Below are 227977 nucleotides of genomic sequence, written 5' to 3'. Positions count from 1 at the left end.
AACCACTGTCTTTGTAACTGGCTCTTTTGACTATTTCTGATGTGATTTCCACCCCGCTTTGGCATCAAAGCCCGCCGGGCCCTCTGAAGCCTGCTCGTTCCGGAGACGTTAGGCAAACCAAAGCTGCTGCGGCTCGGGGGAGCGGGGGTGGGTTTTCCCCCTTCTTTTCAACGGAAAATGTTCGCAGCCCGCGGCCGGGCGGGCGCGGCCGGGATCCCGCAGCGCGTTTCGGCCCGGCCCGGGGCCGCCGTTACCCCCCCGCTGCCCCCCTCCCGCTGGGAGCAATCCCCCGGCCCTCCGCGGCGGCCTCCTCGTCCCACGGAAAGGGAAGGGAGAGGGAAGGGGAAGGGAAATCATCGCAGGATTCAAAGAAAATATTCCTGTCTGCCACGGCTGATTTTGATTTTTTTGGTTTAATTCCACCAGCGGGTAAAAAAAATGGCATTTTTAAGGTCAAACGTATTTTGTATCTATTAAGCGATGTTTTTCTTGGAGCTGGTGAATTGTTGCTAAAAGCGGTGTTTGTTTGACTTGGGTTTGCAGCGGGTTTTTGGTTAACTGAGGTTTTTGTTGACTTCAGCCCGCCGCCCGGAGCAGCGGCGGGGCCGAAATCGTCGCGTCCCGGGGCCGGGCAGGCTTCGGCCGCAGCCATGGGGGGGTCCCCGGTGTCCCCTAGAGCTTTCGGGGTGCGTCAGGGCCGAGCCGAGCCGGGCCGAGCCGAGCCGAGCCCGTCGCCCTCCCGCCCGGCCCGCGCTAGCACCGCGTGTGCCGGGAGAAACGAAAGGAACGCGGGGCCGGGGCGGCGGTGCGGGGCCGTGCGGGGCCGTGCCCGCGGGAGGAGCCGCACAAAGGCGGCGCGGGGCTGCGGGCTGCAAAGCCCCGGCCCCAGCTCTCCGTGCCGCCGGCGAGCGCGCAGGAATTACCGAGCGAAAAGCTAAGTTAAAAAGAAAAAAAAAAAAAAAGCAAAAAAAAAAAAAAATGCAAAAAAACGAAAAGCAAAAAATAAAAGGCAAAAAGCGAAAAGCAAAAAGCAAAATTCGAAAACCAAATGCAAAAAGCGAAAAGCAAAAAGCAAAATGCAAAACGCGAAAAGCAAAAAGCAAAACGCAGCCGCAACCGGAATCCGCAGCTCCGGCTGCCGCGGGCAGGGGCGCGCAAAGAACTCAGGAATTTCTCTGCGGGATGAAATCACCTCAAGCCGCGCGGGGCAGCGGCAGCAGCCACCACCCCGGACGCAGGCCCACGGACATTTCTCTCCGTGGATGTGTGCATTTGTACACGGGGGTGCGTGGGAGCCCGGCTGGTAACACACGGCCTGTGCGTGCACTGTGCACGTACACATTTCTCTGCTCGCACACGTAAGTACGAGCGTGTGTAGCTGTGTACATCTGTATATAATGCAAGGGGGTTGTAGCAGGGCTGTGAATACAATACAAAGATTACCTCAAAACTTTCCACACAAACACACCTTGAATGGCTCCTCAAGCAGCAGAAACATCTGGTTCACAGCAGAAATTAACAATAATAATTCCCCCCATTTGTTTCTAAATGTTTCAAAGAAATTGAGCGATCCATAAAAATAATCTTCCCAGCAATCCCCCAGTAAGAGGCTGGAGAGGGGAGTGGCAATGCATCGAAAGTAAACTGAAAAAAAAAAAAAAAAAAAGGAAACAAACAAAAAAAAGGAAAACCCAAATTGTTACCTGAAATAGCCTGGTTTGGACTTCAAAAATGAGAAGCCCGAGCAGTAGTTTGTTGGAAGAAGCAATACCTCTGTACAAAACAATGAGCCAGGAGAAGGGGACGCTTTGAGTGTAACAAACGAGTTCTGGTTTTGAGCAAAAATTCAACTTGCATTGCCAGGACGGTATAAAGGGTATAAAGGCACCTTTCTAGTGACGTTAGTGAGATTGCTTTATTTCCAAACGGGTGCAAGAGAAACAAAACCTGTTTTTTTTTTTTTTTTTTTTCTTTCTTTTTTTTTTCTTTTTGTTTCATAAAAAATGTTTGTCTAGTTAGGAGAAAACGGAAAGTATCTTCTTGTAAAAAATAAAGAAAACTTTTATAAAGGGTGCTGCTTTTAAAAATGCAGCAAGCTTTAGACTCAGGAAAATCTCAGCTTGGATACGGTGTGGTGCTTTGTAATCACGGTTTGTAAGGGTTTTTTTTTTTTTAGGGGCTGGGGGTTTCAGGGACCTTTGCTCTTGCTTTGCGTTGCTGGATTAAAAACTCACATCCCTCCGTCCCCGTCCAGTGGGTTTAAAAATGTCATGTCATGGGTGCTTCTCCTCTGGGCCCCGGCTCCAGGGCTGATTTCTTTGCGGGGTTGCTGCGAGTGGGGCGTGGAGCCGGTCCCCTTCCACGGGTCCCCGCTGGCATCAGGCCCCAGGGGGCTGCGAGCCCCCGACCCAGGCTGGGCACATCCAGCTGCCGCCACCGCCTTTCCCTGCGCCCCGGCCTGGAACACGTGTCCAAAACGTCCGCCGCGGGGAGGAGAGAGCTGTCGCCTTTTCCAGCCTTGTCTTGGGTTTTCTGTTTAGATTTCCTGTACCTTTATTTATTTGAAGTTGTTGTAAGTATATGACGATGAAAGTGTTAATTCCTGCGTGCAATATGGAATCTAGGCTGAGAAATAAATACGTTTTTTACAGAACCGCCTGCCACTCGGCCCTGTTTGTGCGTGTGTGCGTGCAAGGGGGCGGGTGGGTGGCCGGCGCGTGCCCACGTGTGCGGGAGCTGGGGGTGAGATCTCGCTCTGGGGGGGCCGTGTGCTTGCACACCCGGGGTGCACATGTGTGTGTGTGTGTGTGCGCGTGCACGTGTGTGCGCCCACGGAGGTTGGGCGCCTTGCGGAGGGCGCGCGTGCCGCTGCTCTATTTATAGCCGCGGCCGTGTCGCCGTGCACATCTGGCTGCGTGTGTTTATTTACGCGCCCTGCCGAAGCTCACGCCTCCGCACGCCCGCGTGCACGAACCGGCCCCCGGCCTCGCACCCGCGTGGGCTCGGCACCGGCTGCGCGCGGTGACGTGCGTGTGTCCGCCCAACGTGCCAGCACGTGGGTGGGTGGCTGCACGCATGTGTGCTTGGCTCCGCAGCACGGTGCTCCTCCGGACAAATTTTGCCCCCACGGAAGGTTTTTCCTAAACATTTAATCAGAAATCACTAGCGACTTCCGTCTAATTTGTAGGCCAGACGCGAGGACGCAGGGACCGTTCCCCGTCCGTGTGTTTCTATTTTGAGGGCCTCAGGAGCTCGTGCCCCTCTCGGAAGGAGCACTTGAGATTTATTTTTAATTCTTTGGCAAAGACAAACAGCTGCAGACTGAGAGGGCTCATCAGAGCAGGGGTGGTAGGTTTAGACCCAAACACTAGAACCAGAACAAGGAGGAGCAGCACGAGGGACTTGTACCTGTGCAGCAGTTTGGGAAGGACCTTGGGGACGTGACTGGGAAGGCAGAGATGCCAGCCCAGGGAGCAGCGATCCGGCTCTCTCCAGGGCAGAAATCTGCCAGATTATCTTTCCAAACCGAGAGAAATGGAAAGAGAAACGAATGGCACCCCCAGTCAGGACCTCATTAGTTATGATTAATAACTGTGCATTATTCGATTGCCACAAAACCGTCTCATGCCTTCGCTTCTGCAGGAGGCCAGGTAAAAACCTTCCCTGCCCTTAAAAATCTCAGACGTCCAGATTACACCAGAAAATGGTTATGCAAATCACACGCTCGGCATTTGAAACCGATTTGCAGCCTTTCTTCGTCCCCCTTCTGGCATGGAGGAAAGGAGGCAAAGTCAAAATGACTCCCATTAAAAAATGTAAAATTCCCAAAGGCGAGGTCCGGAGCCCCCAGCCCCGACAGAACGTGGGAGCAACGCGGGGCAGGATGCAAAGGGGAGACTGCGGTGGCCTAATCACAGCCAATGACCCCGCTATTATTATTATTATCTTTTAAAGAAGGTAATTTAACAACGACGTTAATTATCTGCTGGGACCAGCACAGGCCTTGCTGGGGAGTGGGCTCTGAGGGGAGCTGAGCCCCCGCGTTTGGGGCTCTTCCATGCCCAAAAGCTGCAGGAGAAAACCCGTGGGCACAGAGCAAGGTGCCGGGGGGCACCGGGGGGGGCACGGCATTTATTTAGTTTAGTGTCAGGGTGTTAATGATGAATTAGATAGCAGAGGAGGGGCTCGGTAAAGCAGCAAGCTGTGAGAAAAAAAGCAGCGCCCCCCTCCCCGGGCGGGCTGGGGGCAGGGGGGAGCTGGGGGGGGGTGAGGGATTAAGTGTCACCGAAGGCCTTTCATTTACCGTGTTTACATGGAGTCAATAGAAGGGAATGGACAAGGGTTTATTGTGAGTTATGAGGCTCTTTCTAACTCCCGTGTTATCAATATCTCCTTCTTAAAAAAAAAAAAAAAAGAATGCAAAAAATGAGTTTGCTTTTTGAAAAAGAAAAAAAAAAAAAAACACCAACAAAAATTTCTCTGCAAACCTTTCTGGAAGGTGGGAGCCTCCCCACCCAGCCCACAAAGCGCTTCGCGGGATCCTTCAGCTGTTCCATATAAATCTACGGGCTCAATAGGTGGAGTTTATGCTTTTAGCAATTGAAAGAAATTGCCCTAAATGAGGCCATATGGGAAACTGTGCTCATCCTCCCCCTTCCCCAAAACCGGGGGAGGATTCCTCCTGCCCTTTGTCAGAAAGGGAGCTCCTGGGGCTGGATCTGGCTGCTCGGGGCTGCAGTGCGCTCCTCCAGCTGGGGGGAAAAGAGTGGCCAAAGGGGACGAGGAGCTCTGGGGCTGGGGCTGGGGGTCCCTGCTCAGGGTCCTGGGGGTTTGAGCGGGCTGGGGGCTCGGGGGGCCCCACGGGGCTGCCCCCTTTCAGGGCCGGGCAGTGTGGGCACCCTGCACCCCGACAGCCCCTCGGCATCATGCCCTGCTCCGGCTCCTCCACGCGCGGGGCCTCGTGTGCCAGGCTGGTTCCTTCCTCCCCAGCTTTTTCCTCCCAGTTTGCAGGCTGGGATCACGCAGCCTTCTCATCAGCTGGAAATACCAGCAACCGCCCGGGCGACTGCTTGTAATTAACCATTCGTTACAGTGGTTAACCCCCCTCCCCAATAACTGAAGGCGTCGTGTAGGAAACTCGGGATCCCGCACGAGAGCGGCGTGCCATAAAAAGGGAGCGACCCGTCGGGATGTGCTCTGAAATCGATCCTCCCCGAGCAGGGTGCGGGGCCCGGGGCGGCGGGGGCCACGTTTCGCTCTGCGGCTGCAACGTGCCGAGGAGCCCCCCTCGGCTCGTGGTGAAGGTCTGAGCCGAGGATTCGTTTCAACCCGATCCTTAATTTCTCATCAGCGGTGGCTTGGGGGGGGGTAGGGGGTCGGGGAAATAACAAAAATGCTGCTGTTGGATTTGTAATTTTATACCCTCAGCTCCGACTGGTTCTGTGTGCTCCTCGCATCGCGCACATGGGCTTGGTGTTGTTTCTCCCCATGCTGCACGAGCAGAAAACGGCGGTGAGGAGGAAGGGAGGCGAGCCCAGCGGCTGCATTTTGGGAGCAGGAGGCTCCGAGGACGCACGTGGGAGCAGCTCGGGCCCCTGGGGAACGGTGAGATCATGAGGGGGTTAGGGGGGGGATGTGGGGTGCTGCCATCCCCCCACCCCAGTGAGCATCCTCCTGCGTCCCCCACGGGGGTGCTTTGGAGCAGGGTTGCTTCCTTCCCCTGAATCCTCCAAATAACCCCCATTCTTTACTTACATATTTGTATTTTTTCTTGCTAATTCATGTTTTTCCTGATGCTTACCCAGGTGGGACTCCCTGCCCTGGAAGGTGCCCCAGGGGAGAGGGCTGCACGTGCTCGAATGCTGCCTGCACCCCCAGACCCGCTCGGGGACACCGGTGTCCCTCCAAGGGTGGCTGGTGGCCGTCCTGGGTGCTGTCGGGGGGCTGTGGGGACAGGGGGTGGGGGCCAGGGCAATGCAGTGTCCAGCAGCATCCCGGGGGGGGCCTGGGCTGTCTGGGGGCTGTCACCTGGCTGCCCACCCCCCCTGTAAGGCAGCGGTGGGGTTGGGGGCTGGCTGCTCGCCCTGGCTGCAGGGGCTCCCCGGGGTGTCAGCTTTCCCCTATCTCTCCCAAAAATCTCGGCGGTGTGAACTCTGTGAACCCTGGGCCAGGACCAGCTGTGCTGCCTGGGGGGGGGCAGGGGAGAAGCCCCTTTCAGTTGGTAATGGGCTGCCCAAAGATGTGCCCCCCCCCCCCCCAAGTCCCGCCTGCAGGGTGCGGGTCAGGACGTGGGACCCTGGGGTGCAGGTCGGGACCCCGAATGGGGGTGATTTGGGGAGATTTCCACAATTTGCAAGATTTTGTGTTTGCTTTTTTTTAATTATGCAGTTACAGTGGAGATTCGCTCCTGTTGTATGCTCCAATTTCCTCTATTTTCGTTATTAATTCCTACTGCTCCTACAACTATAACGATCATTTCAGCACTTATTCTTTCAGGAACGACGCCGGTACTGAATCTTTGCAAAACACTTCCGTGGAGGAGAAAAAAAAAAATCCATTAATAGCAGTTTGTGACAGAAAATCGTTTGGGCTATGCTGTCATCATACCTCCTAATACCTGAATAATTAATGTCCTACTTTTTCCCCCCTCTTCAAATATTAAAATGTTTGAATCCTTGTCAAAATTGAACGCCCCTCCTTGAAATTAATTGCCAGTGAAGATAAGAAGAGGTACACGGTTTACAAAATAGATTTTTTTTTGTTGTTTTAAATGGGAGAAAAATCCAGGCAGAAGGATTGCTCCCTGGCAGCTGCTGCCTTCGCTGCGTTTCCAACTTTCTGCGCGCAGCGATGGGCGCAGCAGCTCGCACGCTTGATGGGTGCTCGTGTGCGCAGCCCCTCGCATGGAGCACACGTGTGCACGAGCAACGTGCTGCTGGGGGGATCCGTGATCTTTTTTTTCTTTTTTTTTTGGGGGGGAGGACAGGGCAGCTCCTGGGGCAGGGCCCCCCCCTGCTGCTGCCCTAGTGTTGCGGCTGCTGGCTGACCCTGCTGGTGGCTGGGCTCCTTTAGGAGCCTTCTGGAATATCTGAACGGCGAGGAAAGGCTTTGGGGGGGCTTTTGGGGGAGCCCCTCTGCAATCAGAGGCCAGCTCCAACACCGGTGAGCTGGGGGGGTGCGGGGTTGCCCCATCCGGAGCTGCTGAGCAGGGCAGTGGAGCAGTCCCCCTCCCCACGTTGTCCCCCAGGACCTGTATTTCTAACGTCCCAAGGGTGCGGCGCTGTCTCTCTTGGTTTAAAACAAAACCAGACAGAGTCTTGAGGGTCAAAAGGGAGGTGGGGGAGGGCTTTTCCCTACCTACCCCCAGACAAAGATCCCTTTGAATCTAATCAAGCAGAAAAGAAACCCCTTTCCTGTGTGTTTTTGTACAAGGGGAGAGGGGTTAGGGCTGCCCTGGAAGGTAAAAGGAAAGGAGATCCCATTTTGCCTTTCAACAATGAGATCTTTATAAATGTTCTCAAAAACCCCTGGCCGTGGAAGGGGAAGGACGCTGCGGCGTTTTCCCAGTGGACAAGGGGAAGGTGGGGGCCGCAGGAGGGGGGCAGGCAGTGGGGGGCTCTGGGGTGCTCGCAGGGCCACATTTTGTGCTGCGTTTTCCAGGGGAAGGGGACGTTTCCTGCCCCCATCCTGCTCCACCACCCCGCTGCAGGTCCGGGCACAGCTCCTCTGGTCTGGGTGCTGTGGAGGGGCTGATCCTGCCCCTGTCTGGATCAGCTGGAGAGCTTTACCAAGGCTCGGTGGGGATAAGGTGCAGGCGAGGCAGTGCGGGGAGATGCTGTGACAGGGGCTATGGAAGCCCCCGTGCAAACCCCAGCACCCCCTGCCCTGGATTTTGGGTCCAGTGCCGGTGCCCCCGGAGCTGCAGGATGGGGTCTGGCTGGTTGTGGGGCTGGGTGCTGCCCCCCGTGGGATGGGACCACGCAGCTGTCCCCTCCCCAGCCCCTGTGTCCCCCCGTGCTGAGCCCAGCAGGGTGCTGGTGGCAGCGCTGCTCGCTGCGTGCTCTCTCCATCAGCAGAACAAACCCGGCCCTGTCCCCGCTGCAAAAAGCCCCCCGTTGGTGGCAGGGTGGGCACCTTCCCCATGGGGCTCTGCAGCCGTAGCTGTGTCAGCAGCCCTGGCCTCCCTCCACCAGCTCTGCTCTGCACAGCGGACAGCCTCAGATGCTGCTTTTTACATCCTTTTAACTAATACCACATGACAGTGATTTAAGCTAATCAGCACAACCTCCCGTGTCAATGCAGGAATACTCATAACCTCCGTGTTTACATTAAGTACAGCAGTGTTTCAGCTATAAAAGCACTTTCAAACTGACATTAACTGCAGTGTAACGATGTTAGATTGACTGGAGTTGGGTCAAATGCCTACCAAAAGGCTGCTAGGAAGAAGCTGCTGTTGTATTTACTGCCAAAGCATTAGCGCGGCGTTGTCCTCACGAGGCTGGCCCCCCCCCCCCCCGGGGCCCACGTAAGCTGTTTTGCCTTCATGTGCCAATGCTCTGGGTCGCTTTCCTTCACCAATTCCCATGGGCAAATTCGCTGGGACGCTGCCCTGGGTGCAGAGCATCTTGCTGTGAGATGGGGGGGCCGCAGCACACCCCTGCCCTGCAGCACCCTTTGGTTTTGGTTGCAAACCAAACCTACACAGCGACAGGGGTGGTTTGCAGGATCGCTGCAGGATCACTGCCCCACAGCCCTGGGTCTCCTTGCCCACACCTCACTGCCCCCCAGCCAGGTTGTGTATGGGGGGACCAAGGGGGACACAGCAGCCCCAGGCAGCTGGGGCAGGGGCTGATCCGAGCACCCTGGGGTGCCCCTGGGTGCCACCCGGCGTCCCTCAGCCTCTCCGAAGCACAGCCCTGACCTCCAGGTGCTGTTGGGTGGCCAGGGAAAGGGGGGGGGGGGGTGTGATGCTTTTTCTGGTTAATCCCAGATGTTCCTGGGCTGCAGATGGTGTCAGGGCACATCCTGCCCCCCTTTTACAAGGCTCCAAACACCTGAATTTATGAAGCATTTCATAACCCTCGCTCACCCTGCGCACATCCTCGCTGCAGATGTCCCACGTGGACGGAGCCTGCCCGTGGGCAGAGCCAGCACCTCTCCTCCTGCACCAGGAGCGGGGTTTTTGGGGCTGGCTCTGGGACCTTTCCAGTTCCCCAGGACAGGGGCAGGGCTCCTGGTGCCACCTCTGCCCTGGTGGGGGGAGCCCCAAACCCACCCAGCACTCAGCTCCTGCACTTTTCCTCCCCTGCATTTGAGTTTCTCAGGGGTGGCTGGCACCCCCTTCCCTCCCCGCTCAGGCCAGCACTGGTGTGTTTTAAAATAAAACGTATTTTCAAATAAACAGCAAAAGCCTTTAATAAACAATAAAAACTTTTAAATGAAAAGGCTGTAAAAACAAACAAACAAGCTCTTATTTCCCGGGGCCCCCGCTCTGCAGGCACGTCCCCACGTGTTTTCTGGCGACCAGGAGGGCAGAGGGGCGATGCTGGGGCTCGAGGCCCCTTCCCAGCCCCCCCACCAACCTCCTGCACCCGGGGGCTTTAGTGGGGGCAACACACCCCAGCTCACACACGTGTACACCCAGGTTTATCCGCATCCACCTCCTCCAGCTCTGCCTAGCCCCTCTGCCCACGCAGCAGCAGCTTTTTATTTCACCCCAACTTATTTTTTTTCCATGGGTTTCGTGGCCGGGAGGGACCGGGGCTGTCATTCCCCTGCTGAGGTCCTCGCTGAGCATCCAGCACCCAGCTCCTCGGGGCCGTCCCCGCAGCCCCGGGCCCAGGAGGACCCTGGCGAGGGCCGGGCTGAGCCCCCGGGGCCGGGGCTGGGGCCGGTGCTGGCGAGCGCTGCCCACACGGTGGCAATATCTGCCCGGAGAGCCCGGGCTGCGCTTGGATGCCGGGGCTCTGCTCGCACAGGTGTGGGCTTTGCTGCCCAGAAATGCGTGGTGGGGTTTGATATTTTATTTTATTTTATTTTATTTTATTTTATTTTATTTTATTTTATTTTATTTTATTTTATTTTATTTTATTTTATTTTATTTTATTTTATTTTATTTATGTATTTATTTTATTCTTTTTTATTTTATTCTTTTTTATTCTTTTATTTTTCTTTGGTTCATTTGGTTTTCCTCTCCTCTTTCTCCACCACACCATGCCGGAGAGCTGCCAGGCACTGGGCAGGGAGGTGCTGGGAGCCCCCTTTGCCCTGGGCACGCGGCTGCTGGCAGCGGGTCTGGGGGGGCCGCAGGGGCTCCCCCCTCCCAGGTAGGGCTGCCCTGGGGGCAGAGGCTGCTGCCAGTGCTTTGCCATGAGAACGGAGGCTTCCACACGTGTTCCTTGTCTTGGGCAGGGTAAAAACTCAACTTTTATTCTCCAGAGCTGGGGGAACGTTTCCAGAGCTACCCGGCTGCTGCAGCATCTCTGGTGCTAGCACTTCAAAATATTGACTTGATGTTCTGATGTTCTTCGCCTGTAATTTAAATCGTGAAATAAAATGTACTGTGGTTCAAAGGAAGTCGCATCCCACCGTGTTTTTCTTCAGTCCTTTTCCTTTAACTGGAAAACTTATCCGGACCAATTATTTCAGGCAAATGAATTCATTCTCGACGAGTTGGAATTTTCTGTGAAAAATGTTTAATCAAAACATTCCCAAACAGCCCTACTGTTAGCAACCAACAGATGTGTTCCCGCTCATTAGCCTGCAGCGAGCCGAGCAGCCTCGGGCCGAGCTCCATCCCCTGCTCCGTGGCCGTGAGCAGGGATTTGGGCAGGATCCTGCGGGTGATCCTAGGGAAGGGGAGCTGTAGGGTGTTCCTGTAGGGTGGGCAAAGGGGTGCTCTGTACAGTCACCTCTGCAGTTTGAGCTCGTTCTGTGCTGGCTCTGTGTCCCCCAGCCCCTTCCCCGCACGGATTCTGGCTGTGTCGGGGGGAGAAAGGGGTTTGGTGCAGGGGGGCTCAGGGCTGCACCCCGGGTTTATTTGTTGCACACAGGGTGTTGGTGCTGGGCCCGCTGCCTTGTGTCCTGCCCTGCCGGGTGGGAGCAGGGTCCCTGGGGGTGGTCACTTGTATTTGTGGGTGCTGGGGGTGAGCACCCCAAATACACAGCCAGAGATGGGTCTGCCCTGCACGGGTGGGTGGGGTGGGTTCAAGGAGCGTGGTGGGACTGAGCTGGCCCAGGGGGAGCTGAGGTGGCTCCTGGGGTGCTCTCAAGGCCAGAGAGGGAAGGGCTGGGACCTCCCACCCATCACCTCCAGGCAACGAGACCACCTCAGGGTTCATGGCCACAGCTTGGGACCCCCAGTGTGCCCAGCAAAGCTGCTGCCAGGGGTCTGAGCTGGGGGCGAGGGGGTCCAGGCCCCCTTCCCCTTTGCAGCCCCTCCAGATCGGCTGATATTCTCCCTTCTCTCCCCCACGGGGCTCCTGAGACAAAGGCCATATCAACCGCTTTTATTTCAAAACACGAAATAAAATTAACTGGGGGGAAGCGGAGGGAGCGCACTCTTCTAAAGAGCACCAAATTGTGTTGCCATGGGAACGGGAGGAGAAGCCCAGTAGCTGATGCTCTCCTGGGGCTTGGGGGCCGGCTGTACCAGCTGAGATGTTTTCTCATCTATCAGTCTTTCTTCTTCTTCTAATTTTTTTTTTTTCCTGTGTTCCCCCCAGCCACCACCCTTTTGATATTTTCTCAGTGACTGAGCACCAGCCAGCAGCCCCGGCTGCCAGCTCGGGGACCGTGCCCTCTGCTCACCCACAGTCTCTGCCAGTGCCCATCTCCTCCCTTCCTGGGGGTCTCGGGGGCTGCTTGGTCTCCAGAGGTGAACCTGAGGAACACGGGAGCTTGGGGAAGGATCTCCCACCCTGCTTCGCCTCGTTCTGCCTCCTTGCACTAGCTCCACTCTCTAGCCCTGTTGCAGCTTTTGAGATCCAAATGTGCTGAAAAAAAAAATACCCAAAGCCCCTCTCTGCTTGGAGCTTTGGGTTTTCCACAGACTTGTGTGTGTGTTGCACACCTTTAGCCAGGGGAGCTACTGCTCCACTGGAGCTCCCATCGTTTTTGGCCAGGCTGGGTGCCTGTAGGTGTAACCGCAGGACTGTGATGGCACTTGGCTGTCTGCGAGCACGGTGTCTGGTGTCTTTGGCAAACCCTACTCTCAGCACCTTCGGGTAGCTCAGAATCCTCAGAGATGCAGCCTCCCTGCTCCCAGTTTCCATTTTCTTACTTGTGAAGGGCTTTGAGGCACGGCAGGCTCCCCAGCCCCCATGAGCCTGCTGCTCCCAGCAGCTCGCTGCCCCCGTGCTGGGATCTCTGGTTTTGGGAGGTGCCAGCAGGTTTGGGTTTTCTCTGATTTCCCAAGCCTTGTCGTCCTTGACAGGAGGCTGGTGTGAAGGGGAACCGCTGATGCTGTTGTGGGGGAGGTCCCTGAGGTCTCCTCGTGTGGCTGCCTTGTGTGTGCTTGGCCTTGCCGAGACCCCAAAACTGGGTCAGAAAGACTCTGGGATGAGGACAAAGCCACTGCTGGGTGTGTGGCTGATGGCAGGGTTAAAGACGCAGGTGTTGCTGCCTTGCTACAGCAGGACCCTGCATTGCCACCTGCTGATGTGCACAGCAGAGGATGCACCACGCTCCCTTGCGTAATTCACACCCTTAGAAGCACCAGGGTCAAAGCAGAAGGAGCTGCAAGCTCTTGGCTTCAAGGAAGCATCGATTGAAATCCCTGCAAGGCCAACTCACCCTCTGATCACTCCAAAATCAAATTGCTTCAGCCCATGTTCAGCAGAGCTGCTGGTACCCGGGGTACCCCCGTGCCCCCCTGTGCCGTGGCTGCTGCCACTTGCCCTGGGCAGCTGCGTTAAATTGAGTCTGGAAGTATTTAGGGGAGGGAAAAGTGCTACGGAAAGTAATATTTAATTAGCCCCAAGAGGACCATTAATTGGCAGCCCTAATTTGAAGTCTTGCCAGGGTCTGTTGTATTCCTACCCACTTAGCATAAAGTGGGTCTAGAAGCTAATTTGTAGGTCACGCTGATTGGGTTGCCTGTGTAGGGCTGCCGAGGGGAGGGGGCTGTGGCTGGGAGGCTGGTACCATATGCCACCTACCCCATGAGCTTCCCTTCCCTCTGAAAATGGTGACAACGCCAGCACCCTGCTCCTGGCTTTGCTTTGGAATCCCCTGAGGTTCCTGGGTGAGCGTGGGCTGTGCTCAGCACGTTCTCTTCCTCCAGCCTTGCTGAACCTCTCAGCCTGGCTGGATGTCCCCTGTCCTCCCGGCTGTGGCCGAGGCTCTAACTGGGGAGAAAAGCTGGGGCTGGCAGGCTGCGGGCTCCTCCAACTGCCCAAAGCTGTGCGATGCTTGGCTGAGGTGATGCTACCACCCATATGGGTGAGACCCATAAAGGTCCTGGGTAGGGTTGTTCATTTTTTTTTGCCCTGGATCTCACCCGGTCTGGGGCATCAGCGGTTCTTTGTGGAGGCTGGAGGCTCTTGAACAAAGCACACAGGAGTCCTGTGCTCGATGCTGGCTTTTGTCACCCAGGTCAGTCCCAGCAGGGGGCTGCTGTCAGCCTGCGGTGAGGGCAGCAGTTAATGGTCTTGTGCCAGCTCTCCCAGGGACTTGCCCCTGGACCGCAGGTAAGCCACCAGCCCCCTGCCCTCCCCGGCTCCTTGGGCATCCCCCAGGGCCCAGACCCACGAGGGGGGATCACGGGAAGCTGTGCCCAACCTCTCCGGTGTCTGGCTCTGTCTGCAGAGACCGCTGCAGATTTATTGCATGACGGCATCGGGGCGGCACGGAGACGTCAGCTGGGTGAGAGGGGCCGGCTGCAGCCCCGCTGTCTGCGAGTGGCCATAAACCACTCCGAAACCCCAAAACAAATGGCAGACCTGCACCCCATGCCGAGCATCCCCTGCTGCCCTGTCCACGGCCCCCTGTGAGCACCAGCAGCTGATGAGAGGCTGGGGGGGAGCGGAGGTTATGAGGGGCTTGGATCTAACTCGCCTCGGTTTGTGCTAAGTGGCTGGCACGGGGAGAGCTCATCTTTGGGAAGGGAAATTCTGACACTGTCAGCATCGTTTGGTGCTCTGAACTGCAAATTGGTCCTGCTTGTTTCCAGGGGGGCTCTTCTCACGTGTGGGTGCCTCTCCCCGTGCAGACAGAGCTCGTCTGTGGCTCTTAGATGTTCCTGGTGCGCCGTGGCAGAGCTCAGAAATGGTGTCACTGGAGCCAGTGAGAGCCAGATGCATCCCAAATTTGCTAATGGTGATGTAAAATAAATAAATAAAAAAAAAATCTTAGTGGTTTTCCCCACCCAAAGTCCTTTGCTAACCCAACAGTCCTTCCCTCCAGGAGCTTGCTTTCTCCTCCCAGACGCCTTCGCAGGGAGCTGGTGCCCCACCTCGAGGGGTGGCTGGTCCCCTGTTGAGCCCATCAATCCCACTCCTCTGCGCCTGGGTTCGGGGGTCTTCACCTCTGCACATTGCTCTCGTTAGCTTTGCTAATGACAGCACTTTTCTGGTGATAGATGTGCTTGTTGTCTTAGGGAGATGGCTCTTCCTTAAAGGCATACAGCCTTTGGTGACACAGCTACCATGGAACCGCAGGAAAGGAGAGCTGGAGGGGACTTTAAAAGGTAATTTAATTTATCCCTTGCCCCAAGGCAGGATCAAGTATTCCTATGTAATTTCTGACAGATATTTGTCTGCCTTGTTCTTAAAAGCCTCCAGTGATGGAGATCCCACTGCGTCTCTGGGCTGTCTATTGCAGGGCTCTAATAGTCCTTATTATTAGAAAGTTTCTCTTACCATCCAGACAAAATCTCCCTTGCTGCAGCTTAAGCCCATTATTTCTTGTCCTTTCCGCAGCAGACGTGAAGAACAGATTATTCGTTCCCTCTGCTGATGCCCTTTCTGTGTTTGAGGACTTTCATTACGTCCTCCCTTGGTCTCCCTGCGGTCAGACCCGAGGCTCCCGGTACCGGCAGCCGGTGCTGTGGGACGGGCTCAGCTCCGACAGCGGGGTCAGACAAAGCAGCAGGGCTGGGATGAGATTTTTCATGGTGTTGGCCCCTGTTTGGGTGTCCCATGGGGGACCTGAGAGGCTTGGTGAGGTGGTGGTGCCTTCGTGCAGCACAAGTGGGGAGTGCTCGCTGCAGAGCTGCTCCTTGTGGGGCTGTGCTGTGCTGCAAGATGTGCCACATCCATCCCTGCCCAGGCTGAGGAGCTGCTGGCACAGAGACCTGTCCCATGCAGGGGTGTCCCCACGGGGATGAGCCATGTCGGGTGTGCTCCGAGGTGGCTCCAGGCAGAGGAGAACTGGGCGAGGAGAGCAGAGGACAAGCGGGTGACTGCAGGTCTCCGGCTGCCGCCACCCTCATCCCTCACAGCCCTGGGACCTGCCAGCCCAGGGGATCCTTTCCTCAGCATTATCTAAGCCTGAGGTCAGCCTCTGGGAGCAGGAGAGGCTTGTTCTCTGCCTGCTTTATCCCGGATTTCTCCGTTTCCAGCAGCTCTCCCCACTTCACTGGTCCGTTTTCCTTCTGGCCCAGTTTCTGAGCTCCTCTCCGCTCGCTTCTCCTGCCCCCTCTCTGCCCCTCGCGTCTCTCCTGCTTGTGGCTGCCCGGAGACACCCAGCTCCTGCCCTCGGTCTGGGTGCTGATGCCTGGCTCTGCCCTTCGTTAGGCTGTAGCTCCCATTTGCATGTTTAATATTTAATGGCAGACCCGTCTGACAGATCTCTTCCCTCCCGTCAGCAGTCGGTGGTGTAATGATTGTTTTGTTTCTGACTGTCAGCTTTGCGGGAGGCAGTTTGCTGATAATTTGGGAGAAGAAATTTGGAGTTTTTCCACACCCACCCCTCTATTCTTCCAGGCCTCTTAAGTATATGTATAAAGTGTGTATTTTGCAGTCGTGGTAATTATTGATATTTAAGGGGGTTGGCATCCCCGCCCCTTCTCTCTGCACCCCTGTGGTGATGAGCTTGTTTTACTGGGATCTGGGATCTTTATACCCCGTGTTTCACGTGTTTTTTATCAAAGCATCAGGTGGAGGGATGAGAACGCTTGGTTCTCTTGCAGTTTCCACCATTAATAGGGAAAAAATGCTTAAAGTGCCATGGTTTGGGGGATGCCAAGCATCCTAGGAGCAGCAGCCCCTGTGGACCCGCTGTGGGACTCCCTGGCTCCGAGTGAGGGTGGGGAAGGTCCCGCTTTCCATCCCTCTGACCGTAACAGCAGCTCCTACCAGCTCTTCTTTGGCTTGTGTGATCCACCACAATTTTGTGGTCCAGCATTATGGTTCACCAAGATTTTCATTAGGGAAATCAATGAGCCATATCATCCTGGCGCTGTCTTGGCCATTGGAAAAACATAAATAACGCTGCGGCCCGTTGTGTCTCCAGGGCAACAGGAGCAGCCATCAAACAGGTCGGTTTCTGTGCAGAATATCTGAAATCTGCCATTCCAGTGGGTTCTGGGCTCAGCAAACTCCCTCCCTCTGGCTCTCTGCAGCCTCGCTTGCCTGGTTGTTAGCACCAGCTCGGCGCAGGGGCTGGGGACGGCGCTGATCCAGGCTCGCCCTGTGAGCACATTCATGGCTTTGGGCTTTGCCAGCTGAAGGTTTTGGGGGTAACTTCCACCACATTTAGCTGCTCTGTGTGGTTAACGAGCTTTTTGTTTCCTACCACGGAGCCTGGCAATGCACCTGGTGTGCTCCTTGGCTGTAGCGAGGTCTGTGACCACCTCTGGACCTGGACTCATATGGTATGGGCTGTGCACCCAGGTTTGGTGGGGGACCATGAGCCATGGGTGAGGGTCCCAACCCTGACCCCCTCCTGCCTGCAGGCACTGTTGTGGGGTCCCTTGCCCAGCCCTGGCCCCACTCCTCCCCTCCTGCTGTGCTGCTGGGCTCTCTCTCTCTTTTTTTTTCTTTTTTTTTTTTTTTTTCCAGGATTCATATAAATTGCTTTTCTGTTGCAAAATTGCCAGCAATTCCACTCAGCGTGAACCCGGCAGCGAGGCATCCTGGGATTCCTCCCTGCCTCCTCCCTCCACTCCTGCTGGCTCCAGCCTCCCGTGCCCCCCCCCGGGGAGCTGTTCCCGTCCCACTTTCCCCCTATCCCGGTGCTGGAGGAAGGGAAGGCACCAGCGTGTGGAGCACAGAAAGCTCCTTCCCTTGGCTGATGGCATTCATCACCCTGGGGTGCTGGGTGAGGGACAGACCCCTGGGCACGCTGCCCCTGGGGGTGCAGGAGGGGTCTTTGCCCACCCATCCTGCCCCAAATCTGCCCCCGGGTGGGCAAAATGGGTGTGCAGGGTGCGCAGGGACAAACCTTCCCTGCTGCATCCCCAATGCAAGGGGTGAGCCCCCCCCTGCCCCGAAATCCATGGGCTCCAACTTCAGGCCCGTCCACCCCAGGAATGCGATTTGTTCGCTGCATCTCTTGTGCTCAAGGGGCATGCAGTGGGCTTAGCTTAGCGGGGGGTTCGTTTCTAGGCAGGTTGAACTCAGGGTGGGAGAATGGCAGCCGGTTTTCCCTTTATGCCCTCACTTTTTCCCTGTTTGAGCTCTCTGGGAAGAGAGGGCTGGGTTCTGGTCACGTCGCTGCATGGAGCCAGACAAAACCCTCACAGTTGTGAGGGTCCTGATGGGTCCTGGCCTCACCCAGACCGTGTGGAGCAGCCGTGCCTGGGGACGAGGCCATCCCATTTTCCCATTACCCTGCAGATTGGTCCCCATCTTCCCGCAGAACGCTAAAAAAGCCCCGCGAAGCACAACAGCTTGTGGTAGCCTCCCCGCCACCCACTTTCCCTCAGAAGCAGGCAAGTATGAATTGCCCAAAAATAGAGATGAAGAGTCCCAGAGGGAAGCATATGGCAGATGGGACTAGATCCCTGGCTATCGGGTTTTCCGTCAGCGCTTCAGCTGCGTGATCATCTCCTCTTAGCTGCAAAGCATCGCGCTCCCCATGCCGAGGGGATCGGCTCTGGCTGCTGGGTTAATGCCTGGGAGGCATCCCAGGATGCCTGCTTTGTAGGGCTACGAGGATTTAGCAATCTGGAAGGTAGATTAGGGAGGTTTCCCCAACATTTTAAAGCTGTGATGCCTTTTGAAGTCTGCTGAAAGCAGCAGCCACATGAGGAGCAGGTGAAATTAGCTGGAGGAAACCAGGAGAGAAGAATCGTGTTGCTGCACCGGAGCCTCCCTGGATTTCAAACAGCGCTTTGATAAATTCCTGTCCTGCGGTAAAGATCTCCTAGCACAGCGTGTGCTGCAGCAGCCTGGGTGACTTCTCCTGCTGCTGATGGGCCCTGGGAAGAGGGGTTTGGGGATGGCCCCCGTGGGGCAGGAACACGGCGCTTTGGTGCCCCCGTCTCCTCTTCCCATTTCTTTCTTCTGTTTTCCTTCTTCCTCTGCTGCTGAAGACAAGGGGTGAAGGGGTGGAAGCTGCTTTTCCTGGCTGCCTTCTGCCAGTCCCTGCTGCTGGAAGTCAAAGCAAAGCTTCCTCTGCAGGTCTGCCCCACGTGTCCGGCTGGTGGAGCACAGCCCGTGGGTGCCCTCCAGGTCACCCAGAGCCACGTGCCGCAGCCTCCTCGCTTTTGGGGTCCCAGTCACTTCTGCAATCCCTGTGCTGCACACAGAGTGACAAAATGCAAAGCTCTGGCACTCCCCTGGGCTTTCACTGAGGGACCTGGTGGCTGCTGATAGCAGCGAGCACCTCGCAACCCCAGGCAGCACCTCTGGAACCGCAGCAGCCGCTGCCTGCAGCCTCTCGCCCGCGTTATCGGCCTCCTGCAAGCACCGGGGGGGGGGCTCAGCCTGGGCAGACCCGAGGAGGGGGCTCTGGTGCTGGACCTGTGCACGCAGCCGTGAGCAGGTAGGAGCAGCGTGAGCTGGCTGTGGCAGATGTTCTTGCCAGATAGAAGAAAGCGCAGGCTGCCTCCATCCTTGGCTCTGCTACTGCAGGAAACAAACTTTCACTTAAGCAGTGACTGCATCCAGGATTTAATTAGCTCCGGCTGGCAAGCCCAGCCCTGATAAGATCAGGCTGAAGGGGGATGTGATTGGCATTTCTATCCTAAACAGCACCACATTGGGAAGGCCTTTGTGGCTTAGATGTACGCAGGGAGCCAGCAGGGTCAGCAGCATGAGTGCCTGTCCTCCCGCCCTGCTGGCATTCCCACACTTATCTGGGGTGGCTTTTAAGCCTGTTTTTTTTTTTTTTTTCTTTTTTCTTTTTTAAGCTCTGGCCCTTTTCAGCTGATGCTCCCCAGTGCTGAGCTGTGGCAGCAGGGAGGAGCGAGCCCTGCCCTTTGTGCAGCCTGCACCTCCTTGGGCTGAGCCAAGCCCCGGCCTTGGTGCTGGGTGCTGAGCTCACAGCCCCCCCCCCTGCACCGTGCCTGGCTCCTCTTCTACCCCCCCACCATGGGGGGCACCTTCACAGCCCCTCAGGTACCTGCGGCCAGCTGGGAAGGGTGGTGGGGAGGTATTTTTACGCTGTAAAACAGAGAATGTACCATGAGCGCAGGAAAATGCTGCCACCCTCGTAGGGAAGAGGAGCGATACAGTCATCTAGCTTCAGCTTTTCAGGAAAAGATCTTTTTTTTTTCTTTTCTTTTTTTTTTTTTTTTCTTCTGTCCTTGTGCATTTTTTTGACTTTTCAAAAGTTTTCCTCATTTGTACTGGGATGAACCCAAGTTTTCTGGGAATCTTTGCCAAGAACCTTCTTTTGTATGGCAGGAGAGATAATCAACAGCACTTGAATTGCCAAGTCCAGATCAGAGAGTCAGTGGGAAGCGAGCAGAAAGCCTCATGCGATGCTCCTGTTCCCTGCCGATTGCCACGGAGCTCGTCAGCCCCAGCTGCTGCCACTTGGCCCTCCTGGGGCATGCACTGGGTGCTGCTGGAGGTGGCGCAGGGTCCTCAGCCCTGGCTGGGGACATCCCTGGGGTCCTGGGCTCTGCACTGGGGCACAGCCGAGCCGCTGGCCATGCTCAGCCCCGCTCCTCCGTTTGGAGCAGTGCAGCTTGCTCACTCCCCCATGCCACTGACGTCTCTCCTATCCCTTCTGACCCAGATTTCTTGTTCCTTCTGCACCAGAAATAGCCTTCAAACCCGCTACTTTTAGGCATTTCCACCCCCTGAGCCTTCCCCGCGTGGCTGCCCCGTGCTCTGCGTGATTCACGGGCTGTCCCCGCATCCTCCCATGGTGACCCCTCCTCGCGAGCTGGATGCTGTGGTGGGAGCGAATCCCCCCGAGCAGGCAGAGCTCTGCCTCGGGACTTTGAGGGCCTGGAGAAATCGCCACCATCCTTCCTCCACCTCGAGCAGGGCGCTGGGAGGAGCAGCGAGGGTCTGCGCTCCGGCTGCATCCCCGCTAATGGCTCAGGGTTGCCTCTGTGCTGTCTCCTGGTGGCTGTCTAGCCACCAGCTCAAGCACAGCCACGCTAAATAATATTTAATCCCTGCCTCCGAGTCCTCTACCCTACTTTTCTCCTTTCTTTCTTGGTTGCTGCAGACAACCCCGCTCTGCTGCTCTGAGCTGAGCTGTGGCATTTACCCATGAGCAAGGTGTTAGCCGTGACTCAGCCTGCTCCTTGCATTTTCCCATCCACCGTGTCTTAATCTTAACAGCCACCTCCCCTCCTTTTTTTTTTTTTTTTTTTTTTTTCTTTGCTCACAATATGCCAGAACTCTGCTTTTTCCTGTCCCTCGAGAGCCCGGCTCTGGGATCTCCTGGACTTCTGCCTCCAGCAGCACAGTGCTCGACCTTGGTACTGCTTTGCCCCAAGCACGCCCGTGCTGGGTGCTGCTGTGGAGGTGGCTCTTTTGGCCTGATGATTTTGCTGCATTGCCCTTCCCTTTGTGCCTCTCTGCCGCCTTTCTTCCTCCTAGCACCAAAAAAAAAAAAAGAAAAAAGGAAAGAAAATCAGCGTCTGCTTTTCACTCTGATGGCTTTTCGTGACCTCTCCCTGCTCACCCCAGCACATCTCCTTCCCTTTCAACTGTCAGCTTCTGCCTCTGATCATCCCGTGATAACTCATCTCTGTTGTGTGGCTGCTGAACCTCCTTGGCACGCTCCTTGGCTTTCTCCTGAGCTGCCGGGGTTTGGAGAGCCCCCAGCACAGCGGGAGGGAGCTGAGGGTCCCCCACTGCTCGCAGCCCTGACGGATGCTGGTGACCAGTGAGGTGCTGGGGAACTGAAGTCACTTCCATCGGCCGTGTGAACGTGTCCTTGTGCTGCCCCTGGCAGGCAAAGATGGCACGTGGTGGCAGCATGGGCAGCGGAGCCTGGGGACCCCCCATCCATCCTCCCCCAGGGCTGCTGGGGTTGGTGCAGGGTTCCCTGCCTGGCCATTGGGAATATCGGTCATCTCTGCAATCAGCAAAGCTGCTGTTTCTACCAAGAAAATCCTCTTAGAGCTGCAGGAAGAAATCAAGCCTGGCCCAGCATCTGGCTTCGCTCCCCTGTGCGGGATGGCTGCGGGAAGGGGCAGGCAAGGAGCAGCGCCGGTGGGGCTCTGTCCCCATCTAACGGCCAGACCTTGGGGACAGCCTGGGCCAAAGAGCCCACGGAGCAGTGCTGAGGAGGGCAGGGAGTTTTGTGAGGCTTTAGGGTGTAAAGGATTCATAGATGCCATAGAAAAATGTGGGACCTGGGGTGAAGAGGAGGGAGACCCGACCATCTCAGCCTCTTTTTCTTCCCTTTCCTCTGTTGTTCTCTTCCCTCCTCCTGCTCCGATGGCCATCCATTATGCATCAACAATTCTTTATCCATGAATTTTGGAGAGAAACCTGGCTCTGGGTGGGAGACGGGGCCCCTCCAGCGCTGGGGGTGCAGCGCGTGGGCTCAGCTCCCCGCAGCCACCTCTCGAGCCCGGCACCCACCCAGGGCTGGGCTGGGGGGTGAGGAAATGGGGTCGGGGTCCGGCCCCGGCTCCCCCACGGGGCCTTGCCCAAGTTCCCTGCTGCAAAATTTGGGCAGCTCGAGGTCACCACCCCTCCTCGCTCCAGGTCCGCAGCCGTTTGCGGTGTGCCTGGTACGCGGTGCATGGCTCAGCCCCAAATGTGCTCGGCGGCGTCGCGGTCACGGCTGTCCTCAGTTGCCATGGAGATTTTTCCTCCTCCCGATGCCCAGAGGAAGGCAGCGCAGGGGCAGCCATGGGAGCTGCTGCCCCGGCCCCGTGCCCAGCCCCAGCTGTGGCTGTGCGGGGCGCAGATTTTGGGTTTTGGACACGCAACCTATGGGGGTGGCTGCAAATTGCACCCGTGTGCTGCTGTGGGCGAGCCTCAAGCCCACTACAACCATGTGGGGGTGAGGATCTGGCTCAGGCCTTGGGTTTGGGTTTCCGTGCTGGGGCAGAAGAGGTTTTCCTTCCCTAAGAAACCCAGGCTCTGAGTGGGACCGCGAGCTCCAGATGGGAAGGGACGTGGAGGCAGCGCAGCGTCCCTTCCTGAGACAACGAAATCTATTTGCTGGCGCTGCTTTTGCTCACACATCTGCCAGTGCGTGCATTGCTTAGCTGTTATTAAGCCCTCACCAGTCACCGTGAAATTGGGCAGCTCCTCCCGTTTGCATTCCTGCATGGAGCGGGCTGGGGAATTCCTTCAGCTCCTGCAATATTTCCCCCCCTCGAGCTCTCTTTCTGCCTCCCCAGCTCATTCCTGGAGCTCCGGCCTTTTCCCTGTGCTCCTGGAGGCAGAAAGGGGCTGGGCGGGGGCAGCAAAATGATGCTGGAAGGGAACCGGAGGACTTTGTTGGTCCTTTCAGGTGGATTTTTGGAAGAGGGTGGGGATGGGGGGCAGTGCAAAATGCACGTCCCCAAGCCTGCGTGTGGCAGGATGAACACGGGGGGGGGGGGGTTGTGCGTGACTGGGTGCATTATAAATGGAAACGTGTGGCTGTACGGCCAGCGTGGGCGGCGGGGCTGGGCACACGGGTGAATGTGAGCATGTGCAGAGGGGGGACAGATGTGTGTGGGATGGCTCCGTGTGAAGCTATGTTAAAAATACGAGCGAGGCAGACACTGGTGCTTCAGATGCTCAGACTTTGCTTCAAAATCTCCCAGGCGAGGCAACGAGGGCGCTGGGCCGGGGGCGGCAGCAGGGGCTCGCGGTGCCCAGGTGATGCTCAGCTCCGCTCACTTCCAGCCACTCGTTTCCTCCTTGGTGGTTTTAAAATGGGGCACAGGGAATTTATTGAGTTATTTTGGGGGGGGAGTGGGCTTGGCATTGCCTTTTCTGAAGCTCCCTGCTAAACTGGGGATGTGGCTCCCCAGCAAAGTGGGACTGGTAAGAAAATTTCAGCATCCACACGGGTTGGGAGCTTGCTGCTGGGGGAGTTTGCTGTGACTGAGAGGAGGGATTTGGGACTCTGCAGGGCTAATAATGCCCTACTGGCATCAAGGTATTAAACTTCTGGGGCTCTGGACCCCCAGTTTTAGGCTGGCCCCACTGGATGAGGGGGGCAGGCAGCAGCATCTCCTGCTCCCCAAAACCTTTCCGATGTGCTGGAGCTGGGGGCGTGAGCTGCCTCGGGCTGTGTGGCGGAGGAGGGAGGATGAGGATGGTGTGCTTCAAGGGGAGGGCTAATTAAAGGCAAGGAGCCCCCAAATCTCACTCAGGGGCCTCATTCCTGGCCCTGCAGAAGGGGATTGAGGTCTCTTTCCTTCTCAGCTGGATGGGAGGAACATGAAAGCTGAGCCTCGGCTCTCAATTATTTATGATCCATTTCTTTTTTTGTCTGACTTGTCCTAAAACGTCCTTTGAAGCCCCCGCACGTCCTGGTCCCTCTCCAGCCCCAGCGTGGCTCCCAGTCCTCTCTCTGCCTTCTCCACTGCTGGGGCCTTATTCCTGTGCCCTCTCTGCCCTTTTCCTGCCCAGATTTGCTTCTCCAAATGTGCAGGTGCTGCATGCAGTGGTGGCTGCTCCAAGGGCAGCGCGAGGGTTTCGGAGCATCTCCGCTTCCCTCTCCTCTCTCCTTTGGGGGGAACCCAGCTGCGGTTCTCTGCGGGGGTTTGGTGCTCAGAGCCTTTTGGGGAAAAAGAGCCTTCCGTGGCAGGATCCTGTCCCTGCAGCTCTCAGCCAAGTCGCAGATGTTGGCTCTCTCGGTGACACACCAGCTCCTGCAGCCGTGCGGTTACGCGCCGTATCTGCTCTCCTCTTTAAATTAAATTCCTGTCTCTTGTGGCTGCAGGACTTTCCCTCTCCCTCTGCAAAGCCTCAGAAAACAGAAATAAATAGACTTGTTCTCTTGCAGGCTTTCTTCCAAGAAGCCAGGGATGCGTTCAGGTCATTCCCGTGGTTTTGGGCAGGGTTGGCTCCTGCCCCTGCCTGGTGCTGGTGGTGGCAGCGGGGGCTGCGTCCGCCCCATCCCATCCTGCCCGGCCCCAGGGCTCGTGGCCATGGTGCCCCCCCCCCGGGCTTGCCCCTGCCCTGCCCTGCACGTGCTTTAATGGGCTTCTGGAAAGAGATCGCCTCGTGGTATCGGGTGTGCAAGGTTATTGGAAGGAGACCAGCAAAGGTCCATAACCTCTCTGCTGATGAGGATGAAGTGCTTGTTTAATACATTTCAGCTTTCAAATATTTCTCCTTAATGTGTTTTTGAAATGACTCGAGCTCTGAAGGGAATATGTAACTTGTTAGAAAATAGATGTGCCGATTAGACCGCATTTCAGCTCATTTAGAGACATTTCACCACCTCACTTGGATCTGCTGTGATCAAAACTCCTGCCTCCCCGTGAGCTGCGGATTTGGGAGCTGTCAGCGGCGTCGCCCCGTGGCGCGGTCCCGTGCTGGGGCTGCTCCATGGGTGCTGGTGCGAGGCTTTGGTGGTGGCGTGGGGAAGCTTTCATCACTGCTGGGTCTGTGTGGGGTTTTCTGGTGTGTTCCCTGTCTGTGGTCAGGGTGGGTCATGCCAGGAGGGAGCAGTTTCCACCTCGCTGCTTGAATTTCCCCCTGGTGCCCTGTAAAAATTAAATCTACCCCTGGGTTCCTGCCAGGCAGCAGCTTGGGGTCTGCCAAGGGGATCCCTGGGGGCCATGGGGAGAGCAGGATCTGTCCCTCGCTGGGTCTCCTGCATGGCTGGGGAGGTGTCCGTGCACAGATGGCCCTGGGGAGCTGTGTGCTCCCTCCAACACAGGGAGGTTTGGGCTTTCCTGGTGGCATCTCTGAGAGTGGCATCTTGGGGCTGGGTATCAGATGAGATATTTGAATGCTGGGGGAACGTCAGCTCCTCTAGTCTGACTGCCAGCACGACACAGACCGGACAATTTCACTTTGTGTTATAAACGCTTCGCCTCTTATTACATCTCTGAGGCACTCCTGAATCTAACAGCAGTTCCAGGTCTCTTTCCATCCCATTTTTCATTCATCCTTTCTCTTCCCCCTTTTCTCCCTCTTTTCTGTGCCCCCCAGCATGTGGAGCTCCTGCTCTCCCCCTCTCCCAGCTCAGCAGGATGCAGGGGCAGGGGTGTAAGGAGGAATTGGAGGTGATGAGAGCATGGACTCACTACCAGGCAGGGACAAGTGATGTGCTGCAGCAGGACACGGCCCCCCTGGCCCACGCGTGCCGAGGCGTCCTGCTGCCAGGAGCACGTCAGCCCCATCAAGACTCACTTCGCTGGCTCTGGAAAAGGTTTTTGCCCCACGGACGTTCTCCTAATGGAGCCAGCGCTTCCACGCTCCCCCGTGCCGCTGGGCAGCGGCTCTCCTGCTAATGCAGCGCTGCGGGGAGCGCGGGGGCTGCCGGGGGGAGCTGGGGTCTCTTCGACCCTCCCTCCTCCTGGCTGGGGAGGTGCTGGTCTGTGTCACAGCCCCTGTCCCATGAGGGGGGGAAGCGGAGAAAATCTGTGAGCTGTCCTTGCCCTTTCGCAGAACAAAGCAGCTGCTTGCTGGTTCTTTCTCCTGCCCTACACCTAATCTTATGCTCTGGACTTCAGGTCCATTTTTCTTGGCCAGGAGGTGCCAAATGGGGTAAGGTACCAGCAAGGCACCTTGGTGCACCCAGCACACGGTGACCCTAAGGGGGCTGCTCTCCCCCAGGACAGTGGCACTGCCGGATGGGGACTCTGTGTGGGTACCCCATGCGATGGTGCTCCGCTACAGAGCGCTTTGCTGGCTGCTCACCTGGGGAATTTGCAACTGCCCAAAGGCAGGCAGGTGGTGTTGGATGCAGAGCTGGGACCCGCCGGTCCCATGGGGTCAGGTACAGGACCCGGGGCTCTGCTGGTGGCACTTCCACCCCCCTTTTCTGCTTATTTTCCCCTGACCTACCTTCAGAGCATCCGTGCTGCTGCCCACACAGGGCCACGGCAGCACGGCAGCCGCTGCCCACCCCGCCCCTCTCCCAAGGGTGCAGGAGCGTGGCTCTGCCGGCCCCACCGGAGCAGGGCGTCCCGTGGGTGCCGCTCCCCTGTGTCACCCGTGGGTCCCGCTGCCGGCGGTGCGCGGGGGCAGCCGCTCCCCGCCCCGCTCCCCGGGGGTGCCCCTGGGTGGGCACCTGCCGCCGAGCGCAGGCGGGGGCCTTTAAGAGGGAGCGGAGAGGGGGGAGCCGTCTCCCCGCACATTAATCTCTCATGAGCTAATGTGTTTTTCCCATTTGTTCCTTTGTACATCGCCGAGCTGCGCGCTCCCCCGCGCACACACCCGGGCGCGCCCCCGCTCGCTCGCGCTCTGCCGGGGCCTCGCTGGCGGAGGGACGGGAGCGGGAAGGACGGGAGCGAGCGGCGCAGCGATGGGGAATACACCCTCTCAAGGCATGTCACTCTCACTATGTGCACCCATTCTTAAGTAGCAGGTATTTTTTTTTTATTCGTGTGTTTTGTTTTTTTTTTCCCTTCCTCCTCCCTCCACGCCGCCGGTGCCGTGCCGCTGCTGCCCGGGGCTCCGCCGCTCCCGGTGCCGGTGGTGACCGCCCGCGGGGGGCTCCGGTGTTCCAGGGGGGGGCCGGGAGCGGGGCTCGGCTGCCGGAGCCGGGGCTGCGGTGCCCCCCCCCCCACACACACACCCCCAAGGGCCGGGGGCGCGGCGCTGCTGCTGCTGCTCGGGGCCGGTCGCTGCCGGGGCCGCCGCGCTCCGAAGGGGCGCAGCCGCCGGTGGCGGTCCCGGGGAGGCGGCGGCGAGGACCGGAGATGGGGGCGGCCGGGGGCTCGGGGGGGGGCTCGCCGGGATGCTGGGGGCGGTTGTGCCCGGCGTTGCCGCGGCACCGTGCGCGGAACCGGGCGTTGTGCTGCCCCAGCCGGGCGGCGGCTGCGGGTTCGTGGGTTCCTTTGGAGAGGGACAGGGGGGCGAGGAGGGGGGGCTGCGGGCTGTGCCCCCTCCCGGCTCTCTCGCCCCCATCCTTCCCCCGGCCGCTGCTGGGGCGCGCGGGGTGGGCGAGCCGCGGGGGCGCCCCTTTTGGGGCGTTCGCAGCATCCCCGGGGAGGAGGAGGAGGAGGAGGAAGAGCCTGGCACGTCCCGGGCTGCGCCCGGCTGCGGGGGGGGGGGGGTGGGAGGGGTGGAGGCGGGCAGGGAAACTTAAAATAACTCCGGAGGCCCCCCCAACGACCGGGGCTGAAGGAGCCGCCGAGGGGTTGCTCCCCCCGCCGGCTGGGCAGGCAGGGCCGCTGGGTGGGGGGGGTGCGCCCAGGGGTGCGCCCGGGGGTGCGCGGTGCGCTGCGGCCCCCGCCGTGCCCTGCTCCACGCTGGTGGGGGGCTGCGCTGCCCGCGGGTGGGGGCCCCTTTGTCTGCCCTGGCGGCGGGCAGCGCCCAGCCTGCGCCCCGCAGCCTCTCCCCTTCTTTGTTCTCCGCATCCTCGCCCTGGCTGCGGGAGGCGGGCGGGGGGGGGCGGTGATGCTCGGGTCCCCCCCGCACCTGCTGGTGCCGGGTGGGTGCTGGCGCCCAACTCCCGGGGAAGTTGGGTTTGGCTGCGGGAGGCCCCGGGATCGTGCCTGGCCCCGGGGGATCGTGTGTGGGGGGGTCGCATCCAGCCAGCTCCCTGCTGGGGCTGGGGCTGGGAGGGGGCTCTCCTCTCGGCTGGTCCCTGAGGGGTGTGGGTGCCCCCCACCCTGGCACCAGGTGGGGAATTCGGCTGGGTCAGTCCCAGGGACCCCAGATTTGCTGTCGGTCTCCTGGCCTGGCTGCCAGCGCCCAGATCCTGGGGGCACAGATGCTTCTCAGTCCCCCTGCTCGCTCCGTGGCTTTTGTGCCCCGCTGTGCTGCTGCTGTGGGGGCTGTGCGGGCTCCGAGCTGCCCAGAGCCACCTGATCACGCCCACCCCAGCGGTGGCTCTTCCCTCATTTTAATGAGGAATACATTTTCGATGTGCTAATTATTTCCCACCAGACTGCCCCTGAAGCCTCCTCCATTCACACCATTGTGGAAATGGCTCCGTGCTCCTCCTGACAGCACTCGGTGCCCCTGGGAGCTGCTGGTGGGCTGCAAAGCCTTCAGGGGGCTAGGGGGGAGCCTCAGGGCTGCCGAAGGCTGGCTTTGTGCAAAGGGGCCTTAATTCTTTGCCAGGAGCCATCCCTTGCTGCCTGGCAGGATGGGTGGGGGGACACTCAGCCTGTTTGCTCCTGAGCACCCTGCTCGTGGCCAGGGAGATGTCTGTGGGGACGGACTGGAGTGGTTGATGGGCAGCCTGGGTGTTGCTGGGGTGGGGGCAGAGCTGAGAACTGGTGGGGCGATTGCACTTGTCCGGGTGCTGGTGGTGTTCATGGCAGGGCTGGCGTTGGCTCCCCGCACGACCTTGGCCAAGCTGCTTGGCTCCCCCCACGATGTTTTTTTTCCCTTTCTGGAAATGTGGATGAAGGCTCCTCTCCACCACACGCTGCTGTGGAGCTGTGGATTTAGGCTGCCCCCCCCCAAATCCTCCTCCTTCCCTCTGCCGTGTGAGCATCAGCTCGCAGCAAAGGCCCGGCTGGTGGGAAACACCCACCCGTGCCTGCCTTTGCTTTATTTTCCCCCAAGAAATTCTCCGTGCCGATTCCTTTGCCATGGGAGCAGGGGTGCCCTGGGTGCCCTTTGCTGCTGCAGGGACCCTGGGGGGAGCTGCCTTGGCACCGGCCAGGAGCGGTGGTCCCCATGGGACCCTGCCGGGGGCTGGAACAGCCCTCTGCCATGGGGAGCGGGGAGGGAGGACGCAGCCCGGTGGTGCAGGGTTTAATTATAGAAATTGATTCTCCTCTTTGCCACGCATCGATCCCAGCCGGGGTGCACAGCAGCTCCCTGCGCCCCGGGGACGCTGCCTGGCACGCACGGACACGTGTGTGGTGCCCACAGTGTGGGGCAGGGCTGGGGTTTTGGGGGGCAGCCCCAAGCACCAGGGAGGGGCTGGGGTCTGTTTTGGGGTCTGGAGAGGTGGTGAACGCATGTAGGTGTCCGCAGGGTGCTGTGTGCATGGAGGAGCCCAGTGAGGCTCCCGCTGTCAATATTTTATTTCCAGCCATGCTGGGGAGGAAGCGGAGGGAGGCTGCGAGCTGGCGGCGTGTTTTGGGGAGGCTCAGGGCGCAGCAGAGCGGGGTTTGAGCAATGTGAGAACGGGGAGAGGAAGGGTGCTGTGCTGCCTCCCTGCTCCTGGGGGGGGGCTTGGCTGTGCCCCTGTGGTGTCCCAGGCCTGCTCCTGGCTGAGCACAAGGTGCTGACGGCCCCAGCCCTGCAGATTTTGGCTTGGAGATGCTGGACCCTCAGCAAAGCAGCGTGACGGGGGCTGCGCTTGGGATGGGGAGGCACGAGCATGGGGCTGGACGTGGGGGGGTATCAGAAGGGCAGAGGCTCCCTTTTGTGCCAGCCCTGTGGCTGTGAAGTTCTCGCCCCCCCAGCGGTTTGCTCAGCTGGCTCTTTCCCAGCGGCTGTGGTCAGGTTCCGTGACAGTTATCGTTATTAAAACGCCCCTGGGTGGGGGCGATGAGCGATGCCTGCCGTGAGAGCCGCAGGGCGGAGAGCAGAGGCTGCTCGGGCCAGCTTTGCAGAATTATTGGCATGAAAAAGCGGCGGGCAATCCTGTTAGCATCACTTGGGGAGGTCTGGGGCCTGCGATGGGGTCACACGAGCGGGTCTTACCCCCCGGGTGGGCTCCTGCAGCCGCAGCATCGCCTGTGGTGCTGCAAGGTCCCAGCTCCTCACCTCCTGCATCTTCAGCTCCAAAGGGGCGAGCACATGCTGCCCCCCATCAGCTGCGCCTGCTCCCCACCAAAGGTCCTCATCAACCCCCCCTCCTGGCTGCGCCAGGCTGCAGGTGCACCAAGGCTCAAAGAGGCACTCAGCAAAGGAGCTTAAATGCTTGTTAAAAAATTACTGATTTGCTCCTCGCCACCCAATGGGGATAATAAAACTTTGCTGTCAGCTGTTTTTATTTTTTTTTTCCCTCCCCCTGCGTGGTTTCCACTTTCAGAATAAATGCAAATGAAGATTTAAAAAAAAAAAAATCACAACACCACCACATCTCAAACAGAAGGACTGATGGAAAGGGCTGGGTGGGGGCGGGAGGAAGTGGAAGGAGGGGGGGACAAACACTTATGGTTTGTTTGTGTTTTTTTTTTTTGTTTTTTTTTTTTTTGTTTTTTTTTTTCCCTTGTGCTGAAATGTTCTGATTGCAAAGGGAGGAGGGCAAAGGAAGATGATGCATCTGAGTTTGTAGCACAGCTAATAGTGCTCGGTTGGGAAATCGAGCATCTGTACTCTCCCCAAACTGGGAACCAGCTTCACAGCCAAACTGGGAAGGGGGACATGGAGAGAAGCTGCTTTTTCTCCCAGTCCATCCCCACAGCTCCTGGCTGAGGTCTCCCCCTCCTGCTTCCTGCAGCCCTCAGGTGGGGTGTCCAGAGGAGGCGGTGAGGGTGATGCTCCTCAGCCGTGACAGAGCCTGCAATCAGCTGCTCTGGCTGGTGTTGTCAGCCAGAGTTGCCCAGCCCTACTTTATATATTTCAATTACAGCCTGTTAAAAGCCTCGGTGTTTCAGGAGCTGCCCAGATTTACGGCTCCTGTCCTGCAGCCAGCTCGGGACTCCGCGGTGGTGCCTGGTGGTGCAGCACGGGGCAGGGTGCAGCAGGGCAGCGGTGGGCTGGCCTCATCTCTTGCTCTGCACAAATTCCCTGCTGGAAACTGTGCATCGCTGTGGGCAGTGCATGTTTCTAAAATCCTGGTGTGTTTCAGAGGCCAAATTCCTAAAGAATTTGTGCACACAAAGCCATGTGTCTTGCGAACCTGGCATCGGGCTTGTGGCACCTCCTTGCCCATCTCCTGCCCTGCCTGGAAGCTCCTCGGTGGCCCCGATGGTTCTGGGTGACCCCAACGAAGCCCCCGGCACCTGCAGGAGCCGAGGCTGCAGCTTGGCCACGCCGAGAGGCACAGGGCAAGGATGTAAAAGAACCACCTGTCGGGTGGCTGTCCGTCCTTCCTTTCATCCTTCTTTCCGTCCTTCCTTCCTTCTGCAGCTGCCATCGCACTTGGCAAGGGCAGAGCAGGAGAGGAACAAACTCTCCCCTCCCGTGTTATTTGGAGGGATGCTGTCACGGCACTCGGGGTTTTTATTTGGCTCGGTGGTTTTATGTTAATGAGCTCGCTCTCTCGCACGCTGAAAAGAGAAGGGAAAAAGTGTCACTTTGGATCTTCATGCATGGAAAAATACAGCACCTCCCTCCTGCAATTAGAGTTGGATCTCGGGGAAGGCGCGCGGAGGCAGGGAGGGCTGCAGGCACGGGTGTCCGCCTCATAGAAGCAGCCGCCGGTTGAGCCCCCCGGGGATGGCTCCAGCCCCTCTGTGCCGGCCCGTGCTGGCTCCTGGCTGCACCGTTTGGCTCTCAGCATCCTGCTGCTCCCACCTGGGGAGAGGCCCGGAGCCCACGTTTGCTCCTCTTTACCCATTGCTCACGTCTGTGCCCAGGTGTGCACGCTGCATCCCAGCACCCTGGCACGGGGTCCTGCCAGCCCTGAGCTGGGTCCCTTGTAGGAATTGGGGACGGGGCTCTTGGGGTCTCAGCTAAATGGCCCCAATGCCACCAGCGAGCAGCGGAGCAGAGGCAGCGCCTGCCTGCTCGGCCGTGCAACAGGCAGCCCCAGCGTTGCCCGAGGACTGCAGAATCTGTCTCATTTCAGGAGGATTAATGATTCCAGCATAATTTGAAAAACATTATATGGCTCATTAAAAACACATTGCCCAGACCAAACAGAGCGGGTGCGTGTTCCCAGGCCTGCCAGCCACCTCCCCATGCCAGCCCGTGGCATCGCCCTCTGCCCGCTGGGCCACGGGGGATGATGGTGAGGCCGAAGGCTACGCTCGAACCATGCCCGGTTGGGTGCGTGGGGCGGCTGTCACCCTCTTCTCTCCTGATCCCACTTCTGGGAGAGGTTGGGGGCAGCCAGCCGGGACACCGAGTCCCCTCGGGGGGTTTTGGTGATGCTGAGGTGTGGATGCGCTTTGGGGAAAAGACACAGGAGCGTGGATGTTGGGAGCACCCTCTGCCTTCACCTCCTGTCCACAGGGTGCCTGCATGGAGCTGCCAAGCCCCTACTGAGTGCAGGAGGCTCCTGGGGGGCCCTCAGCCCCCCAAAGGGGTCTCTTTTCTCTTGGGGCCCAGCAGGGAGAAGGGGAGCAGCGCGCCTCCTTCCCCCCGCACCCGCTCCCTTTCTCCCCGCTCCCTTCCCGCACGCCTCCTCCTTTCTCTCGCCTTCGCAGCTTCCTTTCAACTCTGCCTGCGGTGGGGGGAATCAAAGAGGAGAGCAGTTTGGGATTTTCAGTCCTTCCTCAGCCGCTGCACTGCGTGAAAAGCAAAGCCTCTGAAGGACACTCAAGGACGCTGCGATGGCGTGTTCCCGCTCCGCTCCCTGCCCTCCTCCTCCTCCTCTTCCTCCTCCTCCTCCTCTTCCTCCTCCTGCCCTGCCAAAAGCAGCACCCGGGCAGCAGCTGCTGGCGGGGCCGGTGCTCGGTGGCACTGCCTGATGCGACACCTTGTCCCTGTGCCAGGTCCCTCGGGGCGGTGGCAGAGGTCTTGGGCGGGTGGCAGGGAGCCCTGCTCCTCTCTCGGGGCTCGCACTGGGGCACAAAGCAAATCGTTGCCCTGCTCCTGCTGCACGCTGCTGGGCTGGGGCAGGGTGGCTGCGGTCTGGGCACTGCCCGGGTCTCCGTCCCTGGGATGGGGGGACCAGGAGGGAATTGCTCGGCACCCCCCCAGTTCAGCATCGTGGGTGCTCCACGGATGACGACCGGGGTCTTGGCTTGGGGGTCCGTAGCAGGGGCAGCACCCAGAGCTTTTTTGCTCCCCCCCACAGCACAAAAATTGTGAGGATGAGATCAGAGAGTTCATGGCAGAACGAGCCATGGAAAATCCCGCGTAAGAGGAGCCACGCTTGTCCCCCTCCTTTTTCTGTTTCCACCAGAAAAGCCACGCTTTGTCACTCGGTCTCATTGCTACTGGGGCATTTTGTGGACATGACCCATCTGTGGGAAGGGGCATCGCCTCCAGCCCCTGGGCTTTGCTGCCCCTCTGGGTGCCCCAGCCCCAGCCCCCTGCCCTCCTGCCGGGTCCCACGGCCACAAATTTGCTCCAGAGCATTTCCTGGCACGTCACAAAACATGGCATCAGTAATTAAACCTCAACAGCAATTATCAAAACAAATGAATAAAGCCCATTTAGGAAGGATTTTCCACTTTTATTTCGTGCTTCTTGTTCCTCTCCCGTTAATGCCTCGCAGATTATTCACTCGCTCTGTGCGTGAAATCCATTCGCACACCACGAGACTCGGAATTTGTACCCCGTGCCCCAGGAGCGTGCGGCCCCAGCACATCCTGGTGGTGGGAGAGAGGGGAGCACATCACAACCGACCCCCCCCTTGGTCTGAGGTCGAAGACCCCACCCCAAAAGCCAGGGTTGCCAAAGCCATCTGCAGCTGTCAGCTTCGCTCCCTGGGGCTGCAGCCATGGAAACAGCGCTCAGCACCCTCCTCCTCCTCCTTCATCTCCTCCTCCTCCTCCTCCTTGCTGGGGAGGGGGCACCACGGAGCCCCCAGCCTCCCCGGGGGGCTGCGCCCCGAGGGCAGCGATGGGAGCGAGGGCACGGGGAGAGGAGCCAGGCTGGGGACGAGGGGAACGAGGGGACAGACGTCCCACGGCGTGGGCGTGCTGGATGAGCTGGGTGCAATGAATGAGGCCCTTGTGAGCGCCGAGGTCTGGTCCCCTGCCCCCCGCCCCGCTGTCCCCTACCCCCCCTGCTGTCCCCTGCCTGTCCCTGTCACCCTGCTCCACGCTGGCAGCACAGTGAGGCAGGGGAAGAAATCCACCCTGGCCCCAAAGACAAAGGCTCCAAGCAGCCCTGGGTGAACGCCCAGCACTGCCCGGGCTCTGTCCCTCTGCAGGCAGGAGGCTGGGGGAGTTCAGAGCTGGGGACAGCCGGGTGGGGGGCCCCGTGTAGCTGCCACCCCTCCCCGTGCCCACCCAGCTCCTCTCAGCATCGTGTTTGCCCACGGGAGCAGTCAGGGCGAGCAGTCAGTGTTAGCAGGCGCTTTTTGGTGCTGTCATTTTGGAGCCGCCGTTTGCCCCCGCCAGGAGCTGGTGACCCCGGGCTGGGCCGTGCTTGGGTTCAGGGTACAGCAAGGGCACAGCTTCGGGGAAGATCCCGGCTTTTTTTTTGCCAGATCAGGGCCACAGCAAACCCGTCCCGTCCGAGTGCCCCTCATGTGTGCACAGCTCCTGCTCCCAGGCTGGGGCCGAGCTGGGCAGGGTCCCTGTGGGGACAGCCCAGGAGGATCGGGGCATTTTGGGGGTGAGCCTCCATGCAGGGGGTGCGGGTGCAGAGGCTGCTGCTTGCTTGCCCCCATGGTGGGGTGATGCCGGGGGTCTCCAGGCACGGGATGCAGCCCGGCTCCCCATCGCTGTGTTTCTTTCTCAGACGCTTTCTGCTGCTGCTCTTTTGTTTCAGATTTATTGTGTGTTTGCTTGCTCTGATTTATTTGTTTATCCCCCCTCCATCCCTGGCGAACTTTTCCGCCCGGATCGCGTTCATTCATGAATCTCCTCCTTTCCTGTCCCTAACCAGGGCTCGATCGAATTGCAGGAGGGAAGAAGCCAGGACTCTGTTCCCTTTGTTTAAAGTCACCAGGTTAGTACCGGGGCCGGGGGCCAGCAGTGTGCTCCTCCCCACCCTGCGTGTTTCGTGTCCGTGTCCGCTCCCTCCCCGACCCCCTCCTGGGTGCAGGGGGCGGTGGGAAGGCAGCACCTGAGGTCCTGCCCGGGCTGCAGCCTGCAGCTGGAGGCGTTGGTGTTGCTCCCCAAGGGACTGGCTCTCCCCCAGTAACCCCCACAGCCTGCAAGGTTTGGGGTTTTTCCCCGTTGGGGACGGGGTGGGAGGTGTTTGGAGGGGGGGAGCTGTGCCGGCTCCCTGGGGTTAGGTGAGCAGGCAGGTGCCTTCGCTGGGAGCCGGCTGTTGGACGCGCGGCTGGTTCGGAGAAACTGTAAGAGGGAAATGTGGTGGAATCTGTTCAGTAGCAACCCCTGCTGGGTCTGTCATAATAATAGATTTTATTTCTGTGGCATCTGTCGGCCTCTAATGGGCTGGGTGTTCACATTGCCGGAGATGGTTCCAGTGTCTCGGCAAAGATTTCAGCGCTTCTTTTTGGGGAGGCTGAGACGGGCACCAGAGCCCTGTCAATCAGGGCAGCAGATCTGAGCTAAAATTATCCTGGGAGCAGCAGCACCCGTCAGTCCCGGCCCAGGAGATGGAGAGAGCGCCCGCAGAGAGTCTCCCTTCCTCCAGCAGCTCCCTGGCTCTCCAAGGGGTTCTTGCCCTCGGGGCTGAGCCCCAGGCACCATCCCACTGGTGACTTCTGCTCTAGGTTTGGTTATCCGGGCCTTTGGTGACCTCCTGCCCTGCAGCAGGAGGGTTTTCCGTGCCTGAAGGCAAGGGGAGCAGCACCAGGGGTCGGTCTGAGGGCTGCACATCGCTGTCGTGCAGCCGAGTCCCAGCAGAGCAGGGCCGTGCCGGGGAGGATGGCCTGGAGGTGGAGGAAATCAAGCTTGTAATGCGCGGGGTGTGCCAGGCCCGCTCACACGAGAGCCGTGGCGGTGGAGAAGCAAGGTGCTGGAACAGCGCGCTGTGATTTAATTGCATTTCCTGCACACGCCTTGTTGAGTTGTGATGATGCCTTATCCCAAAAGGGGAGTGGGCAAGCAGGATGCAGGCAGCAGCCCACGGCCGGGCCACGCACCCATATGGGGACCTGCCCGCGGCGCCGAGCGCTGCTCTGGCTCGTTTGCTGTCCCAGAATTACACGTGCAATTAGCTGCCTGGCTCCGAGAGGCAAGCACGCTTGCCCCTCAGCTGGAGAGCAGATTGCGTGCCTGCTGCCTCGGGACCCTGCAGGAAGGAGGTCCTGGAGCCTGTGCTCGTGGTGCTGTCGGTGGGGTTTGCTGTTGGCTCCGTGCACGGCGTCGCAGCCCTGCTGGTTGCATCACCAGTTTGTGGTCCCCAACCTGTGGGGTGCTGCGGGTCCTGCTGGTGCTGAGCCTCAGCGCTGCGGCGATGCTTCGCTGGGATTCACACCCTTGAACCATCCTGGCAGCGCCTGGGGGTGTTGAGATGAGCACAGCAAGGGGAAGGGCGCAGGGAAGGGATGGGATCCGTGCGTCTGTAGAGAGTTTGTGGGTTCTTTCCAGGACCTCAAAAGACCTTTCTGACAACCCGGTTTGATCCCACCCACGTAACACGGGCCTTGCAGTCTCGGCAGTGATTTCCTCCAAGACCATGGCTCCTGGCTGAGCCGGAGTTTGTCTCTCAGTAGAGCAGCCTGCCTTGAGTGAACGGTGGGAAGTGATGGAGAAACCACCCCTTGGTGCAGGCTGTTCCCGGGCCCCGCTAAGCACATCTGCCTTCTCTTGTCTGTGTTCCTGACGCTTCAGCTTCCAGCTATCAGATCTTGTTCTGCCTTTGTCTGAACAAGATTAAAGAGCCCCTGCTCTCAGAAGCTGCATCCTTGCGGAGGTGAGCACAGAGACAGCTATAAGGTCATCCTGCAGACACGTAATGATGCCAGTTAATGAGCACGTCTCCCGTGCAAAGAGGCAGGTTCGACCCCTTCCCAAAGGCTGCAAGCCCTGGCTGGGCTGGCGGAGCTGCTACTCGGCAGCTGCTGGAGAAGCAGCAGAAAGGGCAACAGCGACTTGGCTCCTGGCCCCGAGCCCCAGGTCCAGGTGGGGGGCAGCAGGGACCCTTTGTGTGTGTGTCCCCGTTCCCAGGCAGAGGGGCAGTGGCTGGATCCCACAGACCAGGGGGGCCTGGGCTGCCCCCCCCCGTGCCCGGCAGCTCCCGCTCCCCTCTCGCCTTGCTGATGCTCCCCGAGTCAGGCTGCCGGAGCAGCCCGCGCTGTCTGAGTGCTTATTCGCAATCAAGCAACCCAAGGAGGAATAATTCACCGAGTCAACGGCTTTTTAATATCTCTGTGCTTTAAGTCAATTTTCAGTGCACTCATTTGCCTTTTAATTAAAATTATTGCTTCTCCCTCACATGCATCTCCCCCTCGCTTCTAAAACCAGCAAGCCAGCAGCCTCCCCACTTCTTCCCCGGTGCTGTCGGAGCCTCCCAGCCGCTGGCTCCTCCTGGGCTGGAGCTGTACCCGGGCTCCCTCGCTGCTGCTGCAGCTGGGGATGCTCTCACCTCTGTTTTTTGGACTGTTGTAGTAACACGGGTGGCTGTCCCGGGCAGCCTGGCCAGGCTGAGCATGGATCCAGCCAGCTCCCAGCTGCTGTTTTGGGCACCAGCCCTCCCCACAGGCTGCAGAGGGAGCGCTGCGGGAGGCTGGGGCAGGAGCTGGTGCCCCTTCCCAGTGACAGCCTGGTGCCAAGCCCCACGGGTGCCGGAGCAGCCTCTGAGCACGGCCGTGGGGTGCTGACCCCTGGGTGATGGGGGACTGGGGGGCCGTGATGGGGTGGGGGTGCCCAGGGCAGCCCGGAGCCGCCCCTGGGATGGGTGGGAGCAGCCTGAGCCCCTCTCCCCGCTCCGCTCCCCGCGCGGCGTCTGCGGCACTGCACTGACAGGTGCCGGGCTGACGAGCTGCAGACTTGTCAGCGCCGGTGATGCACCTATAATTACTGTCTGATGTGCCAGAATTAGACTGGGAGCCGAGGAGTTTGATGCAGACGTGAGTGTCCTTGGCTGCCAGCGAGCGCTTTAAGAAGTGCGGGGCTGTGGGCAGAGCCGAACCCCCGGGGCTGCGGCTGGGGGGCCACATCCCGGCCCCCCGCGGCCACCTCCCGGGGAGGAGCGGGTACGTGTTAGGGGCACAAAGCGTGTCACACCCTGTGCCACATCGTGCGGTGGTCCTCAGCTGATCCCTGCTGTCGGACAGAGCAGGGATTTCTCTTCCCAGCCCCACACGCGGGGCTGAACCTCCCCGTCCCGCAGCCGAGCTCCTTCCCCAGCGTTTTGTCGGCGTCAGCCCCTGCTCACGGCTGTGGGCAGCTCCTGGGATGGCCGCATGTCCTTCAGTGTCTCGGCTCGAGTCAGATTTATCGACCACCTTCGGCTCCTGCCTTCCTTTCCCATTTCTCACCGCGGTTTCTGGTTTCTCGGCCCCACTTCCATCCGAGGCTCTGGCTCGCCGTCGCTGGCCCCGCTCGATGTGAGCGAAGGGCACCCCCAGCCTGCGCCAAGGTGTTAGAGCCTTTATCATGGTCCAAGGCCTGTAATTCACATCGCAAGAGCCAATAAATGGGAATGATTCAGAATCATTTAGCGGCTTCTGCTCGGGAAGAGAGAGACCAGGACCTCAATTAAGCCATTTGTAAATTGTTAATTTAAGCTTTTCACTCAGATGCCTTAAATTGTTCCCTCCTGCAGTTTACAAATGGGTAAAGAGCACAGAAATATAAATGGAGCGGTGGGGAAATGCCATTTAGTTACCGTTTTCGGCAGTGGTAATAGTACTGTAGCTAACAGCGCTCCGGCTTAAATCAGAGCAAACCAGGGCACTCCTGCACCGACAGCGCGCGGGGACCGGACCTGGACTGGAGGCATCGAGGCTGTGCTGCCACTCCAGGATATGGGGCTGGGGCTGCCAAAACCCTGTGCAGCCCCGGGACTGTGCAGCCCCTGGTGTGGAGCCACCGCTGTCCTTCAGTTCCCTGTCACAGCCCCGTTGTGTCCGTCCCTGCGCCCACCGCTCCCTCCTCCGGGCCCCATCTTTCACAGGCAAGGACGAACGTGCTCCTGCTGCGAGGATAAGGTCGTGCCTTGCCGCACTGATAAGGGTGCGTCACATCCGTTGTCACCACCACCGGCCCCCCCCGGCCACCAGTGATTGCGGCGTGGGAGGTCCCAGGTTATCAGCTCCGGGGCTTAAGCGATGTGGTTACCGAGCAGCCCCGGCCACGTAAGGGAGCTGGGGTTGGGGCTAAGGCTGCACAGCCTGGCTTGTGACAAGTGTCCCTGTCCCCACGAGTGGGGATGGGCTCACCTGGGTGCCCTGTTTGCCAGGGGTTTTGGAATAGGCTGATAATTTTTTGGGGGAGAGGCTGATAAAGCTTTTTTGGGAGAGGCGGATAAAAGCGAGGAAGGTGGGGGCTGTTTTAACGCAGCAAAGGGCACATCTTCTGCTCCCTCCTGTGGGACGGGGCTCAGCCCAGATTCTCTCCACGTCTCACGGAGCAGGATTTGCAGCGTCTGCGCTCAGCAAGTGAGCAAAGGGAGAAGTGCTCCGAGGAGCTGCGAGGGCTTGGTCCCGCGCCACCGCGCCGGCTGGGAGCCGCGCGCCGCCGGAGGTGTCGCTTCGGCAGCTCGGGGCCGGGCTGTGCTGCCAGGCATCGCTGGGACGGGGCTGCTCGGGGGACGAGCTCTCACTTGACGCTTCCCCAGGTGGCTTTGGCTGCCTCGCCAGCTGGGGAGCAGAGCCCCAGCCCCGCGGGCTCGCCGAGTGGGAACAGCTTGGGCTGCGAGCGGAGCCGAGCCGCGGCGCACGGAGGCACCGGTGCCCGTGGGCGGCTGGCGGGGACGGGGCGCGCGGCGGGGCCCTCCTGGTGCCAAGTCCTTCCCGCAGCTCCACCTGCCAGCACTTGGCAGGTCCCGGTGCCGATCTGCGGCGCCCATGCCAGCCCCGCCAGCGCTGCCGCGCGATGCCAGCCTCGGCAGATGTTGCCGGCAGCCTCGGCAGGCGGAGCAGCCACGTGGCCCCGGTGTCTCACAGGGAGCTGTTCCCCTGCTCCTCCGGCGAGGCTGAGCCATCTTCAGGGCTGCCTCGGTGCCTCCAGGTTCTCGCTGGGGTTTAAGGAGTATTTATTACTCAAGAACGTATCAGTCATCAGTTGGCTGGGTTTAATAAGAAATTACGTTCCCCAGCCCTTCAACTGTGAAAATGCGTTTAGCTGCGTGATGTCAAAGGTCTCCAATGGATTTTTTTTTTTTTCCTAATCTGGCTTCCTCCCATTTCTGATAGTAGCAGCCATGATCTGTCTGCTGGCGGGGTGCAACCATCGGCCTCTGAAATGGAAAAGGCCTTTTGGTCCCTGTCCCAAGCCTGGTGCTGCACTGTGCCTGTGCCTGAGCCTCTTCCCTGCGTGCAGACACCCCAAGAACCGGCATAAAGTTTGGTCTGAGCAGCCTGCCTGTGGTCACACAGCTGGGGGACATCCTGCCCCTCCGGTCGGGGGCAGAGCTCATCCTCACAGGGGCTTTTCTGGGCACTGCTGCTCGGCAGCCCATGATTTCTGGGCATTTGAGCAGCACACAATAGCTGCACTGTGTGCGGCGTGTCAGGGCGCTGTGCTCCTGAACATCGCTGTACAGACTGCGTGCAGAGCACGGCGGGGCTGGAGCTGTGCTGTGTGTGAGCAGACACAAAGCTGGGCTGTCTCGTGGTGCTCGGAGCCGGGTGAAAGGGGTCCTGCAATGACTGCCCCGCTGTTCGCACCGCAGCCGGCAGCGCCGGGGCAGAGCGTGGCTGCATTGTGCCGGGGCTGTGCGCGGGCATTGTGAGCAGTAATCGTGCTTCTGAGGAGCTCGCAGATGACAGGAGCCAGGAGGGGCAGCGCAGGAAAGACGGTGCCTGGAGCCTGCTCCTCCCCACCCCAGGGACCGGGGCTGTGCAGAGCTGGCCCTGACCCCCTGCATCCACCCTGCGCCCTGCTGGGTGCTGGGGCTCCTGGAGGCAGCTCCTTGGAGAGCCCCTGAGAGCAAAACCGTGTCTGGCATCGCAGGTGCAAATGCAGGCGTCTCGCCCTGACGTGTTAGCTGCTTTTACCAGCCTCTCCCTGGGAGTTCGCTTGCTGGCACGCAGCTGCTCCACCGCGCTGATTGCAGCCTCGGAGGGGCAGAAGTGGCACCTGGCCGCGGGCTTTCTGCGGGCACCGGCAGCTCTCGGTTTAACCTCAGCTCAGGTTTAGCACTGCAGAGAAGTCGTAGCCTTGGAAAGTCCCAAAGTGGGAACATCTGCCTTCGGATTTAAGAACAGGCGTTCTCCTCGCTGCTGAGCGCCGGCAGCGTGGGGCCCATGGGTGCAAGGTGTGAGGCAGCACCAGGGCAGCGCGCGGGCCCTTCTGAGCAGCTCTCCAGCTGCAGCGATGCTTATTTGCTCCTCATCAGCAGAGCAATCAGCATTGAAAGGTCACCCCATCCTCTGGCCCTCCCTGCAGCAGGACTGTGGGAGTGAGCCAGGTTTCAGGGATCAGCGGGAAGAACAACTAATCCTTGCTGCCAGCAGTAGCCGTGTTTGCTTTCCCAGCACAGCGTCCTCCCACCGCTGCACCCCCTCATGCCCCCAGACCTCCAGCTTCAGCTCTGTGTCCCCGTGCTGCCCCCGGGAGGGAGGAGAGCTCATCTTCCCTGTCGCTGTGAGCCCTGTGGGCATCCATGAGCGCTGGGTGACCTTCCAGCCCCGCCGCCTGCCCTGGGCTGTGCCTCCTCACCTCCCATCTGCATCTTTACTGACTCAAAGCTCTTGCACCAAGCCTTCCTATTCCCGCAGCATTGACCCAGACGATGCAAATAGCACCCAGGTTAGAGGTAACGTAGGCACCACAGAAATGCAGAGCAAGAGGTGCCCTTGGCCCCAGGGAAATGGAAGGAGGGGAAGGAGCTCGCCCTGTGCGTGCGCGGTGCCCGGAGCCAGCCCAGCCTCCTGGCTCAGCTCTGCAGAAGCGCTCAACAAAGAGCAACGTGATTTTGGGGGTCGTCATGGCACAGCGTGCGATGAATCCCGCCTGCCTGTGCCAGCCGTGACTCACGGCTCTGACTCTTCAGGAGCCTGGACGGGCTCCAGCCCGGAGCCCAGCGCTGCCGAGCTGCTCCCTTCTGGCCCTGCTGCCGCTGGGCTCCGAGCTGGAGGCACGGCTGAGCCCTGGCTGGCACGGAGGGTCCCTTTTTAGGGTGAGCCTGGGATGTCTGGCAGGATGGGGGTGTCCATGAGGGACTGTGGGTCCCAGCCAGGACTGCAGGCAACGCATGGCATCTTGTCCTAAAGCCCAGGACTTCTGCGTTTGGTTCTGCTAAGGCTCTGTCAGGTCTGGGCAAAGTCGTACCCTCCATCTGTGCCTTGGTTTCCCCACGGACAACAAGGAGATAAAGTCCCCCCTGTTGGTCCTGGGTGAAGGGTTTCTCTGCAGCCCAAGCCAGCTGGCTTTCCCACGTGGGTTGTTTGGGCTGGGATTTTTAGGCTCAAGCAGCTGTAAGTTCGTGAGAGAGCCTTTGGGATGCCAAAATGCGCTGGTGGCAAGGCATGGTCACGGGGGAGAAACACTGGGAATGAGGGAAGGAAGAAAAAGGGGTGAGCTTGGGAAGCCTCTTCCCAGCCCTAGAAGAGAGGGGAGAGATTTGGGACGGGCAGGGTGCGGGCAGCGGGGAGCTGCCTCGCGAGCAGGTGAGCTGCTTCTCTCCAGCCACGGCGCTTTAATTGGCTTCCATCTAGCTGATCAACAAAGCGCCCTTGGGCAGGTTTTAAATCTGCACAAATTGGGTTTCTCGTAGCAGTGCTGAGGCCGCCGTGCTTTCAGCTGGATATTTCATATTTCTGGCAGGTGGAAAACGCCGCTCTTGGCTCTTTTGTAGCTGGGGCTGGGGTGGAAGTGTCCCCGCAAGCGCATGAGAGTGTGATTTTGGAGCACTGCTGGCATTGCTGCTGCCCCGGGGGGCTGCTTGGGTTTGCTTTTAATTGCATTTAATTAGTGTTTGTGTGCTGCTCGGGGGCAGCTCGGCTGAAACGTGTCCGTGCAGGACAAGTCAGGGCTCTGCTGGTGTCCCCGTGGTGCCGGGGGTGCAGAGCTGGGGGACCTGGCACTGGGGTGCCCCCGGTTGGCTTAGGACCGTCCCCGGGTGAGCCCTGGGCCGTGTCTGCTCGGGCAGGGCAGGGAGGGGCAGTGCAGGCGCTGACGGCATGGGCACGGCTGTGCACTGGCTCCTGGCTCCCAGCCCATGTGATGTATTTGAGGGGGCACGCTGACATTTCAAGAGGAGAGAAAAAAAAAAAAAAGAAAAAATACCCAGAGACCCACGGGGAGCTTTGAAGTGCCTGAGCCAGAAAAAGAGAGCAAGAGACACAGACATCCGCGCAGCGCCGAGGAATCAAACCGGGCAGGGGGGAAAAGTTACCGGGGCAGGGAAAGGATGTGAGCGCAAGTACTGGCTGCGAGCCGGGAGGATGCGATGGCCGCTGGCACAGAAACTGGGGCAGCGATTGTCAGCCATGGAGACGGCCCCACCGCCAGCACCACCCCGCCGGCCGCGCACCCCGCGCTAGCACCGGGGACGGCAGCGGGGACCGAGGGGTGCCGGGAGCCGGGTGGGAGCGGACGGCGGTGCGGGAGCGGCTGCGGGTGCCGGTTCCTGGCAGCGGCACCGCGGTGGCTCCTCTCCCCCTGCGCCGGGTAAGGCGGCATCGCCGCGCAGCTGAGCGCCGACCGATCGCTGCGCGCAGGCTTCCTCGAGGTCAGTGCCGCGTAATGAGGTCGGTAACAATGCACCTAGCTGCTGGCTTTCTCCGCGTCCATGTTTAATAATGAACCGCTTCTGTATTTAATTAACATAAGCAGCCGACGCAACTCGATCCGTCTCCTTAGATTTAACTTGACGGGGACGGCGTGTTGCTTTAAATGCCAAGTGATTAGTAAAACCGTATTTAATTTGGTTTAGACATATGCGATGAGATGCATGTGTTTGTCACACAGATTTTGGAGCCGTGCTCCGAGCAGTCTCCTGGTTCCTCTCGGCTGCCTGGGTGCGACCATGCTTCCTCGCTGGGCAAAGCATCCCTTTGGCGCTTCCCCTAGAGCAGCGCCGCGGCTGCGGGAGCAGGAGAGACCCTCCGAGCCCGGGGACTGCAGGCTGACGCCGTTGCTCGTGGGTACGGAGTGGGGGGCACGGGGGGAGGACGTGGGCTCCGGAGGCTCGGCCGCTGGGGACGGACCTGGGGCAGCGCGGGCCAGGCTGGATGCTTGGCGCTGCCGGGAGGAGGCAGGCAGGGCTGCAGGCAGCTGCTGCTGTCCTCCTTTTGCTTGACTAAACCTCGCTGCCCGGACAGCTGCGGGCTGGTGCTGGTGGAAGGGCTCAGCACCATTGCCTCAGCCTGCTGAGGGGCAGCGGTGTGAGTTCGGAGAGGGCAGGGGCAGGGGAGGGATGGTACCCGCCTTGGGATGTGGGCACGAGCCACCCGTGGGTGCTCCCAGGGGGATGATGTGGTGGTCTTGTCCCACTGCCACCCACGGCAGGACGTGGTGGGGTGTACCGGGGGATGCGGTGACAGCTGGGGAGCCCTGTGGGGACCGGGCACCTCGGCTTCCTCCGGCAGCAGGACGTGGCCCAGACACATCCCTCTGGGGTCTGTGTGCCTGGGGTCTCTGTTCTGGCTGACAGCGAAGCCTGGGCAGAGCTTCCTCAGTTCTTCAAAGTGTGGGTGCGCTTTCCCGCATCTAAGAGGCTTTAGACATTGATTTATGCAATATTTTTCAGTATTTTTGACTTTTAACTAGCTGTGACTAAACAGGCTGGCAGAGCAGGCTGTGACCAAACACCTACGTGCTACCTGGGTGCTTATAAATAGGGTCTGTTCTCCCCTCCCGTCTGCAGCATCGCCGGGCTCCCGAGCCCCTCCATAACAGAAATAGCTTCCTCCAGCCTCTCCCCTCCCTCCACCAGCACTCAGCATCGCCCCAGCTCCTGGGGATGTGCAAAAAGGCAGGGGCCAAAGCCCCGAACGCCCTGTTCCTGCCTGCTGGCTGCAGCGGCAGGCGGCTGCTGGGAGCTGTGCTCAGCGCTCTGCACTTCCAGCACGTAGCGATCGCGGCAGGAGCCAAGTCCTCGAAGGAGCCGGGTGCCCCTGTGCCAGCGCAGCGCCGGCCAAGTGCTGCGTCAGGCTCCGCGTGGTGCCCCCCGAGCAGCCGCTGCCTCCGCGGCCCCGGCACGCAGAGCTCGGGAACCAGGGGGCTGCTTCTGGTGGAGCTGAGCGCTTGGTGCCGGCCCGAGGCTCTCCTCCCAGGCAGGGGCTGCAGCAGCTTTGGGTCTGACTTGGGTTTTTTACTGTTAGAGGCTTCATCGGGAGCCTGCTCCCAGCAGGGGTGCGGGAGGGGGCGGCTCTCCCCTCGTCCCTGCTGTGTTCTTCCAGATGAATTTGCTTTTGATGAGGTGTAGCATGTAGTCGAAGCTCCTGTCAGGCGGTTTCGGCCTCCCATCGGCGAGCGAGTGGTTAGCATGACTGCACTAATGGCAGGAGATTAGAGGAAGTGATTAGCTTGCTTGAAAAATTGCAGCAAGTGCATTCGGCACAAGCGCAGGGCTGGTGCAGTGCGTGGCTGCGCCTTGTGCATTGCCAGGTGAAGCTCACCCCTCGCAGGGGCTTTGTCTCGTTTTTATCCCTCCTCTACATCAGTGTGTTGCGTTTTTTTTCCACCTCTGATCGCAAGCTCTCCGAAATGAAGCCTGCCTGCATTTCCATGCCGGTGCGGCGATGCCTGCCCTGCTGCCTGCCCTCCCTCGCAGTCCGACCCCAGGACGAGGACACGGCCTCCAAAGAGGCTCCCGCTCTTGGCTGCAGCCCATCAATAACCCGTGGCTGTGGGCTGTGCGTGGGGGTCCCACGGCCCCCTCGCTGCATGGGGTGGGTGACAAAGCTGCATCCCTGCGGTGTCCCAGGGCCGCCACCTGGACGCTGCCAGCGGGGCGCAGGCAGAGCGCGCTCTCCGTCCTCGTTTCTCCTGTCACCGAAGCAACTGCGGTGGCCTTGCTCTGCTTGGTGACTTCACTCGGCGTCTCATTAGAGGAAGAAACGGTGCTGTCAGGAATTGATTTTTGATCTCGGCGTGAGTCCCCAGCCCTGTCTCCCCCTGCTTCCTGCTAACGTGGCTCTGCTGCTCCCGTCTCACCTTCCCTCCTGGCTGGCTCCGCACACGTCTGCGCTCCTGCTCTGCTGGCAGAGGTGCCAGGAAGGAGCCAACCCAAACCCCGACTGTGGGGCTCAGCTGAGGCCCTGCTCTTGCAGTGATTCCTTATGGGGAGCATCATTTCTCCATGGGTTTGGTCTCAGATGTTTGGGATTCCCCTGCCTTCCTTCCAAAGGCATTAAATTTTCCCTTTCTCGTGCACCTAAAAGCCAACAAACTTCTGGAAAAGCAGGATGCTGGAGAGGAGAGCAGAGGCTGGCAGCAGGCACTGGGACGTGTTGGTGCCAAGTGGGGCACGGGTGGTCAGTGGGATGGAACCGGGCACCCACCCCGGTGCTTTTCCTCCCGCACTGATGGAGAGTGAGCTGCCAGGGGTCCTACAAAAGAGCAGCAGCTCTGGGGTGCCCGGGCACCACGCTGGGAGCACCCCAACCCTGCCCTGCACCCCCAGCCTGGCAGTGCAACAGTGAAGGGTGAAGGCTGAGCCCCCCTGTCCCTCTCCACTGCACCAGCCCCAGAGATTTTGCTCTTCCCCACGCGCTGCAGCCCCGGGGGTGGGTTTGGGGCTGGCTCCTCGCAGCCAGGCCCCGGCTCTCACAGCAGGACCCTGACCCCCCTGCCTCCCCTGCGCACTGCTCCTGCCCCCCTGCCTCTGCTCTGGGCTAAGAGGAAGCATCGATTTGGTGTCTTGAGGGGCAGTTTATCGCTTTCCTGATGCCTGATAGATTGGAATTGATTTGCAGAGCAATTTGCCTGAGCAGCTCAGCTCGGAGCCGTGCTGCGCCCCGGCTCTGCAGCAGTGCGGCGGTGCCCCTGGGGCTGCTGCCCCGGCCCGCAGCGCTCGCAGCTCCGGAAAAACTCAGGGAGGGAGATGCGCAGGGCAGGCTGGCTGAAATAGCAGCTTAAATAAACCTGCCTGCAGGGAAAGGGTGATGACGAAGGCAGCTTTGCAGCAGTTTGGGGGCCCGGATCCTGCACTGCCTCGGGTTTGTCCGGGTGGCTTCTCCCCGAGGTGCGAGCGGGGCCCCGGCTTGGCGGGGAGCTCGGCTGCGCATCGCCGCACGACTGCGGTGAGTCACTGACCTGCACCCGCCCGCACGGAGGCAGCCGCCACGCTCGCCTGTCTCAGCATGGCAGTGGGAGTGAGCCCGAGCTGCCAAAATACTGGGAAGGCTCTGGGTCCTTTCTGGAGATGCTAAATCCGACCCCAGCGAGGGCACCCCACCCCGCGCGAAGGCGGCACGTGGCGCAGTCTGTGGGGTTTGAGCCCTTTGTGTCTCGGCTTTCCTACCTGCAGCTGGACCCATGCACTCTGCATTGATCTCCTTTGGGCAGACACTTCTCTCCCCCAGCTCCGTGCCTCAGTTTCCTCCTCGTGTCCAGGGCCAGGGGGTCCCCAGGCTGGACCTGGCTGGGGCCACGTGGGCTGATCCTGTCCCCACTTCACCGCCTTGAGCTGCTGCTGCCGCGTGGGTGGGAGAGGAGACCACGACGTGTCTTGTGTTTATGCTGGGAGGAGCCTGGCCCCTGCTCTCCTTTATTTTCACCCTGTGTCTCATGCCAGGGTGCGCAGGGCTCCTTGCTCAGCTGCTCCCCACTGGGGATGGCTCTGCCCTGCTCCGCACTGACCCCCTCATCCCGCAGGGCCGCGCTTGCTGCCTTTCCCTGGGCAGTTTCTGTCTCCATGTTAAAACTGGTGGCAGGGCAAAGATTTGCCCCGGCTCCCCTAGTTGTGACTCATCCTCTCTGCATCACCTCGACCTCCGTGAGCTCCCCCACTGCTTGTCTCATTTTCCCTCGCCCAAGCCAGGGCAGCTCCTTCGCGTGCCGACGGCACCGTGGTGCTGCACAGCCTGCAGGGAAGTGCTCGGATGGGTATAGGAACAGCTCCCTGCCAGGAGCATCAGGAGCTCCTGAGGAGATGCTGAGCTGATCAGACAGCACCAAGAAGAGGGACGGGGCTGGGGAGGACAGGGCCGCTTCGTGCTTTTTGGCTGCTGTGCCAGGACGTGGTGCTGTGAGTGCACAGGGCAAGCGCAAGGACAGGGCACCCTGCCTGCAAAAAGCACCCTGGTGGGAGCTGCGGGCTGCGTGGGCAGGGCTGGGGGCTTCTGGGGACCGTGTCCCCCTTCCTGCGTGTGGGAGGGGACAGGGGACAGCCAGGGTCACGTCCCCCTGGCAGCACAGAGGAGTGTGAGGAGGGAGCTCCAGCCAAGGGTGCTGGGGGAGCTCGGCTCCGTGTGCCCGCGTGGGTGCGATGACACCCGGCGAGGTGGGAAGTAGCTGCTGCTTTTTACAGGGCCGGCCAGATGGGATTTCTCCTTCAGCTCAGGTTTTGACAATGACGGGGGAATTCAGCTGATGGTTTCCCTGCTTCCAGAGCCAGGGCAGCGCTGCGCTGCGGTGCCAGCTGGGCTGCCCCGTGCTCCAAACGGGAGCGCACCCTGCTAGCCTGTGCCCAGCTGCCTGGGACGGATCCTGCTCTGCCTCGGGGCTCCTCAGGCAGCCTCTCAGCAGCCCCTGGGTGCCACCAGCTGTCACAGCCCCATGCCTGTGCCCAGGAGCCGCGCTGAGATGCACCAATGCATTGCACGGCCTCGGGTGGGCTCCTCCATCCCACGCAGCTGCAGTGGCCTTGGAGGCTGCAGGCACAGCCAGGGCACGTCGTGGCTGGGGACGGGCAGGGCCAGGTCTGCAGGGACGCATCCGGGCTGCTGCCACGCGGGCATCGTGTCCCTGCCAGCCTGCGGGTGTCCCGGGCATGGTGCCGGCACAGCGGGGCCCTGGCGGCTGCGCCAGCCTGGCTGGGTAGTTCCCGAGGAAGCAGCCAGCGGGTGGTGTTTTATCTTCCCTGGTTCCACTTGAATCGGGGAGTGAAAGGCATGGCAGGGAGCCCGCAGCGTGGGGCTGCGGGGAGAGACCCTCAGGGCTGTGAGCGGCTTTGCCCCCTGGGGACAGCCGGACCCTGGGCACGGCGAGGTTTGTGCTGGGACAGGCGCTAACGGTCCCATACGGGCAGCGGGGTGGCCGCCCTCCCCGCAGCAGCCTCAGCACCACCCGGCCTCTCCCAGGAGGTTCAGTGCCAGGTCTCCATCAGCCCAGGAGCGAGAGGATCGCGAGGAAGCTTTCAGCCCAGCCGTCCGTGAGCTTTCACTCCTCATATTGCTCTCTCCTCCGCACGAGGCTGCCGGGAGGCACGGGGAGGGCGTGCGAGCGCTCCTGCCTTGACGCTCACGTGCTGGGATGGCTCCACCGGGCCGTGGCACGTGGGTGCGTGGAAGCCCAGGTTTGTGCTTTAGCCAAGCTGCAGGGGCACCATGTGCTGAGCCCCCCGCCTGCAGCCCCCAAGCCAGGCAGAGATGCCCCCAGGACGCATGGCTTTGGGAAGAAAACACGAAGGCTGCCGGTGCCGAGGCACAGTGGGTGCACAGCGCACATCCCCGCACCGAACTGGGGCCAAGGGCTGCTGTGGGTGATGTCTCATCTGCCTGCTGTCCTAGCTGAAACGTCAGCAAAATGCCAGGCAGGGAACAGCTGGAGAGAAGCCGGAGAGCATCTGCAGTGCTCCTGACCAGAGCAGTGCCACCCAGCTTTGTCCCTCCGTGGGACAGCGGCACCCATGCAGCTCCTGGCTGCATTCACCAGGCTTGTTGGCCCTACAGGGCCTCGAGGCCACTTTACCACCATGGCCCCATCTCAAAAGAGGCACGAGTACAGCTTGGCTCAAGCACAGCAACCCCTCTGCTGGTCTCCTCACCCCGACGGGTCCCCACCTGGGCAGGGGCTCTGCTCCTGGGGTCCCCTCCGAGCTGCTCAGCACAAAACGAGCTGAGCCAGCCCCGTGAGCAACCGGGTGGGTCTCCTGCTGCCCTTTCCCCAGCCGTTGCTCCAGCCCCACGTGCTCCGTGGTGGCCCGGCAGCGTGGCAGGGAAGGGGTTAGCTCAGCGCGGGGCTCTCTGTGCGCGCCGTGCCGTGTCCCCGGGTGCCGTGCGCAGGCAGCGGGGTTGGAGCTCGGCGGCTGCGGCGTTCCGGGGAAGGCGAACGCGTTGTGCTCATCCCCCTGCCTTAATGGCCGGGCGCGGGGGAGCCACGTAGCTCCAAGGGCTTCTATTCTTTTGCCTCCCTTTCTCCCCAGATGTGATCGCTCCTTCCCCTCCCCACTCTCCCCCTTTTGTACAATTGCTTTCTTGGTCTATTTTTCATGCTCCGCTAACTGTCACGGCTTTCACGGCCCGCGTGAGCCTTGCTGCTTCATGAAGATTTATGAAACTGCAGTAATAAACTCTGTTTGAGAGATCCTCTTTATGATAAACCCCCGCCACGCTGCGGGCGGGGGGGATCGGCACAGACCACCCTGCCGGCCGCCCACCCCGGCGTGGCTCTGGCAGGGCAGCACCCGCGGCACAGGGCAGGATTTTGGGGACCTCTCCCACCCGTGTTGGCCAGGGAGGGAGCAGGGAGCTGTTGGAGAGTGGTGCTTGGGGAAGCATCATCGCCAGCACGGGTGGGCTCCGGTGCCCCCCCCCCCCCCCAAAATGGGGTGGAGGTGATGGCCGCATCCTGCTAGGAACCCAGGCTGCGCCCCGCTGCTGGCAGGTGAGGAAGATGGATGGATGAATCGTTGAGCACTGCGCTCCCTTAACCTCCCGCTGCCTGGACAGGGGCTTGCCAGGATTTTCCGTGGGATTTCAGCTCTTTTGAGAGCCAAGGAGCCACCTTCGGGCACTGGAGACCTGGGGGGTTCCCCCCCCTCCATCCCACCGAAGCCGTTTGCGGGCTGCTCAGAAGCTGTCCTGAGGGTAAGCATGGAGCAACCCGGGGCTGGGGACATGTCCCGCAGGGCTGCCTGCCTGGCCGGGCTGGGGCAGGGCTGCCCACGGCTCCCCCGGCCCAGTGACCCACTTGGAAGCAGCCCCAGGAGGTGGCCGCATGCCAGGGGCGCGGGGAGCTCCGTGGAGGATTTTATGGCCCCCTTCCGAGGGAGCTGCCGGTGGCTCCTCCTGTAGTAAATGATCCACGGACACCTCCGGGCTGGGAGCATTGGGACGAGGTGGGGACAGGCGTGTGCGTGGTCTGCGGGGGCTCCTCCTGGCCCCTCCATCCTGGGCTTTGTGATGCTGGGGCTGCCTCCCCCCGGCTGCTCCGGAGCCCGGTGAGGGGTGCGGAAGCGGATGCGGCACGGCCGGGGGTGGAAGAGCCCCCAGCAGCTTCCAGCTCTGCTCTGACCCCTGTGCGGATTGTGCAGGGCTTTTCAAATCATCCTTTTTAGCAGTCGGGGAGAGACAGCGAGCTGGCGCGTTCCACTCCCGGAGCGTGTAATTAGGGAGCAGGGAGCTGCATGCTGATGTGCCGCTCTGTGCCGAGAGGAGGAGGAGGGTGGGAAGGAGCCGGGAGCTCAGCCTCTCCCCAGGGCTGATAAACCCGGGGCTGGGGGAGGCACCACCCACCGCAGCACCCCAGGGTGCAAGGAAAACCCTCCCTCGCAGTGCCCTGAGCCCCCGTCCCTGCGCCTCCCTCCAGCTCGAGGCCTCGCTGCGATGCTGCCTCTCTCCCCGGCGAGGGTGAGGAGCTGCAGCTCCTTCCTCCCGGCTGCTGTGCCCGGGAGCTGTCAGGGTGCTCCTTCCCCCTCCTGCTGCAGCCTTCCCGGACCCGCTGTACCCACGGGGTGCTCTGAGCCTTCCCTGCAGGGGGACCTCGTCCCCGCGGTGCAGGTGCTGGGTGCGTGGTGCCCGGGGTGCTCGCAGCCCCCTGCACCGAGCCCAGCACCGTGCTGCCTTCATCTGTGCGAGCTTTAGGGTCGAGGTGGCCCCGTCTGACACCTCCCTGGTGGCATCGTCCCCGGAGGGCTCCGAGGGCGTTTTGCACGTGGCAGATGTGCCACGGTGACCTCCGTGCAGGGGCAATGAGGGGACCAGGCTGAGCTGGGGCTCAGGGGTTTCAGCTCCTGCTCCAGCCCTGCTGCTTCCAAAGGCTCCAGGCTTTTGGCTGGGGGCTGTGCTGGTGTCACCAGCTCGCAGCAAAACCCCTTGGATGACCTTGAGCAGACGAGTTATGTCGGTAGCACGCACTGGAGGCTTGTCCTACACTAATAACACGACGGCTTGTTATAAAGCTAATATGTTGGGTTAATAAATAATTGAGGGAAGAGGAAAAGCTCGCTATGATTTGCGTAACGGGAGCTTGGGAAGGAAGGGGGAAAAAGAAGGACAAGGAGGGAGATGAATAATGGATCAAGGTTAAATGGTGAGAGAAAACGAGCCTTAGTGTGGTGAGTTCCTGCAACACGAGTGCTGCAGGTTGCCAAAATAGTGGCAGAGTGCTCGTGGGTGGGGCACTGCTGTGGGCTGGCCCCGGGCTGTGTGCCGTGGGCTCAAACAGCACGAGATCTTTGGACTCCTAGGTGGCTTCTTGGGGTGGCACCGTGGGGCGCTCTGCAGTGGGCTGTGTGCCACGGGTGGCCTCGTCTCACAGCCCCCGGAGGAGGTGACAGGCGTTGGCAGCATGCGGGGACTTCCAGGCATTAATTACCACTTGCACCGTGCGTGCTGGGCGCAGCTTCCCTAGAAATTAGAATCACAAAGTGCCGCTGATGGCTGGCCCATCCACCAAGGGACGAGCCCTTCCTGCACCCTGCTGGCACCCCCTGCCCAGGACTTGGATCTGCGAGGGCTGCGGTGGGCAAGGGGGGGTTCTGGCGGCCTCCAGCAGCAGCACAGTGCAGGCACTGATGGGTGGCCACGAGTCCTCACCGCCCCGGCCCATTTTTCATTTTCTTTTGGTCTGTCTGTGTGTCTGTGTCCCTCCGTCTGTCTGTGCTCCGGGTGGTGCCCAGCTCGTGTGTCTTGTCCGTGCCGTGTTGGTGCCCCAGCTCTGTCTCATACATGTTTCAGCCCAGATGTCGTGGTCCTGGTAGCATCCCAGCCCCTCTGCCCCTTCTGCAGCCCCCAGCCCCATCAGACCCCAGCCACCATCACAAGGGGACAAACCCACCCCATGCCACCCACCCACCGGTTACATCCCTTTGGGGGACGACACAACTCCCAGCGGGGGCTCAACCACATCTCAAACCACCCCTGGCCCCTAGCTTACAACCCCCCCAGCCCCATCGTAGCACCCCAAACCCCCCCGGGCCCTGACCCTGCTCTGCTCTCCCCGCGCAGATCCCGACAGGACGAGCACCCACATGATCTCGGCGGACGATGCCGAGTACCCGCGGGAGTACCGCACCCTGGGCAACGGCACGCGGCGCTTCTCCAACGTAGGGCTGGTGCACACCTCGGAGCGCCGGCACACCGTCATCGCCGCCCAGAGCCTCGAGGCCCTCACCGGCCTCCAGAAGTCGGAGATGGAGCGCAAGAGGGACGCCTTCATGGACCACCTGAAGAACAAGTACCCGCAGCATGCGCTGGCGCTCCGCGGGCAGCAGGAGCGCATGCGGGACCAGGTAAGGGGGTGTCTGCTTGGGGAGGGGGGGGGGGGCACCTCACCTCGCCCCCTGGGGCTGTCCGGTGGGGCAGGGGCTCAGCAGGGGCCTGGCTGCAGCATGGAATGGGAGCTTCTCTGCCTAAGGAATGGGGTCCCGGGGCAGATTTCCCCTGCACTGGGTGGATTTGGTCCCGCTGGCTGTCGGTGGAGGCAGCGGGTGTTTGTGTGCGCAGGCAGAGGGATGGATGTGACGGCCACAAGGTGGCTTCACCCCGCCGAGGAGGGGGCACCCACACAGGTCTCTGCAGGTTTCAGCTGCAGCTGAGGGTGTAGGTGCAGAACCACAGCCAGCCCTGGTTGGAGCAGCACAGGGACAGGGACAGGGACAGGATGGGATGGGGATGGGGATGGGGATGGGGATGCGCTCTGAGCTGGGGTGGTTCTGTGCAGGGATCTCCCTGCTGCTGTATGGGCAGGGCTCCAGGGATGTGGTGTGAGTGTGGGGGCTGTGGGGAAGGGCGAGCAGGGACAGTGAGGGACCACGGCTCTGCTCTGAGCTGCGCGGGGCAGGTGCTGTGAGTGGCGAGGTGCTCCTGGGGTTTGGTGCCACACGGGGATGCCCCTTGGCCGCCTGATCCTGGGGGCTCGATTCTCGCTCAGGAACCTCAGAGTGGGCCAGGGCCAGCGGGTGACACAAGCAGGCAGCCTTGCTGAAAGCAGCACAGCCCGAGGGCCCCAGAGGTGACACCCACCCTCGTGCCTGGGGGTGTCCCCAGGGTGCTGCAGGGGGGCGCCCGGGCTGCTCCTGCAGGTAGAAGCGAGCCCCAGCCCCGGGGCCCGCCGGGGCAGCAATAAATCCCCACCTAAACTGTCGCTTTTATAAAAAGGCACAGGGGAGGGCGAGCGCGAAGCAGCTGGAGGAAGTGGCTGGAAAGAAATCTTATATCATCTCCAACTAGACGCCTCCCCGAGGGATGGAGGCGACGGCTCCCAGACTATCGCGGCGGGAAGAAATTGAGCTTTGTAAGGGAAAGTGGCAGCTCCACACCGCATCCTGCCAGCCCCCGCCTGGCCCCCTGCAGCACCGGGGGTCCCGCTCTGCAGCCCCTCTCCGGCGCTCCCTGCCTCGGGGAGGTATTTGCAGCAGGGTGAGGGCGAGGATCCTGCTCCTGCCGCCCTCCAGCAGGAGCTGTGCTGGCTGCTGGCAGTGGCTTTGCTGTCCCCGAGCAGGGTGCTGCCCACGGGATGCTTCCAGAGCCACCCCGGGGCCTCCAGGGGGGCGTGAGCCGTACCCAGGCCTTCTGCTCACAGGCGAGGTGACATTTCTAGCCGCTGAGTGATATTACTTAGCAAATAACTAGGAGTCTTTCCCTTATTATTACAGAGATTTAAGGACTTTTTTCTTTAGGCAGCAGCTGTAAAAGAAAAATCCAGCTAGTGTTGACTCGGGGGCTGCTGAGCTTTGGAGGATTTTAGGAGGCGAACAAAAAGACCTTCTGCATTCTGGAAGCATCTTCTGCATTTCCAGCAGCAGGCTCCAGCCTGGGGCTTGGGGCCGTGGAGCTCCTGCGGGACACCCCTGGGATGGGGGTGGAGGGTGGGGGGCAGGGGGCTCCCCGTGCCCCTTGGGCATGGGCACGGTGCCCACCCCAGCCCCAGCTGAGAGTCGCCTTCTTGCAGCTGGTGGGGAAGGGGAGGAAAGAAGCCGTGGGTGTGTGTTGTCATTTTCCCTACAGGCGGTAAATAATAATGGGGAGAAAATGAAAATAGAAACAATGGAAACCTGGGGGCAACCTTAAAATGACATTGGGACGCAGCGCTCCGGGCCTGCCTGCAACGGGCAGAACTTGCTCGGGTGTTTTTGAGGGAGCCTGGCGGGTATTTCAGATCGCAGGCTTGGCTGTTTTGTGGGTTTTGTTTTTAAAAAATTACATATGAGAGGGTCTACACAATCAAAGGTGAATGGAAATATTTCATAAATGTCAACATCCCTTTCGGCATGGCAAAGCCCGCAGCAAATTGCAGTTGTACTCCTGCATAGGAGCTGGAAAGCAAGCGCAGTATTAATTTTAATCATATGTATGTATAACAGAGCAGGGGGAAAAAAAAAAAGGCAAATAATTGTACCAACACCCAACAGACTGCTAGCAAATCTGCAGAGAAGTCTGAGGCAGCAGCTAGCTAATTTAAAACCCAGATGGGAGAACGCGTTAAATGGGCACGTTAACAATAAAGGGAGGAATGGGACTGAGAGCCTGGCGGACCGAGCACAGCGGCCACGGGGCTTCGGGGCTGTGCCTGGGCTGAATCCTGCCCCTGTGGGGGAGATGCAATGGGAGATGGGGCAGGACGGGGATGGCACAGCCGGGTTTCTCAGCTCCACCTGCAATGATGCTCGGGGACACGGGACGTGGGTAGGGCTGCCCTGGGGGCTGTGGGGCTGCCTGCAGTGACCTCCACCAGGACGTTAGGAGTGCTTGGGACAGTAATAACATGAAGGTTTTAATGGGGTGATCCTTCCCCGTGTCCCTCCTTGTGTCTCACGAACACCCAGACTGCTTTTGGATGTGCTTTTCTGCCCCGTGACTGGGGTTACCGACCTGAAACCAGTGTTGATACGCAGAGAAATGGTTAACCCCAGAAAAAAGGGGATTACAAACACCCCTTTGACCAGTTCAGCCTGTGCACGCCAGCTGAAGCCCCGTCTGTTCGGGCGCCTTGCAGCTCACGAGCTGCAGCACGGGGTTAAATACCGCAGCAGAGCTGAGCAGGAACCTCGCTCAGGTCCAAATAAAAGTACATAAAAGCCTGGATTTAAGCTTGTCCAGTTCTGCTGCAGAGAAAAAAAATAAATAAAAGGCTCAAGCTAAGTGTTAATGTGTCCGTGGTGCCTGACAGCAGCAGATTTGCAGCTGCCCAGAATAAATCCGACTTTGGGATAAATAAATAACAGCTAGCGCAGAGCGTACCCACAAATCCGGGCCCGTGGCCTTCTCCTGCCTCACCAAAGGGCCCCGGTGGTGCTGCTGTGGGGGCAGGATCAGTCCCACAGCAGGGTGCAGCAGGCTGGGGGTGCTGGTTTGCTGCAGATCACTTTGTGTCCCCGTTCCTGGGCTGTGGCTGTGAGCAGGGAAGGGAGAGCTGCTCTTCTCTCCTACCTGCACACAACTTTTTGCATGTAATTGTGCCAGTTCTTTCCTGCTAGGGCCTGGTAGGTGTCCCCAGGGCTTATGAGTGCTGTGTGCCGTGGTTTGGGTCAGCAGGACACCCAGGTCCAGCACCACGCAGCCGCTGCAGCCACCAGCTCCTGCCCGTGCCCCTGCTCCTGCACGCTGATGCTCGAACCCCGCTCCCCTCCAGCAGCTCCCACTGATTGCAGAGGTCCGTAGGCAGATCCCGGTGGTTGCATTGCACGCAGGTTGTTCAGAAAATGCTGCTGATTTCGTTGCCGTTGTGGCCGTCAGGCCTTTTGGGGGGGCACTTTGGGTGATGGTGTCAGAGGGAAAACCCCTTGGGGCTGCAGGAACCGGGGGCTGTGCCGGTGCGTGTGTGCACGGGTATATGTGCATGCTTGGCTGTGTGCATGCATGTGCACAGGTGCACGTGTGTGTAGGTGTGTGCACATGCACATGCACAGCTGTGCATACATGGGTGTGCATTGCACAGCTGTGCACACGTGTGTTCATGCATGTGTGTGCATGCACACGCACAGGTGTGCACGTGTGTGTGAGTGTGCATGCATGCACAGCGCTGCACACGTGTGTTCACGCATGTGCGCGCATGCACGCGCACAGGTGCACGCGCGTGCACGCGCCTGCCCGCCTGCACTTGCGCGCGGGTGCATGCGCACAGGTGCGTGCGCGTGCATCAGCGTGCATGCACCCGCGTGCGCGCGCACCGTGCCCGCAGCCCCCCCCCCCCCCCCCCCACTCCCGCTCCGCCTCCTCCTCCTCCTCCCGGGGGGGGGGGGGGTGGTGGTGGAAGGGGGGGTCGCGGGCACGCGCGGCGCGGCGCCAGGTGGAGTCGCGGTTGCCATGGAGACCGCGCCCCGAGATAAGGGCGGGCGGCGCGGGGCCGGCGGCGGCGGCGGAGCGGGGACGGGAGGGAGGGGGGGGGACCGGAGAAGAAGGAGGAGGGGGGGGGCGCGGCAGCAGCAGCAGCGCCACCGCCACCGCCACCACCGGGCCCCGCCCGCCCCCGGGGCCGCGCTGCAGCCGCCGTAGAGCGGGGAGCGGCGGGGCTGAGCCGCGCTGCGGGGCCACCTGCCGCAGGTACCGGGGGGGGGGGGGGTGTCTGTCCGTCTGTCTGTCCGTCCGTCCGTCCGTCCGTCCGTCCGTCCCTGGTATCTTCATCTCTCCCCCCTCCCCGGTCCATCCGAGCATCCCCGTTCCCCGCATATCCTGATCTCCCCCCACCCCTCGTCCAGCCTCATATCTCGCCCCCCCCCCCCCCCCACCATCCCTGCCCTTCCCCTGGGGCATCCCCCCCCTCAGGACCCCTGCATCGCCCCCTGGGGTTGTGTGGGGGGGGGCTGGGGGCAGCCCCGCACTGTCCCCGTGTCCCCCCCCCCCAACTGGTGGGAGCCGATCGCTTCCCACGGGCAGCTCCGGGTCCCCCCCCCCGGTTCGCGGAAGCCTCTCGGGGGGTGGGAGCAGGGGGAGGGGGGCGCCGAGACCGCTGGGGGGGTCCCGGGGGGCTGCCGTGATGGGGGGGGAGCGGCGCGGTCCTGCGGCTCTGCCCCGTTCCCCCCCCGGGAACGGCTCCCGGGGGCGTGCAGGGGTCTGGGGGCCGCCCCCTCCCGTGGGGTTCCCGCAGGGGGGGAGCGATCCCGGGGGTGCCGATGGGGGTCACTGATGGGGGTCGGTGACAGTGACCGCAGCGGGCGGGGGGGGCATTAAGGAGCGTGCGGCCCCGGCTCGGGGTTGGGGGGGGCACCAAGCGAGGTCCCGGCGGCGGGGGGGGTCCCGCTGCTCCCCCCCTTGTCCCCTGGAGCCGGTGCTGGGGGGTCCACAGCATGCCCCCCCCCCCGATTCTGCCGGTGCCGGGGTGTCCCCGAGGTGTCCCCACGGTCCCCAGCCGGGTGCCAGCCCCGCTCACCTTGTATGTCCCCCCCCGGTGCTCGCCCACCCCCGCGTGCCGTTTCCATAGCTACTCCGCTATGAGAGCAACTTCCCCCCGGTTTTCCTGCCCCCCCCCATATCGTGTGACCCCCCCCCACCCCCTCCAGTCCCCGCTTCTTGTCCCCGCTGCCCGCAGCAGGCAGAGGAGGGGGTGCACGGTGCACGGCCCCTGCTGGTCCCTACCCCTATGGGGTGAGCAGCCCCCACTGCAGCCCCCCCCAGCCCAGCACCCCGGCTGTCCGGAGCTCTGGAGCTACTGGGAGGCCGTACTGGGAGGCTGTGGCCACCACTCCGAGTTGTACCCGAGCAGGAGGGGGGTTTCTAATGCCCTTGTGCAGCCCCGCGTGTGCCGGGGGGGGGGTCACAGCGGGCTGGGGGTGTGCTGAGCACCAGCACCAGGCCCTGGGGAGCTGCAGCACAAAGGGGGTGCCAGAACCTGACCGGGGGGGCCACGGCAGGGAGATTTCAAGGCCAAGCAGGGTGGCTGCGTGGCTCGTCCTCAGCAGTGCTCGGGTCCTGCTGCATCCGTCGCTGCCGGGGGCTGCGTTTTGCCTACGGGTGTTGCTGCTTCGTGGTGGTATCGTTGAATCGGGGTGCTTGAGGAAGGGTCAGGAGCACGAATCCACTGATGGCCGAGGGTGTTTGTGCGCTAACATCACCCGAGCTCTTTCAGAGGTTGCCTTGTAGGTCTGGGCTGTAATTACTGTCGGGGAGCTGACGAGCCTTCAGCAGGAGCTCTTGGAGAGGCCGGTGCATGGGTGGGTGAGGGATGGGGCGTCCCTGCGGGCTTTGAGCTGCACGTCCTGCATGGGCTGGGGGGTTGGTGCCCTCAGCAGCCCTCAGAGCCTCCTTGGGCTGGGGACTGGAGCAGGATGCAGTAAAACCCAGCTCCCTGCCCAAAGATGCTTGTGCCTAAAACAGGAGATGCAAAACAAGCATCTCCGTGCCCTTCTTGTGGTGGGGTTTGGGCTTTGGAGAGTTGAAGTGGCTCCCGGAGCCCCGTGGGAGCCCAGGCGTGACGGGGACTGGATCCAGCGCTCCCGGATCCCAGCCTTGGCTCACGCCGGCCTTTCTCCCACGTGCTGCGATGCTCAGGTTGGAGAGGTCCTTCTGCAAAAATTACAAGACCTCGGCTGACAGTATCTGCAATGCACAGCGCCGGTGTCTCTTCGCTGTATCTGGTTACTGTTTGCATTCGGCTCTATCTTGTCATTTTGCTAATTCAGCTTCTCCAGTGCTGAAAAGCATTAAAAACTTTAATAAGGAGAAGCAGATTAACTCCACTTTGCTGTTATTTTTCAAGGAGATTTTTGTTTGTCAAGACATTGCGCCTGAGGGGGACTCGATCAGAAATTGGAACTCCTGAAAATGAGTTAATTAAAAAGCCAATGAAACTGCCGCTGTCCCTCCCCTCGGTGGAGTGTGCCGGGGCTGCTGCTGCTGCCCATTTTAGAGGGACGCAGTCGGTGCTGCCTTGTTAATCACTAACAGATTCGTGTTATAATTGTTAACCGGAGGAAGCCTGCCTTGGTCAAGGCGGTGACTCACCGGGATTTCATTTACCTACTGCTCTTCTCCTGGGACTGTCACAAAGACTGAATTTTTAAAAATTTAGTTAACTACATAATGTTCTTAGCTGCGTTCCCCCAGCTCTGGTTCTCCTCGGGTCTGCAGCGTGCATGTGTGTGTGTGCTGGTGCAGCTCCCAGCGTTGCTGTGTGCACGGGTTCCCTTACATGTGTGCTGAGCAGACTTGGTGCTTGCATGATGCTGGCTCCGATGTGCATGCCTGTGCACATGTGTGCACATCTGTGTTTCGGGAGGGCCCCGAGCCCTCGTTAGTCGCTCATTTTGCAGCATCACGGACATGACTTTCATTGTAATTATAATCTCAGCCTTTGTAATTCCTCATACCTTCTGCACAGCTCTGCTGCAAGCGAGCTGCCTGTTTTTATCGGTTGTAACAGGGCTGTCGTTTCAAATCCTCTCTCAGACCATTATCTCCCTTTGATGCTTTTGAAGAGCCAGCGATATGTTAATTCTACCTTGGCCCTCTCCTCTTCCCTTCTCTTTGTGCCAACCCGCGCCCTGCCAGATGTGGGGCCGCTGGGGGGCTGCTGGGGCTGCCCCTGGTCCCACAGCAGCGTTGGTGGAGCCGCTGGTGGGAGGCACCACGGGAACAGGGGGGCTCTGGGGGAAATGGGCTGGTAGAAAATGAGCTAAACCGGGCAAAGAGCCGGCTCTGAAACCTGCTCCGCGCCCCGCAGAGCTCGGTGCCGTGGCAGTGCCGGCAAGGACAGATGGAGCCCTGCGATGCCCGCGGGGGAGATTCTGCCCTCGCCGCACGGCACCAGTTTGGCAGCCCCGGCCCTGGAGCAGCGCAAGGAGATGGGGCTGAGCCCTGCAGCCACCGCCAAACCAAGCGCCCCGCTGGGCACCTTCCCAATTCGGGGGGCTCCGTCTGCGCCATGCGGAGGCGAACTGACCCTAGACTGATGCTCTGCTTGGGGAGCTGGGAGGGGGCTCAAAGCCACGGGTGTCGGTGGGCTTTGGGTGAGGGGGTGCCGTGCTGTGCCATCCTGGCACCCGCTCACCCTGACCACACCGCATCGCTTCCAGAATGTTCCCCATCCCCTGCCTGGGCACTCCGGGGTTCAGGCGAGCTCATCACTGGTTTGATGTGGAGTGGCTGTGTGTGGTGGGGGTGTAATTTATGGACTTTGCGATAAGCCTGTCCAGTCATCCTAAAATAATAAATAAAATACATACCAAGGGCTGGTGAGAGATAGGATCAGCAATATCAGGGCCTGAGGAAAATTACTGCAACTCTCCAACAGCAAAATAAGGAGCTTGGAGGAAAACAAGCCAGAGAGGGAGCAAGTTGGGAGCATCACCTCGGGGCTGGGTCCTGGCCCTTCGGGCTGGGGGGCTTGGCCCTGTCCCACTGCTCTGCCCCTCCTGGCTCCTGTGCTTGGAGCCCGAGCGTGACCTTGGTCCTGCGTGGGGCTGGGAGAGCCCGTGGTGAGTCTGGCAAGGAGGAGGGTGAAGGATTCACTCCTGTTTTCTTTGAAATTGGCTTTGGTTTATGTGGGATCCCCTGGGCACCCCAGCAGGGCTGTGGGGTCCCAGGCAGAAGCCCCATTACAAAGTGGATCCGTCTGCTGTGGCACTGGAGATGTTCCCAAACCCAGGAGCAGCACATCAAGCCCTCCAGCGGTCCTGCTCACCCCCAGGAGACGCAGAGATGGGTTCGTCAGGAACCCGCTGCTGGGCTCCGTCCCGTGCCCAGGCTGCAGCTCCGGGAGCTGGCCCCATTGCTGGATGCCCTGGGTGGCTTTGTCCAGTACTAAAACGTGTTCCGAGGCAGTTTCTTCCTCTCCAGCTCCCGGTGTTTTGGAATAGCATTACGTGCCCAGGATAGGCTTGGATCCTGCTGGTTGTTGTCTCGTGGTGCTTGGTAATCAGGGCTCTGGGCTTCTATTCCTGGTTGTGCCTCTGAGTCACGGTGTGCCCTTGGAAAAGACCTTTGTGCCTTGAGGCTTGGCCGCATGAGCAAACTGCGTTTGTTTGACTTGAATCACTTCGAAAACAGCTTTAGTCGGTTCGATGCAGAACTTGTGGTGGGTCTGCTCATGTCTTAGGGAATAGTAATGGAAATGCACCTGTGTCGATCAGAATAAGGGAGTTCGGAGGCTGCAGATCCGTCTAACAAGGGACCTTACAAGAGGGTTTGTGTTGATGTAGGGTTGACCTCCAGTTACCTTGTCAGGAAGGGTGGATACCCCGGTAGTGAACTGTCAGAGACCTTGGATCAATAATTCTCCAAATTCTACCCAAGCTCTGCCTCTGTGCTCCCCGAGCACTGCTCCAGGAGGTGCCTCGGCAGCCACCAGGGCACTGCAGGGGCTGGGGACTGGGGTCTTGGTGCAGGAGCTTGCTCTGTATTAAACCAGTAATAAGGAAAGCATCCTCTACCCAGCGCGCTAGGTTTGCAGCCATGGTGATTGTGGTGAAGGAGATACCGTGAAGAGCGGGGAGATTGGTGGCTTTGACGGGGGAGGCAAAGAGAAGCCAAGAACTTTGATCCCCATAAAAGACAGTTGGGACAGAAGCTGCTCTGCAGGTGTCTCTCCCACCCCCACCCATAATTTGCATGCTTCAGTGATATCAAAGTGCGTTCCCTTCCCAGCCGGGTGGCTCACACTTGTTGTCACCCAGCCAGGTGGGTCACACGTGTGGTCACCCGATCCAGCGCGCTGCTTGCTCCGGCACAGCCCCGCGCTGCAGCTGGCGAGGGCTGGCGTCACCACGGTGCTGTGGGACCGGCCCCGGCGTGGTGCTGCCGGGGTGCTCGCGGTGCTGCTGTGTGCAGAGCGTGTCCCACCCTGCAGCACTGTTACTGCCCCAAATCAGTGCAGTGAGGAGCGCGCGTTCCTTGCTGGCCGTGCTCTCCCTGCGTGGTCCTCGGAGGGTCTTGTGCCCCTCTGGGGAAGCAGTTTGGGTCTCAAACGCACCCACTGCCCTTCAGGGGTGTCGCAGCCACAGCTCTGGGCATCCTCGGGAGTTTCGGTTCCCTCTCTCCGCTGGTTGTCAGCGGGTGGCTTGGGAGGAGGAAGCTCCCGAGCTCTCCAGCTTGCTGGGCCGCGGCTGCTGCCAGCGCCTGTCACTCGCTGTAGCACATCGGTTTGACACCGGTGGAAACGCCGCGAAGAAGCACCAGAGGGAGGTGGCAGGGGCAGAGCGGGGGGATTGGAAGAGCCCTTTAAAACTGAACATTGTTCTGGCTTCCAGTACCGACTCCCAGGGCAGCAGCCTGACCAGCACGTGCCAAGGCAGCGCGCTCCAGAAGCGATCCTGGGCTGCCGTCCCGCTCTCCGCTTCCTTCTGCTTCACTTAGTTTGCACCCCCGTCTGCGCTCAGTGCCCCTCTCCGGCCCTTCCTGCCTGCTTGCATGATCCCACTTCCCTTTCAGCAGCCCTTAGCAGCATGAAGCGTAGGCAACCCATCGGGAGGGGATTTTAAGCAGAAACGAGAGCAGGTTTAATGTTGCAGTTTAAAGTCAACAATTCTCAAAAGGAAAACAAAAGTCAAAGCAGAATCTTAATGGTATTTTTTTTTTGTTTTCTTTTGTTTTGTTGTTTTATTTTTTGTTAGCAACCCAACTACTGGAGCTTTAAGGTCAGTATTTCTGATTTTTCATGCTTCTGTTTGAAATGCATGCACTTTTCCACCCTTGCCTCATCTCTGTGTCTACGCGGGGGGGTGGGAGCTTGGGGTTTTGCTCAGGATTCCCGTGCCAAAACAGTTTGTCCTCGGCTTGGCGGTAGCTTAAGCTCATGAGAAGGGCTTTATGCTTTTGGGATGAGTTGTGCAGAAGCAAAGTTGTTACCTGAAAGGGAGGAATCTGTGTCCTGCCCTCACCTAGGCCACTAAAACCCCACAGGCGAATCCTGCTGCTCTTGAGTCATCTCACTGCAGCAGGGACAAGGAGTCTAATTTACTTAACTGTGGGAAAAGAACAAAAAAAGCCCACTCCAGATGGGCTCAGGACCCACCTGTGAAGCTCAATGAGGAGAGGAACGTGTCTCCGAGCTGCCGTGGGGGTGCAGGGCAGGCAGGGAGCTGCTCCACACACCCGTGTGTGATCTGGTCCCGCTGGATGCTGCGTGCGGGAGGAACGCCGGTGCGCTCGGCGGTGTCCTGGCTCGGGGTGCAGTGGGGGACTTGTGAGTGCCTGGCGGTGCCAGCCCACACCTCACAGGCAGTGGGGTGATGGGGAGGGAGGAGGATCCCTACACAAACTGCCAGGCCCCAGAGAGTGGCTTTTGCATGGTGTGTTGAAGGACACGCAGAGCACACTGATGGCTTCGAGCCCCGCGGAGAGGGTCGGGTGCTGCCTGCAGGAGGGGAAGGGGCAGCAACGGGGGGGTGCCAAGGGGCTGGGGTGCTGCTGCCTCTGTCCCCCTGTCTGCCTGCATCCTCCTCCCTGTCACCTGGCGCTGGGGACCAGCCCGTCAGCAGGCTGCGGATGGCAGAGCAGAGGGCTTCTTGCTGGTACCCGCTGCCTTGTGCCAGAGCCATCGCGCCCGGCGCTGCCTCTCCCCGGCAGCACAAAGGAGACCCCGGCGGGAGCCTGTCCTGCCCGGCGCTGCCTGCCAGCACCTTGCAGACAGGCACCGTATTGTCTGCAGGGGGAAGTACGCATGTCCCTGCCTCCCTCCTCCTCGCCGGGGGATGCGGTGGCAACACTTCAAGGCCAGGCGTGTTGCTGGGTGACCTTGGCATGTTGTCCCTGGTGGGGCTGCTCTTCCTGTGGAAAAAACAGGCACTTGCCTCGGCTGGCAGCTCAGAGCTGAGTAGTCATAAAATGCATAATATGTGCACTTGTTCTGAGTGTTCATTCCTGGAGTACTTGCGCTGTAAAATGCGTGCAAGCAGCAGCTCCATGAATATCCAGCTGTCTGAGTCCTCCCTGGCTGGTTTTAACCACATGCTCTCTGTGACATTTCCGGGGACTGGAGGGAAGGCACAAAAGCCTTGATTTTATTTCCTTTTTTTCTTCTTCTTCATTTTTTGTAAGAATTGGAACGGGGATGAGCTCCAGGCACCCCAGGGGTGTCAGTGGCTGGGTGCTGGCAGGCACGCAGGGTGATGTCCTAGAGCTGTGTGCTTTTTCACTTTGCATGCGAGTGTCCCCGGGCTCTATCTGCTCTGCAAATGCACCAGGAGTTAAATCTCCCCCGGGGACCCCAGCTGCCTGACCCCACTACCAAGTGGGGCATGAGCCCAAGGCAGCTGGGGATTGCTTGGCAGGGGCAAGCCGTGCACGAGGCTGATGCCGGCAGGCAGGTGCTGGGGGCTTCCTCGAGGCCACCTGCATCCCGGGGGGCTCGTGGCTGCAGGCCCCCCCTCGGGCAGAGAGCTGCGGGGATGGAGGGGATGGGCTGTGGGGAGGGGCAGTGCCAAATGCCCAGGGACCCGGTGCGCAGATTTGGGGCTCTCCAGTCATGGGCTTTGCAGGAGGATTCCTGGGGGGATTGGGGGGGTGGTATTGCTGTTTGTCGGGCTCAGGATGAGCTGAGCTGAGCAGATGCTCGTCGGCTGGTGCTGTCTTTGTGGAGAGGGGTCCAGGAATTGCGCTGTCCCCAGCCGCTGTGGTCCCGTGCACCCCGCTGTGTCTGCAGGTCCTGCCCCAGCCTCCTGCCCGTGCTCTTCTCCTGTCCCCCTGCCCTGTGCCCCCACGAAGGCAGCCCCAGCGCATCCCTGGGGCTTCTGCACTTGCTTCTAGATTGAGCCAGCCCCGCTCGTCTCACGAATGCTCCTTCCTGCCAGCTGGGTCAGGCGGTGTGCTCGCACGGAGCCATCGATCCAGCCTCGCCATGGCCACTGTCACGCTGCTGCCGGTCCCCGAGTCCCCCGCCAGGTGCTCAGCCACGTCCCAGCTCCCAGCCATCACCCTGCTGGTGCTCTAACCGGGGCATCCCGTGGGGTTTGCATCCTGCACCGGCTCCCTCCCTGCTGCTGGGGTGCAGCCCTGTGACCCCGAGCAAGGGCTCGTCCCCTTCTCCCTCCCTCATCCCCTCTGTGCCGTGTGCTTGGCTTTCTTTCCAGTCCCCCGGTGTCCCTGAGGGATGCAGTAATTTGCTTATTTTTGGAAGATGCTGTCACACGAGGCAGTGTTGCTGGAGAGCAGGGGATTGGAAGCGGCTCCTGCTCGACCCAAGTGAGGGACAAATCGCTGGGGTAAATGTCCGTGGGGGTACTGAGCTGGCTGGGGCAGAGCCAGGACTTTACCCTCACCCCCAAATCCATCTCCTGCCACACGTCCCACCCCAGCCCCAACAGCCTCATCCCCAGGGATGGCCTCAGCCCCCGTCTCCCGGCCTTGCTTTGGAGCACCTGAGCTTTTGGGGAGGAATTGGGAGTTTTGGGGCTGAACGCAGGGACGTGGTGATGCTGCCCGGCTTCCACCCCATCCCTGGGGCAGAGCCGCTGGGGAACGGCACCGAGGCGTGTTTGGGTGGCAGCGACCAGCAGCTGTCAATATTCATGAGGCTGCAGAGGAGCCAGGCTCTTAAATATTCATCAGGCAGGTGAAGGCTGCTGGTGCCAGCAGGAAGGGGAGCGGCGCGGTTACAGGGGGCAGGCAGCCACCCGTGGCCTCCGCTGAGCCGCCCGGGTGATGTCCGGGTGCAGGAGGGTGTTTGTGCGTGGAAGCACTACATCCTGGTGCCAGGCACCTTCCACGTCCCAGTGACACCGGTGTCTGCAGGGCAGGGGTGTGCTGGGTGCTGGTGTCACGGCGGTGCCTGCTGCAGGGGCCCCGATCCCAGCTCGTGCCCGGCTCCCGCTCGCATCTGGCTGCCGGCGCACATCTGGTGGGGACGGCCCCTGCCTTCAGTCGAGGGGTCTGCTTTAAAAACTAATCCGATTTGAACGCTAATCCTGTTAACATTGAGATCGGGATTAATTCTGGGTTAATCGGGATAATCCTGACAAAATGTTGAGCATTAGACGCTGGATGAATTACTGTTGCTGCGAGTGGTGCGCTTTTAATTCGGTGGCGAGGTCCAGGTGGGTTGAGAGGGCTGGGGGTCAGCGGAGACTCGTGGTATGGCCCTCGGTGTGCTGGTCAGAGCACCCCGAAGCTGCACCTTGGACCTCTCGTTTCTCCCACCTTTGCTGCTGCAGCCCCATTTTCCTCCAGTTCTTGCTCCTTTTGCTCCCGGTTGTGCGTCTCCTGGCTCCTGTGTCGGGGGGCAGGAGCTGGGCTCGTGGAAGCTCTCCTTGCACAGGGGTTTTGCTGAGGTTCGGCTCTCCTGGCTGGCCAAAACACGGCACAGCACCACGGGGAGGAAGAGGAGAGTGCAAATGATGTGTGCAGCACCGGGACAGCCGGGGGCTGCTCCCCCTGAGCTGTTTGGAAACTTGAGAGCCCGGCGAGGTGATGCCCGGTGCCCTGGGTGCTGTGCCTGGCCGGGCTGCTTGCTGGAAGGGATTTGCAGCCAGCCCCAAAGCGAGGAGGCAGCTGCGGGGGCCGTGTCCTGTTACCTGGGCTCTGCTCCTCTCCCGAGGCCAGCAGGCTGAGTCTCCGGGAGCATCAATAATTGAGGATGAGCAGAGTTCATTAGGAATGAATGAATGAACGAAGCAGTTCGCGACGCGCCGCCTCGGTTGGTGTTTCCTTCCCCTGTCTGCCGAGGGGTCAGCGCCGTTTCGGGTGGCAGCAAAGCTCCTGCATGGTGCCAGCTGGGGCTCTCGGGGGAGATCTCCAGACACCGGACCGGAGATCACTCCTGCAAGGCTTCAAACCCCAGCCCCTGGCTTCGAGGCAGGCATGGCTGGGCTGGGGGCTAGAGCTTTGCCCCCGTGCTGGCTCTTCCTGACCCCCAGCTGGGAGCCGGCCGACCTGGCCAAAATGCTGCCGTGACTTTTCGATGGGGATGGGGCGAGGCAGGCGGCGAAGCAGAGGGGCGAGCGCCGCAGGCAAAACATCCAGAAATCCCTCCCGCCCCTCCCTGCCTCTGTTCCTTTCCACGGCTTAAAAAAAAAAAAAAAAAAAGTTAAAAATTTCAATTAAAATTTTCCTTGGAAACGACAGACGCAGAGCTGCGGGAGGGACAGATGTTGTTTTTCTCCCAGCTTTGCTAACAGCTTTGCTTGCCGCTGACCCTTGCTGGCAGCGCGGGGACAAGCGGCCGCAGCCCGGCAGGTCCCACGCGGTCCCCGTCCCCTCTCCCTGTCCCCCACGTGCCCGGGGCTGGGTGTTGAGCCTGGCCCTGCTCTGTCCGGGGGGGTCACTCCCTGTGTGGGGATAAAACAAGGATAAAATCGCAGAGTTTTGGCTCTGCTTTTTGTGGGGCAGCCCAGTGTGAGCAGCGGTGAACGGGGCTGCTGGGGGGTTACAGCTGCGGTGTCAACACAACGACATCCCCAGATCAGGGCAGTGAACAAGCTGTCAGCTGGTTTTAGTTTTATTTTTCCCCATTCCTTTGTTTCTGAGGCCTGTTTACCTGGGAGGCAGTGAGGCTGGGAGCAGCGGGCACCCATCGGGGTGCTGCTCCCCCGTGCCCACCCCAAGACCTCAGCACTCCACCAGCTGGGAGCTGCGGTCAGATGCTGGATTAACCGACGAGAAGGGGATTACGAGGAATTAATCCAGATCAGTGTCCGACCAGGGGCTGCAGCCGGGGCTTTGTGTGCTCAGTAAATAACCGGTTGCCTTGCTTTGCCCAGGGCTGGGCTCGCCAGCGCCGTGCCAGCTGCTTCCCAAGCTGCCCAGGGTGGATTTCAGGGGCTTTTATCCCAATCGTGTGGCCCGGCGGAGGGGACGCGGAGCAGGGTGGGACCTGCCCAGGACCCCGTCCCCCTGCAGCAGGGCGATGAGCCCCCAGCCCGCCTGCCCTGAGCACCTTGCAGCTCCTTATCCCTGCAAAAGCAGAAGGATGGAGCGTGGCCAGGGCAGGGCTGGGGGCAGCTGCCACCCCCCGGCACGACCACCCTGCTCCAGCCCAGCTCGGGCAGCCGCCTGTGGGCTTCTCCTGGAGGTGCCGGGGTCTGCGCCCAGGGCTGGGGGCTGCCTGTGATGTTAGCACGGCGAGGGCTGAGCCTGCCCAGCTGCGGGTACAGGTCTGTACTGGGGTCTGGGGGCTGAGTTTGGGTGGTTCTGGGGAGGGAGAGGGCTCGGGATGGAGCTGGGGTTGAGCTGGGTGGTGTGGAGTCCTGTGCCCCGGGTGCATCTCCAAGGGGTGCGGAGGGACCCCCCTTTTGCTGCTTGGTCTCGGTGCTGCAAATGCTCTGCTTCCCGTGGGCTAAACACGGCATTTTCTGTTTGCTGCTGTGAGTCTGATGTGCAGAGGGACAGCAGAAACGGGCTGTAAATGGCTGCTTTTTCTAACGGCAAGTACAAACTGCCCCTGGAGCCACATTGGGCAGGGGCGAGGTTCTGTCCCCGCTGGGACAGACCCTTTGCTCCCTTGTGGGGTCTCTCTGTGGGGTCAGGCTCACTGCCTGGTGCTAGCAAGTGGGTGGAAGAATTGAGGAGGGAGATCAGCTCGGGTGGCTTTGAGGCTTGCACGGGAACAGCCGCAGAGTGCCCTGCTCCACCCCGAGGCAGGATCCGTCCCAGCACACTGCTGCTCCTCTTTGCCCCCTGTCTGCTTTCCAAAAGTCCTGGTTGAGGTCAGTCCCCCTCTCCCTGTCTCCATCAAGACCGAAGCCTGTCCCTAACCATCGGGGTGGCTGCAGCACCCATGGGAGAGCCTCAGACCTCAGCTCCCTGGAAGCTGGCAGGGAGGGAGCGGGGCAGAAGGGGGGGGATGGAGACAAGGGGCGGGAGGAGGAGGAGAGGAACATCCTTATCTAGCCAGGCAGATATAATGAAGCTGCTTCAGCACTGACAGGAAAGGGATTGTTGGAAGTTTTAGGAGCTAAAAGAATTGCTTAATTGTGCCTTTTTTTAGCTCTGGGGAGATAAAAGACAAAGGCCCCCAAGTCCCCCCCTTTCCCCATCCCACCTCTTTTACATAAGGCTCCCGGGGCAGCACAGAGCCGGGTGGGGGGCAGAGCTGCCTTCCTGGGGGTCTGGGGAGCCAAACGCTCTGCGAGGGGCTTTTGGTGGGCAAATCACCCAAGCAGCACCCCTGGCACTGTCCCAGGCTGGAGATGCTTTGCTGATGCCTCTGCACCAGGGAGATTTCCTCTGCTCTAGCTTCCAGGAGGCTCCCGGGGGCTGTGAAGTGCCCCAGGGCAGGTGAGCAGGTTTCATTTTGGGGCAGGCTGCATTTCCCTGCCCCTGCTGCCTGTCCCTGCAGCCATCGCATCTCTGCCCCCCCCCAAAGTGAGCCCCTTGCTGGGTTTCCCTCCCTCGGTGCGGGGCTGGCGCAGCTGCCTGCTGGCCTTGGGCAGCTTTGTTTGGCTTCTGGGCACTTTTACTCCTCGGCTTCCCCTCCGTGCTCTGCCCATGAACCCGCTGCTGCTTCCCACGCTCGGGGCTGTGCCGTGCTCCCACCAGGGCACAGCACAGTCCCCCCGGTGCTGTGTTACCCCGGTGCTGTGTTACCCCGGTGCTGTGATGCTCGTTCAGCAAGAAATGGGTCATCTCCCAGCGTGGCATCACCGCGGCGAGGGGGATGCTCTCCCCCCTCCACCCGGCCGCTCGCTGCCGCCGTGGATCTCAGACACCGCGGTGAAAACCTCGGTGCCTGGGGGCACGTGGGGGACATCGGCTCTTTGGAAGCTGCAGGGTGCTGAGCTCTGCACCGGGGCTCTGAGCTTGGGCAGTGGAGCATAACGGAGCGGGAGGGGGCCGAGCGCCTTTGCTCCCAGGCTGGGGGTCTTGAGGTTGCCTCCGTGCAGAGCGTGGCTGCACCCAGGATTTATCCTGCACCCCCAGAGCCTTCCCCAGCTGCCACCAGCATCAATCCTTTCCCAGCCCGGCTGCTCAGCCGTGGGGCCGCGCTGTGCAGCAGGCAGGGAGATAAGGCCCGGGGGTGAAGGGTGCTCAGAGGGAGGAGGATGTTCCTCTCCTCGGCTGCCGCAGCCGCTGATATCTCGCTCCTCAGCTGCAGGGCGTGACACGCGCTGGGCCAGACGGAGGAAGAGATTTCCCTTCTGGAGTCGTGTGAGGGCTGGTGTTTGGTTTTTGTCGTGCATGGGAATGAGAGCTCAGCTCCAGCACCTGAGCACAGGCCCTGGCAGATGGCCGTGGAGCCCGAGCTGTGTGTGCAGGGAGGAGGCAATGACACAGCCTCCACACTGGCATCGGGGTAGTGCCCAGCACAAAGTTCCCCCTGGCAGCTCCGAGGGGCTCTCAGTACCCTCCTGGCAGTGGAGCTGCTGCCACAGACAGGTCCCAGGCACTGCCCAGCCCAGGGCTTTATCTGGCACCCAGCAAGGCAGGATTGGGCCCCCCCGGCATCTCCAGGAAAGCAGGGGCAGGGATCTGGGTGCCCGTTTACCATCAGGATGTGTGGGGGCCGAGCTGTCTGTGTATTACCTGATAGCGGGATAAGTCGTTAGCGAGGCAGAGCAATAAAAAACAATTCCCTCGGAGTTGTCTCATTAACAGTCCACGGGAGGCCAAGGACGGAGCTGCCGGCTCCTGCCTGGGGCTCTGCCGGCTGCTGCAGGGCTCTGCGGGTGCCCCGACCCCGTAGGTGCCCCCCGCCAGCCCTTGTGGCTGGAAAAGCCACTGTCAAGAAAGGGCAGAGACCCCCCCGCAGCACTGGGGGCTGCTCAGCCCCTCTTACACCCTGGGGATCGATGCAGGCACCGATCCTGCCCCTGCTGGGGCTGCGCTGCCCGGGCGCATCCCTTCGGCTGCTGCTTCCCCAGGGCTCAGCGCTGCTGCTGGTCCCTCTGCATGCCAGGCTGAGCATCAGCCTAACGAGCAGAGCGGTCCCTTCCGGGCCAAAAATCCATTAATTTTCATCTTGCTGGGATTTTTTCCTCCTTCTTCTCTTTTTTTTCTTTTTTCTTTTTTTTTTTTTGAGGATGCCATAATTAGCTCCATCCGAGCGGCTTAATTACTCGAGGCCGGCTGAAGCCCCGGGGTGGAGGCAGAGGGCAGGCAGGGTCCGGGCTCATTGGGGCCAGGAGCAGGGACAGTGCAGGGGCAGCTGTCCCCAGCCCACCCCAGCCCACCCCAGCCCGCGGCCCCGCTGCGTGCCGTGCGTTCGGGTGCTGAGCTGGGATGCGCACACCGCAACCCATAGCAACAGCGATGCGACGTGGTGACGGCCATCCCAGCCGTGCTTCGGGGAAGGAGAGACAGAGACCCCCCCCCGGATGAAATCCATTTTTTAATGATTCTTTTCTCCAGACCGAACACGTACCGGGGGCAGGGCGCTGGCCGGGGGTGGGATCCGACCTGGGATCCCCCCCGATGGAAGAATTTCAGCATCTGCGCTGCCTGCGAGCCCCGCGCTGAGACAACAACAGCAAAACTAAGCAGTCAATTTTCCAGCAATTAGCTGCAGCGAGAACATTTCACGTCCTGGAAAACCCCGCCCCACAGGATTAATTAAATCCTCCAATTAATGTCTGATTTAAATGACGGTGATGGCTGTTATCATTTCATATTGATTTTTCTTTTTGGTCTTAAAATAGAGCTGTTGTCCCTTCCACGCCGCCTTTTCCACACCCCGGGAGCTGTTTGTTCTCTCTGTTTGATTTGCCCACGTTCAACGTGTGTCTGGAAAATCAGGGCCTGCAGCCCGGGCGCTGACAGGCAGCGTGTGCTCCGCTGTGTGGGTGGGCACCTGCGGGACCTGGACCTGCTCACACAGTGTCTGTCTGTCCGTCCATCCGTCCGTCCGTCTGTCTGCCTGTCCGACCCCTGGCTCAGCTGTGGACGGGGTGGATGCAGCCCCTGGGCACGGCTGTGCCCTGGCACCGCTGCTCAGTGAGTTTGTCCTGCGCAAAGTCCCCTTCTGCCTGCTGTGGGGGCCACCCCATAAATTGCCCCCCACTTCATCCCGAGCCTGGAAGGGGCAGGAGCAGCTCCAGCCGTGGCCGCTGCCATTCCGGGAGGGTCACTGGGTGCCACTGGGTGCCACTGGGTGTCACTGGGTGTCAGTGTGCTGACCTCCACCTGGCAGGCACCATCCTGTCCACATGCACAGAGCCCCCATACAGGACGTAAGGACATTTGTGCAGAAAGCCCATGTCTGTAGCCTGAATTTCATGCAGGGATATATGCTTGGCCATGTGAAATTGGACTCCTGGCATATTAAATTTTCACTGCTGTAAACCCAAACCCATTACTTTCCCCCGGCTCAGGCAGCCATAAACCTTGCCGCTGCTTTGCTTCCAGAATAAGCCAGGCATTTATGTTTCCCGGGAGCTGGTTCATTGGCGTAATGGATGTGTAACCTCCTGTAATTGCTAAGGTTATTCCAGTGCTCGCATGCAAGCCCTGGCTCCGCTGCCAGCCAGCGATCGCTGCTTTTATTTCGAGTGGGTTGCTGCTGGAGGAACTCGAAGGCGCCTGGGATGGCGCTGGGAGGCTTCGGGACGCGGAGTGCTGCGAGCCTCAAGTGGGAAACATGGGCAGGGGGCTGCAGGCACCGAGGGGCACGCCTGGGTGCAGCAGGTGGAGGGGATGCTGAGCCCGGTGCTGTGCCCGTGGGTCCAACTGGGAGGGGGCTGAGCACCCCCAGATATGGCTCAGCCTCACCAGCATCCTGCATGAGGCTCCTGGGGAGCGGAGGGGCACGGGGCCGGGCACCCCGCTCCCCTCACCTCCCCGCTGTCCCCTTGCAGACCAGGAGCTCCCGGCACTCTCAGGGTTCCCAGCCTGGCCTGGCCGACCAAGCCAAGCTCTCCTTCGCCTCGGCCGAATCGCTGGAAACCATGTCGGAAGCGGAGCTGCCCCTGGGCTTCAACAGGATGAATCGGTTCCGGCAGAGCCTGCCCCTGTCCCGCTCCACCAGCCAGACCAAGCTGCGCTCGCCAGGTACCGGCACTGCGGGGGTCGGGGACGAGCTGCCCCGGGGCTGGGGGAGGCACCTGGGGCACAAATCCTGCCCGTGGCAAGTCACCAGCATGGCATCGGGGTGCTCTGCTTCCAGGGGTCCTGTTCCTGCAGTTTGGGGACGAGACGAGGCGCGTCCACATCACCCACGAGATCAGCAGCATGGACACCCTGCACGCCCTCATCGTCCACATGTTCCCCCAGAAGCTCACCATGGGGATGCTGAAGTCCCCCAACACTGCCATCCTCATCAAGGACGAGTCTCGCAACGTCTTCTACGAGCTGGAGGATGTCCGGTGAGGGGCACACACACACGGGGGGAGCTCAGGAACCCAGGCAGGGAGCAGCAGCCCCCCAGCCTTCCTCCTTGCACAAACCCTCCTCGCTCGCTCCTGGCACGGGGTGCTGAGCACATCAGTTTGCATTTTTCATCCATCTCGGAGGCAAGCTGATGTCGGCAGCTTCACTGCCTGCGGTCGTAGTCCGGTGTGTCCCTTTCCAGCAAGGATGGAAAGGCTCTTGCAACGGGGAAGGATTTCCTTGAAAATGGGGGAGGAAACAAAGGGCTGGTGGGGGGTGAACACCTTCAAAAGGGACCGCGGCAGGCAACGCTTGCTCATCCCTACTGAGCTAAACCAGCCCCTGGTGCTGCAGACCTTGACCTGGCTTCTCTCAGGGGATCCCTGACATTGATTTCTGCTTCTTTGAGGGCGTTAAAACGGAGCCATTAGTAGTCTGCGAGCAGCAGGGGGGGCGTGGGTGCAGTGCCGGGGCCGGGAGGCTGCCGGTGCTCGCAGGGCGCCGGCTCACGGCTCTGCCTCTGCTTGCAGTGATATCCAGGACAGGAGCATCATTAAAATCTACCGGAAAGAGCCGCTCTACGCCTCCTTCCCAGCCTCCCACATCACCAACGGCGACCTGAGGGTAAGGGGCTGGGTGCCCGGGGCAGGGCTGAGCCCCGGGGTGCGGGGCTGGGCTCTGGAAGAAGGAAAGTGATGGAGATGGAGGGCCGGGTAATTGCTTTGTGTTTGTGGAAGGAGTAATGACTGCCATTTCTCTTCCCCGGTCCCGGCATTGTTAAGTGTTGCCTTAAAAGAATGGATGTTTGGGGCCTGACAGGGGGGTGATAAACATGATAATTTGGGGATTCATCAGAATAAATCATCCTGCTCCCGGGGATGGGAAGGAGGGAGCTGCTGTTTGCCAAGGCCAGGTGAAGACGGGCGAGCTGCAGCTCCTGGTCCTTGGAGGGGGGACACCAGGGCAGGAACTGGGATGGGGCAGGGGCTGGGACAGGGAAGGGCCCCAAAAGGGCACAGGGACGCCGTGCTGACGACCCCTGCCCCTTTCCGCAGCGGGAGATGGTCTACACCTCCCGGGAGTCCTCTCCCACCCGCCGGCTGAACAACATGTCCCCGGCCTCCCACCTGGCCTCCGGCTCCCCTCCGCCCGTGCTGCAGTCCTCGTCCCCGTCCCGTTCCCGCATGTCCTACAGCGGGGGCCGCCCGCCCTCCTACGCCGGCAGCCCCGTCCACCACGGCGAGCGCCTCTCCAACCTGCCGCCCGCGCCGGGCGTCTCGCCCAGCCCCAGCGCCATCCTGGAGCGCCGCGACGTGAAGCCGGACGAGGACCTGGCCGGGAAGAACATGGTGCTGGTGAAGAACGAGGGGCTGTACGCCGATCCCTACGGCATGGTGCACGAGGGCCGGCTCAGCATCACCTCCACCCAGTCCCTGGCCGGCATGGGGGACCCTTTCGGCTACTCGGGGGGGCTCTACAAGCGGGGCTCCGTTCGCTCCCTCAGCACCTACTCGGCGGCCGCCTTGCAGACGGAGCTGGAGGATGGGCTCTACAAGCCCAACGCGCAGATCTACAGCGACACGTACGGCCCCGGCCTGGGCTTCCGAATGCCCCCCTCGTCCCCGCAGAAGATGTCCGACGGCCGCCTGGTGGACGTGCAGCCGGGGCAGAGCCCCCACAGCCCCTACTCGGGGCCACCCAGCCGCTCCTCGCCCGTCCGCCAGTCCTTCCGCAAGGACTCCTGCTCCTCCGTCTTCATGGAGAGCCCCGTCAGCAAACCCCGCAACCCCAGTGCCTCGGGGCCCCCCGAGCTCTTCCCCGGCCCCGGTGACCGCCCGCTCTCGGGGTTCAGCTCCCCGGTGCCAGCCAAGGATACAGAGACGAGGTGAGGAAGGGCACGGGGGGAGCATCCCCGTGGAAAGGGGGCTCCGCTTGCAGGTCACCAGGATGCAGGCGGGGAGCTGAGGCGGAGCAGGGCCAAGTTTGTCCCAGTCCATCCCAGTAGAAGCACTGGGGTGGGCAATGAGCACCGAGCTGTGCGGGGCTGGGGGAGCCACATGTGGGGCAGCGGGAGGGAACAAAGGGGTTGGGTACAGCAGGTGACGGCTGCACTGTGCTCCCTGTGCCCCCCCGGGACCTGCACGGACCCCAGCACCGGGTGGGTGAGCGCGGGTGAGGCCAGGACAAGCCGTGCCATCGGGGGGTCCGCGGTGCCGTGCCCCCTCCTCACCCCCTGCCTCCCTCCCAGGGAGCGGATGGAGGCGATGGAGAAGCAGATCGCCAGCCTCACCGGGCTGGTGCAGAGCGCGCTGCTCCGCGGCTCCGAGGCGGAGACCCCCAGGTAAGGGGCAGGGGGGGCAGGCATGGACCCGGGGGGGGCTTCCGCCAGTCAAAGTGCTGGAGAGGGCGGAGGTGCCTGATCCGTGCTCACCCCCTCCTCTCTTTCATTGCAGTGAGAAGACAGAAGCCACCAATGGTGGGACCCCCCCGTCAGCGTGTAAGTGGCAGGGGGGAGCTGCAGAGCCACCCCCCCGTAGTGCCCCCAGTGTCCCGGGGCTGCCAAGGGTCCCTGGCCCCAGGAGCTGTGCCGCTGCAGCCCCATCCCATGCCAGAACCCGGGGGGCAGGGGGGTCCCATCCTGCCAGGGGGCAGCTCCGATCTGGGCTCACCTTGGTGCCAGCGTGGGGACAGAGCTGATGGCAGCTTTGGAGGCCAGGCAGGGGCAGTGCTGGACTGGAACAGAGTGGGGAAGGAGAGGGTTTCCCAGTAAAACCCCGCTGGGACCGGGTGGTGCCTTCCCTCAGCAGCTGCTGCTTGCCCCCTGCAGCCACCAGCCGCAGCGGCATGGGGACCCCGGTGCCCGCGCCCCCGCCGCCCTCTGCCACCAGCACGCCAGCGGGGCAGCCCACGGCCATCACCCGCCTGCACATGCAGCTGCACCTCCACGACCTGCAGCAGAACGCCAGCGACCTCCGCAACCAGCTGCAGCAGCTCAAGAAGCTGCAGGTGGGTACATGGAGGGGGCCCCCCCACCCTGCCCAGCTCTGTCCGGGAGGCTCCAGTCTAGGAGCGCAAAAATCCCCCCTTTCCTGGCCACCTTCTTGCGGGGCAGCTTGCCCAGGCAGCAGCCTGACCCCTTCCCTCGCCCCCCAACCAGCTGCAGAACCAGGAGACGGTGAAGACGATGCTGCGGAGGACGGAGACGGAGATCAGCGTGCGGGTGACCGACACCATGCGCAAGCACGAGGACCCCCTGCAGCGCCAGCGCAGCCTGGTGGAAGAGGAACGGCTCCGGTACCTCAACGAGGAGGAGCTCATCACCCAGCAGCTGAAGTGAGCACGCGGGGGGGTGTCCTGGTGCCCTGATCCCACCCCACACACACCCCGGGCTGCATCCTCTGCTGGTGTAAAACAGAGGCACCGCGTGGTGCCAGCCCCATCCCTGACCGTGTGCCCAACGTGGGAGGGAGGACACGGCTCCCCCTGTCCCGTGGGGACCTGCCCATGGCCACCAGCTCCTCCCTGGGGTCTCCAGCGTCCCGGCACAGCAGTGACACCCCGGACCCTGCTTTGTGCTCGCAGTGACCTGGAGAAGTCGGTGGAGAAGATCCAGAAGGACCTGGCCCACAACCACCGGCTCATCCCCGTGCAGGAGCTGGAGGAGAAGGCCGTGGTGCTCAAGCAGCTGGGGGAGACGCTGACAGACCTCAAGGGTGAGGAAGGGGCCGGGTGCTGGGGAGGGGGAGGATGCTGTCAGCCCCCATTGGTGCTGCTGCGTGGCTCCAGGTCCGGGTAAATGCGTCTTTGGAGCTCATTCTGCTGTACGTGGCGTGTCCATGCCCCAGGACAGCCTTCCCCCAGTGTCCGTGCAGGGCAGCATCGCGTGTCCTGCAGGCTGCCTGGGTGCAAGGGCTGTGCCCCGTGCTCCTGCTCTGTGCTGCTCCCAGGGACGCGTCCCTGGTGCTCTGCCGCTGCCAAAGTCATCCCGAGTCCCTCTGCCAGCTCCCACATGCTTCACCCTGCTGCCCCAGGGGACGTTGCTCTCGCCCCCCTGCACGCACTGCAGTGATTTTGCTGCTCCTGCAGTCTCCTGTCCCCGGCTGTCCCCACCCTGCCGTCCCCCAGCAGACGCCCTGCGCCTCGATCCGAAGTGGCAGCGCTCCTGCGTGCCACGGCGCGGGCAGACGGAGCGGGGACTTGGCAGAAGTCGCTGAGGCTGCGAGAGGCAGGGACGTGGTGGGGACACGGCAGGGACGTGGGGAGGGCCTGGGGGCACGGGGCAGAGCTGGGAGCAGCTCCCCTGTCCTGCAGGGAGATCGGCTGATGCTGAGCAGCCGGGACAAGTGCACGGAGCAGGGGTGGGCAGCCAGGAATGACCTGCTCTGTGTCCCCTGCCACCAAGCCTGCAGGGTCCCGGTGACCAAGCCCTGGCTCCAGGGCAGGATTCGTGCCCAGGGCTGCAGACTGCAGCTCCCAGAGGTTGGGACCGGTGCCTGTGAGAGACAGGGAGGGATAAGGGGCATGGGGAGGTGGAGAGACAACAGCCTGGGCTCCCCGGGACCCATCCATCCGGACACGGTGGCTGCGGTGGTCTCGATGGGTGTGGGGCCCCCTGCAGTGCCCCCTGACCCCCCTCTCCCCCCACAGCCCAGTTCCCCAGCCTGCAGAGCAAGATGCGGGTGGTGCTGCGGGTGGAGGTGGAAGCCGTCAAGTTCCTCAAGGAGGAGCCCAACCGCCTGGACGGGCTGCTCAAGCGCTGCAAGACGGTGACGGACACCCTCGCCCAGATCCGCCGGTGAGCGCTGCGCCCTCCTGCCGAGCCCCCAGCCCAGCCCCTGCCCCACAGCCCCTGCTCCACGTCTTCCTTGCAGCCCCACGGTCCTTCCCCTGCAGGCAGGGGGTTGTATGCACCTCGGAGGACACAGCAGGGCCCTTCGGATGCTCCTGTGTCCCCCACCTGTGTGCCAGTGTCCTCTCTACGTTAGGGGTCAGAATTCCCAGAGACATTGAAAAAAGGTTTATTTTTTCTGCTAAGGAATTAAAAGACACCCTCGGTCCTTCTCAGGGCGTACGTGGGAACCCCTCTTTCAAAACCAATCTTTCCCTGCCACCCTGAAAAAAAATGGTCATACATCTGCATGCAATGGGAACGCTTGATGTGGTCAGAAATCTCTTTCCCGAGGAACAGAAAACTCTTCTGATGGAGAAAATCCTCCCCCCGATCCAGTGGTGGAGGCAGGCTGCGCCCACCTGCCTGCTCTGATTACAGAACCTTTCATGAGAGCTTACAACTTGGCCAGGCTCGAGGAGCGCTCCGCCAGCGGGGCTCGCCCCAGGCTCATTTCTAGCCTGGTTTTCTATGGAAATGAGCTCGTCTGATCACACGGCGCACGAATCTGCCCGCCTGTCATTCCCCTTTCCTAATAACTTCTGAATCCAGAGGGCAATTTCAGCCAGATCTGACAGAGGGGCAGAACTTGGAGGGATCCAATTTCTTCCAAGCTTCATGCCAAGGGACGGGCAGGTGGAGGAGCTGCTGATGCGCCCTGCCGAGGGAGGCTGGGGCTCGTCTCCAGCTCTTCCCAGCTCTCGGGGGTCTCAGCCATGGAACACAAACACCGAGCGAGGGTCTTGGCGGAGCCGCTTGCAGGGGCTGCAGTGACCCAGCCCCTTCCCTCTGTCCCCTGCAGGCAAGTGGATGAGGGCGTGTGGACCCCCCCCAACACCCTCAGCCAGTCCCCCAAGAAGATGGCCCCCGAGACGGACTTCAGCAAAGGGCTGGAGCTGGAGATGCCCACCAGCCCCCCGGTGAGCCTCCACCACCTGACGGCTGCCACCGAGACCCTGGGCATGCCCAGCTTCGGGCACAGCCCCCCCCAGACCCAGACCCACCCCTCCAAGAGCAATAACCCTTCCCGAGCTCCGGAGATGGTGCCTGCCAAGACCCAGACGGGTCCGGAGACTCCCAGCAAGAAGAGCGCAGACAAAGCCGTGTCCGTGGAGGTAAGGACATGGGGCAGGTTCCTCCTGAGCTGTCTGAACAAAACCCACAGCCGGGGGGCTCCTCTGAAGGGTCGAACCCTGACGGAGCTCCCCCACGGCTAAAACTGGGAACGGGAGCCGGGCACATCCTTCTCGATGGCTCTGTAGCTGAGGGGGCATCCCAAAGGTGGGGAGCTCCAGGAGCTGGGCAGTCCCTGAGATCAGGGACCCCCAGCGTGCCACGGAGCCATGGGAGACCCCAGGTGATGGGGAGGTGGTGGGGCAGGGTGGGTGATGGGGAGCTGCCGGGCTGCAGGGGCTGTGCCGGCTGTCGCAGGCTGCCGAGCGGGACTGGGAGGAGAAGCGGGCGGCGCTGACCCAGTACAGCGCCAAGGACATCAACCGCCTGCTGGAGGAGACGCAGGCAGAGCTCATGAAGGCCATCCCCGACCTGGACTTCGCTGCCAAGCACAAGCAGGCCACGGGCAGCAGCAGCGCCGCGTCCACGCCCGAGCACAAGCCCTCCAAGCCGCAGCACGCACAGAAGTCCGCGGGCAAAGCTGACCCCAACGGCCGCAGGGGCTCAGGTACGGCACGGGGAGCTGGGGTCACCCAAAGGGTCCTGGGCTGGGGTACATGCGGGATCCCGGGGCAGGCATTGGGGCAGGGCTTGGTGTCGGCTCTGCTTTCGGCACCGAGCTCTCTGTCCCTGCGTGCCCTCGTGCTGTCCCCATTGTGCCCCTCCGGGCTGGGCAGCGCTGCCCTAAGGGAGCTTCGTGGCCAGGAGGGCATGGGGGAGAGCCTCGGGTGCTGTGCTGGAGGGGAAGGGGAAGGTCTCGTGCCCTCACGGCATGGTTTGTGCCCAGACGAGCTGACGGTGCCGCGGTACCGGACCGAGAAACCCTCCAAATCGCCGCCACCTCCCCCTCCCCGCCGGAGCTTCCCCTCGTCCCACGGGCTGACCACGACCCGCAGCGGCGAAGTCATCGTCACCAGCAAGAAGGAGCCCGGATTTATGAAGGTGGGGAGCGGGGGACATGGGGAGGGTGCTGGGTGACCCCTCGGCTGCCCCAGCCCCTCACCGCCCCGCGCCCCCGCAGAAGGCCGAGTCGGAGGAGCTGGAGACCCAGAAGCCGCAGGTGAAGCTGAGACGGACGGTGTCGGAGGTGGTCAGACCCGCGTCCACCCCGCCCATCATCGCCTCTGCCATCAAGGACGACGACGACGAGGACCGCATCATTGCGGAGCTGGAGGTGAGCGTGGCGGGGAGGGGGCTGGGTGGCGATGCCCCCGGGCGTCCGCAGGAGCAGCTCCAGGAGCGACCCCCGTGCAGCAGCGCAGCGGTGGCTGTCCCCGTCCTCACCCCGTCCCCAGCAGGAGCACGGTGCCACAGGGACAGGCAGCCTGGAGCAATCGCATCCTGCCCGGGGGGTGCAAGCGTTGTGAGATGTGGGGGGGCTCCGTGGCCGGGGCACGTTGCCAGCGGGGAGCAGCCGATGCCTCCCTCACTGCCAGCAGTGCTGAGCCCCCGTCCCGGCGGGGCTCTGTGCCTGTCACCCCCAAGCCTCCCTCCTCCAACCCTTCGTGTTTGACTCCCCAGGTGTTTCAGAGAAGCTCTGCCTCCCCTTTCATTCCCAAGCTCCGTTACGATCCGCTCGCGGCTGCCGCCTCCCCTGGGCACGCAGCCATGTGGCCCAATGGAGCCTCCGCTGCAGCCGAAGGATGGAAGGTAACGGCTCGCCCCGAGCTCCCATCCCTCCTGCCGACATCTCCTCCTGGCCGGCTGCACTCTAACCACCGCCTCTCCCTCCTCTTCTTAACCTCACCGCTCCTTCCCCCTCTTGACTTAACCAACTGACGGCTTCTCTTCACCCCCTCGCTCACTGCCACTGCGCGTACGGCACTGACACGGCACCGGGGCGAGCACTAACCCCTCTGCGGCACAGCACGGGGCTGTTGGATCCCGCAGCCACGTGGACGGGGGAGAGGCAGGGCCCCCCAGCACCCCACAATGCAGGGCACGAGGAGGGCTCCCCGCTCTCGTGCCACGCTGGGTGCCTGGGTGGCCCGGCACCGTGTGGGGAGGGTGGCACCGAAGCGGGGCTGTGGACGGTGGCGCATGGAGACGTGGAGAGCCCCCTCCGTGCGCACGATGCGGGCAGAAGGTGAAGGCTGGGGCTGAGGCTGGAGGCTGCTGGGAGCCCCTTGGGTTTGGCCCCAGCTCCCCCCCATTTTCTGGGCTGCTGAGCAGAGCAGGAAGGGCTGGAGCCAGCTGTGCACCGAGCCCTGCGAGGCTGCAGCCGCTGCCCAGGGTAGGATTGGGGTGCGGAGCAGGGCCCCCCCCTTGCTGCAGCTGCTGAGGAGCAGCTCTTCTGCCAGAGCACTGCTCCAGCTGCCTCCCTGCAGGGCTGTGGTCCCCCAGGCACCGCTCGGCTCGTTGCGTCCCCCTTGGGACAGTGATGGAGAGGTGCAGGGAGATTGGACGGGGTTTTCCAGGTCTAGGCTCTGCGCTTGCACATGTCGTGCCAGTTTACACCAGTACAAGAGAAATTTGAGCTGGACCATGGCAGGCGGGTTCTCAAACACCTTTGGGAGGTGCAGCAGCACCGAGTCTGTCTTGCTGAAGATTTTAGCCCCCTGTTGCCGACATCCCCCTGAAGGTTGCCTTATACACAGCATAAACGTGGTCACTCCGTGCCTGGGGACACCCATGGGAGGCCACAGCTGCCCAGACCCGGCCAGGCAGGCAGGGAGCCGAGCGTGTCCCTTCCTATCCGAGCACCTTCCTGCAGCGATGCCCGGAGGGACCAGCACGAGGGGACCCAAAACTGTGCTCCCCGAGCAGCTGCCCGCTCCCTCCACCAGCAGGCAGCCCGCGCCGCTCCCCGGCTCCTAATCTGTCTGAATTCTCTACCTAGGAGCCGGTGGCCCCGGCCCCCCCGGGGAGCAGGGCGTTCTCCCTCCCACAGATTGTGCTCACCGAGTGTGAGTCCACGCCGCCGTCCCCCGAAACCGACCCCGAGGTGCCGGTGGCAACGGGCTGCTCTGAGCACGGGGACCCAGCTGGCAGCGGAGCAGCCGGAGGGGAGCTGGCACCTGAGGCAGGGGGGAGATGCCAAGCGTCTGCTGGCACCCCCAGAAAGTCTCCATCCACGCCCGGGGGGCTTCCAGCCTCAGCCCCGCAGCCCCCGAGTGCCCCATTCCGAGGCCGTGAGCGCGCACCGGGAGAGACTGGCGGGTTCCCTCCGGCAGACAGCAAGGTCCCGTCTCCCCCAGAGCGAGGAGCGAGCCAGCCCACGGGGGCAGAAGGAGAGGACACTGCTCCAAGCCCTGCCGGGAGGCAGGAAGGCAGCAGCCAGCCTGCACCGCGAGGTCCTGTGGCTGAGCAGCCTCCTCACCGCCGAGGGCAGGCTGCAGATTGGGGGGGCGAAGACACAGCGCTTGTCCCAGGGGCGGGCAGCCAAGGGCCCGGCGCCGTCCCCAGTGATGCAGAGCCCCAAGGAGGAGGCAGGCAGAGCACACGGGAGGCATCCGTCCCTCCTGGACGCTCCGACGGGGTTTGCAAGCGGAGGGACCACCGCGACGGCTCGCCAGTGCCAAAAGCCAGGCGTCCCCCGGGCTGTGACCACATCCAGGGGAGAGAATGGTGCCAGGCTGGGCACCCCCGGGGACAGGTCGCTGCTTCCCCAGGGCCTCAGCAGTGTGCAGCATCACCGGGACAGGACAGCGTGGGGCTGGCTGCCGGGGCAGGAGGAGGCGAGGAGGATGCAGGTGGGAAGGCAGCGGAGGGGCTCTGCTGCCCCGCTCCTGGGGGACGGAGCGAAGGGGACGTGCCCCCCCTGCACAGCATGTCGCCGCGCAGCAAGGAGATCTACAAAGGCACCTACCAGAGACTGGATAGCCTCGAGGAAACCATCCGTGAGCTGGAAATGACCATCAGCGAGATCAGCAGCCACCCTGCGGCCGGATTTATATTCCCTAAAGGACTGCTCGGACAAGCAGCGCCCGACGGCAGCGAGGAGATGAAGGCGCGTGCGGGGCACCTCGAGCACAGCGGCTGTGACAGTGGGACTGCCCTGGACCTCAGCCAGCCCAAAGGGGATGCTCCTGAGAGTTCGCCTCCGAGCCAGACCAAGCCACCTCTGCTGCCCAAGCCACAGCTCCCCCTCAGCAGCCCTCAGGTTTATTTTCTGTTCTCCCTCTTGGTGTGCTCTGCCCTCGGATTCACTCTGACGTCTTCTCTTCCTCCACCTCTACCTGCTCCCTCTCTGTGCCTCTACCTCCACAAAACTCCTCTTGGAGCGAGGCTGCAGACAGCAGAGGCTGACGTGTGAAGGCAGCGGGTGCCAGCGGCACTGCCACCACCCTGCCCTGGCTCTGCACGGGTGTTGGGACTGCTCCAGGTGCACCCGGCTTTGGTCTGCACCGGTCACCTCGGTGGGAGCTGGCTGTGCCGCGGGGGGGCTGCTGTAGCTCAGAGCCCTGCAGCGACATCGGCTCAGCAGAGCGTTAGGAGAAGCAGTTGGCAAAGGAACCCTCCCCTGGGGCCCTTCCAGGGCCAGCCTTGGCACAGCACTGCAGCTCTCCAGGCACACGCCAACAAGCTCCAGACTCCCTCCCAGCTGGGCCAAGTCACCCTCTGGACGCTCGGGATGCTGGTGCTGCTGGTGCTGGGTTAGGGGGCAGGAACCCCCTGCCCGGGCTGGGGCTGGGGCTGGAGCTGCCACCTCGGCCCCTGTGAGCCGGGAGTGGAGACTTTGGCTCCTGCAGCTCCCAGCAGCTGCTGCAGGGCAGGGAGGCAGGGCAGCGATGGGGCAGGCACCCCATGCACCCCATGCACCCTGTGCTGTGCTCACCGCGTGCCCGAGGCCAGCGCTGGCCCCGGCAGCGAGCGGCCACGGGGCCGGCAGGGGCTGGGGGAGCTGCGCGGCATCGCGGCGCTCCTCGCCTTTCCATTTCGCATAAGCACTTTTCTGAGGAACTGCATTTTAAGTGTCACTGCGAAGCAGCAGATGTTGCTCCTAATTAAATCACAGCGCCGGCTCCCTGAAGCCGTCCAAATTGGTTTCTGCTGGAATCTGTGGCAGCCACTGGGCTCGCTGAATAGCTGGGAAAAGAGGGGGAAAAGTGCCCTCAGCTACTCACAAGTCAGCCTGCTCCTTTATTAACAATCAGCGCTCGTGAATGAATCTCCTTTTTCATTTGCAGCAATTATCTCAGCCCCGGTTCCCACTTACCCGGCGGTCCCTTTACAGGGCTCCGGCTGGGTGAATGGGCCTTCCAAGTGGGTGTAGCTGCAATTTCCCCCTATTGTCAGGCCCTGCTGCACCCCCTGAGCCGTGCAGAGGAGCAGCAGAGCTACGAGGTGGATTTATGGCTGTGGCTGGCACGCGTGCAGGCACTCACAAAGCAAAGCTCAGATCAGGGCTTGCCAGGAGCGGCAGCACGGCCGGAGCTGGCTCAGCCGGGGCTGAGGTCTCAGGGCACAGCCCGGGGCTGCTGCAGCTTGGATGCGAGCGCTGAGCTCCAGCGCCTGCCCGTACCCATACAAACTGTGACACAGATGGGAACCGGATTCCCATGAGGTGTGGGAGTCCCCACGTCCCGGCTGAAGGAGCACAGGGGGTCCCACGGCGAGGCAGGGAGGACAGGGACTGATTTCCAGTGCAGGCAGCGATCCCACTGACCCGGCCCTGGAGATAACCTGCAGGCTCTGTCCTGGCAGCGGCGCAGCCTGGGCATCCCATGCACGTTTTTGGGGCAGCACAGAGGGGCTGCTTTTGCCTCCAGGGGCAGCTGATCCAGGCTGGCATGAGGCAGGCAGGGCAGCAGTGGTGTGGGGTTTTGGGGTGCCCACACAGGCACCGCTCTGGGTACCTGCTGTGGGGATCTGCTCGCACTTAGGGACGTGCCAACACGTAACGCTTCTCTTGCTGCTGCTCTCGCAAGTCTCTGTACCTCAGCCTGTGCGGATAGTTAATAAAAACCTCCATTCCCACTGCCGCCGTTTCCACCTGGAATCTGCTTCCACCTGACGTCGCCTCCTGTCCCGTCTCTGGGCTGTGCACCCCAGCTGGGTGCTGTCCTCCTGCCCTCCGCCTCCCGGTGTCTGCCCCTAACCCCCCGTTTGCGTTGCAGCTCTCGGTAAGTCCTGCCTGCTCCCCGGGCTCACCACGGCACACGGAGCCCACGTCCCTGTCCTCGGCTGTGCTCAGCGCCACGGCAGGGCTGTCCCCTGCGGGACGGGACGGTGGGGCCGTGGGGATGGGGCCGTGGGGTCCCGTGTGCTCCGTGCCAGCGGTGCCTGGCTGCAGGCTGTGCTCGTGTGGCTTTTCACCTGCTGGTTTTAATCCTCGCCTCCCGAAATTCTCTGTCCTGACAGAGCGGGGGCGTTTCCATCCCGGCCATGAAGATGGTGAACCCGGCGTCCCGGCTGAAGCAGAGCCAGCAGGGCAGCCCCGACAAAAGCAAGCACATAAAGCAGCGGATGGAGTACATGCGGATCCAGGGACAGCAGCAGGTAGCCTATCTCTAGAGCAGGCTCCCCGGCGGCAGGGTGGCCACGAGCCCTGCTTGCCCCTGGCCGTGTTACGGGTGGTGGGCAGGGAGCAGGGACGACCACGCCAGCCGAGGTGGCTCGCACGGCTCCGGACCCTCTCGGTGGCCGCTCTCCCCCGTGGCTGAGCCTGGCAGGACGCGGGGTGCTGGCCCCCTCCACCAGGGTGCAGGCAGGGGGCTCTCAGCTCCCCCCTAGCCAGGCGAGGGGCAGCCAGAGGGGGCTGCTGGGGAGGGGGCCGCAGCTCTGTGCGGAGCTGAGGGGGACAAGCTGTCCTCAGGGGTGGTGAGGATGAAGCAGGAGGCGACGTCTGTGTCAGCCCTGGGTGCTGCTGCCGCCCTGACGGATGGGGTGAGCCCGGCTCAGGGATCCTGGGGGATCCTGAGACCTCCCTGCAGAGAATTTGGCCACGGTGAGGAGGGGGAGCTGGCCAGGACCCCTTCTCATGAGACAGACGGAGTCTGGAGAGCCGCAGCGGCACGGCACCACGCTGCGCCTTCAGCCCGCCCCACAGCCAGGAGGGGACCCCAAGGGTGGGGGAACTGGGGCACCCGCAGCGTGGAGACGGGGTTGGGGGGGCCACAGCAGCTGGAAGAGGAGAGCTGTGGGATGGGACTGTGCCTCCCCTCTGGCCCAGCACCGATCCTGTCCCTGACCCTGACCCCATCTCTGTCCCCGGGGCTCCTCCACACATCCGGATTCCACTTGCTCCTGTGTTTTTTGGGGGGGGCCGGTGCTTGCGGTGCCTGTCCCGCTCCCTCGGGCACGAGGCCAGGTGCCCCCAGCCGGGCCGTGTCCCCCCCCCCAGCCCCATCCCGCTCCTCTCCTCCCCTCCTGCCACTCTCCTCGCACCGGCCCCGCCGTGGGGGCACCACGAGCGGCTTCACCCTGTCCTGTCCTCCTCCCCCACCCGCTCTGTGTTTCAGTCCCCTTCCCCGGGCCTGTCGTTAACAAACCACCCAATAAACCCGATTTTGCTCATTCTGTTGGATCCATACGCCCTGCCAGGCAGACGTGAGGGGGGTTCCCGGCTACCTCGAGCCGTAGCTGGGGCGAGTGGCGGCGGGGATTTCGTGCAATTTGCGCAAAGGTCTGATGAGCAAAACGGGCGCCTCTGGTGCACGAGGGCCCAGCCCAGCCCCAGCCCCCCCGGCACGCCGGGTCGGAGCCACGCACTGGTGCTGTTTGTCACGACTGCCACAGGGTCCCGGGGTGGTGGTGGCATGTCCCCAGGCTGTCCTCGCCCAGCAGCATCCCCTTGGCGAGCGTTTCAGCCCCTCACGGGTGCCTGCAGACTCGGGGGGCTTGTGGCCGGGCTCCCCCTGGCACCGTCCCCAGGCGCAGGGCTCCGTGTGGCTCCGTGCGCCCGCAGCCCCGAGCAGCCGGGCAGGCAGCTCCTGGCCCCTCCAGGGGGCGTGTCTACAGGTCCCCCATGGCCTTGGAAGCCTCGGCGGTGCCACCAAGTCCCCTGCCCAGAAGCCACGTGCTAGCACAGTCCCAGATGTCCCAGTGTCACCGTGTTCCTTGTCACTTCACTCCCCTGAGTCCCCACCTCGGGCACTCTGCAGCAGCAGCAGCACGGCCCTGGACCCTGTCCCCCTGACCGGGGGGGGTTCCTTGGCACCCTTGTCCTTGCACCTTGTCCTTAGTGCAGGGCTTGGCCATGCCCCAGCCCAGCAGCCCAGGAGACATCACCCCTTTTTCGGAGGCTTTGTGGGCACCTTCCCAGTGCATTCCGCCCCGGCTCCGTGCGCAGCAGCTTTGGCACGAGCCCTTTTTGTCATCGCCAGCAGCAGGGTTGCTTCGTCTCAACGGTGGCAGTGCCACCACCGGCACAGGTGGGCACAGGGGCTGGGGTGGGGGCTGCCACCTTCTCGGAGGACTGCGGCTCCCCTGGGGCCGGCGCTGGGCTCTGATGAACAGCACCTCTGCGGCAGCCCCGCCGGCCGGGGCAGGCACCGCGCAGCCTGCGTGCCCAGCCTAACACTGCGATTCTTGTCCCCCCCCACCCCACCTTTCTCCCCTCTCCCCTCCGCCTGCCTGCCTCTGTGTGTGCGTGTCTGTCCACGTGTCCGTCTGTCTGTCTCTCTCTCTTTTGTCTCTCTCCTGCTCCTCTTGGGGGTGCCCCCTTCCCATCCAGTAACTCGTGGAACCAGCTCATCTCGTGCTCTGTTTGTGGTGGACCTTTTCCAGCTGCTTGACCTCAGGCCTAAATCAATGCTGCTTCTGAACAAACTCCTGTTTCGTTTTGTTTTATTTTTTTTTCCTTTTTTTTTTTCTCTTTTATTTTTTTGGTCTTTTTTTTTTTTAAGAAACTGTTTGACTTTCCTCCCCTTTTCCTCCTCCTCCTCCTCCTTGAATCTTGCTTTTCTTTCTAGGCCGCTAGACCATCTAAAGAGGCTAGTGAGACTTCCCCTGCAGTCTCAGAAAAACCTGCATCTGGCAGAACATCCATCCCTGTATTGACTTCCTTTGGGGCAAGGAACTCATCCATCTCATTCTGAGCCTCCTTGCCAGCTCCATCCAACCGTTTTCCTGCTCCTGGGGCCGGGCTTCTCTCTTCCTTGTGCTCCTCCCCTGGACTGTCTTCTTGAGGCACCTTGAGGCATCGCCACGTGTCCCTCTCTTTGTTTTAAATGTCTTGCTCCAATGTGGCCGACCTCGTGTCTCGCCTCTGCTCCGGCACGGCCCAACTTCTGTCTCGCCTCTGCTCCGGCACGGCCCGACTTGTGTCTGCCTCTGCTCCGGCACGGCCCGACTTCTGTCTCACATCTTGCTCCAAAATGGCCAACCAGCCACTTTCTGTTTCTTTCTCTCTCTCTCTCTCCCCCTCTTTCTTTTGTTTCCCTTTTTTTAATTTTTTTTTTTAATTTCCGTTGGTTCGTTTGGGTTGCTGTCGTTTTTGGTTCTCGACCCCTCCCTTCCCCACCTGCCGTTTTCTGTTTATTTAAGAGCTCTCAGAGCTTCACCCCACCAGTTTCACGAGCTTCAAGCAACAAGGACGCGGCGCGGCGCCCGACCCCGCCTGCCCAGGCGGCAGCCGCCCAAAAGCCGAAGGAGGCGGCCGGGGGGCGCAAAACGGGCAAAAAGCGGCCGCCGAGGACGCCCCCGCCGCCCCTCGCCCTGCCCGCCGCCCGCTCTCCCCGCTGAGCTTCTCGGCCGCCGCGACCCCGCCGAGCCCCGAGGGGACGATGCCCGCGCCCACCGGGTCTCCATGGGCAGAGCTGTGGCCACGCTCGCTCCGGCGCTCGCCGAAGGTCGGTGCTGGTTCCCCGGAGCATCCTGAGCCCCCGGCCCCGTGGGGCTCGCTGTGCCATGGGTTGGGTGGCCACGAGGGAGCCCAGGTGCCCCCGAGGTGCCCAGGGGGCCGGGGTTTTGCGGGGCGCCCGAAAGGTTGAGCATGTCAAATTTGGGGAGGCGGAAACGGGTAGGGGTAGGGGGTGCTGGGGGGCGCTGGGGATCAGCCCCCATCACTGTAGGTTCGTAACGTAGCACTTTAATTGTTCGTCTGGGTCATCGTGGTGGCTGGGGCAGAGGGACGCTGCGGTGCCCGGGGGCTCTGCCTGCACGGGGACACCCTGCAGGACCCGCGTCCCCCTCCCCAGCGCCCTCGGGGTGTCCCAGAGCCCCCCCCCTGCAGCAGGGCTGGGGTCAGCACCCCCCCGCTGCCAGCCCAGCCCTGCGGGCGTGCGAGGGGAGCGCTGTGCGTGTGTGTGCGTGTGTGTGCGTGTGTGTGCACGTGTGTTCAATGCCGTGTTGTGAAGCGCGCCGTCCACCCGCAGTGCAACAAGAGATGGAATCACTCCTTTCGTTGGCTAGTTCGTTGTTGGGTTTGTTTTTGTTGTTTTTTTTTTTTAATTATTATTATTATTTCCTTCTTTTCCCCTCTCTTTTTTTGTATATCAATCATTTTTGTACAGAAGAACGAGCCTTTTTTGAATAACAAAGAGAAAAAAAAAAAGCAAAAAAAAAAAAAATCATGATGCAATTTCTTTGGATTGCAAAAAGCAACTCTTTACATTTAAGTGAAGTGTCTTAACATTTTATATTGTTTTAAAAAATATATTTACATATTATATATATATAATATACGTAATATAAATATATATATAAATATTTAAAAAAAAAAGAAAAGAAAAGAAATAAATCTCTTCATGTCTGGTATATTAGGGGGTGGATTTTCTTCCCTGGTTAAACTATAGCTCCTTGTGATTTTTGAGAGGGTCAGTTCCTAGCGGCTTGGTAGCCCTCGTGCTGAGTTGGCATCCTCCTTCCACCCCCTTCTGTGGCCTGTCCCTGTCCCCGTCCCCGTCCCTGTCCCTGTCCTCGTCCTGCCCCTCGCCGAGGCAGTGGGGGGTCAGGGTCAGGGTCGGGACCGGGAGCCCGGGGCCGGGAGCCCGGGGCCGGTGGCTGCCGGTGCCAGCCCCGGGGCCACGCGTCGAGGCCGGGACCTGGGGCAGGGGGCAGCGGCTCCTGGCAGCAATAGCAGTCACTTGATGCGTTTAATTTAATTTATAATTACTTTTTCTTGGTACCAAAGTGAAACACTGTAGCAAAGCCACAGCTTCTTATGGATTTGGGGGGCCTGGCCCCCTCCCCAACCCTCCCTGACCCAGTGCCGCAGTGGCCGTGGGGGGCTGGCCGTGCCCCCATCCCTCCCGACCCCAAGCACAGGGGTGCGAGGGCACCCGGGGCCCACCCCACTGCAGGGCTCAGCACTTTGCAGCCAACCCTGGGGGGACGCAGGGTGTATTTGGGGGGGGGGTCCCATCCACCTCCAGCCCCATGGGGACGTGGCCATGCATGCGCAGAGGGGCCGGAGCTGCCGGCAGTGCCACGGCATCCTCCTGCCCTGGTGTGTGCCCTGTGCCGGGTGGTGCCAGGGCTCCTGGGGCAGTGCATGGGGGTCCCCTGCCTGCACAGAGTGAATTGGGGGGGGGAACGGGGGGCACTCTGCAGCTGTGAGCGAGCTCATGCCTATGGGGTGGGGGTCCACAGCCCCTCACTGCGCCCCAGCCTTGCCGTGGCTGCTGGCTGCTGCCCACCCGAGCATTGCCAAGGGGTGCAGCGGGACCCCGGCCCCAGAGCAGCCTGCGGCGGGGGCACGTGGAGCTCCGGGCCACCCCCTTCTCTTATCCCCCCCCCCACCCCTCCTGGCTGCCCACCAGGCTGGTTTTCTATGTGAGCGTGTCTCTGCGTGTGTGCGTGCGTGTGCGTCCGTCATTTCATGGCATCATGCAAACTGTGTGTGAGCACCGAGCCCGGTGCTTTAGCTGAAGCAAGAGAACGAAAACAAACAACAACAACAAAAAAATCTGCTTGATTCTGATTTACACTGAAAAGAGACAAAAAAAAAAAAAAAAAAAAAAAAAAAAAGTTGCAAAAATGTCAAGAAAAAAGGAAAAAAAAAAAAGACAAAAAAAAAGAAACAAGCGCTGCCTGCATCGTGCATGTGTCTGGAGGCGCCCGCTGCATGCGCACCCCGCTTTACTCGTCTGAGTGTTGTTTAAGAAAAGGTTACAACTTTTAAAAGGACAGAAAAAAAAAAAAAAAAAAAAAAAGTTCCTAATACTCTTTAGAGGCTGTTTTGGGGTTTCTACAATGTCGTGTGTCTCTTAGCATGAATTTTCTTGTGAACTGTTTTAAAATTTAAGCAAAGGAAAACAAAACCAAGGACTCGCCGGGGCCGGGCAGGGCGCGGGCTGGCCTGGCCGGCTGTAGCGTAGTCTCTGTATCTCTGTATGGATGCCATGGGTAGTTCTGTGCGAAACGTGACCATTGTAACTTGCAAACTCCGATGACAAAGGGTTGCTTTTTATTTTTCTTTTTTTCCCTTGACTACTTTTCTTTTCTATCAGAGTGTCTGGCTTTAATAAAAGACTTTCTTTTCTCTATGGCACCTTTTCCCCGCAGGCCTGGTCTCTTGTGTCCGTGCTGCAGTGCCGGTGCTGGGGCGGGAGGGTTGGGACCCCCCCTGCCCTGAGCCCTCCCCAGGATCGGGACCAGCCCCTGGGGGCTGCAGCATGGAGGAAACGGGGTCGGTGGGCTGGAAGGCGCAGCAATAAGAGCAGGAAACTCCCCTCGAATAACCAGTTTATTTCCGCTATATAGACCGGGACTCGTAGGAGGACAATTTCCAAAGCAGGGTTTTTTTTGTTGGGGCTGGTTGTTTTGTTTTTTTTTGTTTTTTTTTTGCAGTTTGGCATATACCGACTCGTACAACACGCCAGGGGGACACATGCAGAAGGGTTTAAAAAGTCAACACTGGCCCAGCGCTTTGTGTGGTCGGGGCTGGCCTTTCAGCTGAGCAAAACTTCTTACAAAATCCTTATAAATCCTTTGTAATATGTTACACATTTAGAGACAATATTTACAAAAAAAAAAAAAAAGAGGGGGGGGGAAATTTACAGCAAATATTTGCATAACGTATGAGAACGACGTGTAACAGTGACAGTGACTTGACTTGATGCCCCCCCCCAGCCCCCGGGGCTGCTGCCGGGCCCTGGCACACGCGTGTCTGTGCTCCCCATGTCCCCACGTCCCCAGCCGAGCTGTGCCCCCCGAGGTGGCAGCACATCACCCCCTTCCTAAAGTGCTTCTGGCTGGGTGGGCAAGCCTGGGGAGATGGGGTGGGCGGCGAGGGGGGGTTATAAAAGCAAGCAAGGGCTTTGGGGGCGGCTGGGACACACGGAGAGCCCCGTCCCCATGGCACGGTGCTGCTCTGAGCAAGCCCCTCTTGGAACCCCGCTCCTGCAAGAACCCAGCCAGGGCCATCACACCCAGATGGGCACCCCAAGACCACCGTCACCCAAACCCTGCAGCCCCACACACACCATGCCCAGGCCCGGGACAGTGCGAGGGCGCTGAGGTCCCCAGGTCCCCTCCCCGAGGCTGTCGGGGGGCAGGAGGGGAGGGCTCCGGCGGGGGCAGCCGCAGCCGCAGCACCCCGGGAAGCGCCCGCACTTCGCAACGCCGCGGCCGGGCAGCCCCGGGGCCGGCACTGCCGGGGGGAGCAGGGACCCCACAGCCCGGGGGAGCAGGGAATGGGGTGGGGGGGACATGGGGAGGGGGCCAGGCTGCAGTGCGGGACCCTGCAGGGCCCCGGTGACAAGGTGGCTTCGTCCCTCCTGGCACGGAGAGGCGGCGCGAGGGAGGCCGTTAAATAAAAGCAGCTCGTCAGGAGCACAATTAAATACAAGAACAAGTGCGAGTCCTTAAATTAAACACTGTCCCCCCAGCTGGAAGGGGGGGGGGGGGGAGCCTTCCAGGAGGTCAGAGACATTGGGGGAAGCGCAGGGGGGACACGGGGCCGGGAGCCGGGGGGCCTGGGCTGCCTGGGGGGCTCTTGGTGCTGGGTGCTTTGGTGGCACCGCCAGGCTGGGCCGGGCTGGGCGCCGCGGGCCGGGCTTTGGTGGACTCCAGGCTGCTGAGCCCCGAGTCCTTGTCACGGCACGGCCCTGGGGGGACGTCGAGGCCCCCCCGCGGCTCCTTCCACTCGTTGAAGTTGAGGTCCTTGAGGCCGCCGGGCACCACCACGGTGTGCCGGCGCCAGCTGCTCTTCTTGCGGCGCGTCTCCGGGGAGTGGGCTCGGCGCAGGCGCACCCCCATGTCGTCGGCCGAGGAGCGCAGGCGCTGCCGGAGCTGCTCCCGCAGCGAGGGCCGCCCGGGGGGGACCCAGCCACCATGGCCCTCCCCGGCGGGCACCGGGGTCTCGCCGGCCGGCCGCGGCCTCCCCAGCTTCCTGCGGGCCAGCGTGTCGCACTGGATGAGGCGGTGGGAGTTGAAGGAGGGGCGCCCGGGGGGCACCTTGTCCTCGCCCCCTGCGCCCCCCTCCACCTGCCCCAGCCTGGCCCGGGCGCCCTCCCGGCTCTCCGTGTCCGTCTCCACGTGGCTGAACTCGCTGCGCTCGTCGTCCGCCTCCTCCCCGCGGCTCTCGGCCACCGACTGCACCTCGGAGCACAGGCTGCGGTCGATGGTGGACAGGGTGGAGTAGCCCGACACGATGGAGCGGGCGTCCGGCGCCGGCTCGGCCCCGGTGCCCCCGGGCTCCAAGGCGCTCTCCTGCTCCGGGCTGGGGGCTGCCGGCTCGGTGCCAGGGCCGTGGGGAGCTTTGCCGGGCCCCGGCGCGGCCGCCGCGGCCTCCTCATCCTCCTGCTCCCGGCCCTTGGGGTCCCTGTGCTCCACATCGTCATCGGTGCTGCTGCCGAAGCCCTCGGCCTCTCGCCGCTTCTTCCTCTTGCGGTTGACGGCTGAGATGAAGGGGATGGCGAGGAGCTCTCGGGGCGACGGCTCCTTGCGCGACGGCCACGTGCCCTGCGAGGACAGGGGAGCCACAGCTTAGGGACAGGCCACGGACCCCGTCCCCGCAGCCGGGGTTCCCCGCCGTGCTGGGGGCATCACCCCGCTCCCTCCGGCCCCAGCCCGGGACCCCTCTCACCTTCGCTTTGGCAGAGCCGCTGTGGGTCGAGTCTGTAAGGCAGAGAGAAGAGAAGGGGGTCAGCGAGGCCCCGGCAGGGTGGGCGCATGCTGGGGCAGGGGTTCAGTGGGCAGAGCCGGGGGGCACCGCTCTGCTCCCCCAGAACGGGGAGGGGGACGCACTGGGGCCAGCGGCCCCGCCAGCCCCATGCAGGGGTCCTGGTGCTGAGCGGGTTTGGGAGGCTGCAGGAAGGAGCTGGAGGGGGGGGAGGCTCCGGTCCCGCAGGGGGACCCCAGAACTGCTCACCCGCTGCAGTGCTGGGGACTGCAGAGCCCCGAGGTATGGGGCAGGGGTGTCACCGGGGTGGGACACGGGGAGCTGCCTCATTACGAGCTCTGGGGGCTGTGATGGGGATAGTGCAGTGATGGGCTGAGCAGGGGGGGACTCGGACAGGCCGTGGGGCTGCCCTGAGCTCCCCAGGGGGTTAGGGGACAGGAGGGGACACGGGGGTGACAGGCAGCCTGGCTGGAAGGACAAGGACAGCACGACAGACACCCTCTCCCACCCTGCAGGCCCCAGCCCGGGATGGGGTTAGAAGCTGCTGACGACGAGAGAGGGGGAGGCAGAAAGGTGCTGAGCCCTCCCCAGGGGGTGAGGACCCCCAGGGGGTGGGGACCCCCAGAACCCGGCATTTGGGTCCTGGGGCACTTGGCACCAGCCCCTACCAGGGTGTGCCACCACCAGAGACACCGCAGGGACCCACCAAAGAGGGGGGAGAACCGGGGTTGAAGGAGTTTGGGCTCTACTGGGGTCCAGGAGCCCCCCAGTGCTGGAGAGCCCTGGGGACAGTGGCTGGGCAGGACAGGACCCCCCCTCCCCTCCCGCTGCCCCTCCTGCTCCCCCTCTCTCGTGGTCGCCCGGAGGAATTAGTGCGTGAGCAATGCACCCAGGATCAACACTGTACCCGCTCTAGCTCTCGAGGAGGTCCGCTGGAGGAGGAAGAGGAGGAGGAGGAGGAGGAAGAGGACAGCACAGAGAAGTTCAAGGAAAGAACATAAGAAATCAGTCGAACGTCAAAGTCTCCCGGTCTCTGGGCTGGCAGCGTGAGAGGCACAGTGGGGGGGGGGGCACGGGCAGGGGCCCTGCAGCGGTCGTGGTTGCAGGGGATGAGCAGCCACCAGAGCAGGGGTGACGGGAGAGGGCAGGGAGGGGGCTCTGCCAGCACCCATGGGTGTCCCCGTATCCCAACAAGGAGGGCACGAGCACATCACGCTCGGGCACAGAGCTGCAGCATGGAGAGCCCGGCTGGCCGCCCGCAGGGGGGGTGAGCGTGGGGATGGAGTGACCGCAGAGGTGCCCGGGGTGCCCCGGTGCCAGGACCGGGGGGGACCCTGCCCCGGGCTCGGCTCCTCACCTGGGGCATCGCCGGGCGCCGCGGTCCTGCCGATGTTGGGCAGCAGGTACTCGATGTTGGGCACCGACTGCGCCTCCTTCTCGTCCACGGGGGTCTGCAAAGGGACGGGACGCGGGGTCAGGGGGCTGCTGGTGGCCACCGGCTCCGCGCCAGGGCTCTGCCCCCCGCTCTGCCCCCGGCTCTCCGGGCCCAGCCTGGCCTCACCTTCTCGCCCTTGTCCTCCTTGTCGCTGAAGAACCAGTCTGACTGCGGAGGGAAACGGGAGAGGGGTTAGGGACCAGCGAGGCAGCCCCGGGGTGCAGCAGTCCCTGCCCTGCCCACCCAGGCAGCCCCCCTCCAGCCCCGCCAATGCCACCTACGTGCTGGATGAGGGTCTCCACGATTTTGTAGCGGTCGGGCATGTGGGTCACCATGTCGGTCATGTTGTCCTCGGACGTCCGCACCAGCGTGGGGCCGAACACCAGGGCCAGGTTTCGGGGCTCCATCTGCAACAGGATCTAGGGTCGGTGCCTGCCTGCGGCCGCCCCCTCGGGTGCCATCTCCCTTCCCACCGCAGCCGGGGGGGCTCGGGGCCGGGCGGGGAGCAGTACCTTGTTCTTCTCCGAGTGGTCCGCAATGGTCTTCAGGTGGCCCACCAGGAACTTGAGCGTCTCGTAGTAGTGACCTGGCAGGTCCCGGATCTGGGGGAGGCACGGGGTCACCCCTCTGCTCACCCCACAAGCGGGCAGTGTCCCCCCCAAGGCCCTGCCCCATCTCCCTACCAGCTTCCTCAGCGTCCTCATCCTCTCGCTGGCGTCCTCTATGCGGTTGGCCTCGATGAAGTCGTTGTACTTATCTGAAAGGGACGGGGGGGGTCAGGACCAGGGGGAGGGGAGCAGGGACGCCCCTTGGGGACGGGGACCCTTGGGTGCGGAGGGCTGGGGATGGGGCTGGGGGGTCCCAACAGGACGGGACACGGAGGGGCAGGGAAGGGGCAGGGAGCGGGGCCGATGGGCGCAGCGGGGAGGTGCCACGGCCGGGCTGCGGGACTCACCGTCAGTGAAGAGCGGCTCGGGGAGCTTTCGGAAGAAGGATTTCAACAGGCTGCTGATGACGTTCAGGTCCTGCCACCGCTGCGGGGACAGAAGGGGCTGCTCAGCGGGACGGCACCCGGGCAAACCCAGGCACCAGCAGGATAAAGCCGCCAGCCCAGGGCCACCAGCACCGAGAGGGACCCCAGCCAAGGCCACCACGGCCATGGGGATGGCAGGAGAGCTGTCCCCACCCCGCACCCAGCAGGGAAAGCCCAGCACCACCACTGCGCCGTGAGATGCAAAGACACAAACGTGGCCCCGAGCTGCGGGCAGCATCCACTAGGCGGCCCTGCCACCACGGGGATGGTCACGGCACGGAGACGGGGACGTGACGGGGACAGGGACCAGGACAACAGCCCCAGGAGCACCCCACGGGCACGGAGACGGGGCCACGGGGCCCTCACCTCGTCCTGCAGGTTGATCTCGGTGGCTCCCTTGTTGAGCTGCTCCTGCAGGCTGGACACCACGGCGTTGTTCCCGGGCACGCGGTAGATGCCCATGTACTCCAGCCCGCGGTCCTCCACCACCTTGCAGCAGGCTTCGACGATCAGGGGCACGTTCTGGGGGCACAGGGTAAGCGGTGAGGGAGGCAGGGGGCTGTGTGGGATCCCCGGGGCTGCCCCCAGCCGAGGCAGGGCCACGCGCTCTACCTTGTTGTCTGGGGCAGGCTGGCAATCCTCCAGCCTGACGCCAAAGGCGCGGGGGGCAGATTTCTTGTTCTTCTTCATGAGGTTGATGCCCCAAGGGGCTTTCTGGGAGCTGCTCTCATCTGGGGGAAAAACAACCATGGGATAATTTGTTAAGAGGCAGGATGGACAAACGGCAAGGGCGTCCCTGCTGTGCTGGGGAGGGGTGAGCGTGCGGGCACCCCTCCCTGCCAGGAGCACAGGATTGCCGTGCCGGGGGTCCCCGTGCCGCAGGGGGGCACCCACCTTTCATTACGGCCACATCCTGCCTCGGGGACCGGGGTGCGCTGGTTCCCGTCTGCTTCAGGAACTCGGCTCTGATCCCCAGCCCACGGGAGCCCTTGGGCGAGGAGTCGGGCTTGGCACCCGCCGGGCTGTGGGGAGAGCAGGGTCAGGGGGGGCACAGCCGGGACCGAGCACCGTGGATGGGCCCCCACCAACCCCCCCACAAAGCCCGGTGTCTGCCAGCCTGCCCAGGGTCCTGCCCCGGCCCCATGGGTGCTCACGGGGCCCTCCCTGCCCTTTGGTGCTCACCCCACAGGGCTGCACCCCGTGCTGGGGGACCACGGGGCTGAGCCCCACGCCAGTGCCGGGGGAGTTTGGAGCCCTTTTAACCCCTTGCTGGGAGCTTGCCTGAATCAGGCCCTTCTTGCACCCCAAGCCAAGTCTGTTTTTGCTCAGTGCCCACTGCTCCCTGGGGCGTCCGGGGGTGGGCAGGGTGCCCCGCTCGCGCCCCGCAGCCCCGGGGTCCATACCTCACTTTCCGGTAGTCGTTTAGCTTCTTGTTGATAAGCGCTTGGCTGGCAAAACCGGGGTCCTGGGGAGGCAGAGACAAGAGGGGAAGGGGGAGCTTGAGCAGCGCGTTCTCCAGTGGCCCTGGGTAAGTCCACGCTCTCCCAGATGCCACACGGGGCCAAGGCGCAGCCCGTTCCTGCCTCCAGTGCTCCTCGCCGAGAGGCACCTCCAGCGCCTGCCAGCCCCAAAGCCGGGGCGAGGGCAGGACCCGGGCCCTGGTGCCCCAAAACAACCGGTGCCCGGCAGTGCTGGCTGCCCCGCAGAGGACTGCAGCACTCCTCACCATGGCACACCGCACGCGAGCAGCACAGGGGCTCCAAGCCAGCCCCAGAGGCTCAAATCCAGCCCTCCGCAGCACGTACACCTCCACCTGCCTGAACCAGACGCACAAACTGCACCCCACGGTGCCCAAAGACACGCGCCTGTCCCTGCAGGGTGTTCCCTGCGGGATCCCAGCCGCAGCAGGCAGCCAGAGACAACTCCAAGTGCTCCAACCTGGCAGCACCTTCCCTGCGCCGGCGCTGCCAGCCCCGCGCCCTCCGAACGGGGCCGTGCTGCAGCAAAGCAGAAACCACTCGAGCTCAACGCCCCCTCCAGGGCCAGAGCCGTGCCACAATCCCGGCATCAACGCTGAGACCAACCAAGGCCACCCTGGCACCGCAGGGAGATGGCTCACACCAGCCCAGCGCCGGCACATCCAGCCCTGCGCAGCCCCTCCAGCGGAGCCCGTGGCCCCGGGAGCAGCTCTCCCTTCTCTGCCCTGAGCAACCACTGCACAGACCACAGCGAGGGCTCAGCCCTGACCCTGCACCAGCCCCGAGGACAGGCAGCACCACGGGGACCGTGTCTGGTGCAGGCAAGGAGCTCCCTGCAGGTCTCACCCACAGCCACAGCGACACCAACGCGCCCCGGGGTGCTGACGCACCGCGGCCGGGGCTCCAGCCAAGCCACGCGCGCTCCTCTGCTGCTTCACTACCAAATGCAACCAGCGGCACCGGCACAGCCCCTGCCTGGCCGAGCCTCCACAATGCTCCGAGAGCCACACTGCCTGTGCCGAGCATTTCGGCGCACCCTGCCTGGCCAAGCCGACGGAGCCGCGCTCTTCTTGGATGCGGCGGTGCCCGGCAGCCCCCGTGCACCCCTGGGAGCACGGCGCGGCGCGCAGGACGGGCGAGCCCCACGCTGCCCGGCCGAGCACGGGCTGGCCGTGGCCTGGGGAAGCAGCACAAGGCAAAGAGCCGGAGAGAGCCGAGGCGGTTAGTGCCGGGAGAGCCAGAGGCAGCCGGGAGCCCCATGTGGCTCTCACCTCGCCCTCGGCCTTGCTGTTCTCCCTGATGACTTTGATCCAGGCCAGCATGTCTTCCCGATCCTCTGCCTGAAAGAGATATTCACAGAAGTCAGCGGTCGTCAGCCGGAAGACGTGCTTCCTCTTGGTCTCGCTGTAGGAAATGTCCACCAGGCACGCTCGGATGCTGATCGGCTGCTCCTCCTCACCTGGGGCCGGGCCGCAGGTCACTGCCTCCCGCCTGTCCTTGCACAGGTACAGCGAGTGGGTGCGCAGCACGGCGAAGACGCGCTTCCACTGCCGGATGCCTCCACCGACTTTCTGCGGGGAGAAGGAGCCGGGCCCGGCCGTCAGAGCTGCCCGCGGGCCCCGTGCCGCTGGCCGGGCCGGGGGTCCCCGCGTACCTTCCCCTTTTTGGTGAGGATCTGCTTGTAGTGGAGCCAGCCCTCCTTCCTCACGTCGCTGAACGTCACGTCCGAGAGGTCGGAGGTGGAGTGCCTTTTGGAGCGGGTGTCTTCGGACGTACCGAGGCTGTCCAGAGACTGCGGGGGCGAGACGGAGCGCGGGGTCACGGTGCTGGCGTGGGCTGTGCTTCATCCTGCCACCCCCTTGGGGTCCGTGCCACCGGCACCCCCAGCCCCGGCCGCCTGCACTCACCCCGTCGGTGAAGAAGCTCCTGAGCATGCGGAGGCTGGGGACCCGGCTGGGCATCCTCCTGCGGAGAGAGCAGCCCCGTGAGCAGGGGGGGTCACGTCGGGGAAGGGACGGTGCCCGCCTGGTGGCCGGGTGACAGGAGCCAGCCCTACCTGAGGATCTTCCCCTCGTCCCGAAATGTGTTCAGACCATCGTCGCATGACTTGGAGCGCTCGGTGGTGATGGCCAGGAGGTAGGAAGAGCGGCGGCCGGCCTTGATGCTGCCTGCGAGGGGAAGGAGGGCAAAGCACACGGTCACGGGGCTTTGCAGGGCTCGGGCAGGTGCCGAAGGTGTCCCGAGGGGGAGAAGGGGGCAGAGCCGCAGCCCCCGGCCACAGTGAGCCCCTCTGCCCCTGCCAGGGGCTGTCCCCGTCCCGTCCCCACTTACTGCAGTCCTGCGAGTAGTGCCGGCTCAGGGCGAAGGCGAAGGTGGGCGAGGAGGGGCTGGTGGCAACGGCGGGGGCAGAGTTCATGGCACTGGAGACGACGGAGGAGGCAGGGACGTGCTTGGCCTTCAGGTCGATGCTGGGGCTCGTGGGCTCGTCTGCGGGAGAGGGGTGGGAGGTTGCAGCAGGGCGTAGGGCAGGACGGGACAGGAAAGCCTACGCTGGGAGCCCCTGACCCCAAAAAAAGCCAGAAGCCCCCGCTGCACCCAGACCCTTGCACAGAGCAACCCCGACCCCCACCGCTCCCTGCCCGCCGCGTCCAGCCCCAGCCCTGGGGCCCCCACTTTGGGACTTATCCCCCCCATGGTGCCCTCCCTGCCATGGGGCACCCCCTGAACTGCCCAACCTGGAGCAGGGCCCGACGCAGGCGAGCAGCCGGACTCACCGATGAAGGGGATGGAGGCCAAGGAGTCCTCGGGGGCTGCCAAGGGGGCCACGCGCCGGCCCGAGCGCTCGGCTGCCGGCCTCTCCCCCCTGCTCCCGGCTGCCGGCGGGTCGCAAATGTCCGTCTCCTTCACCCCATCGGGGAACACAAAGTTCATCTGCCGCAGGGGGGGCGGCATCTTGCGGCCCGTGGGTGGCTTCTGACGCAGGACCACCTCCTCCCTCCGCTCCTCGTGCTGCTCGGGCACCCGGCTGCTCTCCATCCGCTGCTCCTGGGGGGCTTCGGGGGCCAGCGGGGGGCCGGGGTGAGTGGAGCCAGCAGGCAGGGGGGCAACGGGGGTCGCCCTCTCCGGGAACGGGGCTGCGGTGGCGGCCGGCCGCTGCGTGATGCTGAAGGTGGGGAGGCCACCGAAGGCCGGGTCGCGGAAGGAGCGGGCGTGCAGCAGCCCGGTGCGGCGCTGGAAGGAGGGGCTGTAGCTGCGGTAGCCGATGTACCCCGAATCGTCCACGCTCTGCAGGTTGGGCTGCGACGGGTGCTTCTGCACGGGGGCTGCCGGCTCCCGTGGGGCTGCGGCGGCGGAGGAGGAGGAGGAGGAAGGAGGCGCGAAGGAGCTGTGCGTGCCGGGCGGCCCCGCGGCCGTGGCGCGGCAGAGCCTCTCGGGTGGCCAAGCGGAGCGGTCGAGGCGAGGGGAGAGCAGGGCGCCGGGCTCCAGCGCCTCCATGGAGCGCCCGCAGCGGCCCAGGCTGTGGTCGGAGCGGGCTCGGTGCGCCCAGCCCTCGCGGGCGGGCTGCAGCAGGGTGTCGTGCGAGGCGCTGTGGGGCCAGCCCCGGGGGGTCGCCGAGCCCCCCAAGCGGTCCTGGGACACGCTGCGGTAGCGGGGGGGCATGGCGTATCGGCGCTCCTCCGAGGTGCTGCGCCGCGGCTCCTGGCTGCAGAACCAGCGGGACAGAGCCTGCTGGCACTCCTGCCGGCCCGGCACCCGCGGGCCCCCGCCGCCCTCCTTGAAGCCGCAGTGAGTCCGGTGCTCCGCGGGGTGCTTGGGACCCCCGCCGTAGCAGGAGGGGGCGGCGGGCGGGACCCCGTACCGCTCGGGCAGAGAGGATGCGCTGGAGCTGGGGCAGGCGCTTCGGGAGAAGGAGCCGGGGCGCCCGTGGGGCACGGCGGGGCGCTGCGGGGGGCCCCCGGGCTGCGGCTCCTCGGGGCGGTGCGCGGGGCTGCCGCCCCCCTCGCTGCGGGTGCCGGCGGGGCGGTGGGCGCGGGGGTCCGGAGGTTGGCCGGGGGGCGGCTCGGCGCCCCGTGCCTGGAAGGGGTAGGTCTTGCGTGGGTAGCAGAGGGGAGGGGGCTCGGGGATGCTCTGCGCCCCGCCGGAGTACGGCTCGTTGCCCTTCAGGTAGGCATCCTGCGAGTACGCCTGCGGGAGGACGGGGAGGGGGTCAGGGAGGGGGGCACCGCGGCCACAAACCCCGCTCTCACCCCCAGGCAGGACCCCGCAGGGACGCTGTCTCCTCGTTACCATCGGATCAGCTTGGGCAGGGCCTGGTTGCAGCCCCCCCACCCACCCAGGTCCTGCTCTCCCATGGGGACCCCCCCCCGGTGCCGAGCAGCGCCGCCGCCGGCCCCTTCCGCTCTCCCCACCGCCACGCAGCGCCCGGCCGCCCCCCCTTCCTGCTTCCCAAAATACCCCGGGACGCACGGGCTGGCCCAGCCCCGAGCCCTGGCTTTTCCCTTCTCACTTTTCACAGGCGCCTCCACGCCCCGGGAAACCTCAGAGCCCGGGGAAGGCGCAGAGGTGACAGCCCCCCCCTTGCCAGGGCTGCAAGACCCCCCCCCATCCCTCTGGGGACCCTGACGCTGCTCGAGGACACCAGTGAGGACACCAGCAGCCGGTCCCGGTGCTCACAGACCCCAAGAAAGGCACCCACCGACCTCCCCCAGACCCCTGGGCTCCAGCCACCCTCTGGATAAGCCAGACCCTAAATCCCAGAGCACCCAGCCCTGTGGCTACGCCTGACATTGCCCCCCAAAAAGCAGGGGGCACATTCCCCAGCCCTCCTGCCCCTGAGCCCCCCAGGACCACCATCTCTGCACCCACCCATCCTCACAGGGGCCCTGTCCCCAAGTGTCCCCCAGGCACCAGTGTGATCAGGGGCACTCGCCCCCCAAAAAAAACCCACAGGATGGGTCCAGGCAGGGAGAGCAGCCCCTCTCCTCCCTTCCTGGCTCCCCCCGCAGAGCTGCTCGGGGTTCTGCCAGCAGCCCCCCCCCCGGCCGCGCACCGCAGGAATGCCGGCACACCCCGGGAGGGCCACGCCGGGGAACCTGAGCCCTGGAAACCAAACCGGTCCCTGGCACCCGCCCGGCAAACAGCGAGGGCAGGAGGGATTTCACTGCCCCGCGCCGGGATCTGCACCCGGTTCAGCGCTGGTGCCACCGGGACCCTGAGCCGGGAAGGGGGGGCGCACAGCCGGGGGCAAAGGGTTCGGCCAGGCGGGGGGGGGTGCTCACCAGCTGGAGGATGTCCTCGTCCTTGGGCATGATGGAGAGCTCCAGCACATCGTCACTGGGGAGAGAGGGGGATTGGGGTCAGGAGGGGCACGGCCGTGGGACGCCTGCCCCCGGGGGTGAGACCGCGCACGGCCGGGTCCCTGCGGTGCCTTCGCCTGCCCCAGCCGGGACAGGGACGGCGACAGGACCTGCTGTGACATGTCCCCTCCACGTCACCTCCCGGGCTCTGCCCAGCCCCGTGCTGCTCCCAGCCCCGTGCCAGCCCCCCCGGGAAGGGGCCTCACCTGTTCTGGATCAGGGCGATGACCTGCGAGTAGGTTTTCCCAATGATGCTCTCCCCGTTCACCTTAACCAGCCGGTCCCCTGCAGAGGGGGGGGGGAGAGATTGTCACCACGAGTGTGCTGGAGGTGGGGACGCCTGGATGTCCCCTCACAGCAGGGACAGGACACATCTGGGGCTTTGGTCAGGGGCAGAACCTTGTCCCGAGTGACAAGGGGAGCTGCGGGGACCCCAGCGCTGCTCAGGGCATCCCCACCCAGGGATGACAACAGGGAGTAGCGAGAAAGGGGAAAAATGAGGAAATGCAAGAAAAGGACCAAAACGAGCCCCCAAAGCCCCGGCAGACGGGGCAGAGCTTTGTGCCCATCCCTCCAGCAGCTCTGAGCCTCCCTGGCTCTGTCCCCCCCCCCTGCACCCGCAGCGTGCCCCGCTCACCGGTGCGCAGCCCGGCCTGGTGCGCCGGCCCGTCCTCCCGCACGTTCTTCACGAAGATGGTGTCCATGGGCTCCAGGCGGCTCCGGGGGGGACCTGCACCCGGGGGACAGAGGGTCAGGGAGCCAGCGGTGGCACGGACAGGTCCAGCCCCCCACGAGGAGCGAGGCAGGCACCCCGCACACCCCGCACACCCCGCACACCATGCACACCCCCTGCCCCGCCAGGCTTTTGCACGCTCAGCCCCTCGCCGTCCCTCCTCTGCCTTGCTGAGCCCACTACGCGCACTCCTGCCCTGAGAAACACAGGTTCTGCATGGGGAAGACCCCTCCGGGGGGTCCTGAGCTCCCCTTGCCCCCAAAGCAGCCACAGCTCCTCCTTGGCACCACTGCGGCTGCGGTGACATCCCCCCCTCGGTGGGCATGTGTCTGGGGCTGGGGCTGGCAGGCAGGGGAAGGGCGGTGGGGACCCGGTGCCGATGCAGGATGCTGAATTCCCCAGGGACCCCCCGCAGCGAGGCCGGTGTCCCCCCGGTCCCCACGGGCACCCAGCGCTGGGTCTCAGCACCCCAGCCCGCCCAGCCCCGCGGTGCCTCGTCAGCCCGCCAGCGCCTCGATGCGTTCTGACGCCTTCACATTCTCTCCCATCACCGTCAGCCCCCAGGGGACAGAGGCCACGTCCCCGTCCCCAGACACCCGAGCTCAGCCCAGCCGTGCGCCAGGGGTGCGGGTGCCGACCCCCGCCCGGCTCCCCGGCTTTGGGACAGCCCCCGCGGCACAGCGAACCCCCCGAGGGGGCACCGCGCCCTCCCGCCTCTCCGCGTGTCCCCAAGCTGTCCCTGTGCTGCCCCACTGCCTGCCTCCATCTGGGGCTGTGCCGCCAGCACCACGGCCACCGACCAGCGGGGGCGGCTGACCACGACCCGGCCAAAGCCCCCGCCCCGACCCACAGGAGCCCTCTGACACCCACAGCCCCCGCGCGGTGCCAGCGCTTACCTGCTCGGTTCCCATTCTCCTCCTCCTGCCAAGAGAAGAGAAAAAAACTCATTTGGTGGCGGGGCCAGGACGGACACCACCAGGGGACCGGGAGGGGACAGGATGGGGCGGTGGGGTCGGATTCCCCCAGCCAGGACAACTTGGTGGCACCCCACAAAGCCCCTCGCGGACCCGCACGTCCGTCTGTGCCCCTGCCCTCTGCCGCCCCAGGCTGTGTGGCCAGGGTAAAATTAACTCCTGACACCGGATCCCGCGGGGCCGTCAGCACAACCCGGCAGTAGCAGGGAGCAGGACCTGGCCCTGGGGCACCAAGCTGCTGGGGAAGGGGCCGGTTTTGGGGCAGGGAGTGTGAATTTGCCGTGCCGTGTGGACAGTGGGGCTCGCCCTTCTCTGAATCCCCTGAACCTCCCTGGGGGAAGCGTGAGCCACCAAGCCCCCAGCTCCACGGTGGAGCCAGCTGCCCCCTGGGCCGCTCAGCCCCACGAGCAGGTCCTAAGGATGGAGCCAGGTGCCTGGAAGGGGATTTCTCACCCTGCAAGTGCCTGATGCTGCCATTGCCAGAGCAAAGCACTGGCTCGGCTCCAGGCAAGAGGCTTTGCCAGCAGCATCTCTCTGCAGGGCACTGGGGCACGGCCCCGGTGTGCCCAGAACAGGCAGGGCCCTCTGGGGAACTGGGAAGGGCCACGTCTCCACCACAGCGTGAGGAGGGGATGCTCCTGGTGAGGAGGAGGGGGCTGGAGGCCCCTCACCCCATTGCCCAAAGGGAAGGAAAAGCCACGTCCAGCACACCCCCAGCACGTGGGACACCACCACAAAGCTGCCTGTGCGCCGAGCAGCTGCCACGGTGCCAACACCAAACCGTGGGGCTGCCGAGGGACCCTCGGGGGGACCCTGGAGGCACCGACTCGCCCCAGCGCCCAGCCTGGCCCCCAGGCAGCCCCGCTCCCCGGAAAGGCGCTGACGTGGCCGCGGCGGGGCTGGAGCGCCAGGAATGCGGAGCTGCCGCCCCCCTCCCTGCTGAGTCAGCGCCACCGAAACTCAGCCCCCAGACCTGGCCGCCCGCCGGCACCCATGGGTGCCGAGCCGGCCGCGCCCTGCGCTGCCAGCTCGGAAGTGCCGGGGTTTGGCTCAGACGGGTGCCGGGAGCGAGTCCCAAAGCTCCTTCCCCAAAAGCATCCGCCCCTGGCTGCTCCCCGCGGGTCCCTTCCCGGCACCGGGCAGCACCGTGCGCTCCAGCCTTGGGGTGGCTCAGCCCCAGCAAAAAGCCCCCCGAAGGCACAGGGTTGCCCAGTGCCCAGCCCCAAAAATCCAGGAGGGAGCGGGCAGGCTCTGACACAAGGCAGAGGAAGCTGGAGGGATTTGGGTTGGTTTGGTGGGGGTGGCACCGAACGGAGGGGGCTCCCCAGCCAGACAGCCAGCGGGGTGACGTCCCCACCCCTGCCCTCGCAGCACGGGGGGACAAAAAGGGCTAAAATCCTGGGCAGCATCCCGCAGCCACGTCCCAAAGCATCCTAACACCAGCTGCCCCCCCACCCCAGCCCCTCCGAGCCCCCAGGTCCCCCCTCTCCAGCAGACCCCATCCCAGGGTCCCCCCAGCCCCAGCCCTACCTTGGCCGGGGAGTGCACGGCCGACTCGGGGGGGTAGACGATGAAGTGGCGGAGGGTGAAGCCGAACCCCCCCTGCGTGCTCTTCCGCAGCACCACCGTCTTCGGGCCCCCCCAGGGGAAGGGTCCCTCCGGGGGCGCGTTGTCGTTCGGGGACGCCCCATCTCTGCGGCCCGGCGTCGGCTGTGGGGACAAGGGGGGGGGTGTCACACGCAGCAGGGTGGGTTTGGGCAGCCAGCCCCCGCTCAGCACCACGGCCCCCGGCCCTGGGGTCTGCTGGAAAGCCCCCCCCCAGGTCCCAGGAGACCCCTCCCGACTTCCAGCCCTGCAAACGACAGCTCCCAGAGCCCACCCCAAAGGCATCCCCAGAGCCTCCTTGGGAGGGAAGAAGGCACAAGGAAAGGGAAAAAAAAAGCAGGGGGGGGGGGCCTGGAACGAGCTTAGCCTTGGGTCTGGATGGGACCCAGGACAGAGCAGACAGAGGGGAAGCTGCAGAAGGGGGGCAGCCGGGGGGGTGCACATCAGGGAGCCAGAGCTACGGGGACAAAAGGTCCCCTTCCAATTACTGGGGACAACCAGGAGCACCCTGGGGCAAGCCGGAAAGAGGCCCCCGGGGAGGCAGCGGGCAAAGGGCCACGGCCGAGGAAGGGCCGGGAGCTGGCAGGGGACGGGGACACATCCTGGAGCCAGCCCCAGCTCGGGGCCAGTGCCACCTCCCTGCACCGGCACCGGCTCCCGGAGCAAGGCGGCGATGCACGGGGCCGGGGGGTGCCCTCCGGTGCCAGGGGGGGTGCTCTCCGTGGGGCTTTCGGCTATGAAGCTGTGTCCGGGGGCTCCTTGGTGGCAGAAAATATTCAAAAATTCCTCCATGCTGCCCCTGCACTGCCCTGCCCCATGCGAGCGCCTGCAATGCCAAGCCCCCAGCCTCAAATCAGGGACTGCAGGGACACGGAGCGTGGCCACGCATCCTTCCTCGAGTCCCCCCCCCCTCGGGCACGTCCTGTCACCTCCGTGCCCAGCCAGGGGCACAGCAGGGGATATCTGACCAGGCTGTGCCTGCGAGATAACCCCCGGCCACCCCACCGCGGGCTGGGGAAGGAGCTGCCACCAGAGAAATCCACCGGCGGCACCCGCACACCGGGAGCAGCAGAAGGGACCAAGAGGGACCCCTCCCTGTCCCCAAGCCCCCATCGAGCTGGGATGTACATCGAGCTGCCTGCTGGTGCTGGGGGGGAGAGCTGGGGTCACGGGGGGGGGGGCGCCTGCATCCATGGGTGCCCGAGGTTGGGTGAGCCCAGGGGGGCGCGGGGCTGCTCGGATGGCAAAGCCTGGAGACCTCGCCGAGCTGAGGAGGGGTCTGCAGGCCCACGGCGAGGTCAGGGGGGGGCAGGAACCCCAGGGACATCACCGCACCTGGCTGAGCACCCCACATCTGCAGCCCACGTCTGCAGGGGGGGTTCCTCCAGCCCCCCAGCCCCTTGGGGCCGGATCCGTCCCCGCTGGCAGCCCGGCTCTCGCAGCAGTGCCCAGGCTCGAGCAGCCCCCGGGTTCTGTCCCAGGGGTGTTGAAATTCAGAGACATCTCCCCCCGGAGGGAGGGCAGCAGCGGCCGCTGGGGCGATGAATGGAGGGAAGAGACAAAAACCAGGCGGGGAGGGGAAGGGAAGGGGGGGACGCACAAAGGGACGGGGCACAAAAAGCCTTTGTTTGCCTGCGCCTGTGCTGAGCTGGCCCTTTTGCTGCGATGGGCTCAGCAGGGCTCCCTGCACCCCCCTGTGCCCTGCGTCCTGCCTGTGGCACCCGTCCAGGCTGGGGGGGTCCCAGGGGGTCCCATCCCTCCAGGGGCAGGGGCCCAGCACCGCAGCCCCCCAGCCAAGGGCTCCCGTGTGGCCTCTCCCCAGCACAGCCCCTCTCCTGGCCCCCACGCCCCCCCCGGCAGCTCGGTTTGGGGGCAGCGACTTGCACGGAGAGCCACGGGGATGCTCGGGGGCTTCACCCATCTGGGAGATGAGGGCGGCTTGGAGCACCTGCAGACCCCACGGGTACCCCCCAGGAGGTGCAGAGCTGTGATGCTGCAAACCCTGGCACCGGGGGGGCCAGAAAACCCCAGCACTGAAGTGGGGCACAGCAACACCCCCAGCCCTACGCACCCCCAGGACCCCAAGTCCTCCCTGCGCCCTGGGGACCCCAAACACAACCGGAACGGGCTCCCCAGGGACCCCAGGCCCCGCACCCCGCCACTCGGCGCCTGTCCCCATCTGCGCCCTCCATTGTGTCGGCCGCCGGCTCGCTGGATTATTTTTAAGCTGACAGCTGAATGTGCCCCGCTGATTTTAACCAGCCCCGACAAGCCTCCGGGAGGGCAGGAGCGGCGCAGACACCAGCGGCGGCACCGACCCGCGGGGACGGGGACGGGGACGGGGACGGGGACGGGGACGTGTCCCTGTGTCACGGGCATGTCAGAGCCGTGGCTGTGGCTCCAGCGTGCCCGGGACACGGGGACACGTCCCCAGGTCCGGGCTGCCCATTACCAAGCACTTAGCGCCAGCACCAGCTGCCCAGCAGACCCCCGGGACCCCCCCACGCCTCTCCCCCCTCCCCGACAGGCTGAGCCGCCCCATTAGCATCCAGCTCGCTGCCAGCCTCAAAGCACAGGGGGCAGACAGAGGGGTTTCTTCCCGCAGCTGTGGATGCTGAAGAGGGTCCCAGCCCCCCCCATGAACCCACCACGGAAAGCGCCGAGGACCCCAGGCGAGAAGGGGCCGCAGCCGGCACCCAGAGGTGACCCCAGCCCGGTGCCCATCGCCCTGAGCCGGTCCCAGGAGCCCAAACCCCCCTTGCAGAGGACCAGGAGGAGATCCCTGGGTTGAGAACAGCCCGGCCAGGCTGTCTCCAGCCCAAGGTCCCGACCTCGTGGCGGAGGAGGGACTGAGCAGGGACCCAGCACCCTGACCCTGCAGCCAAGGACAGGGGGACGCCGGGCAGGAGCACAGCGCGTTCCCTTCGCCCTGATCCCCTGTGGTCCCCCTTAGGACTTCCACTGCCCCACAGGCCCCATCTGGGGGCACTTCCCCCTCTGTCCCCAGCTCCGCTTCGTCCCCCCGGCCTGTGCCAGCCTGGTGTGGGAAGTCACCCACTGCAAAGAGACCCCACAGAGACCCCACAGAGACCCCACAGAGACCCCTGTGAGGACACGGGCACGGCAAACCATCCTGCACCGGGCTCAGCTCACCGTGCCCCAGCTCTCCTCATCACCCGCCCCAGCTTGGAGCTTTCCAGGCTGCAAAGCCCCGGCCGTGTGCTCGGACATCTCTGCATGGGAAGGGGGGGTCTGTCCCCACGTCAGGCACCGCTTTAAACTTTGCACGAGCCGCCCCCGAGCCCCGCTGAGCCTCCCCTGCCCCACGCCAGCAGCCGGACACGGCCCCGGCACCAAACCCCGGCACCGAACCCCAAAACCGAACCCCACAAAGCCTCCCCAGCGCTGCTGTCACAGGGCCGTGCTCATCCCAACAATCAGCCATGGAGCCGGGCACCGGGCACGCTGCCCACCCTGACGCGGTGCCGGCCGGCACCTCCCGGGGACAGGCGGCCCCGGTGCCCCCCCGGATCCCTCGCCCCCAGCACCGGCAGCGGGGCCTTGTGCCACGTCGTGCCCCCCACGGGTAGGTAGCCCCCGCTGGTGCTGAGCCCCTGCAGAACAAAGGAGAGCTCTCCCCACAGCCCCCAGAGCCTCGGGGTGGGCAGGATGCGTCCCCCCCCCCCAGGCACAGTGAGCAGGGCAGAAGGAGCAAAGCCCCCGCGCACAGCTCGGAGCCCCCCAGTGGGGCACGAGCCCGGCCCCCCAGCCTTGACTCCCCGAGCCCCCAGCCCCAGGAGGAGCCAGGGCAGAGGGATCACAGCCCCAGGCCCCCCCCCAAGCACCCTGCAGCCCCCCACCTCGCTCCCCCCCAGCCAAGCAGCGACTCCCGCGCGCGGTCCTCACCCTGCGGCCCTTGGCGGTGCGAGGGGGCGCGCAACGGGGCCGGGGTCCCGGGGGCCAGCGGGGCTCGGGGGCGGCGGCGTGGCGGCGCAGGCTGCTCAGCCAGATGCAGCGGGGCTCGGGCGAGCTGCAGTCCACGCCGACGGCGCGCTCGCACCGCCAGCCCTTGCCGGCTCGCTCCACGCTCCACAGCGCCTTGCTCACCACCGCCACGGGGCTGGGGGCCGGCGGGGGACCCCGCAGAGCCCCCCGGGACCCCCGCTCCCCTCTTCCCGAGCTCTCCTCCACCATGCGGCCGCGGGATGGGCACGAGCTGCGGGCGGCGAGGCGCAGCAGAGCGGGCGCTCAGCCGCTGGAGCAGCCGGTGGCCGGCGATGCCACGGCTCTCGTCCTCGCCACCGGCCCCGGCGGGGGGCTGGCGGGGACCGGCCGTGCCGTGGTGGCTCTCATGGCTGCTGGCGGCTCTCCCTCGGCAGCAGCACGGCCCCCACCGTGCACAGCAGAGAACAGGGGGGGGACGGACGGGTGGGGGGAGGCGTGCGGCCGCCCGCCCCAGCCCCGCTGCAGGGCTCCGGCTCCAGCTGCTCGCGGCGCTCAGCGTTCCCAGCCCCACCACCCGCCTCCCCCCCCCCCCCCCGGCCTGAAGTTTTGCTTCACACACACTTTCCCTTTTTCCTTTTTTCTTTTTTTTTTTTTTTTTTTGGTTTTGTTTTTCGTTTGGTTTTCTAACCGCCCCCTTCTTCCTCCATCACCCCGGGCAGCATCCGACCCTCCCCGCTTCCTCCTCTCCCTCCTCCCAGCCCCTTCCTTCCTTCCTCCGCCGCGGGGCACCGGGCGATGCCGGGACGGGGCTGACAGCGGCCGGCACATCCCTGCGAGGGGCTCCGCAGTGGGGAGCCCCCAGGGAAGAATCCGGGGGTCCCAGAGCCCCCCCCCCCAGCCCCTCTCTAAGCACAGGGCCCAGCGGAGCCCCCCAGCAGGGCCATGTCCCAGCCCCACTCTCTTCTCGCAGCCCCCCGGAGGTGGTGGCAAAGGGAGGGGTCTCCAAGGATGCTCCCCACCAGGAGCCCACCCAGAGCCCCCCAAGCTCCTCCGCTGCCCCCAACACCAGCCGGTCCCTGTTCCCCCCAGGCAGCCACGAGCCACCAGCCCCCCTGATTTAATCCCCAGCTCCCACAGCTGCGGGTGAACAATGAATTCCCCTTCCCCAGCCCACCCCCCCTGCGCACCCCCCAGAGCCACCCACACCACGGCACCCAAAGGGGGGAAGAACAAAGGCAACAGCAGCACCCGGGGGAGCCCAGGCTGCTCCACGGGGCGCAGAGGAGGAGGAGGAAGGATGGGGAGGAAGGAGCGGGAGCACCCAGGGACAGGGACCTGGAGCTCAGCATCCCCTCTGGGGCCCCGGGCACATCTCGGGGGGGGGGCAGCGGCTGCGGCCCCAGCTGGGACAGCCCCGCACGAGGGCTCCCGTGCCGCATTCCTGCCGCGCTGGAGGCCGGGGGGAGGCACGTGCGGCCGCGCCGGGGAAATGCCGGGCATTGCTGGGATTGCAGCCCCCGGCCACGGCCCCCTCCTCTCCCCAGCCCCCCCTGCACCACAACCACGGAGGGACCAACCTGCCGGGACCGAGCCCCCCACGTGCCATCAGCACCGCGGCGTTCGGCGCATCCCCAGCACCAACCCTGGCCAAGGTGCCACAGCCTTGTCCCAAAACAGCCCCGGTGCCTGCCCCGAGCCCCTCCAGGGGCTGCTCAATGGGTCCAGCAGCAGCCGTGTCCCCAGAGACCCCACCGCACGCCCCCAGCACACCCCCTGCCACCATCCTGGTGTCTCTGAGCCAGCACCCCGGGGACAGAACGGGACATGGTGAGATGGGGACATGAACCCGTCACTGCCCTTCCTCCCCTGGCCCCTGGGCACCCCCAGGGCCACCCCCACGTCACCCGGCGTGTGTGCCAGGGGTGTCCCATGGGAGCCACCCTGGGGGGCTGCCCCGGCCCCCGCCTGCAGCCCGGGGACAGGCAGCCTGCCCATCTGCCCGGCCTGCCCCGACAGGCAGAGCCGCCGAGCCGGCGGAGCGAGCCGGGGCTGAGGCAGCTGTCGGTGCCAAGCAGCGGCCGGGGGGGAGGCGCTTTGCTTCCCTCCGCCTGCTGAAACCAGGCAAAAAGGGGAAAAATTGCAGCTTGGGGCTGGGGGCTGCGTGGGCCCTGGGCGTTGTGTGTGACCCCGCGCGCTGGGGGACCGATGGGGAGCGCAGGCTGAGCCCCCACCCAGCGCCGCTCCCTGGCACCCATGCACGGCCCCGTTTGGCCACGCAGCCCCTGATGCTCAGCACCAACAGAGAACGGGGGCGTTCTGCGGCCCCGGGGTGCTCCCGGTGTCTGCACCTCAAACAGCAACGAGGCCAAAGTGGGGGCCGCTCCCCCCCGTGCACATCGGCACCTGGAGCAGTGCCGGCTGCCCCGGGGACAGCACGGAGAGGGGGGGGCTGATCCTGCCACCTCTGCTCACGCCTTCCCTGGCAGCACCGAGCACGCAGGCGGGCGCTGAGCTGGGGGGGGCCAGAGGGGGCCGCTCACCCCAGGGCGTGCTGAGCGGAGGTCGGGGCCCCCCCCAGTATTGTTCCCGCAGCCCAAACTGGGAAAGGTCAGGCGGCGTTCGCGGGGGCAGATTCCACCCCGAGGAATGCGAGCGCGCCTGGACGCCTTCCAAAATACTTGTGTTTTGCACAGGAGTGTCCTAAATAGACGGCCAAACGGGAGCAAGGGGGAACGCGGCGCGCTCCCGGCATGCACCGGCACGCCGCGGCAGGCAGCGGGCGAGCGCCCACGCGTGCGCACCCACGCTGCCAGCGGGCGGCAGGGCCCTCTGCCGGCACCGCTCCCTGCCTGCTGCTCCTCGCCACCCGGGACCCCGCAGCGCTGCCCCCCGGGACCCCGCAGCGCTGCCCCCAGCTCGCTCCGGCAGCCCCAGATCCGCCACAAAGCGCCCGGCACGGCTCCGGCAGGGCCGAGCGGGGAGCACGGGCGAGCTGCTGGGAAGCTGAGGCACGCAGAGCGCAGAGGAGCCCAGCTCGTGGCACAGCCGTGGCCCTGCTGGGGGTGGCACCGCAGCCCCACGCTGACCCCCCCACCCCATCCCAGCTGCGGCCCTGGGTCCCTGCCAGCGGGAGCATCACCAGCACTTGGCAGGCTGCGAGGATAACGTCACAGCGGGGTGAGAACAGAGGACAGAGGGACCAGGGGACCAGGGGGACCAGGGGACGGCCAGCTGCCGGCCCTGCCACCACCACCATGCGCAGGGGTCCCACCGAGCCCCCTCCTCCAGCACCAGCAGAGGTTTCCCCAGCCCGGAGCCAGCTCAGCGCAGGAGCACACGGGGCTGGGAGGGAGAGGGCAAACACTAATCCCTCCTGAACAGCGAGCCGAGATTAGGGTCAGAAAAATGAGGTTTTAATAGGATTTTCAGGGAGGAGAAAGCTGTGCTGAGGCACTAGCTGATTTTTAGCCCTTACATGGCAGTGTTTCCCTGCTCCCACCTGCAGCGGGGCCCAGGGAGGGGGACCCAGGGCCCAGCCGTGCACCTTCAGCCCAGGCCAGCCCCACGGTGCTGCCTTCCGGATTAACGCCCCGCAGGAGAAAGCATTTTAATTCTCTTTAACCCAAACGGGGGCTGAGGAGCTTTGCAGCTTAGCGGGGATTTGGGGGCGTGCTGGTTTGTTTGTACACAGCCGGAGCGTGGCCCCCCCTGCCTCTGGGATGCCACCGGGTGACAGTGACACCCCCAGGCCAGAAGCCCCAGGGACAGGCAGGCTCACGCGTGGGTTTGCTCTGAGCACCCAAGCAGCCTCCCCTTCTGCTGCTGCCTTCACAAGCACTCGGTTGGCGGCGGCACCCAAACACTCCCCGAGGGGCCGAGCATCACCACGCCGAGGCGCACCGAGCAGCGCTCACAGGGGGATCGGGGGCGGCCACCAGGAGCCCCTCGAGCAGAGATTTGGGGCTCCCAGCCCTCGGCCCAGCTCACGCTGGGGATGGCACAGACGGGGCCGCAGGAGGTGCTGGGCTCAGGGCACCCAACCCTTGCCCGAGGCGCTCAGCACTGCCAAGGGCACGGCTCGAACCACGGCACCGCCCGGGGCACCAGAACGGCACCAAAAACAGGGCTGGGATCCACTGGGGGGCAGAGACCCAGCAGCACGGGCAGCTGCAGCCCCCCCAGGGCCAGATCCCCTCCCCAAAGCAGCCGGGCAGGGGTGATGCTGCCCAGGGGCTGCCAAGCGCCAAAGACAAACCCGATGGTGAAGCTGCTGGAGGAGCAGCGAGCGGGCTGCCTGCCGCTCCTCCCTCTCCAGCCTGGGTGTTAACGCGGGGAAGGAAATGGCCTGGTTCCTTCCCAACACAAACTTTTTATCTCGACAGCGTCTCCTTCGCAGCCCCGCCACCAGCCCGCGCCGGGTGCCGCCTGGCTCCCTTTCCTCCCGCCCAGCACCACCGTGCTCAGCTCCCTGCCGGCCCCCCGTGCCCTGCTGGGCTTTTTTGCCCCTTTTTGTCCCGAAGCTGAAGGGCTCCACCTTGCCCAGCCGGGGCACTGGGGCTGTGGTGCAGCATTAACAGAAATTTGGGGAGGTGGCCATGGAGCCCTCTCCCTTTTCCACAACTCCCCAGCCCCGGGTGCCTGCTGCAGCTCTCCAGCAGGCGTTGGGGGAGCCCAGCCCTAGGGGGGTCCCCACCACAGCACCACCACGGCTGGGTCTCTGGGGGCAGGATCCCCCCCGGGCATCTGCACGAAGCCTGAGGCTCGCAGCACCACGGCACGAGCGCAGGGCAGGACACGGGGCTCAGCCTGGCCAGGCTCACACGCGCCGAGCTCCACGAGGGCTCCAGGCACCACCTCCAGCCCCGGCACGGGCAGGCCCCCAAGGCCAGGGGATGCTCAGGGGCTCGTCTGGGCTTCAATTCATGGTGCTGGAGGGGAAAGCGGCTGCGAGGAGGGGGGCGAGGGCTCGGGCCCAAGAGGAAGGAAGGGGGGAAGAGGGCTCGCTGGTGGGGCTGCCTCCGTGCCCAGCTCCTCCTCCTCATTCTCTGCCCTGTCCTAAAAACGGCGTTATCGGCAGCAAGCCCTAGAAAAGTAACAGGATTCCGTTTCCTGTTTTTCCCATGGAAACCCTCAAATAGAAGCTGGCCTCATTATTGTAATTTTTCGGGTCTTTTTTTCAGCAGGGCTAACAATGAGCCATTTCCTCCGGCGGCTCCGAGAGGCACCTTGCGCTCCGCTCCCGTTTGTCCGCGGCACCACGGCGGAAAATCCTACCCAGCGAGGTCAGGGGCAGCTGCCGGCGACTTCCAGCCCCTGCCCCACGCGGGGACGGGGGCCCGGGGAGGGGACGGCCACGTCCCTACAGCCCTCGCACCCACAGGGGACCCCGCAGCACCCCGTGGTGCTTGGGTGCTGCACGGGGACCAGGCCCAACATTGAGGCCGGGGAGGGAGCACGGGGCCGGGCAGCACCCAGGCTGCTCCAGGGGCTGCTGGAAGCAAGAAAATGAGGGAGATGCCCAGGGAAAGCGCAGCTCCTGCTGCACCTCGTGCCAGCTGCTGAAGCCAGGCAGCGACTGGAGCCTCCCTACAGCCATAGGGAGGACAAGAGGCGGCAGGGGGGTCACAGCTTTGGGGACACAGCTCGGGATGGCCGTGGCACCGGGTGCTGATGGCATTTTCTGGAGGTTCTGAGCCCGCAGAGCACAACCTCCATCCCACCTCCCCTCCTGCACCTCTCCTCCTGCCCACGAAACCGGCCCCGCAGCTGCCACCCACCCCTTCTGGGGACATCAGTGCCCCACTGGGACCACACCAGTCACCGCCAGCCCCAGCGGGGACCACACTTCACTCCGAAAGCGCTGGCACCGCAGCCACTGCCCGGCTTCCCCCCCCCGCCCGCCCCAGCCTCGCACAGGAGAAAAATAGCCCACTATGTGCCACAATAGCACGATTGTCCCCAGAGCCACCAGGCCCCTTCCCACCCGCCCCCGGGAGCTGCCCCACGCGCTCAGCCCCATCAAGGGCCCCTCTGTTGCTGCCGGGGCAATGGGCACGGCCGCCGCGAGCACCCCACACCTGCGCCCCGGGGTGCCCCGCACCGGCTCTGCGGCACTGCCCCAGGGGTGTCTCCCACGGTGGTTATTTTAAGGCAGAGCTTCCCCTCCCTCGCCGCGGGCCGGTGGCAGGGCAGGGAGGAGCTGCCAAGCCCAGGGCCACCCGGCTGGCTGGGAACCGGCAGCAGCACCGGGAGCCACCTTGGCCCCTTCCCCGGGGACCCCAGTGCCATGGGGCTGCTCCAGTAGGATCAGTGCAGGACCTTGGCGCAGCTCCCTGCCCCGCTCCCTCCTGCCACACTGGGTGCTCAGGCACCAGCTGGGTCCCAGCACAGCGTGACAGCAGGATCGCTCGCTGCGGTCACCGGCGTTTCATTTTGGCCACTTTCGGATGACTCACGAGCCGCGTTTCCACCCCTTTCCCTGGAGAGAGCCTGGCCACCAGAGTTGCTCTCCAGCTCCCAGCTCAGATTTTCCCCTTGCTCAGCCCTTCCAGCCGTGCTGAGCCATCGCTCCCCGAGGCGCCCGCCCGTGCAGGACGCGCAGGAGTGGGGAGGGCGCAGCTGCCCCGCGTGGGGATGGGGAACAGCACCAAACCCTCATCCATCTGCAGCCCTAGGAAGCCAAACTGTGATGGGAACGGGATCCTCAGGGATGGCACGGCACCAAAAAGCCCTGCTGTACCTGGGGCTGAGCCCAAAGGCAGCAGTGGGGAGCATCCCCTGTGCCCCCCCAGTGCTCCTGGCTCCCTCCGAGGTGCAGCACGGCACCGCGGCTCTTGCGACACAAACCCGCCGCCGCGCCTCGGCGGAGGTGTGCTGGCTGCCGTGCTGCCCGGAAAGGCAATTAGGGAGACTTAATGAAATCCTGGGGATAACGAGCCGTGGAAAAGGAGTCAGCGCTTTGGGTGCCGTGAGCCAGCGAGGAGGCGGCTGGGCCGGGGCCAGCGGCACCGCGGCAGGTTTGAAGCAGCCACCAGGGTTTGCAACCCGGGGCAGCCGGAGCCAGCCTGGCCCCTGGACACCCCGGACAGGTTTTGGGCTCGGCACAGCACGGCGCAGCTCGCGTAGCCGGCCCTGCTGCTCGCAGCCTGCAGGCAGCCAGGTCGATATTTTCCAACTTGAGTGCTTAAAATAGGTCATCTATCTCCATTCCTTTTTAAATCAGGTCTTGCTGCCTGCTGAAGACAAACTTGGTTTATTAATGGGACAGCACCGACGTGAAACCTCATCTTTTTTTTCCTTTAACGCAAATAAAAAAGCATCCCAAAGGCCTGGCGTGTCCCATGATGATCCCCTCGCCACATCCTCCTCCAGCTTGCCCACCAGCAGCTCCGTGTGAGCCACGGGGGTGAGGCCCCAGCCCCAGCTCCTGCTCCAGGCACTCCTGGGGAGCCGCTCGCCCCCTGCCCTGCCCGCCACGCTCCGGCGAGCTGCTCCGCGCCCTCCCACACCTCCGGCAGCAGCCGCAGCCCTGGGCTGTGCCCGCACCCCGGCCGGGAACCCACACCCAAAGCAAGGCGCACGAGCCGAACCCCAACTTGTCACCAGATCTCCCCAAAACAGAGACCACAGGCGCAGAGGTGTCCCCCAGCCCTGCCTGCTGCTAAGAAGATCCTTCAGCACTTCCCTCGCATTTGACACCGCAAACAATGTGGATGGTGCTTCAGGACTTTTGGGGGGGGTTTAGGACACTAAAAGTCACCCAGGCGTCACCCTGCTGCCCAAGAGACGGGTGCCAGAGCTCACGGCGCGTGATGCGTGCTCAAGGTTAAACACTATGGCCGCAGTGAGCCCAGGAGCCCTCAGCACAAACAGGGACCCACGGTGCCAAAATCCCCGCTGCGCCAAGCGGCCCCCAGCACCTCGCCACGCCGCACGCCCCGACCCTGCGCCGGTGCCAGGTTTCACACTTGCAAGCCAGGATTGCAGCAGGAGGCCCAAACACAAGCTTTTCCTGTCTTTCAAGTTCAGGGTTCAGAAAGAAAAAAAAAAAAAAAAAAAAAAAAAAAAGCATTAAGAAATGAGCAGCTCCTGTAAATAGGGAGCAGCCCCATGGGGCCCAGTGCTGAAGGGTTCAGACCCAGCAGCGAGCAGGGGGCTGTGCACGGCCTCTGCCCCTCGTTGGGATGGCAAAGTGCCATCTGCACAGAGCCAGGTCCCACGTCCCCGTCCTCCCGGCCATGCCAAGGGAGGCAGCAGCAGTTAAATTGCTCGCCCCGTGTCACCAAGCTCCCCAAGTCACCCAGCAAGTGGGTGGCAGAACCAAGCAGAGCGCAAAGCCCCCATGCTCCTGGTCCTGCCCCTCAGAAGGGCACATTTCACCCCAAAACGCGGCGGAAGACAAGGCCAGATTTCAAGAAACCCCCTCAAAAATCTCAGCCCCGGCGCACAGCAGCAGGGAGTAAGCACGGAGGAATCCGAGGGGAAACCATGATTAATGCTCGGCGCTGCGACGAGCAGCACTCCTCATATCTGAACCATTTCGCACACCAATTAATCCTTTGAGGCCGGTTATTAGCCCCACTGCGGGGCCGGGGAAGCCGAGTTCAAATAAGCAGGAACTGAGGAACACAGGCCGAATTCAGCTCTGGGGCGAGGACGTGCAACCTCTGCTCGGAGCAGCAGGCGTTGTGCCAGTCTGCCACCGTGGCCTACATACCAGCCCGGGCGCTACCCCGGCACGCGCCCACCACCATCCCCGGCCCCAAATCCCCACGGTGGGGACCCCAGCCTTGCCCCCAGCCCCACGGTGGGGTCCCCGTCCCCGCCCGGGATGCGGCACAAAGCCCGGCACGTTCCTTCCCCGGCCATCCACTGCAAAAGGGGCCTGGTCCCGTGCCCCCGCTGCCAGCGGTGCCCAGGGCGGTGGGGGACGTGCCGCAGACCCCGGGACCCCGGTGCCAGGGGCAGGAGACGGGGCTCTGCCAGCGGCCGGGATGCCGGTGCCAGCGCCACGCCAGCGGCATCGCCCCGAGAGCCAGGGGCAGGGGCAGGGGCAGGGGCAGGATGGGGCCCGGCTGCAGCGGCGTTTGGGGACCGACCCCCCCCGGCCGGCGGCTCCCGAGGGGGAATCGCGCGGGGCCGCCCCCGGTTCGCCTCCAGCCCGGCCGGACCCCACCGGGCACCGGGGGCGAGCCCCGCAGCCCAGCCCCGCTCCCTGCCCCGCTCCCGTCCCCGAGGCGCCCCGGGCATCTCCAGCAGCCGGCCCCGACCCCGGCCCCGCTCCCGGTGCCCCCCCCGGTCCTTCCCGGTCCCTCCCGGTGCCCCCGCCCCGAGCCGCTCACCGCGGGCGGCGGGATCCCGACCAGGCAGAAGGCGATGCCATTCATCGGGGCGCGGCTCGGCCCGGCTCGGCCCAGCGAGTCCCGGTCGGGCTCGGTCCGGCCCCGCACCGCGCGGTCCCGCTCGGCTCGGCTCGGGCTGCGCCGGCCCCGGCCCCGGCCCCGGCCCCGGCCCCGGCTCCGCCTCCTCCGGGCGCCAGCGGCAGCGGGCGGGGCGCGGCACGGCTCGGAACGGCTCGGAACGGCACGGGAGGAAGCACCGGCACCGGGACGGGAACAGATGGGGACCCGCGGGGGGCTGCGGTGGGCAGGGGTCAGCCCGGGAGAGGGACCGGGGACAGCCGGGACCGGGACACGGGGACCGGGAACACCCGGGACAGAGGGACCAGGGACAGCCAGGACACGGGGACCGGGACATGGGGACCGGGGACACCCGGGACAGAGGGACTAGGGACAGCCGGGACACGGGGACCAGGACACGGGGACCAGGGACACCCGGGACAGAGGGACAAGGGACAGTCAGGACACGGGGACCGGGACCCGGAGCAGGACGGTGCAGCAGGAGCGGGCAGGGGGCGGCAGGACAGCAGGACAGGGACAGCCGGACGGCTGCAGCAGGGAGAGGCCAAGGCCAGGCGATGCAGAGGGACAGACGGACAGGAAACGCCAGGACAGAGGGACAGGACTGCCAGGGGCTGGCACGGGTCGGCACAGGGACGGAAACACCGGGCTGGGGCTGACGGAGGGCCAACGGCTGACACGGGTCGTGGGGAGAGGAAACGGCCAGGACGGAAGCAGCAGGACAGATGGACACGGCCTTGCCCAGCGGACAGAGGGACAGGGAACAGCCGGGCAGGGCCTGGCTCGGTTCCGACCGCTCGGAGCACAGCAAAGCATCCTGAAATCATCCCAAAACAGCCACTGGGCACATCCACCCTGCACCTCAGTCTCGGGGTGCCCACGGCTCCACCGAGGCTTCGAGCCCACCAAGGGCTTGGCCAAGGCACGCAGGAGGGACCCGGGTCTGGCCCTGCCACCTCCCCAAAGCTGCCTCCCCCCCAGGGGCATCAAACGGCCTTTGAATAACCTTGTGGGGGAAATCTCAGTTACCCTCCCCACAGAGGAGGGAAGCCGAGCAGCTTTGCCAGCTCCTGCACCCTCGCCCTGGGGTGCCGCAGGGCGACGGCGGAGGGGAAACGGAGCTACACGTGACGGGAAAGCGGGAGGAGGCGCAGGAAGCCGAGGAGGAATGACGGCCACAGCCCGCGGGGACGCACGGACGCCGGGTGGGGAGGACGGGCAGAGCCACGGGGCTGGGGCTGGGCTTCAGCTGGGGGCAGCGGGGCTGAGCCCAGGGGCCTGGCACGGAGGTTTTGGTCTCCCGGTCTTACCAGCAGCAGCAGCACCCCGAGGCCCTTCAGCTGCTGGTGGGTGCCACCATCCCCAGCCCAGCGGGGACATCGCTCGGTGCCAGCCCCAAGCACTCCTCAGCCCCCCCCCTGAGCTGCTTTCCCTGCCCACCCCCCCGGAGGTGCCAACCTGCACGCGCCTGGCGTGAGCAGAGCCGCTGAGCGCGAGTTTTCCATGACACAACGAAGCGAGTCTGCATCAACAAGGATTTCCTCTGGGCACTCAACGAAACCTCAGCACCACCAGGAAAAATAAATGACCCAGGCGTCATTTTCCACCCCAGAAGCCCCCGGATGCGGAGGAGCAGCCGCTCTCACCCCCAGGAACCCGGGGCTGGGGGAGGCCATGGGGCCGGATCCTGCTGCCGGGCACATCCTGCCCACCCCCAGTTGCCCCCCCATGAGAGCAGAGCCAGCTTCTTTGGGCAGCCACCAGCTGTGCCCCCCGTGGGGACAGGGCCCAGGAGCTGCCCCCAGCCGAGGGGAGGGGGCAAGGGGCAGGGTTTGGCTCCGGGCTGAAGTTTTTGGGACGCGGCCGGCAGCAGCTGGCAGTGCCGAGGCCATGCGGGGCCCCTGCCATAGGGCCAGATGTTCCAGCCCTTGGCACCGGCTCATCGGGCCTAGAGCCAGCCCTCGGGATGCAGCCACGGCGCCACTAGGTGCCAACGGGTATTTGGGGAGCTGGGGGGACTCCTCCAGGGGTCCAGTCCCAGCACCCAGGGACACGGACAGCGTTTGAGGGGTGCGTGCCAGCTCCAGAAGCGCGGCAGTGACCCCGGGAGCACGGCCTGTGTCTGGCTGTGGTGTGGGCAGGGGGTCCTGGGTGAGCCATGATGCAGCGGGACCCCCACTGCCGGGCCTGCAGCACGGAGAGCCCCCAGGAGCCAGGAGGGGACAGCGCCTCGGGACCCATCTCACAGCCAGGGGGGACGGCTGGATGCCGGGCAGGGCTCTCCAGCCCCGCGGCCTCTCCCCAGGGACCTTCCAGGAAACCTCTCCTCTGGGCTGTGCTGGCACCGGGCACCGACCCGACTCCGTCTGCGGCCCTTCCCAGCAGCTGGCCCGCAGGATGGAGGGGGCAGCTCCTGGCCGTGCCCACCCACCCGCCGCCTGCCCCCACTTTCCATCCCGGGGGTCCTGTCCCTGGGAAACAAGGCCAAATCCTGCCCACGGACCCCCCCCCGGTGACCCCCACAGCCAGGAGCCCAGCACAGGGGACGCGCTGCCAGCAGGACTCGGACGCAGACCCCAGGCACCCCACGGACCCTTGCCAGGGCAGGGGGGTGACCCCCCCACCACCACCACCCTGCTCCATGCAGGGCTCAGAGACAGGGGAGGGCCCCCAGGGAGACGCAGCCGCCCCCAGTGAGGGGTGGCCCCATTCTGGGGCGCACAGCCTGGGGGGCTCAGAGGTTCCCCAAACACCAGCCCTGCTCCTGGCATTTCCAGGTGGGTTGCAGGGGAGCAACACCGCGCCCCCACACAGCTGATGCCCCCCCCCGCCAGCCCTCTTTGTCTCCCCCAGCACCGCGACCCCATCCGCAGGGAGGGGGCGGCACACACCGCCCCCGAGGGCACCCCGAAGCCTGGAGCTGTCAGCGCTGCCCACCCCGCACCCCATTTGACCACGATACGCCCCAAAAATCCCCGTTCTGGCCCCAGCCACCAAGGCAGATGCCCTCCTCCCTCGCTGTTGCCGCCTGCCCGGTTCCTCAGGGCGGATCCGCCCGTGCCCCTAATCCCCCCCCGGCCCCCACCCGCATCCCAGATCCCAGCAGCTGGAGAATCGGGCTCCAAAACCCGGCGAGAGAGCGACCCCCCCCCACCCCCCCGCCGGCACAGGCTGCCGCTCCCTGCGGAGCCGCTTACGCGCCGCAGACAAAGGGAACGAGAGGGGAATCACAGCTGGGCGATATTTTTTTAACCTAATCCCACGAATTAAAACGAAGAAAAGCAACCGCAGGGCACGGGCGCGCTGCTGGTGTGGCTGGGGCAGGGCACGGCGCTGGCAAATCCCTCAGCCCCCAGCTCTCCCCAGGCCCGCAGCAGCGGGGCTGGGGACGGGGACACGTCCCAGGGGGGGCAGCGCAGGCTGGGTGCTGGGTGCCTCCGTGGGGCTGGGTCCCACACGGACCCCACTGGCCCCACACAGGCACCTCCCGGCCGGGAGCTCCTCTCCCCCCACGGCAGCCGCTGCTGCACGAAGCCATCTTGAGCCGGCAGCGGCGCAGCGAAAGGGTTACGGCCCCCACGGCTCCGTCCCCACCGCCCACCTCCAGGTCGGGGACAAACAAGAGGCAGGCGGCTGCGAGCGATGGATGGAGGCGCGTGGAAGCCCGGCGGCGAGGCAGAGCAAGGCGGGGCGGTGCAGGATGGCATCCACATCCCCAACGCCAGGGAGGGGCCGAAATCCTGCAGGGAGCCGGGGTACCCCGGAGAGCCCCGGGCCCCGGCACTGCCCCAAGCTCGTGGCAGCCGGTGGGAGAGGGGATGGATGGAGCTGCCCCGCCGGCCGCTGCCCTCCCTGCCTGGGTGCCGGCAGGCACGTGCCGAGCCGCTGCCGATCGCAGCCTAAAATTACCACGGTGCCGCTGCCAATCAGGGCGGCGAGGGAGGCGTGCGGGCTGCTGCTCGGCAGCTCCTCTGCATTGCAGCTGGAGGTGCGCGAGGGGGGATTCTCCAGGGGGAGAGCGCACCCCGGGGTGGGGGTGCAGGGCTCACAGCCCCCGGAGGATGCGGCCCCTTCGGGGGGCTCAGGGCATCGCGTGCAGGGCGCACGTTGGCGTTGGCTGCTCCAGTGGGGCGGATGCGAGCGAGGTCCTGGGGTCCGGCCGGGCTGGCGAAGGCAGCAGCAGGCACTCGCCCACGCCACGCACGTGCCCGCGCCCTTCCCCGCCTCTCCTGGCCATGGACCTGCCCCAGGCCGGGGGGGGGGTCATAAGCACGCGGCCCCCAATGTGCAACAAAAGCTGGCCGGGCACTGAGGGTGCCTCGTGCTGGACCACTTGGTGTGGCCCCAGGGCCTCCTGCTCTGGGGGGGGGGCACAGCAGCGTTGTTGGATCTGGGCTGAGCCAGGAGGATGGTGCTGGGGGCAAAAACGGGAGGCAGAGCCTGAGGGGCTGCAGGGAGGGAGCGGGAGACCCTCACCATGGTGTGCAACAGCTGGGCCAGGAGATGCTCAGTGGAGAATAACCCCTCTGGGGGGGGCCGGGATGGGAAAAACCCAGAGCCCCCATGGGGACACCACGAGCACCCACAGCCCGGGGTGGGCACTGGGGAAGGATGCAGCATCCCAGCACGATGGCCAGAACGGCTTCCAGAGGCGTTGGCTGGTAAATAACGGGGCTGGCAGACACGGGAACACCAACAGACACAGCCCCATCAGAGCCCCCCGTGCTTTTTCTGTACCCCACAGCCCCAGGCAGGGGCCCCCTCCCCAAATCCTGCTGCTCGCATCCTCCTGTTGTGCTACCGGGGAACACCCAGGCACACCTGGGGCCACGAAGGAGACCTGTGGCAGGGCAGGGACCGTCCCCCCGGCCACCCGCATCAGGTGAGGAGCCAGAAACCACCCCAGGGGCAAGCACCCGGCCAGGGCGAGCACCCATGGGTGCCCGGGGAGCTCACACCCGAGCGTTCCCATGCCACAGCCGGGCAGCGGGGCAGGGGTGGGACAAGGGGATGGAGGTGCCGGGGGGGGAAAGGGTCTCAGTCTGGGGGCTGCCGATGGGGTGGGGGGGCTGCTCTGGGCAGAGCAGGCAGGGAGGTGGGTGGGGGTCGCAGGGGGGGGGGGGCCGCAGGCTGGGGGTCTCAGGCAGCGATGCCGGGCAGCAGGTGGGGGCCCGGGGAAGGAGAGGGGGGGCTGCGGAGGAAAAAAGCCTCGTACCGGGACCCCCCCCCCCAGGACCGGCACCGCGCCCATGGGTGCGGCCCCCCCTCCGGCTCCTACCTGCTCCATGGGGGCCGCTCAGGGCACGGCCGCGGCGGGCGGGCCGGGGGCCATGGGCTGCTCCCGGAGCCGCTCCCGGAGCCGCTCCCGGAGCCGCTCCCGGTGCCGGTGCCGCTCCCGGTGCGCCCCGGTGCGGCCCCGCCGCCGCCGCCGCCTCTCGCCGCCGCCGCCCACGCCCGGCGCCGCCCGGCGCATCCCGGGAGCGGCGTCAGCTCAGAGCGGCGGCGGGAGGGGGCCGCGCCCGGCCCCACCCGGGGCCCCGCCGCCGCCCGACCCCCCCCCCGCATCTCCCCCCCCTCCCCAGCCCCCGCCGTGCGCTCATCCTCGCCTCCATCACGCCGCCCGCATCCTCCCTGCCCCTCCCCATCACGCCCCCCCCCCCCCAGCCCTCCATCCATCCCTCCAGCCGCCCCCCACCCAATTCACCCCCCCCCCCAAACCCCTCCATCCCACCCCCCCCGACCCCTCCATCTCCCCCCAGCTCCCTCGGGACGCCCATGGGTGCCCGTGGGGGGGATGCTCGGGGTGGGGTGGGGGGGATGCTGGCAGCTCTGCCCCCCCCCGGCCCGGCTGCGCCCCCGCGGGCGGGGGGTTCGCGGCCCCGGGGCAGCCCCGGAGCCCCGCCAGGGCCCCCCCGCCCCCAGCCCAGCCCCCCCGGCCTCAGTTTCCCTCCCGGACCCCCCCTGCCCTCCGGGAGGCGGCCCCGGGGGGTGCTCAGCCAGGCTCGGACGCCCCCCTCCGACCCCCCCCAGGCCTCCCCCGGGCCCCCCAGGACCCCCGGCCCCGCCGAGCCCGGGGGGGGCGTGCAGAAGAACGCGGCTTTGTGCGGGGGCCGCCGGCGGCTGCCAAGGAGCCATGTTGGGGCGCTGCCAGCCGGGGGCCGCCGCACAAAGGCGCCTTGTGGGGGCCCCGCCGCGACCCCCCCCGGCCCGGGGCTTCCCCGTCTGCAGCCCTGGAGGGCGACCCCAGGCCCCCCCCCCCCGCATCTCACCCCACTGCAACCCTCCCGGCTCGGGCGGAGCGGGGTGGGGGGGTCCCCGCTGCCAGCCCCCCCCCCCGCCGCCCGTTGTCCCCATTAGACTCCCCCCCCCCCCGGGATTTCCCCCTCCCCCAGCAGCCCCAGCCTCGGGGGGGCTCCCCCCACCCCCCCCCAGCCCCATTCTGTCTCTCCGAGCCTTTGATCGGCAGCGCGGGGGCGTTCAAAGCGCCCCGACACCAGGTTGGGGGGGGGTGGGCACGGGGTCCCCATCCTGCAGGTGGCCCCCCCCCAACCCCCAGACAGCCCCAATTCCCCCCCCCAGGACCCCCAAGTCAGGCTCGAGGCAGCACACAGCACCGAACAATTTCCAATCGTTTTATTTCAAGCCCCCGCTCTCTCCCTTCCCGCCCCCCCCAAACCAAAAAAAAACAAAAAACCAGGGGTCAAAACGACGCTAAAAAGGAGTTACAAACACCGAGGGCAGCGCTCCCCCCACTGCCCGCTTACAAAACCTGGGAGCTTCACCCCAGCTTCCCCACGGGATGCCCAACATGCCTATGAACACAATATTTACAGACAGCCCCCAGTACAGCCAGGCTTCCCCCCCCACCCCCAAAAATAACCAAACGCACCCAAAGTGCATTCGGCGTGTTATATCAAAAAACATTTCTTCTTCTGAAAGATTGGCCTGCAAGTCTGTTCTTTTTTTTTTTTTTTTAACCATTTAGTAACTTTTTTTTTTTAATATAGTTTATGAAAATAAATTATACAGCAACTATTTTAATAAATTAAGCACACACACACACACAAAATAAAATAAAAATCAAAGAAAATTAAGCAAAGCTGCATTTCTACTGGAGGCGGTGCCCAGTCGGAGCCCCCCGGCCCTGCTGCTCGCTGCCCTTTGCTCCTGCCCCCGGCTCCGTTTCCACCTGGGAGCCCCCCCCCAGCTTCCACCAGGGATTTATTTCCCAGGTAAAGGCTGGGGGTGGGCACCCGGCCCCCCAAGGGGCAGGCTCAGCCTTGGGCTCCGTGTAAATCCACGCAGGTGTGGGATGGTAACTGCACAGAATGAGGCCGAAGGCTGCAAGGTGCCTCCTTGGGGGGCCTCCTGCCCCAAAGGGCTCCCCCCAAAAGGCTCCCGGCTGAGGCTGCAGCCCCGAGCATCACCGAGCCTCCTGGGGGGGGCACGGCCTCGCACTGCCCCCAGCTCACTGCCTCCCTGCACGTGCTCACACAGAAAACATTTCCATGAGAAAATCTCTGGGGTTTAAATTGGGATGGATATGTAAATATGTAAGGTGCCGCGTGCCCCGGGGGGGCAGGAGGAGGTTTCTGGGCACTCGGCCGCCTTCTGCTCCCACCCCAGCAGCACGGGGGGCACGAGGCTGCCCAGACAAACCACACTGACCTCTTCCCCTTCCTTTGGCCGTGAAAGGAGATCGATGCTGAGCTGAGAACTGCCAGGCAAGCAGCGCCCTGGCACGAGGACAAGCACAGCAGCACAGCGGGGCAGCCGGTCAGACCCAGGCAGCACCCAGCAGCTGCCCCAGGCCGTGCTGTGGGACCAGCAGCTGCCCCACACCCGGGGTGTTTTAGGGACAGGGGTGTCACGGAGCTCCTGACGGACACGGGGGCTCTCCCACCCTGCTGCCACTGCAGAGCGGGTTTGTGCGTTTTTGTCCCCATTGAGGGCACAGCCGGCCCCATGCCCCATCCCAGTGCTGCTTCTCCCCCAGTATTGCCATTCCCCTTCCCCAACCCAGCTGTTATTGCACCAGCAATGCCCACTCCCCCCACACCAGGCCAGAGATGGAACAAAAATGCTGCCACCGCCACGCCTGGGAGATGCCAGCCTGTGCCCCGCTGCCACAAGGGGACAGTCACAGCTCCCCCAGGTCACAGCCAGGAGAACATCACCGGCCCCGTGCCCTCGTGTCCTCATCTCCGGGGTCTCCTTTGGGGGGTGGAAGCTTTGCAGGAGACCTTTGCATGGGGCACACTCCTGCTTTGCGGGCACGGTGTAAGACACTTGAGGCGTCAGCCCAGCCGTGGCTGTGGGGAAGATTTTCTGTTCCAGCATTCGGATAAGTTGGAAGATCCAAACCCTCAGCCTGCGAGCAGGGCCGGGTGAGCTGATATTCGGGGCTCTGATGTTCAGGTTTTCCTTGCACAAGGCCACGGCTGCCTCCCCCCGTTGGTGCTGTGCGTTGGTCGGAGCAGCTGCCCCTTCTGCAGGCTGATGGCTTGGAAGGAGCCGAGGGGCTACGAGGGGGGGGACGCAGCAAGGGCTGCAGGGGGACGAACGCCAGCACCTTGTGGGGCAGCCGCCCCGTCCCGATACCCGACGACACAACGCAACCAGCAGCGGGTAGTGTCCAGTGAGGTATTTCTACAGATTTTGAAGATTATTGGTTTCATCTGGAAGCCAAATCTTGTAAAAACCTTTTTTTTTTTTATCCAAGACTGAAAGCGAGGCCAGAGGTGGTGGTTAAGAAAGGGAGAGCAGGATTAGTTAGCACCCTTCGCAGCAGCACTTGGCATAGGCAGACAATCAGGATTTTTCAAGGCTGCTTTAGGATCCACAGGACTGTGTCTAATTCAAGGACATAGATCATTCCGTGGAGCGAGAACAAAGTCCCAGCAGCTCCCGAACAACCGCATCCAGCTCACGGGGCACTGAACCCATCTGCAGACCCAGGCCACACACAGCATCGCGTTTTCAGGCCGGTTGTGGGACGGGGCGTTTCTTTCACCCCAGAACACGGGGCTTGTTTCAACGCAGGAGAAAAGATCCTTTGAGAATCCTCAGCATCGCTTCGGGCAAGCTGTAAACTTCACCATGAAATGCAAACTCTTTGCAGCTGCTGCGACGGATGAAACAGCAGAGCAGGACTGAGAGGGACGCGGGTGCCGCAGCCCGTGCTAAGCCCAGCAGCTCAGCAAGAGCTGCCGTCCCTCCTGGTGTCCTGGTCCTGAGCTGCTGTGGCTCCACGGACATCCCAGGAAGGGGAAGCAGCGAGCTCCAGAACCCTCAGCTGTTCCTTGCTCCGAGTCACCCCAGACTCAAGTCACTCCATGCCCCAGCAGCCACCCATCGGGATCCTCCACTCCTCAGTAGAAAGCCACTTCATTCACAGCTTCTAGAGACAGCCAGCAGAGAGGCTCAAAGTGCACGTCCCGGGATCACTCCGGCAAGTACCTTTGGTCCACAGGCTGCTGCCGAGGTCCCAGCGACAGCCCTGCCACCTTCCTTCCAGTCCTCGCAGCAGTTCAGTGAAATCTTCCAGTGTTTGCCGAGGGGAACGCCGCCTCCCCCGAGGGGCAGCCCTCGCTCCCCGCTGCAGCAGCGACCACGCCGTGTGGCAGAAGGCTCCGGGACATCCGAACGGCTCGTGGGCTTTTCCTTCCTCGGGCCCAGCTTTAAGGCCATCCTGCAAAGCCCAGCTGCCCGGGACAAGGCCTGGCCCTCTTCTCCAGATCCCAGGGAGCAGGGGAGCCGTGCCCCGTGCTCCCCTGAGGCTGCTCTGGGGAACTGCTGAGGTTCTGGCTCGGGCTGTCCCCAGCAGCTCTCCGGCTGCCTCCCCTCCGCAGAGCAGTCCCACCACGGTGCCCAGAGCAGGCTGATCTTCCCAGAGAGTCCCCTTCTCTCTCCTCACCTCGAAGTTTCCAAGGGAGGATAATAAAATTCAGCTGATCATAAGACAGTATTTCTCATGCTGAAAATAAACCGAAATTAAAAAAAAATAATAAAATAAAATGAAGACATCAAAAATAAAACTTTCCAAAGCTCGTACAGAGTGCCGCGACATTCTTTGTTCTGCCAGGAGTCCGCGAGCTGGGCTCAGCTGCCTCCGAGGCCCCCTCGCCCTCAGCCAGGAGCCGAGACCCTCGGTCCCCTTCTGCTGTGCTTCTTGGGAGTCTCGAACCCTCTTCTCTCGACGAAAGAGCTTGAGAGCAGAAGTCACACCGCAGAAGCAGGCTTCACCTTCACGGGCCTCGTCCCCACCACTGCCTGACTTGGGCTACTGGATGGCAACAACCAAATTCCTGGCGGGGGAGAGAGAGAGGAAAGGCATCAAGCAGCCCGCCCGATGTGGCCGAATCTGCCCCAGACCCCTGGGGTTTGGCTTCGCAGGCCTGTGAAGGCACAAAACAGGCACAAGCAAGCGGCAGAAGCCTCGCTCGTCTCCCCAGAAGTAAAAGAAGGCGGCTGGTGGGAGCAGACAGCCTCCTCAGGGAGGATTTTGCTTTTCCTTTGCAGTCAGAGGGAACGGCCTGATTGAGGCTGCACCCCACGGGACCAGCAGCACGCACGTACCATCAGTGACAGCAACACGAGGGGCGCGCCGGCCTCGCTACGTGGAGGATTCGGCCTCCTGCTTCTGTTTGGAGATGAGCTGGGCTTCCTTCAGCGACAGGTACACCTCCTCCTGGGGGTCGTAGTAGTAAAACTTGCGGATGTAGGAGATCAGGGGCCTGGGGAAGGCAGGGCAGGAGCTTCAGCCCCGAGCCACGGCCACGCCAGGCTCTGCAAAGGGGGGAGCAGAGCCTCTCCCCCAGCAGGAACCGGAGCCCGTGCTCCTGGCAGTGGCCGTAACACCTCACTCAGCTGCACCCCACAGGACATTCATCCTGCTGACCCAAGGCCAAAAGCACCAACCACTCCCTCCCAGAGCCCCTGCTGCCAACACAGAGGTCTCCTGCCTGCCATGGTGAGTGGCAGATGAAGCCAAAGCAACTTCTCCCCAAAATCCTCGGGACTTACTTGGGCAGCGGCAGCTCGGGGATGTGGTCGATCCGGACCAGCTGCCGGATCCGAAAGCGGCAAAGGTGCTGAAGGGATTTGACGTTGCTGAACCTGGAGACTGGGTACAGGAGCTGGACAGGTGTCGGGGGGAGACCTTTGGGAAGAAAGCGATATTGGAGAAGAGTGTTGTGCCAGATACAAACCATAACCAGTCCCCAAAGGAAGCACTGGTCCTGGGGAGCTGCAGCTCTGCGAGGCTGTGCCCAGGCAGCTCAGCACTGGCCAAACACGGGTGATACCACGAGCTATCTCCTGCCTCCCTCACCAGGCTGCTGCAGCTCCCTCCAGCTCTCCTCACAGGGCTCCTGCAGCCAGCGGGGGTACAGCAGATCCAGGACACTGCCAACTCCTAACCACCTCTCCCCCAGGACCAGTGGTGAGAAGAAAACCAAAGGGAAAGGCAGGCAGCGTGACCGGCACGTACGCTTTGCTCTGCACAGCCCTTTGGGGAGCTGTATCGAGGCACTAAAAGGCCGGGGATTTGGACAGCTCAAGCTGCGCAGGAGTTGCTCATTCTTGGGGTCACGAGGCTGGGCACAAAGGCAGAGGCGGGAGCAGCCCCGGCAGAGCCAGCTCCCCACGCAGGGAGCAGCCCGGCACGGCTGAAAAGGGGCTGCATCCAGCTGCCCCCCGCCCCACAACCTCCTCCCCCTGAGTTAAGAGCAACAATCAAGCCCACAGAACCGAGAGGTCAGCAGGAGCACCAGAAAGGATCTACGGGAGCCGGGCTCATTCACAGGGTAAGGTTTTTATCTGTCTTTACAGAAGGATTCAGAGCTAGTTACACTCTAACCCCCTCCTGCTGGCCTGTCTCTGAGGGCAACCGAGTGAAAGGAGAAAAGGGAAAGCTCTTCACACTAAGATGGGCTCAGAACTGCTCCAGGCAGCTCAGGAAGCTGTGAGCCAGCTTTTGAGAAAGCAAAGAACAGGAATCAATTGAAGGCCGGGTTCCCCCCCCCCCCCCCTCCTTATTCTACCAAAAAGGAATCAGCCTCCGGGAGCGCAGCCAGCAGCTACAGGGCCGCAGCACGAGCTCTGCACGCTGTGCTGGCCGCGTGCCCCAGCGCCAGGAGCCAGGCGCTCGCTGGAAACATCCCCCTCCTCCGGGAGGCCGATAGCACTTCAGCAGGAGCACAGCACGAACGAGCACGCCGGGGAGCTGCGGATCCTAAATATTCTCCCACTAAAGAGCAGGCATCGAGGCAAAGCAGCCCCGAGCAGCACCCAGGACCGCGGCCGCACACAGACGGAGGGGTGCAGGAGCAGGAGTGGGGCTGGCACCAGGCGGTGAGGGACCCCCCGGTGGCAAGGGACCCCCCCATCAGGTGCACAGTGCTGCTCAGGGGGCTCCCTTTCCTCTTTGAAAGATATTTTCTAGAGCAAATCCTTTCTACGAAGGCATTTGCCTGTAGAGCTGGCGAGTCCACAAAGCTCTGTTCTCAAGGGAAACAGGGCTTCGGATTGGGAAGGTGAAGTGGTTTTGTATTTTCAAGTTGAAGGAATCCCTTGGAGGCAGGATGCACGGCAGTAGCTTCGCAGCCTTCTCCCCGAAAGCACGGCCACGTTACAGGTCAGGTTTCCAGCTATCGGCCATCTCTGCAGCAGGGGGCAACACTGAACAGGTCTGGGCTACGACTCCAGCTCTGCTCCGATCCCGAGGGCGAGCCAGAGCCATTCTGAAGCCAGGAACATCCCATCCCGTCCATCCCCACCTGCCCAGAGCCTCCCTGCACCATGCCCCCAGCAGGGCCTTGGCCATCTTCTCGGTCCTGCCCCTCTGCTTCACCGCAGCCGCGTTCCCCTTCCTGCTCTGGTGCTCTGCTCAAGCATCACCTCCCACCCTCCCTCCAGCTCCTGCTCCCTCCCAAGCAAGGGGCGTATTTGTTCACTTGGCAGACTCTCCCCTTTCTTTCATGCTGGATTTTCAGCTAGCTTTCTGACACGCAATGACAGCTGAGTCAAAAAACAGAAAAAAAATTGATAAAGACGCTGACCCAGTTGCCAGCCTGGCTCTCGCAGGAGGCAGATGTGAGCCCATTCAGGCCCAGGCTTTGCTGGATGGCAGAACAAGCACTCTGCAATCCCAGCATCACGCAATCAAACGTGCTCCAACAAAGCTTCCCAACGCTCCCCCGTGCTTGTGAGCACCTGCCTGTGGATGTGCCCTGGCACCACGGTCCCCCCGGGGACTCTGAACCTACAGCATCCACCACTCGAGGCTCCCATTTAGCTCCTCTTGGAAGTGCTCCCGCACACCCCAGTTAATGCCTCTCCTCTCGGCAGCCCCAGGTGGGTCTCAGCAAAGGGAGAACTGGGAAGCTGCAAAGCACGGGGAGGGTTCTCAGCAAAGCAGCCCCAAGACTGGGGGAGGGAAGGCAGCTGGGCTTTAGTAGCCAAGTAGCTGGCAGAGGGAGCAGCTTTTTTTTTGTAATAGCCAAGCAGCTGAGGGATGGAGTAGACAAAAGCTGAACCAAGCTGTCTCCAGCACACACCAGCAGCTAACCACAGAGCAAGAGTCATCCCCAGACCCAGCAGGACACTCACCTGGGACCCTGGATCGCAGGAAGTAAAGAAACTTCCCATTTTTGGAGTGCATGATCGCTCTCTTTATGAACTCCACCACAGACTGGCAGCGGTCTTCAAACTTGGGATGGCACCACAGGCTGAAGGTCCCTTCCAAGAGAACAGAAGGGTTTCACGTTACAGGAGCACCGGTGGCAGGAAGAGGTACTTACTGGTGGGACTGGTGTTTTAAAGGGCAGGTGACAGCCCCTAAGAGCTGCAGCCCGGCTGGCACCACCACCTGACACAGGAGGCACTGCTGATCCAGGTCAGCACCTGCTAAACATTCAGGCAGCAGCAATCTCTGATCTGAATCAGCCCTTACAAGTGGCAAGTAGATGCAAAGGACAATCACTGGGGGGTTATTGCACAAACAACAGCCTCCCCGCCTGCCTACTCAGCTCTCAAAAAAAAAAAAAAAAAGAATTATGTTTTCTTCCTCTCAAGTATCTGAAACCTGAAGGTCAAGCATTTATCTCTTTACCATTCCCTCAGCCCCACCATTTGTCATCTTCATGGTTTATCAGAGCTCTGCACGCTGCTGCAGCACATTCAGCACGAGGCAGCCAGCCCAGGGCGAGCACAGAGCCATGGACACAGACAGAAGCACTGGACCCAGGAATGAAGTTCTTGATGCAGTGCCATGGCTGGAAACACTGCTCCAGGGATGGTGGCAGCACCAGCCTTCACCACGTGCAGCAAGAAATGCAGTTTGAGGGAAAAGAGGGAAGGACACCTGGCTAAGGGAACAAGCACCCCAGCCCCAAAGCAAGAAACTGGACCGGCAGCAGCAGCAGTTCGATCCGAAGCTCAGTTATGAGCAAGCATCCTCTGTGCAGCCGACCTCACATCTCCCCCGGCTGGAAGTGCTGCTTACAGGTTCCCCAAGGACAGGGTGATGAAAGTCAGCCCTCCTTACGCAATGGTCAGGGCAACCAGCTCCAGACAGGCTACAATTAACGCCGGGGCACCTTCCCACCAGAGGGGCTCAAGACCAGAACCTCTGCTGGGTCGATCAGCTCTAGCAGTGCTCACGGAGGGGGATGACACAGCGACATCCCCAGAGCGAGGGCAAAAAGGGGGAACGGGGGAGCTTTGCCCCGAAAGGTCACAAACCCCTGTTTGCTCCAGCAGATGCCTGGGAAGCCGCAGAACCCATCATTTGGCAGCACACCTAATGACAGTGCTCTGCAGGCAGCTGTTATTACGGCCTGCCCACTGGGTACAGGGCAGGTCCAGAGCCCTGACGATGCCTTCCCCCACCCCGTGCTGAGCCTTCTCAGGCTTTTTTGCTCGGCCCGAGGGCAGCTGCCTGCGCTGGGGTTCGATACGGAAAACCACATCTGAAGATGAGCAGAAAAAGCATGTGGGCGAGGTGAGACAGACCCCATGCACGACAGCACATGGCAGGAAGAAAGGGCGCAAACACCACAAGGTTCTCAGAACAAACGCCCACAACAGCAGAGCTGAAACTTTCGCCTTGCTCAGAGGGCAGCTGGCACCGCTGCCGAGCGTCCCCCCGCAGAACAAAGCAAGGTGCCAAGCTGTGGGGTCAGGAGATTGCCTCTCATCTCACAGGGAAACCAGCTCAGTTTGGGGAATCGGACAGCTGTGAAGGATGGCCCCTGCTACATCACATCTTCCTGATGGGGGATCTCAGATCTCCCCATCACCATTCCCTTCAAGCTCACTTTGGAAAAGAGGCGTGGGGAACTCCTCTATTCCCTAATTTTTAATTGCTTTAAGGAAACTTGTGCCCAAGGCACAGACAGCAGGGTTAAATGCAGGACACAGCGTGAGGACACGTTGCTGCTGCTCCCTCTTTTCTGCTGCATCAATGCTTTGAGCAGAGATTTGGGACCCTGAGACCAGGCTGCCCACAGCCACGGCCCCCCCCCAGCGCTCCTCGGGGCCCTTACCTCTGTAGTGCTCCATCCGGGTGTGGTGGGTGATGCCCTGCGACCGAAAGCTGAGGCTCAGGATGTAACGGGGATCAGAGCTGTCTCGGACCAGGAAGGACCCATCTGGCTTCCCTTTCAGCTTCATCTCCGCGTCCTCCCAGTTCATGGGCCCCCAGTACCACCCGCACTGCGGAAGCGAGACACGGAACGTCAGCAGACTATGAGCAAGGAGGACTGCATCACCACCTGAAAACCGCACTATTTGCTATCGTTAGTTCACTTTTAATGCCAAAATTTGAGTTTCTGGTTCCATTCAGCAGGAAAATGGTTAGGACTCGGTGCTTTCTCATCCAGGAGCAACATCACATCCAGCACCCAGAAATAGTGCAAGAACAGATGTGACCGTGACAGCTCTTCCACACATGACTGATGCTGCCCTAGACTCAAAGACCTCACTGGGAAAAAGGCAGGTGGTGTTTTCTGGCCCTGCCTTAAACTTCTGTTCCTGGCCAGCCCCCAAAACCACGGCCTAGACCCGCAGCCTCCCCCTCCCGAGGTGCCGTGCTGCCAGCACCCCCCACCAGGACGTTACCTTCTCCAGCTCCCGCAAGCTGGCTGCGAAGCTGCTCGAGTCCGGCCGGTACAGGGGGCACTGGAGGTGCGGGGTGGGCTGGCTGGGCGCCGTCTCCATGGGCCGGAGGGGCACGATCCGGGGGAAGGCGTCTGCAGAGGGAGAAACGGCCCGGGACACGGTCACCCCTCGGGAGCTGACCCCAAAACTGAGCCACCCCGTCCCCCGGCACACCCGGCTCCAGAGGGCAGGGCAGGAGCTGAGGAGGCAGGACTGATGGACAGGAGGACAGCGTCCTCGTGAAGGACACGGCAGCAGTCACCACCTGGCTCTTCCAAGGTGACTCACTCGGAGCCCTCACCTATTTCCTTCAGCCAGCTTGGAGGGAAGCCGGGGGAAGTGCCAGGTGGCACCAGCTGGAAGGAATTAACCCATCCCAACACCTTAGCTCATAACAAGGGGGCAATTAAAGCCCCGTGGGTCCTGAAGGGCAGGAAACTGAAAACCAAAGGGGAGTTGTGTAAGGAACATCCTCACGTGCTGTTTAGAGCCTGGGCTCCTGAGCTAAGCCCTGCTCCTACAGCTGCTGCCTGACACTGCTGGCACCAAGGCACAGGGACCCGTCCACAGCCAGGGGCTGTGCTTCTGCTGAGCCCAAGAAGAAGCAGAGAAAATGGGAGATGCTGAACTGAGAATAAAGCTGGCGCAGTTACAAGCTTCAGGAAAACGTCTGGGGGGCAACAAAAGAGCCACAGCACACAGAAAACAAAGGACCAAGGCCAGGAAAGCAGAGCCTGGACACAATGGCACACCATCGGTAGCACTGCGAGTCCCTGAGCAGGCAGAGGAGGCAGCACCGCTGCTGCTAGAGTCTGAAGTGCAGCCTTAAAGTTTACCAAGGAGAGCTGCAAAGTCCAAATCCCTGGAGAACCAAAGCCTTGCTGCTAAAGCTAAGCTGACCTGGGGCATGGGGTGGAGGAGGCGGAGGCAGAGGGAAAGACTGCAGGGAAGACCCCATCGGACCCACTAGGACAGATGTAGGCAGCGTCCCACTGATATCATCTAGGAGAGAACAGAGGCAAGAGACATTCAGAAAACAGAAAGCGAGCGAGCCCTGCACTGCTGAGCAAACCAGCACCGAGCGCGGCCCGGAGCAGAAGATGGAGCTCTTCTTGGAGAGCTCACGGTGCTCCGTCAGCTCCTGAGAGCAGGGCACTGCTGCGGTGCCAGTGACCCCTCCTCAGCACGCTCAGAGGTTTGTGCACACACACCTGGAGAGGAGGAGTTATTTCCCCAGCCCAGCTCCCTCCAGGCACGCAGCGTGCAGCACAGGACAGGCATTTACAGGCGGCTCTGGAGGCACAACGCTGCCCTAGCACGCGGGATGTGCGCTGGGGTGCTGCTCACCGAGGCTGACTGGTGCTAAGCTCTGAGGAGCCTCCTCCACAGAGCAGCTCCTGGTACCGTCCTCCCCACAGCCTCCCTTCCACAGAGGCAGGGGAGGGAACCAGCCTGGGCAGGTGATGGGAGGGAGGAAGGAAAGGAAGGAAGGGAGGGAGGGAGGGATGTTTTCGTGGGCAGGAGACACTGAGACATCAGCACCTCACGTCCCACCTCGCACGGCTCCGCCACAACCCTCCCCTGCTGCCCCATCCCCAAGAAACACCGGCACCAGCAGCAAGAAATCCTGCTGGGGCAGGGGGAGCAGCACGGGCAGACAGACAGCTCCCATGCTCCTGGACAGACACACGGACGGGCTCTCGAGAGGCACGGGGCCGTACCTAGCAGGCTGAGGCTTCGTCGTGGAGGAGGCGGCGGAGTTGGAGGGTGAGGGGAGGTCAGTCCTCGCTGGGAGATGTCCACGTCCACTAGTGACACCGTTTCACCTGCAGGTTAGAGCAAGACCATTAGTGCTGCACCTCCTGGGCACGTGGGGGGAGAGGGGAAGGGGCTGGGACCCTGCCCACGAGCAGTAAGGGAGCGATGGACACAGATCCAGGTGCAGCAGGCGATGGGGAAGCACCGAGCTCCTGCAGCACTCGTCACCGACGTACAGGGCTGGCACTTGGTGTAATTCTTGGGAAATGGATTGACTGCCCTACCCTGCTGGCACGCAGCTATGAGATAACGCTCCTGTTAATTCCAGTTGGAATTAATTCACTTTTGGGAAAAGGACGACACAAACCGAGATGTCCAGCGTAAACCAACAAAGCCTAAAATTAATCTAAATCCATGGGAGAAAAACGAAGCCATGAAATCAAGGTTAAACCATCAGCATCAAACACAGAAACAGAAGGAAACCAGCTAACGCCTGAGGAGAGGACTGAGCAGGGTCAGCACTGCCGAGGAACTTTCCAAAACACCAAAATCGAACCCAGTTGTCTCGAACCAACACCAGAGCACCACACACACCTGAGCCACGGTCCCAGGGACTGTCAGACTTCGACTCCTGGGGACAGAGCCCCAAATCTGCTCCAGATGGAAACCCTTCCCCGGCCTCTCGGTCAGCACCTCCAGGTATTTGTCGCACAGGACAGCACTGACTCAGCTTCCCCCTGCCTGTGGAAGGCCTATCTGCTAATGAGCAGCGTTACGAGGGGTATTTAGGCCTGGTTATTATCCACGGCACCTTCTCCCTGGGGGAGCGATGGGTGTGGGTGCACACGCACGCATGCAGCCACCCTTTCATTTCCACGCCCTACCAATAAAGCGGCCACGTAGGCTGGGCGCCTCGCCTCGCACAAACAGAGTGTGACGAGACCAAGGGGGGCTGCAGCAGCCCAGCTTTCAAACCCTTCCCAGAGCAGCAGCGATGGCAGCCACGTGCCCCTGCAGCCCAGCACACCCAAGAAAAGGTCACTGAAGGCAGGGACGGCTTCCCCAAGGACCTCTGCCAGCCCCGGCTCGGCCCTCGTGCTGACCTGGAAGCAAGTCACCAGGAAACCCAAGCAAGCTGGGCCAGGCCTTTGAGTCTTTTTGCAGCCCCAGCCTCAGAAATCCTCAACACGCAGACCTCAGCTGGGTAAGGCCGAAGTCACCAACAAATGAAAGCAATTAAAGGGCAGGCACATTCGCTCTGGGGATGCTGGCACAGCCCTCTGCAAAGGAACAGCTCCTGGAGGACACCGCCACCACCCCACCGGCTTGCAAAAAACTGACACGAGCCATTTTAAGAACATTTAATAGGATAAGCTAGCAATTAAAGCAGCCTCCCAGATTTAGAGCAGGAACTTGCCCACTCCACGCTCTCCCCTCTGTTAAATATTCTTTTGCAGCCGAGGCGCTCAGCTCGCACGGCCACGGAGCGCCGTCAGCAGGAGGCACGAGAGCCGCAGATCCCTGCCCGCAGCTTCCCCTAGCGACAGCTGACGGTGCCGGGAGCAGCTTCTGCTTCCACCAGCCTCGATTTGCTGAATAAACACGTGTGGCACACACAGAACCAGTCACATCTCGCAGGGAGCAGCCTCCCCATGCTATCCTGCTACCAGGACACCAGCCGAGGTGGTAGAATGGGGATGAGAAACAGGCACCGGCACAACCCCATCGCTCCCTGACAACTCCATCCCTGCAGGGCTGAAGGAGCCACGAGAACCTGCAAGTCCTGAGCCCTGCAACAAGCCCCTTGACACGCGTTCACTTTGTTCCCGAGCTCTGCAACACCTCCTTCGTGCCCCCAGCCCTGCTCTCCGCGGGTTTTAAGGCACCCACGGAGGACCCGAGCCCCGCAGCTGGGGAGCTCTCACTGAGAAAGCCCCAGGCACATGACCGTGAGCAGAAGGCTCTCGGTATCAGCCGCCAGCAGAGCAGGACTTCCCCCTCGTGCCATTTATAAAGCAGCCAGCTTCCCCCAGCAGAAAGAGGAAGGCCAGAGACCAGCAGGAAGCGGGCAGAGAACGGCAGCTGCGCGGGGAGCTGCTGCCCCACCGGGCGGTTTCAGCCCCGCAGCTGCCTCGGACCACAGGAGGGGAGCACGGGCACAGCCCCTGCCCCGCAGGGAGCTCCCAAACCACCGCTGTAAAACGCCCCCGTGGAGGAAGGAGCCTCGCCTCCGGCACAGCTCAGACCCACGTCTGCACAGGAGAAACTGCAAAGTGCTGATGTGAAACATCCCCGACCTCTGCAGCTCCTCCTGGGTCGGGTTCGAGGCCACGCAGGATGCAGGGGCTGCCCCCAGGGTCACGGCTTAGGAGGGGAGGAGAGGGGCAGGCAGACCCAACCGTACACGCCTCGAATCCTTACCTGTGAAGAGGGGGCTGAAAACAACCGGGGAAAAGGCACTTTGAGTTCTTGTCAGTCTGTGTTTCCTGTGGGAAATAAGAAAAAAAAAACACATCGTGAATAGGGATGGGGAGGCTCGGTGCATCCCAAAAAAAACCACCGTTTGATCTCCCAGACTGGGAGAGCCTTCCCCAGGATTTACAGGGGTTCGAGGCAGCCCAACGCCGCCTGCTCGCTCGGCTCCTGGAGCAGCGCGCTGGCTTAAGTAGGACAGACAACCAGTAAAGCTAGGTCTCCATCCTGCCACTAAGCAAATCTCTTAACTAGGTAATTAATAAAGCCTTTGGAAAGAAAAACCCCAAGCAAGTATCGTAAGCGGAGCCAGGCGGCTGTTTCACAACAGGCACCTCGCCGTGCCTCTGGACCAGGCATTGCCAAACCTCTCAGACAAACAGGTCGGGGCCCTGCGCAATCCCGGGCTGTGCCCACGGCCGGCACACCGAATGCCCTCGCGTGGTGTCTGCAGGATGCCACCTCCCCAAAACCTGCCGGGAGGCGGCGGAGAGCCGGGAAGCTGAGCCTGGAGCATCAAAGGGGATGGGAACGGCTGAGAAGGCCGACGGGCATCCGAGAACAGCCGCAATTCCTCCGGAGCTTCCTTCCCAAAACAGAGATTTTATAGCGAGGATGGAGCTACCCCTGTGCTGTCCCCACGCAGGGGACCAGCCCTTGCAGCACCAAAGGGTTTTGTACAGACCTAGGCAGAGGCAACGCCGCTGGGGGCACAGCCTCACAGCTCGGGCGAGCAGGGGAACACGGCCTCACCACCAAAAGCGAGACAGGAGCTGTCCAACCTCCGCTATTTCAACCCAAAAACCCTGCTCAGTGACCACTCCGAGACCATCCCCATCCCCTTCGACATCGTCCCAGCCCCGCTCTCATCACAGCCTCCTGAGCAGGCTGGGCACAGCTTTGGGGAAAAGCAGCCCTGAGCAAGGGCTCACAGTGCTCGGAAGGATTGCTCCATGGGTGGGTGCGCCCCAGCCCTTCGCAGGGCACCCCGAGTGCTTCTCCAGCAACGTCTCCAGGTCACTCAGCTGTGAGCAAACAACCAACGCTGCAGGACTGCCACGAGAAGAGCTGAGAGAAGTCAGCACCTCGATAACAAAACCCCACTGAAGCGCCTGGAAGCGTTTCCATGCCAAGCCTCTCGCACCTACTCGAGGGCTGGTTTTTTGCCCTCAAAGGAGAGCAATTCACCACTCACCAGCCAGACACAAAGCCATGCTGCGGGCCAGCAGCAGCAAACCCTGTAATACAGCAGCTGCTCTGCTCCCACGTCCTAAAGCAGAGGGGAAGGAGCAGTGCCGGCACCCCACCGTTACCAAAACGGCCAGATTTCAGGCCAACATCTTAGGACCAGCAACAAATTTCTGCAATCTCTCATTTCTAGCAAGCTCCCGTCCGCAGCAGGGCGAGAGCAAGAAGCAATCCACGTGGGCTGAACGCTCCACGGACACTGCACAGGTCCACGGGGCCGGGAGCACCTCAAGCTGCAGCAGACGGGGATTTCGGGGTCACCCACCGGGCCCCCACGAGCCCAGGCTGCGGTGGGGATCACGCTGACATGGAGTGGCTGCAGGCAGCCTTTTAGCACGTCCCAGGTCTCGCCCACCAGCTGGCTACACACTATTTGAGGCAGATTATATGGAGACATGTTAAAAGAACAAAGTCAGGCCATTGATACTCCACCTTCTGCAGCTCGGGGCTGCCCGCCCTGACCCCTAAACCGCTGCAACCCTGCCCTGTCCCCTGACCCCCCCGATTACCTCTGCGGTACAAACTGCCTCAAGAAGAGCATTTTCACAGATGCAGCCTTGAACTCCTTACACCCTGGGAGTTCCTCACGTTCCACGTTTTGTTTCCAAGCCTCTCGCACCTCAGAGCCCAGCCGGGGCTGGTTTGCTTTGAGTCGTGTGTGCAGGAGGGAGGCAGAGCTGCTTGGTGCTGCCTCGAGGCCTGGCGTTATGGGATGCAGCTCCACACACCGGGAGCTGGCTCCGTGATGTCCAGGCACGGCAAGAATAAACCCACTGCAGGCCAAGAGCACCGTTCGCCAGCAGCACCAAGGGGGGAGCCGCACACCGGGAGCAGGCGCTCAGCGGCACGGACGGCTCCTGGCTGACCTCGTTCCCATTAACGGGCAGGGGACGGCCAACACCGAGCACCACCTCCAGGGCCCACCAGCACCCCACAGAACACAAAGCATCGCTCACATAACCCGGGGCTCTTCAGCACGAGGGGGCTCCCAGAGCTGGAGGCAGCGGAGAAGTCCCCGAACCACAACAGCTGCATCAGGCACCTTGAACTAACCTCTGTTAAAATCCTAATTAGCACAGCAGTTCCACGACGCTGGAGCGTGAGAAGTCAGCACTTCCCCCAGCAGTGACCATGAAACTCCCCGGCAAAAGGGAAAGCCCAGGCAGCGCCACGCTTCTCTCCTTGCTCTGAGAGGAGACGCAACCAGCAGCCTGCCACCGCCCGAGCCCGGCGCGGGGAAGTCCTGCGGACTCCTCGCTCTTGTCACCAAGAAGAGTGAGGAGTGACAAAACCACAAGCGCCTTAGCAAAACACTGTCACTACAGGCAAGCTGGCACGCTGCTGGTGGAGGCACATTGGGTTGGTCGTGGGAAACGAAGTCGTGCACAAAACTACGGCACCCTGCCACGAGGCAGGAGGTCACACTCGGATGCTCCGAGCAGCTGCGGGCCAGGGGCTGCTGCAGTTGGGGCTGTCCCGCCTCGGAAGCCACCTCCCCTGCTGCAACGGGGGAAATTTCTGCCTTGTTGCCCCCCATGACTGCTTCATGGCCAAAGCACCCGGTGAGCACAGACCAGAGCTCGGGGCCCAGCCTGGCAGGGGGCTTCGTGCCCACCCCAGAGGGATGCTGCCCTGGGAGCCCCACAGCACTCTAGGGCCATCCAGTTTTTTAATGCTGCTTCCAGGCCGGCCAGAAGCAGGCAGCCAGGCCCCAGCAGGGTTCTCCCTGCCTCCTGCGAGGAGTTTGAGGCCCTCGGAGGTGCAGCAGGCTCTGCAGCACAGCCGGGGCTGGCACAGCACCAGGGCACCTCGCCCTCTCCTGTTGGCACCGAGCAGCTCACGGCCTCTGCAGAAACGCTCCCCTTCGTGCCACCAGGCTGGAACTGGGAGCACACCACAGCCAGGCTCACACAGCAGCATGAACAACTCAGACCAACGTGATCCAGGACCTACACTGACCCCATGCACAGCGGGACCAAGCCACGTGCCCTCAGCACCTCGAGACGCAGGGGCCAGCTGCTAAAAGCAGCCACGGGACGGAGATGCTGCTGCAGACGGTGCTGGCGGTGCCAGGCAGCGGCTCAGTGCCCTGTGCAGGGCCAGCTGCTGCCGGAGCCCACGAGCCCGGTGGCTCCGCCACGCAGTGCTGTGCCCTCCCGTGCCAGCCTCTCGGGGGAACGGGAGCCGCTGGCAAAGGGCAGCTTTCAAACCCCACGCTGGACCAACGCTGCAGCCTCTGAGCCGTGCAGCTGGAGGAGAGCAGGAAAGCCGAGCAAGAGGCTGATATGAAACCCCACAGTGTGGCCAGCCCCATGCAGGGGTGTCAGGATCAGGCCCCCCAGCACCTCCTCAGGTCCCATCCTGCACAGCACCAAGGCTGGAGCCTCAATGCCGGGCTCGTGACCCTCAGGAACCCAACAGGGAACGGGGGCTGGCACCGGGAGCCCCCAGGTTGTGGCTCAGCATCCCCAGAGGCACCCCTGGGGTGCACTTACCGGGGGTGGAGGCCCCCCAGCCCGGGCCCCCCCACACCAGCACCTCCCTCACCAGTCTGCCCAGTGCTGCTCCCCCAGCCCGAAGCATCCCGCGCCCCCCGGGAGACCCCCCCCGACCTCCCCATCGCTCCCCCCGGTGGCAGACCGGGGGAGGCCGCTTCCCGGTGCCCCCCCCCATCCCGTCCCAACCCATCCCATCCCATCCCGTCCCGTCCCGTACCTGCCCGCCTCCTGCTCGCGGCCGCGGGCCCCGCACACATCGGTCAGGCTCCCGGCCGAGGCGGGCAGGTCCCCGGCTCGGCGGCTCCCGGTGGCAGCGGCGGCGGCGGCGGCGTCCCCGGCGGCCGAGCCTCCGCTGCAGCTCTTGGTGCGGAAGAGGCGGCGGAGGCGGACCCGCAGCGAGCCCTTCCTGCAGCCTGCCCCGGGCGGCGGCGGCGCGGGGCCGGGACCGGCACCGGGACCGAGGCTGGCACCGGCTCCGGTCCCGCTCCTCCCGTTGGCGCGGGCGGCTCCGCGCGGCGCCTCCTGCCCGTCGGGGCTCCCCGCCTCCTCCTCGGAGCCGCTGCCGGCCTCGTCGGGCTCCAGCGCCTCGAGCACCAGCAGCGCATCGCTCGTCTCCTCGGCGGCGGGGCCGGCGGGCGGCGGCGGCCCGAGGCACGGGCACCCCCCGGGACCCTTGGGGCCCAGCCCCGGCGGCCGCAGCCCCAGCGCCGCCAGCTGCAGCTCCAGCCCCCCCGGCGGCCCCCAGCGCCCCGCGGCCGCCGCCGCCGCCGCTTTGGGCTCCAGGGCGCAGCGGTGCCGCGGGCACAGCAGCTCGGTGCCGCCCGCCGCCGGGCCCTCTCCGCCGCCGCCGCCGCCCGCCGCGGGGCCGCCGTCCTCCGGTTCGCCGGGCCGCCCCTCGGCCGCGTTGCGGAACACCATCAGCTGCGGCGGCGGACGGGGTCCCCGCAGCGCCCCGCCGCCCGGCAGCGCCGCCGCCGCGGCGGGCAGGGGGATGGGCAGCGGCAGCCGCCCCCCGCCGGGGCCCGTCGGCCCCGCGCCCGCCCCGCCGGTAACGACGGCGCCGCCGCCGCCGCCGCCCGCCGCCACCGCGCCCGCCTCCGGTGCGGCCCCATAGCCCAGCAGGCGGCTGAGCACCCGGTACGAGGCCGCGGCCGCCGCCGCCGCCTCCCCGTCCCGCAGCTCGGCGCGCTGCATCGCTACGGCCGCCGCATGGCCCGGCCCGCAGCGGGAGCGTCCCCCCCCCGCTGCCGCCGCCGCCGCCCCTCCCTCCGCCGCGGCGACGGCCGCCGCCGCCCCGCCCCCGCACTTCCGCCGCCGGCCACGCCCCCTCCCCTCCGCCGCGCGAGGCCACGCCTCCCTGCCCTCCGAAGCCACGCCCGTCGCGGTGAGGCCACGCCCCCTCGCGGCCCCGGCACGTGCAGGCGCGGCGGGAGATGGGGGGGGGAGGCGGCAGCGGGACGGATCGGGAGGGGGGCACCGGGATGCACCGGGATGCACCGGGATGCACCGGGATGCACCGGGATGCAGCGGGGTGCACCGGGGTGCACGGCAATGCACGGGGCTGCATCGGTCTGCATGGCTCTGTGCAGCTCTGCATAGCTCCTGCATGGCTGCTGCATGGCTCTGTGCAGTCCTTGCACAGCTTTTGCACAGCTCTTGCACGGCTCCTGCACGGCACTTGCACGGCTGCTGCACGGCTTTTGCACAGCTGCTGCATGGCTCCTGCATGCCTGCTCCATGGCTCATACACAGCTCATGCACGGCTCATGCACGGCTCATGCACAGCACTCACACAGCTCCTGCACAGCTTTTGCACAGCCCATGCATGGCTCCTGCACGGCACTTGCACGGCTGCTGCACCTCCTTTGCACAGCCGCTGTGTGGCTCCTGCACGGCTCCCGCAGGCACCCGGGGCAGCCCCAGCCCCCCCCCTGAGACGAGCAGAACCGGGAGCAGCTCCCGTGCGCCTGCCAGGAGGCCAGGGAGCAGCCCCCCCCCCTTGCTTTGCACCAGCCTCCCGTGCCTCAGTTTCCCCCCCCCCCCCATAGGCAGTGCTGCGTGGCACCTGGGACACCCCCAAATTGGGGAGTGGGGATCAAGGGGCAGCTCTGGCTGCACAGCACCCCTGCCCCACTGGGACCCCCGCGTGCCCCCATTTCCCTCCCTGCCCCACAACAGGGACTTTGGGTTTCCTGCTGGTGGGAGCCCAACCCCGGCCCCCTCCCCGGGGCCTGGGGCGCTGCAGCACCGACCCCTGGGACCCCTGGGAGCCACGGGGTGCAGGATGCGGCTGCGGGATGTGGATGCGGATGCTCGCAGCACGGTTGCCATGGCTGCCCGTCGGGATGCGCTTGCATCACGGGCAGCCCGAGGGGCCGGGGAGCGGGGTCCCGGGGCCGGCCGGGGGCTCCCCGCAGCGGGGCCGGGACCGGAGGCAGGCGGGGGCGGGCGGGGGGGCTCCGTGCGGGCAGCGCCAGCGGCTGAGCGCGGTTTGGAGCCGGTGACGTCTGTGGAGGGAGGAAAACAGGCGGCGGAGAGCGGCTCAGCGCAGCCCAGCGGGCTCCCGGCCGGCTCGGGCGCCGTGCCCACCATGCCCCCCCCGGGCCGGCCGTGGGGTGCCGGGGGGCTGCGCTGAGCCCGGCCATGGGGATGCAGCGGTGGCCACTGCTCTGGTGCCTGCACGCCGTGCTGCTCCTGGGGGGGGCACAGCAGCCCCCGGCCTCGCCACCCCCAGGGGTGCCCACGTCGGAGCCGGGGCCGTCGGGGGACGCCGAGGGCTCGGCGGCGGCGCTGGCCTTCCTGCGCTCGGGCGATGCGCAGCGCCTGGCCCGTGCCAACTGCAGCCGGGACGTCGCGGCGGGGGCCCCCGGCTCCGGCCCCCCCCCGGCTCTGCGGGCCGCCCTGCGTGCCGCCCCCGAGGCGCTGGCCCAGGCCGCCAACTTCCTCAACATGCTCTTCCAGAGCAACGACATCCGCGAGGCCAGCGTGGCCGAGGACGTGGAGTGGTACCAGGCGCTGGTCCGCAGCCTGGCCGAGGGGCACCCTTGGGTGCGCCGGGCGGTGCTGGCCCTCGACGCCCACCCACTGGCCGCCAAGCCCCGGCTGATGCTGCAAGCCACGGCGGGCGAGGGCGAGATCCGGCTGCGGGACGTCTCCGCCGCCGCCCCCAGCCTGGGCAACCGCAGCTGGGACAACGAGTGGTTCAACGCCCTGCGCGCCCAGCGCAGCCCCCAGCTCCGCAAGAGGGTGCTCAGCAACGACCTGCGCAGCATGGAGACCCCCAAGTGGCAGCGGGGCGACAGCTACGTGGGGGAGCCGGGCCACGTGCGGTGGTCGCCGCCGTTCCTCGAGTGCCGGGACGGTAAATTCCTGCCCGCCTGGGCCGTCACGCTCTCCTCCGCCTTCTACGGGCTCAAGCCGGACCTCAGCCCCGAGTTCAAGTGAGTGGTGCCAGCGGTGACGGGGTGCAGGGGGTCTGAGGAGGTGCAGGGGGTTGGGGGGTTCCCCGTGGAGGTGATGGGTGCAGGAGGCATCGCCCCCAGGCGTGGGGCACCAGTTGTGTGCAGCAGGGTGCGGGGTGCAGGGTGCAGGGTGCGGGGCAGCCCTCCTCCCTGTGGTGTGTGCCAGCAGCCCCAGGGTGTGTGCGTGTCTGCCTGTGTGTGTGCACATCGGGGGGGATGTGAGTGCAGGCGTGTGCACGTGCATTTGTGTGTTCGTGCGTGTGTGCACACAAGTGTCCGTGTGTATTTGCACGTCCCTGCACCGCGCTGCTCCCCGGCCCCCGCGGCTGTCCGTGCCCCAGCCCTAAAACCCCCAGACCCAGCTCCAAGGGGGGACGTCCAGCACCACGAGTGTGTCCCCCGGGTCTGTGTCCCCATCTCCCAGCCCCCCTGCAGCTGCGTCCCCCCAGCTCCCCAATGTCCCGGGGCTGACCCCGTCCCCCTGCACAGGGGCGTCGTGCGGGTGGACATCGAGCTGCGGGACGTGGGCATCGACCAGTGCGCCAGCGGGCCGGGCTGGTTCGCGGGCACGCACCGCTGCGACCTCAACAGCACCCAGGTACCCAGCACCCAGCACCCTGCTGGTCCCAGCACCCAGCGCCCCACTGGTCCCAGCATCCATCCCAGCACCTGGGGCACTGTGGGACTCCATTCCCTCATCCATTGGGGCTGGGGCTGCTCCTCTCCAAACCGTCCCCGTCCCTGTACCCATCCCCGTCCCCGCTGCCCGTCCCTCCCTGCGGGATGAGCTTTATCCCCCGCCGGCCGCTCCATCTGCTCCTCTCAGCTGCTCTCGCACGGTGCCCGGGGTTTATTGTGCAAATCTTCCAGCAGAGCCAGCGGGGTGACCAGGCTGCTGCCCACCCGGGGGCAGCGGGGACAGCGTTCTGGGGGCTGGGAGCCGATGGGTGCAGCATCCCCGCGGGTGGCCCTCAGCACTCCTGTGGCTGTGCCCACCGAGAGGTGCCCCAGCAATGCCCCCTGGTCACATCAAACCCTGCAGGGCCCCAGTTTGGGGCAGCATTCGTGCCACGGAGCTGGGCTCTGGCGCTGCCGGGGTTGTGGGGTGACAACTCGCCGCCCCCGTCATGGGAAACGCCGTCCCAAAGCTGTCCCCGCGCAGGCGGCACCTCACCAGCTTCTATTTCAGGCACTTTTCCTCCCTGCAAGTAATTCCCCCGGGAGGGACGTGACCTGATCCGTGCCAGGCGTCTTTCCAGCACACAACAATACCCAGAAAAGCTCCCGGCCGGCCTGGCGGCGCGGGCAGGGTCCGGGCCCGGTGCCGTGCAGCGGGGGATTAGCGGGGCTGCCGCGGCCGCTGCCGTCACGGCCCAGCCGCACGGCCGGATTAGCACGCTGTGCTGCATTAGGTGTCCATTTAGGTTTTAGGGAGGGATTTGGGGGCCAGGCTCTGGCTTTTAATCCCTAAATGTTTAACCACTGGTTTCCAGGCCCAGGCGTGGGGGAGGACAGCGCGGGGTCGGGGAGCCGGGGGTGCGCTGGAGCCCCCGGTGCCAGGGGGCGCACGGGGCTGGGGGGAGCCCAGCGAAGCGCATGGGTGCGGGGCGATGCCTTCCGTGCACCTCTGCCTGTCTCCCCCAGTGCGTCCCCCAGGAGAGCCGCGGCTTCGTCCTCGGGCAGTACGTGTGTCGGTGCAAGCCGGGCTTTTATGGGGCCGGCGGAGTGGCCGTCGGCACCCGGGCAGGTGGGTGCAGCACCCAGCTGGGGGCCCCCCTCTCACCCTGCAGCCCCTGCAGGTGCCGGGGCTGCGGGGGCTTTGGGATACCCAACAGGGGGGTTTTGGGGGGGCCTCACCTACCCCCGGCTCCATCCCCAGGCGTGGCGGGGAGCCCGGTGCCGGCGGATGGGGGGCCCCGGCTGGCGTGCCGGCCCTGCCGCGAGGGATGCGCCGCCTGCGTGGACGACACCCCCTGCCTGATCCAGGAGGACCGGGCGCTGCGGGCGGCCATCCTGTCCTGCCAGGCCTCCTGCATGCTGGCCGTGTTCCTCAGCATGCTGGTCTCCTACCACTTCCGAAGGAGCAAGGCAAGCGCCGCCTGGGCTGCGCCCAGTCCCCCCGCTGCTGCTCCCCTCGCCCCGTGTCCCCCCGCCCGGCTGCCTCCTGCCGGGGGGCTCTCGAGGGAGGGGGTCCCGGGGTGGGCGTCCCTGCCCTGGGCTCCATCCCTCCCGGCACCCTTGGGCTCCCGGCTGTGCCCTAATGTTGGCCCTGTCCCCGCAGAGGATCCGGGCGTCAGGAGTCGTCCTGCTGGAGACCATCCTCTTCGGGTCCCTCCTGCTCTACTTCCCCGTGAGTACCCGGCCCCGCGCTGAACCCTCCCCTCCATGCTCAGAGCGTGCCAGGACAGGCGGCCCCATGGCTCCACGTTAAGCTGCAGACCCCAAATACACAGCCAGGAGCCCCGAAATGGGGCTGCCCCCCCCACCAGCCCCCATCCCACCCCAAAAAGTGGCACCGAGCCCCGAGCTGCCGTCCCACCCATCCGGCAGAGCTGGCACCAGGCAGGGCACGGGCACGGCTCCACCTAATTGTTAATTGTACTGGCGCAGGCTCCGGGGGCTGCGGTATAAACCTGCTCAGGAAACCAAATCCCTTTTCTCCCGCTGGCCACCAGAATTAATCCCAACCCAAATCCCCTCTCCCTCCCAAAACGTCTGCGGTGGCTGCCGGGGAGCGAGGGGGAGACGGGAGGCCAGGCACCCCCCGTCGCTGCTTCCCACCTCCCTGCCATTTCCCCCCCCACGCCATGGTGAACAGGCACCAAACACCACCACCGACCCCCTCCCTCCCTCCTTCCCACCCCCCAGGTCTTCATCCTCTACTTCAAGCCCAGCATTTTCCGCTGCATCGTGCTGCGCTGGGTGCGCATGCTGGGCTTCGCCACCGTCTACGGCACCATCGCCCTGAAGCTGTACAGGTAGCGGGGCCGGGGGGGCTGCCGGGACCCTGTCGGGGACCCCCAGCCTGGATCTGACCCCCCCCTGCACCTCGCAGGGTGCTGAGGGTGTTCCTGGCCCGCACGGCGCAGCGCGTGCCCTACATGTCGAGCGGGCGGGTGCTGAAGATGCTGGGGCTGATCCTGCTCCTGGTGCTGTGGTTCCTGGCGGCCTGGACCGTGGGGATGCTGGAGAACGTCGACAAGAACATCCCGCTGGTCGTCCGCACCCAGACCGCCCGCGGGCTCCACTTCTACATCTGCGGCCACGACCGCTGGGACTACATGATGGTGGTCGGTGAGTGCCAGCAGAGCCCCCCCGGCACCCCCCATGTGGCCATGTCCCTGCCCGCACCTCTCCCCTCCCTGCTCCCCGTAACCCCAGGACCCCGTCCCATTAAGACAGCAGGTAGGGTTTTAATTTCCTCATCCATCCAATCAAGCCCGCAGCAGGGCTGGGGGGTCCGAGCTGCCTCCCTCCCTCCAAGCACCCCCAGCTCGTGCCCTGGTGCCCAGCGCAGTGCCCAGCAGCAGCAGCACGTCCTGCTGCCAGTGCCAGGCTGTGCCAAGGATGCTGAGCACCTCTCCCAGCTCCATCTGCAGCACGCACCCGGGTGGATGTGCTGGGCTGGATGCGACCCAGGGCAGGGAGGGCCCAGAGGGGAGCAGAACCCACCGGGAATCCCCGCAGCAGGGTGCCGGGGCCGGGCGCTCAGCCCCTGCTCTGTCCCGCAGCCGAGATGCTGTTCCTGCTGTGGGGCAGCTCCCTGTGCTACGCCACGCGCGCCGTGCCCTCCGCCTTCCACGAGCCCCGCTACATGGGCATCGCGCTGCACAACGAGCTCATGATCTCGGCCGCCTTCCACGTGGCCAGGTAGGGCACGGGGCTGGAAACGGGGCTGGAAATGGATTCCTGGCCCCGGTGACGCAGAGCACCGGCAGCAACGCCCCGCAGCCAGCAGCTGCCCCCTGGGATCCCCCAGGGGTGCCCCCACGCTGCCCCCCTGCCCCTTCCAGGTTCGTCGTGGTCCCCTCGCTGCACCCCGACTGGACCCTGCTGCTCTTCTTCGCTCACACCCACAGCACCGTCACCATGACCCTGGCGCTGATTTTCATCCCAAAGGTAACGCCTGGCCCTGCCCCATGCCCTGCGCCACCTCCCCCCTTGTCCGGGGGTCTGGGACACGGGGCGGGGGCTCCCCAGGATTTCGGGGCCCCTCGGCGAGCTCGCCCCTCGCCCCCAGTTCCTGCACGCCGGCTCGCCGCTGCGGGAGGAGATCGCGGCCGAGGTTTACGAGGACGAGCTGGACATGCGGCGCTCGGGCTCCTGCCTCAACAGCAGCATCGCCTCCGCCTGGAGCGAGCGCAGTCTCGACCCCGATGACATTCGGGTGGGTGGCACACTCAGGACCTTCTTTTGACGCTAGCTATGCAGCCCCACGCAGAGTAAGAGTTGCCTTTTGCAGTCTTTCTCCTGATGCAAAGCAGAGGGTGGAGAAGGGGATGCAGCGGCCGGGAGGGGGCATGGGGTGAACGGCCACGGGCCTTGGGGGGGGGAGAGCCCACCCTGTCCCCTGCAGCCACCTCCTCGGGGGGACGGGCAGCGGGCAGAGCAGCAGCAGGGGTACGTGGGCACAGCCCGGCCCCGTGGCTCCGGGGACCAAAGGTGGAGAATTGCAGGGTGGCCCCGTTCGGTCCCGTTGTACGTGCTCTCCTCTCTCCCTTCTCTCTGCCGTGTCCCCATCCCGCGGCGCGCAGGAGGAGCTGAAGAAGCTCTACGCGCAGCTGGAGGTGCTGAAGACACGCAGGATGGCAGCCAACAACCCCCACCTGCCCAAGAAGCGGGGGTCCCGCCGCAGCCTGGGCCGCTCCCTCGTGCGCCGCCTCGCCGAGCTGCCCGAGGCCGTGGCCCCGCGGGGCAGCCGTGAGGAGCGGCTCCGGACCCCCGGCAGCCGCCGCGCCTCGGCCAAGCGGCTCCCCAGCACCGGCAGCGCCAGCCTGCGGGCACGGGACGGGGGGTCCCGACACCACGCCGCCACCCTGCGTAAATCCCGCAGCTCCGAGACCCCAGCGTGGGACCCCCGGGGCGGCTCCCCCGACCCCAGCCCCAGCGGGGACACCGCGCCGGGGACCCCGGTGGTGACCACAGCGGGCTCGGGGCAATCGGACAGCGAGTCCCTGGACGCCGCCCCGCTCGTGTGCAAGTCGGCCAGCGCCCACGACCTGTCGGGGCACCAGCAGCCCCCCCAGCCCCGCGCCGCCCTCCTGCTGAAGTCGCTCAGCGTCGTGGCCGGCACGCGGGACGAGGCCCTGCTGGTGGCCAGCCGGGCGGCACGGGACGGGCGGGATGCTGAGCGGGGCGCTGAGCACCGCACCACGCAGCGCCCGGCCGCGGGGCACCCCACGGAGCAGGCACCCCCTGAGCAAGCTGATGAAGCCACCGGGATGGATGATGCCCCCCTGCCAGCTGGCTCCGGGCGTGCCGACGGGGGTCCCTCGCGTGATGCGTCCCCCCCAGGGGATGGCAAGGCGCAGAAGCACGTCACCTACGCGCCCACCAAGAGCATCAGTGTCAACGGCTCCCACCTCTCGGGGCGGGTGCGGGTGGCGGTGAGGAAGACCCCGCCGCCGCCCCCCGTGCGGTACCAGAGCCTGGTGCACCACGCTGGGGACAGCAGGGAGACGGCAGAGCCACCAGAGCCACCCGAGGGGACACCCGAGGGGACACCGGGGCGAGCACCCCCCCCTGCGGGGCAGGGCCGGCTGCAGTCCGCCCGCTCCATCCCCGCGGAGGTTTGCCCCTGGGAGCTGATCCAGGAGGAGATTTTGAGCAGGAAGCAAAAAGCCGCCGAGCCTTCAGCCTCAGGGACCCCCGGGGACACCCCGGTGGCCCCCCCGAGCCTCAAGCCACACTCCCAGAAAACCTTCAAGAGCCTGGGACTGGCCATCAAAGCTCTGAACCGCTCCAGGGGGAAGAACAGCCTGAAGGGAAAGAAGGAGAGCGAGGGCAGCCTCAGGAAAAAGGGGCGAGATGGAGACGGGGGCAGCAGGAGGGAGAGGCCCAAGCTGGCAGGGACACCGACTTTTTCTCCGGGGGGGAGCAGCCAAGGGCCCACAAATGGAAGCCCCAAGCCCAGCCTGCAGGAGGGGGACGTGGTGCCCCGGCAGCACAACAACAACGCCGGCTCCACGTCGGAAAGCACAGCCTGGGGGGGCAGCGGGGGAAAGGCAGGGGGACAAGAGGACAGCACGGCCGGGGATGGAGGCAGTGGGGGAGAGGAGCCCAGCGCTGCCCCGGGGAGCACAGACACCAGTGGGGTCCTGGAGACGCCCTCGGGGATGCACGAGGTCTCGCCCAGCACCAGCTGTGGGGACACCTCCGAGCACCCCCAGCAAACCCCAGCACCACCAGCACCACCACCAGTACCACCAGCACCACCACCACTGCCACCACCGCTGGAACCGGGCACAGGCAGCCCCCAGGTCCCCGGGCACAGCGTGGCTGCTGCGGGGCCGAGGGCTGAGGTGTGTCCCTGGGAAGCCCTGGCTGCCCCCCCGGGGGCTTTGGCTCTACAGGAGGCGACGGCTGCTGGGGGGGGAAGCCCCAAGAAGGTTTTGGGGAAGGGGGGCAGCCAGCCCGGCCCCTGCAGTGCCAGGGAGGGACGCGGCACCGAGGGGCTCCCCGCGAGGAGCAGGAGCACGGAGGTGGCCTGGGCGGGTGGTGGCCTGAGGACAGAGATCTGCCCCTGGGAGGGGAGTGGGGACGAGGCTGGACCCCCCCATGGGGGTCCTGGCAGTGTTGGGCCCGGGGCAGAGCTGGGGGAAAAGCCCCCAGAGCTGCCGGCAGCGGCCCCAGGGACAGCGGGCAGCACGGGGGGCAGGACGGCCGAGGTCTGTCCGTGGGAGAGTGCAGAGGGGGGGCCGGCCCCCAGGGCAGAAATTTGCCCCTGGGAGGTGGGGGAGCCCCAGCCAGAGAAGGGGAAGGTGCAGCAGGACGGGGGGAGGCTGCCCAGGGAGGGCAGCAGCATCCGGGCCCGGTCCCTGGGTCTGCTGAGGGCACAGGACGGGGGGGGCAGCCAGCCAGCAGCCAGCCGGCCCTGGGGCAGCGCCGGCACCGAGCTGCCCCCCCCTCGGGCAGCTCCCGACAGCTCGGACCTGCCAAAATTCACCTCCGACAGCCCGGAGAGCGCGAGGGCCTCGGTGTGCCCCTGGGAAGCCGGGGGAGGCAGCAGCCACCGAGCAGAAGTTTGCCCCTGGGAGAGGAGCACGGCGTTATCATTATCTGCCGCAGAGAAAATCGAGGAGGAAAAGGAAAATTCCCCGGGGGTTCCCCCGCAGAAGGCAGCTCCAGGGGGCAGGAGCCAGGGGCTGAATGTTGCGGACCAAGGGAGCAGCCGGCGCGTGTCCGTGTGCCCCTGGGAAGGCGCAGAGGAGCCTGGCGAGGGGCTCACGGCAGAAAGCCCGGCTCTGCCCAAATCACCGACCCAGGCTGGAAACGCTGGCAGCAAGAAGGCCGACGTCTGCCCGTGGGAAGCTGAGGAGGAGCCGCTGGCTAAAGCAGAAATTTGCCCTTGGGAAGTGTCCCCAGCTCCGCCGGGGAAGGGAAAGGGGAGCCAGGACCCGCGTGGGGCTCCCCTGGCAGCCGCCAAACCCAAATCAGGGGAACCCGAGGGCAGCAAAGCAAAGCTGTCAGAGGAGAGGGGTCGGGCGGCTCGCAGGGACACCCAGATCTCCGCGAAGCTCTTTGGGAAGAGCCTGGAGGGGTCGAGAGCTGAGCCAAAGAAATCCCAGAGCACGGAGAGCCCGAAGGCAGAAATCTGCCCCTGGGAGGTCGAGGGGCTGGAGGCTGGCAGCAAGGCCGAAATCTGCCCCTGGGAGGCGGCTGCAGCCCCCCTCGGGGAGCAGCCAAGGGCAGAGCAGGCCCCGAGGGCAGGCCCGCGGGGGGAGAAGCGCATCAGGCGCCAGGCAGCACTGGCCAGCCCGGCGAGGTCTCTGCAGGGGGGCAACAGCGATGCCATGAGTCCCTGGGACCCCCCAAAACCCTGCGTGGGGGGCCCAGCGCTGTCTGCAGCGAGGGAGGCTCAGAGCACCGAGAGCCTGAAGGCAGAGATCTGCCCTTGGGAGGCTCAGGGGCTGGGGGCTGGGGGTAAAGCCGAGATCTGCCCCTGGGAGGTGGCCGCTGTCCCCTCGGATAAAGGGAAACTGAGGCAGGGCGGAGGCGGTTGGTCTGGAGGGAGCAGGAACACTTCCACCGATCGAGGTGGCTTGAAGGAGACCGGAGACAGCCCAAAAAGCTGGGACCGTGAGGCCGTCTGCCCCTGGGAGAGCACGGGGGGCACGAAGAGCACAGAGCTGCCGAAAGCTGCTCCCACCAAACCGGGGAGCACCGGGAGCAGCGTGGCTGAGGTCTGTCCCTGGGAGAGTCCGGGTTTGGGGAGCCCAGCGCTGCCCCAAGGGAGAGCCCTGAGCATGGAGATCTGTCCCTGGGAAGCTCAGGAGCTGGGAGCCAGGGATAAAGCTGAAATCTGCCCCTGGGAGGCGGCTGCAGCTCTGCCAGGGAAAGGAGCCTCGTCTGAGAGGATGGGGGCAGCCCCGGGGGAGGCGAGCCCCCGGCCCCAACACCGGGGAGCCTCCAAGGCGGTGGAGAAGGGGAGCAGCGAGCGAGAGGCCGTGTGCCCCTGGGAGAGCCTGGGCATGGAGGAGCCCCCCCAAAAAGCTGGGACAGGGAGAGAGGCATCCAAGAAGTGGGACAGCTCGGAGAGCCGGAGATCCGACATCTGCCCCTGGGAAGCAGCAGAGCCCGAGGCCCTGCAGATCCACGCGCCCAAACTGGGAGCTGATGGAGCAGCCCCCGCTGGGAACGGAGACCCAAAACCGGTGGCCACGTCTCCACCAGCCCTACCGAAGGCCGGGGGCTGCTCTGGGGGCCAGGCCGAGCACAAGCCCCTGCGCCGCATCCTGCCGGGCTCCCAGCCCCTGCGGGCAGCTGCAGGGCTCCCTCGGCAAGCACACGTGGCCAGCAGCAGCCCCAGCCCCAGCGCCAGCGTGGCCGAGGTTTGTCCCTGGGAGGCAGAGGAGGCTGCCCCAGCCCCCAGCACCGAAACCCAAAAAGCACCCACGGTGTGCCCGTGGGAGGGGGACAGCACAGACCCCAGCCCGAGCCCCCAAAGGGCTGGGGAGAGCCTCAGAGAGGGGGGCACGAGGCAAAGCAGCCCCGATGTCTGCCCGTGGGACCACGAGTAGCTCGCCTGCCCCAGCTGGCGGCGGTTGTGCAGGGAAAGTCCTGAGCTGACGCCCGCCGCCTGCCCACACGGGGACCCAAAACCCAGGGCTGGGGACAGCCCAGGGCTGCCTTCAGCGAGGGTCTGGGCTCCCGAGCACCACGGGAATTCAGTGTGGGGGGAGCTGGCAGCCCCTGCCCGCTGGATCAGCTCACTCCATCGTGAGCCCAGGGCAGCCACGGTGCCCCTGGGGAGGAGAACAACTCCCCAGAAGCGTTTGTCTTAACTAATTACGCCACTGACTCTGCAAAGCACTTCGTTATTGCTGGCTACGTCTCTTGTACACACGTGTGCAATGCCCAGAGCTCGCCTTCCCATCGCAGGGGGGATTTTCCATCACCCTTTCCGCTGGCACTCCCCAGCCGTCACTTTTACTGCCCTCCTGTAGGAAGCTGGGATGCCCCGTTTCAATTTCTTGCTGTATTCACACCCCTTTTGGGGGCAGAGATGGAAACCAGGTCCTGTAACACAGGGAAGGTGCTGAGGCTACGGGGGCACAACGACCTCCAGGGCATGAGGCAGGGCTGATCCCATCACCAGGGGAAGAGCTGGGCTGCACGCTGCGGGCTGTGCAGGTCCTGCTCCCCCCTGCTCCCCCCAGGCAGCACAGCACAGCAGTCTCCCCAGGTTTGTTCCTCTGCTCCGTTTGAGTGGAAGCAAATCAAAACCAGAGGCACAGAAGCAAATGCTTTGTTCTCTCTGATCTCCCTGCAAGGCTGGGGCTCGGGGCTTGTCCTGCCGTCCCTTCGTTTGCCTCCTCTCTCCTTAAAGTGGCGTCGCTGTTGTGTGCTGTGATCCTCAGTGCCGAACGTCAAAGTCATGCAGTGGTGTAAGTAAGTGTACATACAGAAAATAAAGTTATCCTCGGCGTGCACACTCGGCTGATTTATGGGCTGTGGGCAATGTACAGAATACATCTAAGGAAGAGCTACAACAGAAAGCAGTGAGGCCGAAAAGGACACCCAGGAACAGCAGTGGTGTAGTCAGAGAGGTTGGCAAAGGAAATGGGGGAGCTACACTGGAATTAAATGCTGTTCTCCCAAAAAAAAACAGCCACTGTCAGAGAACACTCCTCTCATTCAGAGCCTGAGCTGAAGAACCGTGGCCGTAGGAAGCGGCTGAGCAGTCACAGCCGCACCCGCTTCTACGCTGCCTTAGTCACAGCAGACACAGACCAGGCAGCTCGCTCATTTATTTTTGTTCCTACCCCAGCTCACATATGCTGGAGCACTGAATCTCTCTCCAGCTCATGAATGAAGCGTAGGCAGAAGGCTCGATATAGTAGGTTCTTGCAGGAAAGGCAGACAGATTGTGACACCCCTCTGACTTCCAAAAAGATGAAAGGGATTCCATCGCTGGCTCCTCTCCTAACTGAGCACAGAGATGGGATTCTGCCCTTTCAAAGGAACATCATTCACAAGCAACACTGAACAACTCTGCAAGCATAAGGAGCCATAAATCTTACTGCGTGCTCTGTAAAATCTCTCTCAAGGAAGAAAAAAATGCTCTCAACTCTCACAAGCTCTTGAAAATGGCTGAATTAAAAAGCAGTACGAGGCTGGAAAAGGAAACGCTGTTACCTGATGACCAGTGGATTTGCTGCTCTGTGACTAGGTGCAAACAGAAGCTACCTGAGCAAAGCAAGAACAGATCAGCAGCGTACTGCCTTACTTGCAGCTGTGGAAAAAGGTAACCCCTGGGTACATTTTCTGGACTCACACAGCCTGCTAAACCAGAGGGCCCGATGTGAATGTCATCGTGTCCACAGGATGGTGCCAGCCGCTCATTAACAACATTGCTAAACTTGAGGGCACCTGGAACAAACGCACTGAAACCCGTCAGCTATGAGAAATGCTGCCTTTTGACATTAATTGACACAAACACTGACCTCAGGAATCAAAAAAATTTATTAAATTATCAGTGCTGTGCTACAGCTTGGCCATTAACAAGCACCCATTCAGCAGGACCCACTCAGGAGAACCTGATTTAAAGTGTGCTTGCTGCACCAATACCTACTACACAGAGAAGGTTAAGACACAGCACAGTCTATCTGGACAGAATAAAGCTCTTAGAGCTCATCTGAATCCTCTCCCACTTCTCTTTCGCTCCTTTCAAGGCAATTTCTTAGTGACCAGAGTCCGTTTCTGAAGCTGCTTTGTTGAAAAGCACAGCTACACCCAGCCGGCTCCCTCCACAGGCATTCTCCGTTTTGTTCCTTCAGGGTTGTTCTTACTGCTGCCTCTGTACTTGCTCTGAAGTTTCTTCTTTATGTTCTTTAACCTCTTGTGAAGAATCCAAGGCTGGGCCGGGAATCATCACCGTCTGCAACAGCAAGGACAGAAATCAGCACAACATGGAGCAGCTCGGAACTGTTGTAACGGGAGCGTGAGAAAGGGTGACCAGGAGGTGGTGGCAGTGCACAGGAAGATGACCAGATGGCAGCAGCGGGAGGGAGGACAGAGCAGGGAATGGTATCACCCGCATTGTACCACACTGCACTTCTCACCTCCTGCCTCTCCAGGACCTGTTTTGTCACACAGGAGGGCAGAGCACCTGCCGCAGTTTGCCAGGTGCAGTACAGGGAGCAGTGAAGCCCTGAATTATCACATACCTGTCAAATACCATTGGTCTGCTATTACATCTCCCAGGTTACCCTAGAATATGTATTTTACCTCTCTGTATTTTGCAGACAGAGATCTCAAACACCCTACAGACTTCAGTGAAGTCCTCTGTCACCCCTGAAAACTAGGCTAGGTACAGGAGCAATCAGATGGCTTAAAACCCAACTCCCTGCATAGTTCAGAGCAGACCCCACGCCTGTCTCAAGTTACAGATTTGTCTTTTGCAGTGCTGATTGCTCTCAGGTATTTCCTTTAATCATAGGAAATTCCATGCAATATTCAACAATTGTGTGCACCAAAATGCAGCTGCAATCTGTCATAAAGACTCCAGAAGCAGCAGAAAACTTACTGGTCTTATCTAGGACAGAAGCACACAAATTGCAGATACCTCCTGGGACTAAACCCAGTGCCTAGCAGTTGTAACATTCACTAGCCACCGTGAGAGATGCTAGAGGCTGATAATCCCACGGTAATAAATGGTACTGCTTGCAAATAAATGCACCACCAGCCCAGTACAGGAAGCTCAGCTCTGTTTTTGTCCAAAATAAGCTAGGAACTTATGTTTCAAAGCCACAGGCCATGCTGGTGTCTGCCCTTGGTGGCATTACCTTAATGATGGGGTCCTTCGGTGGAGCCCACTCTGGGACAATCTTGCCGTGCATCCTCCATGTGCCATAGGGGTTGACCAAATACCTCTCAAATACGACGTACTCCAGAACATCCTTGGGCACCTGCTCCCCGCCGTACATCAGCCGCCCAAACCGGTCATAGACAGCCAGGGTCTGTAACAGAGCCAGGAAACACGCTGGGCTGGCCCCGGGCTGGAGTCTGCTGGGGGGGACAAGGGGACAGGGGGACGTACCTGCCGCGTGTGCATCCGCACCGTCACCTGGCCGTACAGGTTACTGGGGTTCACAATGCTGTTGCACCGAATGTGGACCACTCTCGGAGGCTCCAGAGACTCCACAAAACTCCAGCGGATGGTCTTGTACCTGTTGCCACGGACCATGTCCTGAAAAGGACAAATAAGTCGGCACCAACTTCATTGGGATGTGAATTGAACAAGCAAACTCCTGCATGTAACGAGGCACTCGCTCGTTAGCTGTTACTTAAACTTGTGCTTTGTCTCCCCACTGTCTTTATTGTATTCGGGTGGGGAAAAAAGAAAAGAGACAATTTCTCAACCCTTCCACACTCTTTAAGGTTTTCTAAACCCAACCAAGGACACACTAACGCCCAGATAAACTTACCGGGTAGCAGCGCTCTGTCACCAGGGAGTGAAGTTTCTGCTTGTTAAAACTGCAAGTGAAACACACCCAGTTACTCAAATACACTTATTGTAAAGAGGCTTACTCACAAATTCCTGCTTCTCCAGAAGATTTATAACCCACCCGCAAAGCAGAAAAACAAGATTCTCAGCTGTGATCTTAACACAGAATCAGAACCTGAATGCTAGCTGGCTGACAAGACTTTGGGGAAAGACATGGCAGCATCCCTTGGAGGCTAGTTATGGCCTAAGTGTTCTATTGATGTTTGGAATTGCAACCATAAATGATGCACTTCTTAACTTTTTTGAACTTTTTAAACTTTTTTCTAGAAAGGGGAGCAAGCCAGGGGAGCATCATTTCAACATCCAAACCATTCCCCATGGCATGATGCTGAACAGCAGCAACCACCAGCTCAGCTGCTAGTAGCACTGATTCCCAAACCTCCAGTGCCACCTCCTCTTCAGAGAGATGAGGGCAGCAGAAGGAAGTATTCGTTGCAGAGGAGGCACAAGGATTAGAAAGATAAGGAAGAAAACCAGAGCATATAAGCAAAAAGAAGCAGGTCCTGCATAACCACATTGGTCAGAGACCAGGTCTTACTTTGCCAGGCAATTGTGAGCTTCAATGAATATCTCCTGCGCCTTCTCTGGGAAGGTTTTCGTGCTGAAATCCGGAACGTGATCCTTTACCTTCCGCAGACTGAAGAGAAAGAAAAAAAGAAAGCTCTGCAGCAATTAAAAAACACTTCAGTGTTTCAGGTGAGAATCTTATCCAGTTCAAGAGCTGCTTTTCCCAGGGAGCAACTGGGAACCAGAGACTCCCTCCCCACTGACACAATCTCTAGGTGCTCATAAGAGATACGTACTGCTGCAAACCCAAAGAACCCAGGGAATGTGAGCACACATTGCACCCCTTCATGCCAGGACAGATGCCTTGCATTCCCTCTCACACCAAGGAGGGTTGGTTAAGTGGTACAAGAGCAGCAGTGTTGTAAACAAACACACCACCTCACCACTGCGAGACAGAACTGGGCAAGGCTTCAACACCACAGGCTAATTAAAAGGAAGGTACATACGCTAGCTGGGAGGCAGCGGTCTGCTTCAGCTTCTCCACCCTTTGCCTCAGCCCATCTTTGGATAGGGAAGACATGCGGGCATCACCCTCAGGGGGGACATAAGGGTCTATAATATCAGCTGCAAGAGAGAGAAGAGAGGTCGGGAGGCTCAAAAACTGCCAAATGCTGCATGATGAAGGTAACAGAGGCTGCTGGAGAAGGATTCCTCCCTGAAAACACCTTTAGGATGAAATAAGAGCATGGCCACAAATGACAGGGGCACCTCTCACTGTGAACAAGCTGTGTTAGACCACCTGCTCTCCTCCTCTCCCACGCAGCCCCAGGATACGAGGACCAGGCACCCAGCCGCAGGGAGCACGGCCTCCCACGGCACTGCTGGTCCCGGGTGCAAAGGGGCCGACAGCCCCACACACAGCCGAGAGCCGCAGGGCCGCTGCTTCCACCCACACGGGGCAGAGCAGGCGACGGAGCCTGCAGCAGGAGGGGCTCCGTCCCTCTACGGGATCGCCCCTCGGGAAGCGGCCCCGGGGGGGGTGGGGGGGCCGCGGTACCTGTGCAGGCCAGGAAGAAGGCGCGCTCCAGGCGGTCCTCGGGCAGCGCCCTGGCGGCGGCGCGCAGCCGGCCCTCCCTCTCGGCCGGGGACAGCTCCCGGGCCCAGTCGGGCACGAACAGCCGCCGCTTGGTCCGCACGGGCACGGCGAGGCACGGCGGGGCGGCCCCGGGGGGGCGCAGAGCCGAGGCCTAGCGGGAAGAAACGGGAGGCCAAGCGTTAACGGCCGGCCCCTCGTGCCTCCGGAGCCGACAGCACCGCGCCCAACGCCGCCCGGGACCGTGCCCGGACCGGGAGCCTCCCCCCAGCCCACGGCCCTTCCCCCCCGGCCTCTCCCTTCCCCTCCCCGCCGCCCCCGGCGCCCCGCACCCTTCGACCCAGCAGCCCCAGGCCCGCCGCCCTCAAGGCGGCCGCCATCTTGGCGCCGCGCTGCCCGACGGGAAGGGGGGGTGGGGCTTGAAGGGGTAGGGGGGCGGGGCCCGGCGGTGGCGCGCGGAGGGGGCGGGGCCGTCGGGAGCCCGCGCGGCGGCGAGTGGAAAATTCCATCGGCTGCGGGGGGGGGGCGGGGCGGCGGGGGGGGGGCGGGGGAGGCTCCGCCCCCGGCGCGAGGCGCCCCCCCGGGGGTGAGGGGGGGTGAGGGGGGAGGGGGCGTGACGCAGCGGGGTGCGCGTGCACGGGGCGGGAGCCCCCCCCCTGCAGCACGGGGGGGGCGCGGCGCCCACCCCCATTGCAGCGCCCTGCGGCGTGCACGGGGAGCAGCCGCCCCCCCCCCATTACCCTCCCGTGCACGGGGAGCAGCCCCCCCCCCCCCCCATTACCCCCCCCCGTGCACCGTGCACGGCTGCAAACGTGCAGGAGCCCCCCTGCAGCACGGGGGGGGGGGGGCGCAGTGCACACCCCATAGCACCGTGCAGCCCCCCCATGCGATGTCCTTGATGTCCCTGTGTGCACCCCCCCGGTTCTGCCCCCCCTCCCCGGCCCCTCCGTCTGTGTCCGCCTGGAGGTGGGGGGCTGCCTGCGGGGGGGGGGTGCCAGGGGCAGGGGGGGGCTGTGGGGGCTCCATTTGTGCCCAGTGCCCGCAGGGCCCCCATGCAACCCCCTCGAGGGATGCAAGGGATGGTGCTGGGGGGGCTCAGCCCCGTCTGCCCCCCCCCAGCCGTGCTCCCAGCCCGGGGACTGTTGATTTTGGCCGGGTTTGGCTGGGAGGGAGCCCCCCCGCCGGCCGGCTGGTTAATGTGTAGTGAGGGCCCTGCTGTGCCCGGGACCCTTGACCCCAGCCCACGCCGCTATCAGGGCCTGACCCCCCCCCAGGGGCCGGGACAGGGTGCAGGGGGGGGGTTGGGTGCCACTGGGGGGCTCTTACAGCAACCAGGGACAAGGATCGGCTCCAGCGAGGGTGGTGGCATCTCCAGGGGCCACCACCCTGACGGTGGCCCTGTGCTGCCCCGCCCCATTTGCAGAACTCCCCCATTTTGCCCCGTCGGGGCCTTTGCTAGGCTTTGGCAGGCCCCGAGCACCGGGACGAGGCCTCGGCGTCCTCCAGGCAGGGCTTTGGCCCCATTGGCGCCATCCCTGCCCCATGGAGGTGCTTGTGCTACGCGCCCCGGGGCTGTGGGGTGCAGAGGGGGCAACGGGCAGGGCAACGGGCAGGGCAACGGGCAGGCCGGCACGCAGCCCACCGCCACCGCTGCCAGCCCCTCCTGCCACGGCCTCTTGCTGGGGGCAGCCCCGGAGCCGCCCGCAGCTCCCAGCACCGTCCCCTGCCCCCAAATACCTCGGATTCCTGCCCTAAGCCGCGGCTGGACCTGCGAGGCAGGATTAGCCCCGTGCCCTGCGGCTGCTCCCGCTCTCACAGGGACACCAAAAATCCATGCGAAAAGAGAAGAAAAGAAAAGGCTCTCCAGGATCTTTCTTTTATTCTTTTATTTTTTTTTCCTCTTTCCCTTGTTTCCCTAATTAAGCCAGTGCACTGCTAGCAATTTGTGGCCGCAGGATCCGGGCTCATCACAGCCCCTGGCAGCCACCGCGTCCGCTCGTCCCCGGGCCTCCCCGAGCCCGGTTTGTTCGGGACACGGCAGAGGCGGCAGCTTCCCCGGGGCGTCTCCTCGGAGGCTCTCCTCCTCCTCTCCCTCTTCCTCTCCTCCTTTCTTTCCTTCGTGATTCTTGCTGACAGCAGCATCTGTCACCGAACAATGCAGCAGCGCAGGCCAGCCGCCGCGGCAGGGAGCCCCGGGGGTGCGGCGAGGCTCGCCCGGCACACGAGCAGCGGCACCGAGTGGCACAGAGTGGGGGGCAGAGCCCCCAGACAACCCCCCCATCGCCCCCCTGCCTTCATCCCGCTGCTGGCCCTGGGGAGAGGAGCAGGGGGAGAAGCCGTCCTGCCCCGCCAGGTCTCTCCTGCCAGCTGGGGTGCCGTCTGTCCCACCGCTCTGCCCGTGTCCGTGTGTCCCCGCGGACGGTGGCAACGCTCAAAGGCATCGGAGGAGCCGGGGAGGGTGGTGGCACCCGGAGGCCTGCAGAGCTTCCCAAAGCCCCGCACGGCTCCAGCTGCTTCCCGCTGTCTCCTTCCCTCTCCTCGGGGCACTGTAGCACAATGCGGCCCCGAGAAGCCCCAGATGAACCCACGCTCATCAGCTGCTTGGTTTTTATAATTATGTGCTAAGATCCGTCTGTACTTTCTCCATGCCCCAGTTCGTGCCGCAGACTCCTCCAGGTCTCAGCAAATCCCCACCCTCTCTCTGCTTGGCACTAGCTTATATTTTAAACAGCGAGATGTCACTTTTAGCGAAAATAAATCTTTTTTTTTTTTTTTTTTTTTTTTTTGGAGGGGGGGGGAAGGAGAAGAAAAGGAGCAACTGTGATATCCAGCAGCAGAAAGCAATTAACAGCCAAATGCTTTCCTGCCCCAGCAAGCTGTGCTTCCTTCCTAACGCGAGGGAGGTTGTGAGGTTGTGGCCCCGGCAGAGCTGCGGCGCGGGGCCGAAGTAGGTCAGCGCCCCAAGCGGGGTTCCCGGCAGAGCTGAACCCCGAGCCGCAGCTCCCACCCGGAGCCCAAACAGGGCTGGGTGCGAGGGCAGGGCTGGGCCTCCAGGGCAGCACCGCTCCTCCCGAGGAATTCGATTTTTCGCCCTTCTTTTTTTCCCATATAAAGCCTTTATTAAGAATTTTTAAACTTCCTGCTGGCGGTTGTCACGAAACCCAGCCGCCCTCCACCATCACCCACTTGGGACATTTATTGCCCCGTAAATACCGCTCGCTGTGCTGCGTACGCAGCTTTTTAAGGCAGATTCCTGACATAGCATCTTCCACAGACCCCAGCAGCGCGGCCGGGCCCCGAGGGGCCGCGGTCCCCCGGGGTGGGCAGCAGCTCCCCTCTGCTCCACAGCCTGAGGCTTTTTAGGCTTGGGAGCATGAAATGGGAATGAGCGAGCGTGAGTTTGGCCAGGAAGGGTTCTGTGAGCACCTTGAGCCCCCTTTTTCTTTATTTTTTCTGGGATCCCCGCAGCACCCAGCTCTGCTTCTCCCCCTGCTGCAGCTCAGGCCCAGGGAGGAGGAGGAGGAGGAGGAGGAGGAGAGGACCAGGAGCAGCCCCGTGCCCTGCAGCTGCCCAGGCAGGCAGGGCAGGCCCGGGGGCAGCGCTGCTCCTCGCTGCTCCTGGCTCCTCGCCGTTCCCGTCCCCTCTCCCCCCCCGGGCTTCGCTGCAGGCCCCGGGGCCCTTCTCCAGCCGCTCCCACGGTTCCGTAACCGGGGGCCTGCAGCAGCCGGGGCCGGCCCCCACCTCTCCACGGGGGCCCTGCTGCTGAGGGCCTGCCCCGGGGGGCGGCCACCGGCAGCGGGGACGGGCGGGGACGGCAGGAACCGAGCCCGTGCGGAGCCCAGAGCCGGGCCCGGGACCCCCCCGGGACCCCCGAGGACCCCCGGGAGGGCCCCAACGCCCCCGCCGCTTACGCAACGCGCTCGCTCCGCGCTACGTGCGCGGCCGCGTGGCGCCGCCGCGCGCTCACGCGCACGCGCGGCCCCCGTCCCTCCCCCTCCTCCTCCCCCCCTCCCCTCCCGGGGCCGCCTCGTGCCGGGAGCGCGCGCGCGCGCCCCCGCCCCTCCCTCCCGCCCTCCCTCCCGCCCGTGTCGGTGCGGGGCCGCCGCGTCGCCGCTCGGAACCCCCGCGGCTGCCGCTGCTCGCCCGTCCTCCCCCTCCCCTCCTCCTCCTCCTCCTCCTCTTCTTCCTCCTCTCCTCTCCTCTCCTCTCCTCCTCCTCCTCCTCGTCCCCCTCCCCCTCCCCCGCCCGCCGCCCCGCCGCGGGGGGGCGCATCCCCGCCGCCCGCCCCGCCATGCCGGAGAAGCGGCCCTTCGAGCGGCTCCCCGCCGATGTCTGCCCCCTCAACTACGGGCTGTGCCTCAAGCCCGACCTCATCGACTTCACCTTCGAGGGCAAGCTGGAGGCCGCCGTGCAGGTGAGGCCCGGCCGGGCCCGGACGACCCCCGGTGTCCCCACCCCCCCCTCCGTCCTCCGGGGCAGCCCCCGGCGCGGTGCCGCGGCCGGGCAGGTGCAGGGCGGCCTCCGGTACCGGCCCCCCCCCCCCCTTCCCCTATACCCCCCCCCAGGCCCCACCGGGCGCCCCCTGCCCGCAGCCCGGCGGCCCCGCCCCGCCGCCGCCCCCGGGAGGGGCCCGGTACGGGGGGGGGGGGGGGGGGGCGGCGGCGGCGGTGGTGGAAGGAGGGGGGGGGGCGCCCGGTGCCGCCCCTCCCGGCCCCGCTGCAGCCTCGCGGGCGCTGCCCGGTGCCCGCCCGGTGCCCGGGGCCGCGTTAGGCCGCAGCGCGGCGGGGCCCGGGGGCTGCCCCCGGCGCCCTCCGCGTCCTCCCCGAGCCGCCCCATGGAACCGCGGGGGCTCCACGGGCGCTACCGGAGCCCCCCCCCCTTCTCCCCGGCTACCGGGGGAGGGCCCGAGGCGCTGCCGGGGCTGGGAGCGGGGCGAGGCCGCGGCCCGCGGCGGGGCAGCACCGGGGGCGCCCGGCAGGGCCCGGCCCGGCCTCGTGACGCTGCGGGGCTGCGGCTCCCGGGGCCCCACGGCTCCGGTCCTGGGGGCTGGGGGCTCCCCGTGGGGGCAGCCCCCCCCCCCCGGTGCGGCCCGGTATCGATTCCCGGCCCCTTCCCCGGTAATCCCGGCCGCCCGGTCCCGTCCTCGCAGCCCCGCTCCGGTTGCGGGGCCGCGCTGGAAACGGGATCGCTGCGATCGGCCCGGTTAAAAATAACGCTGGGGGGGAGGGGAGGGGAGAGGAGGGGAGGGGATGGCGGCTTTTTAAGCCGGCCTCGGAGCGGGGAGCAGCGCCCAAGGGCGGCCGTGGGGGCCGGGGGCAGGCGGGGGGCTCGGGGAGGTGGCGGGGGGCGCCGGGGGTTTGTCCCCGTTGGGATGTTTTAAGGCTGTGCCCGGTGGGGATTGCTCAATAGCTTCCAGAGCGGCGGGCGCCACCTGACAAGCAGAGCCATGGACTTTCCGACCCGCGCAGGGCACGAGGAAGAGCGTTGCTCCCCGGGGTTCAAGGTTGTGAGGAACCCGGTGAGCGCGATGTGCCCGCGGCAGGAGTAGGAGAAATAAGGTGATGTTTTAACACGTGCCTAAAATCTACGTCTTTATTCTCAAATTTCTGAGTGACCCAACCCCGCAGATTGAAGAACCGCGAGGCTGCCTCCCCAGCTGCACGTACACCAAGCGCAGGAGGTGGATGTGGAGCTGGCGTGCCTCGAGCAAACCCGGAGGTTTGGTCCAGCCACCAGTGTCCAAAGCGTGGTAAAGGCACGTTGCACACAACGAGAGGCTGCTCTCCGTGCCTTCACGGGGAGAAGAACAACCGGCTCAGCCACCGTGCTCGCTGGGCACGGTGCTTTTTGTATGAGGGAACGGCTTGCTTAGCCCTAACGTGCTAGCGCGTGCCGGTTGGTTGTTACTGGCGTGGGATTGAGTCTAGAAAATAAATTAGTTCTGTGCTTTTTGATCTAATTGGTTCGATTAGGGACTTGCTGGCCGTTGCTACCAGTACCTTCTAATAAGGTGGAGTGGAGTTCATCAGAGAGGGGTTCTGTTTTCAGCACGCTTGAGAGCTTTGGCATGCATTGTGCACGCATCGAGGTAAAGTAATTTAACAGTAAGACACGACCTTTGAATTGTCAAAGTTTTGGGTAAGGAATTTAAGTATTAGATGTGTGGCCTACTCTTGAAGGTCCAGGTATCTTTTTCTACATATAATTAAGTATAATTATTAGCCCCTCCAGTATGATAGATGTCCCATTCCAGTATGATAATGGTTAGGCAAATGATAAGCAGCCTCAGATGCTTAAAGGAGGGATGCTTTCTGACTTGCAGGGTGAGTACTGCAACTTTGACACTGGAATCAATCATAATTAATGACAAAATTAAGGAAACTTCATTATGCACTTCAAAAGTGTTTGCTGTTTTGCATATTTAATAGCAAACTGGAATTAGTGGAGGCTGCAATACTTAGTCAAGATATTACAAGTAAACACTTGATCAGTGAGTTTGTGTTTTTCATTCGCAGCCCTTAAGCAGGATTTGGCAGCTTTCTGTGTAGAATTTTGGTAAGTCTTTCAACTTGAGCACCAAGCCCTAAAAAAATGCTAAATAGCCTAGTCTTGGCTTTGGGGCAGTACACTTACGCAGGCTTTTGCATGTATGAATAACTTAAAACACTTGGTCTTTTTGCCACAGTAATAAACGTTGCACTTCCTATGCGTTGTCTTCAAATAAGCTTCAGAGGGTAGAGCCCTTCATGATTCAAAAGATAAAGCTGTTGCTTCATTGTCAGCAGTGGCCAGGTTGGTTTCAAAGGCTTAAGAAGAAATAATGCGTGCTTGTAGCTTATTGTGGTACTTCGAGTTTTCAGGTTAGGGGATTGGCCCTCTTGTCTGGTGTTTGTCATGTCTTGATAAAGGAACAATACAGTAATCTGTCTCTCGGTACAGTTTAATTCCTTAGCCTTTTGTAGCTGAGCTCGTTAAGTGTTTGGTAGCCTAAATACCGCCTGGTTACCTGAGATTTGAAAACAGTGTAACTTGTGGTCACACAAACGTTTTGGAAGTCAGCAGAATTATGTAGCAATTACATAAACTGCTAAATTATCATTGCCACTTATCACAGTTTAAAAACCCAAAGTCCTTGCAGGTTCCCTGTGAAATCGCTCATTTATCACGGCCAGAACCGAGCATGATGTGGTTGTGGGAGATCAGACGCCGCGTGCTGGTTGTGGATCTGGAGCTGGACTTGGGCTGCCCATGCGATCCTGTGGGCGCTCTGTTGGTTTGGTTGTCTGCTGGGGTCCCAAACTGCTCTGCTGGGCTCGCGTGGGTGCTTCTGAATGAGCACAATTAAGGTTTGGTGTTGTATGAGTGGAAACGGTGAATCTACTTTATTCATCTGTGAGCTTGAGATTTAATTATTGCAGCCCTGATTCTCGGGGTGTAGTTATCAGTGCAGCGCACTCGTATTACTCACTGCCTGGGTCAGCGCTTCGCTATTCTGCTCCTGACTCCGGGACGGCGTAAGGGAGGGCTGGAACAAAGAGGGGATGTGCTGCCCTTCTGGTCTGCAGCATCGTGCTGCAAAGGCAAATATGAGTAACTCGCATCAGGAGCAAACATCTGGCTCCCAAAGTTTGTTTTAAGCTCCTGAAAAGCTCTGGGTGCTGTCACGGCCCTGAACAATCACCTGTCCGGCACTGGGCGTAGCGGTGCAGAGCTTGAGGAAGGTTCACGGCTGCCTTCTGACTTCCTGGTACTAACCACTACATAAACTCCCATCTCTGGAGAGGGTGGTGGTGATTCACTCCTTACAAACGGCAGGGAGGTGTTCCCTGGTTGCAGAGCAACCTGCTTGCTGCAGGAAAGAATTTACAACCTAAGGTGGATGGCTCTTTCGAGTATCTTCCCAGTCCCTTTAATGTGTCTTAGAGATACTCTGTTATATTTAGCAATGTTTAACCTGTATCTGTTGCTTTTTATAGGTTGATTATGCAGTATCTGCTAGGCTAAGGATGTGCAGCCTTCTGATCCCGCTGCACGCCGGTTAAAGATTGATTGTGACACTTGTGTCTCTAAACCTTGACAAAATTAACCATTGATAGGTGTAGTATTTGTGGTCAGCATCCCCTGAGGTGTGTGGGGGGGTCGTTCAGTGTAAATACACGGCCGTGTTACCCAGCATAGCAGCTCACATTTGCAGGGTGTTAAATCAGGTCTGAATTGGAGTGACCCGAGCGCTGGAGGTGTCCTGCTGGGTGCTGGAGCCTGCGCCTTCCTGCCAGGAGCTCTGGGCTCCGTACCCGTGTGCCACCAGCTTCAAAAGCAGGAATGTCTTTGCTCCTCTCCCCCACAGAAAGGGCCCTTTCAGTTCTGTAATTCACAAGGCTAAGATGATTGCATTAATCGTAGTTGGAAAGGGATTTACTTGCCTGTGCGAGTTCTGCACTTCTGAGCTGGGTGGCTGCTGTGTGAGTGCAGTTGGATGCTCCTCGGAAGGCAGCGAGGTGCTCCAGAGAGCCACTCAGCCTTGGCATCCATAGGTTTACTGCTCGGCTACTGTAATTTGCTCTAGATCCATATTAATGCAACTTTTTTTTTTTTTCTCATTGCATTTAGGAATTCTTAAAAAAAAATCCTAGGACAGGACTGAAGTAATTTTGACTTTTTAGAGTAAAATGCTGCTAACGCACGTGCTTGTTACGATGTTACGTTAAGGGAGGAGTTCTGAGGCTGAGGGTTGCAAGACTTTAATGACCTCCCTCGTCTTGTGAGCGGCTCTGCAGAGTAATCACAGAAGGACCAAGGTTGGAAGGGACCCCAGAGGTCACCTGGTTGTGGCTGGAGGTGCCTTTCGGTGCTCCTCGCCCTCGCAGGGAGGCTGGTGTTGACTGAGGCCGTTCAAAATCCTGTTTCTCGTGTCCTAAAACTGTTTTTTCCATCAGGTCGTTTCCTGATCTGATAACTGGTGAAAATACAAAGCTGTACAGCATCTTTGAGTCACGTTTGGCAGAGTTCTGAAAACCTCTTCATTGTTTCGTGCTTTGAGAGTAACAGCTTAGGTGAGACCGCGCTGCTGGCTCCTGCCAGCGAGCTTCGTGTGTCCGCAGTGGGAAGGGTAACGTGGAGGTGAGCAGGGAAAGGAGCTGCGTAGCACTAAGGCGAGAGTGATTTCATCTTTTGTAGCATGAATAATGGTCAAATAATTGGCCTTTGTAGCTCGTCTCCTGTTTTGAATGATCTTGCGTTGGAAAACTTTCAGGAGGAGCTTAGGCTGTGGTCTCCCGTTGGGTGAGATTTTCCTTCCAAGAAGCAAGTGCTGAGCATGAAGATGGATGTGCAGGGGGTGGGAAGCAGGGGTCGACAGTTTGGGGTCTGCTGGCTTTATTGCGAGGCAGCCCTGCCTCTGGTACCTGCCTGGAGCTTCGTGGGAAGCGACACGCTCAGGGTTTTGAGACTGGTGCCTGCATTCCAGATACTGATCTTAGCTCATCTGCCGCTCTTAAGCGTGGCAGCCTGATGGCAAAACTGCTTCCATCGTGGCCATTTGGAGGTTGGCATTTATGACCTTTTCCTTCTTGAACACCAAATTGCCTTGATTGGCCTCCTCTTGCTGAGGAGCGGGTTTCTGACGTCGCGGAGCAAGGTGAAGCAGGGAATGGTTCCCGTCTGTGCAGTTTCATCAGTGCTTACACCTCATGCAGCAAGGGGCTGCTTTCCCTCCTAAATACGGTGGTGTTCATGAAAAACGCTGCGTGAACAGAATATCTGCCTTCCAGAAAATAATTTTCCCAGAAATGTAGGAGTGGTTGCAAGGTTCACTCGCAGTAAAACGCGTTCATTCATCTTCCTGCTGCACGCGGTGTGCCTAAGACCAGGCTGCAGGTTCTCACGAGATAAAATGGTCATAGGAGAGGTATGCTGGGTGGTTCAGGGTTTTGTTTTGGTTTTGCTCTTACAGGTGTGTCTGTGCTTCATCATTTTTGTGGATCAGAGGGAGGAGGCTCTTACGCTAGGGCCTGTGTGCCAATGTGAAAACTTTTATTTTTTTCCTGCAATCAAATTATGAGAGGCTCAGAAGTGTGCCGTACAGTACGTGGTCACTGTTCATATCTCTGCTGAATTTTGCCCTACGTCTTTCAGAGCTGGAGGGTGACCATTTTTCCAGCTACTGACTCACTCACTGAGTCCCTTTAAATGTTTTCTAGCACGTTGTGCTCCTTTGTAAAACTGGCTCGGTGTTTGTAGGAGGTAAAGAAAGTCTAAGAATAGGTAATTGCCTTTCTAAGGAGCCTCTGAATTTGTCTCTGCTTAAATGTAAACTTCTTATTTTGCAGGCACAGTCTATGCTGAAAATTCTTCTGTCCTCAGAAGAGTTCATTTGTTACAGATCAAGCCTATTGTTAAATCCAGTATTGTCTGCAGTTTGGACGACTACTGATGCATCGTGAATTCTTAATCCAGGGAGATTTGGATTTGTAGATTGAATAAAGGTCTCTACAAGTACATTTGTAAAAAAAAGATTTTCTCATCCTGATTTTCTGTGTTTTGGAAGACCTCCTTGAAAACCCCCAGACCTCAGTGTTGTGATGAAAGCCACCGGGCACCGACCTTTGGTCTGGGAGGTGTTGCAATCCTGTGCTTGCACGCACCCAAACGGAGCAGACAGCTCAGAGGCTCTGCGGGAAGTGTCCAGCCCCAGCCCCTTCAGCTGTCAGTGTGCTGGTTCCTGCCTGCTGGGTACGTCGTACCCTTGCTGTAGGATCACACCGAGGTCCTTAGGTGTAGGATCACACCGAGGTCCTTAGGTAAAGTTTTGGTTTTATGACCCCGAAGAGGCAACGTGGAGAAAACGAGTGGGGCTGCGTGCTGGCGGCGGGGCTTGGGAAGGCTCCCCATGCTCAGCAAAATCCTCAGTGCCGTGCCTGGTGCGTGCTGTGCAGACACTGCTGTTAGGAATGGGCCGTAAACATTTGCTTTAGAAGCAGAGTTGGGGACTGAGGTTATGGAGAAGCTCCCCAAGAAGCCTCCCCTCCTGCTGACCGCCCTCACGGAGTTCAGCTTTCCGTGGGGGACCCAGTGCTGGCAGGTGGGTGAACAGACTGGGGTTCAGACGGGCTGTGCTTCTGATGTGGGCACTCCTGCAGGGTTACACCATCGGGTTTGTTAAGCCTCTCGTCGCTGGCCAGGTTGGGATCTGTTTTTGTGTACACAATGACTAAGGAACCTGCAGCGAGCCCGGGCAGAGCCACTTGGGGCCGAGCACCCGCCTCTGTTGGCTCATCCCGCGTGGACGCAGCTCCTCTGTGGCAGGGGGAGATGTGTTCCTTTTGGCTGTGACACTTCGCAGGTTATTATTTTGGCTTCTCTGGTAACAAATGTGTTGATGCTGAGGTGCTGGAAGGGTGAGCAGGCGTCCTCTGGCCCTGCAGGACGGGGAGCACCCGGGGCCTGTGTCCCTCGCAGGCCGTCGGGCTCAGCGGTGGGACGTGGGCAGCCAGGGCGACAGCACAGGTGTTAATGCAGCATTTTTAGGTCATAACAGCAAAAAAAAGAAAGGGACACGAGTCCCTATGCTCTAAGGAAAGACCCAGCTGGGCAGGGAGCAGGTTCTTTGTGGCACGTTCAGTAATTGTGCCCTGGCCCAGCAGGATTGCCAGCATCATCCAGCGTGGTGCTTCGGGTGGCTTCAACCCTAAGTTTCTGACTAATTCCTAGTTTTGTTCCCAAATATTTTGCCCCTTTGTAATTAATTAATTTTTAATTTGAATGCCTCTGCATTCAAGCCCTCGCATCCAAACAGAAAGCTGGCACGCCGAGGCAGTTTATTACTACGCTGGGAGCTGGCCACTTGTTAAATAAAGCAAAGAGTGTGTAGCCAAGAGCTGGCAGAAGGAAGGCTTTCAGGAAAATGTAAAGGCGAATTTCTTGGCAGATGTTTTTAACCTAAAAAGTTCCTATAGTGTCAGCAGCCTGGAACGCAGTGCTGTAGGTTGTTTCTTCTGGTCTCTGGAAGATGTAGCTGTGTGTTCAAAAGCATTCCACTTGCACTACGGTCTCCCGAAGGTCGTCGCTAAAAGGCAGCCTACAGCTCTCTATCTATTTTTGTTGGTCTTGGATTCCCAGGCATGTACAAGGGCCCCATTGTCAGGCTTACATACCAATTTTTAACAGGCAGTCCATTCCCTTAAATAATTTACGGTATTGATAAGTAGGTCTGGATGGCTGGAACACGATTCGAGTGCGCATGTTCCGGGAAGAATGAGAGCACTCAGTGGAAAATCCTCTTCTTTTTTGCCAGTCTGAACCCTACCTTTTATTTCAAACACTTGGCGATGTAGGGGTTGGAGACTAAACAGAGGCTGGGCCTGCCTACCCGAGGGAGCGCGGCGGAGGAGGGCGCACCGTTTCTTCCTGATGCTGATACAATTTCTCTTACAGGTGAAGCATGCCACCAACCAAATTGTGATGAACTGTGCTGATATTGACATTATTACAGCTTCCTATGCGCCAGAGGGAGACGAAGGTAGGATTGTTTTGTTTTTGCTGGTGTTTTTACATGTTGTTCCGTTCCATTTTTGGTGTGAAATGTTGTTGCCAACAGTTGTTAACTTCAACTGCAAAAATATTTAATAGTTGGGACTACCAACCTACCTCTAAAGCACAAAATGAGGTGCCAAGCCTTCGACCTTTTCTCATCCTACCATTTGCATTACGCTTCAAGAAGTTACTCCACGCTTCCATGGAGTCTGTTGTGCTCTCGCGCCTGTGCCTCACAGGCAAAAGGATGATTATTTTGATGTTATTTATTTGTATAGCAGATACTGTGTAAAAATGTGATCTGTACCTGTGGACATTGCAACATTGAGAAAATCTGCACCAAGGGCTTGGATAAAAATGTATCAGCAGTGGGAAACACTCATTGTGGAGGGTCTGAAAAAGTACAGAAAACACTTAATTGACATTTAGCAGCATTTCCCTAGCGTATGGCAGCATGGAAAAGGTGTTTGTGTGTAGGAGACACTGCCTGGGTACAGTTCGGTGAAAGACTGGAAGTTTCTGGAAAAACAAAAGCAGCAGCGCCTATTTGTAACACTTTCGGTAGTTGATGTCATCAGCAATTACGTGTAGAGGAGATTTATCAGGCACAAAAGAAGTTTCAGCAATTAAAGCATGAAAAGATTAAGATCTGGAAAATCAGCTCTTCGAAAGCGAGCGACGCGCTGGCGGTGTGCGGAGTCGTCTTGTGGTGTGGAGCCTCCGCTGCTTCGAGCCTCGCAGCTCTGTGGTCCGTGGGGCACAGCCGTGTGTTAAATTCTTCTGACAACAAAAGGCTCTGCAGTTTCCTTTCCATCAGGTGTCACGAAGCAGCGTTAAACCATGGCTGTGAGCTGAAGGCATGGCCATGGTGACAGGTAGGAGGAAGGTGTTCCTCTGGGTAGGTGAAACGTCTCCAGCACGGTGATTCCAGAGCTGGGGAGAGGGGCTGTGCTTCTCTCAACGCCCAGAGAAGCTGCAGCTTAGCTCTCTGCATTCGGTAGGGACCGTTTGGATCTTGTTGCAGTGCTCACTGTCCTGTGGCTGATGGGTTTTTACCTGCCAAACAAAACATCTGCAGTGAGTCTTTGCATTTAAATCACTCCAACTTTCTTTTAACGTAGCCTCACAGAAACAGAGGGGCTCCCGAAGTGCAGCTGTGAGCAGCCGAGCTGTGCTCCAGCAGCCGGGGACCCCCGTCCAAAGGGAGCGGCGTTGTGCTGGGGGGCAGAGCTGGCAGCAGGAGCCTCACCAGGAGGTTTGGGCAGTGCAGGAGCGGGGTGCTGGCTGCCCTGAGTGTGCCCCAGCCGTACCCCTGCTGCTCCCAGCTGCTGGCAGGGCTCTGTGGGCACTCCTGGAGCTGTTTCTTGCACTGCATAAAGAGGAGATAACGAGAGAGGTGCTAACAGCTGAGCATGTCTGCAGTCTGGTCCAGCTGCCACTCTGCCGCAGGCCCAGATCACCTTTTAATTTTTTATTTTATCCCTGAGAAAATGAAAATAAATGGGAAGAAGTGCCTAGGAGTAATCTCTTTCTGCTCGAGTCAAGAGAAGTTAACACACACACACCCTCTCTATTTTATTATCTTTCTGTTTTCAGAGCTGATTTTCCTCTCCTGCAGGGTCTGTTTTTATGTTCTTTAACAGCGATACGCTCTCCTTGTAACTTTGAAGTATTAATAGCAGAGCTTAAGGCAGACTTTTTTTTTTTTTGCCCTTAAACTGAGTAAACTGGAAATAAATTTCTGTGGCCTCGGCTCCTTCGTTCTGATTTTCAGATAGGCTTGAATACGGCGCTGGGCACGGAGGAATACGAGCACAGCACCCTGGCAGTGGTAAAGGCACAGACCTCAACCTGCTGGAACGTCGATGGTTGGGGTGTAGTGCTGCAGGTTTTCCATAATTACACTCTGGCTTCATGGGGTTAAAACATATCTTTCAATTTGGAAAGCTGCCAACTAGTATAATGGCTTTGGAAGTAAAATTGCATGAAGTTGGCAGACTGTTTGCTGGCACCTGTTGATACAGATCGAGTCAGCCTTACTAATGTTCCTATTGTGCACAGCTTTTGGATGGTAATTTTATAACTGGTCTCAAAAACAGAATACGAAATGTAGTCCAGTGAGGCAGCAGAAATCAGCCAGATCAGTTGGATTTGGTTACTCAGGTGCTGTTTCATATTGCCTGTATAGAATATTTGAAAGTGAGTTAATGTTGCTGAGGCTTCCTCCTTAAAGCTCTGGTGGGAAGTTGTTGCCCCGTTTGCTTCTGCACCTCAGTGGGGAAGAGAAGGCAATCGGTCAGCTCGCTTCTTTCAACGTGGTTATGTTCTGACAAGCAGCTGTGTGAAGGAGAGACCGTGTTCACCAGACACCCGCCCTTCGTTGCTGGAGCTGATCTCTTGACTTTCATGCAGAATGGTTTATTCTGCTAATGATTTGTGGTAGTTTGGAGTGCACTGGTTTGTGCAGCTCCTAACTGGAGCTGTGGGCTGTGCTTTCCTTCTGTTCCTAGCCATTCTTCTGGAGACGAATACAGCAGAGGGTAGAGCTTGGTCTTTGGAATTTTAATGTAGATTTGCCAGGAAATCAGGTTATTTCCCAAAACTTGACAGGAAGCTGAGGAACAATTGCTGAAGATTTAAAGTCAAAGTGAAAATTTTTTGCTACGTGATCCAAGGTTGAATGTTAGTGAAGAATAAACCAAGAGATTGATCGTGCAGTACTGTGGAATGGAAAAACTCCCTGTTTTGTTACAAAACTGAGCGCACTGATGGTCACTGAAGGATGTGCGTTTGCCGTTTGTGCCAGTTATGTTGTAATGGAACAAAGCCACTCAAGGAGATGGAGTTTTCTTCTGCTGAAGTTAAGTTTGGCTTCTCCCGCTAGTCATAACAAGCAATTATTTTTGTTTTTCAAGAAGCTAGCTTTCAGCATTTGTAGGCAAATGTTTACGGTGCAGTCCTAGTGGCTAGGTGCAGGCGTGCTGTCCTGCCTTAGTCCAAGTGGCTGACTTTGCTCGCTGGGTGAAGAAGCAAAAGGGCACACCCGAGCAGGCTGCTTCTAAAGTTAAATTTTAAGGGAGTGAGTTTCATCCCTACTGGACGTTACGCAGTTCAAGCTCCCCATGAATCTCCATCAGGGGGCTGTGGAATTGTGGTGGAGTCGTGAGCAGCGTATTGCGTTGTCCCTGCTCAGCTTGGATAATTCTTCAGATGCTGGGAGATCTGAAGCAGTTCCTTAAATTTAGAGATGCTTACGGAGTAGTAATTGGCAATTTCGTATAGAAGACTACAAGCAACTGTAATCTTGTTTTTTAGCAGAAATAATCGTGTGAACTTCGATTTGTACTTCATCTTTTAGAAGGTTTTAAGGCCAGAACCTGTTTTATTTTGTTTTCTTCATAGGATTGCAGGGACGTGCCTGGATGCTAGTGCTTAAAGCGGTGTGCTTACACCAGAGCCTCACCTGACTTTTTCAAATGACAACCACAGATCACTAGTGCTTATCACAAGCTAAGCAGTGTGGCCCAAGTGCATCTAAGCAATGCATCCCCGTGGCCTGGGCTCACTGCTGTCCCACCACAGTGTGAGGTGCTCCAAAACCGTGCTGCTGCGGGAAGGGGCGACGAGGCTCATCCTTCTGTTGGCATTAACCTTCCTTCTGCAGAACAGCCACGTGGGTGAGGAGTCTGCTCTGCCTGAAAACTGAAAACTCTACAAGGAGGAAGGGAAAAAGGAAAAAAAGGCAGCCCAGAGACAGATCACCTTCCCGGTCACAGTGGTTGCATGCAGCTGGGGCCAGGTGGGGAACATGAGGCTGCTGTCCCTGCCTGCAGCAGACTGGGTTTGTGAAGCCAGTTGTGACACCTTTCTTTGCTGTAGAAAAGCCTGTTTTCATCCTTTCTTCTGGAGAGGAGCTTGATGTGACACAGAAATTTTAATGGTAGGTTATTTAAAGACGTCTGGGCTGCGCTGGCAGAGTTTGGGAATATCAGATAGGTGAGAATATTGCTGGCTCCTGTGAAGGATTTTACAACCACTAGTTTGAGACCTGCGAAAAGATGTGACAGCACTTGAGAGCGTTCTCAGGAACGGCATCGGCATAGCTCAGCGCTAATGCAGAAGGATGGCATATGACGTGTCAGCGTGCAGATGCTTTAAGCTGAAGTGTTTAATTTGCAGGTAGGGTAGGCAAAGAGAGCACGCGGCGCAGTCACAGCAGCTCAGCTGATGAGTACAGGTTCATTAAGCCAACATGCCTTCGATTACCAGTGACGGGGGGGGCAACAAACCTGCCTGTGTAGGGCAACATTTCTTACAGGCAGCTGGATTTCTGATATTTATAATTCCATCATTTCCGTTCGGCTTTGTCTTTGCTTTGTAATACATGTACGTTTGACTTTGGTTAAAACCTTTGGCTCGGATCCACGTTTATGGGTATGTAATGCAGAAATTGGGATCATTAATTGATGTATCCGTCTAGTTACCATGCGATTTCAGGAAGTACTTTGTAGGACTGTAATTCGTTTAAAATGCTGTTGTAAAATTTGATACGTAGTGCCCTGAGTTAGGGAGAGCTGCTGGGTCTGCTCTTTATTCATTTTTTCCAAAAGCATCGAGCACCAGCAGCTTTTTATTTTCTCATGCGACTTGGTCCAGACTGTGCACTAATGTGCTAGTGATTAACTTGCAACCTTGCAGTGCCAAACTCTCCGGAGTTAGCCGGCTGCCAAAATTGTGTTGTTCTCTTCAGGAGCTTTTGTATTCACCAGTGGTAGGAATTCAGACGGCCTTTTACTGCAATTACATCTTTGTTAGAAGCAGTTCTCTCCAACTACAGAAAGTATCGCTGATGGTTTTCTATGGTTCTTTCGCTGTGGATTAAATTAGCGCTGAATAGTTGGTGTATCTTTGAACCTTTCATTTATATTCTGCTGTTTTAGAGCACAGCAAGGCCCCTCTGCAGCTGTTTTAGGTTTCTGGTTGAAGGAGCCTGGTTGTACATCGCTTGGGATGCAGTGATGGCACTTGGTGAGTTAGGAAGGTGGCAGCAGCACGAGGTATTCTCTCTTGGCTCTGCTAACTCTGCGCTGCAGGACAGTTCGATTCCCGTATAATGATTCCCTCCCCCAACTACCCAGCTTGGCCTCATAGTTCAGATGTTTGCATCTACAAATAGATCCAAATGCTGTGTAAATGCCATACTGCTTAATATTTCAGTTGATTTTGGATGCCCTTGCTGAATGGTATACAAACTCCAAGGTAGGTCCGTGGTTCTGAAGACAATTTTTAAGTAGAATCAACACTGAGTTTCTCTTAGTGGTTAAAACCAAACGAAAACACCTTGCTGTGGCTGTTGGTGTGCTTTTCAAACTGAGATCCACAAATTACTTAAATCAGGAGCATCCTGTTCAGAATAATTAGCAAGAATCCTGCTGCAGGGCTGTAGTAGCTGTTTCCAGCTTTCTTGGTGTCGTGCAGGATACTGCTCTTACTGCAATCGGGCAGCACAAATTTCAGCACTCACGCAGCAGACATCCCTCTGCCAGGTAGGAGGCAGTGTTTGGAAGGCAGGATGTGCCTCGGAGGTGGTGGTTTGAGGCTGTGGCTTCATGCTCTGAAGTGCTAAATTTAGTTGTCTGAAGCAAGGTAACGTGAGGTGCAGCTCCAGCACTGGGTGGCATTTCTTTGGCTGCTTGAAATTATCATTCTAGATTATTCAAAATCTTCATTGATTTGGCCACTAACTGCAGCGTGTTGTTGGGTGCAGCTGATTGGGTTCATTTTAATGCTCAGAAGTCACAAAACCACCACTGGGTCTTACTTCAAACCAAGTCTCTTTCTCTGTTTCAGAGGTACACGCCACAGGGTTCAACTATCAAAATGAGGATGAGAAGGTTACCCTCTCCTTTCCCAGTACCCTTCAGAAAGGTAAGAGGTATTTAGGTGCTCTGGCCTTCGACCACATATTTAAGGAGTTGCACCCTGAGAAGCTGGAGCCGTAGCTCTGCCCTCCCTTCAGTCACTGCCTGGGAGCACGGTGCTCCCTCGGGACTCTGCCCACTGTAAAATCAGCAGGAGGTTGAAAGAGGGGCGCTCTTAAATGAAATGTCGGTCATAAAAGTAGATTGAAGTTCATTCTGATAGTGTTTTAAATTGGGCTTCCCTTTTCTAGTAGAAATAATGTATTTCAAGTAAGTGGCATAACAAATTGCTGTTCTTCTGTCTGTCTAGAACAGAAGTTTTGCTTATAGCTGGCTACTCAGTGCATGGATAGCACCGGAGTGGGCAGTGCAGGTTAGCTCCTGACATAGGAAATCTTTCCTGCAAGGTTCCTTGGATATTAAAATCATTAATGGTTAGTGGTGGTGCTTGCTTCTAACACCTGAAGTGACTCTATTTACCTGCTCCTGGGCGCTAGGCTCACGAGCTATTTATGTCACCTACTGGTGATCTGTTCTCTTCTTACTGAGAAAGAGCTAATCTGAATTACCGCTGTGTTCCTAGGCATGAATGCACTAAATCTTTTGAAAGTACTGGTTTTTGCTCTACAGAGTTTGTGGACTGAAACTTAGCTCCTCAGTTTGAATAAAGCAGTTTTATTTAAATCTTTTCAAATACAAATGTAAAGATTCCGGGGTGATAAAACGTTATTGTTTCACTCTGTGTGATATTGGCATGCTGCCTTTCTGGTCAAGATCAGGTTTCCCCTTTTACTCTGAGACATCGAGGGCAGAATAAATCCCGAGACTAATTGACTTAGAGGCTTGAAGGCAGCCAGTGCTCCACTTTGGCCTCCGCAGTAGATTTCAGAGGATGCTATTACCACTTAGTAGCTATCCGATATTTTTTGCAAACTCTACTCAGAGGTAAGAGTTGCAGGATCAGACTTTTCAAATGGCTTAAGGTAGGTGTCTGGTTTGCTGTGTTGTATTCAGAGGATGAGAATGAGCACTGCAGGAACCTTACAGGAATTTGACCCCGTCGAGTGCCAAAACACCACGATGGGGCTGGCTTTGCCTGCATTGTTTGTGATGCTTAGCTCTGCTGGAGCTTATTTTTACGTAAGGAGGGTGAAAGGTTTGAGGGAAGCTGGCAAAAAAGTCATGGGTGGAGATGAGTTAAGGGACGTCTTACTTGAGAGGGGCAGTGGGCCAGCTGAGCAGCCTGGCCTGCAGGTCCAGACCAAATAAAAGTGCTGTTTGGCACGTGCAAATAACAATGTCCCATCTGTTTCTGTTTCAGGGACAGGAACGCTAAAGATAGACTTTGTAGGGGAGCTGAATGATAAAATGAAAGGTTTTTACCGAAGTAAATATACTACCCCTACTGGAGACACACGCTATGCTGCTGTCACTCAGTTTGAGGTACGGGCTGTATTTTTGTTTTCAGAGAATGTCATCCTTAATATAGGATTTGTTCTTAAAAGCAGCAAAGGCCTCATTTCCTAGTGTTAGCTCTACCCTCTGGGCAAACTTCAAAAATCGTTTTTTGCTTCCTGCTCTGAGTGTGGATGGTTAAAGCTAAAGGTATCCTTTACATTGTGCCTTGAAGGTCAGTACATTCCGGATCTGGCAACTTCCCCAGCCAGGGATCACGCTGATGTGTGATGCACTGTATATATAAAATAGATGTTTTCAAACATTGCATCTATTTATTTAGAAGTGGTCAAACACATCTCTATAACTTGCCTTTGTGAAATATATTAATTTTTAATGGAACATTCAGATTTAATCTCAGCATCTTAGTGACATCCATAAATGTGAGCCAGATAATGCCTCAAACGTTATGTAAACCCTGGTCATAATGACAGAATTTTATACCATGTTGTAATTTCATCTGCCTGGTTACATAAAAACTCAGAGTACTTACCTAATACCAATGGAACATTTTTTGGGTGCAGTATAGTGGTAGAATATAAATAGGTGGTCTTGTGTGCACTGGCTGTGAACGCCTGGGTGCCCTCTCTGCTTTCACATGACTGAGCTTTGCTCCTGTCATGACTCTGCTAAATTTTACTCAGACTGTAGAATTCCATCACAGCGCAGAGAGCATTAAAAAAAAAAAAAAAAAAAGAAGAAGAAAAAAAGGAAATAAGCTATCACAGTAGTAACAAAATGCTCTAATGCACGGGTCAAGGGGTAGCAGTGAGGACACTACACCAGTGACTAGCCATCAAGCATCCAACTTCTTCCCTGTAAAATATGCTGAATTTTTGTGTGTTCTTACTGCAACAGTATCTCGTGATTTATTTGGTTAATGTTCTTGTTTCCTTCAGGCTACTGATGCTCGCAGAGCCTTCCCTTGCTGGGATGAGCCTGCTATTAAGGCAACATTTGATATTTCATTGGTGGTTCCTAAAGACAGAGTAGCTTTGTCAAATATGGTAAGTTCTTAATGCAAACTGTATTTTAAATAAAGCTATAGTAAAGGCAGCTGACTGTTGGAAAGGTAATAATATATTTTGGGAATTAGGAATATAGTCTATCTCGTTAGCTATTACTAAGCAGCTCTAAATTGAGATAATTCTTAAAAAGATACTGTTATTTCAGATGCTAACACAAAATCGAAACACCATGCAAACCACAGCGGTGTGTTTCTTTTTAAAGTCTTAGCATATGTCAGGCCACGTGCTGCTTGATTAAGAGTGACTGGAAAAAAAATAAGCCTTTGCATGTTTATATAGCTGCTATAACTTGAGATAAATAAGCATGTTTTCTGCCCTAGAGAATTTCTGAGCAGAACTAGGGTAAAATGTGCAAGTAAAAGTGCTTCTGTCACAAATACAAGTGGGCATTTTCAGGCTGCTAGTTTAAATATGGTACAAATATTTCTGGAAAGTGTTTTTGGAGAAGGGCAAGTGAGTTATATAGTAGATTTTTATATATAATTTTTAAGTTCCAGTAACACTAACCTTCATAGTTACCTGTAAAGTCGACCTTTGCCCACTGACCACGTGGTTACAGGTTTTTGTTTGGTATTTTAGTAAAAGTCTTGTGCCTTATTTGGAACTGGGTAATATCCTCCTTGGAGAACAGCAGCTGATAACTTGCATGTTCAGCTGCCTTTCCAGTAATAGAATATAGTATGTGTGTGCTTATATATATGGATGTATAATAAAAGCACGCCCCCGTATATGATGGGGCTTTTCATAGCTAGGCGGGGACCTGTGGTATGATCTGTAATTTATAATCAGAGATCTTCCCTGTTAAATGTGTGGCTCTTAATGCCGCAATAGTTAGTCGGATGTGTTGCGAGGTGCAGTCTCGGTGCCATGAGCCTAACCTGATTCTCTCTTGTTGCAGAACGTCATTGACCGCAAGCCGTACCCGGACGATGAAAACCTGGTGGAGGTGAAGTTTGCTCGCACCCCTATAATGTCGACGTACCTGGTGGCGTTTGTGGTGGGCGAATACGACTTCGTAGAGACCAGGTCCCTGGATGGCGTCTTAGTGCGCGTTTACACTCCGGTTGGCAAAGCAGAACAAGGAAAGTTTGCATTAGAGGTAAATGTGCCCCGGGTGATTCCCTCACTGCTGTCGCGACCTCCAACAGGCTGCACGTGCCTCTGTCCTCTGCTCAGCCACGTAAATGTGCACAAAGCTTCTGGGGGTGTTTTTGCTTCAATAGCTCCAGGAGACTGGCCCCGATGGTAAACGAAATGTTACCTGTGGACAAATTCGTGTCTTTAATGACAAAAGTATGTGTTTTACTGGAGTTGTTTTGATTTGATAGTGTAGGCTTCCATCCGCAGACAAGGAGAAGTACTGATGGTAGGCTGCAGCCTGGGAGGAGAAGGGAAGGGGAGTTTCCAAACCACCGTGCTCTGGAAGCTGGGAATTGAGCTTGTGGAGGAAAGCTTGTGTCTGCTGTTTTCTTAGGCTACTTTCAGCCGTAAAGAAATTTTCAAGTTACACCAATTGTTCCAAGTTCACGTAATATTTACTAAGTTTCTCCTCTTATCTCTTACAGGTTGCTGCTAAAACTCTGCCTTTTTATAAGGACTACTTCAATGTTCCTTACCCTCTTCCTAAAATTGATCTCATAGCTATTGCAGATTTTGCTGCTGGTAAAGTAACTCACTTTATTGATGAACTGTATTTTATTTGAATTATAAACATTTAGGAAGAGGTGTGTATCAATATCAATAAACCTTTGTATTTATTTTATAAAGGTGCCATGGAGAACTGGGGCCTTGTTACTTATAGGTATGCTGTTAAAATACTGTCTTTCCCCCTCTTTGTTCACTAATTCTTGGAAGTAACTGGATTAGTTTTAGGGAGCTGCTATCATCCCAAATAAGACTGAGTAAATACCTCCAGATCTTGCTTCAGTTTGGGTAATTTTGACTTCTGCAGCAGCGTGCATTATTATACAAATCTTAGGAAGGCAAGAGTGAGCTATGTGACTACTGTCCAAGGGTGTGAGGATTTTTAACTGTCTGGCAGCACTGCCTGTTCCACAAGAGAACTTTCTTGGCTGCTTTTTTTCCCCATAAAAGTTATGTACTTACTGACACAGCTGGAAGGGTTTCTTGCTTTATGTCGTAGGCAAGTTGGTAAATTTAGCAACCACATTATAACCATGTAAATCAAAAATACTAACTTGCCTTCCTTTTCAGTTTTTTTATGTTCATCTGATCAAGTTTTTGTACCTTTGCTCGATACTCTTACATTATCTGTGCTCATTGCTAGACTGATTTCCTTCATTTTGTGCAAGATTGGACTTGTAAGCTTTGGACTTAAATCTGAAATCAGTTGAATTTCTTCTGCAAAACTGTTGATTTGGCCTCAAAAAAAAATGTGATGGAAATTTGAACCTAGGTTTAAAATCAACTTCTTGTTGCAATTTGGATGAAACCTGATACTTTACTCCCTGTGGGGAAAAAAAAAAAAAATATTTGTCTTGAATGAGCAGAATTTTTGGAAGTCTTTCTTAATTTTGCTGTTAATTTTCCCCCCCTTGTACTCGGCTTGGCACGCTTGCTTTATCCCTTTGGGGACAGAAGGTCGGCATAACCCACAGGCACCGCCTGTGTTTTGAGGTGCCTGTTTTTCCCCTCTGAGTCTCAGTGGTCCAGAATCCTTTTTCTGGCTGACCCACTGTGTCCTGACCGCGACGGGGGTGTTAGTGCGAGGCCGTGTGCCCAACCTAGGGGCACGTGCGTGTGTGAGCTGCACGTGGAGAATCCCGTGCACGTGTGCAGCACGGCCGGCCGGGCACTTGGAGGAGCTGGAGTTCCCCTGGGGCTGGGGGAGGCAGAGGAGGTTTGCTGTGCGTACAGCTTGCAGTGCACAGGGAGTTACAGTTAAGGTGAGATTTGCCCTCTCCTCCCCAAATCCCCCCTTGCTAGATTACGTAGGTGAGCTCTTGCATAAATAAAGGGTAAACTTTCTTGGTCCTGCTTGGGTTTTTGCACTTGTCTTCTTGCATGCCATGAGGAACTATTGCTCCAAAGCATTCCAATAACCGTGGAATTTAACAAAAAAAAAAAAAGTGTCTAAACTGAAATAGCTCTTGTTTTTTCCAGTTGTACTGATCACTTTTTAGCTTGCTTAGGTAATTTAACCTACTTGTGATTGTGTTTTTCTTCTCTAGGCGTGTGCCACTCTGTTCAGTTATCTCTCTCTTTTAAATACAGGGAGACTGCATTGCTCATTGACCCCAAAAATTCCTGTTCTTCATCTCGCCAGTGGGTTGCTCTGGTTGTAGGACATGAACTTGCTCATCAGTGGTTTGGAAACCTTGTGACTATGGTACCTAACAGTTACAAGTTCTTCTAGTTTTCTTTGAAACGTGCTTCATATCATGTGCTATTTAAAGTGTCCCTTAATAACATCTTGGGCATGTTATGTTAATTTTTTTATTTTTTTTTTTAATTTATAACTAGTGTTTTATTATCACTCTCTTCTTCACCACTGTGTTCTTTAAAAGTATTTTTAGACTTTCTCTGTGTGAAACATTGTTCAGTTGTTCGAGTACTGTTCTAGTTAGAGTTGTGCCGGTGTTCCATGCAAATGATTTTGGCTAGTCAGATTACTCAGAGGCAGTAATCCAGTTTTCCTTTCAGGTAGGCATGATTCACTCGTCAGGCTTTCATACCAAGGCACATCAGTGCCAGCTCAGCATTGCAAATCACTCTAGTCCACTAGCTGAGAAGGTGCTCAGTAGTAACTTACGTGAATTATTTCAGGTATATGGGAAGCCAGCTGTCTGAATGGTTTGATGTTTAAGTAATTTTAGTGGGAACAGAAGCATTATGTGAAGCAGCAAGACTGAAATCTGTAAATAAGCTCCATTTAGTGCTAAAAACTGAAAGCTGTATCTGTCAGAGTTTCTGCTGTTAACAAAGCTTCAGCTTACTCTGTTAATTAGATCTGACACTCCTTATCCCCAAACCCCACAAATAGATGTTTGAATCCAAATATTTCACAGGTTAGGAAGCTTCTTGTATTGCTAGAAACCAGCGTGTTTGGCAAAAAAAGAACATCGCCTCTGGAGCCCCGAATCTGCACTGTTCTGGCTTTCAGGCTGCTTAAATGAAGTGTGAGTGGGTGGAAGAAAACCACCAATATAAATATTAACGCTCAGCAGAGGTTCTCAAACCTTTTCACAGTGCTGTGCCTCTTAAAATGTAGTCAGCCGTGTTCTTGTTTGTGATAGCACAGGTAGCTTCCATGTGAGAGCAGTGCAGAGCAATTTCTCTTCTGTGGTGCAGCTGTGAAAAGTGAAAACAGATTTCAGAGTTACTTCCAAGTTTCTGGAAAGTCAGCCCTTTCTCCTCTATAACCTGAGATGCTTGCACCAGCCTCAGCGTCACTGGTTTAGTTTGCCAGTACCAGGTCTTACTGGGCAGCACAATGTACCAGTTCCTCTATAGCAAATATAAATGAGATCAGAAGACTTTCAGGGGAAGAAGTAGGTTCTTGAGCACTTGGGTTGCATGTGAGACGAGGGACAAAAATGGGGACGAAAAGATTTAGATGTCCAAACATCGCTTGGGAATCTGTTCTGCGGTTGCAGTAATCCTCTGGCACCAGCCTTTGTATTAGAACCTTGACCTGGAAATGGATGCAGTCAGAAATGTACAAGAAAACCAGATAGTCTTCGCTCTTAAAATAAAGCTGGGCTTATCTGCCTAGAGTTCCAGTAACAGCTTTCCTTATTGAAATTTCACTCTCCCTGGGGTAAATGTCTCGTTCATCACAGAAGCAGTAGTGCTTTGTGGAACAGCTTACTGGGCTGATTCTGCGTCCTGCTTGGTTTATTTACTGAAGGGTCCATATCGTCACAGCCACGCTCTTCTGAATTAAGCACCACACTTAGGTTTATACGATGGTAAGTGTGGTTATGAAAAGGGTGTTTTCATCCTTGCTATCCGTAGCTTGTTTCCTTATCTCTCCTGCTTCAGTTAGGTATTAGAAATGAAGGGAAAAAAATTAAACATCGATGTAACATGCACATTTTAAACGAAGCCCATCCTTGGCTGGGTGAAACCACTTTTAGCTATTCAGTAGATTTCAGGTTTCCATAGTCTGGAACACTTCTAGATTCCAGGTTTTCTACTGTATGTAAGCATGTTTGTTAGCAACAAACAACAAATTAGTTCTCTGCAGCTGATCTTATTCAGCTTGAAGACGACGCTCTTGTGTTGGCCACAGTTCTGCTGCTTTGTGGAACCGTGGCCTTGCATATCACTGACTCAGCTTCCTAACCTAGATAACATTCGTAGTAGTCATTCATGACAACTCCCTCAGTGGCTCTGCTCTGACCTCTAGTCTAGTCTGGGAGTTTCACTTGTACCTCCATGCTCTCCATGCAGAATTCCTAGGACTTCAGGCAGGGGAAGACTCTGCTAACCACTATGCTTGGGCTGTGGGCTTCTTTATAGGGAGGAATTTGTGTTTACGTGTATTACCTTTTCTGATTTATGCTACACTAAGCTGTTAACAGCTTACCTTTTCTGCAAATCTCTTGTTGATTAAGTGACGTTCCTGGAATTTTGTTGTTAATTGTATTTTATTCTGCCTTCTCGTCTTTCCAGGAATGGTGGACCCATCTCTGGCTGAATGAAGGATTTGCCTCCTGGATTGAGTACCTATGTGTAGATCACTGCTTCCCAGAGTACGATATCTGGACTCAATTTGTTTCTGCTGATTACACGCGAGCTCAAGAGCTTGATGCCTTAGACAACAGCCATCCTATTGAAGTAAGATTTTTTCTTTGTTCTAGTCATCTCCCTTTTTTCTTGTCAGCTGGATGTGAGTTTTTTTTCCTATTGAGAAAAGAGAACTGTGCAGTCATTCATAATGCAAAGGAAAATCTGAAGTTGCATTTACGCTTTGTGGCTTTTCCTTTGTTAGTATTTCTAATATTTCAAAAGTGAGGTTTGAGGGTTCAATGATGGCTTCTTCAGGAGCCTGCTCTACTGACTTGAAATGGCAAAGTGGGTGCAGATTCCACTAAGACAAATTGGGGATGGATATACGTGTGCTTTCTTCAAAGAGAAAAGTCAGCTCCTTAAGCAATAAAACAAGCAAAATCAAAATCTTGTGGCAATTAAAATTGTTCTCACTGTTAATTATCCTGTTTACCACAGGTTAGTGTTGGCCATCCATCCGAAGTGGATGAAATATTCGATGCTATTTCTTACAGCAAGGGAGCGTCTGTAATCCGAATGCTACATGACTACATTGGTGATGAGGTAAAAAGATTGTTGTCAAAAAACTAAGTGTAGGTTGCCAAATCTTTTTACAGTAAAAAAAATAAAATTATACTATTAAATGTATGTATTTTATATTTTGAAGGATTTTCGCCAGTGTGGTTTCTGGGCTGTATTTGAATTTAGCTAGAAGAAATAAGAGTTTTATTTCTGTATTTTCCCCACTATTTCAGTACTAAAAGTTGGCTAATAAAAATGTTTTAAGGTATTCTTTCTAGTAGCATAGTTTAGGTGGGAGTTAGATGTGCACACTGATCCTAGGGTTGTTTGGCTGGTTCTTGAATATAAATGCAGTGCGGAGGGAGGTAGAGAGGACATTCTGGTGCCATTACCTATTCAATTGTGTGTTCCCAGGACTTTCGGAAAGGAATGAATTTATATTTAACAAAGTTCCTGCAGAAGAATGCAGCTACAGGTAACTGATGATTATTACATGCTTAAGAAAACTGATTTCTGGAGACAAATTTTTTATTGCTAAATTGATGGATTCTTACAAAGCTGTTTTTCCGACTGAGATAACTGAAATGCAAGGAAGTAATTGGCTTGTTTCCAGTTTTATACACTGTGTCACCTGCACAGCCAGAACTCAGCATCCTGTAGGGGTTCTGTATCTCAGGAGTGTGTGGATGAGGTAATCTGAAGGACGTGCATTTACCACTGCCAAGCATATATCTGAGCGAAGATTTAATTTAGAAGTAGTGTATCGTGGTTTGCTGTGTAAGCTTCAGCCTTTTGCAAGCTTTGTTTTGCAGTATCGATTGCGTATGTGATTGAACAGTTCAAAGTCTGGTCTAACATCTCACAGTGCTTTCTTTACTTAGACCTTTTTTGTGCCTCAGTCACAAATGCGGAGGTGGAACATCGTGCTCTGTCAGCCTTTAACAGCCCATGTTGTTCAGTTGGCTCTTTGGCATAGTATGTGAAAAACCTGTGGAAAAGATGCTTCTGTTTATCACTTTGAATATTCAGTGTGTATTGATGACATTTTGTAGTTGTAATGACGTTTTCTTCTTCCCTCTCCTCATCTGTGAATGGTTTAAGCTATTACCTTTTTCTTGCCCATCATCAGTTACAATTTGACAAAAAGGCAGTCAAAAACACGAAGGGCAAACTGGAGTCATAACGTAGCCTGCCACCCTCCGGTGCCCGTGTAGTGTCTGTAGTCGTGTCTGACACGGCAAGGCTCTGGGAGACCTCAGTCAGGCTTTTCTTCTGCAGAGGACCTCTGGGAAAGCCTGGAAAAAGCTAGTGGTAAACCTATTGCTGCTGTGATGAATACATGGACCAAACAAATGGGATTTCCGCTCATTTATGTGGAAGCTGAACAGGTAAATTGTCTAGCAGTTCCCCATATAATAACTCTGTTTTTTCAGTACTCCAGATCAAATAGTCTGCATTTAGATGTGTTTAAGTTCGAATTCGGCAGTATCCAGTCACTTAAAAAATAATAATAATAATCTTTGACCAGGAGACATCGCAGTGAATTGCTGTTTAGCGACAGCTGATTCTGAAGGGAGGGGAGAGCAGCTCACTGGAGGAACCCAGTGGAAAGTGATAATGGAGTTTATCCGCAAGCACTCTAGATCACGTGCTGGGAGTTTGCTGACATAGCCCGTTTGCTCTTTGTGTGTGAAAAGGGGGGAGGAAGGGAATATTTGACTTAGGTCCCCTTGCAGCACAGTTTGCTTCTCGCTCCAGTTTGATTATGCTTACTCTACCAGATTGCAGACTGAGGATTAGTGGCTAAAAACTGAGGTTAGACAAAAGTCTGACCAAAAAAAAATCAATTGAGGGTTAGGGTATGTATGTTTTAACAATAACAGTGATTAATAAACTGGAATGAATTCTTGTGGTTAGCTTCTATTTGTGGAGGAGAATAAAAGTTTCTCCAAGTTTAAAAGTACACAGAAATAAAGAGCGATATACAGAAGCTGAGATTAGATGTGCTGGTAATGCCTTCCTCCTTTCGTTCCATGAATATTGAAATAAGCTGCAACTCTTTTGAGATCTGATTTGTTGTTGTTATTATTATTTTATTTTATTTTTAGCAAGAAGAGGACAAAGTGTTGAAGTTAGTCCAGAAGAAATTCTGTGCCAGTGGACCGTATACTGGTAAGATGAGTGCTAGGAGCAGGAGCAGAGTGTTCAGATGCTTTTGATGAATGCCTGAAACTGATGTCCAGTGTAAGGCCAATGCTGCTATCTCAGGAGCTCTGTAAGCTGCTGGTTTTATAGTCGTGAATAAATAAAAATGCCTCATATGGAAGTCAGCTCTATTCTAAGACACAAATTCTGCCTACCTCCTCTGCTTATGGAAATTAAGGTGTTTGGCTTCAAAGGTGATTCAGATTTTTGGCTTTGGAGTCTAGGACTGCTCTTTTCCTTCAGGTTTTTGTTAATTTAAATTTAAGCAGACTTGCTTAAACTGCTGCTGAAACTTGTTTGAGCATCAGGCAGCTTTTCTCAGTGTTTGCATACGTTTTTTCCTTAGGCCTTCCTTTTTTTGGTTTCCTCTTCTAGGGGAGGATTTTCCGATGTGGATGGTCCCCATAAGTATTTGTACAAGTGATGACCCCACCTGTGCCAAAATGCAAATATTGATGGACAAACCAGAGCTGACCTTGGTTTTGAAAGATGTTAAACCAGACCAGTGGGTGAAGGTGAGTTGTCACAACGGCAGAGAACATATTCCTAGCAATAAGCTGGGTTGTCGCTGTAATGTGCCCCTGCATTTCAATTTCCTCTTCTCTTTTTTTCCTTGCAATCTTGTATTTCTTGTGGAGGGGCCTTTCTGTGTTGCTGTTGGATATTGGCTGCTCTCTGTAATGCTTGCTTAGTGTGGTCCTTTCTCTCTTGGAAGTTTTGCTTCCAAGAGTAGTCCAGACGATGTAAACTGGAACATTTTAGGAGTGCAAGCCCAGAAAAACAGAGCACCATTAAGTAGAGGCAACTTTTGATTTGAAGTGCGGTGGCTTTTTCAGTATCCTATGGCAACCACAGTTTAGTTCAAGTCCGTCCTGAGCAAAAATAGTCCTGTTTATCTTTCATTAAGTGTGAAGGTTTTCAATGGGCTATTACCAGGCGAGTACAAATCTGCAAGTGAAAAAATTCACTGTTGAGATCTGTTGCAGACACCAGTCAGAAACAGAATTTAAAAACTGAAAGACAGCAGCTGACTGGGATTATTGCCATATGAACTAATGAGGTTGAAGAATAATTGTTTCTAAGCTGGAGCTGTACTCCGAGAGGTGACTCCATGAAATAACAGTAAGGGTTAGTCTCTTTTTCATTCTAAATCAAACCTTTCCGTTTAACTAACAGGAATATTGCAGCTGTCAGACCTGTGTGTTCCCTTCTGTCACCATATCTATCTGCTTCCCCCTGGTGACAGAGGGACATGTAATGAACAGCCCCAAAACCCACCCGTCCAAACAAGACCCAAATTTGATACTGCTGCCTGAGAAGGCAACGGTTCGGCTCAGTCCGAGGTGGATTTGTAGGACTGCTGCCTGCAAGGGTTGTCAGCCTGATGCTTTTAGTTAGTGCCACTGTCCTGAGGACTGGCAATTGGACTGACCAAAATTGTAGCACCAGCAAAAAGAGGGGCGACTTCCTGATGAGCTCAGCAATGTTTCTGGTTTATGTCTGGTACTGCTGTTCAACCCACCGAAATACTTGACTGCCTACACTGAAATAGCAGCAGGTAGTAGCATGTAATCCATCAAACTTGCTGCCCATGACGTGCTTTTATGCAGGGCAGAGGTCCTTGTTCTCCTTTCTTTAGCTTTGATAGAGAATCATTTTCTTGAATTGAGCAAGTTGAGAGTGAGGTTACAAAAGATAAGATTCTAGCACCAGCAGTCTCCTGCATTTCATCTTCCCAGTACATCACTACCCTTACTTCAGTTAGGACTTACCCATAGAAGTTTATCTTCTCTCCTTGCTCCTAGCCTCTGCTTCCTCACGCCAGCTCCCTCTCATCTTCTGTCTCTCTTAGAGAGCATTCCTTATTTCAAATTTTAGTGCGCCCTCTCCCTCCCCCCCAGCCTTTATTTTAAAATTTGGTTTAAATGACTGACTTCTCTGAACTGCAGTACTTTGAGAAACGTCTCATGGTACAAAACCAAAAACAAAACACACACACACACACACACAAAAATAAATTATTTTTTGTTCCTTACTTTTAATTTTTCACTCTTTTGGTACGTTTCAGTTAAACCTTGGAACAGTAGGGTTTTACCGTACCCAGTATAGCCCTGACATGCTGGAGAACTTAATACCAGCGATCAAAGACCTCTCCCTACCCCCTGTGGACAGACTTGGCCTGCAGAATGATCTGTTCTCTCTGGTAAGCAACCTTTGCTATTCTGTCTAATAATGAGGGCTATAGTAGCTGCAGAAAGCAGTGCTTGTCAGCCTCCATTTCTGGAGGCAAAGCGCCTTTGGGATTACCACATACATTTAACTATTAATTAGCTCAACAAGTTCTAACTTGTAATACAAGACTTAAATCCTGTGGAAGCAGTCTGTCTATAACTCCCATTTTATATGTAGGGATGTATTATTTTATAGTCTTATAAAATTAATTGTTTTGAGAACTTGCTTTCTTTTAACTCCTAAAAATAAGGATATTTTAATTACCCCCTCAAAGACTTAATCCAAGGCTTTATCAGCACCATGCGTTTTACCCAGTAGGGCTTGTTAAAGCTGGAGGAGGTGGCTGTTGGGGATTTCTACTGTTTAAAAGCAAGTTATTACCCCAAAAGCAGATGGTAGTAGCTCTGAACAATTAACTACTGTACTATGTATTTCAAATTGCACTTTCTTATTCTTGCTTGTTAGCAAATATATATATGTGGAAGCTTTAAAAATGTGGTTTTGATACCCTACCTCTCTAGCTTCAAAGCTTCTCATTCACCATGGCTTAGAGGGTTTGAAACTGTAGCCTTGGTCACTTCCCAAATATTGCAAGACCAGTGGGACAGAAAAATGAGTAAATAACACAGGAATACTGCATTAGACTCCTGTTCTGGTGTCCATTTTAATTATATTTTTATCATGTGAAGATAGCTTTGATAATAAAAATTGATTTTCACCTATTTTTTTGTGCTGGAAGTTACTGATCCAGTTCCAGATTAAGCAATCTGTTTGGAGATGCTCACTGTAGGTATAATCAACTGTACTGAGCACAGAAGTGTTTCCGTGATGCTCTGAAGCAGTATTAAATTTTGCTGGCAGAGGTGGGAAGGCAGTACTACTTGTACTGTTTCACGAGTAGCAAGAAGCAAAAATGATTTCTGCAGTTTTACACTCTCAATTTCATGAAGAACAAAAACGAAGCCTCTAAATCTTCACAGTTTTTAGATAAAATAAGATTTTGGTGGGTGTAGTATCTGGCTGAGAATAACTCTGTAGGTTTGTTATTTCTTGCCAGCATTGCTGCAGTTTTGTTAAGTCACTTAATCTTGCTGTCTGCTTCCTGTTTGCAAAATGTGCTTATAATTACACAGCTGTCCCCTTGTGAAGTGCTTTTACCTGTGTGAGAAGCATGGTGTGCCCTGAGCACACAGCTGAGGTGCTCTCACCAGTGTCAGCTCACCTTGGCAGAGCCTCACAGGAGAGTTGGTGTGCAGGCTGTGCACACAGAAAAAAAATGTTAAGGCAATGAGCTATTAAACATCTCAATTCTGTTTGGAAGTAAAACTAACCTGTGTCTTTTCCTCTCCCAGGCCCGAGCTGGAATCATTAGCACTGTAGAGGTTCTAAAAGTCATGGAAGCTTTTGTCAATGAGCCCAATTACACCGTGTGGAGCGATCTCAGCTGTAACCTGGAGATTCTCTCAACTCTCTTGTCCCACACAGACTTCTATGAGGAAATCCAGGTGTTCGTGAAAGATGTATTTTCACCGATAGGGGAGAGACTGGGATGGGACCCCAAACCTGGAGAGGGTAGGAAAACTTACACTGCGAAATCCATTAGTGGTTTTGAAATGCTTCTGTGTGACTAAGCCATTGAGACTCTGGGAAGGGCAGAGAAGGAAGGAAGGGGAAGGTCTGAAGTAGGCATTTGGGGGTAATTTTATACTTAAACAGACAAACCCAAAAACAATCCTCTTTTCTCAAGTGCAAGCTAAAATAGTGAAACTTTTCCCTACCTGGTCGCTGATTGAGTAAAAATTCTCTGCTTATTAGACTATGGGGATGGGAAGCCACATACATGCATGTTTACTTGTCATAGTTAGTCCTGTTGTAGACTCAAATGGTTATTGCTACCAGCCTAGCTCAGGTTACAGGCATAACCTGTTGTATTTGCTCCAGAATTTTCTTCTCCTGACCCTCTTGCTGTAGGAACATCAATGCATTCTTCCATCGGCACCAATGAAAGTGGGAAAAGTCCTGGTTTCTTTAGGTATCTGCGAGCACGTGGAAGGATTATTATACAGCTCTGCCCTGATCAGTCTACATGGAATTAAAGAATTACATTCATTAATTTAATTGCTGAATTGTCTCCAAATAATTGTATTTTATCCTGCTACTCATTAGGTCATCTTGATGCCCTTCTCAGAGGTCTGGTCTTGGGCAAACTAGGAAAAGCTGGGCACAAGGCAACATTAGAAGAAGCCAGACGCCGATTTAAGGACCATGTGGAAGGAAAACAAATTCTCTCAGCTGATCTGAGGAGTCCTGTAGGTTATCACAAATTTTGATTCCAATGTTTGACACACGTTTACTGATGCAGAACAACTCTGGCCTCTAGGTGGTGTTGATTTTGGGGATTGGGAGACTGTTCAAGTGCAGTGCTGAACCTGAGCTGACTTCTGTTAATTTTCATTTGTTTATGAGCACCTTACATCCTCCAGTCTTAAAAGCAATGTGGGAAATTGTGCAGGGATCCTTGAAGAGCACTACAGGTGTCATCTTGGCCTCGCAGAGCACAAAGTCCAGCTGTGGTAGACATGGATTTGGGTATATATGAAGTACTTGCTAGCTATTGCATGGTACAAAGATTCCTTGTTCTGTTGTTTTGCTGTAGTTGAAATTACCCAAATTATGCTGAAACTGAGGAAGAGGCCAAGGAGTCTTTAAAATTCCGTGTTAAAACAAAAGGTGTTGGTGCAGGTATTTTCCAGATCTGTTTGCCTGTCTGAAATCTAGCCTAAATACGTAGAAACAGATTGTTGTTGTAGAGCCCTTTCATCTCTACTGTCAGCTCTGCTTTGCATTTTTAAAAGTGATTTGTGAGGGACTTTCCTTGTTTGTGCTCTCTCTTAGGTATATGTAACGATTTTGAAGCATGGAGATAGTACTACTTTAGATACCATGCTAAAGGTGAGTGCACACCCTTTTGTTAGCACTGCCAGCTTATGCAACGAAAAGCTAAAATTCTACCCTACAAGTTCATTGTAAGACGTGGTTTATCTGCAGACAGGCCCAGTCGGATGTTTTACTGATGATGTGAACGCTAGGACTTGATTGTGGTTTTCCTTGGTCCTTGTGTAGCGTGAAATTGCCACCTAGTGGATTGTTGCATCTCATTTTAGGATTATTTTTCATTGCTCAGAGGCACGGCTCTACTTGACCTTATATAAACAGCGGTGAAGATCAGTTTATTACTATTGGTACTTTCTGCTGATGGATGTGTAATGAGGTCTGTAATGTGGATAGCTGCAGGATTATTCATGAATATGTTCAATTTGTCCACGTACTATGCCTGAAGACTAATCGAGAAGCTGTAGTGTGTACAGCAACTTCGGTAGTGCTAGGTGAGAGGAAGTCTTTTAATACCATGTGCTAACATTGTTTGCTCTGGTTTTGAAGCTTCACAAGCAAGCAGACATGCAGGAGGAGAAGAACCGCATTGAACGAGTCCTTGGAGCCATCTCCCAACCAGAACTGATTCAAAAAGTTCTCACCTTTGCACTTTCAGTAAGTTATTGGAAAAACCTGTTGTTTCCTTATGTCATGAGAATATGTGCATTCAGAGCACTTGGTGACAGAGCACTGTACTCATGTAATGAAGGGAAGAAAGAACAGTTTCAGCAATTAAGTCTGATTTGTATCTTAAAGTCTGTGGAGAAAAAACAAAACAAAAAAAAAAACAACCATGATATCCTGGATATTCAATGTAGAAATGCATAAAGCCAACATGCTGTATTTGTTGGAACAATATCGAGTATTTGTCCACATTCTCCCCTTCAGGAAGAGGTACGTCCCCAGGACACAGTATCTGTTATCGGTGGAGTAGCTGGAGGCAGCAAGCAGGGGAGAAAAGCTGCTTGGAAATTTGTAAGGGACAACTGGGAGGAACTTTATAATCGATACCAAGGTGGATTCTTGATATCCCGACTAATAAAGGTATGTGTGGTTGTGAGAAAAGTCCTGTCCATATAGCAGACCAAAACTAAGGTATATTTGAAATGTTAACTGCCTACCCTTGCTTATTTTTTTTTTTCCTTCAGCTAACAGTGGATGGATTTGCAAATGATAAAATGGCCGCAGAAGTTAAGGTAAGAATTTTATTTAAATAGATCATTAACTTCATCTGTGACAGACGTGGCGTGCTCTGGGCTGTAAGCACCTAATGGAAGAGCCATGAGTTCTGTGTGGTTTTTGGTTTTCAACTGAACAGAAGCTCTGCCTCTGACGACACTGACTGTTGGGTAGTCCCTGAATCGTGTTCCTTTTGCTTGAGTTATTCTGTTGAAATGTCTTAAGTCAGTATTTTCACAGACTAATATGCAGCTTTTAATGATTTACATTTCATTAGTCTTACTGATTTAAATTTTTATAAAATGCAGCAGAGTTTGTGGCGTGGATTCTAAGACTCCTTGAAAGATAGCCTTTAAAGGTAACTGTGGTAAATTCCATAGTTGTTACTGCCTCTGTAGGAAGCTGAGGCTTACACCACCACTTCGTTCCTCCCCAGACTGATACAGTACATGTTGTGCTGACTGCACTAGCACCCAGTCAACTCTTAAAGGAATTAACATGTTAAAAATTAGCTAAATTCCATATTGTGGTTCCAAGTTTTGTCGTCATTTGTGCTGTGTATGAAGAGCAAGGCTTTGACACAAGACAGACTCGTGTCTGCAGAAAGCCTGTTGTGAAAGTGGCGGCCTGATGTGATGTGATGTCGCTCGTGGACTCGAGCATCCCCTAAGACATCGGAGTGTGGGCACTGGTCTTGGAAGCATTTTGAGGACATGTGTGGGTTTTATTTGTTCTTTGCCTGCAGTTTTACAGGGACTCCTCCTTGGAAGAGAAAACTTAAAAATGTGGCCCTTGATTATCACTTTGCCATTAGGAAAATTCAGGAAGAATTCTTATTTCGAAGACATTCTGAGCCAGAAGCTTTGTCTTTTATCATGTAGTGATCCCTCCCCTTAGAAAAGATTTAGTAGCACAAGTGATTTTATGGAGAAGCCTTGCACTGTAATTCATTTTTTTTCTTAAAAAACACTTAGCAAAACATCTACCAGAGCAACTTTCCCTAACTAAATCACTACTAGTTTCCAAAAGAACTTCCTGAGATGTGGTATACCTAGTTTTTTCACTGCAGTGCTTACTGTGCCTGAGTCTCCGTGTCACCCTGGGGCATACGTTAGTGTAAGGGGATCTGCTAGAAACAGGGAAGGTATGCTGAAGATGAAGGATGACTCCCTGCTGTGCCAGCTTGTTCCACCCTTTAACCAGTTGCACAGTGCAGAGTCACAGAAGCCTCTGGACTTTCTGCAGCCCGAGCTATTTGCAGGTGATCGATGCTGTTGGTTCTGGAGGAAGAAACCTGAGAACATCCAGCAAAACCCTGAGAGCTGCTGGTGCCTGGAGGTCATAATGCAGTTTGGACAGAGGCCTCCTTACAGTCCTGAGAAATCTGATCTCTAGACAAATGCTTTTGCAAAATGGCCCGAGGCTTCAGTTAGCGTCTTCTTCCAAGTGTCCAGAAATACACACTTGGTTTGCTGCTCGTTTGTTGCCTCCCCGTGAGGGACAGAATTCATCATTCAAGTGCCGCTCGCTGACCCCGGCAGCGAGGTCAGGACAGGCAGGAGGCAGCGTTTGGGCTGCTTTGTAGAAATGCTGCCGTGGCTTTCCTCTAGCAGAGAGATGGGAGCGTTGTGCTGCTCCCAGTCTGTACCTGGGATTACCGTCTTGCAAACTCAGCAAGCGCTCTGCAGATTTTTCAGTCTATGAAGTTGGTGGGAGCAGATCTGAGCACAGAGGAGCACGGTTTGTTTCTGTACAAACCAGGGAATTCGGGGACTTAAAAATATAACCTTGTCTCTGGCTGTTTCCACCCTCACGGACGGTTGTGTGCTTTTTGTACAGGCCTTCTTTGAGAGCCACCCCGCTCCGTCGGCAGAACGCACTGTCCAGCAGTGCTGTGAAAATATTCTGCTGAACGCAGCCTGGCTGAAGCGGGACGCCGAGAACATCCACCAATATTTTCTGCAGCGCAAGGCCCCCCCAGCCATGGTGTGAATCCGTGCATGCCACTGCTGCAGTCCTGCTGCCTCATCGCGGGGAGAGGGAGGAGCTACCCAACAGCTGATTCATATGCCAAGAATTTGGAGTCTTTTTCTCAAACGGATGGGGATTGGACAATGAATGTAGTTAACTGGTTCCTGCTCACACTCCAAGAATTAAATTCTATTAAAATTATCAGCAATTCAACGAAAAGAGAAAAAAGAAAAAAAGAAATCTGTAAATATGATAGTAATAAAATAGAGCATAACAAAACTGTGAAACTTCCTCAAGCCTTGTCAGTGGTTAAAATATTTAACGCCCTCCCCCTCCCGACACCCTTATTGACAGATGTTCTGTTTTTTACACCCTCCCCCAGCCCTCCCCCCCCCGAAAAGAAGAAACCAGCGGTTTCTAGGTCAGTGGAATTTTGTGGAGAGCCTGGGGCAGCAACGGGGCAATGCCTCTGAGGGCGTTGTGTGGAACAGGTCCCGCGTAGGGCAGGTGGCTGGCGTGCCGGAGGGGCTGCGCGTCGTCCTGTGCGAGGTGCTGGGGAGATGTTCCCGCAGTCCCCCCCCAATCCAAGGAGTAGGTTTCCCTCCCTTTTGTGTTACCTCTCAGCAAAAAGAAAAATGTTCTGTCGCTCTTCGGTTTTCTCCTCGGTTTCACTCGCTGATGTCCTTCTTAGAGATAATGGAGTTGTAAGGAAACATCTTTCATAGCCACATTAAATAAGAGAACGATTCATGCAATATTTTTTTTTCCTTACTAAATTGCACCCTCGAAATGCATGCAAATGAGGAGATAAGTACTGTGTGACTGGTTCTCCTGGCTGCTGTTAGGGCAGGGCTCTTCTCTTCAAGACACCGTTACTTGTCTAAAAGATCCAGCTTGTTCAATCTCCTCATGGCCGTAGCAACACTAGCTTTTCGTTCCTTTCTGTGATGTTGATGGTAATTTGATTCAGAAGCCTTAAATTAGTGATGACTGGCGTGATGATGAAGTCTAAGCTGTGTGCCATCATTTACTTCACAAAGCAGCGTGGTCTACTAACCAGGCACAGCACCCTCTAATACAAAGGTTGAGCTCCATTTTTTTTTTTTTTTCTTTAACAGGAATTCGTATTTGGTGTGGCTTAACTGTATTTCAGAAGGTCATCAGACTAACTGTCAGACTGCTTCCCTGAAACATTTTTGTGCTATTGTTTAAAAAAAAAAAAATTAAAACAGTTGGCGTTAATAAAAATGTCAATGTGAAATTCCTGTCCTGCCCTTGTGTTCTGTTTGAAGCCTGGGAGCGTCGCAGCTTTCCAGGGACCTAACTCCGAGGTTGTACCTAAGCACTCAGGAACTAGCTGGGACGGAATTTGGAAGGTAAAAGGCGGAAAAACTAAATTAGCAAATTTCTACTAAATGCCTGAAAAGCTGAGGGAGTGCACAGCCAGGTTTGGGCAGAGGCTGGGAGCCTGGACAGGCGCAGTGCACCTGAGCGGTACCGCGGTGCCGGGATCCCCAGGGCTAGCATGGCCACGGAGCCAGCCCGCGATCCTTTTTGTCCTGAGTCACTTCTGCTAAGTTTACCGATGGTTTTTCCTGCTGTCAGCACTGCAGAGCCAATGCAATTTCAGAAGAGTAAGCTGGTTTCTCTTCTGCTTCCTGCACATTGACAAAATAACATGCAAAGCTGGGATTCTGGCGTGACCGGTGATGTATGAGGGGAGAAGTACTGTGCCTGCAAGTTGAGGTGGTTTTGTTTTGACTTTAAACAATGCAAATGACATGCAAGCAGTTGAAGGAAAGTGACAAAAATAACGAGCTTGTGGTCAGTGAGCAAACTGAATGGTCTCGGGCAGCTGCCTGGGCCTCGTCTCCTCTGTGAGCAGAGAAAGTCATTTTAGTTTTCACGGAAGGATCTGGGATGTGGCCACTTAGATGAAATATTATATAAGAACATCTTAGGAGAAAAAGGAAAGGTTTGCCTCCAGTGAAGAAAACTGATCCTTGGGACAGGGTCAGCACAATAGCAGGAGGATGGAGGATGAGGAAAGCGATGGAAGTGGCCGAGCTGCAGCCGGGGCACACACGAGGGCATCGCCCCTCGTCCCGGTACCTGGCAGGGACACCCACGTACATGGAAACGCCTTTACCAAGGGCCCTGCTCTGCCTACTGAAGGGAGAGGTGTTTAAAGGAATTGCCGTGTTCTCACTCCGCTCTCACTAATTCCCGTGTGGATGCCGTGACACGCTCCTGTCACAACACCCGACACCACGTCCGTGGCTCTGCCCACGCGTGGATGTTTGCAGCCCGCCAGGAGCTGGGTTTTGTCCTGGTTGCTGCCCGCCGGCCCTGCCCATGCTGCTCTCTGGCGTTTCGTTCTCATTGCTCCACGGCCAACCTCCTCACTGCGCTGATGGTGTGGGCTCATTGACCTTTCTTTTACAGGGACCCAAACTGGGAAAGAAAAATGAGGCTCACTCAAATCTGAGCACACTTGGAAATCGTTCTACCTAAGGCAGGACGAGCAGGTGAGTGCCTCTGCTCGGCCCCGTGCAGCTCACTGATCCCTGCCGGCTGCACTAACTGGATTCCAGCACCCATCTGCCAGGAAAACACATCCCATGTGTCCAGCACGTGAAGCACACGGTGCCGGAGATCCCAGGTGTGAGGATGCTTCGATGCTGCTCCTGCAGAGGGGCTGCGCCTGCTGCATGCAGCATCCCCCCCGCTGCCACCTCCGTGTCCACCTCCTGCTGGGGGCCCACACTGAGCCTGGCACCGCTCAGCCCCATTGGACTTTGTGCTGAGTTTTTTTTTGGACTTTTTCTTCATTGGACGTTGGGTGCGGGAGGAAAAACCTGCCGGGAGGTTTCTGTAGGGCTCCAGGCTCGGGGTGTACCCAAATCACCCGGGCTGGAAGACAGCAGGACCCCCAGCCCAGCCTCTGACGCCCCCCCCACCGACCCTGCACCCCCCCGGCCTTGGAAGCCCCCCAGGGCTGGGGACCGCAGCCCCCCCCCCCGTGCAGCCCCCCCCCAACGCCCCTCAGCCCTTTTTAAGGATTTTTTTCCCCATCCCCAACCTCAGCCCCCCCCGGGGCAACTCCGGCCCCTTCCCCTGGGGGGGGGGCAGGGACCGACCCCAGCCCCCCCCGAGGCCGGGGCCGCTGCAGCCGATGGGGAACGGGACCGGGGTCACCCCGGGGCCTCACCCCGGCTGTGGGGGCTGTGCCCCGGCCCCTCCCGGGGGGAGCAGCTGCCAGAGCCCCGATTTCACCGGATTTCAGCCCAAAAGCTGCTCGGGGGGGGGGGGGGGGCTCCCCCGCACGTGGCGCTGCCCGGCCCGGCACTTCCGGCCCTGCCGGGAAGCGGCGGCCCCGGGGCGGCCCCGCCCGGCTCCGGTCCCGGTTCCCCCCCCCCCCCGGTCCCTGCCCCCTCCCCCTCCCCCTCCCCCCCTCTCGCGCCGCCGCCCCCACGTGGCCGCCCCCCCCCACCCGCGCTGCCGCCGCCGGGGCGCCCTCCATGCGGCGCCGCCCAATCAGCGCGCGCGCGCGCCGCCGGAAGCCCCGCCCCCTCCTTTCCCTTCCTTTCCTTCCCTCCCCGCCGCCCGCCGCCGCCCGGCCCCCTCGGCCCGAACGGACCAATCCGGGCGCGCGCCGCCGGCGGCCGCCGGCCAATCAGCGGCGCGGCGCGGGGCGGCGGGCAGCGGCCCTGGTATCCCTCCGCCGCCCGCCCCGCTCGGTGTGCGCGCGCGCGCCCGCCCCGCTCGCGCGGCCCTTGTCTCCCTCCGCCGCCGCCGCCGCCCGCAGCAGCCGGAGCCGCCGCCGCCGCCGCCCCCCCGCCCCCCCTTCCCCCGAGGCCCCGAGCGCGGGCCCCTCCCCCTCCCCCAGCCCCGGCCGCCGCCCGGTTTCCCCCCTCCCCTCCTCCCCTCCCTTTCCCCCTGCCCGCCGCTCCCCGCCCCGCCCCGCCCCGTCCCGCCGGTGCCGGAGCCGCCACGCCGCCGCCATGGAGCTCATCACCATCCTGGAGAAGACCGTGTCGCCGGGTAGGGCGGCGGCGGCGGCGGCCGAGGGGGCCTCGGGGCGCGGTGGCGGCGCGGGGCCGGGGCCGGGGCCGGGCGGGGCGGGGGCGGCGGAGGAGAGGCCCTGAGGGGGGGGGGGAAACGGGACCGGGAGCGGAGCCGCGGTGGGGCCGGGATGGGCCGGGCCGGGCAGGGCCGGGCCGTGGGCGCCGCTCGGGCCCGCGGGCAGGGCCGTGCCGGGCCCGGTGCGGCCGCCGCGTGACGGCCGCTTCCCCCCCCCCCAACCCCCCCCCTCCCCGCAGACCGCTCGGAGCTGGAGGCGGCGCAGAAGTTCCTGGAGCAGGCGGCGATCGAGAACCTGGTGAGCGCCGAGCCTCCCCCCCCCCTCACCACCCTCCCGGGGCCGCCCCGCCCGGCCCGGCCCGGCCCGTCCAGGCCTTGCCGCCATCGCGGCGGCCCCGCTCCCCCCCCCCCCCCCCCAGCCCCCCCCTCCCCTCCCGCTCCCGCTCCGCGCCCGGCCAATGGCGGCGCCCCCCCCCCCCCCCCCCCCCCCCCACCCCCCCCCCCCCCCCCCCCCGCGGCCAATGGCGGCGCCGCGGCGGGGAGCGGCCGGGGCCATGTGCGGGGAACGGCGGCGGAACGGGGGGAGGGGGGGGGGGAACCGGGGGGAAATGGGGCCGGGGGGGGGAGCGGGCACCGCACGTGCGGCACCGGGAGGGCCCCGGGGCTGGGCCCCGCAGGCCTCGGGCGTTCCCCGGGGGCACCGGGAGCGGCGGGGCTGGGGCAGGACCCGCACGGACCCCCCCCAACCCCCCCCCCCTCAGAGCAGCACCGGCTCCGGGCCCCGTTCCCGGTCCTCCTGGGGGCGCCCCCGGCTCCGTGGACGGCCCCGCGGGCACCGGGCGCCCCTCCCGGCCCTGTCCCCACCCGGCCACGGGGGGCTCCTCGCCCACCCCCCAGGCTCCCCAGCACCGTTTCCGTGGCCGCGTGGGGGCCGGTTTGGGTCTGAGGCCCGTCAGATTTCCTTTTTTAGCAGGATTTGTTCCCAAAGCTCCACGAGAATGATCTGAGAGGGAAATCCGAGGGCCCTTCAGCTCCCAGGGCCTTGGGGCTGGCTCCTTCCCCAAGGCAGCAGCGCTCTCACCCTGCCTCGGGGCAGTTCCCCGATTTTACCCAATATCCCACAGCCTGATACAAAACGGGAGCATTTCTGATGGGCGGGCGGTGCCGTGGTGTGGGGCACTGGGGGGCTCTGACGTTTCCGAGCATTTCTCCTGCCCCGCACTCCCCAGCTGAGGCTGCCCCACGTGTTTCTCTTCCCAAATTCTGCATTTCAAACCTTGGGAGCGCTGCACAGCCCAGCAGCCGGGTGAGGAGGAGCAGCTGATCACCCAAAAAGCAAAGCTCAAGATAGTGGAGTTAATTTATTTTTCTGTTGAACGCCTGGAAGTCGAGCTAAATTTCAAAAGGAGCCGTTTTTGGTGCCCTGAAACCCTCCTGTGTGCCCCGCGCCCCCTTACCCAGAGCTGGCGATGGGCTGCGTGCTGCTCCCTGCCCCATGCTCTCAGGAAAGCCGCGTCCCTGCCTGGCACAGAGCAGGTTTGAGAACCACAGGGCTGTCTCCAGCCTTTCCTGGGAGGTTTCTTAGCAGCAAAGGCTTCGTGCAGCCAGCGGGACGTGGAGGTTTTGCTGCTGAGACTTCAGGCTGGGTGCTTGCCCCGAAGCGAGGCAGCGAGCGGCTCCTCGCCACGTGTTTGATGCCCACCCAGGGGCACCCAGCTCGGCCTGAGACCTGGGTTGTTATTGAAGCAATGCTTTATGCAGGCCGTGGCCCCTCGGGTGAGCTGATGGCACCCAGCAAAGTCAGGGCCTGACCTCACCTCCTCCCGGTGGTTCTGCTCAGCAGCTGGGCGCGTAACCCCGGGTGGGGGGCTCGTGGCTGGGGGGGTGCTGGGGGCTCGGGCTGGGTCTCAGCACCCTCCTCCTCCCTCTCCTCTTCCTCCTCCTCGTCTGCAGCCAACCTTCCTGGTGGAACTGTCCAGAGTGCTGGCCAACCCCGGCAACAGCCAGGTGGCGCGGGTGGCGGCCGGGCTGCAGATCAAGAACTCCCTCACCTCCAAGGACCCTGACATCAAGGCCCAGTACCAGCAGCGATGGCTCGCCATCGACGCCAACGCCCGCAGAGAGGTCAAGAACTATGTGAGTCCCGCATCTCCCTGCTCTCCTGTTTGGGTTTCTGGTTCTAGCCCGTTGGTTTCTCTTTGGGGGGGAGGAGTGATGAGTGTCTCCTCCATCCCTTTCCGCCTCAGTCTCCCACTTGGTGGCTGCTCCTTTTCCCAGGACCAGTAACTTGACTCAGCTTTGGTGCTCCGTTGCTCATAGCCTGTGCACCCTGTGGAAGCAGTAGGGTGCAAACCAAAAGGGTGTGGGGCTGCTGCTCTTCAGATTGTGGCATGGAAATGCTTCTACAGAGGGGGGCTGAACAGCCGGGCGTGATGGCTGGAGCTGGTGGGCACGGCTCCCCGCCCCGTGGCTTCAGCTGGGTTGGTTTTGTTTTCTTTTCCTGTACTGGAGCAGCTTCCTCAGCTGGGTTCCAGTCCCTCGTGAATGCCTTAGAGGTGCTCCACGGGTGCGAGCACAGGGCCTGGCAGATTTGACGTGTCAGAGGGACGTGGCCATAAACAGGCAGGTTCCACGTGGGGAGCGGTGGTGTTAAACCTGTGCCCAGGTGGGGGCTCTGCCTGAGGACCCCCGGGCCCTGCCCACGTGGCTGAGGTCTGCAGGAGCAGAGTTGTGCCCGGGTGTGCGCAGCGCTCCGTGGGCTCTGCACTGATCTCATTGCTCTTGCCTTAACAGACAGCTCTGAGCCTGCCTCCCGCAGAGTGAGGTTGGGGCACTGATTACGTGGCCTGTTACTTGCACTGATGCTAGAGAAGGGATCGTGGCTTATCCTGTCGCCAGGAGCTGTCGTATTGCCACATATTAAAGCTTCCAAAGCCTCTTCATTGCTGCCTTTATGTCAAACTAACGCAGAGCCCTCTGTGTTACCGTGCCGTCACGTTGGGTGCTTCCCCTTAACAGTTCCCCTCGGTTGGCCCTCTCCTCAGCCGTGAGGATTGCCGTTACTTCCACCGCTGTGTGGAAGAGCTGAGTGACCAATTAGTGCGTGTTAATTAGCTGGTAGGGAGTTGGCAGGTCCTGGTCCTCGTCCCGTGGTGAGGCTGTGTGGTCTTCGGTGCTCTCAGCCAGGAGCCTTCCCCTTGCTCCAGGGTTGGGGATGGGGAGGAATCGTAGAGAAATTAAAAAAGTGAGGACTGGGGTGTTTGTTGGGAGGGTTTGGGGGAGGCCGAGCTGTGCCAGGAGTCTGACACAAATCCGTGCCCCTCCCTCCTTGGGTTTCCCTGACAGTTCCTGAGGTGTACGAGGAAGTTCCTCTTCTGGTTGACTGCAAGCAAAAAGAAATAAAGTTATTTAGTCATGTTCAGATGGTCTTGGCATAAGCGGTGTTTCGGGAGGGTTTTGAAGCCCAATTTGCTCAGCTTTGGGAACTTCTCCCCGTGGTGCAGGCGGGGAGGGGCGCTCGGCACGTCACTGTGCAGCACGTGGGGAGCAGAGGATGTGGTGGCAGCGTGTGCGATCGCAGCTGCAGCACGCTTCCTGCAGGGGCAGCCCTGGCCAAGCTCATCTCAAACGGGGTCTGGCTGTGGTCAGGGGGAGAAATGAGGCGAGTGAGCTGTTTTTCTGAGGAAGGGGCCCATTCTGCGGCGCCCATCACCCTGGGTGCTGACCCGAGTGCTTTTGCTGATGCCTTCCTGCAGGTCCTGCAGACGCTGGGCACGGAGACGTACCGGCCCAGCTCCGCCTCGCAGTGCGTGGCCGGCATCGCCTGCGCCGAGATCCCCATGAGCCAGTGGCCCGAGCTCATTCCCCAGTTGGTGGCTAACGTAACGAACCAGCACAGCACAGAGCACATGAAAGAGTCCACGCTGGAGGCCATCGGATACATCTGCCAGGATATTGTGAGTATGTCGAAGTGTGCCGAGCTGCCCTAACCCCTCCCAGCTCATCTCCTCCAGGTTTCTGTTCCTTACACCTCTCCCTGGTAAGCTGCTCAGCCTCCTCGCGGCTGTTCGTGTCCCGAGGATCTCAGCGAACGGTGACAGGCAGTAAACATGCAGAACGGTGTCTGAAAGAGCTGACCTGCTTTCCCAGCAGAAATCCAGGTCACCTTTCGTAAGGTGCAGGCTGGAGTCTGTGTGGCAGTGGTGGTGAGGTGGGGAGGGGTGCTGGCAGGACACTTCAGCCTGTGGCTGGGTGGGTGAAGCGCTTCAGATGAGCGGGGAGCGCCTGGTTCCTTTGGGTGGTAGCTCCATCTTGCACCAGGAGTCTCCTTTTTTGATAACAAAGGAGCACAGGCAACAACACCTCGCTCTCTGGGGCACTGTCTGCAAAAGGCCTCAAGGTTTTATGAGCGTAGTTCATGGTGTCACGACAGATCATCAGGTGTCTGCTCTGAGCTGCGTGCGAAGCCCCCGCGTGCTGCCAGAGCTCCCGCTGAAACACAAAACGGGCTGCTGCGCTTTGGTGCCTCTGAATGCCTGTGAGAATGCAGATCCAGCACATTGCTTGGTGAACTTCAGCCTGGGGAGGCAGAACGAGAGATCTTCTGTTCGGTGTTTGTGTTGGGCTGCAGGGGACTGGTTTACTCGTGAGCAGGTTCAGTTGCAGACGTTCCTGTGCCGCTGCCCGCGGGCAGGAGGACGCAGCGAGGGCATCGCAGCTGCCTTGGGAGCAGGCAGGGAGCTCTGGGGCGTGTGGTGTCTGCAGCAGGTGCCCCTCTCCTGGAGGACAGGGAAAAGGGGGTGAGGGAAGCGCCCTTGGGCAAGGCGAGGAGCAGTAAGAGATGACCACGGACAGGTAGGGACAGAAACAGGCGGGGTAAGGAATAGGGAAGGAGCAGTGGGAGTGGGGTTTTGAAAGCCACCCGAAAAGGTGCATGCTTGTCAGCGTGCTGAACAGGTAGCTTGTGCTGGCCGATGGGACACAGAACAATGAAAAAACAGCAAAGTGCTGGGGGACAGGAGTAGGGTGGGTGGAGGTCAGTTGCTTCTTGGAGGCTGAGTGAAAGAGATCAGGAAATCTGCCAGCTCACAGGAGGGCTGCAGGTCCGGTGGGATCTGTTAGGAGATCCTGCTGGACTCTGCAGGTTGGTTGGGTGGTACCTCTCGTTAGCCTTAGGATTTTTGGAGACCCCGGCTTGCTGACTGGGTGTTCTGTAGCCAAGATCTCTGCACTTAGCTGGTGTCAGTCCCGTTGTGACACTGTGAGTGTCCCCCTAGTTTGGGGATCTGTAGCTGGGTAAGTTCTGATACAACAACACAAATCTTGTAGTCAATTTACACTGTAGAAAAAACCACCTTTGGTCTGTGTTCACACCTCGAATATTGAAGCCTTGATGCTGAGCAGCCAGCTCTCCTTGCTGCTGGCCCATGCTCTATGTCTTCATCCTATGTCTAGAGAAGACCGACAGCTTTACCGATAACAGCGTCGATCACAACTGCTGCCATAGAGCTCTGCCCAAAATGTAACAGGACTGTAAACAGTCAGCATCCTGAACTTGCTGATTGGGGTCACGTAGCCTGGAGCTTGTTGGCCCATAATTTGCAAGAGTGGAGTTTATGACTTAAATACCTGGAATCTCCCTCCTCAGTTCAGGCTTCTCTTTTCTGTATCAGAAGCTGTAAGGATGTGCAGGTGCACGAATCTCCTGTATTTAATTCTGGTGGTCACAGGGAACAAAAGACTTCTGGCCTTAATGCCTTAATTTCTGCTTGTAGAATTTGGGTTCCAACTTTGATACTTTAAATACAGAGAAAGTTGTTCAGCTGGCAAGTAATTCTATCAACACTTCTTCCAGGACCCAGAGCAACTTCAGGACAAATCCAATGAGATCCTGACAGCTATCATCCAGGGAATGAGAAAGGAAGAGCCCAGCAACAATGTGAAGCTAGCAGCTACTAATGCACTCCTGAACTCTTTGGAATTCACCAAAGCAAATTTTGACAAAGAGGTAAGGGGGGCAATAGGAGCGATTCTTGGCCTAAAATGCGAGGACTGAATCCACGGTCTGTGATGAGAAATCATGCACCACGCTGAGTTTTGATGCATAACTCAACGACAGCTGAGACTTGGATTCGTTTCCTGAAATCGGGGTGTTCCTGTAGTGCAGGAATGCCAGGGGAGTCTTCAGAGAGGCTCATCAATGGAAAGGAAGCATCATTGACTTTTTTAGGATAAATTTGGACTGACCTTAGAGTTTAGCCTATTAGATGCTCTGCTTCCAAATCAAACTCTACTCTGTAATGCTGCTGTAAGCGGCCAAGCTTGGATCAGCATTTTCTTTCAAGTGGTGTGGCAGCAATCCAGGTCCAACTTTGCCTCTGGAAATGGCTGGGGGAGGAAGGCCTGTAAGAGCCTTCAAAAGAGGGGCGTCTGTTGGGTGTTTGTTTTTTAATTTCCCTTGTTTGGATTAAGTGTGTTCTCTAGGTCCCTACCAGGGAGAGTATGGGGAAGATCGAATTAATATTGAACCTGCAGCTTAGAAGGTCTTTCAGTGAAAACCTTTCATAGGCAACTATTCAGCAGGTGTTGATGGGGATCCACTGGAGTCCTTCAGGATTTGAGGTGCAGGTGCAGACTGCTCCTGTTGGGCTTCAGGGCTGTAAATAGCCTGGGCCTCTAAGTCTGTTCCTTCGTACTAAAATGCAAAACCATCCAGATACTGCCCCAAGAAATGTATGTCCTGACTGAGTTTTGAGTTTTCTTGAAGCAGTTGCTGAAGTAGTCGATGAAACAGTAAGCTTTTTTTGTTTTGTTTTGCTGTCTCAGAACATGTAGTATCTTCAGTTCTGCCTTATCTTTCTATTTTGGACAGCCTGCTAAGCATCTTTTAAAGTGGATTGGGATTCCACTTTGAGGAAGAACTGAATCAAAATACTGCAGTGAATAGTAACCCGCACCTTTCCTTGATGTTTAGAAGTGTTCTTTGAGTGCTTGTACTAGCTCTGACCCAAAATACATTCGCCATAGGAAGGCTTGCAATGACTTCAGTGCATTTGTAATACAGTTCTAATGTTTTTTTATTTCTTCTCCAGTCTGAAAGGCACTTTATTATGCAAGTAGTCTGTGAAGCAACGCAATGTCCAGACACAAGGGTGAGTGAAAATGATACAACGCGAAGGTGGGTGGACAAAAAGTGCCCTGATCTGCCCCTGTTCCTGTCTTGGGAAGATGACTAGAATCTCTGGCATCATAATAAAGAATTAAAAAGTGTTACATAAAATAAAGGAGTCTATTAAAAGACTGGTGTACATGTAAATTCTCAAACACAGTGAATTTTATACTTAAAAATAGTAAACCACCAAGAGAATTTAAGTTGCTTGTGGTGAAAGACCTCTATTAGGTATGGAGTAAACTAAATCAGTACCAGGTCTGGGTTGTTAGCCTGTGGTAGGCTACAGCTATGCTTGTTGATCAGAGCACTCAGGGAAATGTCACATCTTTGATCTGTTTTGTCCTCTGGCAGGTACGAGTGGCTGCCTTACAGAATTTGGTGAAGATAATGTCCCTTTATTATCAGTATATGGAGACATACATGGGTCCGGCTCTTTTTGCTGTGAGTACTCAGGTTTCTTATATGTCATTGTCTGATCTCTGCTCATACTCCTTTTCTTCTTAATCTGAGAGGAAAAGTTTTCTTATGGTCTTGATTTGATCTAGAATCTTTCACCACTTGGCTCAGAATCAGGGTGCATATTTGAGGAGAAATAACGTTCTAAAACATTTTTTTCTCTTCCTTTCTTTTGTGTTTCTACAGATAACTATCGAAGCAATGAAAAGCGACATAGATGAGGTGGCTCTGCAGGGAATAGAGTTCTGGTCCAACGTCTGCGACGAGGAGATGGACCTTGCTATAGAGGCATCAGAGGTGAGCTTGGAAATGACCACTGAAAAGAGGCAAATGCCTGTGAGCATCTGTATGGGAATGTTTTTAAACCACATGGGAAGCCCTCCTGTTCTTCAAAGCTTCTGCTACTGCAGGACAGCCAACCTGAGCCCCTCGTGGGACAGCTCTGGGTCTATGATGAGACACCATGCACCACTCTGATGCTGCGTGATGCATGTCTGATACACAAGCTGAGACCTGGGGCTGCACAAAGCCCACAAGGCTTGTTGGCTCTGTGGGTATCGGGTGTGCTGCAGACCTCAGCAGTGCTGTGCTACCCAACTTAGCTGTTAGCTGCTAGCTTGGGTGCTGGCAGCTGCCTTAGCCTTAGCCAGGGCTCAGCTACGACTGCTTTGTTCCGCTGTTCAAGGTAATCGTGAAGCTTGTTGTTGAGGTTGCACAGGGGCCACCAATAGTAGCATCTTTGAGCTGATGCCTCATGAAGTTAGCATCTTGAATTGCTGAGATATGTTCCATCTTGAGGGGAGAGTGTTTCTTGAATTACCTGCTGTGTGTGAGGCCTGGTAGCCGCTGTGCTGATGTGTAGGATTTCTAGGGTCTGTTAGAGGCACAGGCAACTTAGTCCTATCCTGGTGTGCTGGAAGATTGATCACGTTCTATATGATGCATTATTCATGCGTTAAGTTTAAAATTATGGGATGCAATAAAAGTAATCATTATCCCTTACAATGGGTGGGCTGAAGATGAATTTGGGGTATTGTTCTGCATGCAGATGCTGTTTGCATAAATTAGTTGCACAGATCAATAACAACTTAAACTTTGAAGGGCTCTAGATGAATCATATCCATCTTTAAAAGTAGCTAGATATATATTTTGTGTTGCCTGCCCAAAATAGCAAGGATAAAAGGAAAGTAAGCATGTAGGTTTAGTCTGTATGCAGCAAGACTTCTCGCTTTTCCTACTTGGGGTCACTTGTTAATTATACGTCACTACAAACCGAAAATATTTATATTTGCACTATGTGAGGAGGGGCACAACACATGTATGGAACAGCAAATTGAACTTGCTTATTGAATATTTAACTGGGCTTGGTGCAGGGTGTCCTTGAGGTTCCTGTGTGTTATGGTAACTTTGTGTTGGGAAGGAGAGAAAAGCACGCAAAAGGGAATCTGTATCTACTGCAGTTCATAACTCAGACTTCATGCCTAAATAGCCACTGAGAACCTTTCTGTAACCTTTTTTCTAGGCGGCGGAGCAAGGAAGGCCTCCGGAGCACACTAGCAAATTTTACGCTAAGGGAGCATTACAGTATTTGGTCCCAATTCTAACACAGACATTAACAAAACAGGTGAGTTGCACAATGCCTGCTGCATGTGAAAGTGGTGATCACTCACTTGGGTAACTGGCTTCTTGACAGGCTTGGTCCAAAAGGTGCTTTAGGTCCCCTTGGGCAGTTTATAGCCGTGTGTTTGCCCTGAGCACCTGTAGCAGCAGCCCTTGGTCCCTGACGAGGCATCTGATATAATGACACCTTGTTCCTTAGGGCTGAGACCTGGACACTGCAGGGACTGTCCTTTTTTGCTGAATCCTGTTAAGACACCTTTGTATTTATGATTTCTGAAGAGGTTTTATAGTTACCTGCATTCCTTGTGAAATTAAATACAGAGTCTGAGCAACATTTGAGATCCAATTTCTGGAATTCCTGAGCTTTACATTCTTAGCTGTGAGGTCCATGTTTATTTAGTAGCTATTAAGCACTTCACGGGGACTTGTTTGGACGGACTCTGTTGCACAGTCTAATAAAAATTAATGGAATCACTTGCTACAGCAGGTCTAATTATAAAATAAAACTGTTAATTAAGCTATACAGCATGGAGTTCATTTACTTACTGTGATGAACTGGGAAAGTGGTTGGTGCTCCTAGTGAAACCAGAGAATTGTTTCCCTGTTCTTCTATTGCTGTCCGCTTGGGTGCGGAGAGTTAAATTGCAGGAGGTTCTGAAGTGATTGTTAAACCAGGAAAGATAAAACAGATAATAGAGTCACAGGTACACAGCTTCAAAGGAACTAGGCTGAGCTAACAGCTGGGGGGAAGAAGCTGTTTAACTGACTGTATCCAGGTGCAGTGGCCACTCTGCAAGGCAATGGCATGGATTAAAAAAAAAGAAATAAAAAAATGTAAACCACAAAATCTCCACCTAGAGGAGAGAGAAGCACTTTGGAAGATGTGTGAGGGTGCTGTAGGCCTGTCAGTAAGGAGCTGGGAGCCTTACACTGGGATGGAAAGGCACCGATGGTGCAAGGAACCAAGGAACTCAGGCTGCTTCTCCAGCATTCCCAGACCTGAATGAACACCTGGCCGCAGGGCAGTGTTACTCGCAGTAAAGCCAACGGGGTGCCACTGCCTCGGAGTGGTGAGAGGTGTTCTCCCAGGCTGACAGGGTGCTCTTCTCCTCCTAGGATGAAAATGATGACGACGATGACTGGAACCCCTGTAAAGCAGCAGGAGTCTGCCTCATGCTCCTGGCGACCTGCTGCGAAGATGACATTGTTCCTCACGTGCTGCCATTTATTAAAGAACACATTAAAAATCCAGATTGGCGATACAGAGATGCAGCTGTGATGGCTTTTGGGTGTATTTTGGAAGGACCAGAGCCTAACCAGCTCAAACCACTAGTTATACAGGTAAGATTATCTGTGTTTCTTGGAGGCTCGTAGAACAGAAAACTCGGATTTACTTGGAGGACACATGCTTTGCATGTTGCTCTTAATCTGAGGAGAAGCAGCAGGAGGTCTGCTTTTAATCTTTACCATAGGTAATACATTAAAATTAGAAACAGTGGCCAGTTCGTATTTCCCTATATTGCATATGATCACACCTTTCTCCTGGCTGCATCTGTGTTCTAGGCAATGCCAACTTTAATAGAACTAATGAAGGACCCCAGCGTTGTGGTTCGAGACACAACAGCATGGACTGTGGGCAGGATCTGTGAGATGCTTCCCGAAGCTGCCATCAATGACATTTACCTCGCTCCACTGCTGCAGTGTCTGATTGAGGGCCTGAGCGCTGAGCCCCGAGTGGCCTCCAATGTGTGTTGGGTAAGGCTGTCCCTTCGCTGTTCGGTGTGTGAGAAGTTTCTAAAAAAACAAACAAACAAAAAAAAGGTGGGGGGAGCACAGCTCACAAACACATACATAGATATGCTCACACACTTAAATGGGCTTCAGAGATGATTCATGACTTGGTCATCCAGCGAGCACAGCTGTTAACTGTAAGTTATCTCCAGTCTGTTTAAGAAATATAGTTAATATTAGCAATTTTCTCCTTTAAAACTAAGTGTAAAGTTACCTTAAGTTTGAAAATGCTGTGGAAGCTGTTCTTGATAACAAGTCTGAGGGGTGCTTACAGAAGGCATGCTGGGACTTTTTTTTCTTGGGGGCAGCTGGATTGCCTGCTTAATCTTGAGGGAGATTCAAGATACCTTGTTTCCCGTTACCTGAGCCTGCTTCTGAAGCAGCTTCAAAACTAATTCGAGGAGCATGATTTTTCTGTTCCCTTACAGAGCTGCAATCCCTCGGGTTGGGTTGCTAACTTCAGCTTAATGAATGTGTACTACCACGTAGCATATCTGATCTTTCACTATAAAGAGGATGTGTCCCTTACTGCCTTTTAACAGAGCTGCTAAATAGGAGTTCAGCTGGAGATGAGTATTTGCACGTCAAAACAAGTTCTAGAAATGACAAGATTCATTCTGTCAGTATTCCAGAGGCTTGAAGACTTTTAGTCAGCGTGGAAGCTTCTCCCTGATCTGCTGATCCTGGCAAAAGTCCATGTAGCTGTGGCTTTTGTCTTTTGAAGATGATGACTAGTATGCGTCTTCAGATTGAAGTGAAAATGAGGAAGCTTTCAGCTTTTTTAATCCACCTGTCTCAGAGCTGGTACGGTTGTTCTGCAGTTGAGAATTTGAGCAGCCTGCAGCCTTGTCTAAGCCACGATTTTAACTTGCAATGATAATGCCAGGTAGTGGGTAGAGTGTTAATAGCCTGTGTAGGTCAGGCAGTCTGCCTCTTCAGTTGTTGGGACCAGCAGCACCCTGCAGGTGCCTGTGGCAGCGTGACTGCCTCGCACGGTGATGCTTACGTTTGAGTCTTCGAAACCTTTGTCACCCTTGCAACAAAGTTCAGAGCGCTAAATCGTTACCAGCTCACGGAGGGAACTGTTAATCCTGCACCTGATTGTTTTGTTACCATAAGACCTGTTGGGGTGTGTGTTTCTGGACTTGCAAGAGTAAACTCACGTAATAGAAATGGTTGTTCTGTGTTTCAGGCCTTCACTAGTCTTGCTGAAGCTGCCTATGAAGCTGCAGATGTAGCTGATGATCAGGAAGAACCAGCAACCTACTGCTTATCCTCTTCATTTGAGCTTATAGTTCAGAAACTTCTGGAGACCACAGATAGGTAACGTTAACCCAGCTGGTTTAAGCTCTACAAAGATGCTTTTTTTTTTTTTTTTTTTTTTTTAAAGCAAAACAAAACTTTAGGCTGTTGGTCATCTTTCTCTTGCAGCTTAGATCTGAATGATGTTTTATTAGATGGGGCTTTCTGACTTCATGTGAAATATAGAACACTCTTCCAGAGGAAGAACACTGTTAATAGAGAATAATTTCTCAGTCCATACCTGCTTCTAGGAGGCCTGGGCTTTCCCCCAGGAGTGCCTCTTCCATGTTTTCCTTTGAAGTTTTGGACCACAGTGTAAGACTGTGCAGATCTTTGTACAGTATTTGTAAGACTCTTAAAGGTTGGCTAGAAGGCCATTGAATAATCAGGATCACAGCAAGATGTAACTAGTTTACCATGACTGATCTGTGCCGTGGTTATTGCTGCCATGCTAAATCAGTTTACGTTAGCACCAGGTACTCCCGGAAGAGTTGAGGGCTTAGTTAGGTTTGTACTGTCCTTCTCCCAACAAAGCTGAAATATAAATAGACAAGGCAAAATATTTTCTCAGTTCTGCAGAGGCAAAAATAAGGGTAATGAAGTCGTATTCTGCCTTCAAGGTTGTATAAAGAATCTCAACAGCTCTGCAGTTCAATTCTTGAATCAGTTCAATCCTCAGTTGAAGCCTTTTGCTGCAGGATAACTTCTTAAATGGTGTCCCTGTCTGAACAATTCAAAGTCTAAACTCTCTTCCTGTCTTGTTCTCTTCCAACCAGAAGCGTAGTGTCTCGCTCAAGGCTTGAATTCCGTCTTAGCATAGATCTCCCTGTTTTTATTTCAAGCTTAACACCCTCGCTGATGTCTCAGAGGGATGTCGGAGAGGTAGCAATGTATGCCTCTCACCTCTTGAGACCATTTCTTCCCAGGCAGGGTAACAGCACACTGGAAGATGTGGGTTTGAAGCATTTTTGCTCCTGGACTTGCTGTCTGTGACTGAAGATATTGGAAGTCATTAATAGCAAATGAAAAATATGGTCCGAAAATGGCTTCAGAAATTTCATTTACTTTCAAGTCTTGGAATACAGAAATGCGATTTGCTTCAGCTTGTCACAACACTAAAATTTAGCTGTTACCAATTTACTAAAAAAAAGTCTGTTTCTAAGCAAGCCTGAGCACTGGGAGCTGCAAATACATTCCTTCTGTTACAGGCCTGATGGACACCAGAATAACTTGAGGAGCTCTGCATATGAAGCTCTGATGGAAATAGTGAAAAATAGTGCCAAGGACTGTTACCCTGCTGTCCAAAAGACAACTTTGGTCATTATGGAACGACTTCAGCAAGTTCTGCAGATGGAGGTAGGTGACCGTGATACTTAAAGCCCTGCTGTGTGGCTTCGTCTGGAATAGAAAAATGAGCGTTGTTGCTGACTGTATATATCATGGTATAACGTGTCCTTGGTTTTTATAGATAGTAGATATATTAAGCTTACAAACACACCTCTCATCTTAAATTTTGAAGAAGCAAATATTTAAAATTGATTCTCTGCAACTTGTAGTGCTGTCAAAATCTGCTGGATTTTCATGGCCTGTGGAGAAGGCGTTCTATATGCGGGGTTTGTTCTTTTTCAGTCTCATATCCAGAGCACTTCAGACAGAATCCAGTTCAATGATCTTCAGTCTCTTCTCTGCGCTACTCTCCAGGTAAGTTCCTGTTTCCTGCTTTGCGGTTTTGGGAAGAGGTGGTTCGGGGGTGACCCTGAGCCCCCAGGGATGCAGAATTAGCTGGGGTGTTGATCTCTGAACGGGGAGTTCAGACCTGTGGGAGGTGGTGCAGGGTTCAGAAGGCTTCACCCCTTGCAGCAGAGTACGACTCAAAGTTGAAAATAATTTTTTTTTTAAATAGAAAGTACCTTGTATGTGGCGTGTTAAGGGCTGTATGTATGTTCAGATTGGCTCTTATGTCAGCTATGGACTGAACAACTGCTCTGGTTGGCACAGGCAGAAAAAAAGTCTCCATAACAGCTTTAATTTGTTCATCTGCCTCTTGTGGCTGGTGTTCTTATTTAAAACGGCACTAATTAAAATGCACTAAGTGTCCTTGAAATTAAACATCTGGTAATGAACAGCCCACGTGACGTGGAGCAGTAGCACATTTCAGTTCCTTGCCTGTTCTTACCAAGTCAGCTGAGAACAGCCACCTCTTTCTAAAACTGCCCTGGACGTTGATCAGACCGTCCACCTGAGATACGGGCTGTTTGATATCGAAGCCGTCCTGTTTGCGCTGCGGGAAGAGCTGTGCTGTGCTGTCATGCCCAGCTTATTAAAAGTTACAAGGTGCTGCTTTAGAACTGCATAATAGACGTGGATTCAGCATCAGCACAGCTCTGCGCGGCTCACAGAAGAAAGGATTTTCTCCTGGAGATGTAGCTGAGTAGCATGTAATCTGAAATAAAAGCAGAGTTCTGCATCTCTCTCTGCTCAGATTTATTCCTTTGTTCTGTTTTGTTTCCCATTCTCTGGAGTTTGTCTTTCATTTCTGCTCGCTGAGGAGGCCGAGCCTTTTCCTCACCTGCGGGTGAAAACCTGCCTCGCTTGGCCACGGGTTTTAGCTTCCGTCCTCTTAAGTGAGGTTATAAAATCTCCTGGGCATTGTTTTCAAGGCTGTAGCATTAGCTGATGCTTTGATTCTCTCTGATTTTTAGGGTAATTTTTCAAATAAAGAGTAGATGGAAACAATCTGCCCTAATGGTGGGATTTAATGGGGAGACCTCAGTCACTGAGGTCTTTCGGGACACCCCCGTTCCCTTCTGGAAGCTGGTACAGGTAGCACACGTGGATTAAGCTGCTAGTTTTAATTTGCAGACACAGCTTTCTTCGTTATCACAAAATCTGAGCTTTAAGTATTTACAGTAGCTGCAGCAGATCCTTAATTCCATTCAGGAAAAATTAGCAGGAGGATTTTTTCAGTGTAACTTAGTAAAACGTGCCGTTTCGTTACGTGGTATTTCCAGCAGCAGAGAGAAACCATTATGAACATCCAACAGGGGGAAAACATTTGGTAGTATTTAAAAGCAACGAGAAAATCAAGACCTGTTATTTGAACAAACTCAACCTCTTTGCAGTGACTCAGTTTAAAGGAATCAGGCGTCAAATAATTATCCTCCTGTGCAGGTTAAGGGATCAATCTTTTCATAGGAAGTGCAATTTTATTGTAAATAAGGACAAGTCAAAATTGTGTTCTGTAGTCTGACACCAAAAGGGATGATCGGGACTGTGTAGGGGGAGCAGAGCAGAGGAGAAACTCAGGTATTTACCCGGGGAGCCCCCCTGCTCGCCGTGCCATGCTGCCGTGCTCCCAGGCTGCTCCCCTGCTGTGGGGCTGCCTCTGCTCTCTTCAGAAATCAGTTTTGCTTTTCAGATGCCTCAGTGCTAAACGTCTTCGTGTAAACTAATGCATTTTGCATTGTTTCTATGTTAATTTATTCTCTGCTTATCCCAGATAGGAGAGGTTTGACTGCAGTTAGCAGTAGTCAAGCTTACATCTCAGTTTAACAGGCATTATCTCTGAAGTTTAATTCTTTGGTGCAGAAGCAAAGCTTCCGTGCAGCCTCTAATTGGCAATAAGAGACTGTCAGGTTGCTGCGATGGAAGAAGGGCTTTTTTTGTAGGGCCAGATTTGGGCAGGTTGCATTTAATGCCAGCTTACAAAAGGAAGGCCTGGAGAACAGCCTGTGCAGCAGGAAAGGGAAATTCTGGTAGTTCTGTAGCTGGGAAACGGGGTGCAGCCGAAACGAATGGGACTCTGCGCTCGCACTGACGAAGCATATTCTTGCAGCAGTGAAGTTCAAACAGCAGCTTTGTTTTTAGCAGCTCGGTGTGGTCCTGAGTGTCCAGGGTCAGCACAGGAGATGTGAGGGCATAATTCAGCCCAGCCCCTGCAGAAGCAGTCACAGCCTCTTTCCCCTTTCCTGCCCAGAACGTGCTCCGGAAGGTTCAGCACCAGGACGCGCTGCAGATCTCGGACGTGGTGATGGCATCGCTGCTGAGGATGTTCCAGAGCACGGCCGGCTCGGGGGGCGTGCAGGAGGACGCCCTGATGGCAGTCAGCACCCTGGTGGAAGGTTGGTGCTGCGCTGGGGGTGCTGGGGGGAGCAGGGCTGGGCAGAGCCCGTGCGCTTCCTTCTCTTTTTGACTATCCGGCAAAAAAAACAGCATTGGTTCCTGCCTTGCTTGAGGTACCGTTTTGACCACACAGCTCACCACATCTGTCACTGAAGCCCTGAGACTGCCTGATTATGCTAGACTGTGTTTCTTGAATGAATAGCTCGTTTTCTGTTAATAACGTAGTTACAATACAAATTTTGCCAGGAAAAAGAGCTCGTGCTACCCTGTGCAGTGCTGAGCACAATGGGAACCTGCTGGCTTCGTGCTGCTGCAGCGCCGGCTGAACGTTATCTCAGTGATTCATACTTGCCTGCTGCCTGAGACCCGTTGCTGTTTTGGGATGTTTTGTCAATGGCTGATTTACAGTCATTGTTCTTATTTAAAAGAAATCACACCGGCGAAGAGCAGCGTTAGAGCAGGTCAGGATTTGTGGAGCTAAATAAAATTGGGGTTGTGGCAGTCCGGGCAGTTGGAGCTTCGTGGTTCGTGGTCAAAGCTGGTGTCTGGAGCTCCAGGAGCAGTGCTGCTGAACACCCCATCCATGGCTGTAACACAAACACACCGGGTAATGCACAGCCATGAGGAGAGGTTGAGCAGCCGTTTCCAAAGGGAAATGTTCCAGCTGCGTGGCAGAGAGGCGGTGTGACAAGGCTCCGTTTCCAGCCAGTGGTGCTCCTGCTGTGCTGAACCCCCCGTGCAGAGCCCTGCCTGAAGGGTGCTGCTGCGTCCCCCTCGGTCAGGGAGCGCCCGGCATCGTTCCCTAGCACGGGGTAGGGATGGGTGGTTTATCTTCAAAAGCCTGCGAGCAGCTGGGCTCTCTGAATCACTTCAGTGCAGACGGATGTATTTCACCAGTGCTCAATTTTTGTCTAACATCTAGTGGAGAATTGATTTGCTGTGTTTCTGTGGAAAATACAGGTATTGCTTTGGGGTAGAATATGCTGAGTTCATGTTTTTGGTGAGTTCTATCGTATACGTAGTGGGCTGAGATTTTTTTCTAACGAGAATATTTTCCATGCACAGTCTTAGGTGGAGAGTTCCTGAAGTACATGGATGCTTTCAAACCGTTCCTTGGCATCGGACTGAAGAACTACGCAGAGTACCAGGTGGGTCAAACCAGGTCGCCCTGTGCTTGCAACCTTTACATTTCTCATCTGCTCTCAGGTGCTGAGTTCAGCACGTGTGCATCTGTGAAACACCACAGCTTTTGGTGATGAAACAAAAATTGGAGACCCACAGATTTTTCTGTAATTACTGTCTGCATGCCCAAACTTCTACTTAATTCAGCAGAAGGCCTTAATTGGCTTTACACCTGGGTTTTCCCAGTGGCTGCATATTAGCTGGCCTCGATGAGGGTGAGGTTGCTACTGGTTGTGAATTCCCATTAGAAGGTCAAGCCATGGTTCTTGCTATGGGGCAGATATTTAGGCTCTGCATTTGCTAGTGTTGGTTCAGAGCAAGAACCTGTCCCTTTGCTGGCACCTGGACCTCTTGCCTCCCCTGTTGGTTGTGTGCTCAGCTCTTCAGGGCTTTCTGTAAGTGGTAACAGCAGCTGCTGAGCCCCTGCTTTGTGCGAGGGTCGTTCCTGTCGGTGACTTCAGTGGTTGCAGACTCTCACTGCTACTTAGCACTTGAATCAGTTGAAGCTGTACGGATAGAGTGTGGAAGACTGACTCACTGGGTGGGTGTTTGACTCGCTGTTCTATTTGCAGGTTTGTCTGGCTGCAGTGGGCCTGGTTGGTGACTTATGCAGAGCCCTGCAATCCAACATCCTGCCTTTTTGTGACGAGGTTATGCAGCTGCTCTTGGAGAACTTGGGGGTGAGTGTTTACCTTCTCATTAGCTGGTTAGTAACAGTTGGCTTGCACATTGAGAGGAAAAGTGGGAGGTGGGAGAAGCAGAAGTGTTAGGCATGCTCTGAAGATCCCGTGTTTGACAACTATGTCTCTTAGAGTTTGAATTGAATCCAAATTTATTGAGGACAAGGATTTGCGTTTCAAGTAAATGGCTTAACTTATTAGCTCCTCCCCTCTTAGAAAAGTGCAGCTGAATGTAATGGTGCTGAAATCTCTTCCAGAATGAAAACGTTCATAGGTCTGTGAAGCCACAGATTCTCTCGGTGTTTGGTGATATTGCCCTTGCTATTGGAGGAGAATTTAAAAAGTACCTGGACGTTGTACTGAATACCCTCCAGCAGGCTTCCCAAGCACAGGTTGATAAGGTAAGCCAACAGTGTGCTCTGCAGTTCATTAAAATCATAAACGAATTAAGGGCTGTGCACGCTTCATCAAGGGCTCTGCTCATACACCCTCTCCGGTTGCCTTTTCAGTCTGACTATGATATGGTGGATTACCTGAATGAGTTGCGGGAGGGCTGCCTGGAAGCTTACACTGGCATCATCCAAGGATTGAAAGGAGACCAAGAAAATGTGCATCGTGAGTACTGTGTCCTGGTGTGGTCTTTCTGTGGCTGAAATGACGGAGGGAGATAGGAGGAGCTGTTTGGATAAGCTGTTTCACGGTAGCTGTCACATCCACAGGCACATTCTTGTTAATTCACTTCTGCGTGGGAGGGAATGCTCGCTGCCACAAGCAGGGAGTGGGCTTAGAGCCCTCCGTTGTGGGGTTTCTTCCCCTGACATGCGTTTTTCTTGTATCAGAGTGGTTCTGGGGTCAGATTTTGGCTGTCTGGGAATATGCTGGAAGCCCTTGTTTAGCAGTCTGCCTCTTACATGAGCTGTGTTTCACCCTGTAACGAAGCTGTTCTCTTTCAGCGGATGTGATGCTGGTGCAGCCCAGAGTAGAATTTATTCTGTCTTACATTGACCATATTGCTGGAGATGAGGATCATACAGACGGAGTAGTGGCGTGTGCTGCTGGACTGATAGGGTGAGCATCCCGATCCCGTTTGAAAACTTACAGCCCGCTCATTAGGTAGAAGTCTCTGCGCGGCAGCCGTAGTGTTTGAAGCTGCATTTTCCTGGCTGGCTGAAGCATTTGATGTCAGTTTGGGATATTTTTTTTTTTTTCATTTGATCTTTAAAAATGTAGCTGAACTTGTGAAGTGGGTAGCACGGGTGAGGTCCTTAACTGGCAGGGTAAAAAACAGTAGGTACGAGAGAATGTTGTTGAAGTTTCTGTAGCGTGCAGATCTGGGATGTTTCAAGGATGATCTTGGCAAAAAAAAAAAACAAAAACTCAGTTGCTTGGATATGGAAGAACTCAAGCCAGGGAGTCTTAATCTTTTCTGGGGAATTTAGGGGGAGAGCTGTTGGAAACGCTGGGGAGATCAGTCTTTGGACAGGAGATTGAATGTCTCCAGTTAGTCACAATTTCAGAAGACTGTTCAGCTCTCCTACTGCTGAAATTAGTGACCATATGCAGCATTTTAAAAAGGACGTTAGCTGTGAGTCAGATTCCTTTTAGCTAGCAAGAACTGATCAGAGCGGTACTGGCACATCTGTTTGTGGCACTCAGCCTCAAAGCCTCTCTTGCTTCTGCAGGGATTTGTGTACAGCGTTTGGAAAAGATGTACTGAAATTAGTAGAAGCTAGACCCATGATACATGAACTGCTAACTGAAGGAAGAAGATCCAAGACGAACAAAACAAAAACCCTTGCTACCTGGGCGACTAAAGAACTGAGAAAACTGAAGAATCAAGCTTGGTAAGGGATTACACCCACCTCTTTTTCATGTTGCATAATTATGAAATTGGCTGAACTCCTGAGGCTGAAAGAGATGCTCCACAAAAGCCTTGTTCTATACAGAAGGTTGTTTTTAATTTATTGTTCTGTAAACAAGCCCCATCTGTGGTCTTGTGTATCAGAACAAATGCAAACAGGAAAACAGAGTGAACTGCTCGACTTTGACAAGACCAGGTGCAGACTTGAGGGCTCTTGCATTGGGAATGCTCTGTCCTTGCTGGGCTGGGACAACCCTGAACTCCTCCGAGTGCAGCAGAGTTGAAGTCTGCGTGCTCCACAGTCCTCCTGAAGCTCCTTGTGAAAGGAGCAGATTGTTGAGGGGCAGGACAGTGTCTGCCTTTGGGAGAATAAGCCTCTTACAGCTTTCTCACCCTGAGAATGTTGATAATATCCCCATTACTCCTCTTTTCTTTCTGTGGAGTCAGCTTTTTCTGCTTGCTGCTAGCGTCTCGTATCGCCTGGCCGTGGGATTGTGCGCGTGGCTTTTTTGACCAGCCCTTTCTGCTTGCAGATCTGTTACCATTGGGATGACACCTGAGACCCCCACTGGAAATCTCCAATCTTTTGAAAAAACCCGGAAGTGAGGAGTGTGCACGGATGCTGAATGTTTGGGAATGAGAGGATGAGTGAGTGAGGCTTGGAACACACCACATTGAAAATCCCGCCACAGCAACAGCAGCGGCGCCCTCAGCCAGCTGAGCACTGACTCGCGTCGGAAGCCTGGCCTCGGCCACCTTGGGGAAGAGGGGACGACCGGCTCCTGCTGGGGAACGGGGCAGCCTCTTCGACAGACCCGGGCTGGCGTCCCTGGAGCGGCCGGGCTGCGAGAGGAAGCGGGGCTCAGCCGGGGCGCGCTCTGCCCGAGGTCGGCTCCGGCTGCTGGGAGAGATGGGGCCCGGGCCTCCAGCCGCCCGCGGCAACCTTGGCCACGCGATGCTGTCGGTGCACGGGATAAAAGGAGGGGTGAAGGATTTTTCAGTCTAAGAGTGAGTGTGTGTGAATGAGGCGGTATCCACATTCTCAACTTCAAGTCATTGCAGTTTATCTTTTCCCAAAAAAGGGTTAGCTGTTGCATTTCATAAACTAACCGAAGTTCAGTCTACTGATGCAGCATAAGAGATGTAAAAAAAAAAAAAAAAAAAAAAAAAAATAGGAAAAAAAAAAAAGGAAAGTCGCTCTTTAGGGCTTTTTATTTTAGGGAAACACTGACGAATGTTCAGAGCTCCCGTTCTGAGTGACGCTTTTCATGATCTCGTTTCATCAAAGCGCCTTTCCTTCCTTAATATTGTTCAACTGTGAATGTAGAAATGGGGGAAAAAAAGAAAAAAAAAATTAAAAAAAAAAAAGCAAACTCTTGCGTTAGAGGGTATAGAAGTAAATTGTCAAACAAGATTTCAGGCTCACAAACAAAAATATAAGCGTTAAGTGCTCCGAATTGGCAGTGAGAACGCAAAGGGAAAGATCTCTCCTGACTTGTACTGTAGCAGCCCGAACACCCACAAAAATTGTGCCAAAGAGTTGAAAAACAAAATAAAACTTCAGGTAATATTTTGGATTGCAAAATGAGGATAAATTCAATGTTCAAACAAAATCTGATAAAATGCCATTTGGAAACTGCTTGGCCTTTTGTGCTCTTTATTTGATCAAATCTAATGTGGTATTGGTCTCTTGCTGCACTTCAAAAACAAAAAAAAGGAAAAAAGAAATTTATATAAAATATATATATACTGACTTGAGCTTACACAAGACGGCACTTGTAAAAGGTTATATTTTTCCACTGCAGTTGAAGATTAATAAAATGGTGTCAAACATTCCCCAAAACTTCCTTTTTGTATTCTTGGTCTTTCCAGTAAAAGGGGAACC

At 59.3% G+C, this 227977-nt stretch overlaps 6 protein-coding genes across 9 annotated transcripts; 3 read left to right on the top strand and 3 right to left on the bottom strand.

Moving 5' to 3' along the window:
* The first annotated feature begins 26770 nt into the window (after positions 1–26770).
* On the top strand, positions 26771–90256 carry SRCIN1 (SRC kinase signaling inhibitor 1). Of its 3 annotated transcripts, none has more exons than XM_032202885.1 (20): positions 44229–44346; positions 53539–53822; positions 64077–64100; positions 74187–74379; positions 74495–74693; positions 75228–75321; positions 75753–76582; positions 76946–77038; positions 77151–77194; positions 77525–77703; positions 77855–78030; positions 78280–78410; positions 79345–79492; positions 80388–80700; positions 81017–81266; positions 81546–81700; positions 81780–81932; positions 82280–82408; positions 87062–87199; positions 89614–90256. In XM_032202885.1, the coding sequence occupies exons 1-20, from the start codon at positions 44229–44231 to the stop codon at positions 89737–89739; spliced, it is 3777 nt and encodes a 1258-aa protein (XP_032058776.1). In that variant the 3' UTR covers positions 89740–90256. The 3 variants fall into 3 exon arrangements, with proteins under 3 accessions (XP_032058778.1, XP_032058776.1, XP_032058777.1); XM_032202886.1 differs by lacking the exon at positions 89614–90256 and adding an exon at positions 89376–89461; XM_032202887.1 differs by lacking the exons at positions 44229–44346; positions 82280–82408 and adding an exon at positions 26771–26847.
* A 3377-nt stretch (positions 90257–93633) lies between these two features.
* On the bottom strand, positions 93634–127014 carry ARHGAP23 (Rho GTPase activating protein 23). 2 transcript variants are annotated; one of them, XM_032202832.1, is made up of 24 exons: positions 126966–127014; positions 108249–108428; positions 106641–106665; positions 105649–105741; positions 105218–105296; positions 104934–104988; positions 102429–103839; positions 101986–102141; positions 101711–101822; positions 101562–101619; positions 101309–101446; positions 100926–101225; positions 99580–99641; positions 99071–99198; positions 98789–98907; positions 98543–98698; positions 98099–98177; positions 97827–97900; positions 97656–97745; positions 97425–97550; positions 97270–97311; positions 97066–97159; positions 95673–95704; positions 93634–95548 (listed from the first exon to the last, which is right to left on the bottom strand). In XM_032202832.1, exons 1-24 carry the CDS (start codon positions 126972–126974, stop codon positions 94508–94510), a joined length of 4659 nt encoding a protein of 1552 aa, XP_032058723.1. In that variant the 5' UTR covers positions 126975–127014; the 3' UTR covers positions 93634–94507. The 2 variants fall into 2 exon arrangements, with proteins under 2 accessions (XP_032058723.1, XP_032058722.1); XM_032202831.1 differs by lacking the exon at positions 126966–127014 and adding an exon at positions 121610–121693.
* A 3334-nt stretch (positions 127015–130348) lies between these two features.
* Positions 130349–147018, bottom strand: SOCS7 (suppressor of cytokine signaling 7). Its single transcript, XM_032202502.1, has 11 exons — positions 146691–147018; positions 146042–146237; positions 142028–142092; positions 139570–139674; positions 138749–138850; positions 137810–137940; positions 137236–137404; positions 135299–135427; positions 132713–132848; positions 132266–132423; positions 130349–131994 (listed from the first exon to the last, which is right to left on the bottom strand). Exons 1-10 carry the CDS (start codon positions 147016–147018, stop codon positions 132303–132305), a joined length of 1482 nt encoding a protein of 493 aa, XP_032058393.1. The 3' UTR covers positions 130349–131994; positions 132266–132302.
* A 13433-nt stretch (positions 147019–160451) lies between these two features.
* On the bottom strand, positions 160452–164498 carry MRPL45 (mitochondrial ribosomal protein L45). The gene is made up of 8 exons (XM_032202687.1): positions 164446–164498; positions 164078–164267; positions 163527–163644; positions 163052–163150; positions 162434–162482; positions 162046–162195; positions 161792–161965; positions 160452–160884 (listed from the first exon to the last, which is right to left on the bottom strand). The coding sequence occupies exons 1-8, from the start codon at positions 164491–164493 to the stop codon at positions 160792–160794; spliced, it is 921 nt and encodes a 306-aa protein (XP_032058578.1). The 5' UTR covers positions 164494–164498; the 3' UTR covers positions 160452–160791.
* A 3858-nt stretch (positions 164499–168356) lies between these two features.
* NPEPPS (aminopeptidase puromycin sensitive) lies at positions 168357–203047 on the top strand. The gene is made up of 23 exons (XM_032202663.1): positions 168357–168527; positions 176546–176630; positions 182495–182572; positions 183887–184008; positions 184920–185027; positions 185947–186147; positions 186614–186710; positions 186816–186849; positions 188283–188397; positions 190686–190850; positions 191241–191345; positions 191718–191778; positions 192582–192691; positions 193412–193475; positions 193884–194023; positions 195577–195711; positions 197093–197312; positions 197907–198049; positions 198636–198692; positions 199182–199289; positions 199563–199718; positions 199823–199870; positions 201693–203047. The coding sequence occupies exons 1-23, from the start codon at positions 168405–168407 to the stop codon at positions 201843–201845; spliced, it is 2628 nt and encodes an 875-aa protein (XP_032058554.1). The 5' UTR covers positions 168357–168404; the 3' UTR covers positions 201846–203047.
* Positions 203048–205786: 2739 nt separating this feature from the next.
* KPNB1 (karyopherin subunit beta 1) lies at positions 205787–227466 on the top strand. The gene is made up of 22 exons (XM_032202661.1): positions 205787–205868; positions 206147–206205; positions 207861–208043; positions 209663–209863; positions 211762–211914; positions 212999–213058; positions 213430–213519; positions 213721–213831; positions 215057–215158; positions 216271–216495; positions 216718–216909; positions 218138–218268; positions 219456–219603; positions 219877–219948; positions 222224–222368; positions 223435–223517; positions 224124–224231; positions 224489–224632; positions 224741–224846; positions 225185–225299; positions 225914–226075; positions 226626–227466. Coding segments are annotated over exons 1-22 (2631 nt in total). The 5' UTR covers positions 205787–205828; the 3' UTR covers positions 226627–227466.
* Positions 227467–227977: the final 511 nt, after the last annotated feature.

This window comes from Aythya fuligula, chromosome 24 (genome assembly GCF_009819795.1).
Source record: "Aythya fuligula isolate bAytFul2 chromosome 24, bAytFul2.pri, whole genome shotgun sequence".
Classification (NCBI taxonomy): domain Eukaryota; kingdom Metazoa; phylum Chordata; class Aves; order Anseriformes; family Anatidae; genus Aythya; species Aythya fuligula.
Note: the sequence above shows the minus strand (reverse complement) of the source record. Positions and strands in the feature narration are given on the sequence as shown.

Bases quoted from the DNA above. Each gene is read 5' to 3' on its own strand.
- SRCIN1 (XM_032202885.1), top strand. From the start codon at position 44,229: ATGCTTCCTCGCTGGGCAAAGCATCCCTTTGGCGCTTCCCCTAGAGCA. The intron at 81,267-81,545 runs GTACGGCACGGG...GTTTGTGCCCAG, and splicing joins CAACGGCCGCAGGGGCTCAG to ACGAGCTGACGGTGCCGCGG. The intron at 81,701-81,779 runs GTGGGGAGCGGG...GCGCCCCCGCAG, and splicing joins AGGAGCCCGGATTTATGAAG to AAGGCCGAGTCGGAGGAGCT.
- NPEPPS (XM_032202663.1), top strand. From the start codon at position 168,405: ATGCCGGAGAAGCGGCCCTTCGAGCGGCTCCCCGCCGATGTCTGCCCC. The intron at 182,573-183,886 runs GTAAGAGGTATT...TTTCTGTTTCAG, and splicing joins TCCCAGTACCCTTCAGAAAG to GGACAGGAACGCTAAAGATA. The intron at 197,313-197,906 runs GTAGGAAAACTT...GCTACTCATTAG, and splicing joins GGACCCCAAACCTGGAGAGG to GTCATCTTGATGCCCTTCTC.
- KPNB1 (XM_032202661.1), top strand. From the start codon at position 205,829: ATGGAGCTCATCACCATCCTGGAGAAGACCGTGTCGCCGG. The intron at 206,206-207,860 runs GTGAGCGCCGAG...CCTCGTCTGCAG, and splicing joins AGGCGGCGATCGAGAACCTG to CCAACCTTCCTGGTGGAACT. The intron at 224,847-225,184 runs GTGAGTACTGTG...GTTCTCTTTCAG, and splicing joins AGACCAAGAAAATGTGCATC to CGGATGTGATGCTGGTGCAG.
- MRPL45 (XM_032202687.1), bottom strand. From the start codon at position 164,493: ATGGCGGCCGCCTTGAGGGCGGCGGGCCTGGGGCTGCTGGGTCGAAGG. The intron at 164,268-164,445 runs GTGCGGGGCGCC...TCTTCCCGCTAG, and splicing joins TGGGGCTGCTGGGTCGAAGG to GCCTCGGCTCTGCGCCCCCC. The intron at 162,483-163,051 runs GTAAGACCTGGT...TTTCACTTGCAG, and splicing joins GCTCACAATTGCCTGGCAAA to TTTTAACAAGCAGAAACTTC.
- ARHGAP23 (XM_032202831.1), bottom strand. From the start codon at position 121,654: ATGAATGGCATCGCCTTCTGCCTGGTCGGGATCCCGCCGCCCGCG. The intron at 101,226-101,308 runs GTACGCGGGGAC...TTCTCCCCGCAG, and splicing joins TCCTCACCAAAAAGGGGAAG to AAAGTCGGTGGAGGCATCCG. The intron at 98,908-99,070 runs GTGGGTGCCCCC...TTTTTCCCCCAG, and splicing joins GGATGTGGCCGTAATGAAAG to ATGAGAGCAGCTCCCAGAAA.
- SOCS7 (XM_032202502.1), bottom strand. From the start codon at position 147,018: ATGCAGCGCGCCGAGCTGCGGGACGGGGAGGCGGCGGCGGCGGCCGCG. The intron at 146,238-146,690 runs GCCCCGCGGCGG...CGCCCGGGGCAG, and splicing joins CGGCGAACCGGAGGACGGCG to GCTGCAGGAAGGGCTCGCTG. The intron at 137,405-137,809 runs GTAACGTCCTGG...TCGCTTCCGCAG, and splicing joins GCTTGCGGGAGCTGGAGAAG to TGCGGGTGGTACTGGGGGCC.